This window comes from Phyllobates terribilis, unplaced genomic scaffold (assembly GCF_046119375.1).
Source record: "Phyllobates terribilis strain yellow unplaced genomic scaffold, ASM4611937v1 Scaffold_4__5_contigs__length_816908805, whole genome shotgun sequence".
In the NCBI taxonomy this organism is placed as follows: domain Eukaryota; kingdom Metazoa; phylum Chordata; class Amphibia; order Anura; family Dendrobatidae; genus Phyllobates; species Phyllobates terribilis.
In genome coordinates, this window is record NW_027362764.1 from 47,231,388 (window position 1) to 47,519,745 (window position 288,358).

General features: G+C 43.4%; 2 protein-coding genes and 2 long non-coding RNA genes across 9 annotated transcripts; 1 reads left to right on the forward strand and 3 right to left on the reverse strand.

The window, feature by feature from the left end:
• Positions 1-17,955: 17,955 nt before the first annotated feature.
• LOC141264900 (uncharacterized) lies at positions 17,956-88,720 on the reverse strand. The gene is made up of 2 exons (XR_012320021.1): positions 88,601-88,720; positions 17,956-18,716 (listed from the first exon to the last, which is right to left on the reverse strand). It is a non-coding gene; the product is annotated as an uncharacterized lncRNA (long non-coding RNA).
• Positions 71,345-139,000, forward strand: ICA1 (islet cell autoantigen 1). Of its 4 annotated transcripts, none has more exons than XM_073677302.1 (15): positions 71,345-71,428; positions 99,198-99,254; positions 102,169-102,340; positions 104,465-104,537; positions 104,813-104,936; positions 109,931-110,129; positions 119,602-119,727; positions 121,257-121,355; positions 130,851-130,942; positions 131,040-131,086; positions 131,685-131,714; positions 131,801-131,860; positions 134,478-134,750; positions 135,056-135,148; positions 138,049-139,000. In XM_073677302.1, exons 2-15 carry the CDS (start codon positions 99,238-99,240, stop codon positions 138,168-138,170), a joined length of 1,527 nt encoding a protein of 508 aa, XP_073533403.1. In that variant the 5' UTR covers positions 71,345-71,428; positions 99,198-99,237; the 3' UTR covers positions 138,171-139,000. The 4 variants fall into 4 exon arrangements, with proteins under 4 accessions (XP_073533403.1, XP_073533402.1, XP_073533401.1 ...); XM_073677301.1 differs by lacking the exon at positions 71,345-71,428 and adding an exon at positions 71,579-71,726; XM_073677300.1 differs by lacking the exon at positions 71,345-71,428 and having other exon boundaries at positions 98,943-99,254.
• LOC141264899 (uncharacterized) lies at positions 107,720-122,165 on the reverse strand. Its single transcript, XR_012320020.1, has 2 exons — positions 121,758-122,165; positions 107,720-110,101 (listed from the first exon to the last, which is right to left on the reverse strand). It is a non-coding gene; the product is annotated as an uncharacterized lncRNA (long non-coding RNA).
• GLCCI1 (glucocorticoid induced 1) lies at positions 135,104-208,295 on the reverse strand. 3 transcript variants are annotated; one of them, XM_073677298.1, is made up of 9 exons: positions 207,870-208,295; positions 194,601-194,752; positions 191,146-191,235; positions 186,756-186,869; positions 180,712-180,861; positions 177,439-177,640; positions 172,560-172,680; positions 157,191-157,268; positions 135,104-135,264 (listed from the first exon to the last, which is right to left on the reverse strand). In XM_073677298.1, the coding sequence occupies exons 1-9, from the start codon at positions 208,291-208,293 to the stop codon at positions 135,183-135,185; spliced, it is 1,413 nt and encodes a 470-aa protein (XP_073533399.1). In that variant the 5' UTR covers positions 208,294-208,295; the 3' UTR covers positions 135,104-135,182. The 3 variants fall into 3 exon arrangements, with proteins under 3 accessions (XP_073533399.1, XP_073533400.1, XP_073533398.1); XM_073677299.1 differs by having other exon boundaries at positions 135,164-135,327; XM_073677297.1 differs by lacking the exons at positions 135,104-135,264; positions 157,191-157,268 and adding an exon at positions 168,921-170,096.
• Positions 208,296-288,358: the final 80,063 nt, after the last annotated feature.

Sequence of the window (288,358 nt, forward strand, 5' to 3'; positions counted from 1 at the left end):
TTCTGCTGCGGTCCAGCCTGTCATCTCAATGTAGCAGAGCTGAAGCTGTCATGGGAACCATGGAAAGGTAAGGATGATGTTGCTTTATTATTTTTCTTTTATTTCAGGAGATCGTTGGCTTCAGCTGGAATGGGCGTGACGGTAAGTATGGTTTAATTTAGAACAATAAAGAATTGTGTGTTTATTTCAATTAAAGGACTTTTTTCTGGGTGTTGTGTTTTTTTTAAATACTTTACTAGAAATTCATGGTGGTCATGTCTAATATTGGCGTGACCCCATGAATTTTGGGCTTAGGGCCAGCTGATAATGCCAAGCTCGCCCTAACCCCTTTATTACCCAGTGAGCCACCGCATCAGGGCCCTGGATGAGTTGGGTACAGCGCCAGAAGATGGCGCTTCTATGAACGCGCCATTTTCCGGGGTGGCTGCGGACTGCAATTTGCAGAGGGGGTTGCCCAGAAAGCTTGGGCCTCCCTGCGCTGCGGATTCCAGCCCCCAGCTGCATAGTTGTACCTGGCTGGACACAAAAACAGGGCGAAGCCCCACGTCAATTTTCTTTAAATTATTTCATGAAATAATTAAGAAAAAAAGGCCTTCCCTATATTGTTGTGTCCGGCCAGGTACAAATAGGCAGCTGGTGGTTGGGGGCAGCCCGTTCCTGCCTGCTGCACCTGGCTGGACACAAATATAGTGCGAAGCCCCACGTCAATTTTTTTTAAATTATTTCATGAATTTCATGAAATAATTAAAAAAAAATACGTGGGGCTTCGCCCAATTTTTGTGTCCAGCCAGTTACAACTAGGCAGCTGGGGGCTGGAATCTGCAGCGCAGGGAGGCCCAAGCTTTCTGGGCCCCCCCCCGCTGCAAATTGCAGTCCGCAGCCACCCCGGAAAATGGCGCGTTCATAGAAGCGCCATCTTCTGGTGCTGTACCCAACTCATCCAGGGCCCTGGTGCGGTGGCTCACTGGGTAATAAAGGGGTTAGGGCCAGCTTGGTATTATCAGCTGGCCCCAAGCCCAAAATTCATGGGGTCACGCCAGTATTAGACATGACCGCCATGAATTTCTAGTAAAGTATTTAAAAAAAACACAACACCCAGAATAAAGTCCTTTAATTGAAATAAACACACAATTCTTTATTGTTCTAAATTAAACTATACTTACCATCACGCCCATTCCAGCTGAAGCCAACGATCTCCTGCAATAAAAGAAAAATAATAAACCAACATCATCCTTACCTTTCCATGGTTCCCACGACAGCTTCAGCTCTGCTACATCGAGATGACAGGCTGGACCGCAGCAGAACGCTGCCATCCAGCCTGTCATGCCGCAGACACTGAGAAGAGCAGGCATGCTTGCGCTCCTCAGTGTCTCGCTGTGACGGCATCCAGATGAGCCGAGGTCATGTCCAATGAACTCGGCTCACCTCATGCACGTCACTGACAGCGTGGGAAAATTCTCACGCTGAAGTGCTGAGTGCAGGAGAATTCTCCCACGCTGTCAGTGACGTGCATGAGGTGAGCTCATGTCCAATGAACTCAGCTCACCTCATGCACCTCACTGACAGCGTGGGAAAATTCTCCTGCACTCAGCGCTTCAGCGTGAGAATTCTCCCACGCTGTAAGTAACGTGCATGAGGTGAGCCGAGTTCATTGGACATGACCTCGACTCATCTTTATGCCGTCACAGAGAGACAATGTGGAGCGCAAGCATGCCTGCGCTTCTCAGTGTCTGCGGGATGACAGGCTGGATGGCGGCGTTCTGCTGCGGTCCAGCCTGTCATCTCGATGTAGCAGAGCTGAAGCTGTCGTGGGAACCATGGAAAGGTAAGGATGAGGTTGCTTTATTATTTTATTTTTATTACAGGAGATCGTTGGCTTCAGCTGGAATGGGCGTGACGGTAAGTATGGTTTAATTTAGAACAATAAAGAATTGTGTCTTTATTTCAATTAAAGGACTTTATTCTGGGTGTTTGTGTTTTTTTTAACTTTGACTATGGGGTTAGTAATGGGGGTGTCTTATAGACGCCTCTCCATTACTAACCTGGGCTTGATGTCAGCTGGCATTATAAGCTGACATCAACCCCAGCCCTATTACCCCCTGCCACCGCACCAGGGCAGCGTGGAAAAGCGAGGCTAAGTGCCAGAATTGGCGCATCCTATGAATGCGCCATTTCTGGGGCGGCTGACGGCTGGTGTTTCTAGCCTGGGAGGGGGCCAATATTCATGGCTCCCTTCCTGGGCTATTAATATCAGCTCCCAGCTGTCTGCCTAGCCTTTGCTAGCTATTAAATTAGGGGGGACCCCACGTCATTTTTTTGGGGGGGTCCCCCATTTTAATAGCTAGTAAAGGCTATGTATTCAGCTGGGGGCTGATATTAGTAGCCTGGGAAGCTCCGTGGGTATTACCCCCTTCCCAGGCTTCAAACATCTGCCCCAGCTGTCTGCTTAACCTCCGCTAGAGACTAAAATTACGGGGAACCCCACGCCAATTTTTTTTTTAATAAATCCTTTATTCTAACACTAAATGACAAGAACAGTAAACAACACTATCACTGTACTTTTTATATATGTGACTGACATGTTTCTATCTACCTAATCTATGTGTGAAGCTCTATTCTGTCTGTTATAAATTGTCGGGTACAGATGCTGAATTGCCGGCCGGCTTTCTTAAAGAGACGTTGCATGAAAACACTATTATTTTTTTTAATAAATCCTTTACACTAAATGACAAGTACAGTAATCAACACTGTCACTGTACTTCATATATATGTGACTGACATGTTTCTATCTATCTAATCTATGTGTGATTCTCTATTCCTTCTATTCTAAATTGTCGGGTACCGCTGCTGAATTGCCGGCCGGCTTTTTTAAAGAGACGGTGCATGAAAACACTATTATTTTTTTTGATAAATCCTTTACGCTAAATGACAAGTACAATAAGCAGCACTTTCACTGTACTTCGTATATATGTGGCTGACATGTTTATATCTATCTAATCTATGTGTGATGCTCTATTCTTTCGGTTCTAAATTGTCGGGTACCGGTGTATGCCGCTGCTGAATTGCCGGCTTTTCGTGTTTCACTGTGAGCACAGTTCCCATCGATTTGAGCAATCACTGTAATGCCACAACCACCATGGCTGTGGCATTACAGTGAGTGGCAGACAATCCCTGCATGATTGGTGCTCTAAATAGCACCAGACATGCAGGACACGCTTTTGGTGCACGAACAGTTATCGAACATAACCTCGAACAGCCGAATTTTTTGCAAATCGTTCGGGTTCGTCGAACAGCTCGAACACCGCCCAAAACAGCTCGAATTTGAGATTGGCGAACAGTTCTAGTCGAACACCGCTCATCTCTAGTAGTAATATGGATTATATGAGATACACAGCCCTGAGACTGCACCTCAGCCGGCTATACAGCAGGATGAATGGTGGTGAGGAGGTGGACGGACGGAGCGTCAGCCATATAAAGCAGCGGATGAGGGAGCTGCAGTACGATCGCCTCAAGTCTCTCAAGGCGGAGGGACAGTTTGATAGTTGGGGCGTCCATAACCCAGATCCCTTTATTGCTTGTAAGAACAGGGTTAGTAAGAAGCTGATCACTGGCTTGTTAGATGAGAATGGGGTGGAGCAGTCAGAGCCGGAGAAAGTCCACAGGATCATTGGGGATTATTATAGAGATCTGTATAAAGGGGCTCATATTAATAAGGATGACATTAAAGCTTATCTGAAGGGGGTGTCCCTACCAACGTTAGACCTGGTGCAGGCAGATAGTATGGCCGATCCCATAACTGAGGATGAGGTGAAGAGGAGCATTGACTCCTTAAAGGCCAACAAGAGCCCAGGACTGGACGGCCTGACCAGCGAGTTTTACAAAGAGTTCAGGGACTTGTTGGCTCCGGACCTGGTGCAGGTCTATAATGATTGCCTCTCTGCAGGGAAGCTCCTACAGTCCCAGTATAGATCTGTTCTGGTTCTCTTAGCAAAGAAGGGAAATCTAAAAGATATAAAGAACTGGCGTCCACTGTCTTTGCTAAACACTGACTATAAAATCCTGGCCAAGATCTTGTATTATCGGCTGAGTGAGGTGGCGGGTGAGCTGATCATCACCAACCAGACGTGTGGTGTGAAGGGTCGGACGATAGAGGACTCATTGCTGCTGGTGAGAGAAGCTGTGACTTACATTAAGCAGCACAATGTGGGGGCGTATATTGTGGGCTTAGACCAGAGTAAAGCCTTTGATAGAGTCCATCATGACTACCTGTACCAGGTGTTGTTACACTATGGCCTCCCGGTGCGTTTTGTGCAGTGGCTGCAGGCTCTGTATAAGGAGGCTGTAAGCCTGCCGCTGATTAATGGTCACTTGGCCGAGCCCTTCAGGATCATGTCAGGGGTGAGGCAGGGCTGTCCTCTCAGCCCATTGTTGTATGTCTTTAGTCTGGATCCTTTCCTTAGAAAAGTGCAGGATCATAGAGGTTTCACAGGGATGAGATGTTGCCTGCAGAGTACAGTGGAGGATGTAAAGTTCTGCGCCTATGCGGATGACGTGTCGGTGGTGGTGTCTTCTAGAGAAGACTGTACGGCTCTACAGCAGGAGATGACAGCCTTCTCCAATGTGTCTAACTCCTCTGTGAACATGGAGAAGAGCGAGGCGTTGTAGTTGGGGGGTGACAGTGATGTCTTCTCTGTGCCCTTCAGAACAGTTCAGGGTCAGATAAAGATTTTGGGAGTAGTGTTTGGAGCTGTAGATGATGGGAAGGTGAACTGGGAGGAGAAGCTGGTGGTGTGTGAGCAGAAGGTGCAGAGCTGGAGACACTGGAAGCTGACGTATCTGGAGAAGGTCCGCCTGCTGAAGACCTTCCTGCTCCCGCTCTTCCTCTATATCAGTGTGGTGTTCCCTGTGCCCGATGCGTTACTCCCCAGACTTACCAATGTCTTCTTTCACTTCTTGTGGGGTAACAGAGTGAATGTGGTCAGGAGAAACATTGTCTATCTCCCCCATAAGGAGGGTGGTCTCTCCATGCCCTGTCCTGAGCTCTTTTTTAATCTCATGTTTCTTATGAAGAATTTCTCTTTTTGTAAGAATTCAGAGAAGACGCCATGGTCTTGTTTGTTTAAGAGCCAGATCCAGCAGTTTGTGTCCGTGTGGTCGGTAGGGGACCCCATCAAGAGAATCTCAGGCCGACTAAAGAATAATGTTTCTTGGTATGGTGTCCATGTAATAAATAAAGTCGTTAGATGGAGGATCCTGTATGAGGACGTCAGGCAGCTCAGTAGGAAGGAGTTGTATAAGAACGTGCTGTCATCTCACTTTAGTGTCCATGTTCAATTGAGGGGCGCCCCAAGTCTAGATTTAAAACAGGCTGCAAAAAACGTACTAGATCCCAGAATTCCCCCTCATATGAGAGACGTGGCGTGGCTGGGGCTCCATGGTAAGATGTACGTCAGAGATAACCTAAAGTGCAGGAATGTATCAGACAGATCCTGTCCTAGAGAAGAGTGCCCCCATATACAGGAGACTATGGAGCATCTGCTGCTAGAGTGTCCTTTTAGTATGCAGGTATGGGAGTGTGTGTCCTTGTCCCTAAAGTTACCGCACCTGGTGGGACAGTCGTATGGTCAACTGCTGTACGGAGACTTCCAGCCTGAGCTCAGGGCGTATAACCGAAGCTCACTATATGTAATAAATGTGGTGACCATCTATCATCTGTGGTGCGCACGGTGCTGCCTGCTCATCAATAAGGAGGTCCTGTCCTGTGATAGTGTCAGGTATAAGATCCTGGAAAGTCTCAAGTCAGTGTATAAGAAAGATATAAAGATTAACTCAGGTAATGTGAACTGGAGGAACATTCATGTGGCGGGATTTATCAATGTTATCTAATATTATTGTGTAAGTGATGTAACAACACAGTATTTATTTTCTTTAATATTTATTATTTTGTGATTTTAATGTAATTATTCTGTAATATTTGGTTGTCAGTTTTAAATAAAAAGATCATTATAGTAGTTATATTCTTGTACATATGAGCAGTATTATAGTAGTTATATTCTTGTACATAGAGGGCAGTATTATAGTAGTTATATTCTTGTACATAGGGAGCAGTATTATAGTAGTTATATTTTTGTACATAGGGGCAGTATTATAGTAGTTATATTCTTGTACATAGAGGCAGTATTATAGTAGTTATATTCTTGTATATGGGGGCAGTATTATTGTAGTTATATTCTTGTACATAGAAGGCAGTACTATAGTAGTTATATTCTTGTACATATGAGCAGTTTCATAGTAGTTATATTCTTCTACATAGGGGGCAGTATTATAGTAGTTATATTCTTGTACATAGGAGCAGTATTATAGTAGTTATATACTTGTACATAGGAGAAGTATTGTAGTAGTTATACTCTTGAACATAGGGGGCAGTATTATAGTAGTTATATTCTTGTTCATAGGGAGCAGTATTATAGTAGATATATTTTTGTACATAGAGAGCAGTATTATAGTAGTTACATTCTTGTACATAGGGGCAGTATTATGATAGTTATATTCTTGTACATAGGGCAGTATTATAGTAGTTATATTCTTGTACATCGGGGCAGTATTATAGTAGTTATATTCTTGTATGTTGGAGCAGTATTATAGTAGTTACATTCGTGTACATAGGAGTAGTATTATAGTAGTCATATTCTTGTACATAGGGGGAAGTATTATAGTAGTTACATTCTTGTACATAGGGGGAAGTATTATAGTAGTTATATTCTTGTACACAGGGGCTGTATTATAGTAGCTATATTCTTGTACATAGGGGAAGTATTATAGTAGTTATATTCTTGTACATAGGGGCAGTATTATAGTAGTTATATTCTTGTTCATAGGGGCAGTATTATAGTAGTTATATTCTTGTACATAGGAGCAGTATTATAGTAGTTATATTCTTGTACATAGGGGCAGTATTATAATAGTAATATTCTTGTATATAGGGGGCAGTATTATAGTAGTTATATTCTTGTACATAGGGGGCAGTATTATATTAGTTATATTCTCATACATAGGAGCAGTATTATAGTAGTTATATCCTTGTACATAGGAGAAGTATTGAAGCAGTTATATTCTTGAACATAGGGGGCAATATTATAGTACTTATATTCTTGTTCATAGGGCGCAGTATTATAGTAGATATATTTTTGTACATAGAGAGCAGTATTATAGTAGTTATATTCTTGTACATAGGGGCAGTATTATGATAGTTATATTCTTGTACATAGGGGCAGTATTATAGTAGTCATATTCTTGTACATAGGGGGAAGTATTATAGTAGTTATATTCTTGTACATAGGGGGAAGTATTATAGTAGTTATATTCTTGTACACAGGGGCAGTATTATAGTAGTCATATTCTTGTACATAGGGGGCAGTATTATAGTAGTCATATTCTTGTACATAGGGGGCAGTATTATAGTAGTTATATTCTTGTACATAGGGGGCAGTATTATAGTAATTATATTCTTGTACATAGGGGGCTGTATTATAATAGTTATAAACTTGTACGTAGGGGCAGTATTATAGTAGTTATATTCTAGTACATAAGAGCAGTATTATAATAGTTATATTCTTGTACATAGGAGCAGTATTATAGTAGTTATATTCTTGTACATAAGAGCAGTATTATAATAGTTATATTCTTGTACATAGGAGCAGTATTATAGTAGTTATATTCTTGCACATAGGGAGCAGTATTATAGTAGTTATATTCTTGTACATATGGAGCAGTAGTATAGTAGTTATATTCTTGTACATAGAGGCAGTATTATAGTAGTTATATTCTTGTACATAGAGGCAGTACTATAGTAGTTATATTCTTGTACATATGAGCAGTTTTATAGTAGTTATATTCTTCTACATAGGGGGCAGTATTATAGTAGTTATATTCTTGTACATAGGAGCAGTATTATAGTAGTTATATCCTTGTACATAGGAGAAGTATTGTAGCAGTTATACTCTTGAACATAGGGGGCAGTATTATAGTAGTTATATTCTTGTTCATAGGGAGCAGTATTATAGTAGATATATTTTTGTACATAGAGATCAGTATTATAGTAGTTTAATTCTTGTACATAGGGGCAGTATTATGATAGTTATATTCTTGTACGTAGGGGCAATATTATAGTAGTTATATTCTTGTACATAGGGGCAGTATTATAGTAGTTATATTCTTGTATGTAGGGGCAGTATTATAGTAGTTACATTCGTGTAAATAGGGGCAGTATTATAGTAGTCATATTCTTGTACATAGGGGGAAGTATTATAGTAGTTACATTCTTGTACATAGGGGGAAGCATTATAGTAGTTATATTCTTGTACACAGGGGGTGTATTATAGTAGTTATATTCTTGTACATAGGGGCAGTATTATAGTAGTTATATTCTTGTACATAGGGGCAGTATTATAGTAGTTATATTCTTGTACATAGGGGCAGTATTATAGTAGTTATATTCTTGTACATAGGGGGCTGTATTATAGTAGATATATACTTGTACGTAGGGGGCAGTATTATAGTAGTTATATTCTTGTACATAGGGGCAGTATTATAATAGTAATATTCTTGTATATAGGGGGCAGTATTATAGTAGTTATATTCTTGTACATGGGGGCAGTATTATAGTAGTTATATTCTCGTACATAGGAGCAGTATTATAGTAGTTATATCCTTGTACATAAGAGAAATATTGTAGCAGTTATATTCTTGAACATAGGGGGCAGTATTATAGTACTTATATTCTTGTTCATAGGGAGCAGTATTATAGTAGATATATTTTTGCACATAGAGAGCAGTATTATAGTAGTTATATTCTTGTACATAGGGGCAGTATTATGATAGTTATATTCTTGTACATAGGGGCAGTATTATAGTAGTTATATTTTTGTACATAGGGGCAGTATTATCGTAGTTATATTCTTGTATGTAGCGGCAGTATTATAGTAGTTACATTCGTGTACATAGGGGCAGTATTATAGTAGTCATATTCTTGTACATAGGGGGAAGTATTATAGTAGTTATATTCTTGTACATAGGGGCAGTATTATAGTAGTTATATTCTTGTACATAGAAGTATTATAGCAGTTATATTCTTGTACATAGGGGGCAGTATTATAGTAGTTATATTCTTGTACATAGGGGGCAGTATTATAGTAGTTATATTCTTGTACACAGGAGCTGTATTATAGTAGTTATATTCTTGTACATAGGGGCAGTATTATAGTAGTTATATTCTTGTACATTGCAGCAGTATTATAGTAGTTATATTCTTGTACATAGGAAGCAGTATTATAGTAGTTATATTCTTGTACATAGGGGCAGTATTATAGTAGTTATATACTTGTACGTAGGGGGCAGTATTATAGTAGTTATATTCTTGTACATAGGGGCAGTATTATAATAGTAATATTCTTGTATATAGGGGGCAGTATTATAGTAGTTATATTCTTGTACATGGGGGCAGTATTATAGTAGTTATATTCTCGTACATAGGAGCAGTATTATAGTAGTTATATCCTTGTACATAAGAGAAGTATTGTAGCAGTTATATTCTTGAACATAGGGGGCAGTATTATAGTACTTATATTCTTGTTCATAGGGAGCAGTATTATAGTAGATATATTTTTGCACATAGAGAGCAGTATTATAGTAGTTATATTCTTGTACATAGGGGCAGTATTATGATAGTTATATTCTTGTACATAGGGGCAGTATTATAGTAGTTATATTCTTGTACATAGGGGCAGTATTATAGTAGTTATATTCTTGTATGTAGGGGCAGTATTATAGTAGTTACATTCGTGTACATAGGGGCAGTATTATAGTAGTCATATTCTTGTACATAGGGGGAAGTATTATAGTAGTTATATTCTTTTACATAGGGGCAGTATTATAGTAGTTATATTCTTGCACATAGAAGTATTATAGCAGTTATATTCTTGTACATAGGGGGCAGTATTATAGTAGTTATATTCTTGTACATAGGGGGCAGTAATATAGTAGTTATATTCTTGTACACAGGAGCTGTATTATAGTAGTTATATTCTTGTAAATAGGGGGCAGTATTATAGTAGTTATATTCTTGTACATTGCAGCAGTATTATAGTAGTTATATTCTTGTACATAGGAGCTGTATTATAGTAGTTATATTCTTGTACATAGGGGACAGTATTATAGTAGTTATATTCTTGTACATAGGGGCAATATTATAGTAGTTATATTCTTGTACATAGGGCAGTATTATAGTAGTTATATTCTTGTACATAGGAGCAGTATTATAGTAGTTATATTCTTGTACATAGGGGCAGTATTATAGTAGTTATATTCTTGTACATAGTAGCAGTATTATAGTAGTTCTATTCTTGTCCATAGGAGAGGATAGACGTGTGCTTGAGAGCTCTCAGCAGGGCGGAGGCATGGCTTCTGACCCAGGTGGAGGGGAGGGGAGCTGGGCTGATGATCCAGGGAAAGCCCCTGGTCTGGAGTCCGGCCTGCAGCCTGCACCTGATGGTAATGGAAAGCTGGAGATGGTGGCTGGTGAGTCTTCTAAACATGCTTGTTATGTTGGAGGATTAAATGCTAAAGTTACAAGGCAATGTATATTTAAGCTGGAATTGCATATCAGCAAACTAAAAGAAGAAATTAAGAAAGAGACTGATCCTAAGGTAAAACTGATGAAGTGCGAGTGTCTGGATGATTGCAGCCGAGAGCTGGTGATCAGGAAAGAAAAACTGGAGAAAGGTTTAATCTCTGTGCCCAGAAAGGAGACTTGGGCTAAAGAGAAAAAAAAAGAATCCAGAGCCCAGACTGTGAGCAGAAAACGCTTTATTGGGAATAAGGACATTAAATATAAAACTGTGTACAGCATTGTGGAGCAAGGAAGCCCAGTGAGAAGTGCAGCGCTGATATCAGGGGCACAATGTGAGGGGTCCGAGACACCAGAAAGTGCTGCAGAGGAAAGTGTGCCAGCAAACGAGGGGTTAACTGCAGTGACCTCTCTATGCAGCAATGAAGTGAGCTCAGCTGCTGAGAGTGAGAAAGAAAGTGCACCCTGTACTGATACTGTGAGTGAGACCCCCCTCAGCGCTGTGAGTGAGACCCCGCTCACTGGTGCTAGTGAATGTTTGTCTACAGCAGATATTACAAATATTATAATGGAATCTGAACCCTCCATGTCAGTGAATGGAGACAATACTGTGCAGCAATCAGTAGTAGATCTGGGCGTTGTTGCAGCACAGTCAGGTGTCAGTAATCATGGAGCTAGGGAGAGCTCCAGCACTAATCCTCCAGCAGCGGTGGAGATTTCCAGCACTGATCCACCTGCGGCTGGTGAAAGCTCCGGCACTGACCCATCTGCGGCTGGTGAAAGCTTCGGCACTGACCCATCTGCTGACCATCAGTTCAGGAGACTGTTCTCTAATGTCACCAGACCAGTGAACCCCCCACCTCAGAGGAGAAACGCAGTCAGGATAAAATACACAGGACCAGAGGAGAACATCCCATCCAGAATTTACATTGGGAAAGTTCTCCTAAAAGACTTCATGAAGTTCAATGCGTCTGAGGTCTACGCTCTGATCCATATCCCATCCAGCAGGATCTATGACATCAGCTTTAAGCTCCAGTGCGACCTGGATTTGTTCTGGAACATCTATAATGACACCAGAGAAGATAAGATCTGGCATCAGCTCCATTGTATCCAGCTGTCTAAGCCGCAGGAGATAACAGCCACTGTCCTGTTCCAGTCTGAGGTGGTGGCGGTGGCGGAGCTGCAGCACTGGCTGAACCGGCAGTGCATAGTGAGAAGTCATCCTGACAAGATCTATGATGAGGAGCAGATATGGAATGGAGGATATACACTGAAAATCCAGGTGATACAAGAGAGCGGTGTGACCAGACATCTGCCGCACTCCTTCTACCTGGGCTCAGAGAGGGGGATATGCTACTACCCTGGTCAGCCACGTCTGTGCCATAGATGTGGGGGCCGGCACCTCGCCATAAACTGCTCTCGTATCACGTGCTCATTATGTGGACAGTCAGGTTATACAAAGGGCAAATGCACAGGAGCCGTCATCTGTAATCTGTGCTCAGAACCAGGGCATACGTTCCGGGATTGCCGGCATGCAGAACACAATAAATATAATGGCCAGACCTCCTCAGAAGTTATTCAGGAAGATGTCACCAGAGGTTCTGATGTTGTCCAAGAAGGCGGTATGGATGAGGACAGAAGTCACAGTATCAGTGAACCTGCTCCAGAGTCTCATGTATTAACAGATTCTGCACTACTAGGACCACCAGCCACTGAAGAACCACCTAAAGGCCCACCAGCCACTAAAGAAAGACCTAAACCGCCATCAGCCAATATAATAAGACCTAAGCTTCGATCAGCCACTAAAGTAGGGACTAAAATGCCAGTTGTTAAAGAGAGGCCTAAGGTGAAAAGCCTGCCACCAATCCATCCAAACATCAGCCCAGTACATCTGTGGAAGCAGTTAGTCCGCCTGCACTGTCCAGTGTGGATGAGGAAGGCTTTGTGACCGTAAAAAGAAAAAATGCATCTGTGGATCCACCAGAAAAGTCACAACAGTACAGAAAACCTCTGAGCCTCCAGTGATGGCGATAAGTCCTGGACGTTACAATGTGCTGGGAGAAGACCAAGATGAAGAGTCACAAATGGAGCAAAGTCCTTCATGCGTCCTCGAAAACGTCTCTGATGAGGGGGATCCTGACCCTCCCGTGTCCACAAAGAGATGGGGCACTACAGGTGACAGCAGTGGAAGGAGGAAGAAGACCAAAAAGTCTAAGTGATCAGGATGCGGCTGAGAATAAACTCCATTAATGTGAACAGTGTGAGGACTGTGAGCCGGCGGCAGGCGATTTACCAGCGTCTGTCTGACGAGAGATCTGACGTCTTCTTCTTGCAGGAGACGTATTTGAAGAGCAATGCTCATGTGTATGCAGCCAAGAGAGACTGGAGACTTGGGCCGTCATACTGGTCCTTCGGTCTGGAGAGAAATGACGGTGTGGGGGTCCTCTTTAATACCATGAATGTCCAGGTGGACAGAGTCCTGGAGATCTGTCCGGGTCGCTGTCTGATGCTGGACTTTACATTGGACTCCATCCATTATAGAGCGATAAACATTTATGCTCCGCAGACCAGGAAAGAGCGGAGGGAACTATTTGACCACATGAAACCATATTGCTTTACATCTAAAGTATTTATATTGTGTGGGGACTTTAATAATGTGTCCTGTAATGTGGACAGATCCAGCAGTCATAAGCAACTAAGATATGATGAGACGTTCCTTAATAATATAGTCCAGCAGGCCCACCTAGTAGACCCCTATGGGTCTCATCATACCAGTAAGACGTACACTTACCATAAGAGTGGTAATGCCAGCAGGATAGACTGGGTGTATATAAAGAGGGAGGTGAGATGTTCTCAGTACAGAATCAGCCCCCTGGAATATTCGGACCATTGTATGGTGAGTGTGACGCTGGATCTGGCCCAAGCTGTGGTCTGTGGAAAGGGGTACTGGAAGGTGAACAGCTCTGTAGTCCAAGATCCTCGGTTCAGAGAGGCCTTCACCACATTCTATAATGAAAGTAGGACCACCCAGTGTATGTGTGATGACACAGCTGAGTGGTGGGAGATCATGAAGAGTGACATCAAGCAGTTTATTATACGAGCAGCCAGGAGACGTAGTAATATGGATTATATGAGATACACAGCCCTGAGACTGCACCTCAGCCGGCTATACAGCAGGATGAATGGTGGTGAGGAGGTGGACGGACAGAGCGTCAGCCATATAAAGCAGCGGATAAGGGAGCTGCAGTACGATCGCCTCTAGTCTCTCAAGGCGGAGGGACAGTTTGATAGTTGGGGTGTCCATAACCCAGATCCCTTTATTGCTTGTAAGAACAGGGTCAGTAAGAAGCTGATCACTGGCTTGTTAGATGAGAATGGGGTGGAGCAGTCAGAGCCGGAGAAAGTCCACAGGATCATTGGTGATTATTATAGAGATCTGTATAAAGGGGCTCCTATTGATAAGGATGACATTAAAGCCTATCTGAAGGGGGTGTCCCTACCAACGTTAGACCTGGTGCAGGCAGATAGTATGGGCGATCCCATAACTGAGGATGAGGTGAAGAGGAGCATTGACTCCTTAAAGGCCAACAAGAGCCCAGGACTGGACGGCCTGACCAGCGAGTTTTACAAAGAGTTCAGGGACTTGTTGGCTCCGGACCTGGTGCAGGTCTATAATGATTGCCTCTCTGCAGGGAAGCTCCTACAGTCCCAGTATAGCTCTGTTCTGGTTCTCTTAGCAAAGAAGGGAAATCTAAAAGATGTAAAGAACTGGCGTCCACTGTCTTTGCTAAACACTGACTATAAAATCCTGGCCAAGATCTTGTATTATCGGCTGAGTGAGGTGGCGGGTGAGCTGATCATCGCCAACCAGATGTGTGGTGTGAAGGGTCGGACGATAGAGGACTCATTGCTGCTGGTGAGAGAAGCTATGATGTACATTAAGCAGCACAATGTGGGGGCGTATATTGTGGGCTTAGACCAGTGTAAAGCCTTTGATAGAGTCCATCATGACTACCTGTACCAGGTGTTGTTACACTATGGCCTCCCGGTGCGGTTTGTGCAGTGGCTGCAGGTTGTGTATAAGGAGGCTGTAAGCCTGCCGCTGATTAATGGTCACTTGGCCGAGCCCTTCAGGATCATGTCAGGGGTGAGGCAGGGCTGTCCTCTCAGCCCATTGTTGTATGTCTTTAGTCTGGATCCTTTCCTCAGAAAAGTGCAGGATCATAGAGGTTTCACAGGGCTGAGGTGTTGCCTGCAGAGTAGAGTGGAGGATGTAAAGTTCTGCGCCTATGCTGATGACGTGTCGGTGGTGGTGTCGTCTAGAGATGACTGTGCGGCGCTACAGCAGGAGATGACAGCCTTCTCCAATGTGTCTAACTCCTCTGTGAACATGGAGAAGAGCGAGGCGTTGTGGTTGGGGGGTGACAGTGATGTCTTCTCTGTGCCCTTCAGAACAGTTCAGGGTCAGATAAAGATTTTGGGAGTAGTGTTTGGAGCTGTAGATGATGGGAAGGTGAACTGGGAGGAGAAGCTGGTGGTGTGTGAGCAGAAGGTGCAGAGCTGGAGACACTGGAAGCTGACGTATCTGGAGAAGGTCCGCCTGCTGAAGACCTTCCTGCTCCCGCTCTTCCTCTATATCAGTGTGGTGTTCCCTGTGCCCGATGCGTTACTCCCCAGACTTACCAATGTCTTCTTTCACTTCTTGTGGGGTAACAGAGTGAATGTGGTCAGGAGAAACATTGTCTGTCTCCCCCATAAGGAGGGTGGTCTCTCCATGCTCTGTCCTGAGCTCTTCTTTAATCTCATGTTTCTTATGAAGAATTTCTCTTTTTGTAAGAATTCAGAGAAGACGCCATGGTCTTGTTTGTTTAAGAGCCAGATCCAGCAGTTTGTGTCCGTGTGGTCGGTAGGGGACCCCATCAAGAGAATCTCAGGTCGACTAAAGAATAATGTTTCTTGGTATGGTGTCCATGTAATAAGTAAGGTTATTAGATGGAGGATCCTGTATGAGGACGTCAGGCAGCTCAGTAGGAAGGAGTTGTATAAGAACGTGCTGTCATCTCACTTTAGTGTCCATGTTCAATTGAGGGGCGCCCCAAGTCTAGATGTAAAACAGGCTGCAAAAAATGTACTAGATCCCAGAGTTCCCCCTCATATGAGAGGTGTGGCGTGGCTGGGGCTCCATGGTAAGATGTACGTCAGAGATAACCTAAAGTGCAGGAATGTATCAGACAGATCCTGTCCTAGAGAAGAGTGCCCCCATATACAGGAGACCATTGAGCATCTGCTTCTAGAGTGTCCTTTTAGTATGCAGGTATGGGAGTGTGTGTCCTTGTCCCTAAAGTTACCGCACCTGGTGGGACAGTCGTATGGTCAACTGCTGTACGGAGACATCCAGCCTGAGCTCAGGGCGTATATCCGAAGCTCACTATATGTAATAAATGTGGTGACCATCTATCATCTGTGGTGCGCACGGTGCTGCCTGCTCATCAATAAGGAGGTCCTGTCCTGTGATAGTGTCAGGTATAAGATCCTGGAAAGTCTCAAGTCAGTGTATAAGAAGGACATAAAGATTAACTCAGGTAATGTGAACTGGAGGAACATTCATGTGGCGGGATTTATCAATGTTATCTAATATTATTGTGTAAGTGATGTAACAACACAGCATTTATTTTCTTTAATATTTATTATTTTGTGATTTTAATGTAATTATTCTGTAATATTTGGTTGTCAGTTTTAAATAAAAAGATCATTATAGTAGTTATATTCTTGTACACAGGAGCTGTATTATAGTAGTTATATTCTTGTACATAGGAGCAGTATTATAGTAGTTATATTCTTGTACATAGGAGCAGTATTATAGTAGCTATATTCTTGTACATAGGAGCAGTATTATAGTAGTTATATTCTTGTACATAGGAGCAGTATTATAGTAGTTATATTCTTGTACATAGGAGCAGTATTATAGTAGCTATATTCTTGTACATAGGGGCAGTATTATAGTAGTTATATTCTTGTACATAGGAGCAGTATTATAGTAGCTATATTCTTGTACATAGGAGCAGTATTATAGTAGTTATATTCTTGTACATAGGAGCAGTATTATAGTAGTTATATTCTTGTACATAGGAGCAGTATTATAGTAGTTATATTCTTGTACATAGGAGCAGTATTATAGTAGTTATATTCTTGTACATAGGAGCAGTATTATAGTAGTTATATTCTTGTACATAGAGGCAGTATTATAGTAGTTATATTCTTGTACATAGAGGCAGTATTATAGTAGTTATATTCTTGTACATAGGAGCAGTATTATAGTAGTTATATTCTTGTACATAGAGGCAGTATTATAGTAGTTATATTCTTGTACATAGAGGCAGTATTATAGTAGTTATATTCTTGTACATAGAGGCAGTATTATAGTAGTTATATTCTTGTACATAGGGGGCAGTATTATAGTAGTTATATTCTTGTACATAGAGGCAGTATTATAGTAGTTATATTCTTGTACATAGAGGCAGTATTATAGTAGTTATATTCTTGTACATAGGGGGCAGTATTATAGTAGTTATATTCTTGTACATAGAGGCAGTATTATAGTAGTTATATTCTTGTACATAGAGGCAGTATTATAGTAGTTATATTCTTGTACATAGAGGCAGTATTATAGTAGTTATATTCTTGTACATAGGGGGCAGTATTATAGTAGTTATATTCTTGTACATAGGAGCAGTATTATAGTAGTTATATTCTTGTACATAGGAGCAGTATTATAGTAGTTATATTCTTGTACATAGGAGCAGTATTATAGTAGTTATATTCTTGTACATAGGAGCAGTATTATAGTAGTTATATTCTTGTACATAGGAGCAGTATTATAGTAGTTATATTCTTGTACATAGGAGGCAGTATTATAGTAGTTATATTCTTGTACATAGGAGCAGTATTATAGTAGTTATATTCTTGTACATAGGGGCAGTATTATAGTAGTTATATTCTTGTACATAGGGGACAGTATTATAGTAGTTATATTCTTGCACATAGAGGCAGTATTATAGTAGTTATATTCTTGTACATAGGGGGCAGTAATATAGTAGTTATATTCTTGTACATAGGAGCATTATTATAGTAGTTATATTCTTGTACATAGAGAGCAGTATTATAGTAGTTATATTCTTGTACATAGGGGGTAGTATTATAGTAGTTATATTCTTGTACATAGGAGCAGTATTATAGTAGTTATATTCTTGTATATAGGGGGCAGTATTATAGTAGTTATATTATTGTACACAGGGGCAGTATTATAGTAGTTATATTCTTGTACATAGGAACAGTATTATAGTAGTTATATTCTTGTACATAGGGGCAGTATTATAGTAGTTATATTCTTGTATATAGGGGGCAGTATTATAGTAGTTATATTCTAGCCTAATGGGATTAACTGGAGTTGCATTTATGACATGGATTTTTACACTGTCTGTTGTCCTCTTCTCTCCTAGAAACACTCACCTGTAAAATTAAAAAAAATACCAGATCAATGGTCAAGGAGAAATATTTTCTAGCCCAATCTACACCCTCACCATCTAGAAAATACTTAAATGTTTTTTATGATGTTTTTAAATGTGTTTGCTGTTTTCTACCCTTAGCCAGCTTATATTAAGTATTATATCCTTCCTGTATGTGTTAAATATCTGTGACATCAAAGTCTCAGTGTGTACCTTCAGCCCGTTCCTCACTTCTCTGCATTCTGCGCTACATTGTAACAAAATATATATTGTTCCAATTGCATTCAATGGCCGACCGCCCAATAATAATATACAGGTTGGTGGATTCTTGAGTGGAATTCATTTTCTAAAGTGCTGGAGATATACTTTAAAGTAGCTCCTTAGTAATCTGGAGCAGCTTTGAAAACCACTTCTGATTTATCAGCCTTGGAAATGAAAAGGATGTTCTTTTTAACTCCCATAAGTGTTTAGTTCTAGATGAAAAAGATGGGAAAAAATGTTCTTTCTTGGATTTTTTTTTCATATTTTTCTCGCACTCAACAATTTTCTGTGTGCTGGGCTTTTACGAATAGTTATCAGATGTAATTCTGTTAGAAAATAGAAAGGAGTAAAATATTGATTATTTCAAGGTTAGATGTGTTTTTACGTACTGTTTTGATTAATTTCTTAATACATTATATCAGCAGTCACAGTTGCATCTTGCTGGGCTCCAAACCTCCTGGAGAGATGAAGTGCTTAATGATAAAGTCCTGTCCACCTGCAGTCACCACTAGAGGGAGCTAATAATAATAATAATTATTAAACAACTGTATACAGTAAACTCCTAAGCTCCCCCTAGTGGGCTTTGCAGGTAGAAAGAGTTTTAATTTTTAACCCCTCAAATTTACATTTTATGGCTTTGTTTTTTTCCTCCTCTTATTCAAAAAGGCATAACATTTTTATTCTTCCATTGACATAGCCATAAGACAGCTGTGTTTTTTTACGGGATGAGTTGTAGTTTTGAAAAAAAAAGTATTGATTTTACCATAAAATGTACTGAAAATGGTAAAAGAAAATAAAAATGTGATGAATTGATGAAAAAAATTAAATTCTGACATTGTTTTGGAATTTTGTTTTTTTTATGGTGTTTATTGTACAGTAAAACTGACCTGGTAACATGATTCTTCATGTCATTACAAATACAATAATATCAAACTTTTTTTTTTAAGTGGTGAAAAAAAATTCACAGGTTTGAAGAAAAGAAAAAAAACACCAAATTTTGGTTTGTGAAGCCATTTTCCAAGAACTGTAGCGTTTTTATTTTTCCATGGATGGGAAGTTTTTTCTGCTTGCTTTCTGCAAGGAGAATGTTTTTATTGTTTCAATGTTTTCAGTGATATGATTCTCAGGTAAGTACAACGTGTCAATAGTTTTTTATTATATTTTTTTTAAAACAGTTGTGGTAGCAACTGAAAAATGCAATTCTGCCACTTTATTTCTTTTTTATTAGTATGAGTTAATTACATTTATATTTTGATAGAGCTGACTTTTAAGCACTTGACGATACCAGATATGTTTTTTTATATATATTATTAATGAGGAAAAAGGGGAGGGGGTGATTCTATTTTTTTTTCATTATTATTATTTATTTATTTAATTATTATCTAGTTATTATTTTTTCTTTATATATATATATATATATATATATATATATATACAGTACAGACCAAAAGTTTGGACACACCTTCTCATTTAAAGATTTTTCTGTATTTTCATGACTATGAAAATTGTACATTCACACTGAAGGCATCAAAACTATGAATTAACACATGTGGAATTATATACTTAACAAAAAAGTGTGAAACAACTGAAAATATGTCTTATATTCTAGGTTCTTCAAAGTAGCCACCTTTTGCTTTGATGACTGCTTTGCACACTCTTGGCATTCTCTTGATGAGCTTCAAGAGGTAGTCACCGGAAATGGTTTTCACTTCACAGGTGTGCCCTGTCAGGTTTAATAAGTGGGATTTCTTGCCTTATAAATGGGGTTGGGACCATCAGTTGTGTTGTGCAGAAGTCTGGTGGATACACAGCTGATAGTCCTACTGAATAGACTGTTAGCTGCCTTTTTCTTGCCATAATACAAATTCGAAGTAAAGAAAACCTGAATAGGAAATCTAGCGCCTTCCAAAAAATGACGCCAATGTTCAGACGTGAGTTTAATAGCCAGTAACTCCCGATTTCCAACATCATAATTCAGTTCGGTTTCCGAAAATTTTTTCGAAAAGAAGGCACAAGGATGTACTCCATCCCTGTTCTCCTGAGACAAAACTGCTCCGACCCCCACCGATGAAGCATCGACCTCGACCAAAAAAGGCTTGGTCTCATCAGGCTGCATTAGAACTGTCGTGTGTGTGCCCATTCTTCCTCCGACCCGGCTGGGTCCCCTCTGTCCTGCATCCCTTCTCCTACGCTGCCCTGAGGCCCCGCTCCACCTGTGGGGAGCCGCACCATCTAAGCTGCCTGATCACCGGCCTCAGAGGACTCACCAGACACCACGGGTGGCGTCACAATCTTTCCCCTTTCCCATACACCTTTCCCACCATTCCTTCTTTCTTTTAAAGAGTGACCCCAGGGTACGGGCCCGGGAGCCGGCCACCCCGGAGTCCCCCAAAACCAAACAGCAAGGCCCGGGCGCCGAGTCCCCATCCCTTGGGCGCGTCATTAGCAGAAATAAACACTTGAAGTAGATCACTCTCTCTGTAATGACTCTATATAATATAGGAGTTTCACTTTTTGTATTGAAGTAAATTAACTTTTTGATGATATTCTAATTTTGTGAGAAGCACCTGTACATAGGACTTCTAGGGATTTGCAGATAAGAGTCAAGAACATGTGAGGGACATTGGTGCAGATTAAAGACAGTGCCGCGTCATTTTAAAATGTTTCATGACAGTAACCCTAAAACTTTCATGGTTCGCTGCATCGATGTCATCCATGGTGGTATACAAGGTGGTAATATTAAAAAAAAATTGGCACAAAGAGAGATGAAGTGGGTTGTAGAGCTGGGAACCATGGACCCCACTGGTTTGTACGAATCCTTGAGTTTCACCTCTTTTCTTTAAATATATAGCATTTATGGTATTTTTAATTGGTTTCATCATTAGTAATATTTGTTTTTGTTTTCCCCTTTCTTGTCATTTGGTCTTTCCTTCTACAACTAACATATTATCTTATTCTGTGTCATACCAACCTAAGTCTTCAACCGATTGTGGACACTGAACAAAATTGAAACGTATGGATGGGAACGCAATTCATTATGCAATCATTAATCTTGGAATACTATATTGTATTATCATAATATGTTAACTGTCATAATTGCCGCATGGTTATGTGTTAGGTATTATTCTTGGCTTACAGTGCTTTTCTAGCTATGTTTCTAGCAGTAACATATTGAATGCAAAACGCGCGTTGGGGTTGCTTTATCCTTCTATGACCAATATCTCACCAACCTGGGTAAGGGTGCAATATTTGTATGAACTATCTAGTAATGCACAGGCACTTTAGGTAAAACTACTATATAACTGCACTGTACGTCTACTATGACAACATATCTGTGCTAGCTCTATTAGCTACAAGGTACCCTTGTCTTTTTGTGGTAGGATGTATATCCCATATCTGCACTATTGCCTGTGATGTATTACTGGTCACTAGGGATTGTGGGATATAATTGAATATTTGTGGATATTGATAACTATGTACCTGATGAATCTATTGCTACTTAATAATAAATTGTGCATAAAACTTATTTGAACTCTGTCTTAATATTAACTGAGTAGTAACTGTACACATATAAAACTTAGTATCTGTGTATTTGAGGGAAGGTAGCATCATAATTTCCCATCTAGAAGGGGGTTAATGAACAAATATTGCCGATAAGTAATAATAATATAATAGTTAATCACACAGAAATAATGATGGTAATTAGTGATAGGCGAGCACTAAAATGCTCGGGTACTCGTTGCTCAGGTCCAGCACATTGGAATACTCAGGTGCTCGACCCAAGCAACGAGCCCAATGTAACTCTATGGGAAACTCAAGCATTTTTCAGGCGGTTCCCCCCGGCGGTCTGCAGAGGGCCTAAAAATTGCCCAAATCGACGGGAACAGTGCTCAAATGACATGGGAACAGCATGGGGAAGACCCCTGGAAGCATTTCTGACTCTCAGTTCTCTGCTGTGAACAGCGTTGTTCATTGTCAGAGTATTACGCCACTTTTACGGTCTCACAACAAAACATATAAAAATTGAAACCAAAATGGATTTTCCTGGGAAATATGTTAAGGAACATCCTTTCCAGGGTAATGACTTGTATATAAGGCAAAATAAATAACCAAAAACAAAAATACTCCTCCACACCTTGGGCTATGTTCACACGTAGCATTTCTGATGCTTTTTGCACTTTTGCATTGCTTTCAACCAAGACAAATGCATTCACTGGGAAATGTCATTTTAACATTTTACAACCTTATCTGGCCATGTGGTGTGTGACACATCATCAGACACATCCTGTTTCATTTATGAAGGAGGGACTCTGAAAGTCACAAAGCCTATTTTTATAGGGCCATCAGGCGGCCCTTACTATTCTTAAACGGCCAGCATTCGGCCCTTGCCATTGTTAGAGAGCCATCAGCCGGCTATGCTTTGTTTTTCCCATTATTAACAAGTGGGTCTCCTATACTGTTATTGCATATGCAGTGACTGCAAGGGCTGCCATAAATTTGGAGGAACTCCAATGCCCCTTGCAAGAGACGTAGAGGTCAGAGAGCCTCCATAAAACAATGTTCCCATTATTAGGAAGTGGGTCTACCATAGTGTTTGCCTATGCAGTGAAGCAATGGCTGCCAAAAATTTGGAGGAACTCCAATGCCCCTTGCAAGAGACGTAGAGGTCAGAGAGCCTCCTTAATACAATGATCCCATTTTTAGGAAGTGGGTCTACCATAGTGTTTGCCTATGCAGTGAAGCAACGGCTGCCAAAAATTTGGAGCCACTCCAATGCCCCTTGCAAGAGACGTAGCCTCCTCAAAACAATGCTCCCATATTAGGAAGTGGGTCTACCTTAGTGTTTGCCTATGCAGTGAAGCAACGGCTGCAAAAAAATTTGGAGGATCCCCAATGCCCCTTTCAAGACACGTAGAGGAGGCGATATGGTGGTGAATGATATGGTGATGGAGGATGGGGAGAAGGAGGAGGACAAGAGCAAATAGAAAAAATCAGGAAGCATATACCCATGTGTAGGTGTGAAGAGTGGCATGGGAATAGATCTCCGAAAATCTAATAAAGTTTATGTTACGCTGCTATCATTTGGTGGTGTTGAGAAGTCTGGCCCAATCCAGCCCTTGTTCATTTTTATAAGAATCAGCCTGTCAGCATTTTCAGTTGACAGGCGGATGCGCTTATCAGTTATAATTCCACCAGCGGCACTAAAAACCCACTCTGACAAAACGCTAGTGGCAGGGCAGGCCAGGACCTCCAAGGCGTAGAGAGCCAGTTCATGCCACGTGTCCAGCTTGGATACCCAATAATTATAAGGCACAGAGGAATCACGGAGGACGTTGGTGCGGTCGGCAAGGTACTCCCTCACCATCTTCCTAAACTTTGCACTCCTTGTGAGAGTACCCTGCACCTCAGGGCCTGTAAGATGGGAGGGTCTGAGAAAACTGTCCCAGAACTTTGAGAGTGTTCCCCTGCCTCTGCTGGATTAGAGTTGTGTCTCTCTCGCCTGTACTCATTGGTTGTCCAACGAACTGTGACCTCCACCGCTAGTGTTTTCAGATGGGAATTTTTTTTAATAATTTCGCAACAAGGGCCTTCTGGTACTGCCCCATTTTAGTAGACCTGTCCGCCTCGGGAATAAGAGATAGAAAGTTCTCCTTGTAGCGTGGTTCTAGAAGTGTCACCAACTTGTAATGACTGTCACTCTAAATATGGAGAACACGAGGGTCACGGGAAAGGCAGCGTAACATAAGCTCAGCCATGCATGCCAGACTGCTAACAGGCTAGACTTCCGTGTCCTCACCAAGAGTACAACTGACCATGCTCTCCTCCTCCTCCTCCTTGTCCTCAGGCCATCCATGCTGAACAGACGGTATGACAGTTGTGCAGGTAGTACCGTCTATAGTTCACTACATCCACATTGGGATGAGATGAGGCTGGGCTGTGTGTAATCACCCTGTATGGTTCCTTCTCCATCGCATCGTGCTCCGCCTGCAATGCATCCTCTTTGAACAGAGAACGTTTCAGAAGACAGAGAAGCAGGATGGTGACGCTATTAATGGCATCATTGCCGCTCAACCTTCTTGGTGGAGTCATCAAAGTTTTGGAGGATGGTACATATGTCTGACATCCATGTCCACTCCTGAGGTCTTATGTGTGGAGTCTGAACTGAATACCGACTGCCTTGTTGATGCTGGTAGTCAACAGCCCTCTTCTGCTCACAAATCCTTCCCAATATCTGCAATGCAGAGTTCCAACACGTGGGGACATCACACACCAGTCGGTGAGCCGGAAGCTGCAAACCCTGCTGAAACATGGCAAGGGGGGCAGAAGCTGTAGGTGACTCTCTAAAATGGGCACACAGGCGGCGTACTTTGTCAAGCAGATCCGGCAGCTCCAGGTAGGTTTTGATAAACTACTGAACCACGAGGTTAAGCACATGGGCCAAGCATGGTACGTGTGTGAGCTCACCTCGCCTAAGAGCCGCCACCAGGTTCCAGCCATTGTCACACATGACCATGCCTGGCTGTAGGTTCATCGGTGTCAGCCATAGATCTGCCTGCTATCTCAGAGCTGTCCACAACTCTTCAGCGTTGTGTGGTTTGTCACCTAAGCATATTAGCTTCAGCACAGCCTGTTGCCGCTTGGCAGAGGCAGTGATGCACTGATTCCAGCTTGGAACTGATGTGGTCATTTTGGAGATGGAGGCTGAAGAGGAGGAGGAGGTGCAGAAGCTGTAGAATGTGGGGGCAACTCTGATTGACCCAGAGCTCGAAATCCTCGGCGTCGGGAGGACGTGTTCCATCCCAAGGTCCAACTGGGTCCCGGCTTCCACTATGTTAACCCAGTGTGCCGTCAGCGAAATGTACCGTCCCTGCCCACAAGCACTTGTCCACGTGTCCGTGGTTAGGTGGACTTTCCCAGTAACTGCGTTGTTGAGGGCACGACTAATGTTGTGGGACACGTGCTTGTGTAATATGGGGACGGCACACTGGGAGAAATAGTGGCGGCTGGGGACCGAGTACCGAGGGAGGGCCGCCGTCATCAGGTTGCGGAAAGCTTCTGTCTCTACGAGCCTAAAAGGCAACATTTCGAGCGCAAACAGTCGCGAAATGTGTGAATTTAGTAGTATGGCCTGTGGGGGCGTTGGCTGCGTATTTGCGCTTGCGTTCCAAGGACTGGGGTAGGGCCAACTGAATGCTGCGCTGGGACAAGGACGTAGATGTGCTTCTGATGGTGCTAGTTGAGAGTGTGCAATGACAGGTGCAGGGCAGGAGGCATCTTCGCATGCGCCATGGACAGAGGATTGGCTTGGACGCACAACAGCGGAAGAAGCAGTGGTGCCACCCACAGACAATGTTCCTGGACCCTGGGGTTCGGCCCACTTAGTCGGGTGCTTTGCTGCCATGTACCTGATCATGCTGGTGGTGGTCAGGCTAGTAGTTTTGCTACCCCTGCTGATGCTGGCCTGGCAGGTGGTGCAAATGGACTTTTTGGGGTTATCGGCACAGTCTTTAAAAAACAACCAGACTCGGGAAGACCTAACAGTTGTACTGGCAACTTCCGTCGCGTTGATGTTACGGGGAACGGTTGCCTGCCTTCTGTCTGTGGCCACCACATTGCTTCTTCCTGCCTATTGTGGTGCTATGCCTCCCTCCCCCTGTGTGCTGCTGTATGTCCTCCTGCCAGGTTGGGTCAGTTACTATATCATCCACCACCTCGTCTTCTACTTCCGCACCCTGGTCCTCCTCCTGACTTTCTGGCAATTGTGTCTCATTATCGTCCACCTCTTGTGACAGTTTCCCACCTTCGTGTGACCGTGGCTGCTCAAATATTTGGGCATCGCTAAATGGAAAAGTGAACAGCTCTTCGGGTTGTCCAAGTGTGGGATCAGTTGTCTCCGGGCACTCGGCATGGTGGGAGGAAGGAGGTTCAGAGTGAGGAATATGCAGTCCAGACTCATGGCTACTGAGACTTGACCGTGTGGAAGACAGGGTGGTGGTGGTGGCTAAGTGACTGGAAGCATTATCTGCTGTCCAACCAATAACCTTTTCACACTGCTCTGTGTTCAATAGTGGTGTTCTGCGGTCCCCTATTAATTGGGACAGGAAAGTCGAGCGAGAAGATATGGGTGTTTGTTGTAGCACAATTTCAGCTTACCCACGACCTCGGCCTCTGAATGCACCATCATCACCATCACTTCCCCGTCCCTTGTCACGTGCCTTGCCCATTTTACATGGAGGATAATATTTTCCACGTTCACTACAAATGGCTGTATTTGAACAGCAGTGATATGTGATACGTGTGACAGAAAACACAGTTTTAAATAGCTGGCCTGTAGGTAACTATTTTTAACAGCGACCTCGTGTCAATAACTTCACTGACACACTGCAACAAAATTTCATTGGAGGCCAGAAATGGCAATATTTTCAGCACAATTATATGTGATCCGTGTGACGGACAAACCACAGTTTTAAATACCTGGATTTTTAGCGCTGTAATATGGAAAGGACCTGGCTGTATTCTGCAGTGCCAACCAGCAAATGGAGCAGAAAAACTGTGTTCTCTGGATTGCTTTTTAAGCAAATAATCAGGATTAAGATCCAAAAAAAAAATTATTCCTGGCCCTTGTTATCTGGGGCTATTTCTAGAAATATCTAACAGCAGCAGACAGAACTGGAATGGACCCTCTTGCTATGTGCACTGCAGTCTGCTATATACCCTGCCTGCCTGACTAGCACTGATATTTCTGCAGATGGATTAGTCCTCAGAAGGACTGTTTGTTGAGATGGATATGTGTCTCTAATATAGTCTGGTATACCTACACTAACTAAGAAACAAGCAAATCTCTCCCTAGCTCAGCAGCAGCTCTCCCTACACTGTCTGATTCCGGAGTGACTGTGACGAGCATGGCGGCGCCAGGTCTGATATAGACCTGATGACGCTGTGCGGGCAGCCAATCACTGTAATGCCACAACCAACATGGCTGCGGCATTACAGTGAGTGGCAGACAATCCCTGCATATTCATTGGCTCTGTAAAGAGCGCCAAACATGCAGGGAGGGGACCCGAGCTCCCGCCGAGCAACCCCGGAAATACTCGGCAAGCGCCGAGCATCTCGAGCAGTGAGATGCTCGGGCGAGTACCGAGCAGTAGCTCGCTCATCACTAATGGTAATGATAACGATGATGATAAATATTCTATAAAAGAATAAAAGAACTCAAATATCTAAATAGCTACATGGGGCCAGTCCCTAATAATCCAGAACCCCCAACGCTCCATAGCAAGTTCTGTCATTTGCTCCGCTTTTTTTCATGCCTTGTGCCTCGAGCCTTTATACAATCGACTTGAAACTGGCGGCTAAAAATTACAACTTTGCAATTATAAAACCTGCCAAAGCGAAACGGACATAAAAAGGAAAAAGAAAATGGGAAGGGGGGTAAAATAAAGGGAAAAAAAAACCAGTCGCACTGATTCCTGGCTGTGTACCTCCATTAATGTGATCAGAATTAAACTGCGGGATAATGTGGGAGAGATCTCATTAAGATAATGAAATGAAGATTATGAAAGTTGTAACTCAGTGTCTATAGAATTTTAATATACGGAATTAATAAAATGGTTGAAATTAATAAAAGAAGAAGAAGAAAAAACACAGAAAGAAATCCTTTTTTAATTACTCGCATTGTGTGCAATAGTCCATCTAGTCCTGCTGAGTGTCCTCCGAAAACACTGGCGATGGCTTTCTAGAGTAATGAGATTAACTGTGCGTGTGACAGCGGACATGGCGGTAAGTCCAAGAAGAGCCAAGCCTTATATCTGTGTGTCCTCTATAGAGCGGCAGGTATGTGATGACCTCAGCTCTGCTGCATCTGAAAAACTCAACCCTGCTACATTTATCCGTATAATTCTAGAATACGTGGAAACTAAACTTCTGTACTGCTGATGCTGCACCTATACTTCTATAGATAGATAGATCGATAATAGATAGATGATAAATAGATAATAGATAGGTAGATGATAAATAGATAATAGCTATATGATACAGTTATATGAAAAAGTTTGGGCACCCCTATTAATCTTAAGCTTAATGTTTTATAAAAATTGGTGTTTTTGCAACAGCTATTTCTGTTTGATATATGTAATAACTGTTGGACACAGTAATGTTTCTGCCTTGAAATGAGGTTTATTGTACTAACAGAAAATGTGCAATCTGCATTCAAACAAAATTTGACAGGTGCATAAGTATGGGCACCTAACCAGAAAAGTGACAATAATATTTAGTAGATCCTCCTTTTGCAAAAATAACAGCCTCTAGTCGCTTCCTGTAGCTTTTAATGATTTCCTGGATCCTGGATGAAGGTATTTTTGACCATTCCTCTTTACAAAACAATTACAGTTCAGTTAAGTTTGATGGTCGCCGAGCATGGACAGCCCTCTTCAAATGATCCCACAGATGTTCAATGATATTCAGGTCTGGGGACTGGGATGGCCATTCCAGAACATTGTAATTGTTCCTCTGCATGAATGCCTGAGTAGATTTGGAGCGGTGTTTTGGATCATTGTCTTGCTGAAAGATCCATCCCCTGCGTAACTTCAAATTTATCACTGATTCTTGAACATTATTGTCAAGAATCTGCTGATACTGAGTGGAATCCATGCGTCCCTCAACTTTAACAAGATTCCCGGTGCCGGCCAGGGGCGGAACTACCGACCGTGCAGCCGGTTCATTGAACGGGGGCCCCGAGGGAGAGGGGGCCCCTCCAGCCTCCAGCAGGGCCGCCATCAGGGCATGACTGCCCTGACTCCAGTATGGGGCCCGGCCGGTAGGGGCCCCCTCGGAGCCCCCCCTCTTGTGCGTCTCTCTCCTCATGGGGCCCCCGGCCCCATGCTAAGCGCCGGGTCCGGGACATCAGCGCTGCGCTGCTCTGCTGCGGCAGCGCCTTTATGATTCCCCTGACTTCCGGTCATGTGACCGCGCCGTCACATGACCGGAAGTCAGGAGAACCTGGTGTCAGCGATTTGGACGAGCGCCAGGATTCTGCAGGGATCGCATGGGGGTAAGTATAACAAGTTTTATTTTTTTTTTTTAAATACAATTAACTAGGAGTGGGGGGAAATGGGAGATGCACATGGGGGGGAAGGGGAATGGGAGATGCACATGGGGGGGAAGGGGAATGGGAGATGCACATATGGGGGGGGGGAAATGGGAGATGCACATATGGGGGGGGAAATGGGAGATGCACATATGGGGGGGGGGAATGGGAGATGCACATATGGGGGGGGGAAATGGGAGATGCACATATGGGGGGGTGAAATGGGAGATGCACATATGGAGGGGGGGGGAAATGGGAGATGAACATGGGGGGGGAATGGGAGATGCACATGGGGGTAGGGGGATGAGAGAGGTGCACATGGGGGGGGAATGGGAGATGCACATGGGGGGAGGGGGATGAGAGGTGCACATGTGGGGGAGGGGGATGAGAGAGGTGCACATGTGGGGGAGGGGGATGAGAGAGGTGCACATGGGGGGGGTGGTGAGAGCTGCACATGTGGGGGGATGAGAGATGCACATGGGGAGGGGGATGAGAGATGTGCACATGGGGGGGATGAGAGCTGCACATGGGGGAATTGGGAGAAAATGAGCTGCACATGGGGGAATTGGGAGTAGGGGGATAATGAGCTGCACATAATGAATGTGGGGTGGGGGAGAGTAAATGATGATGGGGTGGGGAGAGCACGGACATGATATAATGAATTGGGGCAGGGGGTGCATGTAAATAATGAATGCGGGGAGCAGGAAGTATAGAGTAGGGGGCGTTGCGGATGCAGGAGTGTAACTGGTAACAAATTGGTGGAAAGAGTAGAGGTTCTAATTAAATTATATATTAAGTGCCTATTTACAGTTAATGGAGGCACCGTGGTGGATTACAATTTATATTTGGAATGGTGGGTGGCATAATAACTATATATTAATGGTGGGTGCACGTCTGTATTCAGCTGCGTAATGTAGAAGTTGGGGAATGTGCTCTAGATAACTGTGTTATTTTATGCAGAGACGAGTCCTGGCTGGAAGACGTGATGGCGGTCTGTGCTGGATGAAGGAGAAAAGCGTAGCTGAAGGACTTCACCTAGAGACGTCACCAGTGAGTCAGTGTATTACATGTACACTTACACTATATACTATGTACCGGGCTCCTGTGTATAATGTCACTGGTGATCACTGTATTACCTGTACACTGACACTATATACAGAGCTCCTGTGTATAATGTCACTGGTGATCACTGTATTACCTGTACACTGACACTATATACAGAGCTCCTGTGTATAATGTCACTGGTGATCACTAGATTACCTGGACACTTAAATTATACATACCATGTATAGAGCTCCCGTGTATAATGACACTTATGGTAATATTAGTAATGTGGTGGTAATATGTGGTCTGGTCATGGTGTGGCAGTTTTTCTTCCTTCTGTGTGGTATTATTCGGTCACTATGTTGTGGTAATATGTGGTCTGGTCATGGTGTGGCGGTATTCCCTGTATGTGGTATTATTGGTCATTTAAAAAAAAATGTATATGACACATTCCCTTAAAGAAAACGAAATAAAAATATATCTAAAAAGAGTATTGGATGTTTTAAGAAAATTTTAATAGGTTAGAGTAGGGCCCGGCCAGAAGAGTCTACCTTATCGTGGTGGCGGCTTTAAAAATCTTTTGGCCAAAACAAAGCTGCTGGCTATGTATGTGCCGCCGTCACATGGCCGAACGTCAGGAGAACCTGGTGGCAGCGACGTGGACGAGTGCCAGGATTCTGCAGGGATCGCATGGGGGTAAGTATAACAAGTTTTATTTTTTTTAAATACAATTAATTAACTAGGAACGGGGGGGATGAGATGCACGGGGGGGATGAGAGATGCACATGGGGGGGGGTGAGAGATGCACATGGGGGGGGTGAGAGATGCACATGGGGGGGGATGAGAGATGCACATGGGGGGGATGAGAGATGCACATGGGGGGCGATGAAAGATGCACATGGGGGGCGATGAAAGATGCACATGGGGGGGGATGAGAGATGCACATGGGGGGGTTATGTTTACATAACTTTGTTGCCTTATGAAGGGCAGGGGGGGCCCCAAAAATTTCTTGCACAGGGGCCCACTACAGTCTGTGTCCGCCCCTGGTGCCGGCATTGGCCACACAGCCCCAAAGCATGATGGAACCTCCACCAAATTTTACTGTGGGTAGCAAGTGTTTTTCTTGGAATGCTGTGTTTTTTTGCCGCCATGCATAACGCCTTTTTGTATGACCAAACAACTCAATCTTGGTTTCATCAGTCCACAGGACCTTCTTCCAAAAAGAAATTGGCTTCTCCAAATGTGCTTTTGCATACCTCAGCCGACTCTCTTTGTGGCGTGCTTGCAGAAACGGCTTCTTTCGCATCACTCTCCCATACAGCTTCTCCTTGTGCAAAGTGCGTTGTATAGTTGACCGATGCACAGTGACACCATCTGCAGCAAGTTGATGCTGCAGCTCTCTGGAGGTGGTCTGCGGATTGTCCTTGACTGATCTCACCATTCTTCTTCTCTGCCTTTCTGATGTTTTTTTTGGCCTGCCACTTCTGGCCTTAACAAGAGCTGTCCCTGTGTTCTTCCATTTCCTTACTATGTTCCTCACAGTGGAAACTGACAGGTTAAATCTCTGAGACAGCTTTTTGTATCCTTCCCCTGAACAACTATGTTGAATTATCTTTGTTTTCAGATCATTTGACAGTTGTTTTGAGGAGCCCATGATGCCACTCTTCAGAGGAGATTCAAACAGGAGAACAACTTGCAAGTGGACACTTTAAGTAGCTTTTCTCATGATTGCATACACCTGGCTATGAAGTTCAAAGCTCAATGAGGTTACAAAACCAAAAAAGAGCTTTAGTAAGTCAGTAAAAAGTAGGTAGGAGTATTTAAAACAAGAAAATGATAAGGGTGCCCATACTTATGCACCTGTCAAATTTTGTTTGAATGCAGATTGCACATTTTCTGTTAGTACAATAAACCTCATTTCAAGGCAGAAACATTACTCTGTCCAACAGCTATTACATATATCAAACTGAAATAGCTGTTGCAAAAACACCAATTTTAAGAAAACATTAAGCTTAAGATTAATAGGGGTGCCCAAACTTTTTCATATAACTGTAGATAGATGATAGATAATAGATGATAAATGATAGATAGATAATAGATAAATAGATAATAGATAGATAGATATATAGATAATAGATAATAGATAGATAATAGCTGAATAGATAGATATAGATGGATAATAGATAGATAATAGATAGATAATATATAGCTAATAGATAGATAATATATACAGTAGATGATAGATAGATAATAGATGATAGATAATAGATAGATAATAGATAGATGATAGATAGATAGATAGATAGATAGATAGATAGATAATAGATAGATAATAGATAGTGTAGTGCGGCGGTGTTCACACTGTGCGGTAATGAGGCAGTGACCCAAGGAAAAGTTCAACTTAAGTGTCTTCATTTGCTAAAACTCGCAACTTAAATACAAATGATGTCCTCCGGATCGCAGCTTGGTGGTCCAAACAGTCCGTGCACCTGTTGCTGTGGGCGACGGCACCGCCGTTTTGCTCTGAGGTGCAACAGTTACGTTGCCTTCACGGGCCTGTGTTGTGCCTTCACACACGCTTGCAGTGCACAGAGCCTCCTGCTCTGCAGCTAGTAAACCAACCACTGACACGTCCCAAACTTTGCTGCTGGATTTTAAATGAAAACTGAGGCCGTTAACCACTTATAAGACGCGGCTGGAGGGAGAGATCCGCCCCACTGCCATCCTGTAGATCACTCCAAAAATAAAAGCCATGCTGGGTTTTCTTAAATTCAACTTAGTCCAATAGCTTGACCAAGTCCAAACTTTACTTTTATTTTGTTGTGTCTGTGATAGCAATGCACTCCAGTGGCTTCAATAAACCTCTATGCGCATCCTGGGGGATACATACAGTCCCTCGCATATGATCCCCCTCACTGCCTCACAATAGATAATAGATATATAGTAAATAGATAGATAATATACTGTATATATAGATAATAGATACATAGATAGATACATAGATGATAGATAATAGATAGAAGTTATATAGACAGTCGTTGATCTTTTTTTGTGCCATGGTCAGGGCCGTATTTGCCCTTAGGCACTTGTAGGCACGTGCCTAGGGCGCCAGAATTCGGGGAGGGCGGCGCCTGAGCGTGTTTTTTTTTTTTGTGTGGTTTTTTTTTGGGGGGTTCGTGCCCCGAGCCGGCCGGGTGGCTCCGCCCCCCCAGACAGTGGCGGGGGGGCCCCCGGACCACTCCCCCAGCAGCAGCGCACGGCCGCTGCTTCTTCTCCGGCCGCATCACTGCTAGGAGACACGGCCCTGTGCGCGGCCGTGTCTCCTAGCTGTGACGTCACACAGTGCGTGCCCGGCCTGCAGTGCTGCACGGAGAGGACTGGAGCCGAGCCGGGGGATGGTGAGTCTGTGTGTGTCTGTGTGTGTGAGAGTGTGTGTGTGTATGAGAGAGTGTGTGTGTGAGAGAGTGTGTATGTGTGAGAGTGAGTGTGTGTATGTGTGATTGAGTGTGTTTGTGCAGAAAGATATCATTGTGTGATGTCTGTTTATATGTATTTTTGTGTTTCAAATGTGTTTATGCGTGTATGTATATGTCTGTATATATTTGTGTGTGCGTGACTGCGTGCGGCCTCCCGCTGTCTCTGGGGGGGCGCCGTGCGGCCTCCCGCTGTGTATAGATGGCGCCGTGCGGCCTCCCGCTGTGTATAGATGGCGCTGTGCGGCCTCCTGCTGTGTATAGATGGCTAAGTGCAGCCTCCTGCTGTGTATAGATGGCTACGTGCGGCCTCCTGCTGTGTATAGATGGCTACGTGCGGCCTCCTGCTGTGTATGGATGGCTAAGTGCGGCCTCCTGCTGTGTATAGATGGCTACGTGCGGCCTCCTGCTGTGTATAGATGGCTACGTGCGGCCTCCCGCTGTGTATAGATGGCTACGTGCGGCCTCCTGCTGTGTATAGATGGCTACGTGCGGCCTCCCGCTGTGTATAGATGGCACCGTGCGACCTCCCGCTGTGTATAGATGGCACCGTGCGACCTCCCGCTGTGTATAGATGGCAACGTGCGGCCTCCTGCTGTGTATAGATGGCTACGTGCGGCCTCCCGCTGTGTTTAGATGGCACCGTGCGACCTCCCGCTGTGTATAGATGGCACCGTGCGACCTCCCGCTGTGTATAGATGGCAACGTGCGGCCTCCCGCTGTGTATAGATGGCTACGTGCGGCCTCCTGCTGTGTATAGATGGCTACGTGCGGCCTCCCGCTGTGTATAGATGGCACCGTGCGACCTCCCGCTGTGTATAGATGGCACCGTGCGACCTCCCGCTGTGTATAGATGGCTACGTGCGGCCTCCCGCTGTGTATAGATGGCTACATGCGGCCTCCCGCTGTGTACAGATGGCTACGTGCGGCCTCCCGCTGTGTATAGATGGCTACGTGCGGCCTCCCGCTGTGTATAGATGGCTACGTGCGGCCTCCCGCTGTGTATAGATGGCTACGTGCGGCCTCCTGCTGTGTACAGATGGCTACGTGCGGCCTCCTGCTGTGTATAGATGGCTACGTGCGGCCTCCCGCTGTGTATAGATGGCTACATGCGGCTACGTGCAGAAGTGTTATGTGCAGCATGAGACGGGGCATTATCATGCATGAAAATGATCTTGCTGCGGAATGCACGGTTCTTCTTCTTGAACCATGGAAGGAAGTGCTGTTTGAGAAACTCAACATGCATTATGGAGTTCATCTTTACCCCTTCAGGGATCCTAAAAGGGCCGACAATCTCTCTCCCCATGATTCCAGCCCAAAACATTACTCCACCTCCTCCTTGATAGCCGTGTTTGCATGGGGTGTCCATCAACCAGCCATCCTCCACTCCATCCATCTGGACCATCGAGATCATTTCATGCATGATAACGCCCCGTCTCATGCTGCACATAACACATCTGCATCTCTGGCTGCTATGGGCATAAAAGGGGACAAACTTATGGTGTGGCACCCATGCTCCCCTGACCTCTACCCCATTGAGAACCTCTGGAGCATCATCAAAAGGAGTGTCTATGATGGCGGGAGGCAGTTCACATCTAAGCAACAGCTCTGGGAGGGTATTCTGTCCTCATGAAAAACAATTGAAGCAGAAACCATCCAAAACCTGACAAATTCAATGGACAAGAGAGTTCAGAAGCTCCTTTCGAACAAGCGGTCCTATGTGCAAATGTAACATCACCTAGAATAAAGTTTTGAGTTGAAAACTGTTTGATTTCAGTTTGTAATAACCTGCTAATGCTTATAATTTCAAAAATGACCATTTTTTTGTTCTTTATTAAAGTGAAAAGGTTGAAAACTCTGCTGTGCATAATAATTTGGAACATGCATTTTGAGTGCAGTTTGAGTTTTTTATTTTTTAAAAAATATACTGTTATCATAGGCAGTTTGTACAAAAACCTTTCAATTGTACTCTAATAGTTATTTGACTGGAGAATTATAATGACTGCAATTCATATAGGTAATTTGGGAAAATCTGAGAAAATATTATTTGCATAATAATTTGGAACACAGTGTATATAAATCCATGCAAACGACATGGATTTATATAGTGTGACCGTAAAAGAATGGTAAAAAATAAAAAATAAATATATAATTACCTTCTGATGGCCTGCCAACGTCAGCGGTCGCGTGACCCGTCACATGACTAAATGACGTCACGGCAGGTCCTTTTCAGACCATCGCGAGCTGCTGGCAAGCCAGGACGCATCGGATAAAGACACCGGGGGCCATCAGAAGGTAAGTATAATATTTATTTTTTATTTTATTCTTTTTTTCACAGTTTCTATGGTACCCGGGTCCGGAGGGGAGTCTCCTGTCCTCCACACCCGGGTACCATCCGCACATTGAAACGCATGGATTCTGCATGTACAGATGCAGTGATGTGTAATCCATGCGTTCCAATGCAAGTCAATAGCGTCGAAAACGCCGAGCTTCCGCAAAATAATTGGTAGTGCTGCGGATTTTTCCACAATGATAATCCACAGCGGAAATTTCTGCAGCATGTGCACAACACATGCGGATTATCATTGGGGAACATGGCAGACCTTCTACCAAGCGTTTTTTAAGCGTTTCTGCAGAGGAATTGCTTAAAAAACGCATAGTGGGCACACAGCCTAAAAAAAATTATTGTAATTAATGACGCGCCCCCTGGGCCATGTTGTTAGGGATACCCGGAGCCGGATCAGATGGGGGTTGTAGTCTCCGAGTGGCTGTGACCCGGTCCGTGCCCAGGGTGTCAAACTCCTTGTGTGCAGCAGTCCTTGTAGATGTTTCAGTGTCGACTACGCCACCCGTTGATTTGCGGTCAAAAGGCCGCCGCTGCAGGATGGTCCGCTGAGGCTGGTGGTGTGTGTGCAGCTGTGGTAGTATAACCCCCAACGGGAGGGGTATAGCCTCAGGGGGGTCAGACGTGGAGGATGGTGGTTGTGAAGGTGCAGCAAGGAGACTCAGAGGCATAAAATGCAGTTCCAGGGTTTTACTTACTGGTGTTGCTCGGGTCACTGTGTACAGCAGTGACCACCCAAGCCGTGCTGCGTCCACCAGGTCCTGTACTCGGTCAACTCCCGGGCAATTCTTGAGTATGGTCCTGAGCTCCTTTCTGACTCTCCCTTCTTCTAGCCGTTCCCACCAGGGATCCACTTTTGGCCGGCTCCCTCGGGTCTCTTGGTGGTCAAGCCTCCTCTGGGCTCCCTGACCCTATGCTTGGTATGCCTTTCTAGTGGATTTGGTGAGGGTCGTGGCAGATCCTGCCCACGACCTCCGGTTCCTGGCTAAGGTGTGCTGTAGCCTCCGCCAGCTTGGGATCCGGTACCCCTCTGCCGACCCTTCACCCTTTTGTCCTTATTCTGGGATCTTGGGGTCCCCTCTCGTCCTGCGCCTCTGGGTCTCTCTCTCTTCTCCTCTGCTCTGCTTCTCAGGCTCTCAGACAGACTGTCTGACTGACTCACAGGCTGACTGACTGACTGACCCTGATCTAAGATGATGCCCACCTTATATACTCCCTCTATGTGTGAGCTCAGGTGACCAACACCCAATGAGCTCCTAGCTTTACCCAGGCTGCTCCCCCTATCTGCCCCTACACTACTGGGATGTTCCACCCCCCTCCCACTCCAGCCAGGGACAGACGCTGTCGTACCTGCACATTTACTTGGTGGGAGTACCGTTGATCTGTCCCCCGGAAATGGGATGTATGTAGTGCATGCAGCCTACTAGCTCAGTTCCATACTCCATCCTTACCCGGGAGTGGAATACCACACCTCTGGGTTGAGGTGCAATACCCCTGTAGCAGCCGAATCCTCAGGGTGCTACATTAACATTATGCCAAATTAATTTCACGTGAACTATCACATGATCTATCACAGGGGATCATGTGACATGTGATACATCAGGTGTGTGTGTGGGGGGGGGGGGCCGCGCCTTCTAAACTGCCCGGGGCCCTTGCTACTCTTAATCCAGACCTGATCGCGCCCTCTCGCCCTCCGGTCACGCCCGCCCACCTCACCTCTCTAGTGTGCTCTGCTGCTGCGATCTGGAAAGAAGAGGAGGAGCCCGGGCACTTGAAGTTCCCGCGGAGGCCCGGGCAGCACATCGCTGGCGGCGGCTCATGTCAGCTGGCAGCGCCTCATCTCAGCTGGCAGCGCCGGTAATTATGTCCTGTTGTGATGTGCCATTGCGCCGACACTGCCACCCGGGCCGTGGTGCCGGTGCATGATGCTGGCTGAGGAGCTGCCGTTTCTGCAGACAGTCTGCTCTGCAGCATAATTGATGATGGCGGGCGGCAGGCAGCGAGGCGGGCGGCGGGTTCATAGTTTAGGCGCAGACGCGCAGTCAGCAGCTGCTGCCGGTACTGTGTTCTGTGCTGTGCACAGACAGTACAGCCAGCGGGCAGCAGTGCCAGCCTGACAGAGCCCAGACTGCCTGAGTCTCTGACTAGTCTCAGACTCTGAGGAGTCTGACTAGTCTGTAACTGTTGTCACTGGTCAGACATGATGGCAGGCAGCAGCAGGGAGGGACACAGTGGGGTCTGAATCCCAGACATGGGCTGCATCAGGCACTGCAGCATTGCATATGGGCCATATGCAATGCTGCAGTGCCTGCTGCAGCCCAGTTCTGTGTGGGCCACTCCCACCCCCCCACCCCGATATGCAATGCTGCAGCCCTGTGGTCTGTGTGGGCCGCTCCCACCCCCCCCCCACCCCCATATACAATGCTGCAGCCCTGTGGTCTGTGTGGGCCGCTCCCATCCCCCCCACCCCCATATGCAATGCTGCAGCCCTGTGGTCTGTGTGGGCCGCTCCCATCCCCCCCACCCCCATATGCAATGCTGCAGCCCTTTGGTCTGTGTGGGCCGCTCCCATCCCCCCCACACCCCCATATGCAATGCTGCAGCCCTTTGGTCTGTGTGGGCCGCTCCCATCCCCCCCACCCCCATATGCAATACTGCAGCCCTGTGGTCTGTGTGGGCCGCTCCATTCCCCCCCACCCCCATATGCAATGCTGCAGCCCTGTGGTCTGTGTGGGCCACTCCCATCCCCCCCACCCCCATATGCGATGCTGCAGCCCTGTGGTCTGCGTGGGCCGCTCCCATCCCCCCCACCCCCATATGCAATGCTGCAGCCCTGTGGTCTGTGTGGGCCGCTCCCATCCCCCCCCACCCTCATATACAATGCTGCAGCCCTGTGGTCTGTGTGGGCCGCTCCCATCCCCCCCACCCCCATATGCAATGCTGCAGCCCTGTGGTCTGTGTGGGCCGCTCCCATCCCCCCCACCCCCATATGCAATGCTGCAGCCCTGTGGTCTGTGTGGGCCGCTCCCATCCCCCCCACACCCCCATATGCAATGCTGCAGCCCTTTGGTCTGTGTGGGCCGCTCCCATCCCCCCCACCCCCATATGCAATGCTGCAGCCCTGTGGTCTGTGTGGGCCACTCCCATCCCCCCCACACCCATATGCAATTCTGCAGCCCTGTGGTCTGTGTGGGCCGCTCCCATCCCCCCCACCCCCATATGCAATGCTGCAGCCCTGTGGTCTGTGTGGGCCGCTCCCATCCCCCCCACCCCCATATGCAATGCTGCAGCCCTTTGGTCTGTGTGGGCCGCTCCCACCCCCCCCACCCCCATATACAATGCTGCAGCCCTGTGGTCTGTGTGGGCCGCTCCCATCCCCCCCACCCCCATATGCAATGCTGCAGCCCTTTGGTCTGTGTGGGCCGCTCCCATCCCCCCCACCCCCATATACAAAGCTGCAGCCCTTTGGTCTGTGTGGGCCGCTCCCATCCCCCCCACCCCCATATGCAATGCTGCAGCCCTGTGGTCTGTGTGGGCCGCTCCCATCCCCCCCACCCCCATATGCAATGCTGCAGCCCTGTGGTCTGTGTGGGCCGCTCCCATCCCCCCCACCCCCATATGCAATGCTGCAGCCCTTTGGTCTGTGTGGGCCGCTCCCATCCCCCCCACACCCCAACCTTTTATATGTGCTACATTGAATGTGGGGGGAAGCTACATGAAACTTGGGGAAATGGCTGCGACAGGGGGGAAGATATTGGATGTGAGGGGGGCACGACGTGGGGGGGACGTGACGGGGGGTGAGGGTGGGCGTGACCGGGGGGGGGCGACAAATGACAGTGCCTAGGGCAGCAGAAACTCCAAATACGGCCCTGGCCATGGTTACTGTCCGTCTCTTCCATATGTAGCACCCTGAGGATTCGGCTGCTACAGGGGTATTGCACCTCAACCCAGAGGTGTGATATTCCACTCCCGGGTAAGGATGGAGTGTGGAGCTGGGCTCGGAAAGCTGCATGCACTACACACATCCCATTTCCGAGGAACAGACCAACGGTACTCCCACTTAGAAATGTGCAGGTACGACAGAGTCTGTTCCTGGCTGGAGTGGGAGGGGGGTGGTACATCCCAGTAGTGTAGGGGCAGATAGGGGGAGCAGCCTGGGTAAAGTTAGGAGCTCATTGGGTGCTGGTCACCTGAGCTCACACATAGAGGGAGTATTTAAGGTGGGCACCATCTAAGATCAGGGTCAGTCGGTCAGTCAGCCACAGTCAGTCAGTCTGTGAGCCTTTTGCAGAATCAGAGGAAGAGAGCAGAAGAGCAGAGCAGCCCCAGGCCCAGAGTGAGAGAGGAGAGAACGAAAGACCCAGAGGGGGAGAAAGAAGGAACTCTGAGAGCCCAAATATAATCACAGGGTGAAGAGTTGGCAACAGGGTACCGGATCCCAAACTGGTGGGGGCTACAGCATACCTCAGCCAGAGACCGGAGGCCGTGGGCAGCATCTGCCACGGCCACCCACCATATCCACTCAGAAGGCAGACCACGCATAGGGTCAGGGGACCCAGAGGCAAGGGTTCGCCAACAGAAGGCCCGAGGGAGCCGGACATAGGTGGATCCCTGGTGGGGAAGGCCAGAGACGAGGACAAGACAGAACGGGAGCTCAGAACCACGCTCCAGAACTACTTGGGGGTTGGCCGAGTCCAGGACCTGGTGGACGCAGCACGGCTCGGGTGGTCACTCAAGGCCGGAGTGACCGGAACATCTGCAGTAAGTAAAGAACCCTGAACTGCACAACCCGACTCTGACTCTCATTACCATCATCCCTGCACTTCCACAACCACCATCCTCTGCACCTGACCCCCTGAGGCTATACCCCTCCCGTTGGGGGTTATACTACCTAAGCTGCACAAACACCATCAGCCTCAGCGGACCCTGCTGCAGCGGCGGCTGTAGTGACCGCAATTCAACGGGTGGCGTAGTCGACATAAAGAACTTTAGTAACATCAGTAAGGACTGCCACACACTGAGCTTGACACCCTGGGCACGGACCGGGTCACAGCCACTCGGAAACTACAACCCCCATCTGATCCGGCTCCGGGTATTCCCCTAAAGAATATGGCCCAGGGGGCGCGTCAACTTTGGCGTAGTCGGCAGGATCTCGTGCCCGCAACACCCGGGTACTGCGTGCCTGAAGAAAAGAACAAGTTTACCTCAAAAAGAAGTCTCCCGCCGGTCCCGGAGGGTCCCCGCCATCGGACTCCATCACAGATCGATTCCCGCCGGTTGTCCGCCATTAACAGCTTTTTCCCGCCATCTGCAGAGTTTCCCGCCACTGGGAGACGATTCCCGCCATTTCCGAAGATTTCCCGCCTCGGAAGAGCGGACGCCATTATGGGCGTACCAGAGGATGGCAAGAGGCCGCCTCCCATCGTGGGCCAGGACCGAAAATGGCGCCAAAAGTGGAAACCGCCCCCACCAACAGAGACTGTGATGCTAGAGGTGTCTGTCAGCGTGAAAGAACTGCCCCTGGAGCTGACAATCACCAAGTGGCCCCGGGACCGCCCTCGAAGTGGGAGGACTGAGAACAAGAGAACAAAGATGGGTGTCGCCTGGAGCAGTCTGGAGAGAGCGCACCCGGAGACAAGAAGCCTGGAGCAGAGTCCAGAAAGAGCCTACCCGGAGATGGAGGGAGAGCCAGGCAGCACCGACCCAGTGGTCAGGAGCCTGATGCGGGCCGCCACTCCAGGCAGCACCGACCCAGTGGTCAGGAGCCTGTTGTCGGTCGCCACTCCAGAAGACCTGCTGGAGACAACGGAAGGAGAGCAGAGCAGCACCGACCCGTTGGTCAGGAGCCTGCTAGAAGCAACGACCCCACTAGGCTTAGTGGAGGTCCTGGCACAGCTCCCCCGAGATCGGGAGTGTGCACAGACTGCGCTGGAGGGCCTCGCACGGAGGATGGCCCGGGTACAGCGAGAGACGTTGGCGGAGTGGAGCCGTGAGATGGCCCAGCAGACAAGAACCCGTCCGCGGAGCACGCCACCCGAGACGAGGAGACAGACCGCCTCTGAGGATGGCGCAGGAGGACTCAAGGCCGGAGACGGCGCCGAGAAGGGAGCCGAACGAAAGGAGGCAGGTAAAGGGGACGTCTCTACCCCAAACCGGGAAACCGCGTACCCGCCCCAGCTCCCCGTCGCAGAGCCCGAAGTACCCCCTGCCGTGCCCGCAACCGCAACGTCACCGCCGCCGACCAGGCCTCAACCGGAAGCCGCGACCCCTGTGACGTCACACGCCTCGACCCCGAGCGTGACCAAGCAGGAAGTACCACCAGCCTGGTCGCAGGGCCTAGTACCCCCGGGCGCCGCAATACCAACAGTGCCCCCTACCTCCGCGGAGCCACCGGCCTGGTCGCAGGGCCAAGTAGCCCAGGGCGCCGCCGTCCTTACGGTGCCCTTCACTTTCCAGGTGCCCCAGGCTTGGCCGCAAGGCCTGGGCAACCCGGGCGCCGCCACCACCGCGCCCATAAAACCAAGAGTGCCGCATCTGGGAGAAGATCTGTTCGCCCAACATACGTGCCCGGATGGGCAGCCCTTTATATGGCCACCGGAGTTTCACCATCCCCGACTCCGGAAAGCGAGACCCCTAGACGAACCCCTGATTCCGGTTCCAAAGCCCGTAAAAAGGACCTCGCCCCTGCTAGAGGAGGCACAGTTTGAGTGGGACCCCACCGGAGAAGATCTCATGGGGTTCACTCAGGAGACTCGGGCAGCCGCAGCGGAGCGTGCAGAGTGCTGCCGCCAGCAGCTCGAGGTCTTTGAGAGGGAGCGGAGAGAGAGGCGGGTCCGGGAACAACAAGCCCAAATAAAGAGCGCGGAGCAGAAGAGCCGGGCCAGGAGGAGTCCCCGTGCAGCCCATGGTCCCCCTTCCACCGGGACTGTGATCAAGTTTAATATGCAGCACGGGTGGGGCTTCATCCGAGATCACCGCACCCCAGGCGACGTCTTCGTGACAAGAAGAGACGTTGAGTCCCACCTACCGGAGGGACACAGAGGACGTGACCTGTATATAGGGGACGAGGTCACCTTCACCCGGCACAAGTGTGCCAAAGGACCCTACGCTCTCCATGTGCATCGCCTGACGGAGGAGGAGCTGCGGTGTGAGGAGGAGCAAGAGGACCCGGACGGGTCTGAAGCTAAAGTTAATCACAAAGAAAGAGCAGGAGGACGTCGTCGTTGAGTACAGCAGAGTAGAAGCTGTATATAGTTGCCCGTCGGGGCACAGTGAACTGTTGCTATTATAGTCCCCGTTGGGACCAGCAAATTGAACTGTTAACCCGTGTGTCCCTTAACCCCACTGACCGAGGACTGAGAGCGGTCATCCCTTTCCTAATACCTGGCCGAGGACTGAGAGCGGCCATATCCCTTGTATATAGTTGCGCTTCCTAAAGCGCCCCCTACCGGTTTTATAGGAAACCGTGTTTCTTCAAGAGACTGTCGCACTTTACCCGGTCACAAGTTGCACAGTGACCGGAGGAGCTAGAAGCAAGAAACGACTACGAGAAAGTTTTATATGAAAAGTTTTATGATGCTGCTAATATATGTTGTTTTATATGTTTTATTATGTTGTTTATGCAAAAATTGTATGTTTTGGTGTTGTTTATATCTTACAGCCCGAGGACGTGCTGTGATTTACCAGGGGGGAATGTAGCACCCTGAGGATTCGGCTGCTACAGGGGTATTGCACCTCAACCCAGAGGTGTGATATTCCACTCCCGGGTAAGGATGGAGTGTGGAGCTGGGCTCGGAAAGCTGCATGCACTACACACATCCCATTTCCGAGGAACAGACCAACGGTACTCCCACTTAGAAATGTGCAGGTACGACAGAGTCTGTTCCTGGCTGGAGTGGGAGGGGGGTGGTACATCCCAGTAGTGTAGGGGCAGATAGGGGGAGCAGCCTGGGTAAAGTTAGGAGCTCATTGGGTGCTGGTCACCTGAGCTCACACATAGAGGGAGTATTTAAGGTGGGCACCATCTAAGATCAGGGTCAGTCGGTCAGTCAGCCACAGTCAGTCAGTCTGTGAGCCTTTTGCAGAATCAGAGGAAGAGAGCAGAAGAGCAGAGCAGCCCCAGGCCCAGAGTGAGAGAGGAGAGAACGAAAGACCCAGAGGGGGAGAAAGAAGGAACTCTGAGAGCCCAAATATAATCACAGGGTGAAGAGTTGGCAACAGGGTACCGGATCCCAAACTGGTGGGGGCTACAGCATACCTCAGCCAGAGACCGGAGGCCGTGGGCAGCATCTGCCACGGCCACCCACCATATCCACTCAGAAGGCAGACCACGCATAGGGTCAGGGGACCCAGAGGCAAGGGTTCGCCAACAGAAGGCCCGAGGGAGCCGGACATAGGTGGATCCCTGGTGGGGAAGGCCAGAGACGAGGACAAGACAGAACGGGAGCTCAGAACCACGCTCCAGAACTACTTGGGGGTTGGCCGAGTCCAGGACCTGGTGGACGCAGCACGGCTCGGGTGGTCACTCAAGGCCGGAGTGACCGGAACATCTGCAGTAAGTAAAGAACCCTGAACTGCACAACCCGACTCTGACTCTCATTACCATCATCCCTGCACTTCCACAACCACCATCCTCTGCACCTGACCCCCTGAGGCTATACCCCTCCCGTTGGGGGTTATACTACCTAAGCTGCACAAACACCATCAGCCTCAGCGGACCCTGCTGCAGCGGCGGCCGTAGTGACCGCAATTCAACGGGTGGCGTAGTCGACATAAAGAACTTTAGTAACATCAGTAAGGACTGCCACACACTGAGCTTGACACCCTGGGCACGGACCGGGTCACAGCCACTCGGAGACTACAACCCCCATCTGATCCGGCTCCGGGTATTCCCCTAAAGAATATGGCCCAGGGGGCGCGTCACATACACCCCTGACCACACCAGGTCTTAATAACCAGCTTTTCACCTTCAAGAACCTGCATATTAGTGGGATGTTGGGTGATTGCCATAGATATATCTTCCCTCTCAGGCCCAGCTCTCGGATAACCACTCAATTAGAAGGGATTTTCCCCCTTGCTTGGTCTCGGCTCACACAGCGGCCTCGTATTCCTCGTATTCTTCGCACCATACAACATATGTCCATGGAAAGATCTTATCTGGAGAAGTGCGCCATATGTAGCAGCGAGCGGCCATATGGCCGTATAGTGAGGCGTGTGGTCTGGACGCCTCTTTTCTCCATTTACATGTATCTGTGTTAATAGGGGCTTGTTGTGGGTTTTTATATCACGTTAATACAATGTAACATTTCTTGCAATGTTAATTACTAAATAAGAGCCTCTGAGCTGCTGCCCGGCCGAGCGTTACGAGGAAACCTGTCATATTGGGATGTAATTATCTAATTACTCAGGGCAATGTGTAAATGAAGAACTATAAATAAACTTCTCCCATAATCTGCTGTCTGATAATCCGCAGGCAGAACGGCTGATAATCTGGAATCTCCCATTTACCAATCATATTTACTAATATTTCAGGTGGTAAAATTGGAGAGTTTAAGACAAGAACAATGTAAATTCCGCCTTTTGTCGGAACCTGGAATTGTCAATATGGTTACTTTATCAATTGTTATTATTGATAAATAATGTATTGGATATCCTGCATACGATGACAATGTTTATCAGTTGGGTACATTAAATGCACTGCAATGGTAACGTCCCTGGTGGTGTAGGGTTTTGAAGCGGTTAATGGCAATATTCATAGTGGTTTAGGAAGGTGAAGTAGATAAGGGTAAAATCTTTTCTGATAGGAGGGGAGTAGCTAAAGGCAATATCCCTGGTGGCCTAGGGGGATGAAGCAGTCATTACCAATATTCCAAGTGACCTAGGGGGGCAAAGTAATTAATGGTGGTGAAGCAGGGTGGTGAAGCCGTTACTAGCAATATCCTTAGTGATCTAGGAGGTAAAGTAGTTAATAGTAATAATTCTAGAGGACTTAGATATTAGAGTAATTAATAGTAATATCCTTGGTGGCCTACGGTGGTGAATATACCTAGTGGTCAATGGAGATGATGTAGTTAATAGTATTATCTCAGGTGGCCTAGGGTGGTGAAGCAGTCATTAACAATATCCCTAGTGGTCAATGAAGGTGAAGTAGTTTATGGTAATATCCCTGGTGGTCAAGGGTGGTGAAGCAGTCATTAGCAATATCTCGAGTGATCTAGGGGGGTAATATCTCTGGTGGCCTAGGGTGGTGAAGTAGTCATTAGTAATATCTGTAGTGATCTGGGGGGGTATAGTAGTTAATGGTAATATCCCTGGTGTTCTAGGGTGGAGAATCAGTCACTAGCAATATCCCTAGTGATCTAGGCAGTTAATAGTATTATCCCTGGTGTCCTAGGGTGGTGAAGCAGTCATTAACAATATCCCTAGTCCGTCAATGGAGGTGAAGTAGTTTATGGTAATATCCCTGGTGGTAAAGGGTGGTGAAGCAGTCATTAGCAATATCCCTAGTGATCTAGGAGAGTAGAGCAGCTATGGGTAATATCTCTGGTGATCTAGTGATAGAGTAATTAATAGTAATATCTTTGGTGGTCTACGGTGGTGAGTCAGTCATTAACAATATGTTAATGGTCATTTTTGTGGCTTTCTAGTGGAGTTGAACTTGATAATGGTAATATCCCTCATGGGCATAGGAAGGTAAAATAGTTAGTGGTAAAATTTGAAGGGGTCTAGGGTGCTGGAGTATTTAGTTGTAATACTCTTGGTGGTCTAGAGGGTGAAGTAGTTAATGATATTTTTCTTGGTGGTCTAGGGGGTGGAAGTTAACAATCAAAATCCCTCTGATGGCCTAGGGAAGTGAAGTAGTTAATGGTAAAATCTGTGGTGGTTTAGGGTGGTAGAGTAATTAACAGAAATATCTCTAGTGGTCTACTGTGGTGAAGCAATCATTAACAATATCCCTGGTGATCTAGGGGATGAAGTAGTTAATGATCATTTTTAGAGGTTAGTAGTTAATGATAACATCTCGGTGGTGAAATCGTATTAGTAATATTCAGGGTGGCCTAGAGCGGTGGAATAATTCATGGCAATTTCCACTGTGATTTAATATGGGAGAAGTAGCTAATATTAATAGTCCTGCTGATCTGGGGGTTGTGAAGTAGGTGGTGTCGATATCTGTAATCATCTGGTGGTAGGGGGTGAAGTAATTAATAGAAATAGCCATGATGGTCTAGAATGGTGAAGTAGTTAAGGGGATGATTGGTGTTATGATAATTTAGGGTGGTTATTAGTTAACATCAAATATCTCTAGAGGTGTAAAGATTTAGGGATTGTTTCTGGGACTGTAAACCATTATTAAGGTAGACCTCAATATGTGATCAGTTGGGGCGTACCTCCTGAACGCTGGCATTCAGCTGAGCCTGGAAGAGTGTTGTGGTCATGCCCTGTAATCTGTGCAAGGATCACTGTACAGGAGGAGGTGGAGGTGAGCTGTGACATCACCTAGTGTGAATGGTGGATCTGTGTTATGTACTGAATACAGAGGTGTGATGAACCAACATGTAATGATCATATAATGCGGTCTCCTCACTTGAACCATCATGACGTTCCACACCCCCTGGGGACACGTAAGGTCAGCTTGGCACAGTTTTACACAGACACCCCCCCCCCCCCCCCAGGGAGGCACGGGGAGTGAGAGGATGTGGCCCACGCAGTCGCTGACATGGCACTACACTCACTCACAACCCTGACAGGCTGAGAAGCCCCTTTCACTTGCACCAATGAAACAGTCTTGTCAGCCCATTAGGACTGCCACCAGTTCCTCAGAAACGTTAAGCCCAGTCCATTAATGGGATTATATCGGCCTAGAAACCAGCACCGGTAGCATGGAAAGTTAAAACAGAGAACACGTACATGTGGATTAATGTTATGCGCTTCAAAGTTGGACCCAAAAAGACTGGCACCAAACCAGCAAAGGTGCAGCCACAGATGCACTTGGCACAAGCTGCCCAGCTAGGCGAGCCCTTGAGGGCCAGGAATACTCTTCACCCAGCTCCCATTAAATGGAAGGAGGACTTTGGCAGAGCCCTTCCCAGACCCACTGTCACCGGACAGCTGGCGTCTGGTGACGCGGCTGGTGCTCAGTCTAAGACCAAGTGATTACCTCTGCAGGAACCCCAGAAAGCGTAACCAAAAGACAAAATAAGAAAACCCTGCAGTAATAGCAAAACCTAATACTAATACCACAAACCACCTAGCACATGGAATACTGCAATAAACAGCAAAGGACTGAGCAGGGAGCAGGATTATATACTCCGCCTAATGATCAAGTGTTGACTACTTCCCAATCATTCCCAGACAGCCACCCCCTGCTAGCTTCAACAGTAGGCTGGACAAAATCCCACCACTGCTTATTGCCAAATAAAACAGTGTCCTGCGTTGCTTTGCAACTGGAGAAAACAGCGTCCCATCTTCTCTGGACAGAGAAATCAGTGAAGGACATGGCGTCTGTCAGCTGATTCCAGTTCCTTCCAGCAGGTTACTCGATGTGGCCTCTCCTTTAAAAGTGAACAGCAAGCATGAGAGATAGAGAGGACATGGCCTTACACAAGCCTTTATCCCCTTGGTCAGTCATTCCTTTTTCCATCCCCAGGATGATCCTTATCCCCATTCCCTGGGTGTTTGTAGCTAAAACTCCCAAAACCTATGAAGGATCATAACTTCCCAATGGTAGGTCACAGGGCAGCGGTTCTGGTGCCATCTGATCCGGCTGGGAACCTGTTACACTTGGAGATCAAACACGGCTTTGCTACCTGGCTTCTACTATCCTATCCTTTTTGTGGCTAGGACATACGGTCACTCCATATTCTCCTTAAATCTTCTTAGGAAATCCTATCAGACTGGACCAAGCAGACACACAGCGGGGGCTGCACATAAGGTCATCTAGTATGAGCTTGGATACTAGCTGGTGTGGCTGGACCTGAGCTAGGTGTCCTGTTCCAGCCACACATGCTGAAGGAGGATAGTAATCTGTCAATAAATCCCCCCATTTCCTTCACAAGAGGTGTTATCGCTTATTGTACAGGAGGGGGAGGTGAGCTGTGACATCAACTATTGTGGATGGTGGATTCTGTGTTATGTACTGTATATAGAGGTGTTATGAGTCATTGTAAGGAGGAGGAGGAAGTTAGCTGTGACATCATATATTGTGAATGGTGGATCCTGTGTTATCTACTGTATATAGAGGTGTTATATCAATCATTTTACAGGAGGAGGAGGAGAGCTGTGACATCACCTATTGTGAATGGGGGATCCTGTGTTATCTACTGTATATAGAGGTGTTATCAGTCATTGTACAGGAGGAGGAGGTGGGCTGTGACATCACCTATTGTGAATGGTGGATCCTGTGTTATCTACTGTATATAGAGGTGTTATCAGTCATTGTACAGGAGGGGGAAGTGAGCTGTGACATCACCTTCTGTGAATGGTGGATCCTGTGTTATCTACTGTATATAGAGGTGTTATCAGCCATTGTACAGGAGGAGGAGGAGGTGCGCTGTGACATCACCTATTGTGAATGGTGGATCCTGTGTTATCTACTGTATATAGAGGTGTTATCAGCCATTGTACAGGAGGAGGAGGAGGTGCGCTGTGACATCACCTATTGTGAATGGTGGATCCTGTGTTATCTACTGTATATAGAGGTGTTATCAGCCATTGTACAGGAGGAGGAGGAGGTGCGCTGTGACATCACCTATTGTGAATGGTGGATCCTGTGTTATCTACTGTATATAGAGGTGCTATCAGACATTGTACAGGAGGAGGAGGTGAGCTGTGACATCACCTATTGTGAATGGTGGATCTTGTGTTACTCATTGTATTAAAAGTTTTTATCAGTATATTGTAAACCTGTCTGTGAAGATAATGAGAAGACTGCTGAGAAGTGATCTCTACATAACAGTGAGCATCAGCTTGTTATGAGGGAGGAGTGAAAACTAAGATTTCTGGAATTACTTTTAAGCTGGATAATAACAAAGATCACCAACAATTTTAAAAAATATATATTTATTTTACTCTCTTATATAGCGCCATTAATTCCACAGCGCTTTACAGACAATATCATCGCTGTCCCCCATTGGGACCTCCCAATCTACATTCCCTATCAGGATGTCTTTTGGGAGTGTGGGAGGAAACCGGAAAACCCAGAAGAAACCCACGCAAACATGGGGAGAACATACAAGGCTGCAGTAATATATATATATATATATATATATATATATATATATATATATATATATATACAGTACAGACCAAAAGTTTGGACACACCTTCTCATTTTAAGATTTTTCTGTATTTTCATGACTATGGAAATTGTACATTCACACTGAAGGCATCAAAACTATGAATTAACACATGTGGAATTATATACTTAACAAAAAAGTGTGAAACAACTGAAAATATGTCTTATATTCTAGGTTCTTCAAAGTAGCAACCTTTTGCTTTGGTGACTGCTTTGCACACTCTTGGCATTCTCTTGATGAGCTTCAAGAGGTAGTCACCGGAAATGGTTTTCACTTCACAGGTGTGCCCTGTCAGGTTTAATAAGTGGGATTTCTTGCCTTATAAATGGGGTTGGGACGATCAGTTGTGTTGTGCAGAAGTCTGGTGGATACACAGCTGATAGTCCTACTGAATAGACTCTTAGAATTTGTATTATGGCAAGAAAAAAGCAGCTAAGTAAAGAAAAATGAGTGGCCATCATTACTTTAAGAAATGAAGGTCAGTCAGTCTGAAAAATTGGGAAAACGTTGAAAGTGTCCCCAAGTGCAGTTGCAAAAACCATCAAGCGCTACAAAGAAACTGGCTCACATGAGGACCGCCCCAGGAAAGGAAGACCAAGAGTTACCTCTGCTTCTGAGGATAAGTTTATCCGAGTCACCAGCCTCAGAAATCGCAGGTTAACAGCATCTCAGATTAGAGTCCAGGTCAATGCCACACAGAGTTCTAGCAGCAGACACGTCTCTTCAACAACTGTTAAGAGGAGACTTTGTGCAGCAGGTCTTCATGGTAAAATAGCTGCTAGGAAACCACTGCTAAGGACAGGCAACAAGCAGAAGAGACTTGTTTGGGCTAAAGAACACAAGGAATGGACATTAGACCAGTGGAAATCTGTGCTTTGGTCTGATGAGTCCAAATTTGAGATCTTTGGTTCCAACCACCGTGTCTTTGTGCGACGCAGAAAAGGTGAACGGATGGACTCTACATGCCTGGTTCCCACCGTGAAGCATGGAGGAGGAGGTGTGATGGTGTGGGGGTGCTTTGCTGGTGACACTGTTGGGGATTTATTCAAAATTGAAGGCATACTGAACCAGCATGGCTACCACAGCATCTTGTAGCGGCATGCTATTCCATCCGGTTTGCGTTTAGTTGGACCATCATTTATTTTTCAACAGGACAATGACCCCAAACACACCTCCAGGCTGTGTAAGGGCTATTTGACCAAGAAGGAGAGTGATGGGGTGCTGCGCCAGATGACCTGACCTCCACAGTCACCAGACCTGAACCCAATCGAGATGGTTTGGGGTGAGCTGGACCGCAGAGTGAAGGCAAAAGGGCCAACAAGGGCTAAGCATCTCTGGGAACTCCTTCAAGATTGTTGGAAGACCATTTCCGGTGACTACCTCTTGAAGCTCATCAAGAGAATGCCAAGAGTGTGCAAAGCAGTCATCAAAGCAAAAGGTGGCTACTTTGAAGAACCTAGAATATAAGACATATTTTCAGTTGTTTCACACTTTTTTGTTAAGTATATAATTCCACAGGTGTTAATTCATAGTTTTGATGCCTTCAGTGTGAATGTACAATTTCCATAGTCAAGAAAATACAGAAAAATCTTTAAATGAAAAGGTGTGTCCAAACTTTTGGTCTGTACTGTATATAATTTGATTGCAACAGTAGGTCATTTTAAACATGTCCCTTGATGTGTTAAATTCCTCCTTACTGTAGCTGCCACTAGAGGGAGCTCACTTCATATGAATTTATTATTGAGTTCAGTATGAATGTAGAGCTCCCCCTAGTGACAAAAAAATGAAATCACTTGACTATGGTGTGGGAGTATTTGGCTGTTTGGGGGTCACTACACTGTAGCTGGATAGAGATGTAAGCAGAGCAGCTTGTGTATAATACTGTACAATGCGCTTACGGTAATGGCGGGATGGAGTTGGCCGCTTTCCTGTAGAAAACCTTTGTTTGTCCTAACGCCTTCATTGGAATTGCCTTAGCCTTTAAGTCTCTCTCGGCGCGCACACGTTCCCTCTATTGCTTCTCCCGGATTGCTCTTATCTGGCGCCCCCCCGCCTGCAGATAGCAGCCTCTCCATTCTATAAATATCTCCGCTCCTTCCCAACAAAAGCCGCCGTGGCCCTCGCCAATCGCGCACAAAGCGGCCATTGACAATCAGGTCCGGCATTCATCTTGTAAGATAAAAGTCTCATTGTGCCCAGTCTCTGTTTGGCTGCATCTCATCTGCAACAGGCGTTATTTAGATAAGCTCATTTATGGGGCGTCACAATAAACACGAAAAATATGAAACATGAGCCGAGAGCACAGTATCAGGAGGGAACACAAAAGCCTTCATTTCAAGCACACTTCATGAAAACACAGGCACGGAGCTTCTGATAGACTGCCACATGCCACGCACGGGATCATTGACTGGAGATGGGATTTATACAAATTACAGAAAGTTTATGACTTAAAGGGTTATTTTCCATCTTCATAAAAGGATATTTTTCAGATAGCGCTTGCAAAAACAAGCAATTTTGCAATTTACTGTTTCTTAAAATTTGCAGCCATTTTTGAGATATTAACACTTTTCTTTTTGTTTACAGCTTGTTGCCTAGGAGACCGACCACCGCTGCTTGTAAGCATTATGTTGAAGTTAGCCAGTATTAGAAGGTGATAAAACACTGCAGCAATCCTGGCCAGCTTCAAAAGAGTCAATAGAAAAGAGTATGTAAAAACCCTGCATGTTCTGCTGTCTAGCAGTAGTGGTCGGTCGCCAAGTCAATGAGCTGTAAACAAAAGAAAAGTGGTAATATCTCAAGAACGGTTGAAAATTTTAATAAGCAGCAAATTGGAAACTTGCTTGTATTTACAAGCTCTGTCCAAAAATATCCATCTGTGAAGATGTGAATAAACCCTCTAAGTACCTTTAACTCTGTCTGGGAGGCAGCTTGTTGTAATGCTGGAATAGAAAGCCTCCCCTAAGCTCAGATTGCTGCAATTTTGCTCATAAAAGTAATTCTAATAGTGACTCTTATATTTGTGCCTTATTATTAAATTTGAGCCTAATTCATCATCTGCAACTTTTTGAAACCTCACAAAATTTTGTTGCAATTGTATTCTAGAGGACAACATTTTTGTGCTATTGAAGACTACATTTTAAAGGGCTGTGCAACTTCTTGCTCTAAAAAGGTGCAAAAAGAGGTAAAAGACAAAAAAAAGAAAGCATCTTTGCATTTGCGCCAAATTCATTAACCCACGTGAAACATTTTGAAGAATTTTAGCGCAAACAAAAAAAAAAACAGCTGCGTACACCACAACACAAAAACAGAAAGGCATTTAAAGAAAAAACACAAATGATAAATTGAGGGTCTTGAATTATGCAATATGCAAGTGTCAAGGCTCATAGTGAATACTTGCAAATCAGAACCATTAAAGGGGATTTCAAGGACTTTGAAGGGGTTGTCCACTGCTCGGACAGCCCTTTCTTAAATACTCGCTGCAACGTCACCAGTGTAAGAGGTGGGTAACTGTTATTTTTATTTTACTCAAGGGAATATGGTATATAAGGAGGGATTGTCTGAGTAGTGGACAACCCCTTTAATTTTAGTAGGAAAGGTCATTAGTATTAGATGGGTCGGAATTTAGCTCTTGGCCTCCATGCAAATCTCAGCCATGTTTCAGTGTGTCATGATGCTTTGGCCTCCTCATTGTTTAAAACCCCCACCATGTTTCAGTGCGTCATGGTGCTTTGGCCTCCTCATTGTTTAAAGCCCCCACCATGTTTCAGTGTGTCATGATGCTTTGGCCTCCTCATTGTTTAAAACCCCCACCATGTTTCAGTGCGTCATGGTGCTTTGGCCTCCTCATTGTTTAAAACCCCCACCATGTTTCAGTGTGTCATGATGCTTTGGCCTCCTCATTGTTTAAAACCCCCACCATGTTTCAGTGTGTCATGGTGCTTTGGCCTCCTCATTGTTTAAAACCCCCACCATGTTTCAGTGTGTCATGGTGCTTTGGCCTCTTCATTGTTTTAAGTGCTATATACACTCCCCCCCCCCTACAGTTAGTATCGGCCCCTTCAAATCACTGATTGGTGGGAATGCCGAAAGTGAGACCTTCACCGACCTAATTTTGATGATGGTCTATTGTAAGGACAGATCATAGCTTGAATTTCAGCAAAAACATTAGCAGGACTATGCGTCAGAGGCCACATTGGGCTGTCCGTGTCTGCTGGACCAGAGCCCTGCAAGCCTACTTCTTCTTGCCAGAACTTCTGGCTCCTTTCCTTATCGGAAGATCCAGTGGGACATTATTCTTACTGCCCCACGGACCTAAATTCTAAATCCTATTCTAAGGTAAGATCATCAGTTAAAATTCAGCAGAAACATTCACAGCACTATGATCCAGTGGCTATGTAGGACTGTCCGTGTCTGCTGGACCAGAGCCCTGCAAGCCTCCTTCTTCTTGCCAGCACTTCTGGCTCCTTTCCTGATCGGAAGACCCAGCGGTACATTATTCTTACTACCCCACGGACCAAATTTCTAAATCCTATTCTAAGGAAAGATCATCAGTTAAAATTCAGCAGAAACATTTAAAGCACTATGATCCAGTGGCTATTATTATTATTATTTATTATTATTTATTATTATAGCGCCATTTATTCCATAGCGCCTTACATGTGAAATGTAGAACTGTCCGTGTCTGCTGGGCCAGAGCCCTGCAAACCTCCTTCTACCTGCCAGAATTCCCGGCTCCTTTCCAGATCGAAAGACCCAGCACGACGTCATCATTATGGCACGACATGCGCATGACATTGTGCAGGTCCTACTAATTAGGAGAGGAACAAGGGATGCCGGCAAGTAGGAGAAGGGTTGCAGGGCTCTGGTGCAGTGGCCAAGTACTACCTAGGTAGCCACTAGATGAGGGTGCTGCAAATCATTTTGCTTATCTCTACCCTAAGTATCTTAGTACAGGACAATCCCTTTAAGTCATAACAGATTATAATAACAACCTGGCATTAAATACTAATTCCTAGTGCAGTAGATTTTTGGAACAGGTGACAATCTATCAGTATCTCTGAGTGTTTGATCGTTGCAGAAGCCTTATAAATCTGTCTCCCTCCAGATGCTGGAAAGATGCAGCTCTATTGGCCTCTAGCACAGCAGGAAGTCACAGCATTAATTCCAACACCCTACAGCTGCTGCATTACAGATAGCCAGCAATCTGAATGCAATAAGTGCTGACAGTGTCCGACTATCAAGAAAACAAAAACAGGGTCTGCATGATCACAACATCATAAATGGACAGCGCTGGGAGATACTTTCTGTCCTTCGGTGAAGAAGATTCATGGCACAGGGAAGAAAAGCAACAATCTGTTAGAATCTTTTAGTGTTTGATCTTTGCAGAATCATTCATGAAAGCAGCTCGTTCTACCTCTAGCACAGCAGGAAGTCACAGCATTAAAGGGTTGTTTTTCAACCAACATCTTCAGGAGCGCGCTGCTCCTCAGCCTCCTGGCTTCCTGGGGAGGAGGTACGCTCCTGAAGATTGACAGTTCGGACCAGTGACATGATTGCACCACTAGTCTGAAGTGCACACTTTCTAATTCTGCTAGAAGAAATAGCTTTGCCTCTGCAGCATCGGAGGAAACAAACACTCGAGCTGAGAGGGGAATCGGCTGCACAAGAGGCAGAAACCTATAAAGAGAACACACGCACTGCAAATAAAGCAAATGTTTGCACTGTGACGGCCGACCGGCAGCCCACACTACTGTAAAGCTGGATATATTCTGGCTACAGTTTATTCCTGTTTTGGTTTCACCGGCCAAAATCTCCAGCGGATACATGATACTGTGAATGATGTGTGACTGGGCTATAACATAAAACGCTGATGTCATAAAACACAATGTTTTGTGACATTACAAGCCCGCTGCAGTCAGGATGACATTTATTCTTTCCAGAGCGAGAACATAATCACTCCCCGGACAGATATTTCCTGTGTTTGGCCTGAGCTGCCCGCTCCATCAAATCTGCACATTAAAAAAGCACCGTCCATTTCCTGGATAACTACTGAGCATATGTCTGCAAGAGATACCAACCCTGACCCGTGCCACCTGCAACACTAACACTAATAAAAGAAGAGATTAGCAAAACTCATCAAATTTAACATTTCTAGAGCTTTTTTTTACTTTTCAAAATGTGCTCCGCACTCATGCCAGATTCACACGGTCAATGTCTTCAGAGGAACCTTTAACTTATTTCTCTTATGTACAAGAATATAACTACTATAATACTGCCCCTATGTACAAGAACATAACTACTATAATACTGCCCCTATGTATAAGAATATAACTGCTATAATACTGCCTCCTATGTACAAGAATATAACTACTATAATACTGCCCCTATGTACAAGAATATAACTACTATAATACTGCTCCTATGTACAAGAATATACCTACTATAATCCTGCTCATATGTACAAGAATATAACTACTATAATACTGCCCCTATGTATAAGAATATAACTGCTATAATACTGCCTCCTATGTACAAGAATATAACTACTATAATACTGCCCCTATGTACAAGAATATAACTACTATAATACTGCTCCTATGTACAAGAATATAACTACTATAATCCTGCTCATATGTACAAGAATATAACTACTATAATACTGCTCCTATGTACAAGAATATAACTACTATAATACTGCCCCCTATGTACAAGAATATAACTACTATAATACTGCTCCTATGTACAAGAATATAACTACTATAATACTGCTCTCTATGTACAAGAATATAACTACTATAATACTGCCCCCTATGTACAAGAATATAACTACTATAATACTGCTCCTATGTACAAGAATATAACTACTATAATACTGCTCCTATGTACAAGAATATAACTACTATAATACTGCTCTCTATGTACAAGAATATAACTACTATAATACTGCTCCTATGTACAAGAACATAACTACTATAATACTGTTCCTATGTACAAGAATATAACTACTATAATACTGCCCCTATGTACAAGAATATAACTACTATAATACTGCCCCTATGTACAAGAATATAACTACTATAATACTGCCCCTATGTACAAGAATATACCTACTATAATCCTGCTCATATGTACAAGAATATAACTACTATAATACTGCCCCTATGTATAAGAATATAACTGCTATAATACTGCCTCCTATGTACAAGAATATAACTACTATAATACTGCCCCTATGTACAAGAATATAACTACTATAATACTGCTCCTATGTGCAAGAATATAACTACTATAATCCTGCTCATATGTACAAGAATATAACTACTATAATACTGCTCCTATGTACAAGAATATAACTACTATAATACTGCCCCCTATGTACAAGAATATAACTACTATAATACTGCTCCTATGTACAAGAATATAACTACTATAATACTGCTCTCTATGTACAAGAATATAACTACTATAATACTGCCCCCTATGTACAAGAATATAACTACTATAATACTGCTCCTATGTACAAGAATATAACTACTATAATACTGCTCCTATGTACAAGAATATAACTACTATAATACTGCTCTCTATGTACAAGAATATAACTACTATAATACTGCTCCTATGTACAAGAATATAACTACTATAATACTGCTCCTATGTACAAGAATATAACTACTATAATACTGCTCCTATGTACAAGAATATAACTACTATAATACTGCTCCTATGTACAAGAATATAACTACTATAATACTGCTCTCTATATACAAGAATATAACTACTATAATACTGCCCCTATGTACAAGAATATAACTACTATAATACTGCTCCTATGTACAAGAATATAACTACTATAATACTGCCCCCTATGTACAAGAATATAACTACTATAATACTGCCCCCTATATACAAGAAAATAACTACTATAATACTGTCCCTATGTACAAGAATATAACTACTATAATACTGCCCCCTATGTACAAGAATATAACTACTATAATACTGCCCCCTATGTACAAGAATATAACTACTATAATACTGCCCCCTATATACAAGAATATAACTACTATAAGACTGTCCCTATGTACAAGAATATAACTACTATAATACTGCCCCCTATGCACAAGAATATAACTACTATAATACTGCCCCCTATACACAAGAATATAACTACTATAATACTGTCCCTATGTACAAGAATATAACTACTATCATACTGCCCCCTATGCACAAGAATATAAATTCTATAATACTGCCCCCTGTATAAAAGAATATAACTACTATAATACTGGTCCCTATGTACAAGAATATAACTACTATAATACTGTTCCCTATGTACAAGAATATAACTACTATAATACTGCCCCTATGTATAAGAATATAACTACTATAATACTGCCCCCTATGTACAAGAATATAACTACTATAATACTGCTCCTATGTACAAGAATATAACTACTATAATACTGCCTCCTATGTACAAGAATATAACTATACACATACAGCTGAAGAATATTGTAGCCCACGAGCCCACTGGGTTCATGTGCCGCCAATCAGAGGCCAGCACCTGACATCGGGGTGCCATGACTGGGGACGCGCTCCGGTCGCTTAGTTGGGGGGGGGGGGGGGGGGGGGGCTCAGAGAAGGTGAGTAGAAGCATTTATTTGTTTTTTGAAATACCAGGATGGGGCTATATACCAGGATGGAGGACATTTACCAGGATGGAGGGACATATAACAGAATAGAAGGCCATATACCAGGATGGGGGCCATATGCCAGGATGAGAGGACATATACCAAGATGGGGCCATATACCAGGATGGAGCTATATACCAGGATGGGGATATATACGAAGATGGAGGACATTTACTAGAATGGGGGACATTTACCATAATGGAGGGACATATACCAGGATAGGGGCCATACATCTAGATGGGGCTATATACCGGGATGGGGGGACATATATACCAGGATGGAGGACATATACCAGGATGGGGGACATATACCAGGATGGAGGATATATACCAGGATGGAGGACATATACCATGATGGAGGACATATACCATGATGGAGGATAAATACCATGATGGAGGACATATACCAGGATGGGGGACATATACCAGGATTGAGGACATATACCATGATGGAGGATATATACCAGGATGGAGGACATATACTAGGATGGGGGACATATACCAGGATGGTGGACATATACCAGGATGGTGGACATATACCAGGATGGTGGACATTTACCAGGATGGAGGATATATACCAGGATGGAGGATATATACCAGGATGGAGGACATATACCAGGATGGGGGACATATACCAGGATGGAGTGCCATATACCAGGATGGGTGCTGTATACCAGGATGGGGACATATACCAGGATGGGGTACATATGTCAGGCTGGGGGACATATACTAGGATGGGGGACATATACCACGATGGAGGGACATATACCAGGATGGGGAATATATACCAGGATAGGAGACACATACCAGGATGGGGCCATATACCAAGTTGGGGGAAATATACCAGTGTTACGGATCCGGGTGGTGGAACCTCTGTGCTGCGGTGCAAGGAGGGACCAGAGGGGCATGACCCATGGGAGTCGCCTGCTCTCATACAAGGTCGGTCCCAGAGTGGCACCTGGTCCCTCTGCTCGGTCCCTCCCTGGTTCCCCCCACCACAACCTTTTATATGTGCTACATGGAATGGGGGGGAGCTACATGAAACTTGGGGAAACGGCCGCGACGGGGGGGAAAATATTGGATGCGAGGGGGGCACGACGTGGGGGGGACGTGATGGGGGGTGAGGGTGGGCGTGACCGGGGGGGGGCGACCACTGACAGTGCCTAGGGCAGCAGAAACTCCAAATACGGCCCTGCCTCCGGCCATTGGCCGGGGACTTTTTAGGACGGCGCGTGCGGCCCCTTTAAGAGGGAGGGAGCGCGCGCCCTAAGCACAGAGCCAGGGAAGCTGCGTGCACCAGCAGCAGCTGCAGGGAGGCCGGAAGACGCCGGAGCGGCACCGCGGCGGTAAGTGGGTCGGCGTGTTTGCCTGGCAGGGGGCAGAGCTGATGATGCTACAGTACCCCCCCCCTTTACGGCCCCCCTTTTTCAGGCCAGCAAGAAATTCATTAAGGAGAAGAGGGGCATGGATGTTCTCCCTGGGTTCCCAAGACCTCTCCTCCAGGCCAAACCCCTTCCAATCCACCAGAAAAATAGGTTTTTCCTCTTACCATTTTGGTGGCCAAAATGTTCTCTACCTCATAGACGTCCTCAGCGGAGACTGGAGCTGGAGTGGTACCTGGATCATCAGAAAAAGAATTAAGAACAACTGGTTTGAGGAGAGATTCGTGGAAGGAGTTGGGAATCCGTAAGGTGACCGGGAGTTTTAGCTTGTAAGCCACGGGATTGATTTGCTTGAGAACCTCAAACGGACCGATGAACCGCGAACTTATACGAAGGTATTTTGAGCCGAACATGTTTGGAGGAGAGCCAGACCCTGTCTCCCAGACGGAATAGAGGGGGATCCAGACGTCTCTTATCGGCATGTTTCTTAATCCGTTCAGAGGACTGAAGAAGTGCGGATCTAGTGTCTTCCCAAATAGTAGAAAATTCGCTGAACAGAGACTCCGCGGCAGGATTGTCCACAGAAGCGGAGACGGGAAATGGGATTCGGGGGTGTTGACCGTAGACCACAAAAAACGGGGATTTGGAAGAAGACTCCCTCTCAGGCTTACTGTAGGAGAACTTGGCCCATGGTAGGAGCTCAACCCAATCATTATGGTGAGCATTGACGAAATGCCGGAGAAAGCTGGTAAGGACCTGGTTGATACGTTCCACTTGACCATTGGACTGAGGATGATAAGCAGAGGAGAAATCCAGGGTGACATCCAGCACCTTACACGTAGCTCTCCAGAAGCGTGAAGTGAACTGGACCCCGCGATCAGGCCCAATGTGGAGGGGTAGGCCGTGGAGACGAAAGATGTGAAGGATGAAGTCCTTAGCCAGCACAGATGCGGATGGGAGACCAGGCAGAGGGATGAAGTGGGCCATTTTAGAAAAGCGGTCAGCGACCACCCAAATGACAGTACAACCGGCAGAAACAGGGAGATCAGTAATAAAGTCCATAGCAATGTGTTGCCACGGAGCGGAAGGTATGGGTAGAGGCAGGAGACGGCCAGCGGGAAGATGCCTGGGAACTTTGTTACGTGCACAGGAGGAACAAGCCGTGACGAAATCCGCAACATCCTTGCATAGCGAAGGCCACCAGTAATGCCGGGCGATGAGCAGGAAGGTCTTCCCCTGGCCAGCATGGCCTGCTAGTTTGGACGAATGGCCCCAGAGAAGAACTTTCTTACGATCCGGAACAGCTACAAAAGTCTTACCGGGTGGAAGACGAGACAGGTCAAACGGGGCCACAGTCATTACTCTGGAGGGGTCGATGATATGCAGATGCTCCTCCTTTTGGTCGGAGGACATTAATGAGCAGGATAGAGCGCCGGCTTTAACGTTCTTGTCCGCAGGGCGGTAATGTAGAGAAAAAGCAGAATCGGGCAAAGAACAGAGACCACCGGGCCTGACGCGGGTTGAGTCTCTGGGCGTTTTGGAGATAGGCCAGATTTTTGTGATCTGTGTAGATGATGACTGGGTGCAGAGCCCCTTCCAGCTGGTAGCGCCACTCCTCCAGCGCCAATTTGATGGCAAGCAGCTCACGATCTCCTATGGAGTAGTTGCACTCGGACGGGGAGAAGAGCTTGGAGAAGAAGCCGCAGGTTACCATTCTCCCGGACGGGGATTTCTGGGCGAGCACCGCTCCGGCTCCGGAGGAGGAGGCATCAACCTCCAGGAAGAACTGCTTGTTGCAATCCGGATGGTGCAGCACAGGGGCGGAAGAGAAAGCTTGTTTTAGGGAGACGAAGGCCTCCTCCACTTCGGGAGTCAATTCCCTGGGATTTGCTCCCTTACGGGTGAGCGCAGAGATGGGAGCGGTCCGGGAGGAAGAATGAGGAATGAAGAGGCGGTAATAATTTGCAAAGCCCAGGAATCGATGAATCGCCTTCAACCCCTCCGGTCGAGCCATTTTAAGACGGCAGAAACCTTCTCGGGATCCATATGAAGACCAGTCTCGGAGATAATATATCCCAGGAACGGAAGGGAAGTCTGCTCAAAGAGACATTTTTCAAATTTTGCGTAGAGACGATTCTGCCGGAGCCTTAGCAGAACCTGACGAACATTCCTCCGGTGTGAGGGCAGATCCGGAGAGAAGACCAAGATATTGTCCAGGTACACCACTATGCAAGACTACAAGAAGTCACGGAAAATGTCATTAACTAGCTCCTGGAAGACGGCTGGGGCATTACAGAGACCAAAGGGCATCACGCGGTATTCATAGTGACCGTCCCGGGTGTTGAATGCCGTCTTCCACTCGTCTCCCTGGCGGATCTGGACCAAATTGTACGCCCCACGTAGATCGAGCTTGGTGAAGACCCTCGCGCCTTTAAGGCGGTCGAACAGCTCCGAGATGAGAGGCAGGGGTACTTATTCTTGATGGTAACTTGGTTAAGCCGGCTGTAATCGATACACGACCATAGCGAGCCGTCTTTCTTTTTAACGAAGAAGAATCGCCAATTCAGGACGGGTTCATTTTTCTGTAGCCAGGGTAGACCTAGCAAAAGGGAGTGAGAGAGTCCAGATAGCACATGGAAGGAGATCCTCTCTGAGTGCAGCATTCCCACCTGAAGGGTTACAGGCTTTGTGACGAGCAAGATGGTCACTGGAAGGAGTCTCCCATCCACGGAAGCGACTGCCAAAGGTTCGGCCAGACGTTTGGTGGGAATCTGATACTGCTCCACAAGGGACTGAGAAATGAGATTCCCAGCGGCTCTGGAATCCAGGTGGGCGGTCTCAAAGAAGCGGGTCACACCACTGGAGATAGAAACGGATAGAGTCAAGGACGGAGAGGATTTACTCTTGCCTAGGACGACCTCTCCGAGTGGTCCTAGACACTGGAGTTTCCCGGCTTCACCGCACAGGAACGGATCAGATGCTCCTTACTGCCACAGTAGAAATAGCTCCCCTCGGCTCGGCGAGTTTCTTAGCGAGACTTGACCATCTTGCTCTGGTCAATCTGCATGGGTTTGGGCGAGCGTGCCCGGGGAATTGCTGGTTGGGAGGCAGGTTTCTGGAAAAAAGGAGCAAGACGAGGAAATCTTCTCTCCCGGGTAGTCTCCTTAACTCGCTCCAAGAAACAGATGTCAATCCAGGAAGCTAGTGACACCAGGTCGTCCAGGGTGGAAGGGATGTCACGACCGGCTAGCTCATCCTTGATTGGTCCGGAAAGACCCTCCCAGAAGGTGGACACCAGGGCCTCGTTGTTCCAGGCAAGCTCAGATGCGAGGGTACGGAACTGTATGGCATACTGGCCCACGGTGAGACTCTCTTGGCAGAGACTGAGCAGTGAGGAGGCAGTTGTAGTCTTCCGTCCGGGCTCATCGAAGACCTTCTGGAAGGCAGTGAGGAAAGCCGGAAGATCGGACACCAGGGGATCCCCTCTCTCCCATAGGGGGTTTAGCCATGCCAATGCTTCCCCGGTGAGGCGAGACATGTTGAACGCTACCTTGACCCAGTCTGAGGGAAACTGATGTGCCAGGAGTTCAAAGTGCAGCGTGCAATGGTTTAGAAAACCCCAACATAAGACGGGGTCACCACCAAAACGTGGAGGTGCAGAAAGCCGAGGTCCAGAGCTGGATGTCATGACACTAGTAGGCTGAGGCGCCGCCGGAGCGGGTGCCACTCGGCTCGAGACGGACACAGGTGGGATGGACAGCATGTCCAGGCGGGAGTTGACAGACCGCAGATAGGTCAGGATAGTTTCCTGTTGGGATCTCTGACGAGAAACCTCCTGGTACAGGTCAGGAAGCGAATGAGCCTGGGAGGCACCGGGTTCCATGGCCCGTGCGGATCCGGGTGATGGAATCTCTGTGCTGCGGTGCAAGGAGGGACCAGAGGGGCGTGACTAAGTATCTACTCGGCCTGACCAGGGTCGCACGGCGGCTCAGTCGACTCCGTGAACCAGGGAGGGACCAGGTGCCACTCTGGGACCGACCTTGTATGAGAGCAGGCGACTCCCACGGGTCAGAAGGCAGGAACTGACCGGTACAGCGGAAGAGCACGGCAGGCAGGCTGACGAGTGGTCCAGGTAGTCAGGCAGGCTAATTTGGCTGATAGCCAGACAGGTGCTCTGGGTAGGTAAGCTGGTGGGCACAACAGATAACAGGCAGGTGCTTTCAGGTAAGCAGGCAGGTGGACACGGCAGGTAACAAGCTGGTGCTTCCAGGTAAGCAGGCTGGCGGGCACGGCAGGTAACAGGCAGGTGCTTCCAGGTAAGCAGGCGGGCAGAGCCCATAGACAGACTGTCGGGCTGGAAAGAAGTCAGACTGGCGGACTGGAAAGTAGTCAGACTGGCGGACTGGACTGAAGATCAGACTGGCGGACAAGACTGACTTGCAGAGGACCTGAGGGCTGAAGCAAAGTAAGAATCACAGAGCAACAACCTTGCACAGGCACCTCCATATTGGAGGAGGTGCCTTATATATGGAAAGTTCTCCGGCCATTGGCCGGGGACTTTTTAGGACGGCGCTCGCGGCCCCTTTAAGAGGGAGGGAGCGCGCGCTCGCCCTAAGCACCTAAGCACAGAGCCAGGGAAGCTGCGTGCACCAGCAGCAGCTGTAGGGAGGCCGGAAGACGCCGGAGCAGGACCACGGCGGTAAGGAGGACGGCGTCTCTGCCTGGCAGGGGGCAGAGGCGCCGGTGCTACAACCAGAATGGGGCCATATACCAGGATGGGGGGGGGCATACCAGGATAGGGAATATATACCAGGATGGGAGACATATACCAGGATGGGGGCCATATACCAGGATGGGGGCCATATACCAGAATGGGGCCATATACCAGGATGGGGCCACATACCAGGATGCGGGACATATGCCAGGCTGGGGGACATATACTAGGATGGGGGCCATGTACCAGGATGGGGGACATATACCAGAATGGGGCCATATACCAGGATGGAGGCCATATACCAGGATGGGGGCCATATACCAGGAAGAGGACATATATCAAGATGGGGCCATATGCCAGGCTGGGGGACATATACTAGGATGGGGGCCATATACCAGGATGGGGAACATATACCAGAATCGGGCCATATACCAGGATGGGGCCACATACCAGGATGGAGGGACATATACCAGGATGGGGCTATATACCAGGATAGGGAATATATACCAGGATGGGAGACATATACCAACATGGGGCCATATACCAGGATGGGGGACATATACCAGGATGGGGCTATATACCAGGATAAGGAATATATACCAGGATGGGAGACATATACCAACATGGGGCCATATACCAGGATGGGGGACATATACCAGGATGGGGCTATATACCAGGATAGGGAATATATACTAGGATGGGAGACATATACCAGGATGGAAGGCTATATAAAAGGATAGGGGACATATACCAGGATGGAGAGACATATACTAGGATGGGGGCATATACCAGGATGGGGGTCATATATATCTGGAAGGAGCCCAGGATGACAATACTACATAATGGGTGAGGGGGGCAACTCATATGTTGTTATAAGAATTAGAACACTACAGGGGCCAAAATGCGGGGTGGGGGGGTGGGCAGTCGAGTGGTTGAAATATTGAGACTTTACAGAACCTTCATGTATTTGTCAATAAAAGTGTAAAAACTTTTGAAATGTTTATAATTGTACTTCAGTAACCATAGAAACATGCAACTAAAATATAGAGAGAAAAAAACACTGAAGCAGCAAAACATGAATTATTTCCACTTTATAGTAATGCTGCATGTTGTACCACAACTGACCACCAGGTGTCAGCAAAGGACCATAAAGCGATATAATTTATAACTGAAGCCATATGTAGAAAGAAATCGGTAATATATACAGTAATCGGTGAACTGTGATTTATCTATAACTATCTATCTATTAGCTATCCAATGGCTGGATGTCCTTAAGGACAAAAATGTCCAGGAAGGATGGGAAATTTTTAAAAATGAGATTCTCAAAGCACAATCGTTAACAATCCCGAAAAGTAGGAAGAATGGGAAGCATTTAAGGAAACCAGGATGGATGAACACAGAACTTAAACACATGCTAAAAAGAAAGAAAGAAATGTTTATCAAATGGAAAGAGGGAGGCATATCTAAAGAAGATTATAATGCAGTCTGCAGATCCTGTAGGGCACGTATCAGGTTAGCTAAAGCTGACAATGAATTAAGGCTTGCAAGAGATGTCAAAAGCAATAAAAAAGGATTTTGGGGGTATGTCAAAAGTAAAAGAAAAGTCAAAGATGCTATAGGATTTTTTACAGGATGAAAATGGTGAAATGGTAAGAAAGGATGTTGAGAAGGCCGAACTTTTTAATTCCTATTTTTGCCTCTGTTTTCTCTCAGAAAGAAAATGTAACATCAACTGATCTTCACTGTCCTTTTAAAGAAATAGAAGAATCCAAGTTATTTGTAAACAGAGGGATTGTGAGGGAATATTTAGCTAACATAAATGAGTTCAAGTCTCCAGGTTCAGATGAATTACACCCCAGAGTACTGAAGGAGATCGTAGAAGAAATTTTAGAACCACTCTCCATAATCTTTGAAAATCCTTGGAGAACAGGAGAAGTCCCAGAAGACTGGAGAAGAGCAAATGTTGTTCCTATCTTCAAAACGCGGAAGAAGGTGGACCCAGGGAACTATAGGCCGGTGAGTCTGACTTCTATACCAGGAAAGATCTTTGAACAAATTATTAAACAACATGTATGTAAGTACATGGATAAGAATGAAGTGATTAACCAGAGTCAGCATGGGTTTGTAACTAACAAGTCATGTCAGCCTAACTTAATTTCCTTCTATGACAGAATCACTGACTGGGTGGATCAGGGAAATGCTGTAGATATAGTATATCTTGACTTCAGCAAAGCATTTGACAAAGTATCTCACACCATCCTTATTGAAAAAATGACCAAGTATGGAATGGACAAGGCAACTGTTAGGTGGATTCATAACTGGCTTAGTGATCGGACTCAAAGAGTGGTCGTAAATGGCTTCACATCCAGTTGGCTGAATGTCTCAAGTGGGGTACCACAGGGCTCTGTACAGGGACCTGTATTGTTCCAAATCTTTATCAATGATTTAGATGAAGGAATTGAGGGTAAACTGATTAAATTTGCTGATGACACAAAGCTAGGAGGGATAGCTAATACTAGAGAAGAGAGAGAGAGGATTCAAAAAGACCTAAATAAACTGGAGCAGTAGGCAGCAACTAACAGAATGGTTTTTAACAGGGAAAAATGCAAAGTACTGCATCTGGGCAATAAAAATGAAAAAAGCATATACAGAATGGGAGGAATAGAGCTAAGCAACAGTACATGTGAAAAAGACTTAGGTATACTAATAGATCATAGACTGAACATGAGTCAACAGTGTGATGCAGCAGCAAAAAAGGCAAATACAATTCTGGGATGTATTAACAGAAGCATACAGTCTAGATCACGTGAAGTCATTATCGGTCTTTACTCCTCTTTGGTCAGACCTCATCTGGATACTGCGTGCAGTTTTGGGCACCACATTTTAAAAAAGACATCGACAAACTGGAGCAAGTTCAGAGAAGAGCGACCAGAATGGTGACCGGTCTGCAAACCATGTCCTATGAGGAACGGTTACAGGATCTGGGAATGTTTAGCTTGCAAAAAAGAAGACTGAGAGGAGACTTAATAGCTGTCTACAAATATGTCAAGGGCTGTCACATTGAAGAAGGATCATCCTTATTCTCATTTGCACAAGGAAAGACTAGAAGCAATGGGATGAAACTGAATGGGAGAAGATACAGATTAGATATTAGAAGACACTTTTTGACAGTGAGGGTGATCAATGAGTGGAACAGGCGGCCACGCGAGGTGGTGAGTTCCCCTTCAATGGACGTCTTCAACCAGAGGCTGGACAGACATCTGTCTGAGATGATCTAGTGAATCCTGCTTTGAGCAGGGGGTTGGACAAGATGACCCTGGAGGTCCCCTCCAACTCTACCATTCTATGATTCTATGATTCATCCATTATCTATATATCTATTATCTATCTATTATCTATCTATTAGCCATCCATCCATTATCTATCTATCTATTATCTATCTATTATTTATCTAGATATTTATCTATTATCCATATATCTATGGCTCCATGTCTCAGCTCTGCTACATCTGTGTGTGCAGCAGTCGCAACGCTGCAGGTCCAGGCGCCGTCTCCCATCTGGATGAACCTGCCGGTGACGGGGGAGGGGTGCAGTTTCCATGTAATAGAAATAGAGGCCTAAGCTCCAAGCTCAATGACTTGGCGAAAATAAAGCAGATAAGAGATATTTTTTTCACTCGTCCTACATAAATCCCATCAATCCCTTGATTTTTCACCCCTTCCCCATTTTCATTTTTGTACTTTTTTTCCTCCCCTTCTTCCAAGAGCCATATTTTTTATGTTTCTATCTATATAGCCATACGAGGACTTATCTTTTGTTTTGGATGACGCCATTCACTTTTCCATATTAATAAGCATTTTATTTTAGGGGGAGCCGTGAAAAATAATGATATCGTTTATCAAGTCAGAAAAACCGAGCTCCCCCCATACAGATATATTATTAAAAAAAGTCATCATAGAATTTGCCCTGGTGGGCAAAATATAAATGTGCAATTTAAAAGACCTTATATCACCCTGATTAGTAAAATCGAGGGGTTAAATGAACCCATGAACACCTAAACCATGGCCAAAACAAAGCAACCCAATGACATCATCAGATAACCCCACCCCTTTACCCTGTGACATCACAAGCCTTCCCCAAATAAGCCTCCTGCTAAGTCTATGACATCAGCCGCCTTCCCCGCCCTTCATTATTGTCTTATTCCGTTTTCTACTATCAGTGTGAAAACTGCTTATCTTGGCTCCTGCAGTAGAGTAGACCTGTGTGCTCTCACTCTCTCAGATGTTAGGTGTACTGTGCCTTTAAATGAGCACTGCAATAAATGGCAGCCGCTTATCGCTCCTGGTAGCCGATAAAGTATTTTAGAACTCGAGGATGAAGCCCATAAACCTTAGATAAAGGCTGTAAAGGCCGTTTGTCTGCACCAATTTTAATGCAAAAGTTTTTACAAAATTGACTTTTTCGGCAGTTTGTCGGAGAATAAGGGGGTCTCTATGATTTTTTTTGTACTGTTCTATAATAATAATAATAATAATAATCTTTATTTTTTATATAGCGCTAACATATTCCGCAGCGCTTTACATACATTATCATCGTTGTCCTCATCGGGGCTCACAATCTAGATTCCCTATCAGTATGTCTTTGGACTATCAGTGGTTAATAGTAGTTGTATATAATTTTATGCAATGAGCTCCCCCTTATAATGCAGGCAACCAGAAATATGTCAAGAATATCCAAGTTTTTCAAACCTTGGATTAGCAATATTTTTTGTTTGCATTGTTTTTTAATTATTATTATTATTATTATTATTATTATTATTATTATTATTATCTATTTGTTATTTTCTATTATTTATTATTATTTTGATTTATTTGTTTTATTTTTTTATTCTTTTTTGTTATTATTATTTATCTATTGTTTTTTTTGTATTTATTTTTATGTATTTAGTGTTTTTATTCATTATTTTTAATTTGCAATTTATTTATTTTTATTTATTTATTTACTACTTATTTATTGTTTTTATACATTATTATTATTTTTATTTATTATTACTATTATTATTTTTATTTATTATTACTATTATTTGCTTTTATTTATTATCCTTATTGTTTTATTTATTATTTATCTATTGTTCTTATTAATTATTTTTATTTATTATTAGTGTATTGTTTTTATTCACTATTATTTTAATCGATTATTTGTTTTTATTTAATATTTACTTATTATTATTGCTTTTATACATTAATATTTTTAATTTATTATTACTATTATTATTTGCTTTTTATTTATTATTATTATTTATTTAATACTTTATTTTTTAATTATTCGTTATTATTATTTATTATTTGTTTTGTATTTGCTATTATTTATCTATTGTTTTTATTTATTATTATTTATTTTTATATATTACTATTATTTTTTTTATTATTATTATTATTTGTTTTATTCATTATTATTTTTATTTATTATATTAGTGTTTTTATTTATTATTATTTGTTTTCATTTATTCGTTAATTTATTGTTTTCATTTCTTACTTTCATTATTATTTGTTTTCATTTATTATTATTTTTTAAGTATTATTCATTTCATTTATTTGTTTTTATTCTTTATTATTTATTGCTTGTATGTATTATTATTTTTTAAGTACTATTAATTTAATTTATTTGTCTTTATTCTTTATTATTTATTGTCTCTATGTATTATTATTTTTTATTATTATTTATTTATTGTGCTTGCTTTTATAGCACTACTCAGCAATTTACATGCTGTTTTGAAGAACATTGAATATATCGCTGCTTAATTAGGACGTTTTGCCTCCGGGAAGGGGGGAAGGTCTTGGAAAGTTAAGTATACAGCAATATGGGAAAAGGCAAAATATCAAAGCCCAAACAAGATAGATTTGCTTTTCAGGTTACCGAAAAAGCTGGTTGCCTACATAAATGAGATCTGATGAGATCTGTCACAGGAACTGTCACCCAGCTTTCCTACAGTCCTGCATGGCAACACAGGTATGCAAAATCAAGATGTGTGCGCCAAAGTTTAATTTTTTATGATGCAATATTTGCCATTTTTGCAAACTTGTTGGTTGCACCCCTGCAAGGTGAGATCCAGACTCCTGTGCCATTCCCCCCGTGTCCCCGCTGTGTGTACCTGGGGCTGGGTGTGTAAGAGGAGGAGTGTGAGCTCCGCTGACGTTGCACGAGATGCGTTCTGCAGCTTCCTCCCAGGATCAGCTCAGGGGATCCAAGCCACTTCATGTAATTCCCACTCATCACCCGTGTGTGCCCCCTGGCGGCTTATAATAAGGTAATGGGGGTATTGTCCTATATACGCCACTGTGCACTATGCGGCCATTATATCATGTTAGGTGTATACCTCCAGTATAACATATGTTCAGCCTTATTATACCTGTCCCTTTAAGAGTAGTATTACAGTATGGGGAAGGTTCAGCCAGGTGCAATCTCTTCTGCAATGTGGTCAGGCCAGTTCGGTGAATCCCAGGACAGGTGTACAGATCGGGGGAAGGAAAAAGTGATGCTGCCCTTGTACCTGCACTAATTGTTAGTGGGATGATTCACTTCAGAGGTACGCTGCAGAAAGCGTAGGGAGAACAGTGTCCGGCACTGTTATAGGGAGAACAGTGTCCGGCGCTGTTATAAGGAGAACAGTGTCCGGCACTGTTATAGGGAGAACTGTGTCCGGCACTGTTATACGGAGAACTGTGTCCGGCACTGTTATAGGGAGAACTGTGTCCGGCTCTGTTATAGGGAGAACAGTGCCCGGCACTGTTATAGGGAGAACTGTGTCCGGCACTGTTATAGGGAGAACAGTGTCCGGCGCTGTTATAGGGAGAACAGTGTCCGGCGCTGTTATAGGGAGAACTGTGTCCGGCGCTGTTATAGGGAGAATTGTGTCTGGCGCTGTTATAGGGAGAACTGTGTCCGGCAATGTTATAGAGAGAACTATGTCCGGCACTGTTATAGGGAGAACTGTGTCCGTCGCTGTTATAGAGAACTGTGTCCGGCGCTGTTATAGGAAGAATTGTGTCCAGCGTTGTTATAGAGAGAACTTTGTCCGGCACTGTTATAGAGAACTGTGTCCGGCACTGTTATAGGGAGAACTGTGTCCGGCGCTGTTATAGGGAGAACTGTGGATGGCACTGTGATAGGGAGAACTGTGTCCGGCTCTGTTCTAGGGAGAACTGTGTCCGGCACTATTATAGAGAACTGTGTTTCGCGCTGTTATAGGGAGAACTGTGTCCGGCACTGTTATAGGGAGAACTGTGTCCAGCACTGTTATAGGGAGAACTGTGTCCGGCACTGTTATAGGGAGAACTGTGTCCGGCACTGTTATAGGGAGAACTGTGTCCGGCACTGTTATAGGGAGAACTGTGTCCGGCACTGTTATAGGGAGAACTGTGTCCCCGGCACTGTTATAGGGAGAACTGTGGATGGCACTGTTATAGGGAGAACTGTGTCCGGCACTGTTATAGAGAATTGTGTCCGGCGCTGTTATAGAGAGAACTGTGTCCGGCTCTGTTATAGGGAGAACTGTGTCCGGCACTGTTATAGAGAGAACTGTGTCTGGCACTGTTATAGGGAGAACTGTGTCTGGCACTGTTATAGAGAACTGTGTCCGGCGCTGTTATAGGGAGAACTGTGTCCGGCACTATTATAGGGAGAACAGTGTCCGGCTCTGTTATAGGGAGAACTGTGTCCGGCTCTGTTATAGGGAGAACTGTGTCCGGCGCTGTTATAGGGAGAACTGTGTCCGGCACTGTTATAGAGAACTGTGTCCGGCGCTGTTATAGGGAGAACTGTGTCCGGCACTATTATAGGGAGAACAGTGTCCGGCGCTGTTATAGGGAGAACTGTGTCCGGCTCTGTTATAGGGAGAACTGTGTCCGGCACTGTTATAGGGAGAACTGTGTCCGGCACTGTTATAGAGAATTGTGTCCGGCGCTGTTATAGAGAGAACTGTGTCCGGCTCTGTTATAGGGAGAACTGTGTCCGGCACTGTTATAGAGAGAACTGTGTCTGGCACTGTTATAGGGAGAACTGTGTCTGGCACTGTTATAGAGAACTGTGTCCGGCTCTGTTATAGGGAGAACAGTGTCCGGCTCTGTTATAGGGAGAACAGTGTCCGGCGCTGTTATAGGGATAACTGTGTCCGGCTCTGTTATAGGGAGAACTGTGTCCGGCACTGTTATAGGGAGAACTGTGTCCGGCACTGTTATAGAGAATTGTGTCCGGCGCTGTTATAGAGAGAACTGTGTCCGGCTCTGTTATAGGGAGAACTGTGTCCGGCACTGTTATAGAGAGAACTGTGTCTGGCACTGTTATAGGGAGAACTGTGTCTGGCACTGTTATAGAGAACTGTGTCCGGCTCTGTTATAGGGAGAACAGTGTCCGGCGCTGTTATAGGGATAACTGTGTCCGGCACTGTTATAGGGAGAACTGTGTCCGGCACTGTTATAGGGAGAACTGTGTCTGGCACTGTTATAGAGAACTGTGTCCGGCTCTGTTATAGGGAGAACTGTGTCCGGCTCTGTTATAGGGAGAACTGTGTCCGGCGCTGTTATAGGGAGAACTGTGTCCGGCACTGTTATAGGGAGAACAGTGTCCGGCGCTGTTATAGGGAGAACTGTGTCCCCGGCACTGTTATAGGGAGAACTGTGTCCGGCACTGTTATAGAGAACTGTGTCCGGCGCTGTTATAGGGAGAACTGTGTCCGGCACTGTTATAGGGAGAACAGTGTCCGGCGCTGTTATAGGGAGAACTGTGTCCGGCTCTGTTATAGGGAGAACTGTGTCCGGCACTGTTATAGAGAACTGTGTCCGGCACTGTTGTAGGGAGAACTGTGTCCGGCGCTGTTATAGGGAGAACTATGTCCGGCACTGTTATAGGGAGAACTGTGTCCGGCACTGTTATAGGGAGAACTGTGTCCAGCACTGTTATAGAGAACTGTGTCCGGCACTGTTATAGAGAACTGTGTTTGACACTGTTATAGAGAGAACTGTGTCCGGCGCTGTTATAGGGAGAACTGTGTCCGGCACTGTTATAGGGAGAACTGTGTCCGGCGCTGTTATAGAGAACTGTGTCCGGCACTGTTATAGAGAACTGTGTTTGGCACTGTTATAGAGAGAACTGTTTTTGGCACTGTTATAGAGAGAACTGTTTCCGGCGCTGTTATAGGGAGAACGGTGTCCGGCACTGTTATAGAGAACTGTGTCCGGCACTGTTATAGAGAACTGTGTTTGGCACTGTTATAGAAAACTGTGTCCGGCGCTGTTATAGAGAACTGTGTTTGGCACTGTTATAGAGAACTGTGTCCGGCGCTGTTATAGAGAGAACTGTGTCCGGCGCTGTTATAGGGAGAACTGTGTCCGGCACTGTTATAGGGAGAGCTGTGTCCGGCGCTGTTATAGAGAACTGTGTCCGGCACTGTTATAGAGAACTGTGTTTGGCACTGTTATAGAGAGAACTGTTTTTGGCATTGTTATAGAGAGAACTGTTTCTGGCGCTGTTATAGGGAGAACTGTGTCCGGCACTGTTATAGAGAACTGTGTTCGGCTCTGTTATAGAGAGAACTGTGTCCGGCTCTGTTCTAGGGAGAACTGTGTCCGGCACTGTTATAGAGAACTGTGTTTGGCACTGTTATAGAGAGAACTGTTTTTGGCATTGTTATAGAGAGAACTGTTTCCGGCGCTGTTATAGGGAGAACTGTGTCCGGCACTGTTATAGAGAACTGTGTTCGGCTCTGTTATAGAGAGAACTGCGTTCGGCGCTGTTATAGGGAGAACTGTGTCCGGCACTGTTATAGGGAGAACTGTGTCCAGGGCGGTGATATAGGGAGAACTGTGTCCGGCGCTGTTATAGGGAGGACTGTGTCCGGCGCTGTTATAGGGAGGACTGTGTCCGGTGCTGTTATAGGGAGAACTGTGTCCGGCACTGTTGTAGGGAGAACGGTGTCCGGCACTGTTATAGGGAGAACTGTGTCCCGCACTGTTATAGGGAGGACTGTGTCCGGTGCTGTTATAGGGAGGAATGTGTCCGGTGCTGTTATAGGGAGAACGGTGTCCGGCACTGTTATAGAGAGAACTGTGTTCCGCACTGTTATAGGGAGAACTGTGTCCGGCACTGTTGTAGGGAGAACTGTGTCCAGAACTGTTATAGAGAAATGTGTCCGTGTTGTTATAGGGAGAACTGTGGATGGCACTGCTATTGAGAACGCTGATATTGGTATTGTTATGACGAGGCTATACTTGGGACTGTTATGATGAGGCTGTGGTTGGCACTATGAGGGCCCAGTGACTGGCACTGTTATGATGGCACTTTAGCTGGCAATAGCATGAGAACACTGACAATCACTGTTATGAAAAGATTGTGGGAATAGTGTGCTTGACACAGTTACTGTATATATTGTTGTATTGTTATGAGGGCAAAATGGCTGGCGCTCTTGTGGGGGACACTGTGATTGCTAATGTTATGAGGGCGCTGTAGTTGGAAACAGTGTGGCTGGCATTTTTTTGAGGGTACTGTTTTAGGCACAGTTGTGGGGGCACTGTGGCTGGCACTATTAGGAGGGCACTGTGTCTGGCCCTGTTATGGGATTGCTATTTTAGTATATGCAGGTGCTTCTCACTAAATTAGAATATCATCAAAAAGTTAATTTATTTCAGTTCTTCAATACAAAAAGTGAAGCTCATATATTATATAGAGTCATTACACACAGAGTGATCTATTATATAGAGTCATTACACACAGAGGGATCTATTATATAGAGTCATTACACACAGAGGGATCCATTATATAGAGTCATTACACACAGAGGGATCTATTATATAGAGTCATTACACACAGAGGGATCTATTATATAGAGTCATTACACACAGAGGGATCTATTATATAGAGTCATTACACACAGAGGGATCTATTATATAGAGTCATTACACACAGAGGGATCTATTATATAGAGTCATTACACACAGAGGGATCTATTATATAGAGTCATTACACACAGAGGGATCTATTATATAGAGTCATTACACACAGAGGGATCTATTATATAGAGTCATTACACACAGAGGGATCTATTATATAGAGTCATTACACACAGAGGGATCTATTATATAGTCATTACACACAGAGGGATCTATTATATAGAGTCATTACACGCAGAGGGATCTATTATATAGAGTCATTACACACAGAGGGATCCATTATATAGAGTCATTACACACAGAGGGATCTATTATATAGAGTCATTACACACAGAGGGATCTATTATATAGAGTCATTACACACAGAGGGATCTATTATATAGAGTCATTACACACAGAGGGATCTATTATATAGAGTCATTACAGACAGAGCGATCTATTATATAGAGTCATTACACACAGAGGGATCTATTATATAGAGTCATTACACACAGAGTGATCTATTATATAGAGTCATTACACACAGAGGGATCTATTATATAGAGTCATTACACACAGAGGGATCTATTATATAGAGTCATTACACACAGAGGGATCTATTATATAGAGTCATTACACACAGAGGGATCTATTATATAGAGTCATTACACACAGAGGGATCTATTATATAGAGTCATTACACACAGAGGGATCTATTATATAGAGTCATTACACACAGAGGGATCTATTATATAGAGTCATTACACACAGAGGGATCGATTTCAAGTGTTTATTTCTGTTAATGTTGATGATTATGGCTTACAGCCAATGAAAACACAAAAGTCATTATCTCAGTAAATTAGAATAATTAGCAAAAAACACCTGCAAAGGCTTCCGAAGCGTTTATAAAGGTCCCTTAGTCTCTTTCAGTAGACTCCACAATCATGGGGAAGACTGCTGACTTGACAGATGTCCAGAAGGCAGTCATTGACACACTCCACAGGGAGGGTAAGCCACAAAAGGTCATTGCTAAAGAAGCTGGCTGTTCACAGAGTGCTGTATTCGAGCATATTAATGGAAAGTTAAGTGGAAGGAAAAAGTGTGGTAGAAAAAGGTGCACAAACAACCAGGATAACCGCAGCCTTGAGAGAATTGTTAGGAAAAGACCATTCAAATATTTGTGGGAGATTCACAAGGAGTGGACTGCTGCTGGAGTCATTGCTTCAAGAGCCACCACACACAGACGTATTCAGGACATGAGCTACAAGTGTCGCATTCCTTGTGTCAAGCCACTCATGACCAATAGACAACGCCAGAAGCGTCTTACCTGGGCCAAGGAGAAAAAGAACTGGACTGTTCTCAGTGGTCCAAGGTGTTGTTTTCAGAGGAAAGTAAATTTTGCATTTCATTTGGAAATCAAGGTCCCAGAGTCTGGAGGAAGAGTGGAGAGGCCACAATCCAAGCTGCAGGAGGTCTAGTGTGAAGTCTCCACAATCAGTGATGGTTTGGGGAGCCATGTCATCTGCTGGTGGAGGTCCACTGTGTTTTATCAAGACCAAAGTCAGAGCAACCGTCTTCCAGGACATTGTAGAGCCCTTCATGCTTCCCTCTGCCGACAAGCTTTTTGGAGATGGAAATGTCCTTCTCCAGCAGGACTTGGCCCCTGTCCACACGGCCAGAAGTACCAATACCTGGTTTACACACAACAGTATCACTGTGCTTGATTGGCAGCAAACTCGCCTGACCTTAACCCCATAGAGAATCTATTATAGAGAATCTATGGGGTATTGTCAAGAGGAAGATGAGAGACCCCAGACCCCACAATGCAGACGAGCTGAAGGTGGCTATCAAAGCCACCTGGGCTTCCATAACACCTCAGCAGGGCCACAGGCTGATCCCTCCATGCCACATTGCCGCATTGATGCAGTAATTGATGCACAAGGAGCCGACCGAGTATTGAGGGCATTTACTGAACATACACTGCTCAAAAAAATGAAGGGAACACTGCAATAACCCATCCTAGATCTGAATGAATGAAATATTCTCATTGAATACTTTGTTCTGTACAAAGTTGAATGTGCTGACAACAAAATCACACAAAAATCATCAATGGAAATCACATTTATTAACCAATGGAGGCCTGGATTTGGAGTCACCCCCAAAATTAAAGTGGAAAAACACACTACAGGCTGATCCAACTTTGATGTAATGTCCTTAAAACAAGTCACAATGATGCTCAGTATTGTGTGTGGCCTCTACGTGCCTGTATGACCTCCCTACAATGCCTGGGCATGCTCCTGATGAGGCTGAGTATTGTGTGTGGCCTCCACGTGCCTGTATGACCTCCCTACAACGCCTGGGCATGCTCCTGATGAGGCTGAGTATTGTGTGTGGCCTCCACGTGCCTGTATGACCTCCCTACAACGCCTGGGCATGCTCCTGATGAGGCTGAGTATTGTGTGTGGCCTCCACGTGCCTGTATGACCTCCCTACAACGCCTGGACATGCTCCTGATGAGGCTCAGTATTGTGTGTGGCCTCCACGTGCCTGTATGACCTCCCTACAATGCCTGGGCATGCTCCTGATGAGGTTGCGGATGGTCTCCTGTGGGATCTCCTCCCAGACCTGGACTAAAGCATCCGCCAACTCCTGGACAGTCTGTGGTGCAACGTGACGTTGGTGGATGGAGCGAGACATGATGTCCCAGATGTGCTCAATCGGATTCAGGTCTGGGGAACGGGCGGGCCAGTCCATAGCTTCAATGCCTTCATCTTGCAGGAACTGCTGACACACTCCAGCCACATGAGGTCTGGCATTGTCCTGCATTAGGAGGAACCCAGGGCCATCCGCACCAGCATATGGTCTCACAAGGGGTCTGAGGATCTCATGTTGGTACCTAATGGCAGTCAGGCTACCTCTGGCGAGCACATGGAGGGCTGCGCGGCCCTGCAAAGAAATGCCACCCCACACCATTACTGACCCACTGCCAAACCGGTCATGCTGAAGAATGTTGCAGGCAGCAGATCGCTCTCCACGGCGTCTCCAGACTCTGTCACGTCTGTCACATGTGCTCAGTGTGAACCTGCTTTCATCTGTGAAGAGCACAGGGCGCCAGTGGTGACTTTGCCAATCCTGGTGTTCTGTGGCAAATGCCAAGCATCCTGCACGGTGTTGGGCTGTGAGCACAACCCCCATTTGTGGACGTCGGGCCCTCATACCACCCTCATGGAGTCGGTTTATAACCGTTTGTGCAGACACATGCACATTTGTGGCCTGCTGGAGGTCATTTTGCAGGGCTCGGGCAGTGCTCCTCCTATTCCTCCTTGCACAAAGGTGGAGGTAGCGGTCCTGCTGCTGGGTTGTTGCCCTCCTACGGCCCCCTCCACGTCTCCTTGTGTACTGGCCTGTCTCCTGGTAGCGCCTCCAGCCTCTGGACACTACGCTGACAGACACTGCAAACCTTCTTGCCACAGCTCGCACTTATGTGCCATCCTGGATGAGCTGCACTACCTGAGCAACTTCTGTGGGTTGTAGAGTCCGTCTCATGCTACCACAAGTGTGAAAGCACAACCAACATTCAAAAGTGACCAAAACATCAGCCAGAAAGCATTGGTACTGAGATGTGGTCTGTGGTCCCCACCTGCAGAACCACTCCTTTATTGAGGGTGTCTTGATAATTGGCAATAATTTCCATCTATTGTCTATTCCATTTGCACAACAGCATGTGAAATTGATTGTCAATCAGTGTTTCTTCCTAAGTGGACAGTTTGATTTCACAGAAGTTTGATTCACTTGGAGTTAAACAACAGAATATAAGTGTTCCCTTTATTTTTTTGAGCAGTGTATATGTCAGTAGGACATTTCAGATTTTAAAAACAATATTCAAGCTGTTGTTATAAAGTATTCTAATATACTGAGATAATGACTTTTGTGTTTTCATTGGCTGTAAGCCATAATCATCAACATTAACAGAAATAAACACGTGAAATAGATCCCTCTGTGTGTAATGACTCTATATAATATATGAGTTTCACTTTTTGTATTGAAGTAAATTAACTTTTTGATTATATTCTAATTTAGTGAGAAGCACCTGTATATTTTCTGCAGTATCTCCAGAGTGCAGGATGTGGCGCCCCCATATACTGTAGACTCGCAGCAGCGGAGCATTTCTCACCTGCACATTTCTCTGCCATGTCATTATCCAGACTTTCCCTGCGGTGTGTAAATACTGCGCACCTCTCTGTGTACTGTGCGGAGTTAACCCCTTGTATGCCTGCAGACAGAGTATGAGTCAGCTGACCTCACACCTGTGGATGATTTGCAGGATTGCCCCTCTGCATCGAGGCCGCGAACAGGGACATTACAAATGACCATAGCACAATATAAAAGTAATATAATATTCTGTCCGGGCTTTCTACACCAAATCCATACAGTGGCACAAACTCCCATTGCGTTTTCTGCTATGATGTGTGCTCTGTATAGCAGTATTATACACACAGTATATGGCAGTGGGTACTGTATCGGTGCATTAAGTGGTCACTTTACGGTAGTATTATGAGGGCACTGAGTGGTCGTATTCTGCAGTGAATTACTGTATGACAGTATTATGTGGGTACAGTGTGATAGAATTATCTGGACACTACTTGGTAGTATTATGCAAGTCCAGTTTGGCGGTATTATTTGTACACCCAGTTGAACTAATATAAGGGTGCTGTATAGCAGTATTATGGGGGCACAATATAAAATGAGAGCTATGGCAATATTATGCAAACACTGTATGGCAGTATTATATAGGAACTGTATCGTAGTATTAGGTGGGAACTGCTTTCGATTATGTGGACACTTTCTAGCAGTATTATGTGAGCACTGTATGAAATCATAATATTGCCATTATGTCCATGTTTGGTAGTCGTATGGTTGTCCTGTGCAAGCACTGTATTTAGTTATTATGTGGACAATCTATGGCAGTATTATGTTTGCCCTGTATTGTAGTATTAGGTGTGCGATGTACGGCAATGCAATGCCAGCGAGCACTGTATTAAATTATTATGTGCACATTTAATAGCAGTATGATGAAGGCAGTGTATTATATGTGAGCACTGCATGGTAGCAGTATAATAGCAGTATGATGTGGGCAGTGTTTTATATGTGGGCACTGCATGGTAGCAGTATAATAGCAGTATGATGTGGGCAGTGTTTTATATGTGGGCACTACATGGTAGCTGTATAATAGCAGTATGATGTGGGCAGTGTATTATATGTGGGCACTACATGGTAGCTGTATAATAACAGTATGATGTGGGCAGTGTTTTATATGTGGGCACTACATGGTAGCTGTATAATAGCAGTATGATGTGGGCAGTGTTTTATATGTGGGCACTACATGGTAGCTGTATAATAACAGTGTGATGTGGGCAGTGTTTTATATGTGGGCACTACATGGTAGCTGTATAATAGCAGTATGATGTGGGCAGTGTATTATATGTGGGCACTACATGGTTGTATAATAGCAGTATGATGTGGGCAGTGTATTATATGTGAGCACTACATGGTTGTATAATAGCAGTATGATGTGGGCAGTGTATTATATGTGAGCATTACATGGTTGTTGAATAGCAGTATGATGTGGGCAGTGTATTATATGTGGGCACTATATGGTAGCTGTATAATAGCAGTATGATGTGGGCAGTGTATTATATGTGGGCACTATATGGTAGCTGTATAATAACAGTATGATGTGGGCAGTGTATTATATGTGAGCATTACATGGTTGCTGTATAGCAGTATGATGTGGGCAGTGTATTATATGTGGGCACTATATGGTAGCAGTATAATAACAGTATGATGTGGGCAGTGTATTATATGTGGGCACTATATGGTAGCTGTATAATAACAGTATGATGTGGGCAGTGTATTATATGTGAGCATTACATGGTTGCTGTATAGCAGTATGATGTGGGCAGTGTATTATATGTGGGCACTATATGGTAGCAGTATAATAACAGTATGATGTGGGCAGTGTATTATACGTGGGCACTGCATGGTTGTTGTATAGCAGTATGATGTGGGCAGTGTATTATATGTGAGCACTACATGGTAGCTGTATAATAACAGTATGATGTGGGCAGTGTATTATATGTGGGCACTGCATGGTTGTATAATAGCAGTATGATGTGGGCAGTGTATTATATGTGGGCGCTACATGGTTGTTGTATAGCAGTATGATGTGGGCAGTGTATTATATGTGAGCAATACATGGTTGTTGTATAGCAGTATGATGTGGGCAGTGTATTATACGTGGGCGCTGCATGGTTGTTGTATAGCAGAATGATGTGGGCAGTGTATTATATGTGAGCGCTGCATGGTAGCTGTATAATAACAGTATGATGTGGGCAGTGTATTATACGTGGGCACTGCATGGTTGTTGTATAGCAGTATGATGTGGGCAGTGTATTATATGTGAGCACTACATGGTAGTTGTATAATAACAGTATGATGTGGGCAGTGTATTATATGTGGGCACTGCATGGTTGTATAATAGCAGTATGATGTGGGCAGTGTATTATATGTGGGCGCTACATGGTTGTTGTATAGCAGTATGATGTGGGCAGTGTATTATATGTGAGCAATACATGGTTGTTGTATAGCAGTATGATGTGGGCAGTGTATTATACGTGGGCGCTGCATGGTTGTTGTATAGCAGAATGATGTGGGCAGTGTATTATATGTGAGCGCTGCATGGTAGCTGTATAATAACAGTATGATGTGGGCAGTGTATTATATGTGGGCACTACATGGTAGCTGTATAATAACAGTATGATGTGGGCAGTGTATTATACGTGGGCACTGCATGGTTGTTGTATAGCAGTATGATGTTGGCAGTGTATTATATGTGGGCGCTGCATGGTTGTTGTATAGCAGTATGATGTGGGCAGTGTATTATACGTGGGCGCTGCATGGTTGTTGTATAGCAGTATGATGTGGGCAGTGTATTATACGTGGGCGCTGCATGGTTGTTGTATAGCAGTATGATGTGGGCAGTGTATTATACGTGGGCGCTGCATGGTTGTTGTATAGCAGAATGATGTGGGCAGTGTATTATACGTGGGCGCTGCATGGTTGTTGTATAGCAGAATGATGTGGGCAGTGTATTATATGTGGGCACTGCATGGTTGTTGTATAGCAGTATGATGTGGGCAGTGTTTTATATGTGGGCACTACATGGTAGCTGTATAATAACAGTATGATGTGGGCAGTGTATTATACGTGGGCACTGCATGGTTGTTGTATAGCAGTATGATGTGGGCAGTGTTTTATATGTGGGCACTACATGGTAGCTGTATAATAACAGTATGATGTGGGCAGTGTTTTATATGTGGGCACTTCATGGTAGCTGTATAATAACAGTATGATGTGGGCAGTGTATTATACGTGGGCACTGCATGGTTGTTGTATAGCAGTATGATGTGGGCAGTGTTTTATATGTGAGCACTACATGGTAGCTGTATAATAACAGTATGATGTGGGCAGTGTTTTATATGTGAGCACTACATGGTAGCTGTATAATAGCAGTATGATGTGGGCAGTGTATTATATGTGGGCACTACATGGTTGTATAATAGCAGTATGATGTGGGCAGTGTATTATATGTGAGCACTACATGGTTGTATAATAGTAGTATGATGTGGGCAGTGTATTATATGTGAGCATTACATGGTTGTTGAATAGCAGTATGATGTGGGCAGTGTATTATATGTGGGCACTATATGGTAGCTGTATAATAGCAGTATGATGTGGGCAGTGTATTATATGTGGGCACTGCATGGTAGCAGTATAATAACAGTATGATGTGGGCAGTGTTTTATATGTGGGCACTACATGGTAGCAGTATAATAGCAGTATGATGTGGGCAGTGTATTATATGTAGGCACTACATGGTAGCAGTATAATAGCAGTATGATGTGGGCAGTGTATTATATGTGGGCACTGCATGGTAGCAGTATAATAGCAGTATGATGTGGGCAGTGTATTATATGTGGGCACTGCATGGTAGCAGTATAATAGCAGTATGATGTGGGCAGTGTATTATATGTGGGCACTGCATGGTAGCAGTATAATAGCAGTATGATGTGGGCAGTGTTTTATATGTGGGCACTACATGGTAGCTGTATAATAGCAGTATGATGTGGGCAGTGTATTATATGTGGGCACTACATGGTAGCTGTATAATAACAGTATGATGTGGGCAGTGTTTTATATGTGGGCACTACATGGTAGCTGTATAATAGCAGTATGATGTGGGCAGTGTATTATATGTGGGCACTACATGGTAGCAGTATAATAGCAGTATGATGTGGGCAGTGTATTATATGTGGGCACTGCATGGTAGCAGTATAATAGCAGTATGATGTGGGCAGTGTTTTATATGTGGGCACTACATGGTAGCTGTATAATAGCAGTATGATGTGGGCAGTGTATTATATGTGGGCACTACATGGTAGCTGTATAATAACAGTATGAAGTGGGCAGTGCATTATATGTGGGCACTACATGGTAGCTGTATAATAGCAGTATGATGTGGGCAGTGTTTTATATGTGGGCACTACATGGTAGCTGTATAATAACAGTATGATGTGGGCAGTGTTTTATATGTGGGCACTACATGGTAGCTGTATAATAGCAGTATGATGTGGGCAGTGTATTATATGTGGGCACTACATGGTTGTATAATAGCAGTATGATGTGGGCAGTGTATTATATGTGAGCACTACATGGTTGTATAATAGCAGTATGATGTGGGCAGTGTATTATATGTGGGCACTATATGGTAGCTGTATAATAGCAGTATGATGTGGGCAGTGTATTATATGTGGGCACTATATGGTAGCTGTATAATAACAGTATGATGTGGGCAGTGTATTATATGTGAGCATTACATGGTTGCTGTATAGCTGTATGATGTGGGCAGTGTATTATATGTGGGCACTATATGGTAGCTGTATAATAACAGTATGATGTGGGCAGTGTATTATACGTGGGCACTGCATGGTTGTTGTATAGCAGTATGATGTGGGCAGTGTATTATATGTGAGCACTACATGGTAGCTGTATAATAACAGTATGATGTGGGCAGTGTATTATATGTGGGCACTGCATGGTTGTTGTATAGCTGTATGATGTGGGCAGTGTATTATATGTGGGCGCTACATGGTTGTTGTATAGCAGTATGATGTGGGCAGTGTATTATATGTGAGCAATACATGGTTGTTGTATAGCAGTATGATGTGGGCAGTGTATTATACGTGGGCGCTGCATGGTTGTTGTATAGCAGTATGATGTGGGAAGTGTATTATACGTGGGCGCTGCATGGTTGTTGTATAGCAGAATGATGTGGGCAGTGTATTATATGTGAGCACTACATGGTAGCTGTATAATAACAGTATGATGTGGGCAGTGTATTATACGTGGGCACTGCATGGTTGTTGTATAGCAGTATGATGTGGGCAGTGTATTATATGTGAGCACTACATGGTAGCTGTATAATAACAGTATGATGTGGGCAGTGTATTATATGTGGGCACTGCATGGTTGTTGTATAGCTGTATGATGTGGGCAGTGTATTATATGTGAGCACTACATGGTTGTTGTATAGCAGAATGATGTGGGCAGTGTATTATATGTGAGCAATACATGGTTGTTGTATAGCAGTATGATGTGGGCAGTGTATTATATGTGAGCAATACATGGTTGTTGTATAGCAGTATGATGTGGGCAGTGTATTATACGTGGGCGCTGCATGGTTGTTGTATAGCAGAATGATGTGGGCAGTGTATTATACGTGGGCGCTGCATGGTTGTTGTATAGCAGAATGATGTGGGCAGTGTATTATACGTGGGCGCTGCATGGTTGTTGTATAGCAGAATGATGTGGGCAGTGTATTATACGTGGGCGCTGCATGGTTGTTGTATAGCAGAATGATGTGGGCAGTGTATTATACGTGGGCGCTGCATGGTTGTTGTATAGCAGAATGATGTGGGCAGTGTATTATACGTGGGCGCTGCATGGTTGTTGTATAGCAGAATGATGTGGGCAGTGTATTATATGTGGGCGCTACATGGTTGTTGTATAGCAGAATGATGTGGGCAGTGTATTATATGTGGGCGCTGCATGGTTGTTGTATAGCAGAATGATGTGGGCAGTGTATTATACGTGGGCGCTACATGGTTGTTGTATAGCAGAATGATGTGGGCAGTGTATTATACGTGGGCGCTGCATGGTTGTTGTATAGCAGAATGATGTGGGCAGTGTATTATACGTGGGCGCTACATGGTTGTTGTATAGCAGAATGATGTGGGCAGTGTATTATACGTGGGCGCTGCATGGTTGTTGTATAGCAGAATGATGTGGGCAGTGTATTATATGTGGGCGCTACATGGTTGTTGTATAGCAGAATGATGTGGGCAGTGTATTATATGTGGGCGCTGCATGGTTGTTGTATAGCAGAATGATGTGGGCAGTGTATTATATGTGGGCGCTACATGGTTGTTGTATAGCAGAATGATGTGGGCAGTGTATTATACGTGGGCGCTGCATGGTTGTTGTATAGCAGAATGATGTGGGCAGTGTATTATATGTGGGCGCTACATGGTTGTTGTATAGCAGTATGATGTGGGCAGTGTATTATACGTGGGCGCTGCATGGTTGTTGTATAGCAGAATGATGTGGGCAGTGTATTATACGTGGGCGCTGCATGGTTGTTGTATAGCAGAATGATGTGGGCAGTGTATTATATGTGGGCGCTACATGGTTGTTGTATAGCAGAATGATGTGGGCAGTGTATTATACGTGGGCGCTGCATGGTTGTTGTATAGCAGAATGATGTGGGCAGTGTATTATACGTGGGCGCTACATGGTTGTTGTATAGCAGAATGATGTGGGCAGTGTATTATACGTGGGCGCTGCATGGTTGTTGTATAGCAGAATGATGTGGGCAGTGTATTATACGTGGGCGCTGCATGGTTGTTGTAGAGCAGAATGATGTGGGCAGTGTATTATATGTGGGCGCTACATGGTTGTTGTATAGCAGAATGATGTGGGCAGTGTATTATATGTGGGCGCTGCATGGTTGTTGTATAGCAGAATGATGTGGGCAGTGTATTATATGTGGGCGCTACATGGTTGTTGTATAGCAGAATGATGTGGGCAGTGTATTATACGTGGGCGCTGCATGGTTGTTGTATAGCAGAATGATGTGGGCAGTGTATTATATGTGGGCGCTACATGGTTGTTGTATAGCAGTATGATGTGGGCAGTGTATTATACGTGGGCCCTGCATGGTTGTTGTATAGCAGAATGATGTGGGCAGTGTATTATATGTGGGCACTACATGGTTGTTGTATAGCAGTATGATGTGGGCAGTGTATTATACGTGGGCGCTGCATGGTTGTTGTATAGCAGAATGATGTGGGCAGTGTATTATACGTGGGCGCTGCATGGTTGTTGTATAGCAGAATGATGTGGGCAGTGTATTATATGTGGGCACTACATGGTTGTTGTATAGCAGAATGATGTGGGCAGTGTATTATATGTGGGCGCTACATGGTTGTTGTATAGCAGAATGATGTGGGCAGTGTATTATACGTGGGCGCTGCATGGTTGTTGTATAGCAGAATGATGTGGGCAGTGTATTATATGTGGGCGCTACATGGTTGTTGTATAGCAGTATGATGTGGGCAGTGTATTATACGTGGGCCCTGCATGGTTGTTGTATAGCAGAATGATGTGGGCAGTGTATTATATGTGGGCACTACATGGTTGTTGTATAGCAGTATGATGTGGGCAGTGTATTATACGTGGGCGCTGCATGGTTGTTGTATAGCAGAATGATGTGGGCAGTGTATTATACGTGGGCGCTGCATGGTTGTTGTATAGCAGAATGATGTGGGCAGTGTATTATACGTGGGCGCTACATGGTTGTTGTATAGCAGAATGATGTGGGCAGTGTATTATATGTGGGCACTACATGGTTGTTGTATAGCAGAATGATGTGGGCAGTGTATTATATGTGGGCACTACATGGTTGTTGTATAGCAGAATGATGTGGGCAGTGTATTATATGTGGGCACTACATGGTTGTTGTATAGCAGAATGATGTCTGCTGTATGACAGGTTTTCTGCAGACACTATTTGCCATTGTAGTAATGTTTTGGCCAATGCCGTCAGCAGGTCTGCAGGATATGACCGCTATATTATTGCTTACCTCCATAAATGAAGTGTGTACTGCGCCATGGGAATTGTGTAAGTGGTAACTGCAGCCGATGACAAGCTGTTCCCGGCTTTACAAGAAGCAGATAATCCGTGTATTCATGTATTTCTTACTTCCAGCAGTTTCTCGCCAAGCAGCGTGACTTCGCCCCGGAGGCCATTGCCACGTACACGGAGGCCGAGTTGATTGTGTCTCATTTTTAGGGTCGTCGTGTTGTAAATGAAACTACTTTGCTTTGGAAACTTCTTGTTACTTTGCTTTGATAAAGCTTTGTTGATAAAGTCACCTGCGGATTATCTGCTTTTTTGATGCATTTTTTATCTGTGGATTAATATCCCGCATCTCATTTGAGTCTGTGGGGAAAATCCACAAATAGCAAAAGAAAAAATACAGTAACCAAAAAAGTACGGATGAAATGAATCATTGGGTGATGAAAAGTTCCTCTTCTCACTTTCAGGGCCCCGGCTTCCTGTCAGTGAGTAGAAACATTCTTATTCCTTTCCAGAAGTAAAAAATCTGCTCAAACCTAATATTGAACGCTGGGGGTCAATCTACTGGGACCCCCAGTGGACCAAAGAATGGGGTCTGCAGCCTCGTCATGAAAGGAGCGAACATGTGCATGATCGACCTCCGCTCCATTCATTGTCTATGGGACCTCCGCTCCATTCATTGTCTATGGGACCTCCGCTCCATTCATTGTCTATGGGACCTCCGCTCCATTCATTGTCCATGGGATCTCCGCTCCATTCATTCTCTATGGGACCTCAGCTCCATTCATTCTCTATGGGAACTCCGCTCCATTCACTGTCTATGGCATCTCTGCTCCATTCATTTTCTATGGGACCTCAGCTCCATTCATTGTCTATGGGACCTCCGCTTCATTCATTCTCTATGGGAACTCCGCTCCATTCACTGTCTATGGCATCTCCGCTCCATTCATTGTCTATGGGATCTCCGCTCCATTCATTGTCTATGGGATCTCCGCTCCATTCATGGTCTATGGGATCTCCGCTCCATTCATTGTCTATGGGATATTCGCTCCATTCATGGTCTATGGGATCTCCGCTCCATTCATGGTCTATGGGATCTCCGCTCCATTCATGGTCTATGGGATCTCCACTCCATTCATTGTCTATGGGACCTCCGCTCCATTCATTGTCTATGGGATCTACGCTCAATTTATTATCTATGGGATTGCTGGAGATAGTGGAGCACAGAACTCAGCAGTCCCACAGACAATGAGAGGACGGGGCTGCAGACCCCTTTCATGGGTTTGTTGAGGGTCTTGGCAGTTGGACCCCCAGCAATCAGCAAGTTATCCCTTATCCTGGGGATAGGGGTTAACTTGTTTTTTTGGTGGAATAACCCTTTAAGATACCAGCTGTGAGAAGTATTGGGTTTTCAAAGGTTTTCAGTTATCAGGATCCAATGTTTCCATTCACTAACAGCAAGCAGAGATCTTTAAAATGAAGAGAAATTGAAACACAAAGCGTGCGAGAAAGTTACAGAACTTGTTATGAGACTTTGTGTTGCTTGTCCACGTCAGTCACTTGCTGTTCCGTGTTCTCGCAGTCAGGCCGCTGTCACGCTCGGCCTCCTGTGTGCATAAGACAATGCTGCTTTCCCTCACTTTACCTGCCGGCAGTGACTAATGGATGACGCTGCTGCTGCTGCTCTGCTGCTGCTGCTCTGCTGCTAGTGCTGCTCTGCTGCTGCTGCTCTGCTGCTGCTGCTCTGCTGCTAGTGCTGCTCTGCTGCTAGTGCTGCTCTGCTGCTGCTGCTGCTGCTGCTCTGCTGCTAGTGCTGCTCTGCTGCTGCTGCTCTGCTGCTGCTGCTCTGCTGCTAGTGCTGCTCTGCTGCTGCTCTGCTGCTGCTGCTGCTGCTGCTGCTGCTGTGAATTGTTAGAGTTCCCAGGCCCCCTCGCTGATCTGCAGCGGACCTCTGGTTTTCATTTAAATCTTCAGTTAGGGAATTGCCTAACAAGCAATTTCCTTTTACAAGTTCAGGGGTGTAAGGGGTCTGCAACTTGTGGCACTGCAGCTGGGAATTGTAGTTTCACAACATATGGAGTGTTGCAAATTGCTGACCCCTGGGTTAGACAATCACTGCTCGGCAAATGACCAAATATAGGCCCAGAAGGGTCCTCTGAAAATAATACCGCTCTACTGCACACGTGCATAGTACTTCTATAATACATACATAGAGTCACTATAATACAGAAATATATAGTACTGCAACACTGAACACATACATAACACCGCTGTTACATACACGTATATAGTACTGTAATACTGCACATATACAGATAACCTCTATACTATACAGATATAGTACTATTATACTGCACACATACATAGTACTTCTATAATACACATATAGTGCCACTATAATACAGAAATATATAGTACTGCAACACTGAACACATACATAATACCGCTATAATTCACACACATATATAGTAGTGCAATACTACACATATACATACAGTATAACATGTATACTATACAGATATAGCACTATTATATTGTACACATACATAACGCTCCTATACTGCACACATACATAATACTACTATGAAGCACACATATACAGTATAGTACTGCAACACTGAACGCATACATAGTACTGTACTACTGCACATATACATAGAACCTCTATACTATACAGATACCTAGTACTGTTATACTACATGTATACATAGTACTGCTATAATTATTACATATATGGTACTGAAATTTTACATACATACATAGTACCGATAATATACACATACATACATATACGTGATACTGCGTACCTACAAAATACTGCTATACTACACACATACATAATATTCCACAGTATATGTGTGCATTACATAATACTACTGTAATTCACACACAAATATTATCGATATACTATAGACATGTTACTGCTATATCACACACATAGATAATATCACTAAACTACACACATAAATAGTACTGCTAAATCACACATACATAAAACCGCTATACTTAACTCACATTACCATAATACTGCACACATACATAATACCGCTACATCACATACATACATAGTATTGCTATAATACACACATACTGGACATAGTACTGCAATACTGCACACATACATAGCACTGCTAGACTGTACATATACATAATACTTCTTCATCACACACATACATAGTCCTGCTATAAGATACACACTTTATAAATGGTACTACTATAATACCCACATACATACTACTGCTATACTGCACACATACATAGTACTGCTATACTGCACACATACATAGTACTGCTATACTGAACACATACAGTACAGTACATAGTACTGCAATACTGAACACATACATAGTACTGCTATACTGCACACATACATAGTACTGCTATACTGCACACATACATAGTACTGCTATACTGAACACATACATAGTACTGCTATACTGAACACATACATAGTACTGCTATACTGAACACATACATAGTACTGCTATACTGAACACATACAGTACAGTACATAGTACTGCAATACTGAACACATACATAGTACTGCTATACTGTACACATACATAGTACTGCTATACTGCACACATACATAGTACTGCTATACTGAACACATACATAGTACTGCTATACTGCACACATACATAGTACTGCTATACTGCACACATACATAGTACTGCTATACTGAACACATACATAGTACTGCTATACTGAACACATACATAGTACTGCTATACTGAACACATACAGTACAGTACATAGTACTGCAATACTGAACACATACATAGTACTGCTATACTGTACACATACATAGTACTGCTATACTGCACACATACATAGTACTGCTATACTGAACACATACATAGTACTGCTATACTGCACACATACATAGTACTGCTATACTGCACACATACATAGTACTGCTATACTGAACACATACATAGTACTGCTATAGTGCACACATACATCGTACTGCTATACTGAACACATACATAGTACTGGTATACTGCACACATACATATTACTGCTATACTGCACACATACATAGTACTGCTATACTGAACACATACATAGTACTGCTATAGTGCACACAAACATCGTACTGCTATACTGAACACATACATAGTACTGGTATACTGCACACATACATATTACTGCTATACTGCACACATACATAGTACTGCTATACTGCACACATACATAGTACTGCTATACTGAACACATACATAGTACTGCTATACTGCACACATACATAGTACTGCTATACTGCACACATACATAGTACACACACCTTCAATTGGCTCCTTAAAGGGGTTGTCCAGGATATTGATGACCTATTCTTAGGTTTGGGTCACACAACACTTTAAAAAAAATCAGTCTGATTTTCAACCAGAAAAGTGGGAGGATTTTTTTCTCACTTGTCATCCGTGTACAATCCGTTAATTAACTCAGCAGCTATTAATCGTTTACAGTTTCCTTTGGTGATGCTGTACTGTGGCTCCGATTTTTTTTCCTCGCACCCAACGGCTGGCACTCGGACAGAAAATACAGTTGTGTGCACTTGGACCAAAGGTTTTTTTTTTTTTACACACACATTAAAAAATGCTCAGAAAATAAATGCACATGATGTGCACTATAGGAGCATTTATTTTCTCATTTAAATTAATGGAAAGCTTGTAGCAAGTAGATTTGAAGTGGGGTTTTATATAGATTGATGCACGAAATTTGTGCCAAAAACTCAGTGTGATAGTAATAGAAAATTCAAAGCATTTGATGCAGTTTTGTCATGCAGATTTTGGTGCCGAATCTGCTCCAACATGTAAATCTGTGTGAACTTACCTCAAAGGAGTGTTTTCCCATTGTAATTAAAGGGGTTGTCCGGTCTAAAACGACAAGGCTGCAGTCACTCTGTGAATGCAGACTTGTCAATCCTCACATCTCGTGCACTGTGAGTTTTTTAGGATTCTTTGGTCTCAACTGCGGGAACGGCGGACATGTGATCCCAAGAATGCAATATGCATACTCCCAGCCACAATCCGACTAGACTTTTTCTGGCCTCACCCATCTAGTCGGAATGTAGCCAGGAGAATACATATCACATACTTGCAATCACATGAACGCCATTCCTATGTGATATGCATACTCCCTGCCACAATCCGACTAGATTTGTTTCCGGCATCACTCATCTAGTCGGAATGTGGCCGGGAGAATACATATCACATACTTGCAGTCACATGAACGCCATTCCTATGTGATATGCATACTCCCTGCCACAGTCCAACTAGACTTTTTCTGGCCTCACCCATCTAGTCGGAATGTGGCCAGGAGTATATATATCACATGCTTGCAATCACATGAACGCCATTCCTATCTGATATGCATACTCCCTGCCACAATCCAACTAGACTGTTTCTGGCATCACTCATCTAGTTGGAATGTGGCCAGGAGTATGTATATCACATGCTTGCAATCACATGAGCGCCATTCCTATGTGATATGCATGCTCCCTGCCACAATCCGACTAGACTGTTTCCGGCATCACTCATCTAGTTGGAATGTGGCCAGGAGTATATATATCACATGCTTGCAATCACATGAACGCCATTCCTATGTGATATGCATACTCCCTGCCACAATCCGACTAGACTGTTTCCGGCCTCACTCATCTAGTCGGAATGTGGCCAGTAGTATGCATATCACATACTTGCGGTCACATGACCGCCGTTCCCAGCAATTACACCGGTGAATCCTCACAGTGCGCAGTGTATTTAAAGCGGTGGATTTTGAGGAGCAGAAGCCACTGTAAAATGCATGTCAAAAACTCCATGTGAACAGACCCCAATAGTGGTTTCACCTACCGATGTGTTTTTTTGTTTGTTTGTTTTTTAAAACCACCCCTGCAGTTTGTTCTTCTTCCATTAAAGAAAATTCTATCCTAAGGCTAGGCCATCAATGTTAAAGTCATGGACAACCATCTAAAGCCAGCAAATGATGTGGACTTCGGTCAGTTTTTTTTCTTACATATTACAGTAGTCTAAAATCAGAATCAATTTTCTTCCTAAATCCCCGTCTATTTGATTCCTTAATCTAAAAAATTGTCTTATATACTTGAATTAAAAATGAAAGCACCACTCCAGCGCATTTTTGTTTTCACCTCTAGAGTGATGCTTTACACCCAAGTCCCCCGTCCCTTGTCTTATACTCACCTTCCAGCATCTTTCCCGTTTTTCCGGTCCCGCATTGCCATCTTATGAGCGCTGCTTTTGATTGGTTGGAAGTCAGAAGCTATGACACAGCCTTTCAATCTACAGTAAGGTCTCTATCACACGTCAGTATCTCCGATACGAGTGGTGACAGTTTCCACACGTACCGGAGACACTGACACACGCAGACCCAATGAATGGGTCTGTACACATGTCAGTGTGTTTTCATGGACCGTGTGTTCCACATGCAGACATGTCCATTTTTGGACGACAGCACGGATCACACGGACCTATTCAAGTCAATGGGTCCGTGTAAACATGTACCACACACAGATGCCATCTGTGTGACACGTACTGGTGCCTGGGAATCAGCGCTACAGTTAGCACTGTCCCCAAGCGCCAGGTGCTGAACACCGCCCTCATCATAGTCCCCTGCCGGCGCTGCGATTAGCACCAGCAGGGACAGTTATGAGGGTAGTAGTCTGCTTTCGCAGTGTCCACCTGTGTTAAAAATAAGAATAAAATAAAAAATCCTTATACTCACCTGTCCAGAAATGTCCCCCGCTGTAATTCTTGCAACCGATCAGCAGAGGAGCCGGGGAGAATGAAGCGCTGCAGCGAGTGGCCCTGGAGCTGCGCTCAGTGAGTGACAGGACACCGCTCCTGAGCTCAGCAGAGGTTCGGGGCCGCTCGCTGCAGCGCTTCATTCTCCCCGGCTGCTCTGCTGATCAGTCGCATGTATTACAGCGGGGGACACTTAGGACAGGTGAGTATAAGGATTTTTTATTACAGTCATATGAAAAAGTTTGGGCACCCCTATTAATCTTAAGCTTAATGTTTAATAAAAATTGGTGTTTTTGCAACAGCTATTTCAGTTTGATATATGTAATAACTGTTGGACACAGTAATGTTTCTGCCTTGAAATGAGGTTTATTGTACTAACAGAAAATGTGCAATCTGCAATCAAACAAAATTTGACAGGTGCATAAGTATGGGCACCCTTATCATTTTCTTGTTTTAAATACTCCTACCTACTTTTTACTGACTTACTAAAGCACTTTTTTTGGTTTTGTAACCTCATTGAGATTTGAACTTCATAGCCAGTTGTATGCAATCATGAGAAAAGCTACTTAAAGTGGCCACTTGCAAGTTGTTCTCATGTTTGAATCTCCTCTGAAGAGTGGCATCATGGGCTCCTCAAAACAACTGTCAAATGATCTTAAAACAAAGATTATTCAACATAGTTGTTCCGGGGAAGGATACAAAAAGCTGTCTCAGAGATTTAACCTGTCAGTTTCCACTGTGAGGAACATAGTAAGGAAATGGAAGAACACAGGGACAGTTCTTGTTAAGGCCAGAAGTGGCAGGCCAAGAAAAACATCATAAAGGCAGAGAAGAAGAATGGTGAGATCAGTCAAGGACAATCCTCAGACCACCTCCAGAGAGCTGCAGCATCAACTTGCTGCAGATGGTGCCACTGCGCATCGGTCAACTATACAACGCACTTTGCACAAGGAGAAGCTGTATGGGAGAGTGATGCGAAAGAAGCCGTTTCTGCAAGCACGCCACAAACAGAGTCGGCTGAGGTATGCAAAAGCACATTTGGAGAAGCCAATTTCTTTTTGGAAGAAGGTCCTGTGGACTGATGAAACCAAGATTGAGTTGTTTGGTCATACAAAAGGCGTTATGCATGGTGGCAAAAAAACACAGCATTCCAAGAAAAACACTTGCTACCCACAGTAAAATTTGGTGGAGGTTCCATCATGCTTTGGGGCTGTGTGGCCAATGCCGGAACTGGGAATCTTGTTAAAGTTGAGGGACGCAAGGATTCCACTCAGTATCAGCAGATTCTTGATAATAATGTTCAAGAATCAGTGATAAAGTTGAAGTTACGCAGGGGATGGATCTTTCAGCAAGACAATGATCCAAAACACCGCTCCAAATCTACTCAGGCATTCATGCAGAGGAACAATTACAATGTTCTGGAATGGCCATCCCAGTCCCCAGACCTGAATATCATTGAACATCTGTGGGATCATTTGAAGAGGGCTGTCCATGCTCGGCGACCATCAAACTTAACTGAACTGGAATTGTTTTGTAAAGAGGAATGGTCAAAAATACCTTCATCCAGGATCCAGGAACTCATTAAAAGCTACAAGAAGCGACTAGAGGCTGTTATTTTTGCAAAAGGAGGATCTACTAAATATTAATGTCACTTTTCTGGTGAGGTGCCCATACTTATGCACCTGTCAAATTTTGTTTGAATGCAGATTGCACATTTTCTGTTAGTACAATAAACCTCATTTCAAGGCAGAAACATTACTGTGTCCAACAGTTATTACATATATCAAACTGAAATAGCTGTTGCAAAAACACCAATTTTTATTAAACATTAAGCTTACGATTAATAGGGGTGCCCAAACTTTTTCATATGACTGTATATTCTTATTTTTACACAGGGACACTGCGGCGGCAGACTACTACTGCCTTTCTCATTGTCCCTGCTGATGCTGATCGCAGCGCCGGCAGGAACCATGATGAGGGCAGTGTTCAGCACCCGGCGCTTGGAAACAGCGCTAACTGTACTGTTGATTCCCAGGCGCCGGTCCGTGTGATCCTAATGCGGCACACAGTTGCCAAACGTGTGATACACTCGGACACGGATATCTCCGGTACGGGAGATATACGAACGTGTGAAACCGGCCTAAAACTATGACAGCTAGAGCAAGGCTGCCATAGACTTACATTGAGTAGTGACCTCCAGCAAACACTGGAGCAGTCAGCAGGCCACAAACTGCTGGAGATGGACTGGAGCAGCTGTGAAAACAGATGAAGATGCCGGAGGGTGAGTATATGAGGGGAGTGTGGTATAAAGCATTACTTCAGTGGTGAAATAAAAAATCTGCAGGAGTGGCTTTTCTCTTTTTCTGCTTCCTTTTGATGACGCTTCATTTGACAATCCCATTGCCTACAGGAAAGCTCAAACGAAGCATCATCAGATAAAAATTGGAATCCCTCCCATCTTTACCCTAATGAACAATAAAGAAGTGTTAAAAAAACATACAATCACATTTGGTATCAAAGTGTCCACAAAAGTACGATCCATAAAAACTACAATCGGACAAGTGCAATCTGATAAAAAAAAAATAGGATTGTACTCGAGCAGTGTAACACTATGGGGCAGCGCACATCTGCGATTATTTTCTCACACCGATTCGGCATGTGAAAACAATGGCGGCGAGAATCGGATCACACGCACCCAATCAAGTCTATGGGTGCGTGTGAAACATCGCACTGCACTCAGATGTCACCTGAGTGCAGTGCGATTCCTGCGGACGCCGGCAATCTCCTCTGCAGCTGTGCTGCGATTCTGTCATGTGAGAGGATCAGAGCACAGACTCGTAGCAGAGCGGGAGCCGAGTGTCATTAACACATCGCGTCCGATGCTCTACGCTTCTGTGTTTCCGGCCTAATGGAGAAAAAAAAAATTATTGAATGTCAGAATTGTGGATATTTGGTCACAATTCCACAAAAAAAAAATACATTAAGAAGCAATCAAAGCAAAATACCCAAAATAGTATAAAAATCCCTCTCACAGCTCCATCGACACCTAAACTGAAAGATGGAAAATTGCAACTCCAGTAATTTTTTTTATTTTTTTTATGAATTTCTTACATTTTTTTCACCACAAATAAAAATAAATAAAAGGAAATTTAGTATCATGGTGAGTGGATGACCCTGAGCGATCAGATCTCCAGGCCATTGCTGCAGAATGAAAGGAGGAAAAACAAAACCCCAAAAAAACAAGTGTGGAAGGGAAGTCTTTATTTTTTTTTATTAGGCCACGGCCCCACTATCAGTATTCGGTCAGTATTGTTTCTCAGGAGTGGGAGCCCAAACCAGCTGAGCAACAATCAGAGAAAAGGTAGAATAGAAACAAGTCACCAATTCTGCATTCATCACCCACTCCTGGTTTTATCACCCACTCCTGGTTTTAGCTCCCACTCCTGGTTTTAGCTCCCACTCCTGAGACACATCCCCGCGTCCTGTCACGGTCACACTGTCAGTGACTCCGGTCTCCTGTCCTTTATATATTATACCAGCAAACTTACAGGACCTTAGTGATGTCACTGATCACGTGTGCAGTAAGCAGCCAATCACAGTCAGTGTAAGCGATGATGTGGGAGGAGCCCAGTCACCGGCATGGCCCGTCATCCCTCATGTGCAGGCGCTGCTCTCCTGTCTCCTCGGCTCCTCCCAGACCCCAGTGAGGCCTGAAGAAGCTTCAGACTAGTCCCCGGATGTTCCTGCTTCTCGCGCTCGTCTGTGGCGTTTCTATAACAACTGCGTCAGCGCCGCCATGACGAGGCCTCCCCTGACTGCCGTCTGCTTCCTCCTCAGGTCTCTGAAAAGAAGGTGAAAGAAAGAAAGGAAAAAAAAAATGGACGGTCACAACTAGTAAGTGATGAGGAGCCTCGTCGTGTCACTGTACACACCTGTCAGGGGCGACTTTTGTGCGTTTTTTTTTTTTTTTTACTGAATATTTTCTTACAATGTTTATTTCTGACTTTATCTCATATGTATTTATCTTTCTGATCCTAGTGACACAATGTCATCCATTAGCCGGTGCAGGGTCGCACTCGCCGGTGGCCATTATGTAGCCTGCCTGCCATTGCCCATTACTAAGGGGGCGGTGCAGACTGGCCTTTAGATTCGCCCTTTAACCCCTTCTCCAGTCGCCCATTTTTCTTTTTTCGCGCTTTTATTTCCTTCCTCCCAAGAGCCTGATTTTTTTTTGTTTGTTTGTTTTCTTTTTTTTCTTTTTTTTTTATTTCTTTGTTTTTTCTTTTTTTTTTTATTATTATTTATCTTTTTTTTTAATTCCTCTTGTTTTTTTATTTAATTTTTCTTGTTTTTTTTTATTTTTTTCCCTTTTCTGGACTAGTTCTGAATGACATTTGTTTTACTAAAAAACAGGGAAAAATCCAAATGTGGGGAATTAACAAAAAAAAAAAAAAAAAATCCGCAATTCTTTCATTGTGGTTGTTTATTTTTTTACTGAATATTTTTTTATTTTTATTTTTTTGGGTGCGTTTTTTTTCACTGTCCTTTTGTCTCTGTTATGCATGTACATAAAGTTCAGTGAGAAAAAAAAATAAAAAAAATCTCGTCCTGGTTTATGCACAAAAAACATTGAAAACTTGACACCTGCGTTTTTGGTGCGTTTTTTTTTTTTCACCACCCATTACTTCCAGTGGGTGAAAAAACAATGAAAGAAGTGACATGCTCTAAGTTTCAAAAACCCATGGAAAGCACAAAATCCTGAACAAAAAAAAAAATTCAAGCTGTGTGCATGAGATTTCTGGAATCTCATAGACTTTGCAGGTATTGCAAAACTCAGCTGAAAATTTGCATAAAAAAAACCATGATGTGTGAACATAGCCTTAGGGTGACAAGTTTTTTAGGCAGAAGAACTGGAGTTTTTCTTTCCTGAAGTCTTTTGTGTAATTTTTTTCAGTCATTTTCTGAGCATTTTTCAGACGTTTTCCTGTGGTTTTTGTGACCTCTTTTTTTTTTTTTTTTTTTTTTTTTTTTTTTTTTTTTTTTTTCTTTTACTGTCGTTTGTTTTCACTCCAAGTGACAGTAAAACGTTTTTTTTTAAAAGCAGAAACGCTCCAAAAACCATCCTGGTGTTTTCCAAGGTTCTCCATTGAGTTGTATTGTAATGTACGGAGCGTCTTCTGAGCAAAAAACACCAGAGGCTCCAAGGCTATGTTCACATGATGTGTTACGTTTATCTTCTGCATTTTTTTGTGCACATTATATGCTGCTTTTTCCAGTCCCAGCAGAAGCTATCGGGTTTCAGAAATCTTATGGACACGACTGCTTTTTTTTTTTTTTGACTGAATTGGAAAACTGCAGCATGTCAATTTTTGCAGTGTTTTTTTTTTCACTATAGAAAGCAATGAGCGTGCAAACAATGTATTTTTGCTCTGTTTTTGCTGCTTTTTTGGTGAATGAAACTACCTTTATTAGGCATGTACTGTAGACAAATGACACATAATCTGCGCCAAAAAAGCTTTTTGTAAGCAGCTTTTTTTTACTGCCAAGTGAGTAGGATTTGGCTGCAGAAAAAAAGCAATGTGTGAACATAGAATTACAGTCATTGCCATCTTCGGAAATACATCCAATGTTGCAATTTTTATTTATTTTTAAGCATCTTTGTTTTTTCGGTCATTTCCTGAGTATTTTTTGGAGGATGTTCCAATGTTTTTTGTGACGTCGTTTTCCGGTCATGCAACCGGCATGGATTTCTGTTGTGTGACCAAGTTACGATGCTGCAAATGCAGCATCAATAGTAAAAAAAAAAAAAGAATAAAAATGTTGAAAAATAAATAAAAAAAAACCATTATACTCTCCTTCCGCTGGCCCCCGGTCTCCTCTACGGTGCGTCCGGTGTCTTCGGCGACTCGCGGTGGTGTAAAAGGACCTTCCATGACGTCATTTAGTCATGTCGGTGGTCGCGTGACCTGTCACATGACTAAATGACGTCATGGAAGGTCCTTTTACCACCGCAAGCAGCCGAAGAGCCAGGAGCAGACCGGTGGCCATCAGAAGGTGAGTATAATGTTTTTTTTTTATTTTAATTCTTTTTTAACTACAGGTACTATGGTACCTGGGTCTGGATGAGTCTCCTCTTCTCCAGACCCGGGTACCATCCGCGCATTGAATCGCTTAATACCCGCATGTGCACATGTAGTCATGCGGATGTTATGCGGTCCAATGCAAGTCAATGGCGGCGATTCCGCAAAATTAATGGTTGTGCTGGGGATTTTTCCGCAATGATAATCCGCAGCTGAAATTTCCGCAGCATGTGCACAGCACATCCGGATTATCATTGGGGACCATGGCAGACAACTTAACAAGCGTTTTTTTAATGCGTTTTCGCGGCGGAAATGGCGCCGCAGAAACGCATCAACTCCGCATCGTGGGCACGCAGCCTAAGGGTTATTCCCATCTTCAGAAATATAAGCAATGTTGCAATTTACTGTTTATTAGAATTTTCAGCCGTTCTCAGGATATTTTGAGATATTAACACTTTTTTATTTCCATCTCGTTGCCTTAGAGACCGACCACGGCTGCTCGACAGCAGAACATGCGCAGCGTTTACAAGATCTTTTCTATGGACTGTTTTGAAGCTGGGCCAGGATCGCTGGAGCGCAGCGCTTACAACCTAGACAGCGGTGGTGGTCGGTCGCTAAGGCAACGAGCTGCAAACTAGAGAAAATTGTTAATATCTCAAGAACAGCAGCAAATTTTAACACGCAGTAAATTGCAAAACTGATATGTTTCTCCCCCCGGTTCCTTCCAGTCATTACTCCCGAGAGTTCTACGACCGCTACGCTCAAGGCCAGGAGAAGTCGGTGGTGAATAAGATGCAGCAGAAATACTGGAAGACCAAGCAGACGCTGATTAAAGTCACCGGGAAGAAGGAGGACGAGCACGTGGTGGCCTCGGACTCGGACCTCGATGCCAAGCTTGAGGTTGGTATTCGGGGTTAATCCATTGACCCTTTTACTGCCAGTATTTTTTTTTTTTGTTATATATATATATATATATACACAACACTTCCTCCATTATAATAAGGGAAATCCTAATATACCGCCACATTACGAGCAGGGAGTGATTAAATGTGGAACTCCTCATGTATTCATACCCCTTAAAGGGATCGTGCTGTACTCCTCTTTTCCAGGTCCGCCAGTGAGTCTCCGCCGCTGCTCCCAGTGTCTGCACTGTCCACCGCATCCAATCAGTGAGCTCAAAGTCTCTGCCAGTGTAGACGCAATGCCCTCTTCAGAGCCGCTGAGCTCACTGATTGGCTGTCAACGCAACGTCAGCGCTGACACCAGGAGCAGCGGCGAAGACTCGCTGGTGGACCAGGTGAAGGGGAGAAAAGTACGTTTGTTTTTTTTCTTCTTTGTTTTTTTAACAAACTGTGACCGGAGCAGAACATGGTCTGAAAGAGGACAAACCCTTTAACTTAAAAAAAAGAGACACTTCTGTTCATCCATCAGAGAGCACATATTCTCCAGGATTTTAAAGATGTAGGTGGGGGAGGGGGTTGATTAGTATAAAAAGTTTTCATTTCCCCCCACTAGATGCCATATAGAGTGAGACATGATGGTAACAGCCTGCGACTGGTGATAGAGGTGATACCATGAAGAAAGGTTCCAGTATCCCCCCTCCCTTGAGATCACTGGGGGCCGTACGGGGGGACAGAAAACAGTAACGGACTGTGATTAGTGGGAGGGGATACCATGTAATAATATATTTTTATATTGTCAACGTATTCCGCAGCACTTTACATTGTAGAGGGGACTTGTATAGACATTACAGAACAAACATAACTCAGATATCAGGAGGAGGGAGGGCCCCGACCACAAGAGCTTACAATCTATGAAGAAATAGAGGGGACAAGAAAGGTAAGTGGTAAAAAGTGATTGTGTTGTACAGTCCAGCCATCAATATAATACATAGTGTATTCACATAACTTTGCATGAACCGGTCACCAGCCAGTGTATGTACAAGTACCGACTCAGAGGGCTACTGAGTGCATGTGGGGGTGAGTGAGCAGATGCTACGAGGGTCCTTGATAATTGTGGTGAGGCCAGTGCATTTTTATGGCACGGTTAAAACTGTGGATATTAGGGGATTAATAGAATCGTCCTGGGTAGTGCGTTCTAGAAAAGTGGCACAGCGTTCAAGAAGTTTTGGAGACGGGAGTGGGAGATTTGTATGATTGAGGATGTTAAACTTAAGTCATTAGCAGAACGGAGGGTGCGGGTAGGGTTTTAGACTGAGACAAGGGAGGAGATGTAGGGCAGTGCTGAAGCGTTGAAAGCTTTGTGGGTGAGAAGGATAAGTTTATATTGGACTCTGTAGCGGATGGGTAACCAGTGCAATTACTGGCTCAGGGAGGAAGCATCGGTGTAGCAGCTGGTGAGGAATATGCTCCCGGCTGCTGCATTCAGGACGGATTACCCTCTGTAATGTAAAGTGCTGCTGGATATGTTGGTGCTATAGAAATAAAAATTATTATTATTATTGGAGAGGGGAGAGTTTAGTAATAGGGAGACTGATCAGTAGATTTGCAATAATCCAGATGAGAATGAATAAGAGGTTTTGCATGAAGAAAAGCTTTTGTATTCACTCCTGGGGTCTTTGGAGCCGGTACTTGGGGATATATATCCTATTGTTCTACTTTCTGATTTCTCTCTCCATCCTACAGAACCAGGTAATAAAACTTTTTATGCTGCTCAGTTATGTGCCCCCATGGGTGCAGTTGGTTTAAGGCCCTTACTCCTGTTATCAGTCAATAGCAGGTTGGGTTATTACCATTTATATTTTCATTGCTGGCGCTCTCCATTGCGGTTTTACTTCGCATTTTTCTGTTTGAGTTTACCATGTTAAGTATAAGAAAACGATATAGAGAATACAATATAAACTCCGCACAGTGCATCACCACCCTAAATCCCCTCCTCATCTCTGTCTACCACCCGCCGTCAACATCCTATATACTCCAGAGCTGCACTCATTATTTTGCTGGTGCAAACACTGTGTCGATACTCTACATTACTTAATATCACCCTTTTTTTTTTTTTTTGCAGCTTTTCCACTCTATCCAGCGGACGTGTATGGAGCTGCTGAAGGTGATAGAGCAGTATCAGAAGAGGATTTGCTGTAAGTCTTTACACGGTCACTGTTATAGATTGTGTGTAGCGCCCTCTTGTGGACACAGTAGCCAATGCTGTTCCCAATTCCTGACGTCTCTCTGTTATGGGTGTACATACAGGATGGTACAGTATTGCCCCATTGTGATACAGTTATAGCCGAATTGAGTGCAAGCCGTCAGAGCATGCTGAGAGTTGTAGATCCACAGCAGCTGAAGGACTGTAGGTTGCAGTCCGTCTGTGTAGTATAATTTTTTTTTTCTAACCTTTTCTTTTCCTTTTTAGTTTTATCTCAAGAAGAGAACGAATTGGGGAAATTTCTCCGCTCCCAGGGATCTCAAGATAAAACAAGGGCTGGAAAAATTATGCAAGCCACGGGAAAAGCGCTCTGCTTCTCTTCACAACAGCGGTAAGCGGCGTTTTAACAAAGCGTTCATGGGGTTAAGACAAGACATACTGAAATGTTTTACTGGCCTGGTAACACAATACTGAGGAATAGATCCAACTACTTGTAGAGTCCTTTTTTTTCGTTTCTAGTGCATGAAAAACTGCAGCAAAAACTGCATGATTTATGCCAGTCTTAGGCTGCATTCACACATCTGTGATGTATGGACCGGCCGAGGGTCTCCTGACCCGAACTTCACTGACTCATAGGTATATATGAGGCTGCCAAGTTCGGGTCTGAAGACCAGCGGTCTGCCTCTTAACAGCAGCCATCGGTGTCCGACAGCTGTTTTTAAATGATGCAGTGTCGGTGGGAAATCCGTACCAACTGCACCCGCCGCCCCCGCAATGTGAAGGCTCCTATTGCTGCCATCTTTGCACTCCCATGAAGCGTATCGGTGGACTTCACAGGAAAATGGGATTTTTTTTTTTTTTTTTTACTATATACTTGGTACACAGTTGTGCTCAAAAGTTTACATGCCCCGGTAGAATTTTTGCTTTCTTGGCCTTGTTTCAGAGAATATGAATTATAAAAAAAAAAAACATTTTCTCCACTCGTGGTTATTGGTTGGGTGAAGCCATTTATTATCAAACTACTGTGTTTTCTCTTTTTAAATCTTAATGACACCCAAAAACATTCAAATGACATTCATAAGTTCACATACCCTGGTGTGGTGATTTTGGCCTGATAACATGCACAGAATTTGACACAAATGGGTTTGAATGGCTACTAAAGGTAACATCCTCACCTGTGACCCGTTTGCTTGTAATCAGCATGTGTGCATAAAAGCTGAGAGAGTTTCTGGGATCCAGACAGACTCTTGCATCTTTCATCCAGCCACTGACGTTTCTGGATTGTGACTCATGGGGAAAGCAAAAGAATTGTCAACGGATCTACGGGAAAAGGTAGTTGAACTGTATAACACAGGAAAGGGATACAAAAAAATATCCAAGGAATTGATAATGCCAGTCAGCGTTCAAACTGTGATTAGCAAATGGAAAATCAGAGGCTCTGTAAAAACCAAACCACGGTCAGGTAGACAAACAAAAATTTCAGACACAACTGCCAGGAAAATTGTTCAGGATGCAAAGAAAAACCCACAAATAACATCAGCTGAAATTCAGGACTCTCTGAAAACTAGCGGTGTGGCTGTTTCAAGATGCACAATAAGGAGGCACTTGAGGAAAAATGGGCTGTATGGTCGAGTCACCAGAAGAAAGCCATTACTGGGCAAATGCCACAAAGTATCTTGACTACGATACGCCATACAGCACATAGACAAGCCTCAAAACTTCTGGAACAAGGTAATTTGGGGTGATGAGACCAAAATTTAACTTTTTGGCCACAACCATAAACGTTACATTTGGAGAGATGTAAACAAAGCCTATGATGAAAGGAACACCATTCCTACAGTAAAGCACGGAGGTGAATCGCTGATGTTTTGGGGGATGTGTGAGCTACAAAGGCACAGGAAACTTGGTAAAAGTTGAAGTAAAGATGAATGCAGCACGTCATCAGCAAATACTGGAGGCAAATTTGCACTCATCAGCCCGGAAGCTGCGCATGGGACGTGCTCGGCTGTTCCAACATGACTGACCAAAACACAAGGCCAAGTCGACCTGTCATTGGCTACAGCAGAACAAAGTGAAGGTTCTGGAGTGACCATCTCAGTCTCCGGACCTCAATATCATTGAGCCACTCTGGGGAGATCTCAAGCCCGCAGTTCATGCTAGACAGCCCAGGAATTTACAGGAACTGGAGGTTTTTTGCCTAGAAGAATGGTCAGCTTTAACACAATAAAGAACCTCCTCCACAACTACCACAAAAGACTTCAAGCTGTCATTGATGTTAGAGGGGGCAATACACGGTATGAAGAACTGGGGTATGTGAACTTTTGATCAGGGTCATTTGGATGTTTTTGGTTGTCATTAAGATTTAAAAAGAGAAAACACAGTAGTTTGACAATAAACGGCTTCACCCAACCAATAACCATGAGTGGAGAAAAAGTTTTTTTGTTATCATTCATATTCTCTGAAACAAGGCCAAGAAAGGGAAAATTCTGCCGGGGTATGTAAACTTTTGAGCACAACTGTATAGTGCAAACAATAAGACGATCGCAGGTTCATCTTCTCTTAGGGGACTTAACTTTCACTGTTTTTTTTTTTTTTTTTTTTAAGTAAACCAAAACACCCCCTGTCCCCAAAAGCTCCTTTGAGGATTTTTTTTTAACCAAATATATATTCTCGCTCTCTCTTTTTTTTTCTCTCCTGAGGATTGGAGGCAGTGGAGTTGTTGTGTTTTTTTGTCCAGCCCATTTTTGGGTTTTTTGTGTGATATTATGTCCAATTTACCTTTTTTTTCTCTGTTTTTTTTGTGTTGTTCCAATACACACCAAGGAAATAAACGTGTGTATAGCAAATAGTTTTCTGGGAGAAATACTTCATTTTCTGGAACAATGTCAAGGGTGCCAACACTTTCGGCCATGATTATAATATATGTTCAAGGCGAACACTGTAGTGGTCACGCAATTCCCACCACTGCCACCAATCGTCAGGACAATTACGCAATTGACTGGCGAGTGATGGACGAGGCCACTGCTGTTACCACTACTAGGCCAGTTATTGGGGAACTCACAGTGAGCTTATGGTATATACACCTCCAATGTGTGTGTGATATACACACATATATATCCCCCCCCCCCCCGGTATGGCTACTGCCAGCTCCGCAATAACAAAAGAACTACTAGCTGCCACCACCAATCATTTATTCAGGCCGATTGGACACCGGTTAGAGGTAGCGTATGGCTTTAGGGGTTCAGTTTACAGAGCAAGAGGAACAGAGCTTATTACATTTAATTATTTTATCCTGAAAGGTAGGAAGAGTTAATAAAAAAAATAAAAATAAAAATGCAAAGATGATACAAAATGGGAACAAAACAATACAGTATATACAATTACATACAATTAAAAAAAGGTATAATGAAAGAAAATTACTAAACCTGGTGTTGCAGGAATGGCTCTTATCTTTATGAAGGGAAGGGCTCCAATTAGGAAAATGGAACACTCTCAGCGCGAACTGTCTTCCTTAAAATGAACAATGACAGAACCCCAAACTCTGATTTTTATTAAGTCCAGGTTACGCTTACATATACCCTTCCCCAGTGAGCTCATATGGGGACTGGTTGTAGGATGTGCTAGATAATTTAGCAGATTATGAGATCCCCCAACTTTAAGGATATATTCGCCCCTGGAAGTCCCAGGTGTAGATATTGTTTTCATGTTTCCTATCGTGATTTTACCTTTCTATAGAGATAAAACATGTCATAGATAGCATCATCCATCGGTCCGATATGAAGTTGCAGGTGTTAGAATGGCCTTACAGTGATGTGAGTGAATGCGTTCTGTTCGTCTCTTTGCTACAATGCCCCAAATATATCTCCCATAAATATCGGATCGATGCAAACCCCATTCATCACTGGCTCCAGAAAGTTTGAGACCAGTCCTCCAAATAGAGGAATCTCTGGCCTCGGAATTGTACTTCTCCGCCACTAAATATACTAATCCTAGCCTTAATATCTGGTTCTCAGAGCAGATCTCCTGTTGTCGTTACATGGTCACTGCAGGAGGTTCCTACTGCAATGGAGATTGAAGTGTCATTTTCTCACTTCCCCAGTTATAATTAATCCCATATGTTCAATGTGAGGGTGATATGTTCCCTCTCTGGAGATGTCCTTATGGATTTTAATTATTCTCCACGACAGTGTTAATTTTCTTTTCACCATTTCACCGTACAACTTTTTTTTTCCCCATTTTTCAGCAGATTATATGGTAAATAGATCTATTCATCCTGCAAAAAAAAACCTCACATGGCAACTTGGATGGAAAAATAAAAAAGTTATGGCTCTTGGAAGAATGGATGGGGGAAAAAAAACAAAAACAAAAGCACAAAAATTAAAGTTTGCCTGGTCAGGAAGGGGTTTCAAAGATGTCTACCCAAGCCACTATTATAGCTAAAATAAATATTGTAGCGCTGATGTCCCATATACCTCGCATGACCTCTGCAACCAATCACTGATTTCCGTGATGTACGGCACACGGTCTCAGAGTCAAGAGATTTGCAGCAGCGGTCTCGTGAGGGATATAAGGACATCACTGCTGCAGCTAAACAGAAGACCAGCATGGAGGACCGGGGATGGAGTAAGGGCGGTTTCACACGTCCGGATATTTCCGGTAACGGAGATGTCCATGTGCACCTGTGTGGCAGCCGTGTGCCCCATCAGGATCACACGTACCGGAGCCTGGGAATCAGTGTGCAGTTAGTGCTGTTCCCAAGCGCCGGGTGCTGAATGCTGCCCTCATCATTGTCCCTTGCTCACTCTGCAATCATCAGTGATTCATCTCTGTAAATTATCTTAAAGGGCTTCTCCACCTTTTGGGGAACAGTTTTATTTATTTTTAATGTAATTTCATTTTTTTTCAATAAAAACTTTCAACTTTGATGTGGTCTGTGGTCATAAATCAGCTTAGAAAAAGACATAAGAGTTAGAAACCCCTCATCGGACCAGCAGAAAGAGCTCCCTGATCAATTCTCAGTTAACTCATCGTGCAGCACAAAGGCTACGGAAGAGAAATGGTGGAAAAGTTTTACTGAAACCCAATTGCAAACATGATTTTTTTTTCCCCAAAATACATTCATTTAAGTAAAAAAAAACTTTAACGTTGCAACTTATGAGACTCCTTGGATCCGTGTAACCGTCTTTGCCTCCTCTTCTTGCTGAGCTAAAGAGCAAAGAGGGGTAAAGCGGGCAATAAACGAGAGACTTTTGGATGTTTAATCGCACGTCCCTTTCCCTCAGCGGCCACCGGACAGGGGAGGTAGTATCGCCTCATACCTGCCGGCTCTTCTGATTAGCCGACCTGGCATAACGTCTCTTGACCTCTCTCTGGACTCTTTTTCAGGTTGGCCCTGAGAAGCCCTTTATCTCGTCTTTATCAAGAGGTGGAGACCTTCCGCTACCGAGCAATATCCGACTGCTGGCTGACCGTCAATCGCATGGAGCAGGCCAGGACCGAATATCGGGGGGTGCTGCTGTGGATGAAAGACGTGTCGCAAGAGCTAGACCCCGATACCTACAAGCAGATGGAAAAATTCAGAAAGGTAATTTAGACCATTAATAATCCTTATATCTAAACAGATCCCAAATTTCATGTATTTTTATGGAAGTGGAGGCTGCGTTATTCCAGCTCCTTTATATAAGCATCAAGTTAAAGGAGACGTACACTTAGAAAGTCATGGCCGCTTCCTCCCAGAAACAGTGAGTTGTGTGTAGTGCCGCGGCTCTGCTCTGTTTAACCCCTTACTTACATCACACATCTGGTACAGGTGTACGGAGCGGGCGCAGCAGCCGACCTACCCACCTCTGAACGGCTACGATTGGAGTCAGCAGTCTGACCATTTAAATGGTGTGCCCAAGGGTTACCAGTGCCGCTCAGGCCTAATAAAGACCCTCGGTGCCACCATATTGGTCCTCCGGTGAAGTATTGTACTACTGAAGTATTGCCGTACAATCGATCAAAGCTTCAAGTCCCCTAGGGGGACCTTAAAAAAAAAAAAAAAAAAAAAAAAAAAAAAAAAGCTTTCATGCAGCCGTGTTGACGGAAGAAGGAGAGGAAAGGACGGAAGACAGAAAAGAAAAATTGGCATGGAGGGGTTAAAAGACGAGGCCTCAGTTGGGTGTGGACAGATGGAGCAGATTGTTTTTTTTTTGGGGGGGGGGGGGGGGTATAAGCAGCCGTGTGTTTCTGGATCTCTCCTTCGGGTGCGTCCATTCAGGACAGTATCAGCACGTGGCAAGAACTTCCCCAAATAGTGCACATTTTTTTACACATTTCGTTGCAGAAAATATTGAGGATCCACACTGCAAAACCTCAGTGAAATCCGCAGTATATCAGTCCAAGTATACATGCGGCAAAATCTGCGAAATCCATAGTATGAAGCGCTTCTGAAAGATTTCCTGCAGATTTCATCCTGCAAGTGGCAAAATCCACAATAGAAATTAATAGCCTTTAGATGCCAAATCCACAAACCCTCCATTTTTCTCCTTCCATGCAGCATTAGGGCGAGATGTCATTATCTCGTGCACAATGCTGCTATTGTGATACACAGCAAATTTCCCATTCTTTTACACTATCATTGCCATTTATGACTCACTGCTAATAGTGATTGTTCTAGTATTTGTATCTAGAGCCCGACGCTTCTGACTTCAATTGTGGCGTCGGGTCAATAAATTATTCAGCTTTCAAAACTGTCTTTCTAAGTAGTTTCAGTCTGAGGTGTGGACAGCAGGTGGCGATGTTACTCCATAGTGTCACTCTGTGTTCCCCATCCATTAGCTGAGGGTCTGGGCTCCTGGTCTTCAACATGATTGTTGCACAACTACAACTCCCATCATAGCTGGCCTTTGGAGAAACACTACCACAGGCTAAAGGTCTGAGAGTAGATAACTATATAAAATCACTGAAGTTTGTGGATTACTGACATAACAAATCTGTCTTATCTGATTCCTTCTATAGTATTCATCTTCTCGTATAAGCTTCAGGTTTTTTAACATAAATAATAATATAACAGTGTGATGTGTTTAAACGGCACCAAAAAATTGCAGCCGTCACCTTTACTGCAATATAACACAGCGGCTGGTGGCAGGGCCGGCTCCAAGTTTTTGTGGGCCCCCATGATTTATGATACCGCATTGATTATATATATATATATATATAAATAAATTATACACTGTGTTCCAAATTATTATGCAAATAATATTTTCTCAGATTTTCCCAAATTACCTATATGAATTGCAGTCATTGTAATTTTCCAGTCAATAACTATTAGAGTACAATTGAAAGGTTTTTGTACAAACTGCCTATGATAACAGTATATTTTTAAAAAACTCAAACTGCCCTCAAAATGCATGTTCCAAATTATTATGCACAGCAGAGTTTTCAACCTTTTCATTTTAATAAAGAACAAAAAATGGTCATTTTTGAAATGATAAGCATTAGCAGGTTATTACACACTGAAATCAAACAGTTTTCAACTCAAAACTTTATTCTAGGTGATGTTACATTTGCACATAGGACTGCTTGTTCGAAAGGAGCTTCTGAACTCTCTTGTCCATTGAATTTGTCAGGTTTTGGATGGTTTCTGCTTCAATTGTTTTGCATGAGGACAGAATACCCTCCCAGAGCTGTTGCTTAGATGTGAACTGCCTCCCGCCATCATAGACACTCCTTTTGATGATACTCCAGAGGTTCTCAATGGGGTTGAGGTCAGGGGAGCATGGGGGTCACACCATAAGTTTGTCCCCTTTTATGCCCATATCAGCCAGAGATGCAGATGTGTTATGTGCAGCATGAGATGGTGCATTATCATGCAGAAAAATGATCTTGCTGTGGAATGCACGGTTCTTCTTCTTGAACCATGGCAGGAAGTGCTGTTTGAGAAACTGAACATACATTATGGAGTTCATCTTTACCCCTTCAGGGATCCTAAAAGGGCTGACAATCTCTCTCCCCATGATTCCAGCCCAAAACATTACTCCACCTCCTCCTTGTTGGCGCCGTAGCCGTGTTTGCGTGGGGTGTCCATCAACCAGCCATCCTCCACTCCATCCATCTGGACCATCAAGATCATTTCACGCATACCGCGATCTCCGGCGCCATACTTACCTGACCGGGAGGAGCGTTGCCGCGGCTCCTCTCTTCTGGTCGGAGACCGGGGCGGAGTGAAGGCGTCAGAATCGGCGCATAGCGCTATCCGGCGCCATTTGCAGTGTGTCTTAAACAAAATGGCGCAGGACAGCGCGGTGCTCCGGCGTCACACTCCTCCTCCGGCAGAACAGGACGCAGCAGCTCTGGAGCACAGGGAAGAAAGGTGAGTATAAGTGTTTATCTTTTTTGTATGTGTGCAGCATGAAAGGGATGAGGGGGGCCACGCATACCAGGATTGGGGGGTGAGGGGGCCACACATACCAGAATAGGGATGAGGGGTGCCATGCATACCAGAATAGGAATATGTGGTGCCATGCATACCAGGATTGGGGGATGAGGGGGGCCATGCATACCAGTAATGGAGTATGGCTTACCTATCTGCATGTTTCCACTTTTGTAATACTATTTATAGTTGATGTATCAATTTTAAAGGAATTATATATTAACTAGATGGTGGCCCGATTTTAACGCATCGGGTATTCTAGAATATCTATGCGGCCGACCGGGCGCGATCAGCAAAACAGTGTTTAAATTTGGCGGCAATATCTGTGATTGGTCGCGGGTGGCGGCCGCGACCAATCAGCGAACTGTGTTAGTGAGGACCGGAGAGCTTGTTTAAATTTGGCGATAAAATCGCTGATTAGTCGCGACCGCCGGCCGCGACCAATCAGCAAATCGTATTAGTGAGGACCGGGGAGCGGCGCTGCCTGTGCGGCTACTTCCGCTGCAAGAAGCCGGGAGAGGAGCGGCTGTTCGCAGCAGAAGTATCCCGACCGGCAGCGCCGCTCCCCACTCCTCCGTTCACACTTGCCATCGGGAGATCAGCGGGCCAAGCCGCTGATCTCCCGACGGTAGCCGCATGGAGGTCAGCGGCGCCACCAGTCGGGGTCCTTTTGGTGCAAGCAGCCGGGAGATGAGCGCCTCGCGCCGCCTCATCTCCCGGCTGCATCGCTTCTGACCTCCGTCCTGCAGATGAGCCGCTAACGGCCGCCATCTTTTTCTCAAATCCTGCATCGCTGATTGGCCGCGGCCGGACCAATCAGCGACGCGGGATTTCCTGGACAGACAGACAGATGGGATAAGACGATTATATATATATATAGATAGATAGATAGATAAAGTTTTTTCATGCCATTATACTCATGGGTTCTCCTGTGTGTGTGTGTGTGTGTATATATGTTTTGAGTAGGCATAATTACGTGGGGATGGGTGATGAGTTGTTTTTCCAGACCCCCTACCTGCAAGACTTATGATGTGGGCCGAAGTTTGTTTATATATAGCTCAGAAACCGGCGAATCATTCCATACAGAATACTGGCCCCCATAAAATGCTCCTTACAGAATACTGGCCCCCATATAATGCTCCATGCACGCTGTGCCCCAACATACTGCCCCATGCCTCCATACATTAAAAAAAAATACTCGCCTCACTTCTAACCTGCTGCCGCTCCTCCGGGCTCCTCAGCGTCGCTGGCATCTTCCTGCTCTGTGCTGTGACGGCTCAGGAGAGAGCGCGGTGGAAAGACGTCATCACGCCCTCTGACCTGAGATGTCACAGTGCAGCAGCCGCGGAAGAGACCGGAGCTGCTGCGGAGGCACGGGGAGAGGTGAGTATTGTGCCGGCTGCCGAGGCCCTGAGCAAGTGCGGGGGAGCGGGTGCTGACACCGCCCTGCTCATGGGTCCCATAGCTCGCCGGGGTGCCTGATGGCGAGTGGCCCCAGCACTTGCCCGGGTGCTGGCGCCGGGCCTGGCCGGTGGTGCAGAGCTCACTGGTACCAGCGCGGTCCTGTAATAGGAGCCAATGGAGTAACAAGTCCGTCCATGACATTTCTCCTTCTGAATCTCCCCCCATTACCTGTTAGTGATATTATTGAGAAGTTGGAGGAACCACAGCAACTCAGCCACGAAGTGGAGCCCCCGTAATATTACAGAGCGGGGGGCCGTGTGCAGAAGGCAGAAAAGTCACCACCTCTCTGCTGACTCCATAACTGCAGAGTCCAGACCTCCTCTGGTATCAGCACAAACACTGCGCCCCCGCCGGGAGCTTCATAACCAAGCAGCTGAGTGTCGAATGGAGTGGTGTAAAGCCGTCACCACTGGACTCTGGAGGAGACGTGCCCTGTGCAGTGACGGATCACAATTCTCTGGATTTGGTGATTCATGGAGGACATTACCCCCTGACTGCATTGTGCCGCTGTTCAGATGGTGGAGGAGGATAATACTATGGGCTGTTATCAGGGGTCGGCATTGGGCCCTTGGTTCCAGTGATGGGAAATCTTAATCTTCAGCACAAGACATTGTGGACAATTGTAGCTCCAGCTTTGTGAGAACAGTTTGGGGAAGACCCTTATCTGTCCCCCCATAACTGAGCCCAGTGCACAAGGTCCATACAGACATGGAGGGGAACATGAGCCCGGACCTCAGCCCCATCCTATAATGGAGATTGTGAGCCCGGCCTCCCCCCAACATCAGGGTCTGACCCCACAAATGCTCTCCTGGAAGAAGGGGCAAAAATTCCAACTGGCGCCTCCAAAATCTTGTAGAAAATCTTCCCACAAGAGCGGGAGCCATTACACCTGCAGTGGGGCTGCTTTTCATTTGTTCAGATTTATGCTGTTTTCATAATTCTGGTTCTGACTAGTGTCAGACGTGCGGCCGAATGCAGCTCTGGAAGTGATTAGAGAATAAAATGACATATGTAAATTATAAATCACTAAAGAAAAGGATTCGCAGAAGGCGGCAGCTGCCCCCCAAGATCAGAACAGGAGGGGTGAATGGAGACTAGAAATGAGCAATTACTACACGGTGACTTCATGCTACAGCCACCGCCCGGAGGGTCGGTAAGATCAGACATGGAGGTGCCGGCCTCCCCTGCAGGATCTGCCTCCTCTGCGCTCGCAGCCGCATTGATTGAACTTGCAGGTTAAATATAGGAATTTCTCCGGTGGAAGGGATTACATCAGCGCTCGCAGATTGCTGCCTACCTCCGAGATTTCTCTTCATCTGTTCAATTATGCAGGAGAGGGAATTAGAGGTCACCCAGGAGGAGTCTGCATTACTCACCGCCAAAACCTGAGAAACGACAGCTCATGTGATCGATGGCAGATGGTTTAAAAACCTGCAGGACAGCCTGGCCCCAATCTTTGCCCCCCCCCCCCCCATAGTCGTTCATTGGTATGGATAGTTAACCCTTTCATAAATATCATTACCTCCGAGGAGGGCCGCTGTTATTGACAGCCCACAACGAGACCAAAAAAAAAATCAACATAGACATCTAGTGTTTTAAAAATGCCTGATAAAAGAAAGGGGTAATGTAAAAAAAAAAAAGAAAATGCACATGGTCCGGTCATCTGGAATGTGAGAGCCACAAGTAGCAGAACTGGCACAAGTAGTAGTAGTAGTAGTACCAGAAGCAGGCCACAATTATCCTCCTTTTTTGCCCTCCAGCAAGCGTATTATTGGGAATGAAGTGAACAGACCACGTAGAATACGTGGCACACTCATCTCGGTCTCAGCAGGATGATGTTACCTCTGGCAGCGACACCGTCAGTTTGAATTCACGTTCTGCACATTTTCTTTTTCTCCATCGCCGCTAAGTCTTTTTGATTGGGGGCTTTCAGTTCACTCAGTGACATCTGTCTTTGTGACTGTCCAATGATTACAAGTTGTTATTGTTGTATCCACACTTGGTAAGTGAATGATCACTGGTGATCCCACGGCAAGGATCCCCCACAGTCACAAGAAAGGGGGTCTGGTGTTTGAGCCGTGTGATGTCCGTGTGTATCGGAGAGCCGGGACAGACAAATGTTGGCTGACAGCTATCTACTGTATATGGTCCGCTTTAGCAATAATGGTTAAAAAAAAATAAGGAAAATAGGATTCTGAAGAAAATCTAGTAGACTTCCAAACAAATCACCATCAGAAAAGATTTCAGATCAGTTGTCCTCCCTTCTTCTCTATGAAGACAACTTCGTGCTATGAGTCAAGGTCAAGGAGTATGTGAATAAAAAGAGCAAAAAAAAAGTACAGTCAAAACAAAACATCTTGGCTGGGGGAGAAGGTACAGAAACATGGGTCTAATTGTGAGATTTTTGGAAGTATCCAAAGACGGCATGAACCTCAGACCAGCTCTTCAACTATCGGTCAAGCCTGGCGAGGTTGAGGGCAATGCAGGACCACATCTGGAGTTAGCAAATATTTTTTTTAAAGAAATACCTCCATGAATTTTATTACTTTTTTTTATCCTACTCAATAGAAACAGTTTGGAAAGTGAAACAAGATCAAGACGAAGAAGCTGCAAGTGTCTACGAGCCATTGACCGGCCGACCCAGAACTTGGACTTTTATGATTATTGGATGATGAGAAGAAAGTTCCAGTGGTTCCTGTAAGATCTAACCGTAGGCAAAAGCCTATAAGGCCTACAGGTTATACCAGAGCTGGTCTTCATTACGGGATTTGGACCATGACCAGGAAGATGTAACACACCATGGAGAGGGTCCTCTCGCCCTCAACAAAAAGTCCACTCTTCCATGATGACCCAAATCTTCAGATCACAAAATCAGCCGCTTTATTGCAGTGACGTCTTTTTCTCGTGAAGTTAACCCCTTCTGGACTATATTCTGTGAGATAGATCGATAGCAGCACTTATCCTGCAAGACTCCTGTCTTGTATGTATTAAATGGTTGACTCGCCGCTCTGGATTTCTCCTCCATGGATCTCGATGTGATCATATGATAGGCTAGGCTGATATTCATCTAATGACAGCAGACGTCCAACGATTTCCGCCGGACTAGCCGACCATATTTTGCTTATATGAGGTGTCAGACAACCCCCTCCATCCCCCCAACAGCAGGAATCTGTGAGAAAAAATTTCAACATGCCCGATCCTTTTTTAGTTCTCAAGGAAGATAAGCTACCTCCAAAGATGTCTGATCAGTATCTTTAAAATTCCTTTAATTCGGCATCAGTCTGATCTGATCGGTGACCGGATTACAAGATGTTGTGACCGATTTGAACGGAAAGGAAGTAAAATCTAAACCAAAAAAAAAAAGTGAAGCTTCAACATCCAAATGCAATTTATGATAAAAGGGGTCTATGCTGGATTATCAGTCCTTGTGCATATGTGTATATATAATCAATTTCATCCGGCATCAAATGTTCTGAAAAGCGATATAATGGGGGGCACTTCATATGAGCAGAGAGGCAATTACCTTTAATCCAGAGCCTCTCTAACCATTCAGTAACCCAGAATCTGGTATATATGTCTGTGTGCTGCCCCTGTAACAGTCCTTTCTTCATGCCTTCCCCTCTCCTCCTGCACATTGAGGCGTTTTTCTTCCAAGGTCACGTCCTGCCTCATTCTCTGCACGGTGAGCGAGTGCCAGGAATCCTCACTCCTGTTTTCTGCATTGATTCCCCAGTGTTCCCGCCGCCTGTCCTCGTCACGGGAACATTTGGTCACACAGCAATTGGCGCGGCAAAGTCCATGATCCGATTTGACTCTGAAGGCTGGCACGGCGTTCGCAGGCTGCGCCAGGCCATAGACTGATGACTTTTTGTTTCTGGATTGCTGCTGCTCCCTGTTGAGCAGAACGGCTTCATGGCTGAGAGACTTTGTGCCGTCCTTGTGATTTTATATCCTCTGGTGGATGAGCCATTTTTGCTGCCCTTTTTCTTATATTGGTGTGCAAATTAGCTATAGTTGTCATACAGGATAGCTACCTATAAGTGGCAGTAGAGAGACAGTTTCTTTCCTTCTAACGGAGAGCTCATTTGCATTTTTTCCCCCCCAGAAAGCTTTGTCTGTAATCAAGGAGAACAAACCTGCAACTTTCCAAAAAAAAAGACAGCGTTCTTTTCTTATCACATCGACTTTTTGCATAAAAGCTAATTCCACAATGGTAGACCCAGAACTATTTTTTATTTTTTTATTTTTTTTTAAGGAACCCGCCATCGCCAAAAAACAAACTGCCCAATTTATTATCACATATTCTCTTTTTTTTTTTTTTTACTAGTTTTTGGTGTTTTTTCATTTGTGCTGAATTCTTCTTCTAATTGCACCTTTTTTAAGTCTATTCTCAATATGTTTTCGTGTGTTTTTGTTTTTGGGGGATTTTTTTATGCTGCTTTTTGTTTTCTGGATGTTGTTGTTTTGTTTTGTTTTTTTTTCAGCTGATTTCTTCAATTTGCGACTTTTATTACAGTCGCACAAATTTTTACCGCAAATGTACATCCTCCCAGAGTGATTGTATGTGTGAAATTTTTGCACAAATTTTGTTACATTTTAGCAGAAAATGCAACTTTTTGCTATAAAAAGGAGCAAAACAGGTTAAAGATAATAAAAAAAAAATAAAGTGTATCTTTTGGTTTTGCACAAAAATTCATAAACCACGTGCACCACTTTGAAGAATTTGGCACAAGAAATGTCCACGAATCCCCCCCAAAAAAATAGCAAGTGATGAATCGGGTCCAAAATTTCTACTTTCTGGCCAGATGTGACTTTGAGCAATGACGAGAGGTGTCTGGCGGCTTCTTACTTCTCCCCATGGTGCCCGCCTCTCCATCCCTGCTGCCACCGATTGCAAGTTCTGGGTTCGTTTTTTCGGTGTCCAAAATAGCTACTGCAGTGGCAAGGAGGGCTCTGTGGAAAGTGTGAGCTAAGGCAGGAACCTTCCTCTAAGGGATTCACTGCTATAACCAGCGTTCACACTCGGGCCCCAGTGCACGCTGTCCAAACTTAGATTGTGAGTGGACACTGACATGTACGTTAGGACGTCCTGGTGCAAATGACCCCACAGAGGTGAAAGGACAAATGTGCCCATGGCTGCAGAATGATGTAACGAGCAGTCTCTATTATTCCCTTTTAGGTTCAGGCACAAGTGCGTCACACCAAAGCTGCTTTTGATAGGCTGAAAACAGACGTATGTGAGAAAGTCGATCTCCTCAGAGCCAGTAGATGCAATCTGTTATCTCATGTCCTGACTACGTATCAGGTAATTACACATTGCCAATTATGGTTTATTATTATTCATACCAGTCACATGTTGTCACAAGCACATAGGAGCCTTTTTATAGCATTTATACCCTTGTACATAGGGGGTAGTATTATAGTAGTTATATTCTTGTACATAGGGGCAGTATTATAGTAGTTATATTCTTGTACATAGGGGGCAGTATTATAGTAGTTATATTCTTGTACATAGGGGCAGTATTATAGTAGTTATATTCTTGTACATAGGGGGCAGTATTATAGTAGCTATATTCTTGTACATAGGGGCAGTATTATAGTAGTTATATTCTTGTACATAGGAGCAGTATTATAGTAGTTATATTCTTGTACATAGGGGTAGTATTATAGTAGTTATATTCTTGTACATAGGGGGCAGTATTATAGTAGTTATATTCTTGTACATAGGGGGTAGTATTATAGTAGTTATATTCTTGTACATAGGGGGCAGTATTATAGTAGTTATATTCTTGTACATAGGGGGCAGTATTATAGTAGTTATATTCTTGCACATAGCAGTATTATAGCACTTATATTCTTGTACATAGGAGCAGTATTATAGTAGTTATATTCTTGTACATAGGGGTAGTATTATAGTAGTTATATTCTTGTACATAGGGGGCAGTATTATAGTAGTTATATTCTTGTACATAGGAGCAGTATTATAGCACTTATATTCTTGTACATAGGGGGCAGTATTATAGTAGTTATATTCTTGCACATAGGAGCAGTATTATAGTAGTTATATTCTTGTACATAGGGGGCAGTATTATAGTAGTTATATTCTTGTACATAGGGGCAGTATTATAGTAGTTATATTCTTGTACATAGGGGGCAGTATTATAGTAGTTATATTCTTGTACATAGGAGCAGTATTATAGTAGTTATATTCATGTACATAGGAGCAGTATTATAGTAGTTATATTCTTGTACATAGGAGCAGTATTATAGTAGTTATATTCTTGGACATAGGGGCAGTATTATAGTAGTTATATTCTTGGACATAGGGGCAGTATTATAGTAGTTATATTCTTGGACATAGGGGCAGTATTATAGTAGTTATATTCTTGGACATAGGGGCAGTATTATAGTAGTTATATTCTTGGACATAGGAGCAGTATTATAGTAGTTATATTCTTGGACATAGGAGCAGTATTATAGTAGTTATATTCTTGGACATAGGAGCAGTATTATAGTAGTTATATTCTTGGACATAGGGGCAGTATTATAGTAGTTATATTCTTGGACATAGGGGCAGTATTATAGTAGTTATATTCTGGTACATAGGAGCAGTATTATAGTAGTTATATTCTTGTACATAGGAGCAGTATTATAGTAGTTATATTCTTGGACATTGGGGCAGTATTATAGTAGTTATATTCTTGGACATAGGAGCAGTATTATAGTAATTATATTCTTGTACATAGGAGCAGTATTATAGCAGTTATATTCTTGTAGGGGCGGTATTATTTTAGTTACTCTTATCTTTCTCTGGTTTCTTGATTTCTTTGGCAGACAACACTACTTCACTTCTGGGAGAAAACATCCCACACGATGGCTGCCATTCATGAAAGCTTCAAGGGTTACCAGCCGTATGAATTTACTACACTGAAGGTGAGTTCTCCTCTGCTCTTCATGTATTACCTCACTTAGCGTGTGACTCCTGACTATTCCTTATGAGCAAAACTGGAGCAGGAATAGCTTCTTATTTTTTTTGTTTTATTGAAGATTATACAACATAACAAGGTTAAATTATAGAACAAAAGAACAAGCCGCATTTCTCGTTGCTCATTATTTGTGTCTGGCAAAATTAACCCTTGACATACTATGGGTCTAATATATTAAAAGCATAAGACCCCCCCATGTCAGGCACCAAATATCACATACTTTAATCATGAGAGAATACTCCTCATCACATGGGGACTATTGTGAGGCAAAGGAGAATCAAACCAAGGCTTCCTTACTTTGACCTTTTTCAGGACAATGTGTATTTTTATATACCACCCTGTAACATACCTGGCGGCGTCCTTGCATGGTGGTCCATCTCCCACTGTGCAAGAGCGCGCACTTGATCTCCAGTCCAGAATGTCTCTCTGGCTTCCCTCCTTGCTGTCTGTTTGTCTGCTTTGGCTGCATAGGGCGACGCCTGCTGAACTTCCTGTTTCTTGTACCTGCTGCGGACACGCCCCTGTTGCACCTTCAGCCTATTGCTGTCCATCTTTGGGTATTTATACCACCTTCTTCCTCAAGATGGCGCCTGAGCATTGTGTCCTGTCAGTCGGCTTTTTGTCTCTGACATGCCAGGTCCTATCCTGTTTTCCTGCCTGTTTTCCAGTTCTGTGTCTGAACTGTGGTCTGTTCTTGTGAACACGCTTCTTGCCTGTTCTTTCGCCTTCTAGGGGCTGTATTCCTAGATCTGCCTGTCTGTGCCTTGCGGTATCTGTTCCCGTCTGAACAGAGTCCTGTTTGTGTCCTGCCCTGCTTCTGCCCGCTGCTCCGGCAGTCCTGTCCTGCCCTGCTTCTGCCCGCTGCTCCGGCAGTCCTGTCCTGCCCTGCTTCTGCCCGCTGCTCCGGCAGTCCTGTCCTGCCCTGCTTCTGCCCGCTGCTCCGGCAGTCCTGTCCTGCCCTGCTTCTGCCCGCTGCTCCGGCAGTCCTGTCCTGCCCTGCTTGTGCCCGCTGCTCCTGCAGCCCTGTCCTGCTCTGTTCTTGCCCACCGCTTCGGGCGTTCCCTCTCTGCTGTGGTTGTCTACCGCATCTGCGGTTCTGTGACCCAGTCTGTACTGGGTCTTAACCTTTCTGTGCTCCAGCCCGTCCTTTCGGCCAGTACCTCCCTGCCTGCATACTCACCTGTATCCACCCATCTGCATACCTGCCTTGTTTGCTTACATCCACCAGTCTGTGCCAGCCTAACCTGCCTGTTCCAGTAATCCCAGTGTGGGTCAACCCCCGTGTCCGGAGTTTGACCTGGAGTAGCACCTGGTCCCTCTGCCCGGTTTCTCCCTGGTGCACTGGCGTCGTATGCCGTCGTGCCACCTTGGTCGGATCGGCCAGATACTTAGTCACGCCCCTCCAGGCACTCTCCGGTCCATGGTCCAGTGGAACCACAACACCCACACACGCCAGTCAGTCCGGGCGTGTGCATAACAGCATGCTCAGGCCATGGTTCCCGTTGAGCCCCACGGCCTTCGCTCTCGGAGAAGTTTTCCAGCGAATACATGCATTAAAAATAAATAAATAAATTTTTTTTTTCTCAGCTGAGTTCCAGGCTAATTACGCACCCGTCCAGATGGATCTATCTGCTCTCGTTCCTGCGGATCCGCCACGTTACTATGGGGATCCAAGACAAAGTCGTGCATTTGTGGAGCAATGCATGCTACACTTCAAGTTCTACCCTCTATGTTTTCCCACTGATCGGGTTAAGGTGGCATTCATTATGTCTTACCTGGCGGGTGATGCCTTGGAATGGATCAACCCCCTATATGAAACACAGGATCCGATCCTCCTGGACCTAATGGCCTTTCTGGTGGCCTTTCTAATGGTCTTCGATGATCCTAACCCGGAGGCTCCTGCTGAAGCTTCACCTCCCAATGTCCCGGAGCAGCCCCGATGGGTAATGTGTGTGGGTAGCGCAATAGTCCTCCAGCCCAATGAGACTACTGCCCACCCAGAATCCTCACAGGGTGACTACGCTTTCCGGAATACTTCTCCCAACCTCAAGAGGCAGTCCAGACGTGCTAGACGTAGAGGCAAGCTGTCACGCCAGGGTCTGTCCTCCCTGAGACCTCCTGACCCCAACCTTGAAGTCCCTACTGAAGCTTCATCTCCCTGTATCCCAGAGAAGCCCCAACGGGTAATGTGCGTGGGTAGTGCTCCGGTTCTCCTGCCCGAAGAGACTTCTGCCCATCCAGACTCCACACAGGAGAACTTCCTGCACCCGGCATCAGATGCTTCACCCACTTTAACCGGTGTGCATGTCCAAGGATGCTCCAAAGCTGTGGTTACCTCTGAGTCTGTGCACCTCTACTACCTGGCGGAGAACCCCCTGTTGTCTCCTGAATCCTCCGGGATACCACTCGATGACAAATGGAGAGAGACTTCTCTACACTTGGTACTCGATACTTTGTCCGCTTCGTCCTGTGAGCCTGACAATGGGTACCCCAAAGTGGTAGTTACCCCCGAGTCTCTACACCCCTCCAACCAGGCGGAGGACCTCCAGTTGTCTCCAGAACCCTTCGGGGTGCTACCTGGTAGCGAAAGGACAGAGACTCTCCTATACTCTGTACCTGATACCTCGCTCGCTTCGTCCAGTGAGTCCAACCTAGTGTACTCCGAAGCAGAGGTTACTCCCGAGTCTCTACACCCCTCCGACCAGGCGGAGGACCTCCAGTTGTCTCCAGAACCCTTCGGGGTGCTACCTGGTAGCGAAAGGACAGAGACTCTCCTATACTCTGTACCTGATACCTCGCTCGCTTCGTCCAGTGAGTCCAACCTAGTGTACTCCGAAGCAGAGGTTACTCCCGAGTCTCTACACCCCTCCGACCAGGCGGAGGACCTCCAGTTGTCTCCAGAACCCTTCGGGGTGCCACCTGGTGGTGAATGGACAGAGACTTTCCTATATCCTGGATCTGATACCTCGCTTGCTTCGTCCAGTGAGTCCGACCTTGTGTACTCTGAAGCAGAGGTTACCCTTGAGTCTCTACACCCCTCTGACCAGGCGGAGGACCTCCAGTTGTCTCCAGAACCCTTCGGGGTGCCACCTGGTGGTGAATGGACAGAGACTTTCCTATACTCGGTACCCGATACCTCGCCTGCGTCCTCCAGTGAGTCCGACCTAGTGTACTCTGAAGCAGATGTTTTCTCTGAGCCTCTGCACTCTTCTGACCCGGCGGAGGACCTCCAGTTGTTTCCTGAATTCTCCGGGGTACCACCAGATAACAAAGAGACAGTGACTTTTCCTCATTATGTACCTGATAACCCGTCTATTTCTTCCTGTGAGCTTGACAAGATGTACCTCGAAGCAGAGATTACCCCCAAGTCTCTGTCCCCCTCCAACCCGGTGAAGGACTTCCAGTTGTCTCCTGTAGCCTCTGGGGTGCCACCTGAAAATATGTGGAGAGAGACTTCCTTGTGTGCTGTTCCTGGTACTCCACCCGTTTCGTCTGTTGCTAAGGATGGCTGGATAGGAGGTAGCATCCTAGCTAACCAGATGAGATCAATTTTTCCTGTGGACAGTGGAAGTGATCTCCTTGAAGTGAACGACTGGTCCTCGAATTCCCTGCGGAAGATTCTGGCAGGCCTGAAGAAGAGGGGGCGTAAGGGGGGGGGTACTGTAACATACCTGGCGGCGTCCTTGCATGGTGGTCCATCTCCCACTGTGCAAGAGCGCGCACTTGATCTCCAGTCCAGAATGTCTCTCTGGCTTCCCTCCTTGCTGTCTGTTTGTCTGCTTTGGCTGCATAGGGCGACGCCTGCTGAACTTCCTGTTTCTTGTACCTGCTGCGGACACGCCCCTGTTGCACCTTCAGCCTATTGCTGTCCATCTTTGGGTATTTATACCACCTTCTTCCTCAAGATGGCGCCTGAGCATTGTGTCCTGTCAGTCGGCTTTTTGTCTCTGACATGCCAGGTCCTATCCTGTTTTCCTGCCTGTTTTCCAGTTCTGTGTCTGAACTGTGGTCTGTTCTTGTGAACACGCTTCTTGCCTGTTCTTTCGCCTTCTAGGGGCTGTATTCCTAGATCTGCCTGTCTGTGCCTTGCGGTATCTGTTCCCGTCTGAACAGAGTCCTGTTTGTGTCCTGCCCTGCTTCTGCCCGCTGCTCCGGCAGTCCTGTCCTGCCCTGCTTCTGCCCGCTGCTCCGGCAGTCCTGTCCTGCCCTGCTTCTGCCCGCTGCTCCGGCAGTCCTGTCCTGCCCTGCTTCTGCCCGCTGCTCCGGCAGTCCTGTCCTGCCCTGCTTCTGCCCGCTGCTCCGGCAGTCCTGTCCTGCCCTGCTTGTGCCCGCTGCTCCTGCAGCCCTGTCCTGCTCTGTTCTTGCCCACCGCTTCGGGCGTTCCCTCTCTGCTGTGGTTGTCTACCGCATCTGCGGTTCTGTGACCCAGTCTGTACTGGGTCTTAACCTTTCTGTGCTCCAGCCCGTCCTTTCGGCCAGTACCTCCCTGCCTGCATACTCACCTGTATCCACCCATCTGCATACCTGCCTTGTTTGCTTACATCCACCAGTCTGTGCCAGCCTAACCTGCCTGTTCCAGTAATCCCAGTGTGGGTCAACCCCCGTGTCCGGAGTTTGACCTGGAGTAGCACCTGGTCCCTCTGCCCGGTTTCTCCCTGGTGCACTGGCGTCGTATGCCGTCGTGCCACCTTGGTCGGATCGGCCAGATACTTAGTCACGCCCCTCCAGGCACTCTCCGGTCCATGGTCCAGTGGAACCACAACACCCACACACGCCAGTCAGTCCGGGCGTGTGCATAACACACCCTCTCATAGGAAGCTGTAGTATTTACCATGTTGACCCAGTGTGACATCCGTGGGGGTCTTCTATCCATCTTATGGCTAGGGTCTCCTCCTCAAGGTTTCCACAGCTCGCCGGCGCGGTTCAGCTTTGTCGCCTTCCTTCGTTTCTGTAGTTGCGTCATTTTGGGAGTTTTCGTCCTCACGTTGGCGCCTCGAACCGATGACTCCTATTTTATGAAGACATTTTGTTCGGTTGCTAAAATATGTTCATTAATAAAACGTGTGACTGCAGCCCACACGGGGGGATATGGCCAGCTCCATTAATTACCAGCCGCGTAGGCGTCCTACTACAGGCACACCGGGGAGAAATACTATTGTGACCGCTCCCGGCCGCTCGCTGGTTTGGTTGTCAGCTATTTCTGTAGTCACGACTGAGAACAGAGCTGACAAACCAATTCGCTTCCCAGCCGCTGCGTCTCTCCAGCTTTCTCCGGGAACAGGTGGCACAGTCCTTTTAGTTTTGGCACCGCTTACATGGCTCAGCATAAGTGAGTACACCCTCTTTGAACAATTTCCAAAATTTTGACCAGACTGAGTTTCATAGAACTTTTTTTTTTTAACCCGTCACATGAAAGTAAGTTTAATATCTAACTTTCATTACAAAATCTTCAGTTTTACTCCAAATTAGTTGATTCAGAAATGAGTACACCCCACACCAAAGACTACTATATCTTGTAATTTGTTTGGCCTCCATGATTTTTAAGGACAGAAGTAAGTCTTCTAGGCCTGGAATGGTCAAGTCTGCGACATTGTTGCAACCTCTACATTTTCCCAGTCTCCAAGAATAATCTCTTTTTTAGAGATGCTGGATGGAGAGTGATGACAACTTGGCTCTTCAGAATTCCCCATAGGTGTCCGGTTGGGGTGAGATTAGGAGACACTTGACCACTGAGTCACTGTCAACCTGTTCTTCTTCAGAAATGCAACAGATGTGGATTTTTTTTATTGTTATGTTGGAAAAGTACTCATCGGTTCAGGGCACGGAGTGATGGCGGCATCTTCTCTGTCACTATAGATCAGCACATCTGTGAGTTCATGATCCCATCAGTGACATGTAGCTCCCCGACACCAGCAGCTCATGCAGCCCCACATAAGGACACGGCTTCCACCATGTTTCTCTGTAGGTATCTGATTTTTTTTTTTTTTTTTTTGGACTCCTCGCCTTTTGGGACTCCATACAGTTTTGAAGCCTTCTTGGTCTCATCACTCCAGAGTATAGAGTCCCAGAAGACTTCATATTTCTCATCCTGGGGCCTGGCAAATTGTCAGTGACTTTTAGTGCATGGGCTTTAGGAGAAGCTTCCTTCGTGGACGACCCCTATTCATGCCGGTCCTCTGCAGTGTACACCGGATTGTTTCACTAGGAAACATTCACCCTGGTTTGGCATTTTCTTCCACCTTTCTCATCAGAAGACACTCCTGTTTAGGTGTTCTCTTCTGTGGTCAGTCTGGATGTCTCTGTGAGATGGTTGTAGTTCTGTCTTTTTTTTACATTTTTAGTACCACTTTTGCTCCAGTTTTCTGATTGATAAGTAAAGCTTTGTAGCCTTCACCTTTCTTGTGTAAAGACATTATTTTCTTTCTTAGGTCTTGTGACATTTCTCTTCTTTGTGGTGCCATTGCTGACCACATGAAGTGTGAAGGGGTTTTCTTTGAAGTGGTATTCTCTTCTCTAAGATCTTATGTATGTGTGTAGTAGGTGTAATAATAATAGCAAATACATCCGATTAGAAATGTAGTATAGTTCTTCTTATTCGCTATTTCACTTACCCCATGTGCAGGGCATTGCAGTAGGTTAGGTCTCCATGGTTACCACCACTCCTATAGTGACAGTTGGTTACAGTAGTTAGTTAGTGGTCGCAACCATGGAGACCTAAGCTCCTGTTATGCCATGCACATGAGGTAAGCGACATGGCATATCAGAAGAACTATACTACAACAACAAATCTGTTAGGGGGGGTACTCGCTTATCCTGAGATATGTAGATAGAGAGACAGAATTTCACACTTAACCCCTTGATGACTACTGATGCGCTGTAGGTGATAATGGGGTGTTGCTTTTTTATGGTTATGCTAGCACAGATGTGGGTCCTGTGCCATTTAAATAAATAAATACAAGATAAAACGTGGTTTATAGACTATAGGGAAAATGGTGGGAAGAGAAGACACCGTCCGCTCAGGTACCACAGGAGGTCTATGGAGGGTTGGGTCAGTTCTGGATTTGGCGGGTCACATTCTCATTTTCTGCCCGGCAGTCTCATTTATCATGATAAAAAAAAAAAAAAAAATTCTCAATTTTCCACCATCTTCTGTTGACTTAGTGTTTATTACGTTGGCGCGTTCAGCAGCAGGATTTCCCCATCAGACCCGTTTCCCGCTCTCTCGTGAGCAATCCGGGTGCACTTTTGCAGATTGTACTGTATAATATAAGACTGCCTTGCCGCATGTAACTGCCAAATGCAAGTGCCATCAGGAGACCTTTCTAGTGACTACCTGGCCATTCTTATCGGTGTCAGAGGCCCGATTACTACGCATAGATGTGATTGGTGGTGGTGCAGATAAATTGCAGTCACAATTGTAGAAAATACCTCAGGTGTGTGATACCACAGCCCAGGAAGGTCACGCGGAACCACCCGCTGTGATCTTGGTGTCGAACAGCTCCCTGCTGCCCCATGTCATCCGGACAATTACACGATTGGTCGACCATCAACGGAGGAGGCCGAAGGCTGTTTACACGAATAGGCCGGTTATCGGAAAACTAACAGTGAGCGTATGGTATATACACCTCCGATTACAACGCATGGAATATATGTATATACATCCGATACGGTCACTTCAAATTCCACTATAACCCAGAAAGATTATTAGCTGCCACCACCAGTCGTGTTTTAATAAGGCTGACTGGAGGCCTGATGGGCATGCCTTCGAGGTGCTGGAACAGAAGTATTACCTTTTTTTTTTTAATTCCAAAACGAGGCAATGTTTATAAAAAAATATGCAAAAGATTTTATAAAGGGACAAAACAATACAGCATATACAGTTACAGAAAATTAAAAGGGAATAATGAAAGAACTTGCTACGCCTCTTGTAGAGACTATTTAGCTTAGCTGAAGGAGAGTGCTTCGCTGGGGGCCGTTCAGTAAACTGAATTGTTGCATACACGATGTGCATCTCTCTACAGGAACACAGATCATAATTTTGCTTGACCTTTTTAGAAGCACCTGAGTTATATCCACAAAAGACCCCATGATGACCTCACGTGGGCCGCGTTGTGGGCTGTCCTCAGCCCTTCAGGGTTTTATGAAAATCCCATTTTATGCGATAACTTCTTTCCGGATGGTCGCAGAAGTTCGAGATCACCGCCATATTTTTATTGGGATTTTACGGTTACCCAGAGACCAAACATGACATGGCTGTTGTCAGTTATCTGGCCCACTATTGATTTGTGGCTTATAGGCCAGGGTTACAGTCATGAGAAAATATGCATCTTCTTCCCTGGTTCGCCCTGGCGCTGAAAATGTATATCTCATCAATTTCGGACTTATACAAACTTCGATATTCAATATTAGGAGACCACGTTTGGCTGAAGCTGTTCTGATGAAAGAAATGTGTATACTGGGTGACGATAGCTATCTCTAAAGGGTGTGAGATATTCACTTTAACCTTCTCAAAACTTTAAAAAGCCTTTTCCTGTCTTAACTATTTGTTCACTCTGCAACTATTTGGCTATGCACAATATACATCTTCTTTCAGTCACCTGGGCACTGCCGGGGTCTTTCACTTCACAAAGGGGCTGCATGCATGTTAATTAGGATGGTTCACTTCTCTTTGTCTCAATCTATACATTGTGAAATCCTACATCTAAGAGACTTAGACCCTGAGCTCTTGCATGTTAATTAAGCTGGTTCACTATTGTCTGAGTCTAGGAGATTGCTAACTCTTGTTTCCTTACAGGAAATTGGTGTGAAAGGAAAAAGTGTGTGTGTGGGGGGGGGGGGGGGGGGGGCGACTTGTGTAGGGGAAAACCAGCATTAGAGGGGTATTCCCATCCTTTAAGGGCATGATTTACTTGCAATCACTTTATAAGAGCCCTGCATTCCCCCCCTAAGGATTTCCATCCAGGGGGCTTATGCATTTACTTATAAGAGCTGCACTGCGTAGCCAGGTGGCCAGAAACGCTGCGGTGCAGGGGAAATAGTGTAGTGCAACCTCTTCACCTATCTTCAAGATCATTGGTGGTCCCAGAGGTCAGGCCGATCACATGGCAATACCTATCTCAGTAAGTGGTGGCATGATGATAGGATATGCCATCGTACTATGGTCGTTGATGGATCAGTTTCTGAGACCCCCACAGACCCTGAGAGTGATCACTTCTTCAGCTCTGCATCCCCCTTTGCAGTTTGCACCTGGCTGTGCAGGGATTACCCTTCAATGGAACAGCTCTGCATCAGGGGATATTAATGCCCTTGTGCAGAAGACCAGCTGGGACCCCTTAATTCTCAAGATCAGTGGGGGTCTTGGAGGTCGGACACCCACTGATCATGTAGTGATGGCATATTTTAGCAGCTGTGACGTCATTTTATTTTTCCTATTCTACCGCAGAGTCTACAGGACCCGGTGGATAAACTCTGTCATCAGTCTAAAAAGAAGCCAAAGGCCAAGGATGCCGCTCCGGAGACGCAGGGTAACGAGCAGTAAGTCACCAGAGAGTCCATCAGTGTCCACACATCTCGGGGTCTGTGTGTGGAGATGCGGTTACTGAACCCCAATCCTTTCCCTTCTTTCCTGCAGACTGATCTCTCTAGATGAACAGCAGGAGACCGAATCCGTGTCCTCCGGTGAGCCCCGAATAACCCAGCGGCAACGAGAGCCACGATCTCCACCTGCAGCTGGTGTACAAACCCACATGCCCCGATACATCCAGACCAGCGTTATTCATAGCAGACGCTCCTGATCATGGACATACGTGCGGCTCTTCATGTATCATGAGCGCCGGACGATAAACCTCTGCTTGTGCCTTTCCACAAGTCCTACTCCAGCCCCCGCTGCTGTAAGATTTGTGCCATCGCTAATACTACCGATCGTCATGAATTTGCCAAGCAGCGGTCGCCACAGCCCCGTCCCAGCTCTACCCACTCTGTCAGACCTGGTCGAAAATGGCTAACGCCAAAAGTCGCATCGTTTCAGAGTAGCCACCGTTTGCGCCCAAATTCTGCAACTTTTCAAATCTTTTGACGCCAGGAAAAACTGGAAATGAAAACCTAGAGCAGAAACTGAATACCCCAACTATCAGACTTGCACTTTTTTGGTAGCCACGTTTGGTGCTGCAGGGGTTAAAGGCTGTCAAAGGGGAATTTGCGTACAGGGGAGGGGGTAATATCTGTGATTCTGTCTGAACTGATTGATTTTTCCATTTGTTTCATGTCGCCTCTGAAGTTGAACTGGACAAAGGAAACACGTTTGATGGTAAAAAGGAGGGGGAGACAGCTGGATGTATGTACATAGGGTCGCTGCATTGTTTACATCCTCATGTGGCGGTTTTCATTTTCCAGGTACATTGGATGATTTGTTAGATCTGAAAGCAGAAGAGAAGTTCATCTTTGAGGAAAGTGGTGAGTGTCCCCTGATCACAGGTCATCCATCCGTAATCGCTTACCCTACAGCTGCACAAAGACGGCGTCCTGCACTGCTCCCTACTATGTAGTGGATCTGGCTAATAAAGGGGGGGGGTCTCATTAAAAGACCCTTCTGTAACGTCAACAAGTTCAAATAGGTCACTGAGAAAAAGCTGACAAGTAATTTAGATCCTATAGGTAAAGATCTATTTCCATGTATAGACATGGAAAACAGTATAACACTAATGAATATGTACTTCGAGCGAGTTATATTCTTGTACATAGGAGCAGTATTATAGTAGTTATATTCTTGTACATAGGGGGCAGTATTATAGTAGTTATATTCTTGTACATAGGGAGCAGTATTATAGTAGTTATATTCTTGTACATAGGAGCAGTATTATAGTAGTTATATTCTTGTACATAGGGGGCAGTATTATAGTAGTTATATTCTTGTACATAGGAGGTAGTATTATAGTAGTTATATTCTTGTATATAGGAGCAGTATTATAGTAGCTATATTCTTGTACATAGGGGACAGTATTATAGTAGTTATATTCTTGTACATAGGGGCAGTATTATAGTAGTTATATTCTTGTACATAGGAGCAGTATTATAGTAGTTATATTCTTGTATATAGCAGCAGTATTATAGTAGCTATATTCTTGTATATAGCAGCAGTATTATAGTAGCTATATTCTTGTACATAGGGGACAGTATTATAGTAGTTATATTCTTGTACATAGGGGCAGTATTATAGTAGTTATATTCTTGTATATAGGGAGCAGTGTTATAGTAGTTATATTCTTGTACATAGGGGGCAGTATTATAGTAGTTATATTCTTGTACATAGGAGGTAGTATTATAGTAGTTATATTCTTGTATATAGGAGCAGTATTATAGTAGCTATATTCTTGTACATAGGAACAGTATTATAGTAGTTATATTCTTGTACATAGGGGCAGTATTATAGTAGTTATATTCTTGTACATAGGAGCAGTATTATAGTAGTTATATTCTTGTATATAGGAGCAGTATTATAGTAGCTATATTCTTGTACATAGGGGACAGTATTATAGTAGTTATATTCTTGTACATAGGGGCAGTATTATAGTAGTTATATTCTTGTATATAGGGAGCAGTGTTATAGTAGTTATATTCTTGTATATAGGAGCAGTATTATAGTAGTTATATTCTTGTACATAGGAGGTAGTATTATAGTAGTTATATTCTTGTACATAGGGAGCAGTATTATAGTAGTTATATTCTTGTACATAGGAGCAGTATTATAGTAGTTATATTCTTGTACATAGGAGCAGTATTATAGTAGTTATATTCTTGTACATAGGAGCAGTATTATAGTAGTTATATTCTTGTATATAGGTGCAGTATTATAGTAGTTATATTCTTGTACATAGGGAGCAGTATTATAGTAGTTATATTCTTGTACATAGGAGCAGTATTATAGTAGTTATATTCTTGTATATAGGTGCAGTATTATAGTAGTTATATTCTTTGTACATAGGGGGCAGTATTATAGTAGTTATATTCTTGTACATAGGGGGCAGTATAATAGTAGTTATATTCTTGTACATAGGGGGCAGTATTATAGTAGTTATATTCTTGTACATTGCAGCAGTATTATAGTAGTTATATTCTTGTACATAGGAGCAGTATTATAGTAGTTATATTCTTGTACATAGGAGGTAGTATTATAGTAGTTATATTCTTGTACATAGGGGGCAGTATTATAGTAGTTATATTCTTGTACATAGGGAGCAGTATTATAGTAGTTATATTCTTGTACATAGGGGCAGTATTATAGTAGTTATATTCTTGTACATAGGGAGCAGTATTATAGTAGTTATATTCTTGTACATAGGGGGCAGTATTATAGTAGTTATATTCTTGTACATAGGGGGCAGTATTATAGTAGTTATATTCTTGTACATAGGGGCAGTATTATAGTAGTTATAGTCTTGTACATAGTGGCAGTATTATAGTAGTTATATTCTTGTACATAGGGGCAGTATTATAGTAGTTATATTCTTGTACATAGGGGGCAGTATTATAGTAGTTATATTCTTGTACATAGGGGCAGTATTATAGTAGTTATATTCTTGTACATAGGGGGCAGTATTATAGTAGTTATATTCTTGTACATAGGTGCATTATTATTTTGTCAAATTATTAAATAACTGGTTGTCATGTTGCTGTTAAATAGCTATAGGGTTAGCTGAATCTCCATAATGCACATTCTAAGGTTTTGTAATAAAACACGACTGTCAGCACAAAATGTGACTGTTTAAACCATGACAGGCGCTCTGTGCACCCTTGGCGTGACCGAGCAGTTCAGTGCCCCTTCCCTATTCCTTTTTTTGCCTCTATCTCTTTTTTCCTTGATTGACCGCTGTGGCTTTACAAGAGCCAGATAATATCAGCGATACAAGGGAATTAAGTAGTTGGGAAGGTGCAGTGAACTGCTCGGCCAGACCAAGGGTGCACCGCGCGCCTGTGGTGGAAATGAACAGTCCTTCTGTTCTGCCTCCCCTGGGTCTCGCTGTAGATTTACAGGAGGCAGCATCTTTTGACTCACTTTTCTTTCTGCTTTTAGCCACATCCAAGGATCCACTTGCAGATCCCCTGGAGGCCGACGCTTTGGAGAAGGACGAGATGCAGCTGCTGAATGAGATCTTAAGTGCATCTTCTTTGGAAAGCGGAGACCTGGGGACGGAGTGGACGGCCGTGTTCGGGGAACCCCTCTTCAATGCTCAGCCCTTAAGCCCCGCATCTCCTGCAGAGGAACAGAAAGCCGAATCCTCCTCTGGTTTCCTTCCGTCACAGTTGTTGGAACAAGACTTCGGCGGCTTCCAGGCCTCATTACATGGTTTGTACTCTCCTCTTTTTCACGTCCAGTGGCCAAAAACTAAAACCCGCAAAGACTTAATACTGCGCTCACTTGTATCCAGTGCAGACAACCATCTGTGAGCTAAACGCAGGAAAGCCAACGCACATCTCTTTCCATGCCCTGTCCAGTTTGTTACAATGTATCAGTGCAGGTTAAATATTTGTGCAATGGATTTTCCAGACTGGATACAATTGCAGCAAATTTACAGATGTGCGAAGGCCGTACGACAACATTGGCGAATCTATCACACCCACAATTATCATTAATATGTCGCTTTATTCCAGACTGGTCAGCTAATAACGGGGCCTCATCCTCATCCTGTCTCCCAACCCCACCCGCTAACCTCCATCAAAATGTTAGCCGGACCCCAATGAAAGGTAGGATCATCGTCTGCAGCCCGTCTGTGGTCCTTCATACATCTGTGCTGTGTGTCGTCATGTACAGTCGGGAAAATAAGTATTTGATATGCTGCTGATTTTGCAGGTTTTCCCACCTACAAAGAATGGAGAGGGCTGTAATTTTTATCGTAGGTCACTTCAACTGGAAGAGGCAGAATCTAAAAATAATAACAAGAAAATCCCATTGTATGATTTTTACATGATTAATTTGCATTTTATTGCATGAAATAAGTATTTGATACAATAGAAAAACAGAACTTAATATTTGGTGCAGAAACCTTTTTTTGCAGTTACAGGGGTCAGACGTTTCCTGTAGTTCTTGACCACTCTGCAACAGGGATTTTGGCCCCCTCCTCCATACAGATCTTCTCCAGATCTTTCAGGTTTCGGGGCTGTAATTGGGCAATATTGAGTTTCAGCTCCCTCCAAAGGCTTTCTGTTGCATTTTAAGGTCCTGGAGTGGCCTAGCCAGTCTCCAGACCTGAACCCTTCTTACGGAGCCACTCCTTAGTTGTCCTGGCTGTGTGTTTCGGGTCATTGTCATGCTGGAAGACCCAGCCAATACCCATCTTCAATGCTCTTACTGAGGGAAGGAGGTTGTTGGCCAAAATCTCACGATACATGACCCCATCCATCCTCCCTTCAATATGGTGCAGTCGTCCTGTCCCCTTGGAGAAAAGCACCCCCAAAGTATGATGTTTCCTCCACTATGCTTCACAATTAGGACTGTGTTCTTGGGGTTGAACTCATCTTTATTCTTCCTCCAAACACGGCAAGGGGAGTTTATACTAAAAAGTTCTATTTTGGTCTCATCTGACCACATGACCTTCTCCCATGCCACCTCTGGATCATCCAGATGTTCATTGGCAAACTTCAAATGTGCTGGCGTGAGCAGAGGGACCTTATGTGCCCTGCAGGATTTTAATCCATGATGGCGTGGTGTGCTACTAACATTTATGTTTCAGACTATAGTCCCAGCTCTCTTCAGGTCATTGACCAGGTCCTCCCGTATAGTTCTGGGCTGATTCCTGACCTGTCTCATAATCGTCGTAAAGCCCCAGACCGGGGAAGATTGACAGTAATCTTGTGTTTCTCCCATTTTCTAATAATTGTGCCAACAGTTGTTGTCTTCTCACCAAGCTGCTTGCCTATTGTCCTGTAGCCCATCCCAGCCTTGTACAGATCTACAATTGTGTCCCTGGTGTCCTTACACAGCTCTTTGGTCTTGGCCATGGTGGAAAGGTTAGAGAGTGATTGAGAGTGTGGACAGGTGTCTTTTACACAAGTAACGAGTTCAAACAGGTGCAATTAATACAGATAATGAGTGCAGAGTAGGAGGGCTTCTTAAAGAAAAACTAACAGACCTGTAAGAGACAGAATTCTTGCTGGTTGATAGGTGATCAAATACTTATTTCATGCAATAAAATGCAATTTAATTATGTAAAAATCATACAATGTGATTTTTTGGTTTTTATTTTTAGGTTCTGTCTCTCACAGGTGAAGTGTACCTACGATAAAAATTATAGCCCTCTCCATTCTTTGTAGGTGTGGAAACTTGCAAAATCTGCGGTGTATCAAATACTTATTTTCCTCACTGTATTTTGGCGCTAGTGTATGTGTGTATGTATATTAGTACATTTTTCTTAACTCCGACTCGCACCAACTTTTTTGTTAAGTTCTACACCAAAATTTCTATTTTGCTTCAAATTTAAAGATTGAAATGTGCCAAAACTTATTGGCAAAAAAAATGAACAAGGTCTCAGAAAGTAAACTTATGACAACTAATGTTAGTATTCTTTATATATATATTACTGAAATTCTTATCTTTCTGCAAAAATATGCCTTCAATGCACCAGGTTTTTTTTTAAATACATTTTGCACCCCTGAAAAAAAAACAGGTGCATTTTCATTTATAAATATGCCCCGAAGTGTTAATGTTGACAGCGATATTTTAAGTTTGTTTGGCAGAAACAAAAAAAACTATATCCATCGAGCTCAGTGAAGGATGAAAATGATGTAGACGTTTGTATGTAAACTTAAAGGAGTATTCTCATGTCATTAAACTTCTTTGGTTGATTAGAAAAAGCAAGTGAATTGCAAACTTTTTTATTTTCATTCTATATATCTGCTGTCATTCTCCTGCTTTTATCTCACATTGTGTACAGCTGGTTTCCATGGAGCATGGCCACCAGAGACTGCGCAGGCCCTGGCTGCGAGTGCCCAGAAGTTACATTGCAGGAAAAGGATTAACTCCTAATATCCCAGCCATCTCTCTCCAGCCCATATACCGCAGTCATCTGCTCACCTTCCTTCCCCTCCCTCAGCTCCTGACGAGCTGCTGTTATAAATCTTTCAAAATCACTAGCATCGGCAGATTACTGAGCAGTTCTCCTAATTTACGGCTCTTGCTCACCAGAACCGTGTGCTTCTGCAAATGCCCTTTTATCACTTTGTGTAATTACATGATAGCAGTCTACATTCAAAACAAACCTCTGATGGGTGAGTGACAGCTCAGCACAAGTTCTGCTATCACACACTCAAAGAGGAGTGCCCGCCCTGCCAGAAACTAGGAAGTAAGGAGACTGCCCAGCATTGGAGTTGCTCAAGAGACAACTTGAGACTACCCTTATGAAAACACCTATTTGACAGCTAATTGGTCACGAAATTACTATTCACTACCGTACTGGAGGTGAATGGTGCCGATGACATTACGGCCTCCACACACTTGAGGAGACAGGTGCTCAATTGGTAGGAAGTGTGTGTCTCCAATATGGCTGCCCGCAGGTGGACACCTTGGGGGACGGCATTAATTGATAGTAATGAGGGTTCTGGTGAGAATTCTTATATTTCTATGATGTTTTTTTTTTTAATTTTCTTAGATGCCTCAAAAAGCACAAAGGATCTTTCTACCTGGTACAACCTCTTTGCCGACCTTGATCCTTTATCTAACCCGGACGCCGTGGGGAAAACCGATAAGGAACACGAACTCCTTAACGCCTAAGAACACTCCGCCTCACGGTCCACATGACACCGACTGGTGCCCAGGAGGGGGCGCCACACACGTGCCACTATTGATTTCCTAGAAATGTTATTTTCTGTTCTCTCGATGTAATGAAGGAGCTAGACGACGCCTCTGAAAATTACCGCCTTTCCCAAAACATTTTCCCGGATTCGCTGACGGACGTTTAAAAGGGAAATACTCGGAAACTATTTTTCTACTGCCCGTTATAAACCCAGGTGCCATCGCTCTTCTGTCTATCCATTATATGTCCTGGGCTCGGTTTACAATAATTTATTCAGATGGGAGTAGAATTCATTGGAGGATGACAGGAAGGACCGCCTACCCAGCATGCACTGCTTTTAGATTTTTTTTAGGGGGCGGGGTTATTATTATTATTTTTTTTTTAAAAAAAGGGATTATACAGGATTTGAAAAAGATGGCTGCTTTCTTCCAAAAACAGCCCCACACCTGTCTTGAGGTTGTGTTTGGTATTGCAGTACCTTACGCAGCCTGTCCAATTTTTTTAAAGAAAGCGGCCATGTTTTCTTTTTTTTTTTTTTTTTTTTTTTCTTTTGATCTTTAAGGATCACTTGTGGTCGACAAAATCGGGAAGTTGGAGAAAGATATAGAGGGTTGGAACAAGAGGGGCGGTATACAAGGTAAATTCCGGATCACATTTCTTCTAAGCATTCGCTATTTTTTTATGTTGTTCCATTTTCTCGCCGTCTGTCACTTTTTGCAGGATGAAGTATTAATCGTCGACGCTCTGAGCATGTTTGCAACGTCCGCTAATAAATTCTCTGTTTTTTGGTTTTGTTTTTTTTCTGCCAGATGAGGTGTGGTGTCGTTATTTCACGTTTATATCCTGTCGTCCTATTAAATATTGAATTTATAGTATTAATATGGGGGGGAAAAAAAAACAAAACAATATCTGCCATCCACATTCTGTAATAAAAACAATCCAGAGAAAAATTATGACTTTCGTAGTTTTGGCGCCATCTGGTGTTCACCTTGTATAGTAATGTGCACGTCCATCTATTGTGCTGGTGGTCACACATGCTCGGTCACTCTCCCCAGAGCCAGGGCTGTGTATGGCTACCACCTATTCATTGTGGGACAGCCAATAGCATTAGCTTTCTGCCTGCTCGCCAGGATAGGAGCAAAACCCCTGCAGAAGCACGAGTACAGCCGACATGACGCCTGCTCACTATTTCTTTTATCTGCTCCAAACTCCATAGTGTAATTATTATCTAACTCGCTAATTGGGGACTACGGGTCCGATTCATCACTTTTCTTTTATGTCTTGCTGTAATTTTTGCTGTTATTTTTGCCAAATTGTTCAAAACATAAGTTCCTGAATTTAATAAAAAAAAAAAAAATGCCCCTTGTTTTTGACTTATTGGAGCAAAAAGTTGCACGAGTCGTTAAAACTTTTCGAGCAGCTCATCTTTGCACAAAATTTTTCTGTTGTCATTTCCTTCTTTACCTAAAAGTACCAACAATTCTGGCCACGCGTGTATCGCCACATGGGGGCCATACTCCGTACCGAGTCTCATTTCAAGCTACTGTGATAATTCACACAAATCGAATTCTGCGAGTTTTATATTTTTACTCCCGATTTTTCAATGATTTAGTTTCCCTGTCCATTCATTTTTCTTTCCATTGTTCTCAACGAATTATATACTTTTATCTGAGTACAGATTTTTAACTTCTTTCCTTCAGCGAGATCCTACGTCTGATTTTTGCATTTTCCTGCATTTTTTTTAAGCAGTGTAATATAAAAGCATACTTTTTTTTTTTTTTTTCTTTAATGTTAATATATAATTTTCTTTCTAGCCCTGTCATCCACGGCACTAAGGCAGTCAAGTTGTCTTGCGTCAAAATTTAGCAACTTTTGCAAAAAGTCTAATAATACTTTTTGTAAAAAGTTTGTTTAAAAGAACTGAGAAAAAGCTGAATCCTCATAATGACATTTATTTCCATATACTGAGAGGCGGCAGGAGCTGAACATTCAATGCCAAATGAAAACATTAACAAAATATCAATTTTTAAACTAAAAAATGAAGAAAAGGGAATAATAATCAAAACAATTGCAGGGTCTGCATTTTCATTTATTAAACTCAAAAATTAACAGTATAAACTGAAATTTGATTCCAGACTTCACTTTTCTGTTAATCACTGAATTAATATTTAGTTGTTTGGCCTTTATTTCTGATAACAGCTTTACATCTGTGCGGAATAGAGTCATCTGACACCTGAGAACAGATATTCCAGCCCGAGCTGACTGCACTACGTTCCACAGTTATTTTGCATTCTTTGGTTTTTTATAAAATAAAAAAAACAGCACTTGGATGTCACTCTACAAATTCTCCATTGGATTGAGGTCTGGTGATTGGGCCGGCCGCTTCATAACATCAATCTTTTTAGTCTAGAGCCAAGAGGTTTACCGCTTGCTGGTGTGTTTGGGGGGTTGTTGTCCTGCTGAAATACCCATGTCAAGGACATTTTTTCTTCACCATAAGGCAACATAATGTCTTCCAGTATTTTGATATACTTAATATGTACAAGAATATAACTACTATAATGCTGTCCCCTATGTACAAGAATATAACTACTATAATACTGCTCCTATATACAAGAATATAACTACTATAATACTGCCCCTATGTACAAGAATATAACTACTATAATAGTGCTCCTATGTACAAGAATATAACTACTATCATACTGTCCCTATGTACAAGAATATAACTACTATAATACTGCCCCTATGTACAAGAATATAACTACTATAATAGTGCTCCTATGTACAAGAATATAACTACTATAATACTGCCCCTATGTACAAGAATATAACTACTATCATACTGTCCCTATGTACAAGATTATAACTACTATAATACTGCCCCTATGTACAAGAATATAACTACTATAATACTGCCCCTATGTACAAGAATATAACTACTATAATACTGCTCCTATGTACAAGAATATAACTACTATAATACTGCTCCCTATGTACAAGAATATAACTACTATAATACTGCTCCCTATGTACAAGAATATAACTACTATAATACTGCCCCCTATGTACAAGAATATAACTACTATAATACTGCCCCCTATGTACAAGAATATAACTACTATAATACTGCCCCCTATGTACAAGAATATAACTACTATAATACTGCTCCTATGTACAAGAATATAACTACTATAATACTGCCCCCTATGTACAAGAATATAACTACTATAATACTGCCCCCTATGTACAAGAATATAACTACTATAATACTGCCCCCTATGTACAAGAATATAACTACTATAATACTGCCCCCTATGTACAAGAATATAACTACTATAATACTGCCCCCTATGTACAGGAATATAACTACTATAATACTGCCCCCTATGTACAAGAATATACAGTGCCTACCAGTAGTATTCAACCCCCTGCAGATTTAGCTGGTTGACACATGCGGAATTAACTTGGCATTGTGACATTTGTACTGTAGATCAGCCTGGAAGTGGGAAATGCACTGCAGCAAATTTTGTTTTTGTTTTGTTTTTTTTGTTTTTTTAAAAAACGTTAAGAGTTAATTCAGAGTGTCATTTATTATTCAACCCCTCAAACCACAAGAATTCTGTTTGGTCCCCCTAAAGTATTAAGAAGTAGTTCAGGCACCAAGAATAATGAGCTTCACATGTGTGGATTAAAGATCTCTTTTGCCAGCCTTTTCTGACTATTTAAGACCCTCACCAAACTTGTGAACAGCACTCAGACATGGTCAACATGGGAAAGACAAAGGAGCATTCCAAGGCCATCAGAGACAAGATCGTGGAGGGTCACAAGGCTGGCAAGGGGTACAAAACCCTTTCCAAGGAGTTGGGCCTACCTGTCTCCACTGTTGGGAGCATCATCCGTAAGTGGAAGGCTTATGGAACTACTGTTAGCCTTCCACGACAAGGACAGCCTTTGAAAGTGTCCTCCCGTGCCGAGGCCAGGCTTGTCCGAAGAGTCAAGGCTAACCCAAGGACAACAAGGAAGGAGCTCCGGGAAGATCTCATGGCAGTGGGGACATTGGTTTCAGTCAATACCATAAGTAACATAATCCACCGCAATGGTCTCCGTTCCAGACGAGCCTGTATGGTACCTTTACTTTCAAAGCGTCATGTCAAGGCTCGTCTACAGTTTGCTCATGATCACTTGGAGGACTCTGAGACAGACTGGTTCAAGGTTCTATGGTCTGATGAGACTAAGATCGAGATCTTTGGTGCCAACCACACACGTGACGTTTGGAGACTGGATGGCACTGCATACGACCCCGAGAATACCATCCCTACAGTCAAGCATGGTGGTGGCAGCATCATGCTGTGGGGCTGTTTCTCTGCCAAGGGGCCTGGCCATCTGGTCCGCATCCCTGGGAAGATGGATAGCACGGCCTACCTGGAGATTTTGTCCAAGAACCTCCGCTCCTCCATCAAGGATCTTAAGATGGGTCGTAATTTCATCTTCCAACAAGACAACGACCCAAAGCACACAGCCAAGAAAACCAAGGCCTGGTTCAAGAGGGAAAAAGTCAAGGTGTTGGAGTGGCCTAGTCAGTCTCCTGACCTTAACCCAATTGAAAACTTGTGGAAGGAGCTCAAGAATAAAGTCCACATGAGACACCCAAAGAACCTAGATAACTTGGAGAAGATCTGCATGGAGGAGTGGGCCAAGATAACTCCACAGACCTGTGCCGGCCTGATCAGGTCTTATAAAAGACGATTATTAGCTGTAATTGCAAACAAGGGTTATTCCACAAAATATTAAACATAGGGGTTGTATAATAATTGACCCACACTTTTATGTTTAAAATTTATTAAAATTCAACTGAGCAACATAACCTTTTGGTTTGTAAGATTTATGCTTCTGTTCATAAAACCTACTCTCGTTTGCAGTTTGAAGGCTCTAACTTATTTGCATCTTATCAAACCAGCTAAATCTGCAGGGGGTTGAATACTACTTGTAGGCAGTGTAACTACTATAATACTGCCCCCTATGTACAAGAATATAACTACTATAATACTGCCCCTATGTACAATATTATAACTACTATTATACTGCCCCCTATGTACAATATTATAACTACTATAATACTGTCCCCTATGTACAATATTATAACTACTATAATACTGCTCCTATGTACAAGAATATAACTACTATAATACTGCTCCTATGTACAAGAATATAACTACTATAATACTGCTCCTATATACAAGAATATAACTACTATAATACTGCCCCCTATGTACAAGAATATAACTACTATAATACTGCCCCCTATGTACAAGAATATAACTACTATAATACTGCTCCTATATACAAGAATATAACTACTATAATACTGCTCCTATGTACAAGAATATAACTACTATAATACTGCTCACTATGTACAAGAATATAACTCCTATAATACTGCTCCTATATACAAGAATATAACTACCATAATACTGCTCCTATGTACAAGAATATAACTCCTATAATACTGCCCCCTATATACAAGAATATAACTACTATAATACTGCCGCTATGTACAAGAATATAACTACTATAATACTGCCCCTATGTACAAGAATATAACTACTATAATACTGCTCCTATGTACAAGAATATAACTACTATAATTCTATGATACTATAATACTGCCCCCTATGTACAAGAATATAACTAATATAATACTGCCCCTATGTACAAGAATATAACTACTATAATACTGCTCCTATGTACAAGAATATAACTACTATAATACTGCCCCTATGTACAAGAATATAACTACTATAATACTGCCCCTATGTACAAGAATATAACTACTATAATACTGCCCCTATGTACAAGAATATAACTACTATAATACTACTCCCTATGTACAAGAATATAACTACTATAATACTGCCCCCTATGTACAAGAATATAACTACTATAATACTGCTCCTATGTACAAGAATATAACTACTATAATACTGCCCCCTATGTACAAGAATATAACTACTATAATACTGCCCCCTATGTACAAGAATATAACTACTATAATACTGCTCCTATGTACAAGAATATAACTACTATAATACTGCTCCTATGTACAAGAATATAACTACTATAATACTGCTCCTATGTACAAGAATATAACTACTATAATACTGCCCCCTATGTACAAGAATATAACTACTATAATACTGCCTCCTATGTACAAGAATATAACTACTATAATACTGCTCCTATGTACAAGAATATAACTACTATAATACTGCCCCTATGTACAAGAATATAACTACTATAATACTGCCCCTATGTACAAGAATATAACTACTATAATACTGCCCCCTATGTACAAGAATATAACTACTATAATACTGCCCCCTATGTACAAGAATATAACTACTATATTACTGCCCCCTATGTACAAGAATATAACTACTATAATATTGCTCCCTATGTACAAGAATATAACTACTATAATACTGCTCCCTATGTACAAGAATATAACTACTATAATACTGCTCCCTATGTACAAGAATATAGCTACAATAATGCTGCTCCTATGTACAAGAATATAACTACTATAATACTGCTCCTATGTACAAGGATATAACTACTATAATACTGCTCCTATGTACAAGAATATAACTACTATAATACTGCCTCCTATGTACAAGAATATAACTACTATAATACTGCCCCCTATGTACAAGGATATAACTACTATAATACTGCTCCCTATATACAAGAATATAACTACTATAATACTGCCCCCTATGTACAAGAATATAGCTACTATAATACTGCCCCCTATGTACAAGAATATAACTACTATAATACTGCTCTTATGTACAAGAATATAACTACTATAATACTGCCCCCTATGTACAAGAATATAACTACTATAATACTGTCCCCTATGTACAAGAATATAACTACTATTATACTGCCCCTATGTACAATATTATAACTACTATAATACTGCTCCTATGTACAAGAATATAACTACTATAATACTGCCCTCTATGTACAAGAATATAACTACTATAATACTGCTCCTATGTACAAGAATATAACTACTATAATACTGCTCCTATGTACAAGAATATAACTACTATAATACTGCCTCCTATGTACAAGAATATAACTACTATAATACTGCTCCTATGTACAAGAATATAACTACTATAATACTGCCCTCTATGTACAAGAATATAACTACTATAATACTGCTCCTATGTACAAGAATATAACTACTATAATACTGCTCCTATGTACAAGAATATAACTACTATAATACTGCCCCCTATGTACAGGAATATAACTACTATAATACTGCTCCTATGTACAAGAATATAACTACTATAATACTGCTCCTATGTACAAGAATATAACTACTATAATACTGCCCTCTATGTACAAGAATATAACTACTATAATACTGCCTCCTATGTACAAGAATATAACTACTATAAAACTGCTCCTATGTACAAGAATATAACTACTATAATAGTGCTCCTATGTACAAGAATATAACTACTATAATACTGCCCCTATGTACAAGAATATAACTACTATAATACTGCCCCCTATGTACAAGAATATAACTACTATAATACTGCTCCCTATGTACAAGAATATAACTACTATATTACTGCCCCCTATGTACAAGAATATAACTACTATAAAACTGCTCCTATGTACAAGAATATAACTACTATAATAGTGCTCCTATGTACAAGAATATAACTACTATAATACTGCCCCTATGTACAAGAATATAACTACTATTATACTGCCCCTATGTACAAGAATATAACTACTATAATACTGCCCCTATGTACAATATTATAACTACTATAATACTGCCCCCTATGTACAAGAATATAACTACTATAATACTGCCCCCTATGTACAAGAATATAACTACTATAATACTGCTCCTATATACAAGAATATAACTACTATAATACTGCTCCTATGTACAAGAATATAACTACTATAATACTGCTCACTATGTACAAGAATATAACTCCTATAATACTGCTCCTATATACAAGAATATAACTACTATAATAGTGCTCCTATGTACAAGAATATAACTACTATAATACTGCTCACTATGTACAAGAATATAACTACTATAATACTGCTCCTATATACAAGAATATAACTACTATAATAGTGCTCCTATGTACAAGAATATAACTACTATAATACTGCCCCTATGTACAAGAATATAACTACTATAATACTGCCCCTATGTACAATATTATAACTACTATAATACTGCCCCCTATGTACAATATTATAACTACTATAATACTGCTCCTATGTACAAGAATATAACTACTATAATACTGCCCCTATGTACAAGAATATAACTACTATAATACTGTCCCTATGTACTAGAATATAACTACTATAATACTGCTCCTATGTACAATATTATAACTACTACATTTTCATTGTGAACTTCCTTTATAGTAAATTTAAAATGATTCTTCATATTTTTCTCTTTTTAGCACATTTTCCATTTCACTTTCAGCTGCAATTACAATTATTCTCCAATTCTGCACCTTATTTCTACCTGTGGTTGAGGTCACATGTAATGGGAATAATGTGATGATAACATTATAAAACTATCCATATTCCTCTCGCTCTTTGCACTGAAGATGTCAGAATTCATTAAAATTAGACGGGGAGAATATTTCGGATGAACCTACGTTATCTGGATGTTATATTAAAGCTGTGAATGCTCCTTAATGGTGGAATACAATCAAGTGTGAGCTAATGGGGAAGACGCAGTGGTGGCATCCGGTACCAAATGACTAAATAATTAAAAGTCAGGGCACTCGCTGCATCTAGAGATGTATGGATGGGAAAGATTGTGAGCAGAAATGTACCGTTAAACCTAACGTATAGTAATAAAAGTACTTTTTAATCCCTTAATAGATCCCAAAAAATGTGGCATTTGTCCATAGTCTGATTTATTGTTTTATGCCGTTTGCTTTGCTGTATAGGCTGGCAGTGATTGAGCAGAGTCCTTTCATTATTATTAATAACTCTGTTGTACTGCTGGAGGGGAAGAAAAGACATGAAAGCAACATGTACAAATTTACCTTTTTGCAACTTTTATATAAAAATGCATTCATAAATAGATCATACTGGATGCCAAAGGGTTAAGCTATACCCATTATTATATTTTGGCATAATTATTAGAAAATGGTGTTTTAAATGGCATAAAACATTGATAAAATTTAGCAAAATTCAAAGTGGGCACAAAATTTGAGTTCAAAGATAATGATAAATATTGCCTATTGATTCGTCACCCTAGTAGCAGGACTAGTATTACTGGGAGAGAGACAGACCTTACATCCAACCTATATTACTGGAAGAGACACGCAGACCTCACATCCCGTCTATATTACTGAGAGAGACACTCAGACCTCACATCCAGCCTATATTACTGGGAGAGACACATACAGACCTCACATACAGCCTATATTACTGGAAGAGACGCGCAGACCTCACATCCCGTCTATATTACTGAGAGAGACACTCAGACCTCACATACAGCCTATATTACTGGAAGAGACGCGCAGACCTCACATACAGCCTATATTACTGGAAGAGACGCGCAGACCTCACATACAGCCTATATTACTGGAAGAGACGCGCAGACCTCACATCCAGCTTATATTACTGGAGGACACACAGACCTCACATCCAGCTTATATTACTGGGAGAGACACTCAGACCTCAAATCCAGCCTATATTACTGGAGGACACACAGACCTCACATCCAGCTTATATTACTGGTAGAGACACACATAGCTCACAGCCAGCCTATATTACTGGGAGAGAGACACAGCCCTCACATCCAGCCTATATTACTGGAGGACACGTAGACCTCACATCCAGCTTATGTTACTGGGAGAGACACACAGACCTCACATCCGGCCTATATTACTGGAGGACACACAGACCTCACATCCAGCTTATATTACTGGGAGAGACACACAGACCTCACATCCAGCTTATATTACTGGAGGACACAGAGACCTCACATCCATCTTATATTACTGGGAGAGACACACATAGCTCACAGCCAGCCTATATTACTGGGAGAGACACACAGACCTCACATCCAGCCTATATTACTGGAGGACACACAGACCTCACATCCAGCCTATATTACTGGAGGACACACAGACCTCACATCCAGCCTATATTACTGGTGGACACACAGACCTCAAATCCAGCCTATATTACTGGAGGACACACAGACCTCACATCCAGCCTATATTACAAGAGGACACACAGACCTCACATCCGGCCTATATTACTGGGAGAGACACACAGACCTCACATCCGGCCTATATTACTGGAGGACACACAGACCTCACATCCAGCCTATATTACTGGAGGACACACAGACCTCACATCCAGCCTATATTACTGGTGGACACACAGACCTCAAATCCAGCCTATATTACTGGAGGACACACAGACCTCAAATCCAGCCTATATTACTGGAGGACACACAGACCTCACATCCATCTTATATTACTGGGAGAGACACACATAGCTCACAGCCAGCCTATATTATTGGGAGAGACACACAGACCTCACATCCAGCCTATATTACTGGAGGACACACAGACCTCACATCCAGCCTATATTACTGGAGGACACACAGACCTCACATCCAGCCTATATTACTGGTGGACACACAGACCTCAAATCCAGCCTATATTACTGGAGGACACACAGACCTCACATCCAGCCTATATTACAAGAGGACACACAGACCTCACATCCGGCCTATATTACTGGGAGAGACACGCAGACCTCACATCCAGTCTATATTACTGGAGGACACACAGACCTCACATCCAGCCTATATTACTGGAGGACACACAGACCTCACATACAGCCTATATTATTGAGATACACACAGAGTTCACATTCAACCTACACTGCTCAAAAAATAAAGGGAACACTTAAACAACAAAATATAACTCCAAGAAAATCACACTTCTGTGAAATCAAACTGTCCACTTAGGAAGCAACACTGATTGGCAATCAATTTCACATGCTGCTGTGCAAATGGAATAGACAATAAATGGAAATTATTGGCAATTATCAAGACACCCTCAATAAAGGAGGGGTTCTGCAGGTGGGGACCACATACCACATCTCAGTACCAATGCTTTCTGGCTGATATTTTGGTCACTTTTGAATGTTGGTTGTGCTTTCACACTCGTGGTAGCATGAGACGGACTCTACAACCCACAGAAGTTGCTCAGGTAGTGCAGCTCATCCAGGATGGCACATCAATGCGAGCTGTGGCAAAAAGGTTTGCTGTATCTGTCAGCGTAGTGTCCAGAGGCTGGAGGCGCGACCAGGAGACAGGCCAGTACACCAGGAGACATGGAGGGGGCCGTAGGAGGGCAACAACCCAGCAGCAAGACCGCTACCTCCGTCTTTGTGCAAGGAGGAACAGGAGGAGCACTGCCAGAGCCCTACAAAATGACCTCCAGCAAGCCACAAATGTGCATATGTCTGCACAAACGGTTAGAAAACGACTCCATGAGGGCCCGACGTCCACAGATGGGGGTTGTGCTCGCCGCCCAACACCGTGCAGGACGCTTGGCATTTGCCACAGAACACCAGGATTGGTAAAGTCGCCACTGGCGCCCTGTGCTCTTCACAGATGAAAGCAGGTTCACACTGAGCACATGTGACAGACGTGACAGAGTCTGGAGACGCCGTGGAGAGCGATCTGCTGCCTGCAACATCCTTCAGCATGACCGGTTTGGCAGTGGGTCAGTAATGGTGTGGGGTGGCATTTCTTTGGAGGGCTGCACAGCCCTCCATGTGCTGGCCAGAGGTAGCCTGACTGCCATTAGGTACCGAGATGAGATCCCCAGACCCCTTGTGAGACCATATGCTGGTGCGGTTGGCCCTGGGTTCCTCCTAATGCAGGACAATGCCAGACCTCATGTGGCTGGAGTGTGTCAGCAGTTCCTGCAAGATGACGGCATTGAAGCTATGGACTGGCCCGCCCGTTCCCCAGACCTGAATCCGATTGAGCACATCTGGGACATCATGTCTCGCTCCATCCACCAACATCACGTTGCACCACAGACTGTCCAGGAGTTGGCGGATGCTTTAGTCCAGGTCTGGGAGGATATCCCACAGGAGACCATCCGCAACCTCATCAGGAGCATGCCCAGGCGTTGTAGGGAGGTCATACAGGCACGTGGAGGCCACACACAATACTCAGCCTCATCAGGAGCATGCCCAGGCGTTGTAGGGAGGTCATACAGGCACGTGGAGGCCACACACAATACTCAGCCTCATCAGGAGCATGCCCAGGCGTTGTAGGGAGGTCATACAGGCACATGGAGGCCACACACAATACTCAGCCTCATCAGGAGCATGTCCAGGCGTTGTAGGGAGGTCATACAGGCACGTGGAGGCCACACACAATACTCAGCCTCATCAGGAGCATGCCCAGGCGTTGTAGGGAGGTCATACAGGCACGTGGAGGCCACACACAATACTCAGCCTCATCAGGAGCATGCCCAGGCGTTGTAGGGAGGTCATACAGGCACGTGGAGGCCACACACAATACTCAGCCTCATTTTGACTTGTTTTAAGGACATTACATCAAAGTTAGATCAGCCTGTAGTGTGTTTTTCCACTTTAATTTAGGGGGTGACTCCAAATCCAGGCCTCCATTGGTTAATAAATGTGATTTCCATTGATGATTTTTGTGTGATTTTGTTGTCAGCACATTCAGCTTTGTACAGAACAAAGTATTCAATGAGAATATTTCATTCATTCAGATCTAGGATGTGTTATTTCAGTGTTCCCTTTATTTTTTTGAACAGTGTATATTACAGAGAGACACAGACCTTACATCCAACCTATATACCTAGGAGAGACACACAGTACTCACATCCAGCCTATGTTACAAAAGACACAAAGGTCACATCCAGCCTATATTGCTGGGAGAGACACACAGATCTCATATCCAGCCTATATTACTGGCAGAGATATTTTCACAGGGGGTTAAATCCTACATGTAGATCATGCTGCAAGCTGCATAGGCAGGGCGTGTGAAAATGAGTAGATTGCTGACTGAAACGGACACCCTTCCTTAATAGATCTGATGGTATAATCAGAGTTTGATCAGCAGAAATTACTGACAGCCGCTGTCCCTTCCTATCAGCAAGAGGCAGATGTGGACGGGCAGGGATTCTCTACGGATACAGTCACATAGAACTGTCGCGGCTTCAGCTCGTTCTCTATTGTCTTCAGGGGACGAGAGGCATCTGTTGTTAACTCGTTTGGTGCAATTATGGAGAAATAACATATTCACGACAAAATGGGTCACAAGCCTGAAACGATGACCTGAGATGGCAGGAACAAGGGCGGCTGGAAGCTCGCTGAAAATGTGTGCAGACTGATAACGAAGAGTAGAAACTAGAAGCAAGAGTATTTTAATGAAAATATGTTTGTAAAGTTTCTAGCCATTTTCACATAGAATTTTTTCTTTTGCGTTTAATTTCCTTCCTGAATGCAAAGTTAAGAAACATTCTAAATAGTAAATGTTCAACTGAAGCGTCTGAAATTCTTTTATCTAGTTGATTGATCTGCAAAACTGCTTGAAATCGGTCTGTTCTAAAAAAAAATAGCAGTGTCTGCATTTATCTTTACAAACTCACAATACAGTGCATTGTGAAAGTATTTGGCCCCCTTGAACTTTTCTACCTTTTGCCACATTTCTGGCTTCAAACATAAAGATATAAAATTCTAATTTTTTTGGGAAGAATCAACAACAAGTGGGGCACAATCGTGAAGTGGAACGAAATTTATTGGATATTTTAAACTTTTTTAACAAATTAAAAACGTAAAATTGGGGCGTGCAATATTATTCAACCCCCTTGAGTTAATACTTTGTAGCGCCACCTTTTGCTGCGATTACAGCTGCAAATCGCTTGGGGTATGTATCAGTTTTGCACATCGAGAGGCTGAAATTCTTGCCCATTCTTCCTTGCAAAACAGCTCGAGCTCATTGAGGTTGGATGGAGGGCGTTTGTGAACAGCAGTTTTCAGCTCTTTCCACAGATTCTCGATTGGATTCAGGTCTGGACTTTGACTTGGCCATTCTAACACCTGGATACGTTTATTTTTCAACCATTCCATTATAGATTTTGCTTTATGTTTGGGATCATTGTCTTGTTGGAAGATAAATCTCCGTCCCAGTCTCAGGTCTTTTGCAGACTCCAACAGGTTTTCTTCCAGAATGGTCCGGTATTTCGCTCCATCCATCTTCCCATCAATTTTAACCATCTTCCCTGTCCCTGCTGAAGAAAAGCAGGCCCAAACCATGATGCTGCTACCACCATGTTTGACAGTGGGGATGGTGTTTGGAGGGTGATGAGCTGTGTTGCTTTTACGCCAAACATATCATTTTGCATTGTGGCCAAAAAGTTCGATTTTGGTTTCATCTGACCAGAGCACCTTATTCCACATGTTTGTTGTGTCTCCCAGGTGGCTTGTGGCAAACTTCAAAACGAGACTTTTTATGGATATCTTTGAGAAATGGCTTTCTTCTTGCCACTCTTCCATAAAGGCCAGATTTGTGCAGTGTACGACTGATTGTTGTCCTATGGACAGTCTCTCCCACCTCAGCTGTAGATCTCTGCAGCTCATCCAGAGTGATCATGGGCCTTTTGACTGCATCTCTGATCAGTCTTCTCCTTGTTCGAGATGAAAGTTTAGAGGGACGGCCGGGTCTTGGTAGATTTGCAATGGTCTGCTACTCCTTTCATTTCAATATGATCGCTTGCACAGTGCTCCTTGAGATGTTTAAAAGTTAGGAAATCTTTTTGTATCCAAATCTGGCTTTAAACTTCGCCACATCAGTATCTCGGACCGGCCTGGTGTGTTCCTTGGTCTTCATGATGCTCTCTGCACTTGAAACAGAACCCTGAGACTATCACAGAGCAGAGACCCCTGAGACTATCACAGAGCAGGTGCATTTATACGGAGACTTTATTACACACAGGTGGATTCTATTGATCATTACCAGTCATTTAGGACAACATTGGATTATTCAGAGATCCTCACTGTACTTCTGGAGTGAAAGTAAAGGGGCCGAATAATATTGCACGCCCCACTTTTCAGTTTTTAATTTTTAAAAAGTTTAAAATATCCAATAAATTTTGTTCCACTTCACGATTGTGTCCCACTTGTTGTTGATTCTTCCCAAAAAAATTTGAATTTTATATCTTTAATGTTTGAAGCCAGAAATGTGGCAAAAGGGAGAAAAGTTCAAGGGGGCCAAATACTTTCACAATGCACTGCATGTACTTTCTTTTTTTTTGACGATTTGGCATTCCTGTGAATCACTAACAATATTTAGTTGAGTACCCAATTTTTTAGAACTGCTTTACATCTATGTTGCATAGAGTCAACCAACTTCTGGCACCTGTCACCTGTTATTCCAGCCCAGGATGCTTTGACTACATCCCACAATTTTTTGGTATTTGTTGGCTTTGCCTCAGAAGCAGCATTTTTGTTGTCACTCCACAAGTGTTCTAAGAACAATTTTACTTTCATCAGTCCAGAAAATGTTTCTTCATTTCTCTTTAGGTCAGTTGTTGTGTTCTTTGGCAAATTGTATCCGATTCAGTACATGTCTTTTTTTTTTTTTTAACAGTGGGACTTTGCGGGGACTTCTTGCTACGAGATTAGCTTCACACAGGCGTCTTCTAATTGTCACAGTCCTCACAGGTAACTTGAGACTGTCTTTGATCATCCTGGAGCTGATCACCGGCTGAGCCTTTGCCATTCTGGCTATTCTTCCATCCATTCGAATAGTAATCTTCTCTTTTCTTCTACGTCTCTCTGGATTTTCTTTCCATTTTAAAGCACTGGATATCATTTTAGCTGAACAGCCGATCATTGTCTGCACTTCTTTATAAGTTTTACCCTCTCCAATCAACTTTTTAATCAAAGTACACTGATCTTCTGAACAATGTCTAGAAAGACCCATATTTCTCAGGCTTTCAAGGAGAAATGCATGTACAACATGTGCTGCTTCACCCTTAAATAAGGGCCACCTGATTCACACCTGTTTCTTCACAGAATGATTGACCTCACTGTCTGAACTCCACACTGCTATTATTGTGAATTCACCCCTGTATCAATTAATTATCCAAATACACAGACTCATAAACCTGCAGATCATGAATGCGGAGTCTGGTGGTTTTCTTAGAATCTACTGCACCAACTGGTAAATTGTTTGACATGTGGTGATCTAATTTATACCAGAAACAGTGATTAATCTGGTTAGTCATATTGGACTTCTAGTATTTTGAACACTACTGTATATTACTGGAAGAGGCACAGAGCTTATATTCAGCCTATATTACTGCGAGAGGCACAGAGCTTATATTCAGCCTATATTACTGCGAGAGGCACAGAACTTATATTCAGCCTATATTACTGAGAGAGACACTGAGCTTATATCCAGCCTATATTACTGCGAGAGACACTGAGCTTATATCCAGCCTATATTACTGGAAGAGAGACAGTTTATTTTCAGTCTATACTACTGGGAGACACCAAGCTTATATCCAGCCTTTATTAGGGGGAGAAACACCAAGCTTGCAGTATATCCAGTCTATATTACTGGTATAGTTACCAAGCTTATATCCAGCCTATAGTACTGGAAAAGAATCTCTCAGTGGGGGTGGGGACGGGGGACTTAGATCATGCTGCATATCAGGAGTTTAAAAATGAATGAAGTGTTGACTGAAACTTAGTTTTACTTGTTGATGTAATGTTATTTTTCCACCTAAGATGTCCATAGTCTTTCAATTTGTTTTACAAACTTTCTTAAAACTGTATATGAGAAGTTTGCAAAATGCTTACTCCCTTGGCCCCCGGGGTTCAGCACAATAGCCGTTGGAAGGACCATCATACTTCTAATTGTCCCCCCTCCTCCACTCCCATATCTCCGTGTTCTGTTTTTGATTTATCTGTCCTTCATACAAGAACATAAAAAAAAAAAAAATCCATAAATTGCACCCTTTCCTTTTCCCAATAACTCATGGGGCAACTGTTAATTATACCATAACTGATGAGGAGATTTCTAATTTAATTTGCATACCCTTTTACCCAAGAAGCATTTCCTGGCTTAGAACTCTCCGTATACCTGCTTTACAACCACCACAAGGGAAAGAAAGCCGTACTCCCTAGACTTCCACGGTACGTCACATGCAGTATCACCGGAATGGAGATCAGATATGAATGAAATGTCAGCTATTACTAATGACCATAATGGTTACGGTGCTTTCAGGAGGAATCGATCGGAAAAATTGCCCTCCCAGAGGGGCTTTAGAGGACAGAAGCGCAGAGCGCCAGCACGATATTGCACAAGGTTTAGGTTCTTCTCGGTGGATAACGAGAGTTGGCAAGTTCTAGAAGTCCGGCAAGTAGCAAGTCCATCCGCTCCCAGACACTCTCTTCTGTAGATCCCTCCAGATCCCCAAGGTCTTACAGTAAGGCTGGGATCAGATGGCATTATAGACTCCACTTGGGTCTACATTATCATCTGGTGATCTTAGTTTAGTATAATTGCAGGGGCTGCACAGCTGTTAGATGGTGGCCATAGCCATATTAAGGTCATCTGAAACTGGCCTTTAAATCAGCATTATTCATCATTGGCCATTTATTCCCCCCCGAGTATTCCTGCATTACGCTGGATCACATCATTAACGTGTGAGCACAACTTTGTTTTCATTTTTTTAAATCTACTACCCAAGAACTGGCACGAGTTTTCTTCTATTTCATGATTGGCTGTATAGGGATCCATAAAGGAGGTAGGAGCATCGGTATCGGCAGGAGATTATCACTAGAGGACTAGGTGTCTCGTGGCATGTAGTCCTCCTGCTCTGTGTAACTACGCCTCCACCACTGCCACACTGTGCATAGGCAGAAGGCTGTCAATCAGTGCTGTGGGCGGGATTATACAGCTCAGCATTCAGAGAACTGCTAGATTTGTAGCAGAGAACACAGTTGGAATCTTCCCCTACATCGTGCAGCTCTCACGATCCCGCCGTCCTAGGGGACGCAGTGAGTAAGAGCCCTATGGATTGCAGAGGAGTGGCGGGCGGTCAGCATAGTGAGTGACAGCTCGGCCGTCTAAGAGTAGGCTGTCAGTTGTTTGTATAGGATTCCCTTGCAGCCCAATTAGGCCGATCCTACTGGAAATCCTCCAGGTGTCGCCCCCTTTCAGGGTGACTGGTTGGTGGCCATTTAGCTGACTGGCTTTGCCGGAACGAATGCCAATCGTAGCTTTCAGCTCAGGGGTGTTTGATCTGATCTTTGGTGAAGGTAAAAATAAAGGAAAGAGTTGGACCAAGACTTAAAAAGGCACCCCCGGACTGTGACCTGACTACGCCTTTGTCACTTTCCCTCTGTTTAGGACGTACCCTCCTGGCTCTGGACCTCTGACTCCCCAACTTCCCCAACGCATGCCTTGTCCGTGAAAAGTGACGCGAGAAGTGACTGTGGCAAGTAGGGTAGCAAAAGCCTAGTGCCAGATTCAATTTAAATTATAGAACAACTTCAATGCAGAAAACACCTGGAGAATGGTCAGGCCACTTCTTTTTACCGCTCGGCGCCTTTAGAAACCTGTAGTTTTTAAGAAGACACTCAAAAGACTGAAAATATGAGCAAGTCATTTTTACATTGCAGCGCCTATGTTCATTCTTTCTAGCTTTGCAGTAGCGCTTCTTCGGGTGGTTTTCAGCACAGACTCCACACGAGACATCATGTGCACGTACCTTTAGTGATCCCAAGAACTGGGGGGTCTGAAACCCTGTTGGAGTTGAGCAGTATAGCGTATGCACACCGAGGCTCCATTAATTCTGCACAGCAATGCTGGAAAGAGAGGGATTTTTGGTACTCACCGTAAAATCTCTTTCTTGGAGCCTTCACTGGGGGACACAGGACCATGGGTGCATGCTGCTGGCGCTAGGAGGTTGACACTAGGCAAAAGAAAGAAAAATAGTTTCCCCTCTGTAGTATACAACCACCTACAGGCATTAAGCTCATCAGTTAGTGAGTAAAGCAGTAGGAGAAACCATAACGTAAACAAATATACTATGCCCAATGGGGCACCTCAGAGAAAAACAAACTGTATGCCCAAACTCAGGGAGGGTGCTGTGTCCCCCAATGAAGGCTCCAAGAAAGATTTGACGTTGAGTACCAAAAATCCCTCTTTCTTTATCGCTTCATTGGGGGACACAGGACCATGGGACGTCCTATAGCAGTCCCTAGAGTGGGAGAACCAAGATAGCCACAAACTAAGTCAGACTGCGGGCAACTGCAGCCTGCAGAACCTTCCGTCCAAGACTGGCATCAGCCGAGGAGTAAGTGTGGACCTTGTAAAACCTTGAAAAGGTATGTAGAGAAGACCAGGTTGCGGCCTTACAGATTTGTGAAGCCGAAGCCTGATGGCGAACCGCCCAAGAGGCTCCACCGCCCAGGTGAAGTGAGCTCTTACCCCCGGAGGGGGAGGTTTGCCCGAGATGCGATGTGCCTCCAAAATGGTTGAACGTATCCAACTGGTGATGGTGGACTTGGAAGCAGGAAGATCCTTGCGACACCCCTCAGGAATGACAAAGAAGGCGTCCAAACGCCGAAAGGAGGCCGTTCTAGAAAGGTACACGCGTAAAGCTCTGACCAGATCCAGTTTATGCAGAGATTTTTCCAATGGATGCCGCAGAGCAGGGCAGAAAGAAGGGAAAACAATGTCCTCATTGATGTGGAAGGAGGAAACTACCTTCGGCAAAAAGGAAGTGCCCGACCTGAGCACTACTTTGTCTTGATGAAAGACCAGAAAGGGTGACCGACATGAGAGGGCTGCGAGCTCCACAACCCTCCTAATTGAGGTAACAGCCACCAGAAAAGCCATCTGAATGGGTTCAAACGGAGGCTGTTGGAGGACGGTTAGGACCATATTAAGGTCCCATTGATCCACTGGGGGGCGATAAGGCGGTGCCAGGTGTGCCAACCCCCTGTAGAAAAGTCTTGACCTGAGGCCGGGCAGCCAAGTTACGTTGGAAGAGGATGGACAAGGCCGACACTTGACCTTTGAGGGTGCTCAGAGAGAGTCCCACCTCTAAGCCAGACTGAAGAAAGGCCAGGATGACAGGTAACGAAAAAGACATGGGAGCTAGTTGATCTCCCTCACAGAGACAAAAGAAGGCTCTCCAGGTTCTGTGATATATGCGCGAGGTTGCGGATTTTCTGGCGCTAATTAAGGTCTGAATGACATTGTCAGCAAAACCCGCCTTCCTCAACACTGCGGCCTCAACGGCCATGCCATTACATTCAGAGAATGAGAACTCTGATGAAGGATAGGACCCTGAGAGAGGAGAGCTGGACAGTCTGGTAGTCTCCAGGGTGAGTCGACGAGCAGGTTTACTAGCTCCGCGTACCAGACCTGTCTGGGCCAGTCTGGTGCTATTAGGATTACCGGTACTCCCTCTGTCTTGATCTTCTTGACGATTCGAGGGATCAATGGTAGAGGGGGAAAGAGATAGGGCAGCTGAAACGGAGACCATGGTATTACTAACGCGTCTTGAGCGATCGCAGAACCGGGCTACAAAGGATGGCACTTTGTGGTTTAACCGAGACGCCATGAGGTTGACGTCCGGCGTGCCCCACCGTAAGCAAATCTGCTGAAACACCTCGAGATGGAGAGACCATTCTCCTGAGGCAAGGCCCTGCCGACTGAGGAAGTCGGCTGCCCAATTGTCGACCCCCGGAATGTGGACTGCTGAAATTGCCGGAACTGTCTTTTCGGCCCAAACAAAAACTCTTGCCACTTTTTTCAAGACGGACTTGCTGCGCATTCCTCCTTCATGGTTTAAGTACGCCACGGCCGTGGCGTTGTCCGATTGTACACGGACTGGGAACCCTGCTAGAAGATCCTGTCAGTGACGTAACGCCAGGTAAATTGCCCTCATCTCCAAGATATTGATCAGTAGGCAGACCTCGTGGGGAGTCCACCGGCCCTGTACCGTGTGGTGAAGAAAGACTGCCCCCCCCAACCGATGAGGCTGGCATCGGTCGTGACCACCTGCCAGCGAAGCGGTAGGAACAATCTCCCGGGTCTGAAGGAAGAGAGGCGAGTCCACCATGTCAATGACGACCTCACTTGAAGAGGTAACGTGATACGTAGATCCAGAGACTATGCGTTCATTTCCCATGCTGACAGAAGGGCTAGTTGAAGAGGCCGGGTATGGAATTGGACAAACGGTACTGCTTCCATAGCAGCCACAATCTTCCCCAGGACACTCATGCATAGCCAAAGAGAGTGTGGACATGGGTTGGAGAGAAGGTGGATCCCCAGGCGGAGAGAGTATATATTTTCTCTTGGAAGAAGGACCCGGGCAAGGGTTGTGTCGAACTGCATTCCCAGAAAGGTCACACGTTGAGATGGGACCAAGGAGGATTTGTCTGTGTTGATCAACCAGCCTAACCGAGAGAGCGTGTTTAAGGTGATCTGGAGGCTGTGGAGACAGTCCTTGAACGTGGTACCTTTGATCAACAGGTCGTCAAGGTAAGGGATAATTACAATCCCTCTGGCTCTTAGAATGGCCATGACCGTCGCCATTACCTTCGTGAAAACCCTTGGGGCGAAGGCAAGCCCGAAGGGGAGAGAAGTGAACTGGTAATGTGAGTTCTGGGTGGCAAAACAAAGGAACTTCTGATGTGATGCACAGATAGGGATGTGGAGATACGCGTCCTAAATGTCAGCTGAACATCGATATTCCTCAGGTTCCATCGAGGCGATTACAGACCCGTGGGACTCCATTCTGAAGCGACGGATGCGTACTCGTCAGTTTAGCTGTTTGAGGTCCAGGATCGGACGCAGTGAGCCGTCCTTTTTTGGAATAACGAAAAGATTGGAGTAAAAACCAGAAAACCTTTCCTGAAAGGGGACGGGTACTATGACTCCAGAGTGCCAAAGGGAGGCAATGGCCTGAAGGAAGCCTGGAAGCAGAGATGGTGGTTGCGGGGGGCGGGATCTGAGAAATCGTGTTCCTGGCATGGTGTTGAATTTGATTTTGTAGCCAGAGGTTACAATCTCCTTGACCCAGGCATCTTCTATCGCCGAGACCCAAGCGTCTTGGAACAGAAGTAGACGGCCACCCACCCTGGGAGAGGTCCCAGGTGGGGGTGACCTGTCATGCTGTAGAAAATCTATTGAATTGTGATCTGGATCCTGAAGGCTTGGTGGAGCGACCCTTTGTGTGCCAGTTGGGGGTGGGCCTAAAGGATAGTTTACGTCTGGCCCTCTGTGTTGTGGTATGGTCCTGTTGAGAGGAGTAGCCCGGTTGGTGAACTGACGAAAGGAATGGAACTGAAGGGAACGTCTCCTAGGAAAGGGACATTTGGGCCTGGGCTGGGGAAGAGAGGTGCTCTTGCCCCCTCTGGCATCCGAAATGATTTGGTCCAACTTAGACCCAAACAGTCTGGAGCCTTGAAAAGTGAGATTAGTTAGAGATTTTTTGGATGCCGGGTCAGCGTTCTAAGCCTTCAGCCAAAGAATTCTACGTATCGCAATAATATTGCTAGAGACGCGGGCTGAGCAGGCAGCGAGGTCGAGGGATGCCTTGAGCAGATATTTCCCTGCATGGGTGATCTGATTCGCTAGATCAGCCAGATCGTCTGGGGAAGCCGCCGTTAAGATGCCCTGCCTAAGCTGCTTGGCCCATGCGGACTCTGATTTTGATACCCAAGTTGATGCAAAGGAAGGACAAAGGGAGGCGCCAGATGCCTCAAAGGCTAACTGAGCCAAAGCCTCCACCTGTCTATCCGTAGTGTCCTTAAGGGAGGAGCAGTCTGGGAGAGACAGAACAGTCTTGACCGAGAGATAGGAGGATCCACAGCTGGGGACTCCGACCATTTGGCGACAAGGTCATGGTTAAACGGATATAGCATGTCCAGCTGTTTCTTTCCTGAGAAACACTTTTCTGGATGCTCCCACTGTTTTTGAAAGACACTGTCAAATTCTGCATGGTTAGAAAAGGTGCGTGCTAGGCGTTTAATTTTCTTGAAAGAGATGGCGTGGTCCTGAGAAGGGTCCTCGTCCTCCTTAACATGCAGAGTCTGGTTGACGGCTGAAATAAGGCTGTCAACCAAGTCCTGGATTTTGGAATATTGGTCGGTGTCGGATCCAGAATCAGAATCTGACGCAGTCAAATCCCAGGACGACCTCTGGGGAGGAGGTGTGGGATGCAGGGGGCATCGATGATACAGGAGAGCTGGATGAGGAGCTTGCACGAGTCCATTTCTGAGAACGTACTCTCAGTCTGCCCTTGTGACGAGGGGGCAGGGGTGCCTGCGAATCGTCCGTGGGAACGTTCGGAGCACTGGTGGCCGTGGATAACATAGGCAAGCGTTCTAGGACCTGAACCAGAGATTGGGATACTTTGGTGAGGTAGAGACAGATTGGGACATAGCAACAGCCCACTCCGGAGGAGAGGGAGCTACTTCCTCCTGGGCGGCAGGGGGTTCTTGGGGTGCCAGCATGGTGGGAGGTTTGCAGGACGAGCAGAAAGCAGTTGTCAGACCTGCGGGCCACTTATCTCTGCAAAGTGCACAGGCGTAGTATGTGACTGTGTGGGAGGGACGGGCAGAGAGCTCCCTGGGTCTGGGCATGTGTGCCTGACCGGGATACTGTAGAGGTGGGAGTCTGAAGGTAGGAAAGTTGTATGTGGGTGTGGAGCAGAGCCTACCCGATCCTGGATGTAGCCGCAGTCCTGAGACCCCTGTCCTGTGTCAGCCGTCCAAGATGTGGAGCCGACGCCGTGGTGAGCTGTTATTAGAAACAGTGATGCTAGGGAGAGTGATGCCGCCGTTGCAGGGGAATGACAGCGTACAAGGGCTGAGCCGAAGCAGAGCGCACTGCCCTGAGTGACAAGGGGCGCCGAGGCTCTGATATGCAGAAGAAAGGAGGGGGCGGCTAAAGGACCCGCCGCTGACAGGTCCACGGAAGGGCTGGTGGGCGTGATGAACGCATCACCATGATCCTCGTCCTTGATAGGCCGATTGTTGGGGGGGGTAAAAGGAATGCCGCCCCCCCCCACCCGAGACGCCCCCATGAGGGGGGAAAAAAAAAAAAAAACTATGGCAGTTTTGCCGCGCATAGTGGGCAAGAAGAAGGAGGGGGGCTGCCGGGGACGCGAAGAAAGAGGAGAGGGGCGTGGCTCAGGTAGCGCTGTAAGTAAGCGCCGTGTGTTAAGTGCTCGCCGCTGATGTGAAGTGGAGGCTGCAGCAGGCACGTGGAGGGAGCGCTGAGAAATTTACAGCCCCCTTGGAGGGGGGGGGGGGGGCATATATGCTTGTAAGCGAAGCCATGTCAGGGCTCTGAGGGGCTGGCTGATGCAGCAGGAGGGGGAGGGATTGGACCTTTTCTAAGGTCCCGACACCTCTTCTTCTCCCTTTTGAGGATGGTCCCAGGAGGTCCTCAGTGGATAAGGGGGACCCTGGCTCTTCCTCCTTCCCGCACTGTCCGGTCCTGGACAGTGCAGGAGATGGTGTCGACCCCAAAATCTGGGGGAAGGTCACCCGCAGGGACCACAGTCTCCCTCCCAGGCCACTCCGAGGAGGGGGCTAGGGTGGAGAATAGGCAAGGACTGGCCACCGGGAATCACCGAGACACCGGGAGGTGACAGGGGATAAGTCCTGCCCAACGGGTCCGAGGGTGGGCAATGTGGAGAATGCACACTGCTCTCGGTCGCTTGTGTAAAGGGGGTAACAGGGGACGCAGTGTTCCCTGTTAACCCCGAAGAGGTGAATCTGAAAAAGAAAGTTGAAAGATTAATAAAACACCACAAGGCTGGATCTGATGGGATCCAGGTCTACCTCCTACAGACACTAAGCTTAAACTGGTGAGCATGGTGCCTGTAGGCGGGTGTAAACTGCAGAGGAGGAGCTATTTTCTTTTTTGCCTAGTGTCAACCTCCTAGTGACAACAGCATACACCCATGCTCCTGTGTCCCCCCAATGAAGCGATAAAGAAAGACTACCATCAGCAGTCTCCGTGAATGAATGCATCCCAGCGGTCAGACCGCCACCGTCAGAAAGTCGCCATAATACCTACTTTTAACCTCTTCTTGACTTGTTTTCACCTTCCTGACCAGGCAGAATTTTTCAAAATCTGACCTGTGTCCCTTTATATAGTAATCACACTAATGCTTCTACAGATCACAGCGATTCTAAATTGTTTTTTTATTATTTCATGACATACTGTACTAGGTTATTAGTAGACTTAGATAAAAAAACATTTTATTTTTGAAAATATCTGAAATTTTCCAAAAGTTTCGAAAAATTTGCAATTTTTGAAAGTTTAATACCACTAAACCAGATCGTTATACAGCACAAAATACTAATATAAATTATATACACTGCTCAAAAAAATACAGGGAACACTGAAATAACACATCCTAGATCTGAATGAATGAAATATTCTCATTGAATACTTTGTTCTGTACAAAGCTGAATGTGCTGACAACAAAATCACATAAAAATCATCAATGGAAATCACATTTATTAACCAATGGAGGCCTGGATTTGGAGTCACCCCCAAAATTAAAGTGGAAAAACACACTACAGGCTGATCCAACTTTGATGTAATTTCCTTAAAACAAGTCAAAATGAGTCTCAGTATTGTGTGTGGCCTCCACGTGCCTGTATGACCTCCCTACAACGCCTGGGCATGCTCCTGATGAGGCTGAGTATTGTGTGTGGCCTCCACGTGCCTGTATGACCTCCCTACAACGCCTGGGCATGCTCCTGATGAGGCTCAGTATTGTGTGTGGCCTCCACGTGCCTGTATGACCTCCCTACAACGCCTGGGCATGCTCCTGATGAGGCTGAGTATTGTGTGTGGCCTCCACGTGCCTGTATGACCTCCCTACAACGCCTGGGCATGCTCCTGATAAGGCTCAGTATTGTGTGTGGCCTCCACGTGCTTGTATGACCTCCCTACAACGCCTGGGCATGCTCCTGATGAGGTTGCGGATGGTCTCCTGTGGGATCTCCTCCCAGACCTGGACTAAAGCATCCGCCAACTCCTGGAGAGTCTGTGGTGCAACGTGACGTTGGTGGATGGAGCGAGACATGATGTCCCAGATGTGCTCAATCGGATTCAGGTCTGGGGAACGGGCGGGCCAGTCCATAGCTTCAATGCCTTCATCTTGCAGGAACTGCTGACACACTCCAGCCACATGAGGTCTGGCATTGTCCTGCATTAGGAGGAACCCAGGGCCGACCGCACCAGCATATGGTCTCACAAGGGGTCTGAGGATCTAATCTCGGTACCTAATGGCAGTCAGGTTACCTCTGGCGAGCACATGGAGGGCTGTGCGGCCCTCCAAAGAAATGCCACCCCACACCATTACTGACCCACTGCCAAACCGGTCATGCTGAAGGATGTTGCAGGCAGCAGATCGCTCTCCACGGCGTCTCCAGACTCTGTCAAGTCTGTCACATGTGCTCAGTGTGAACCTGCTTTCATCTGTGAAGAGCACAGGACGCCAGTGGCGACTTTGCCAATCCTGGTGTTCTGGGGCAAATGCCAAGCGTCCAGCACAGTGTTAGGCTGTGAGCACAACCCCCATCTGTGAACGTTGGACCCTCATACCACCCTCATGGAGTCGGTTTCTAACCGTTTGTGCAGACACATACACATTTATGGCCTGCTGGAAGTCATTTTGCAGGGCTCTGGCAGTGCTCCTCCTGTTCCTCCTTGCACAAAGGCAGACGTAGCGGTCCTGCTGCTGAGTTGTTGCCCTCCTAAGGCCCCCTCCACGTCTCCTGGTGTACTGGCCTGTCTCCTGGTAGCGCCTCCAGCCTCTGGACACTACACAGACAGACACAGCAAACCTTCTTACCACAGCTCGCATTGATGTGCCATCCTGGATGAGCTGCACTACCTGAGCAACTTCTGTGGGTTGTAGAGTCCGTCTCATGCTACCATGAGTGTGAAAGCACAATCAACATTCAAAAGTGACCAAAACATCAGCCAGAAAGCATTGGTACTGAGATGTGGTCTGTGGTCCCCACCTGCAGAACCACTCCTTTATTGAGGGTGTCTTGATAATTGCCAATAATTTCCATCTATTGTCTATTCCATTTGCACAACAGCATGTGAAATTGATTGTCAATCAGTGTTGCTTCCTAAGTGGACAGTTTGATTTTTTTGAGCAGTGTATATATACACAGTACATACACAGTTTTCCACATGTCTGCTTTAACATCGTTAGGAAGCCATTTTTTCAATGAAATTAGCAAAAACGTTTTAACGCTATTAATAAAAAAAAAAAGTTTTACTAAAGTGTTGCTTTAAACCCAAAATTAGTGACTGACCCTTTAAAACGGGTGTTCCAGGGATTAAAGTTAATAACCTAAAATTCTCACAACAAAAAAATTCTCTTTCTACTCAACCACAGGTTTTCCCTTTGAGACAACCTATTCTGACAGATTTGGTTCTTCACCAAAACGGATGCTCACCCAATAAAACTGTAGGAGAGGGGGAGCGAATGTGGACGGTTATTAGTCATGAGGCCATTTTGCAAGTAAAGACCAACGTGGCATAGATAAGTCCCAGACTTTAGGAGAGTCAGGATGGGCATTTCTTATGTGTCCTTTGGACTATAATGTGCTGTACCCAACAGTGCGCTCTTAGCAAAAAGAGTGCAATAACAAGGCTCAAGTCTTCTCTATAAAGAATTGTCATTCTAAACCGGAACCGTAGAATTCTATGGGTGTTACATTTAGGGGCTGCATGAACCGGATGCTAAATATGGCCATGTGCCAGATCCTGGCCATGAAAGATCCCTTTAAGAGATTATTAGGGCGATATTAAAGACACAGAACACAAAAGTTTGCTTTTTTACTAATAACTTTATTTAAATAAAGACAAGAACTTCTATACTGAAAATAATACAAAACGAAAGCCACACGTCTTTTAGATTTCTGAAGCAATATTGTGTGGTAACTGGAATACTGTAAAGCACGGCGGCTAAAAATAACAGAACAACTATGTACAAATCTCATGAATAATTACAAAAAAAAAAAAAAGTAGTCTGCAGTTTAGGAAAGACTGGAGCGAGAATAGCTGGGACATGTATGGAAAGTTGGGATAGATATTTTTTTATTCTTTTACAACCTTGGTTTAAACACACTGCATGAGGTCCAAAAAAAAAAAAAAAAAAAAAAAAAAAAAAAAAAAGGGGAAAAAAATAAAGGAAAAAAAAAAAAAAAAAAAAAAGAAGAGGTGAAAGAAGAAATAATCGGGAAGAAAAAGTAAAATCTCGCATCTCAGAGGTGCATATAACACAAATCAATGTTATTCTGCGGGAGTGACATTCAGAATGTACGATACTTGTAATGGTTTTTGTTAGGAATCGCAGAAAACTGTACAAAAAAAAAAAAGTTGCAATTCCAGATTATAAATTATTTATCCACAGTCATGTTCACGCATTCAATTTAATTATTATTTTTTTTTTAAAGACCTGAGATTAATTGCAATAAGTGCCATTTCTTTCTGCAGTGTATGCTTTGTTTTCTCCTCTAAATACTGTAGGAACTGGCTTTAGCAAAAATCGACAAACCCCAAAAAGAGGAAAAAAAAAAAAAACCTACTACTTTAGGCTTAAACAAGTATAAAAATATAAATAGAAAAAAAAAATTAAATATTTCAATTCTCCATCTATGGTCAATATAGTGACATTTTTTGTAAATTTTTTTTTTTTTACGACAATCATTCAAAAACAGCAACTGGGAATCATCGAGAACAGACAAAGGCAACATAGTACAGGAAGATCAAATCAGGAAAAAAATAATAAAGTTATAATTTAAGTGTGCAAAACAAAAAAGTACTTACTACTTCTAGAAATTTTGGTACGGGACGCGGCTCGCTGGGCCACGTGTTACAAACATTGGCAATGCACAGGGTGTGTGGAAAGTACAGACCAAAAATAAAATATATACTATATCGGATCTGATTGTAGGAAAAGGTAATAAGTGAGCGATCAAAACTAGAAAAATAGATCTCACCTCTGGGGCGGGCTTTAGACATTTTTTTTTTTGATTAGCGAGTTAGGTCTATTGCTTGTGCTAGTTTTAAAAAATGTGGGGTTTTTTTTCTTCGTACGGTTAGAAAATAATTAAAATTATATATTTTTTTTATTTTTGTTGCTAAAGTGGCGCCGAGAAGCAAAAAAATATGGCTCTTACTAAATATTGTAAGGGTGGGAGGGAGCTGATTTGAGAAGGGATATTTTACTTTTGTGGGTCTGCAACAGATTAACTGATCTGTTCCATCAGATTTTGGACAATTATTTGGTTCAATGTTTTTTTTTTTTAAAGTGGAACCATACTTTTGAACACTGATCGTGGGGTCTCTCAGGAAGCAAAAACCCACTGTTCAACAGAGCTTTAAACAAAAACCCAAAAAGACACTATAAACATGAGACGATCACTGATCGATCAAATCACTGGGTACTGAGCATGCGCACACCATGGCGTATTGACTCATAACATTGCTATTCGCTCAAAGCATAACCATCAGGTGGGGACCTCCAGAAACCGGACCCCTCTATACCTCCCCTTCCTGATCAACAGGGCTTTTGGAGGGGCTCGATAAGATATTAAAAAAAAAAAAAAAAAAGTTGAATTTAAATTTAGTTACCCTCTAAACAAAGAAAAAAAAAAATAAATAAAGAAGAAACAATGGACACAGCCGTGCCCTTGTTTCCTCTACCACCAAAGTCTGGAAAAGTTCCCAGTAGAGTACATCAAGGAAGAGTTTACAAGCAGTTACAGCCTTTAGACCCCGGGGGCTCAAATCATATCCCAATGGTACTACTCTATAGAAAAGACGCAATATTACATTTCCAAATAACCCCTTTAAGGCAACAGGAATTACTTTACTAGGAGATGGTTTGAAGCATGATGTACCGCAATTTTCTCACCCATTCCTGGACAACAGACCGTACGCTGGAATGAATAGATTAAAAGTGGGGAAGAAAAATGGCTGCTTTTTTTGGTCAAGTTTTCGAAATGACTGCCAACCATCGACAGAAAAAAAAGGTCATTAGTTACTGGAAGCAGTCTTTGAAGTACCTGCTGTAAAATTGTGTAGGATGGGGGACATTGGTCCAATAAGACCCCCCCCCCCCCCCTGCGAATACAGTATAGTGGTATTGGGGGTGGTTAGTAGAGGTCTTGAGAAAGGGTTGACTAGACCATTGCATTCTACAAGGCTCGCTGGTTCGTCCAGGTGATCCATCAAAGGGGGACATTCAGTTTTGCAACCCATTCCAAGTGGGAACGTCACAAAAACGTAAATGAAAAAAATTTAGACATTTTTGTAAGATCTAAGAATTGAGATGGAGATCGCCGATGTGGTTTACATTCAGAGTTACCTGAGATTTTTGACTTCAGCTGAAGTACCTGATATACAAGACTTAGGACGGGCACTGTGCAACTGACGTGGCAATACTTCTGCCATCTTATATTCTACCCACCTATTTATGATGAATTGGGGGAGGGGTGGGGGGGACAGAGAATTACACCCTCTGTCCCCTTTAAAGGGGTTGTCCACTACTAGGACAACCCCTTCTTAAACTAAGTATTTGGCCCCGATAGAATAGAAACACCTGTACTCACCCCTCCCGTGCCGGCACTCACGGTCCCGGGACTGTGATGCGGTGGAATGACATGTGATGCCCGGCGCCCAATCCTTTTCATGTTCAGTTTGTTTGAAGGCGGGGCCAGTGACGCCACTGCTGATTGGGCACCGGACATTACGTGTCATTCCGCTGCATCACAGCAAGTGCCGACACTGCTGGAACAGAGCCGGCGCGGAAGAGGAGTATAGGTGTTTTTACTTTATTGGGGCCAAATATTTAGTTTAAGAAGGGGTTATCCTAGTAGTGGACAACCCCTTTAATTAATGTACATCTGCCCAAAAAAAAAACAAACAAACAAAAAAAAAAAAACACTGGAGGATTTGGAAAATTAAAGTATTCCTTACAGGACAACAAAAAAATAAATAAATTAAACGGTATTTTTTTTTTTTTTTTTTTTTTTTTTAGGGATATACCAAAAGCTTATTTAAAAAGGTTTCGAACACAAAAGCTGACATTTTACCTGTCGCGACAAAATGTATGCATAGTCCACGGTGAACTCAATCGTAAAGATGGTTAAATTTGTGCCAATTAACAGTGAGAAAAAAAAGTGGGGTCGGAAAAAATAAAAAATAAAGATCCGGGATGAACGTTGGCAGATAGAAGTGAAGCGAAGCAGAACTTTTTCTTCTTTAAACTCTGAATTCTAAATATTGATCAGACAGCGTTAACCAAAACCACATGCAGAAGGTGTAACTCTGGCTTCAAGTCAGCGCGAGGGTCACAGAGGCCGGTTCTGCGCAGGGGGGGGCTTAGGTTACAACATGGTTGTGGGGAGAAGAGGGAGGTGACAACTGCTCGTCGGACGGCCGCTCCACCCCGTTCTGCTGCTCTTGGGGGGACGCGTGGCCGTTGGTTTCAGTGTTGTCTACTTTGCTGGTGGCATTGTCGGTCAGGGAAGAAGAAGAGACCTGAGATGAGAGGTGATCGACAGTCACAGCCGAGCTCTGAGCGGGGTTCGGGAGGGTCTTCAGGGTGAGCTCTGACGCTATCAGCAAAGAGCCCAATAGTTTTACAGGACAGAAGGCCGATCCCGTGGGAATGAAGTTAACTTTGTTTTTGTCAGGGCATGAAAGGAGAGCTGCATGGACCGGCTGACGAGACCTGCGGAGGAAAGAACATTAATGCACATCGTGTAACGGCTGAGATGAAACATAAAAACTTCACAACTTTCTATAAAAATCTGAGGAAAGTGAGGTCTGGGGGGACGCCAAACCTTCAGGTCCCTTATCCGAGGCAAATTCAGGAGGGAACATCATAAAAAAAATAGAAAAGAAAATAAAACCAGCTTGGTACTAGGTCGGCCATGCTATTCTCCAACCTGCCACTATTAATCAGAGTTTTATTTTCCCTAAAAAAAAAAAAAATTAAAAAAATGGGTGAAACTCATTAACAAAGGAGAACTTTCATGTCGATGAGATGTGATGACAAATCTAATGGGAAACATCTGCCAAATAGATGACAGCTGTCACTAATAGAGGGAGAAATCACAAGAAATAGGTCAATAAATCAGTAATTTACCAACTAAGTAACGAGCAGTCTGAACCCAAAAATGAGCCCTTTACTGAATGAATGGATTTATTTAACCTGTAGAACCATCAAAAAGTAGCTTAAAATGGAATTGTTTAAATCAGAATGGGGATATGAGAAAAAAAAAATACCATAAAGGCATTAAGCAAAATGGGGGAGAAAAAAAACAAAAAAAAAAAACAACTAAGGTCAAAAAATGATGTAGGATATCTGCTGCCATTGTCCTAATAAAGGACAAAAAAAAAAAAAAACACTTTGCCAATAGCGGCAGGTGAAATAAATAAATGTATTCTTAATATCTGCTACTCTGAAGATCAATGAAGGTACAGCGATTATATATATTTAAATATAAAAATATATATTTTTTTTTATTTGTTTTATTTTTTTCTGTTTAACAAACTTTTCCTTATATCCAGTCACCACATCAGCTAATATGCCATCAATAACTAGCTATAGTTATAATACATTAAACGTTCTGTAAAATACCAAAAACTAAAATGAAAGCTTTAAATACAAAAATGTAGAATAAAAAAATGTTTACCTGTTTTTTTTTTTTGTTTTTTTTTTTTAAGAAAAAAAGGCCAAACAAACAAAAAAAAAACTTTACTTAATTAACAATTTTTTCTTTTTTACTCTCAGAAATTCCAGTGTCTACAAAAACCTTGTTCAAATTAAAATAAATTTCTATCTATCTATCTATCTACTATATCTAATCAATAGATTTGCAAATCTGGGACAAGCCTGCAGGGAATATACATAAAGGGGCCGTGAAATGGAGAAAAAACGAAATATTTTGGTAAGGGCTTAGCGGTACGTTCCCGCTCCCCCACTGCTCGGTGACTGAGCCCCTCCAACCAGTGACTGGCGGATGGAGGGGACAAGACAAGGAGGGACCAGATAAGCGTCAGACTGAGGCTGCAAAAGATTGTCAAAGGCGAATATTACATATTAAAAAGACAAAATAAAGTTTATCCTCTGGACAAACCATCTATAACAACAATAGGATTAGTGTAAAGTAGGACTGAAAAAAAAAAAAAAAAAAAAAAATTTGTAAAATCAAACGCACAGGGGCCATAGGTACAGCGTTAAAGACAATTAACAGGGCGGCTGCGCGGACACCGTTCCATTCTAGCGGACGATTTCAGAGCCCTGTTCTTGTCTGTCGGTGATAACCCTTTAATGGCTTTATATGGGGGTGTTCAGTGTGTGTATGTCAGGAGCTTTCCTGGAGCGTACGCCAACGATGCCTGTAAAACACTGACCAGAGACCAATATAAAGACCCAATATCTCTAGGTATCTAATATCTACAGATGAGAGAACCAGAACTTCTCCTGGAAGTCCATTGAGGGGAGGGGAAGGGGGGGGGGGGGGGGGGAGGAGGGGAAGGGGGGAAAAGGGAGGGGAAGGGGGGGAAAAAGGAGGGGAAGGGGGGGGGAAGGAGGGGAAGGGGGGGAAAAGGAGGGGAAGGGGGGGAAAAGGAGGGGAAGGGGGGGAAAAGGAGGGGAAGGGGGGGAAAAGGAGGGGAAGGGGGGGAAAAGGAGGGGAAGGGGGGGAAAAGGAGGGGAAGGGGGGGAAAAGGAGGGGAAGGGGGGGAAAAGGAGGGGAAGGGGGGGAAAGGAAGGTTGGAGAAGGAGGGGGGGGCGGACCCTCACTGCGACAATTTTACAGCACCAGTTACTTTGGACTAAAGTTCGGACTAACTGGACCAACCCGAACATCCACAGTTCCGCTCAACCCTAATCATAACACTATCACAGAAAAAAAATGGCGCATATACTGAGCCGCGCGACTACTGAGCCTGCAGGTCTGTATCTATGCAGTTGAGAATAAAACATCAACTTCCAGCTACAAAAATCAGCAGCCCGCTACCAGGTATGAACGGCAGCAAGCACAATATACGACAGTACCAGAGAAGCAGCGGCGGCCCTGTCCTACAGAGTCGTCACTTGGGCCGCCATGTTTTATATGCTATAGACATTGGACATTAGGTCCCTCCTACAGGACGGCCACCCGCCGACAAAAAGGCAGTTACTTACGACACTTCCTCAAAGACCTTGACCCGCTCGCATCCCTCGGGGGGCTCCCGTTTGAACATGTAGCTGTTGTTGGGTTTAGGAGAGGAGGCGTACTTGGGCAGCGGTGAGCTACTCCCACTGTCTGAAAATTTAAAAAGGGACATTACCAGTGATTGGACGGCACCAGGAAGAACAAAAATATGTAAATTTGCAAATTCAGACTAATTTTTTTTTATTCTTTTGCTTTTACGAATACAATTTAAAGTTCAAAAGATGAGGGTCTCTTTACCCCCCTGGACGCAAAGCAGAGCGAAAAACAAACAAGCAGACGAGTCAGTAGGTAAAGAGCGATGATTAGTACAGCACATGAAGACGACGGACATTTTATTAGTAGAGTGGAGATTTCTAGTAAACCTGCTTGGCACGGTCAAGAGTATATAAAAAAAAAAAAGTTGCAACAAGACCACCTTGGTCCGGCAGCTCATAGTCCTGAACCAGAGCCCTGTGAAGCCCCTCCTGCCCGCCAGCATCCTCGGGGCCTCTTCTGATTATCACACCAGCGTCATGTCATTGTTGTACAGTGAGAGATGCACAATTAAACATCAGGATTTTTTTTCCCCTCTTCAAAAATAAAGAATAATTAAAAAACAAAAATTTTATTTTTTTTATGCAGAAAAAAATAAAAAAAAATAAGAAAAAATCTGGTGACTGGGACTAGAAAAACACGGCTGCTTTATTCCAAAAAGTGACCATGTCTGTCAGCAAGTTGGAAGACATTGCCCAAAGTCCAATACAACCAATGTCCCTGATCACTGGGGAAAATGACAGAACTCCACATCTGCCACATGCACTCCCCAACCAGGAATGATCTGGCACCGGAATGGAACTGGCACCAGAATACAGCTGGAAACCAATTACGAACAGTGCGGGAATAAACAATAATGAAATCAAAGGAGTACCTGAAAAAGTGCGGCTCCTGTATAATGCTCCAGAGCTGCACTCACTATCCTGCTGGTGGAGTCACTGTGTACACACATTACATTACTGATCCGGAGTTACATCCTGTATTATACTCCAGAGCTGCACTCACTATTCTGCTGGTGGAGTCACTGTGTACATACATTACATTACTGATCCTGTACTGATCCTGAGTTATATCCTGTATTATACTCCAGAGCTGCACTCACTATTCTGCTGGTGCAGTCACTGTGTACATACATTACTAATCCTGAGTTACATCCTGTATCATACCCCAGAGCTGAACTCACTGTTCTGCTGGTGCAAAGTTGCTCAAAATAGAAAAACATAGCTGCTTTCTTTGAGAAGCCTGACCACGGATATTTGAGGAACGGCAGCTCATCACTATTCACTTAAATGGAGACAAACTAATACCAGAAACCGGCCATGGTCAAGAATGGAATAGTTTACTAATCTTGCAAAAAAAAACAGACACCTCCCTAAAAATAACAGTCTTCTGCTAAGTCAGGACTTTGGGCTGTCAGTTTTCAGCCCTTATTTTGCATGATTCCAAACCTTACAAAGTTGAAACTAAACTTTCAGAAGTTTTGCTACCTTTATTATAGATCATGGTAGGCCTGCCCCTGAGAACACCAATGATCAAAGCTGCATTACAGAATGTCAAAAAAAAATAAAAAATAAAAATAAAATAAAATAAAAAAAAAAAAAACACAAAACACTTCTTAAAGACAAGCACTTCTATCACTTCTGATCTGAAACCCTTTTTCTTTTCGGACTATATTTGATAGATCCACGTCATCCCATCTCCTCTTCTGAAACACGGCCACATCATCAAAATAAACAACTACTAGGACATACATTATATTAAAATACACATCACCCGCCCCCTACTTGCATATTACACCTACATAATGTGTGCCCTTGTAGGAAGTCAATTTTATAACCGACATTAGATCCACATCCCCCCCCACCTCTCCCGCAAATACTAAATTAGATCCACCTCCCCCGCAAATACTAAATTAGATCCACATCCCCCGCAAATACTAAATTAGATCCACATCCCCCGCACCTCTCCCACAGATTATAACTTAGATCCACATCCCCCGCACCTCTCCCACAGATTATAACTTAGATCCACATCCCCCCGGCCTCTTCAGCAAATTACTAAATTAGATCCACATCCCCCGCAAGTTACTAAATTAGATCCACATCCCCCGCAAGTTACTAAATTAGATCCACATCCCCCGCAAATACTAAATTAGATCCACATCCCCCCCCACCTCTCCCGCAAATACTAAATTAGATCCACCTCCCCCGCAAATACTAAATTAGATCCACATCCCCCGCAAATACTAAATTAGATCCACATCCCCCGCACCTCTCCCACAGATTATAACTTAGATCCACATCCCCCGCACCTCTCCCACAGATTATAACTTAGATCCACATCCCCCCGGCCTCTTCAGCAAATTACTAAATTAGATCCACATCCCCCGCAAGTTACTAAATTAGATCCACATCCCCCGCAAGTTACTAAATTAGATCCACATCCCCCGCAAATACTAAATTAGATCCACATCCCCCCCCACCTCTCCCGCAAATACTAAATTAGATCCACCTCCCCCGCAAATACTAAATTAGATCCACATCCCCCGCAAATACTAAATTAGATCCACATCCCCCGCACCTCTCCCACAGATTATAACTTAGATCCACATCCCCCGCACCTCTCCCACAGATTATAACTTAGATCCACATCCCCCCGGCCTCTTCAGCAAATTACTAAATTAGATCCACATCCCCCGCAAGTTACTAAATTAGATCCACATCCCCCGCAAGTTACTAAATTAGATCCACATCCCCCGCAAATACTAAATTAGATCCACATCCCCCCCCACCTCTCCCGCAAATACTAAATTAGATCCACATCCCCCGCAAATACTAAATTAGATCCACATCCCCCGCACCTCTCCCACAGATTATAATTTAGATCCACATCCCCCGCACCTCTCCCGCAAATACTAAATTAGATTCACATCCCCCGCACCTCTCCCGCAAATACTAAATTAGATTCACATCCCCCGCACCTCTCCCGCAAATACTAAATTAGATTCACATCCCCCGCACCTCTCCCACAGATTATAACTTAGATCCACATCCCCCGCACCTCTTCAGCAAATTACTAAATTAGATCCACACCCCCCGCAAGTTACTAAATTAGATCCACACCCCCCGCAAGTTACTAAATTAGATCCACATCCCCCGCAAGTTACTAAATTAGATCCACATCCCCCGCAAGTTACTAAATTAGATCCACATCCCCCGCAAATACTAAATTAGATCCACATCCCCCGCACCTCTCCCACAGATTATAATTTAGATCCACATCCCCCGCACCTCTCCCACAGATTATAACTTAGATCCACATCCCCCCAGCCTCTTCAGCAAATTACTAAATTAGATCCATATACCCCGCACCTCTCCCGCAAATACTAAATTAGATCCACATCCCCCGCACCTCTCCCACAGATTATAATTTAGATACACATCCCCCGCACCTCTCCCACAGATTATAACTTAGATCCACATCCCCCCGGCCTCTTCAGCAAATTACTAAATTAGATCCACATCCCCCGCAAATTACTAAATTAGATCCACTCCCCCCACCTCTTCAGCAAATTACTAAATTAGATCCACCCCCCCCCGCAAGCTACTAAATTAGATCCACACCCCCCGCAAGTTACTAAGTTAGATCCACACCCCCCCGCAAGTTACTAAATTAGATCCACACCCCCCGCAAGTTACTAAATTAGATCCACACCCCCCGCAAGTTACTAAATTAGATCCACACCCCCCGCAAGTTACTAAATTAGATCCACACCCCCCGCAAGTTACTAAATTAGATCCACACCCCCCGCAAGTTACTAAATTAGATCCACATCCCCCGCACCTCTCCCGCAAATACTAAATTAGATCCACATCCCCCGCACCTCTCCCGCAAATACTAAATTAGATCCACTCCCCCCACCTCTTCAGCAAATTACTAAATTAGATCCACCCCCCCCGCAAGTTACTAAATTAGATCCACACCCCCCGCAAGTTACTAAATTAGATCCACACCCCCCGCAAGTTACTAAATTAGATCCACACCCCCCGCAAGTTACTAAATTAGATCCACACCCCCCCCGCAAATTACTAAATTAGATCCACAGCCACCATCTCCCGGAAAATTAATTAGATCCACATCCCCACTTCTCCCACAGATTATAAATTAGATCCACATCCCACCCGCCTGCCCAGCAGATTACATCTACCTTGTCATATATTTCATTACTGGCACACATCCCTTTATATTGTATTGATCCCAGTTTCTCATGTTATTGAATCGCAGTGAACACCAAAAATCAAAGTCTATGAAACTAAACATGAGCAAGAAAAGATGGCTGCCACCACAACAGCAGGAAGCTGCCCGAGCAGAGAGGAGGATTTACAGAGGCAGAATAGATGGATGACATCTACTTAGTTCAGATGGTGCTGGGAGTTCCCACCGGTAAAGGGATGAGAACTGCTTCACTTACAGTCAGGACACAGAACATTTTTTTTTTTTTTTTTTTTTTTAAATATAAGGTTTTACACCTATTTTGCGTGTTTATAGCCTAAAAGTGTGTGATCTATGCCTGCACCTGGCTCATTCAGAACGGATAGGCTTAGTGCAGAGGGGACAAACATCTGTGCTACAGCCCGACAAGTACCGTCAACCCGGAAATTTACAGATGTTTTACAGGAAGCGATGGTGGTGAAATGCAGAGATGTAGTGAACATAAAAGTGACAAAAATGACAAAGACAAGATCTACTAAGAAAGTGGCGCTCTACTGCACACCAGTAACCCCTCCACACGCGCTCGGTCATCAGCGCTCTCACCTTTATCCCGATCGAAGAGCAGGTCGTCTGTGGAACATGGGCTGCCTTCCTGCGACTCGGGGGGACATGAAGGGGATGCACAGGGGGAATAGCTGCTGCTGCGCTCCTGGACTGATGGGGTCTGGGTGTCGATGCTGCGCGTGCTGCTGCTACGGTAGGTGGAAGGTAACGGTGCTCTGCGCCCATCTGGGATTTCCAAAGGCTAGAAAAATGGAAAGAACATGGATTGTAAAAATTTTTTTTTGGGGGGGGGGGGGGGGGGGTTGTACTCCAGTGCACAAATAACCCACAGCAATGCAAAGCTTGGCACAACTCTTACAGAAGCATGTCGGCCATATTAGTTGTCATCCTGGAAATGGACATAACATAAATGGGCAATAAATGTGCAGAATAATCACTATTTCAAGTGCCTAAGTCAGCCATCTGCAAGGGCTGGAACACAACCAGTGGGCAAAAAAATGGGGAAAGGCCACCACGGCTGCTGCTGCAGGGCAAAAAGGAAGGGGAAAGGCCGCCACGGCTGCTGCTGCAGGGCAAAAAGAAAAAGGGGAAAGGCCGCCACGGCTGCTGCTGCAGGGCAAAAAGAAAAAGGGGAAAGGCCGCCACGGCTGCTGCTGCAGGGCAAAAAGAAAAGGGGAAAGGCCGCCACGGCTGCTGCTGCAGGGCAAAAGGAAAGGCCGCCACAGCTGCTGCAGGGCAAAAAGAAAGGGGAAAGGCCGCCACGGCTGCTGCAGGGCAAAAGGAAAGGGGAAAGGCTGCCACGGCTGCTACAGGGCAAAAAGAAAGGGGAAAGGTCACCACGGCTGCTGCAGGGCAAAAAAAGGGGAAAGGCCGCCACGGCTGCTGCACGGCAAAAAAAGGGGAAAGGCCGCCACGGCTGCTGCACGGCAAAAAAAGGGGAAAGGCCGCCACGGCTGCTGCAGCTAGGCAAAAAAAAAAGGGGGGAAAGGCCGACGTGGCTGCTGAAGCTGGGCAAAAAGAAAGGGGGAAAGGCCGTCGTGGCTGCTGGGCCCAGTGTGCTGTGCCTGGATTGTACAGGGTCACTGCTGGCTACTAAAGCTTAGGAGCTGGCACTTTAGCTCAGGATATTTATAGTCTTGTATGACCAAGCAGCCGGTATAACGAGCAGCTACAGCGAGAGCAAAAATAAAGTGATTCAGCTGCATTTATATATAGACTTGTTTGCTTAATGTGGAATATTCTGCTTTAACAACAGTTTAGGAAAAAAACAGCAGCGCAGCCGCTGAGTATTTATAGCCAGAACAGAGATAACGAGCAGGAAAACTCCTACACCAGATCCAAAAGAAAAAATCCCTGCAGTTAAAAATGGTTGTCTATAAGAAGTTCATACTGTAGAGTAATCTGCAGTCTGCATCCAGCTGGAAAGGACACTCGGATGAAGCATTATATTATGAGAGGCGGTTAGTTAGCTGCTCTTAGCCAGATTGGGTGCAGCATAGTGGGTAGACTTACAGTCAATGCGCTCCAAATCCTTATAGGGAATGTGTCATCAGAAAATTACCTATTATTTAAATCTGTTTTTTATGTTGTATTTTATTTAAAAAAAAAAACAAAATGTAACAACAATTTAGGAAATATAATTTCTTTCTCTTTTACATCAGTGTGCAGATTCTACACTTTTATATTGTGATAGATTGGACTTTGACAAGTTCAGCGATATCAAACATGCTTTTTTTTTAAATTTAATTCTTCACTGGAAAAAAAGAAGAGTGGGGGGAATTTCAATTTTAATGTCTATTTTTTGGTTTTGTTTTTTTTGTATTCACGATGGATATATAGGTCATCAGTCACTAAATTCATATTTTATTGAAATGTATCTCTATAGCAATAAAAGCTATAAACGTTCCTGATACAAAGCATCAATCCTCTGCAAAAGATAAGGGTTCAGAAAAGATTTTAAAAAATCCATTTAGATTATTTAAACAATGTACATTGTCGGCTGTTCAGTGTCCTCAGCAAGTTACAGCTTTTATCCGAAGAGGAAGACATTGCCCAGAGTCCAATACAACCAATGTCCCTGATCACTGGGGAAAATGGCAGAACTCCACATCTGCCACATGCACTCCCCAACCAGGAATGATCTGGCACCGGAATGGAACTGGCACCAGAATACAGCTGGAAACCAATTACGAACAGTGCGGGAAAAGACACTGATGGACACTGTATAATGCTCCAGAGCTGCACTCACTATCCTGCTGGTGGCGTCACTGTGTACATACATTACATTACTGATCCTGTGTTACATCATGTATTATACTCCAGAGCTGCACTCACTATTCTGCTGGTGGAGTCACTGTGTATATACATTACATTACTGATCCTGCGTTACATCCTGTATTATACTCCAGAGCTGCACTCACTATCCTGCTGGTGCAGTCACTGTGTACATACATTACATTACTTATCCTGTGTTACATCCTGTATAATACTCCAGAGCTGCACTCACTATTCTGCTGGTGCAGTCACTGTGTACATACATTACATTACTGATCCTGAGTTACCTCCAGTATTATACTCCAGAGCTGCACTCACTATTCTGCTGGTGCAGTCACTGTGTACATACATTACATTACTGATCCTGTACTGATCCTGAGTTACATCCTGTATTATACTCCAGAGCTGCACTCACTATTCTGCTGGTGCAGTCACTGTGTACATACATTACATTACTGATCCTGTACTGATCCTGAGTTACATCCTGTATTATACTCCAGAGCTGCACTCACTATCCTGCTGGTGGAGTCACTGTGTATATACATTACATTACTTATCCTGTGTTACATCCTGTATTATACTCCAGAGCTGCACTCACTATTCTGCTGGTGCAGTCACTGTGTACATACATTACATTACTGATCCTGAGTTACCTCCTGTATTATACTCCAGAGCTGCACTCACTATTCTGCTGGTGCAGTCACTGTGTACATAAATTACATTACTGATCCTGAGTTACATCCTGTATTATACTCCAGAGCTGCACTCACTATTCTGCTGGTGCAGTCACTGTGTACATAAATTACATTACTGATCCTGAGTTACATCCTGTATTATACTCCAGAGCTGCACTCACTATTCTGCTGGTGCAGTCACTGTGCACATACATTACATTACTTATCCTGTGTTAAATCCTGTATAATATTCCAGAGCTGCACTCACTATTCTGCCAAATATTTACATGATGAATTTGCTTTCAAAAGGTGAGCCTAACGCTGTAGGAGTGGACTATAAGCCGACAGCATCTATAGACAATACCTTGCCTCCATCTTTCTCACTCGATTCTTTAATGAAGACTTTCTCCAGTTCTGGACTTATCCCTTCAACATTACAGGGGACTCTGGAGCCTATGGATTTTGGTACCAGGATACTTGCTGTGGGCACGGGGATGGATCTGGATGTAGAGGCCTACAAACAAAAAGAATTATTAGTTCAGTAAAAGATTTCAGGTCGGGCACTTGAAGGCCCAAAGCCTGAGGCTGCACCACTAAGATTCTGATGAGAATATGTACCCTGCAGCTTTCTGACATGCGCAGCGTCGTCATTGAAACCTTGGCTGAAAGCTAATCCCTATTATGTTGCAGGCCCAAAGCCTGAGACTGCATTACTGAGACTCCAAAAAGGAATCTGTTGTCATAGAAACCTTTGAGTGGCTTCAATTTACCCACCTACATCCTGCCCAACTTAAATATTGGGTAGTATGTATAAGAATATTGATGTGGATCGCGATTTAGACTGAAGCGAAGTCTATGAGCGAATATTGTATTTAATAGAATTTCGAATACAGGGAGAAATTTAAGAAAAATCCAAGAAACGGTTGAATAAAGGCTGATGCCTCTAGCAACCAATCACAGCACAGCTTTCATGTCTTTTACAGCTTAGATGAAATGAGAGCTGCGCTGTGATTGGTTGCAATGGGCAACGCTGACCGTTTTCATAAATCTGCCTCTGTAGTGCAGTCCCAGGGCCTTTAAAGAATTGCCTGGCCTCCTAGTGTCCGTACACCATTCGGTGGTGCCCACAATGAGATATGTATTTATATTATATTATTTATTACACTGCTCAAAAAAATAAAGGGAACACTTAAAAAACAGAATATAACTCCAAGTAAATCAAACTTCTGTGAAATCAAACTGTCCACTTAGGAAGCAACACTGATTGACAATCAATTTCACATGCTGTTGTGCAAATGGAATAGACAATAGATGGAAATTATTGGCAATTATCAAGACACCCTCAATAAAGGAGTGGTTCTGCAGGTGGGGACCACAGACCACATCTCAGTACCAATGCTTTCTGGCTGATGTTTTGGTCACTTTTGAATGTTGGTTGTGCTTTCACACTCGTGGTATCATGAGATGGACTCTACAACCCACAGAAGTTGCTCAGGTAGTGCAGCTCATCCAGGATGGCACATCAATGCGAGCTGTGGCAAGAAGGTTAGCTGTGTGTCTCAGCATAGTGTCCAGAGGATGGAAGCGCTACCAGGAGACAGGCCAGTACACCAGGAGACATGGAGGGGGCCGTAAGAGGGCAACAACCCAGCAGCAGGACCGCTACCTCCGCCTTTGTGTAAGGAGGAACAGGATGAGCACTGACAGTCCTGCAAAATGACCTCCAGCAGGCCACAAATGTGCATGTGTCTGCACAAATGGTTAGAAACCGACTCCATGAGGGCCCGACGTCCACAGATGGGGGTTGTGATCACAGCCCAACACCGTGCAGGACGCTTGGCATTTGCCACAGAACACCAGGATTGGCAAAGTTGCCACTGGCGTCCTGTGCTCTTCACAGATGAAAGCAGGTTCACACTGAGCACATGTGACAGACGTGACAGAGTCTGGAGACGCCGTGAAGTGCGATCTGCTGCCTGCAACATCCTTCAGCATGACCGGTTTGGCAGTGGGTCAGTAATGGTGTGGGGTGGCATTTCTTTGGAGGGCCTCACAGCCCTCCATGTGTTCGCCAGAGGTAGCCTGACTGCCATTAGGTACCAAGATGAGATCCTCAGACCCCTTGTGAGGCCATATGCTGGTGCGGTTGGCCCTGGGTTCCTCCTAATGCAGGACAATGCCAGACCTCATGTGGCTGGAGTGTGTCAGCAGTTCCTGCAAGATGAAGGCATTGAAGCTATGGACTGGCCTGCCCGTTCCCCAGACCTGAATCCGATTGAGCACATCTGGGACATCATGTCTCGCTCCATCCACCAACGTCACGTTGCACCACAGACTGTCCAGGAATTGGTGGATGCTTTAATCCAGGTCTGGGAGGAGATCCCACAGGAGACCATCCGCAACCTCATCAGGAGCATGCCCAGGCGTTGTAGGGAGGTCATACAGGCACGTGGAGGCCACACACAATACTCAGCCTCATCAGGAGCATGCCCAGGCGTTGTAGGGAGGTCATACAGGCACGTGGAGGCCACACACAATACTCAGCCTCATCAGGAGCATACCCAGGCGTTGTAGGGGGGGGGGGGGGGGGGGGTCACACAGGCATGTGGAGGCCATACACAATACTCAGCCTCATCAGGAGCATGCCCAGGTGTTGTAGGGAGGTCATACAGGCACGTGGAGGCCATACACAATACTCAGCCTCATCAGGAGCATGCCCAGGCGTTGTAGGGAGGTCACACAGGCACGTGGAGGCCATACACAATACTCAGCCTCATCAGGAGCATGCCCAGGCGTTGTAGGGAGGTCATACAGGCACGTGGAGGCCACACACAATACTCAGCCTCATTTTGGCTTGATGATTTTTGTGTGATTATATTGTCAGCACATTATTGTCCACCTAAGTGGACAGTTTGATTTACTTGGGAGTTATATTCTGTTGAAGTGTTCCCCTCATTGTATGTATGTATGTATGCATGTATATTTTACACATACACATTTTTAAGTATTTTAAAGGGACACTTTAAGTCCGTAAAGTTTATATATATATATATATATATATATATATATATATATATATATATATATATATATATATATATATATATATATATATATATATATATATATATATATATATATATATATATATATATATATATATATATTCAATTCACCTCTTTAGTCTCATTCAAAATAAAACATAAAAAAAACACAAAACCATCCTCATGTTTGGTATCGGTGTGTTCAGAAATAGCTGATCAAAATATAAAGTAAATGAATCTGATCGGTATACGGCGTAACGAGGAAAAAAAAAAATTAAATGCCAGAACTTATTTTTTTCTCTTTGGTTGCTGCAACATTGCAATGAACTGCAAGAGGCAATCAAAATATCGTATCTACCCCAAATTGGTATAAATAAAAACTAAAGCACGGGGTGCAAAAGATAAGCCCTCACCCAGATCCCAAAAAATGGAGACGCTACAGGTCTTGGAAAAATGGCGACATAAGCGAGGTTTTTTTTTCTTACAAATTTTGGATTTTTTTTCCTCCACCATTTAAAAAGAGAACCTATATATGTTTGGTATCTGCAAATTCGTACTCACCTGGGGAATCATAATGGCAGGTCAGTTTTAGCATTTAGGAAACATGGTAAATAAAAAAACAAACAAGAAACAATTGTGGAATTGCACTGTTTTTGCAATGTCACCGCACTTGGAATTTTTTTTTTTTTTCCTGTTTTCCAGTACGCTATGAGGTAAAATCAATGGTGTCCTTCAAAAGTACAACTCGTCCTGCAAAAAATAAACCCTCATATGGCCAAATTGACAAAAAAAATAAATTAAGACGGGGAGGAAAAACAAAAACTGTAAATCACCTGGAGGTGAAGGGGTTAATAAAAACATGAAGGGGTTAGTCTGGCACTGCTGGGGCCCGAATCCTAACAGATTACAGAACATTCTGCCTTATTATAGTCAGAATTTGCACATTTGTCCCATAATTGGTCCCTCTGCTCATTTTTCTGGGGGATATTCCTGATTGTGTGCAGACCGGCGGAGGAGAATGGGCTTGAGGAACCAGACGCTCGATAGGTTAAAAGAGAATTTATATAATTTTTTATTAAATGTAGAAATCATTGATACCACCCTCCTACCCCAAATAATATTTTTATATACGCTAAGTGACTTCCGGAGCGAAAAAAACCCCATAACAGAGTAATGACCCCCAGATACATAGCAGGGAAATGTTGATGGCCCCTGGGAAAACCTCGGAGAGGCTGAACTATTATTATGCCAGCGTAAGATCAGTCGCTGCGGGGGAAGGAAGGGCGGGGTGCGGACGGGCCAAGGATGCCAGGCATGGCTTATTTAGGAGATTTACCAAGTGTGTTCAGAGCGAGGTTTCCATACACATTACTACTCCCCCCACCATGCTAGTGGAAATTATTCCTTCATTATTCATGGCTCCCGGGCCGAGGAGCCCGGCGTCTGTGTTCATACAGGAAGAAAATGCATAATTCATTCCCCGATGTGGAATATATAAATGCATACGTGAACGTATCTGCCCGCGCCCGGTCTCATTTTATGTTCTGCCTCCATGAAATTACATTACTGCCAAATTACGGGACAGTTTTAGGCTGTCATTTTCTCCCCTTCTTCCAGGAGCCAACTTTATAAATTTTTCAACTCCGCCATACGAGGTCTTATTTATGGCAGGATGCGCTGTAGTTTTTGTAGGACACCATATATTGTGGGGTGAGGGGGGAGGAATGTACATGGTTTTTACGCTGTTCGACTTGCAGTAAAATTAACTATTACGGCCAAACTTGTGAAGTGTTTTTTTGCGAGGTGGTTTTACTTTAAGTGGCAAAATATATAATATAATAGAAAATAATTGCCCGAATAATACATATTTTGAGATCAGTAGCTATTTTTTTTTTTTTATTATTATTTTCTAGTCAATGGAGATGTGTGAGGACTTTATTTTCCTAGTTTCCAAATGGTATCATTTTGGGGTACATGTGACATTTTGATTTTTCTGTTGCATTTGTTTGGGAGGATAGGTGACCACGCAATAGTACATCTTGTGTTTTTTGATTGCTTTTCCCCTTTGGATTAAATAATCTTACATTTTGATCTATCAGAATTGTGCTTGTTTTCTATTTTTTTTTTTGTTAGCAAACTGGGTCAGGCAAATTTTTTTTCTTTTCAATTCATTTTTTAATTCCTTAAAAGGAGACTTAAAACCAGTCGTCGTTGGATCCCTTGTGTTGTAGGCTGCAATACTTCTATAAAGATGTATAGATGGTGGTGGCAGCGGCATTTCAGTAGACCCTTGCCTGATGCAGCAAACCTTGGGCACACCACAATCGCACTTTGGGGGCTTTACAAATCAGGGCCCAACTTAAATGCTGATATCTGATTGGTAGCCTCCGGTGAAAAACAGTGATCGAAGAGCTATTTTTTTATTTTATTTTTTTTTTAAGTGTAAGATTAAAAAAAATACTCCAGCATGAGTATTAATTTTATGTTTTGATAGACCAAACTTTTACAGACACGGCCATACTAATTGTTTTCATTATAATAGGGGAAGGGGGTGACTAGAAGTTTTTAGAAACAAATTCTCTACATTTTTTTTACTTTATTTTTTTTTTTTAAATTCCTTTAGGGAATTTTAATTTGCCTGCTCACTTATACTATCCAAGACACTTGCGCAGTATTGCAGAGTATAGTGAAAAGTCAGGGTCTTCTATGAAGATCAGCGTCACAGGAAGACCAAGATGGCAGCAAGAACAGGGGTCTTCAGCTCTGCAATAACCCGCAACGTTGCAAGCCGGCGACCACACCATTTAAATGCTGCTGTCGGAGATGGACAGTGGCATCAGAATGATTGACAGAAGAAACTAAGCTTTTGAACCCTCTCCACATGCTGTCCCCCCAATACATGCAAGTGAATTTGCACTAAGGGGTTAAAAGTCACAATTATTATTTATTTCATGTAAAAGTTCAATGAAAAGGAAATATAAGCTGTAAAAAAAAAAAAAAAAAAAAAAAACCCACACATCAAAATCCCCCCCAAAATTGTTCTGAATCCGCTCTGAATAGATCTGGATCTGCTCTGAATAGATCAGACACATACAAGGACGCCGGCTCTAAATCTGTCAAGTGCAATCGATTATACGGAGGATTGGTGGAGGATGGGGGCTTGACTGCTACCAACCCCAACAATGAGAACGGGGCTGTTAAACGGAGCAGAACCATCGCATTATATTGTCCATGGGACAAGCTGAAAAGGCCCAGCGCTGCACTCCGCCATCTCCTGCAGTCCCATAGAGAATAACTGGAGCGATGTGTGCAAGGCATAAGCCGTACAAACTGTATCTGTGCACTGCGGGAAGAACGGGCTCACCTGAGAGTGACTGAGTGCGGGGTGGGATCCCTGAAGAAGCGATGAACTCTCCTTCTCCTTGATGTGTCGGCTGCTGTTCTTAGTTCTCTGGAGTTGTTGCCGCAGCTTGGCGATCTATGGGGACAGCGCACAAGTATGTTCTTACACAGCTGAGAAAATGTAGTATAAATCAGCAAAGTCTTACAGGTCATGTCCACCAACATAAAAAAAAAATATATATGTAATGTACATGTAATATACATTACTAATCCTGAGTTACACCCTGTACTATACTCCAGAGCTGCACTCACTATTCTGCTGGTATAGTCACTGTGTACATACATTACATTACTTATCCTGTACTGATCCTGAGTTACATCCTATATTATACTCCAGAGCTGCACTCACTATTCTGCTGGTGCAGTCACTGTGTACATACATTACATTACTGATCATGTACTGATCCTGAGTTACATCCTGCATTATACTCCAGAGCTGCACTCACTATTCTGCTGGTGCAGTCACTGTGTACATACATTACATTACTGATCCTGAGTTACATCCTGTATTATACTCCAGAGCTGCACTCACTATTCTGCTGGTGCAGTCACTGTGTACATATATTACATTACTGATCCTGTACTGATCCTGAGTTACATCCTGTATTATACTCCAGAGCTGCACTCTCTATTCTGTTGGTGCAGTCACTGTGTACATACATTACATTACTGATCCTGAGTTACATCCTGTACTATATATACTCCAGAGCTGCGCTCACTATTCTGCTGGTGCAGTCACTGTGTACATACATTACTGATCCTGAGTTACATCCTGTATTATATATACTCCAGAGCTGCGCTCACTATTCTGCTGGTGCAGTCACTGGGTACATACATTACTTATCTTGTATTGATCCTGAGTTGCCATATTTTACGTCAGAGCTGCACTCACTATCCAGTCCAATACGATGAATGTCCCTGATCACTGGGGAAAATGGCAGAACTCCACATCTGCCACATGCACTCCCCAACCAGGAATGATCTGGCACCGGAATGGAACTGGCACCAGAATACAGCTGGAAACCAATTACGAACAGTGCGGGAAAACACAATGATGCTCCAAGAAGTACCAGAAAACAAAGTGCAGCTCCTGTATTATACTCCAGAGCTGCACTCACTGTGTGCATACATTACATTACTGATCCTGAGTTACATCCTGTAGTATACTCCAGAGCTGCATTCACTATTCTGCTGGTGGAGTTGCATTACTTAGCTTGTACAGATGCAGAGTTACATCCTGTATTTACTGCAGAGCTGCACTCATTTTGCATGTTTCCTCTTCCGATCACATAAGTATAAGCCCCCCTGTACACTTCGCTTCCATTCTCTAGGCCCCGGGTTAGATTAGGGCATCTTACTCTTCCATATTCTTCAAGTGTGAAACCCTGTTGGCCGCAGATCGGTAATTAGCAGCTGGCCATGCTGCAATCCCTCCGTGTGGGTGTATTATAAGCAGCATGTAGACGTGCCAGCACTACACAATATTGCTCTGGGGATGTATTTGGCGATTTCCTGTGCAAGAAATAAAAACACATATTCGGACCACTTCCACTCGACGCCCTCGGGATTCCCACAATTAGATGCTGGATGATCCAGGACGGGCACGCGGCCACCTCCAATTGCATTTACATATAAAGTGCATTGATCGCGCGCCTTTTCATTCATTTGGCGCATTTTGGTCTGTTCTAGTGTTAGAAAATAGACGGCTGCTATGTGTAGCGTTACTTTGCACAAAGATCGGCGCCATTATTGAGGTTTTGGAATTATTCACTTTTTGAAACTCCCTGCCAGTAATCGCCATGTGTTTGCAAAATGTGCTGAAAGTAACAAAGTGAAACAATTACGCCAACTGCGACTTTAAAGGGAAGTTTTTATCAGAAAATGACCTAGAGTTTAAAAAGGTTCTTGTGTTATATGTATTTTTAAAAAGTGTTTGGGAAAGTATTTAATACACAGCTGATAACAGGATCCACAGTCACAAGCTGACCCTGCTTACTCTCCTTTCACAATGTCATTAGCACACGCTCATTAGATGCTTCAACACAAAGAATAAGGTCGAGGTCTGACCATTGCTCCTAATGTACATTTAGAGCTCCTGAAACAGGAAGGTAAGAGTCTAAAATGATCCTGTGGCCGGTGTGAAAACTACCTGCTGCCGTGACTCCCAGGAGGTAAAAGAAAGAGTAACCTGCCGCTGTGATTCCCAGGGAAGATAGAAAGCGAGTGACCTGCTGCCGTGACTCCCAGGAGGTAAAAGAAAGAGTAACCTGCCGCTGTGATTCCCAGGGAAGATAGAAAGCGAGTGACCTGCTGGTGTGATTCCCAGGGAGGATAGAAAGCGAGTGACCTGCTGCTGTGATTCCCAGGGAGGATAGAAAGCGAGTGACCTGCCGCTGTGATTCCCAGGGAAGATAGAAAGCGAGTGACCTGCCGGTGTGATTCCCAGAGAGGATAGAAAGCGAGTGACCTGCTGCTGTGATTCCCAGGGAGGATAGAAAGCGAGTGACCTGCTGCTGTGATTCCCAAAGGGGATAGAAAGCGAGTGACCTGCCGCTGTGATTCCCAAAGGGGATAGAAAGCGAGTGACCTGCCGCTGTGATTCCCAAAGGGGATAGAAAGCGAGTGACCTGCTACTGTGATTCCCAGGGAGGATAGAAAGAGTGACCTGCTACTGTGATTCCCAGGGAGGATAGAAAGCGAGTGACCTGCTGCTGCGATTCCCAGGGAGGATAGAAAGCGAGTGACCTGCTGCTGTGATTCCCAGGGAGGATAGAAAGCGAGTGACCTGCTGCTGTGATTCCCAGGGAGGATAGAAAGCGAGTGACCTGCTGCTGTGATTCCCAGGGAGGATAGAAAGCGAGTGACCTGCTGCTGTGATTCCCAGGGAGGATAGAAAGCGAGTGACCTGCTGCTGTGATTCCCAGGGAGGATAGGAAGCGAGTGACCTGCTGCTGTGATTCCCAGGGAGGATAGAAAGCGAGTGACCTGCTGCTGTGATTCCCAGGGAGGATAGAAAGCGAGTGACCTGCTGCTGTGATTCCCAGGGAGGATAGAAAGCGAGTGACCTGCTGCTGTGATTCCCAGGGAGGATAGAAAGCGAGTGACCTGCTGCTGTGATTCCCAGGGAGGATAGAAAGCGAGTGACCTGCTGCTGTGATTCCCAGGGAGGATAGAAAGCGAATGACCTGCTGCTGTGATTCCCAGGGAGGATAGGAAGCGAGTGACCTGCCGCTGTGATTCCCAGGGAGGATCATAAGAGAGTGACCTGCTGGTGTGAATCTCAGGGAAGATAGGAAGCGAGTGAGCTGCTGGTGTGAATCTCAGGTGGGGATAGAAAGCGAGTGACCTGCTGAGGCTCTAGAGAGTAATTGAGTGCTTCCTAGAGAAGCTGTATTTGCCTATGGAAAAAGTAAGTTAAGCATTGCCCATACCTGATGAGCAGCCTATAACTTTGTCTCCTAGTTAGCAGACATCCCTAACATTTGCAGCTCCAGACCAGAATAAAAAATTCAGAGACTACAAGACAGCAGATTAGAGAAAGTTTACTATACACCTTTCTGTACTCTGAGTGAAGATCGGTACTTCACGTGCGATGAACGCGTCCACAACCAGTATAAATAGACCGAGACCCCCATAAAGACCTTCCGGTGAAGACACACACACACGCCCCTTGTAATTAAACACACTAGAACAATAGCAATGTCTAGGTTACGGAGAGTGGGCGACAAGTAAGTAGCGAGAAGTGTAAATCTACGGGCGTGGGCGCATTATGACACATAGTAATTTGCAACCTGTGCTTCTATTCAGACTGCGCAGTTCTCTTATTGGCGATGACAGATTGGGGTTATTCTAGATTTTTATAGCTGCTGACCTGAAATAACATTCCCTGCAAAAAAAAAGTTTCAGAGATAACGGCAACTTTTCTCAAAAGATGTCGCAACTGGCTGGTACATAAAAAAAATAATAATAATTAAGCAAGGGAGGGACGGCATGTTTTCAGATATTCCCCCGATCGGCATCATATACCGAACGGAAATAGCAAGGCTCATTCAAGATCTATCCTCCTGTCACAGCCAAAGCTGCATTTAAAAAATATATCAGTCTACCATCATTCCGTTATGTAGATGTCCTTTACTTTCATTTTTCCCCTTTTTCTACTTTCTAAAAAGTGACAGGAAGAGCTGGGAAAAAAAAAAAGTAACATGACTTAGGATCTGACTACACAAGGTTTGTTTGTAGTCTGTAACCATGGAGACACAAAGTAACAGATTTGTAAACAAGTCTTAGAATGCATTTAAATTGCTATGCAAATTCCCAGTCTCTCTATTAACCAAAAAAAAACCTGTGCGTACCTCTTTAAGCTGGTCGGCGCTACCCCAAGATGCAGAGCGCTGATGGCCAATTTTCTTTTCGGTGCTTTCTTCTCCCCAACAGCTCGGTGTCTGCAGAAAAAAGGCAAGAAAAAGGAAAAAAAAAAAAAATAAATAATGCAAAGATACCATCCAACATGGCCAAGTTTTCCCTGTGAGGTGGTAGAAGGTCAACGGTATAAGCAGCCATTGCTCAAATCATTGGGCTCCAGAAAGAATTCAGCTCTTAAAGGGGTGGTCCATTATAGAAAACCCTGCACCCAACTGGTCAGGATAGAGGAGGGATTCTCACACTAGGAGCGTCTTTCCAGCTGGCGGACCTATCCAGTCTTGTATTACACAAACACCCCTGTGATATCAATGGATACTGTAATGCTTAATTTCACCTGTAGTGGCGCTGCCAGGAAACTGATCAATTACTGCCCAGATTCCCCATAGATCACAGCTGGACTCAACTAAATCTCAGGAAAAGGCTCCAAGATGTCAGCGCTTGTGAAAGGAGACGAGCAGATTTTTAAAGCTCTGCCGAACACCGCTATGATTAGTGACTCTGAAAGCCCTGTCCGCTGGAGTCTGTGGTGGTCTAAAGCCCACTTCTTGTCTGTTCAGAGATCAAAGTTTCTTTCTGCTCCAATCTTCCACCATGTAAAAATATCATTTGGACCAGGGTTTACCCCCAAAAAATACAACAATAACAAAAGGAGATAAAAATAAAACAATTCTGCTGGTGGAGTCACTGTGTACATACATTACATTACTGATCCTGTACTGATCCTGAGTTACATCCTGTATTATACTCCAGAGCTGCACTCACTATTCTGCTGGTGCAGTCACTGTGTACATACATTACATTACTGATCCTGAGTTACATCCTGCATTATACTCCAGAGCTGCACTCACTATTCTGCTGGTGCAGTCACTGTGTACATACATTACATTACTGATCCTGAGTTACATCCTGTATTATAATCCAGAGCTGCACTCACTATTCTGCTGGTGGAGTCACTGTGTACATACATTACATTACTGATCCTGTACTGATCCCCAGTTGCCAAATTTTACATCAGAGCTGCACTCACTATCCAGTCCAATACGATGAATGTCCCTGATCACTGGGGAAAATGACAGAACTCCACATCTGCCACATGCACTCCCCAACCAGGAATGATCTGGCACCGGAATGGAACTGGCACCAGAATACAGCTGGAAACCAATTACGAACAGTGCGGGAAGACACTAATGGAAGCAAAGAAGTACCTGAAAAAGTTAGGCTTCTGTTAATGCTCCAGAGCTGCACTCACTGTGTACATACATTACTGATCCTGTATTGATCCTGAGTTACATCCTGTATTATACTCCAGAGCTGCACTCACTATTCTGCAGGTGCAGTCACTGAGTACATACATTACTGATCCTGTACTGATCCTGAGTTACATCCTGTATTATACTCCAGAGCTGCAGTCACTATTCTGCTGGTGCAGTCACTGTGCACATACATTACATTACTGATCCTGTACTGATCCTGAGTTACATCCTGTATTATACTCCAGAGCTGCACTCACTATTCTGCTGGTGCAGTCACTGTGTACATACATTACATTACTGATCCTGAGTTACATCCTGTATTATACTCCAGAGCTGCACTCACTATTCTGCAGGTGCAGTTACTGTGTACACTCCTCCTTTTCTGTACTTATCCTCAGTGAGTCTACATTGATTTTTATATATTTTGGAGGTGGACAGTGACCAACGTTGAGTCTCTGACATCGCCACGTTATGGCAGGTGAGGATGTAGAAGATCAAGAGTGAGATCATTCTGTGTGGCGTTGTAAAGCATGGCTGAGGGAAGGAGCAGCAACCTGGGCCTGGGCAGACAGAAGGCGGATTTCAGACTACCACAGACTCCAACAAACCGTCCAGTGTAGCTGGAGCCACTGATCCTGGAAACACTTTAGCAAAATCTGCAGAAATAGTCAGATATCCCCCCCAACAGGTAGTGAGAATCTCTGTAGACAATCAGTGATCGTTCGTTAGCGGCAGGCGCAGGAGCTGAGGGTGCGGAGCGTGACAGTGATGCCTTCTGCACCCCCTCTCCTTCTGTCCCACGTCTTTACCTTACGCTGTAGAAGTCGTCCGGGGAGATTGTATTTGCGGCCGGTGAAGGTTCAGGAGACATTCTAGCTGCAGCCGCGGCATTAAACATGTAACGGAGAAGACCGGGCGCATCGCAAAGGAGCTGCAGAAAGGCTCGCCGCCGCTATTCTGTTACTAATTGTGAGCCGCTGTGAAATATTAAAGAAGCCTCTCAAGTCACTAAGACATGATCGCAAAGCTTGTGTGTACGCAGCGACGCAGAGCGGGACGCCGCCACATCCTGAGCGGGGAGACGGGAGCAGGAGGTACGGAGGGCACGCTGTATGGGGACGGGATCACACAACGACAGGACACTGATAATCCAACACTGGCCCGCTGACCGCCACGGATCAGCCATAAGAGGGTCCATCATTACAGTCCCATAGCGACAGCCGCTCCATTTACAGAAGCAGAGCCCGCTGCATATCATTATAACGGCACTTTAGGAATGGGAGGGGGTCACCTGCAATTTCTATTTTTTGTCATCTAACCCCTTTAAATTAAAATGCATATGGACCCCAAAAATGTTATCTATAAAACCTGCAGTTCACCTTGCAAAAAAAAAAAAAAAAACAGTTGTGGCTCAGGATATGGAGACTAAGGCCAAATTATTTTTTTCCAGATCCCCCACGGTTCCCAAAACATCTACTTGTCAATGGGGCTGACAGATCACCTATAGTACTCAGAAAAGATGCATATGTGACTGCTGCTCCATAGTATTGGGGGAGATAGAGCCCCCCAATGACCAGTAGCTTTCCCCCCTTCCCTGATGACCCCTATAATAGAAGAAAGTGCCTCTTATTCCAGATGTCCAGCCATGTAAATGCATTGTATACAGTCCGTGGATTTCAATATGGCTGTGTAATGCTTCATTTCACCTTAGGGGGGCGCTGAAGGGAAATTGCATTATGAAACGTAGCAGCTTTTATAGCGCCCACTTTAGCTCAGAGACAAATGAGCAGTAAATGGGGACCATCTACGATGTGGTCTCCCATATACAGACACGAGACATTCCTGCTCACCTGTGTATGTAGCAAATGCTTAGAAGCAGCACTGAGCAGTGTAGCTGTGGGTACAGTGCTGGGGTGAAATAAACACTTACTAGAAAGCAGTCAGTCATTCTCACTCCACATAGATGTGAAAAGGCTGCTCCTTGAGGGAGCAGATGTTCCCTTCATCTTCAGAGGAGCTGCGGTGAGTTTACACGAGATAACCTTCTAGTGTGGATCCACCACCAAGGCCGCCCGCTCTGACCAAACCTACAACCGTATGAAGAGAAGGTGCGGGAAGTCTGGAGACGTTACCTGAGTGGCTTTATCATTCATACATGAGGGGTAGTGAACATGAGGGTCCCGAGGCCAGTGGCCGCTCAGATATGGTCCAGTTATGGTGTCCAGAGAAGAAGTTCGCCTGATGGTATTGGATGTTCTGAAGTGATGGGAATTTGACCGGTCAGCTGCGGACGAAAGGGAAAAAAAAAAAAAAAAAAAAAAAATTAAATTCGGGCTATAGTTTTTTCCCCCCCCCCCCTCTACATTTCCAATCCGAAATACCATGCATTTCATGCAATAAAGCCCCCAGAGGACCCCTTTAAGTCTGGGAGTTTTTTTTTTTTAATTATTATTTTTATATTTTAAAAAGCATGTAACAGACAATGCAGATTTATTAAGCAACACACCCTAAAATTCTACTTAAAATTGCAATAAAACCCTCTAGCATGCTGCCCAATTCATAGCCAGAAATTAGAGATGCAAATCCCGTCCTGGCCTGAACTAACCAGGGGCACCGCTGCTGCTTTCACTGTCTATGAGACTGCTGGCCAGCGCTGCAGTCTCGGGTTTTCAATTCTGCAATGGTGCACTGGAAAAGTATTTTTTCGCTTTGCTTTTTTTTACATAAAATTTGTAAAAAAAAAAAAGATGAAATATGCTTAGTAAAATGTTGTAAGCCATTCGGAGCGGCGACTGTGCGGATACTGCCGGACGTATCTGCAGCAGGCAGAGCTGGTTCACAGGGGAGATAAGAGAGTACACCCCCCCCCCCCCCACAGAAACCGTAGAGCAGAGTCGAATGTGACTTTATTTTGGCGAGATAGTCTGACCGTCTACTGTATATGGGGAACCTCCAACTGATGCCGGGGATGGGACGAATCGGACATGTTGAATATCAAACACCAGTCTGCCAGAGATATCCAGCAGCAGCCTACGCCTCTGTACCCATGGAAAACACATGCATGCATGCATATGGCCAAGTCGGGAGAATTATTGTTTTTGTTTTCAGTACAGCCTTAACCTCTCGTAAAGGGGTCAATCGCCAGCACGCACTTACGCATCGGGATGCAAGAGTTGCCGCAGCATGCCAGGTCTTCATTTGCTTTCCTCTGCCCTCCCTGAGATTGTACATGCTTTCCCCCCTTTCCACATTGTGGGAATCTGTGTACAAAACGCTCCCCCTTGCCACTATTTTTCCCCTATTTTCCTCATTTAATTGAAAACAAGACTGATGGCGACTTGCAGGCAAGTTATACATTCATGTAAGAAACCGAATTGCAAATTCATACAGCGAAGATGCAGAACAGGAAGGAAAGCGGGATTAGTCACAAGTCGAAAAGGTATTTCTTAAATGCACCCACGGCGTGCAAAAAGAGACCGTGTATGCAAAATGTAAAGTCAAAACATTCGCGGAGAGCGGCCCTGACTCATCTGAATCATTAAAGGGCCGGTAACCCTTCATAACGGCGCAGCGGTGTTATAAGAAGAGCGGCTGCTGAGATCGGTAACACGGCTGGAGATAAGTGACAGTAGTTGATCGTGTGTCTGACCCTAAATGGAGCTGGCTGACAACAGGGAATAATAAGACTGCTCAGAACATGATATGCAACGATGCACTGACTATACACAAGCGCCATGCTGGAGCGCAGGAAAGCTGGATGTCCACCTACAAGGACGCCGACACATCCATCTGGACCTCACTGGGTCACTGCAGACGGCCTGCGGGGTTATCAGTCCGTATCTGCTTGACTGTAAGCCTTGTGGCCGGTCTCAGCCATCTGCTCAGCAGACAGAAGCTGATCCTGTGTGTAGCTACAGACGTAGCAGAGGCGAGTTTGCCATGAAGCCATGAATACGGCCAGTTCGGCTCAGCTCCACCCGTCCATATCGGCCGGCTTCTGCCCGCTCCTCAATGGCGCTCTTAACCATTCTTTCTCAAGGGCGGTATCACCATTTCATCTTTGGCGTGTGACCTCTCCGGGTATTTCTTTTCACACAGACCTTGGTAGAACTTCCCACCCAGGAGGCGCCCCCTATTATTTTAAGCAGAAGTGCACGGGGCCGATTGAGGCATGTCCTTGTAAAAACTTCAAGCTGAAGCACAAGAAGCGGGGGGCCGACATCCGACATAATACAGAGTGTGCAGGAGCCCGAGCTGTTGAGATGGGGGCCAGTTATTGGGGGGAGACAATACAATACCTGCATGGGAGTGGGGAGAGCACAGGAGAGACGGGAGCCACGCACGGCAGGCCTGTGCGGTGCCATATGGAGGACCCGCTGCCTCCTAGTGCCTTGTTAAGGGTCAGAGGTCTCCGGGCTCTCCTGCATGGGATCTGCCAGGTGTATGAGGCCCGCTCCGTAGTTTTGACCCCCTCAAGCACACTCAGTTTGGCCCCCTCTCCCCCATACACACTCATTGTGAAAACAGCTATTCATCCTTATGCATGCAGTTTGGCCAAAAGTTGTGTCTCTTAACGCATCTAACTAACAAGACATGTGTACGACACCTGCTGGTGGTCAGGGGGGTCCACGATACCTGCTGGTGGTCAGGGGGGTCCACGATACCTGCTGGTGGTCAGGGGGGTCCACGATACCTGCTGGTGGTCAGGGGGGTCCACGATACCTGCTGGTGGTCAGGGGGGTCCACGATACCTGCTGGTGGTCAGGGGGGTCCACGATACCTGCTGGTGGTCAGGGGGGTCCACGATACCTGCTGGTGGTCAGGGGGGTCCACGATACCTGCTGGTGGTCAGGGGGGTCCACGATACCTGCCAGTACCTGGGAAGGGCCAGATAATCCTTCTGAAGAGTAGAACTCCTACCTGCCCGGGAGCGAGAGGGGCGTCCGCAATACCTGCCCAGGGGCGAGAGGGAGGGGGTGTTGGGGTCCACGATGCCTGCCCGGGGGTGGTCTCCGATTCTTTACTGGGTGGTGGAGGGCTGTCCGCGATATCCACCCAGGGAGAAAGGGGGGCGTCCGCAATACCTGCCAGTACCTGAGGAGCGCCAGATAACTCTTCAGAAGAGTTGAACTCCTCAGTTACATGGCATGCGATGCAGTAATCCCCATACACTTCTATGAGCACCTTATTACATTTCTTGACAAATTAGTCAAGAGTCTGGGGAAGCAGAATGCTGATAATGTAGGAGCTGTAACGGATGTAAAGAAATAAATATAATACTTTAAACATTTTTGCTAAATAAAAACCATTAAAGGGTTTGTTCACACGTTGCCTTTTTTTCCTGTCCATTCTTTTCATGTGGAAAAAAAACACAAGGTTTTACAATAACATCAAAATCTAAGATTTCCAAAAACGCATTCACACGCTGCATTTTTTTTTTCCCCGGCACAAAGTATTATAAAAAAAAAAAAACACAAGGAGTGAAGAGGATGCCAGGAACAGAACTGTGTTATGCAATAAAAGTGCCTGTTGGTTCCTAACCCCAGGACGAGCCCGGCCATTAAGTTCTCATTATAATCACTACACTGACAGCGGTTACAACCTCTAACAATAAACACCAACACTGTCATAGTAACTGCACGCCGGACGGCGAGGGACGGAGGAAGTGTGCAACCGCCACATAAATGCAAGAAGCCTGCAGAGCATTGCACAAGCTCATCCTGCAACCTTCAGAGATAAATACAAGTCATTCTAACTAGAAAGGCCACGTATCAGCTGAGCACAGAATTTTTTTTATTTTTTTGGTTCATCTGCCTTGTTAAATGAGTTGCTTCCTTTCAATCACGCTTCCACCCGATACCAGGCACTGGGAGCAGTGACCGAGACTCAACGATGGGGAAGGCGAGCACCGAGCAGCTGGGTTGTTTTTTTTTTTTTAACAAACTGCAGACAGGGTGGAAACTTAATTGAAAAGGAGCAACCCCTTTAAGCAGAGCACCCCCCAGCCTCCTAAAATGTCTTTATTAAAAGTTGTTCTAACACTTTGCTGCTACAGAGCATAAAAAATATGTATAAACCCCTTCAGAGCTGCAGCTTCTGGTTCTGACAGATGTCTGCTCACCCACTCGCTTCACTCTAAGTTAGACTTGGTGGCAAAAGGAGAGTTTTGTACACAGATCCCCGCAATGTGGAAAAGTGGGAAAGCATGTACAATCTCAGAGGACAGAAAAAAGGCAAATGAAGATCAAACAAGTGCAGGATAGAAGCAGTACTTGTACGAGATCACATCCAGCCTATATTACTGTGAGAGAGAGAGCCATCCACAGAGCTCACATCCAGCCTATATTACTGGGAGAGAGAGAGCCATCCACAGAGCTCACATCCAGCCTATATTACTGGGAGAGAGAGAGCCATCCACAGAGCTCACATCCAGCCTATATTACTGGGAGAGAGAGAGCCATCCAGAGATCACATCCAGCCTATATTACTGGGAGAGAGAGCGCCATCCAGAGATCACATCCAGCTTATATTACTGGGAGAGAGAGCCCCATCCACAGAGATCACATCCAGCCTATATTACTGGGAGAGAGAGCCCCATCCACAGAGATCACATCCAGCCTATATTACTGGGAGAGAGACCCAGCATGTATCACTGGTGAGACACGAATCTGAAAATACTTTGATCAGATAGCAAACTGTATTTCGGGGGTCTGAAAATGAATGAATGAGTGAAGATTGCAGTGAAAATTAGTGCAATATTATTGACCAAAAGTAACCAACATCATGTAAAATTCATTTTTACGTACAAAAGTGTCTATAGCTTTCAAGAAATCGTCCAAAGAACTTTGGTAAGTGAGGAAGGGAGTGGTGTGACTGCTGCAGATACAGAGCGCACCGAATATCCTTCCTCCTACACAGGCACATGGCATGGAAAATATAACCTTTACCTGAGGTCCCTGGTGCCCAGGACAGGAAGGAATTACACCACTTACTGGCACAAGATGGGCCCCAATTTCAAGTCACTTGTGATATGTATCAAAATCGTGGCGTCCGCTCAACAAGAGAACGGCTGCACAGACATTTTATTAATATACCAAGATGGAGAAAACCTATGCAAAACACTAGAGCGCCCCCCGCAGCCGCCTAGACAAAGGACACCTATGCCACCCAGCAGAGCGCCCCCGCAGCCGACTAGATGAAGGACACCTATGCCACCCAGCAGAGCGCCCCCGCAGCCGACTAGATGAAGGACACCTATGCCACCCAGCAGAGCGCCCCCGCAGCCGACTAGATGAAGGACACCTATGCCACCCAGCAGAGCGCCCCCGCAGCCGCCTAGACGAAGGACACCTATGCCACCCAGCAGAGCGCCCCCGCAGCCGACTAGACAAAGGACACCTATGCCACCCAGCAGAGCGCCCCCGCAGCCGACTAGATGAAGGACACCTATGCCACCCAGCAGAGCGCCCCCGCAGTCGACTAGATGAAGGACACCTATGCCACCCAGCAGAGCGCCCCCGCAGTCGACTAGATGAAGGACACCTATGCCACCCAGCAGAGCGCCACCGCAGCCGACTAGAGGAAGGACACCTATGCCACCCAGCAGAGCGCCCCCGCAGCCAACTAGATGAAGGACACCTATGCCACCCAGCAGAGCGCCCCCGCAGCCAACTAGATGAAGGACACCTATGCCACCCAGCAGAGAGCCCCTGCAGCCAACTAGATGAAGGACACCTATGCCACCCAGCAGAGCGCCCCCGCAGCCAACTAGATGAAGGACACCTATGCCACCCAGCAGAGCGCCCCCGCAGCCAACTAGATGAAGGACACCTATGCCACCCAGCAGAGCGCCCCCGCAGCCGACTAGATGAAGGACACCTATGCCACCCAGCAGAGAGCCCCTACAGCCAACTAGATGAAGGACACCTATGCCACCCAGCAGAGAGCCCCCGCAGCTGACTAGATGAAGGACACCTATGCCACCCAGCAGAGAGCCCCTACAGCCAACTAGATTAAGGACACCTATGCCACCCAGCATAGAGCCCCGCAGCCAACTAGATGAAGGACACCTATGCCATCCAGCAGAGAGCCCCCGCAGCCGACTAGACAAAGGACACCTATGCCATCCAGCAGAGAGCCCCGCAGCCAACTAGATGAAGGACACCTATGCCACCCAGCAGAGCGCCCCCGCAGCCGACTAGATGAAGGACACCTATGCCATCCAGCAGAGAGCCCCTACAGCCAACTAGATGAAGGACACCTATGCCACCCAGCAGAGCGCCCCCGCAGCCGACTAGATGAAGGACACCTATGCCACCCAGCAGAGCGCCCCCCACCCCAGCCGCCTAGATAAAGGTAACCTATGCCATCCAGCAGAGCGCCCCCTGCAGCTGCTAAGATGCAGAAAGTCAATGGAAACCTGCAGAGCGCCCCCGCAGCCAACTAGATGAAGGACACCTATGCCACCCAGCAGAGAGCCCCCGCAGCCAACTAGATGAAGGACACCTATGCCACCCAGCAGAGCGCCCCCGCAGCCAACTAGATGAAGGACACCTATGCCACCCAGCAGAGAGCCCCCGCAGCCAACTAGATGAAGGACACCTATGCCACCCAGCAGAGAGCCCCCACAGCCAACTAGATGAAGGACACCTATGCCACCCAGCAGAGCGCCCCCGCAGCCGACTAGATGAAGGACACCTATGCCACCCAGCAGAGTCCCGCAGCCAACTAGATGAAGGACACCTATGCCACCCAGCAGAGAGCCCCGCAGCCAACTAGATGAAGGACACCTATGCCACCCAACAGAGCGCCCCCGCAGCCGACTAGATGAAGGACACCTATGCCACCCAGCAGAGAGCCCCTACAGCCAACTAGATGAAGGACACCTATGCCACCCAGCAGAGAGCCCCCGCAGCCGACTAGATGAAGGACACCTATGCCACCCAGCAGAGCGCCCCCGCAGCCAACTAGATGAAGGACACCTATGCCACCCAGCAGACAGCTCCGCAGCCAACTAGATGAAGGACACCTATGCCACCCAGCAGAGCGCCCCCCACCGCAGCCGCCTAGATAAAGGTAACCTATGCCATCCAGCAGAGCGCCCCCTGCAGCTGCTAAGATGCAGAAAGTCAATGGAAACCAGCAGAGCGCCCCCTGCAGCTGCCACCATGGAGGAAAGGTGTGCAAACCAGCAGAACATCAGCAGCAGCAGCCAAGATGGATGAGCCAGGGCAAAATCTATTTCCATGTCAGCGAGGTCCGTATATGGACAGGGACATGCGCTCATGTAAAACTGGCTCAAGGTGGGGGGGGGGGGGGCACAATCCAGACCCTCAGCTAGGAGCCACTAAACATTAAAGGCCAGACTAATACACACTCCTATGGCTGGCATGTAATACCACATGTCCCCTGTAGTGGCCGCTGCATGGAAAAGTCGATTGCCGGATGAGTCAGACCATCAATGATCCCCTAATCGTCAGGCCGGCTCCAACACAAGAGGAGGGCGCCTTCATAACTAAACCCCCTTGAAAAAGTAAGTTACCAATGGGAGGGTGTGAAATGGTGCAAAAAAAAGAAAAGGAAACAACCTCCCGCTACCATCATACATATCCCGCAGCAGCGCAGGCGACCTTACAGACCAATTAGTATCGGGGTGCTCTAATTACGATGCTCTCTGGTTTCACCTTGGTGAGGTGGTCCCTGGGGTGAATGATGACGTCACTACTACTATTAGAGCCGGAGCCACCGGGGACTGATGTCAGAGCCTCAGCCACGGGTTAAAGAGACAAGCGCAAAGAGGCACGAGGACGGGAAGATGCAGCAGAGCCGAGTCGGACAACTTTCTGTGCAGTGTGGATGGGAGTAGGTCAATCTGCAGTCCCATGTAAATCTACAGATCCTGAAGCTCCATGACACTATAATGCATCATCTGGGGCATTACATAGGACTGCGTGTAAGCCTCCTGCTGACAGACTGGGCTCCGCTACATTGCGATATCGCCGTGACGTTTGCTTACTCCGATAGATCTAGTGAGATCTGATATGGGGGGGGGGGGGGATGTGGCCGTATATAAAAGCGTAGATAACGCTGTGATCTCACAGCGCAGGGTTCGCCTACCATATGTGCCACGATAGCTGCAGTCCTATGTTAAACCACAGATAATGCTGCACAGATGTAGCAGAGTCGAGTTTGATTGTTTGCCATATTTCTGTTACCAGCCTGGGACTGTAGACTCGGCTCTGCAACATCGGTGCACTCTTACGTTTTACACAAAGCTGCAGCACAAACTCAACTTTGCTACATTCAAGCTCACTTTGTGCTGCAGTCCTAGGTGAAAAACACTAATTCTGCAAAATTAAAGCATGCATAGATGTAGCAGAGCGGGGTTTGTTCTGCAGTGCCACGTAAAGCTACAAGTACTGCAAAATCACAAGAGTGCGCAGAAGTAGTGGGACCACGGCCCACATTCAACTCTGCTACATCATAGTTTTACAATATTTCTGGCTTCACCTCGGCAACTGGCATGCAAGCTCAGCTCTGCTACATCTATGATCCGTGTGCTCCAGTCCTATGTGAAACCATACATTTTGTAAAATCATATGTAGCAGAGGTGAATGTGCGCTGCGTTCCAACTACGTCTACGCACTCAATGATTTTACATAGGAATGCAGCACAAACTCAGCTCTGCTACATCAGTGTGAAACCAGAGATCCAAAAACCATGGTGTGCACAGATGTAGCAGAGTTGAGTTTGCGATACAGTCCACATATATCTATAGTATTTGTGGCTTTAAATAGGGATCTACCACAAACTCCGCTCTGCTACATCTATAGTACGACATTTCTGGTTTCTCCTAGGACTGGTGTGCAAACTCAACTATGTAAAAACCACAAGTACTGCCTTAAAACCAGGGTGCACAGATATAGCAGATGTGAGAGTGTTAACTAGCGGCAATTCCCAGCAGTCCTACATAAAGCCGGATTAACATTGTGTTTTACATAGGACTGCAGGTGATTTTATCGCAGGGGTAATGCTGGGCATAGCATAGGATGAGCGCCCAGAGGCATCTCCATCAGTCAGAAAACTACTACTACTCCCAGCATGCTGTGTGGAAGACTGCAGTAGTTTTGCAACTATTAGCAAGCACTATTCCTCCTAGCCCTGTTCTAGAAATCTGGAGATCTAGATCTCCAGATTATTAAATGACAGTATTATTCCACAACTACCAGTCCCAGACGTGCCGCAGATCTAGAAACATCCACTCCAGACCTTCACACCTCGGCGCCTACAAACGTCAGGACGGTCATATTGCCAGAACGATTCTAGATCTGCAAGTGCAAGATGCTTTAAAGGGAAACCACTAATTCCAGATCACCAGCCGTTGCCCTGAGAGCATCAAATGTTCTAGACCAGTCAGCACCTCCACCATGCGGCTCCATAGCTTTTTTTTTTTTTTTTTTTTTTTGCAAAGCTGCTACTCCCAGGGCATGTTGGGTGTAGCAGTCTTGTAATAGTTTAAGGGGCACAAGTCGGAGAGCGCTGCTCTAGAGCTGTAGATCCCCAGCACAACTACCTGGTACTAATGCTCGTACTTTTCTGGGTCAGAAATTTGCAGATCTGAGTGTCTAGACTCGCCACTTCTAATGTATTACACCACATATCTACAGGCAGTTCTAGAACTTAAGGTACAAAAGAATCTGCTCTAGAACCAGATAATAGCAACTTCTCAGCACCTGGAGTCCAACGCTGGCATTTCCTGAACTCCGTTATAGAACTAAAAGTGCATGCAAGGAACTCCAGACCATCAGCTCAGATCTAGAACTCCAAGTGCATGCATTGCACTCCAGCCCTGGAAATGCAAGTATCACCACATGTATACACTGCACCCTGGACTACCAGCTCAGCTCAGTCCAAGAACTGGCAATGATCTAAATTCATGTGTATGCATTGCACGCCCTTCCTGGAGATGCAAGCACCACTACTGATCTAGAATCACAAGGGCACATGCTGTACTCCACATTAGCTCATTCACTGAAATGCAAGTACCAAAAGTGCATACAATGCACTCCAGACTTAGAAATGCAAGTACCATCTCTGGTCAAGAAACAAGTACATGCACTTGAACTAAGTTTCAGCCCTGACCTAGAACCCCAAAGGCATGCACTGCATTCCAGACCCCCAGCTCAGATCAAGAACGGTATGTTGACACTGACCTAGAACCCTGAGATAGTACCTTCCACTTCTGACCTAGAATTGCAAAAACCACCACTGCACTGCACTTCAGAGCCCCCCCCCCCTCTGGAACCACAAGTGTGTTCACTGCACTCCAGACCCGCAAGAGCGTGCACTGCACTCCAGACCCCCAAGCTCTGCTCTAGACCCACAAGAGCATGCACTGCACTCCAGCACACCCCCAGTTCCGTGTTAAATCCACAAGAGCAAGCACTGCACTCCAGAGCCCCCCAGCTCTGCTGTAGACCCACAAGAGCGCGCACTGCACTCGTCCCCCCCAGCTCTGCTCTAGACCCAAGAGCATGCACTGCACTCCAGACCCCCCAGCTCTGCTCTAGACCCAAGAGCATGCACTGCACTCCAGACCCCCCCCCCAGCTCTGCTCTAGACCCAAGAGCATGCACTGCACTCCAGACCCCCCCCCAGCTCTAGACCCAAGAGCATGCACTGCACTCCAGACCCCCCCCCCCAGCTCTAGACCCAAGAGCATGCACTGCACTCCAGACCCCCCCCAGATCTGCTCTAGGCCCAAGAGCATGCACTGCACTCCAGACCCCCCCCCCCCAGCTCTGCTCTAGGCCCAAGAGCATGCACTGCACTCCAGACCCCCCCCCCAGCTCTGCTCTAGACCCAAGGGCATGCACTGCACTCCAGACCCACCCACCCAGCTCTGCTCTATACCCACAAGAGCGTGGGCTGCACTCCTGACCACCCCCCAGCTCTGCCGTAGACCCACAAGAGTGTGCGCTGCACTCTAGACCCACAAGAGCGTGCACTCCACTCCAGACGCCACCCAGCTCTGCTGTAGACCCACAAGAGCGTGCAGTGCACTCCAGAGCCCCCAGCTCTGCTCCAGACCCCCAAGAGCGTGCAGTGCACTCCAGACCCCCCAGCTCTGCTCCAGACCCACAAGAGCGTGCAGTGCACTCCAGACCCCCCAGCTCTGCTCCAGACCCACAAGAGCGTGCAGTGCACTCCAGACCCCCCAGCTCTGCTCCAGACCCACAAGAGCGTGCAGTGCACTCCAGACCCCCCAGCTCTGCTCTAGACCCAAGAGCGTGCACTGCACTCCAGACCCCCCCCAGCTCTGCTCTAGACCCAAGAGCATGCACTGCACTCCAGACCCCCCCCCCAGCTCTGCTCTAGACCCAAGAGCATGCACTGCACTCCAGACCCCCCCCCAGCTCTGCTCTAGGCCCAAGAGCATGCACTGCACTCCAGACCCCCCCACCCAGCTCTGCTCTATACCCACAAGAGCGTGCAGTGCACTCCAGACCCACCCACCCAGCTCTGCTCTATACCCACAAGAGCGTGGGCTGCACCCCTGACCACCCCCCAGCTCTGCTGTAGACCCACAAGAGTGTGCGCTGCACTCTAGACCCACAAGAGCGTGCACTGCACTCCAGACGCCACCCAGCTCTGCTGTAGACCCACAAGAGCGTGCACTGCATTCCAGACACCCCCAGCTCTGCTCCAGACCCACAAGATCATGCAGTGCACTCCAGACCCACCAGAGCGTGCAGTGCACTTCAGAGCCCCCAGCTCTGCTCCAGACCCACCAGAGCGTGCAGTGCACTTCAGAGCCCCCAGCTCTGCTCCAGACCCACCAGAGCGTGCAGTGCACTTCAGAGCCCCCAGCTCTGCTCCAGACCCACCAGAGCGTGCAGTGCACTCCAGAGCCCCCAGCTCTGCTCCAGACCCACCAGAGCGTGCAGTGCACTCCAGAGCCCCCAGCTCTGCTCCAGACCCACCAGAGCGTGCAGTGCACTTCAGAGCCCCCAGCTCTGCTCCAGACCCACCAGAGCGTGCAGTGCACTCCAGAGCCCCCAGCTCTGCTCCAGACCCACCAGAGCGTGCAGTGCACTCCAGAGCCCCCAGCTCTGCTCCAGACCCACAAGAGCGTGCAGTGCACTCCAGAGCCCCCAGCTCTGCTCCAGACCCACAAGAGCGTGCAGTGCACTCCAGAGCCCCCAGCTCTGCTCCAGACCCACAAGAGCGTGCAGTGCACTCCAGAGCCCCCAGCTCTGCTCCAGACCCACAAGAGCGTGCAGTGCACTCCAGAGCCCCCAGCTCTGCTCCAGACCCACAAGAGCGTGCAGTGCACTCGAGCCCCCAGCTCTGCTCCAGACCCACAAGAGCGTGCAGTGCACTCGAGCCCCCAGCTCTGCTCCAGACCCACAAGAGCGTGCAGTGCACTCCAGAGCCCCCAGCTCTGCTCCAGACCCACAAGAGCGTGCAGTGCACTCCAGAGCCCCCAGCTCTGCTCCAGACCCACAAGAGCGTGCAGTGCACTCCAGAGCCCCCAGCTCTGCTCCAGACCCACAAGAGCGTGCAGTGCACTCCAGAGCCCCCAGCTCTGCTCCAGACCCACAAGAGCGTGCAGTGCACTCCAGAGCCCCCAGCTCTGCTCCAGACCCACAAGAGCGTGCAGTGCACTCCAGAGCCCCCAGCTCTGCTCCAGACCCACAAGAGCGTGCAGTGCACTCCAGAGCCCCCAGCTCTGCTCCAGACCCACAAGAGCGTGCAGTGCACTCCAGAGCCCCCAGCTCTGCTCCAGACCCACAAGAGCGTGCAGTGCACTCCAGAGCCCCCAGCTCTGCTCCAGACCCACAAGAGCGTGCAGTGCACTCCAGAGCCCCCAGCTCTGCTCCAGACCCACAAGAGCGTGCAGTGCACTCCAGAGCCCCCAGCTCTGCTCCAGACCCACAAGAGCGTGCAGTGCACTCGAGCCCCCAGCTCTGCTCCAGACCCACAAGAGCGTGCAGTGCACTCCAGAGCCCCCAGCTCTGCTCCAGACCCACCAGAGCGTGCAGTGCACTTCAGAGCCCCCAGCTCTGCTCCAGACCCACAAGAGCGTGCAGTGCACTCCAGAGCCCCCAGCTCTGCTCCAGACCCACAAGAGCGTGCAGTGCACTCCAGAGCCCCCAGCTCTGCTCCAGACCCACAAGAGCGTGCAGTGCACTCGGAGCCAGAACTTGCAGCTGTTCCCGAGCACACATGGCCTGTTCTCAGGAGGATAGTTCTCTCGGCCCGCCCCGAGCTGTGCCTCTGCCTGGTGTGGCCCCCACGCCGGGTGCACACAGGGCGCAGCAGAGCCGCATGCAGGCGGTGGACGTGTGCTCGGCGCCATGCTGACCTCGCAGGAGGTAACACGAGAGGCGGCCGCTCACCTCTGCTCCCGGGGGACGCCGCGTTCCTCCTGTCCGGGGAGCTGCTCCTCCTCCTCCGGGTTCTGGCCGCCTCAGGGCTGCTGTGAGGTTGTGCGAGCAGCGGGGAAGGTGGAGAAGGACTCGGGGGTCCCGGCTCGGTGTTACTGCCCACCGATGCGGACGGGGAGCGGCTGGGGCTGCTGTGTAGGAGCTGGTAGGGCACGGTGGCCCGGATGGGCTGCAGTAGGCGGGCCGAGCCGTTCGGAGGGGAGCCGGAGCCGCGCTTCACTCGGGGGTGAGTGGAAGACATGACGGCGGCGAGATGCTCGGTCTCCCCCGCCACCGCCGGTGACGCAGCTCCTCCGCGGCCCCCGAATGGCCGGCGACTGTCACACAGCGGCGAGGAGGGAAAGGGCGGCGCTAACGGCGGTAAGCGGTGCGTCATAACCAATCACAGGACGGATTCAAATCATGACGTAAGCGCGGCAGCCAATAAAATGGAAGCGGAGAGTCTGGGGCGGGGTCATGTGGAGGTTGTAGCGTAAAATAGTTCAATGACGTAACCAAAGGATGCAGGCTAAATACTCCTATAACGCGCAGAGGTGTAATACACGTGTCCTGTACTGTAATAATACACATATAATGTACAGAGGTGTAATACACGTGTCCTGTGCTGTAATAATACACATATAACGTACACAGGTGTAATACCCGTGTCCTGTACTGTAATAATACACATATAATGTACAGAGGTGTAATACACGTGTCCTGTGCTGTAATAATACACATATAACGTACACAGGTGTAATACACGTGTCCTGTGCTGTAATAATACACATATAACGTACACAGGTGTAATACACGTGTCCTGTGCTGTAATAATACACATATAATGTGCAGAGGTGTAATACACGTGTCCTGTGCTGTAATAATACACATATAATGTACAGAGGTGTAATACACGTGTCCTGTACTGTAATAATACACATATAACGTACAGAGGTGTAATACACGTGTCCTGTGCTGTAATAATACACATATAATGTACAGAGGTGTAATACACGTGTCCTGTGCTGTAATAATACACATATAATGTGCAGAGGTGTAATACACGTGTCCTGTGCTGTAATAATACACATATAATGTACATAGGTGTAATACACGTGTCCTGTACTGTAATAATACACATATAACGTACAGAGGTGTAATACACGTGTCCTGTGCTGTAATAATACACATATAATGTACAGAGGTGTAATACACGTGTCCTGTGCTGTAATAATACACATATAATGTACAGAGGTGTAATACACGTGTCCTGTGCTGTAATAATACACATATAATGTACAGAGGTGTAATACACGTGTCCTGTGCTGTAATAATACACATATAATGTACAGAGGTGTAATACACGTGTCCTGTTCTGTAATAATACACATATAATGTACAGAGGTGTAATACACGTGTCCTGTGCTGTAATAATACACATATAATGTACAGAGGTGTAATACACGTGTCCTGTGCTGTAATAATACACATATAATGTACAGAGGTGTAATACCCGTGTCCTGTACTGTAATAATACACATATAATGTACAGAGGTGTAATACACGTGTCCTGTGCTGTAATAATACACATATAATGTACAGAGGTGTAATACACGTGTCCTGTGCTGTAATAACACACATATAATGTACAGAGGTGTAATACACGTGTCCTGTGCTGTAATAATACACATATAATGTACAGAGGTGTAATACACGTGTCCTGTTCTGTAATAATACACATATAATGTACAGAGGTGTAATACACGTGTCCTGTGCTGTAATAATACACATATAATGTACAGAGGTGTAATACCCGTGTCCTGTACTGTAATAATACACATATAATGTACAGAGGTGTAATACACGTGTCCTGTGCTGTAATAATACACATATAATGTACAGAGGTGTAATACACGTGTCCTGTACTGTAATAATACACATATAATGTGCAGAGGTGTAATACACGTGTCCTGTGCTGTAATAATACACATATAATGTACAGAGGTGTAATACACGTGTCCTGTGCTGTAATAATACACATATAATGTACAGAGGTGTAATACACGTGTCCTGTGCTGTAATAATACACATATAATGTGCAGAGGTGTAATACACTTGTCCTGTGCTGTAATAATACACATATAATGTACAGAGGTGTAATACACGTGTCCTGTGCTGTAATAATACACATATAATGTACAGAGGTGTAATACACGTGTCCTGTACTGTAATAATATACATATAATGTACAGAGGTGTAATACACGTGTCCTGTGCTGTAATAATACACATATAATGTACAGAGGTGTAATACACGTGTCCTGTGCTGTAATAATACACATATAATGTACAGAGGTGTAATACACGTGTCCTGTACTGTAATAATACACATATAATGTACAGAGGTGTAATACACGTGTCCTGTACTGTAATAATACACATATAATGTACAGAGGTGTAATACACGTGTCCTGTACTGTAATAATACACATATAACGTACAGAGGTGTAATACACGTGTCCTGTGCTGTAATAATACACATATAATGTACAGAGGTGTAATACACGTGTCCTGTACTGTAATAATACACATATAACGTACAGAGGTGTAATACACGTGTCCTGTACTGTAATAATACACATATAACGTACAGAGGCGTAATACACGTGTCCTGTACTGTAATAATACACATATAATGTACAGAGGTGTAATACACGTGTCCTGTGCTGTAATAATACACATATAATGTACAGAGGCGTAATACACGTGTCCTGTACTGTAATAATACACATATAATGTACAGAGGTGTAATACACGTGTCCTGTGCTGTAATAATACACATATAACGTACAGAGGTGTAATACACGTGTCCTGTACTGTAATAATACACATATAATGTACAGAGGTGTAATACACGTGTCCTGTGCTGTAATAATACACATATAATGTACAGAGGTGTAATACACGTGTCCTGTGCTGTAATAATACACATATAATGTACAGAGGTGTAATACACGTGTCCTGTACTGTAATAATACACATATAATGTGCAGAGGTGTAATACACGTGTCCTGTGCTGTAATAATACACATATAATGTACAGAGGTGTAATACACGTGTCCTGTGCTGTAATAATACACATATAATGTACAAAGGTGTAATACACGTGTCCTGTACTGTAATAATACACATATAATGTACAGAGGTGTAATACCCGTGTCCTGTACTGTAATAATACACATATAATGTACAGAGGTGTAATACACGTGTCCTGTGCTGTAATAATACACATATAATGTACAGAGGTGTAATACACGTGTCCTGTACTGTAATAATACACATATAATGTGCAGAGGTGTAATACACGTGTCCTGTGCTGTAATAATACACATATAATGTACAGAGGTGTAATACACGTGTCCTGTGCTGTAATAATACACATATAATGTACAGAGGTGTAATACACGTGTCCTGTGCTGTAATAATACACATATAATGTGCAGAGGTGTAATACACTTGTCCTGTGCTGTAATAATACACATATAATGTACAGAGGTGTAATACACGTGTCCTGTGCTGTAATAATACACATATAATGTACAGAGGTGTAATACACGTGTCCTGTACTGTAATAATATACATATAATGTACAGAGGTGTAATACACGTGTCCTGTGCTGTAATAATACACATATAATGTACAGAGGTGTAATACACGTGTCCTGTGCTGTAATAATACACATATAATGTACAGAGGTGTAATACACGTGTCCTGTACTGTAATAATACACATATAATGTACAGAGGTGTAATACACGTGTCCTGTACTGTAATAATACACATATAATGTACAGAGGTGTAATACACGTGTCCTGTACTGTAATAATACACATATAACGTACAGAGGTGTAATACACGTGTCCTGTGCTGTAATAATACACATATAATGTACAGAGGTGTAATACACGTGTCCTGTACTGTAATAATACACATATAACGTACAGAGGTGTAATACACGTGTCCTGTACTGTAATAATACACATATAACGTACAGAGGCGTAATACACGTGTCCTGTACTGTAATAATACACATATAATGTACAGAGGTGTAATACACGTGTCCTGTGCTGTAATAATACACATATAATGTACAGAGGCGTAATACACGTGTCCTGTACTGTAATAATACACATATAATGTACAGAGGTGTAATACACGTGTCCTGTGCTGTAATAATACACATATAACGTACAGAGGTGTAATACACGTGTCCTGTACTGTAATAATACACATATAATGTACAGAGGTGTAATACACGTGTCCTGTGCTGTAATAATACACATATAATGTACAGAGGCGTAATACACGTGTCCTGTGCTGTAATAATACACATATAATGTACAGATTCGTAATACACGTGTCCTGTGCTGTAATAATACACATATAATGCACAGAGGTGTAATACCCGTGTCCTGTACTGTAATAATACACATATAATGCACAGAGGTGTAATACACGTGTCCTGTACTGTAATAATACACATATAATGCACAGAGGTGTAATACCCGTGTCCTGTACTGTAATAATACACATATAATGCACAGAGGTGTAATACACGTGTCCTGTACTGTAATAATACACATATAATGTACAGAGGTGTAATACACGTGTCCTGTGCTGTAATAATACACATATAATGTACAGAGGTGTAATACACGTGTCCTGTGCTGTAATAATACACATATAATATACAGAGGCGTAATACACGTGTCCTGTGCTGTAATAATACACATATAATGTACAGAGGTGTAATACACGTGTCCTGTGCTGTAATAATACACATATAATGTACAGAGGCGTAATACAAGTGTCCTGTGCTGTAATAATACACATATAATGTACAGAGGTGTAATACACGTGTCCTGTGCTGTAATAATACACATATAACGTACAGAGGTGTAATACACGTGTCCTGTACTGTAATAATACACATATAACGTACAGAGGTGTAATACACGTGTCCTGTACTGTAATAATACACATATAATGTACAGAGGCGTAATACACGTGTCCTGTGCTGTAATAATACACATATAACGTACAGAGGTGTAATACACGTGTCCTGTACTGTAATAATACACATATAACGTACAGAGGTGTAATACACGTGTTCTGTACTGTAATAATACACATATAACGTACAGAGGTGTAATACACGTGTCTTGTACTGTAATAATACACATATAATGTACAGAGGTGTAATACACGTGTCCTGTGCTGTAATAATACACATATAATGTACAGAGGCGTAATACACGTGTCCTGTACTGTAATAATACACATATAATGTACAGAGGTGTAATACACGTGTCCTGTACTGTAATAATACACATATAACGTACAGAGGTGTAATACACGTGTCCTGTACTGTAATAATACATATATAATGTACAGAGGCGTAATACACGTGTCCTGTACTGTAATAATACACATATAACGTACAGAGGTGTAATACACGTGTCCTGTACTGTAATAATACACATATAATGTACAGAGGCGTAATACACGTGTCCTGTGCTGTAATAATACACATATAACGTACAGAGGTGTAATACACGTGTCCTGTACTGTAATAATACACATATAACGTACAGAGGTGTAATACACGTGTCCTGTACTGTAATAATACACATATAACGTACAGAGGTGTAATACACGTGTCCTGTACTGTAATAATACACATATAATGTACAGAGGTGTAATACACGTGTCCTGTGCTGTAATAATACACATATAATGTACAGAGGTGTAATACCCGTGTCCTGTACTTTAATAATACACATATAACGTACAGAGGTGTAATACACGTGTCCTGTACTGTAATAATACACATATAACGTACAGAGGCGTAATACACGTGTCCTGTGCTGTAATAATACACATATAACGTACAGAGGTGTAATACACGTGTCCTGTGCTGTAATAATACACATATAATGCACAGAGGCGTAATACACGTGTCCTGTGCTGTAATAATACACATATAATGTACAGAGGTGTAATACACGTGTCCTGTACTGTAATAATACACATATAACGTACAGAGGTGTAATACCCATGTCCTGTACTGTAATAATACACATATAATGTACAGAGGTGTAATACACGTGTCCTGTACTGTATTAATACACATATAATGTACAGAGGTGTAATACCCATGTCCTGTACTGTAATAATACACATATAACGTACAGAGGTGTAATACACGTGTCCTGTACTGTAATAATACACATATAACGTACAGAGGCGTAATACACGTGTCCTGTGCTGTAATAATACACATATAACGTACAGAGGTGTAATACACGTGTCCTGTACTGTAATAATACACATATAATGCACAGAGGTGTAATACACGTGTCCTGTACTGTAATAATACACATATAATGTACAGAGGTGTAATACACGTATCCTGTAATGTAATAATACACATATAACGTACAGAGGCGTAATACACGTGTCCTGTACTGTAATAATACACATATAATGTACAGAGGTGTAATACACGTGTCCTGTGCTGTAATAATACACATATAATGTACAGAGGTGTAATACACGTGTCCTGTGCTGTAATAATACACATATAATGTACAGAGGTGTAATACCCGTGTCCTGTACTGTAATAATACACATATAACGTACAGAGGTGTAATACACGTGTCCTGTGCTGTAATAATGCACATATAATGTACAGAGGCGTAATACACGTGTCCTGTGCTGTAATAATGCACATATAATGTACAGAGGTGTAATACACGTGTCCTGTGCTGTAATAATACACATATAATGTACAGAGGTGTAATACACGTGTCCTGTGCTGTAATAATACACATATAATGTACAGAGGTGTAATACCCGTGTCCTGTACTGTAATAATACACATATAACGTACAGAGGTGTAATACACGTGTCCTGTGCTGTAATAATACACATATAATGTACAGAGGTGTAATACACTTGTCCTGTGCTGTAATAATACACATATAACGCGCAGAGGCGTAATACACGTGTCCTGTGCTGTAATAATACACATATAATGCACAGAGGTGTAATACACGTGTCCTGTACTGTAATAATACACATATAATGTACAGAGGTGTAATACACTTGTCCTGTGCTGTAATAATACACATATAATGTACAGAGGTGTAATACCCGTGTCCTGTACTGTAATAATACACATATAACGTACAGAGGTGTAATACACGTGTCCTGTGCTGTAATAATACACATATAATGTACAGAGGTGTAATACACGTGTCCTGTACTGTAATAATACACATATAACGTACAGAGGTGTAATACACGTGTCCTGTACTGTAATAATACACATATAATGCACAGAGGTGTAATACATGTGTCCTGTACTGTAATACTACACATATAATGCACAGAGGTGTAATACACGTGTCCTGTACTGTAATAATACACATATAATGTACAGAGGTGTAATACACGTGTCCTGTACTGTAATAATACACATATAATGTACAGAGGTGTAATACACGTGTCCTGTACTGTAATAATACACATATAATGCACAGAGGCGTAATACACGTGTCCTGTGCTGTAATAATACACATATAACGTACAGAGGTGTAATACACGTGTCCTGTGCTGTAATAATACACATATAACGCACAGAGGTGTAATACACGTGTCCTGTGCTGTAATAATACACATATAATGTACAGAGGTGTAATACACGTGTCCTGTGCTGTAATAATACACATATAATGTACAGAGGTGTAATACACGTGTCCTGTGCTGTAATAATACACATATAATGTACAGAGGTGTAATACACGTGTCCTGTACTGTAATAATACACATATAATGTACAGAGGTGTAATACACGTGTCCTGTACTGTAATAATACACATATAACGCGCAGAGGCGGAATACACGTGTCCTGTCCTGTAATAATAAACATATAATGCACAGAGGCGGAATACACGTGTCCTGTACTGTAATAATACACATATAATGTACAGAGGTGTAATACACGTGTCCTGTACTGTAATAATACACATATAACGTGCAGAGGCGGAATACACGTGTCCTGTCCTGTAATAATACACATATAATGCACAGAGGCGGAATACACGTGTCCTGTACTGTAATAATACACATATAATGTACAGAGGTGTAATACACGTGTCCTGTACTGTAATAATACACATATAATGTACAGAGGTGTAATACACGTGTCCTGTGCTGTAATAATACACATATAATGTACAGAGGTGTAATACACGTGTCCTGTGCTGTAATAATACACATATAATGTACAGACCTGTAATACACGTGTCCTGTGCTGTAATAATACACATATAATGTACAGAGGTGTAATACACGTGTCCTGTACTGTAATAATACACATATAACGTACAGAGGTGTAATACACGTGTCCTGTACTGTAATAATACACATATAATGTACAGAGGTGTAATACACGTGTCCTGTACTGTAATAATACACATATAATGTACAGAGGTGTAATACACGTGTCCTGTACTGTAATAATACACATATAATGTACAGAGGTGTAATACACGTGTCCTGTACTGTAATAATACACATATAACGTACAGAGGTGTAATACATGTGTCCTGTACTGTAATAATACACATATAACGTACAGAGGTGTAATACACGTGTCCTGTACTGTAATAATACACATATAACGTACAGAGGTGTAATACATGTGTCCTGTACTGTAATAATACACATATATCGTACAGAGGTGTAATACACGTGTCCTGTACTGTAATAATACACATATAACGTACAGAGGTGTAATACACGTGTCCTGTGCTGTAATAATACACATATAACGTACAGAGGTGTAATACACGTGTCCTGTGCTGTAATAATACACATATAACGTACAGAGGTGTAATACACGTGTACTGTACTGTAATAATACACATATAACGCACAGAGGTGTAATACACGTGTCCTGTGCTGTAATAATACACATATAATGTACAGAGGCGTAATACACGTGTCCTGTGCTGTAATAATACACATATAACGTACAGAGGTGTAATACCCGTGTCCTGTACTGTAATAATACACATATAATGTACAGAGGTGTAATACACGTGTCCTGTGCTGTAATAATACACATATAATGTACAGAGGTGTAATACACGTGTCCTGGGCTGTAATAATACACATATAACGTACAGAGGTGTAATACACGTGTCCTGTGCTGTAATAATACACATATAACGTACAGAGGTGTAATACACGTGTCCTGTGCTGTAATAATACACATATAACGTACAGAGGTGTAATACACGTGTCCTGTGTTGTAATAATACACATATAACATACAGAGGTGTAATACACGTGTCCTGTACTGTAATAATACACATATAATGTACAGAGGTGTAATACACGTGTCCTGTACTGTAATAATACACATATAATGTACAGAGGTGTAATACACGTGTCCTGTCCTGTAATAATACACATATAATGCACAGAGGTGTAATACACGTGTCCTGTACTGTAATACTACACATATAATGCACAGAGGTGTAATACACGTGTCCTGTGCTGTAATAATACACATATAATGCACAGAGGCGTAATACACGTGTCCTGTGCTGTAATGATACACATATAACGTACAGAGGTGTAATACACGTGTCCTGTGCTGTAATAATACACATATAATGCACAGAGGTGTAATACACGTGTCCTGTGCTGTAATAATACACATATAACACGCAGAGGTGTAATACACGTGTCCTGTGCTGTAATAATACACATATAACGCGCAGAGGTGTAATACACGTGTCCTGTGCTGTAATAATACACATATAACGTACAGAGGTGTAATACACGTGTCCTGTGCTGTAATAATACACATATAACGTACAGAGGTGTAATACACGTGTCCTGTGCTGTAATAATACTCATATAACGTACAGAGGTGTAATACACGTGTCCTGTGCTGTAATAATACACATATAATGCACAGAGGTGTAATACACGTGTCCTGTGCTGTAATAATACACATATAACGTACAGAGGTGTAATACACGTGTCCTGTGCTGTAATAATACACATATAATGCACAGAGGTGTAATACACGTGTCCTGTGCTGTAATAATACTCATATAACGTACAGAGGTGTAATACACGTGTCCTGTGCTGTAATAATACACATATAACGTACAGAGGTGTAATACACGTGTCCTGTGCTGTAATAATACACATATAACGTACAGAGGTGTAATACACGTGTCCTGTGCTGTAATAATACACATATAACGTACAGAGGTGTAATACACGTGTCCTGTGCTGTAATAATACACATATAATGTACAGAGGTGTAATACACGTGTCCTGTCCTGTAATAATACACATATAATGTACAGAGGTGTAATACACGTGTCCTGTGCTGTAATAATACACATATAATGTACAGAGGCGTAATACACGTGTCCTGTGCTGTAATAATACACATATAATGTACAGATTCGTAATACACGTGTCCTGTGCTGTAATAATACACATATAATGCACAGAGGTGTAATACCCGTGTCCTGTACTGTAATAATACACATATAATGCACAGAGGTGTAATACACGTGTCCTGTACTGTAATAATACACATATAATGCACAGAGGTGTAATACCCGTGTCCTGTACTGTAATAATACACATATAATGCACAGAGGTGTAATACACGTGTCCTGTACTGTAATAATACACATATAATGTACAGAGGTGTAATACACGTGTCCTGTGCTGTAATAATACACATATAATGTACAGAGGTGTAATACACGTGTCCTGTGCTGTAATAATACACATATAATGTACAGAGGCGTAATACACGTGTCCTGTGCTGTAATAATACACATATAATGTACAGAGGTGTAATACACGTGTCCTGTGCTGTAATAATACACATATAATGTACAGAGGCGTAATACAAGTGTCCTGTGCTGTAATAATACACATATAATGTACAGAGGTGTAATACACGTGTCCTGTGCTGTAATAATACACATATAACGTACAGAGGTGTAATACACGTGTCCTGTACTGTAATAATACACATATAACGTACAGAGGTGTAATACACGTGTCCTGTACTGTAATAATACACATATAATGTACAGAGGTGTAATACACGTGTCCTGTGCTGTAATAATACACATATAACGTACACAGGTGTAATACACGTGTCCTGTGCTGTAATAATACACATATAACGTACACAGGTGTAATACACGTGTCCTGTGCTGTAATAATACACATATAATGTGCAGAGGTGTAATACACGTGTCCTGTGCTGTAATAATACACATATAATGTACAGAGGTGTAATACACGTGTCCTGTACTGTAATAATACACATATAACGTACAGAGGTGTAATACACGTGTCCTGTGCTGTAATAATACACATATAATGTACAGAGGTGTAATACACGTGTCCTGTGCTGTAATAATACTCATATAACGTACAGAGGTGTAATACACGTGTCCTGTGCTGTAATAATACACATATAATGTGCAGAGGTGTAATACACGTGTCCTGTGCTGTAATAATACACATATAATGTACATAGGTGTAATACACGTGTCCTGTACTGTAATAATACACATATAACGTACAGAGGTGTAATACACGTGTCCTGTGCTGTAATAATACACATATAATGTACAGAGGTGTAATACACGTGTCCTGTGCTGTAATAATACACATATAACGTACAGAGGTGTAATACACGTGTCCTGTGCTGTAATAATACACATATAATGTACATAGGTGTAATACACGTGTCCTGTACTGTAATAATACACATATAACGTACAGAGGTGTAATACACGTGTCCTGTGCTGTAATAATACACATATAATGTACAGAGGTGTAATACACGTGTCCTGTGCTGTAATAATACACATATAATGTACAGAGGTGTAATACACGTGTCCTGTGCTGTAATAATACACATATAATGTACAGAGGTGTAATACACGTGTCCTGTTCTGTAATAATACACATATAATGTACAGAGGTGTAATACACGTGTCCTGTGCTGTAATAATACACATATAATGTACAGAGGTGTAATACCCGTGTCCTGTACTGTAATAATACACATATAATGTACAGAGGTGTAATACACGTGTCCTGTGCTGTAATAATACACATATAATGTACAGAGGTGTAATACCCGTGTCCTGTACTGTAATAATACACATATAATGTACAGAGGTGTAATACACGTGTCCTGTGCTGTAATAACACACATATAATGTACAGAGGTGTAATACACGTGTCCTGTGCTGTAATAATACACATATAATGTACAGAGGTGTAATACACGTGTCCTGTTCTGTAATAATACACATATAATGTACAGAGGTGTAATACACGTGTCCTGTGCTGTAATAATACACATATAATGTACAGAGGTGTAATACCCGTGTCCTGTACTGTAATAATACACATATAATGTACAGAGGTGTAATACACGTGTCCTGTGCTGTAATAATACACATATAATGTACAGAGGTGTAATACACGTGTCCTGTACTGTAATAATACACATATAATGTGCAGAGGTGTAATACACGTGTCCTGTGCTGTAATAATACACATATAATGTACAGAGGTGTAATACACGTGTCCTGTGCTGTAATAATACACATATAATGTACAGAGGTGTAATACACGTGTCCTGTGCTGTAATAATACACATATAATGTGCAGAGGTGTAATACACTTGTCCTGTGCTGTAATAATACACATATAATGTACAGAGGTGTAATACACGTGTCCTGTGCTGTAATAATACACATATAATGTACAGAGGTGTAATACACGTGTCCTGTACTGTAATAATATACATATAATGTACAGAGGTGTAATACACGTGTCCTGTGCTGTAATAATACACATATAATGTACAGAGGTGTAATACACGTGTCCTGTGCTGTAATAATACACATATAATGTACAGAGGTGTAATACACGTGTCCTGTACTGTAATAATACACATATAATGTACAGAGGTGTAATACACGTGTCCTGTACTGTAATAATACACATATAATGTACAGAGGTGTAATACACGTGTCCTGTGCTGTAATAATACACATATAACGTACAGAGGTGTAATACACGTGTCCTGTGCTGTAATAATACACATATAATGTACAGAGGTGTAATACACGTGTCCTGTACTGTAATAATACACATATAACGTACAGAGGTGTAATACACGTGTCCTGTACTGTAATAATACACATATAACGTACAGAGGCGTAATACACGTGTCCTGTACTGTAATAATACACATATAATGTACAGAGGTGTAATACACGTGTCCTGTGCTGTAATAATACACATATAATGTACAGAGGCGTAATACACGTGTCCTGTACTGTAATAATACACATATAATGTACAGAGGTGTAATACACGTGTCCTGTGCTGTAATAATACACATATAACGTACAGAGGTGTAATACACGTGTCCTGTGCTGTAATAATACACATATAATGTACAGAGGTGTAATACACGTGTCCTGTGCTGTAATAATACACATATAATGTACAGAGGTGTAATACACGTGTCCTGTGCTGTAATAATACACATATAATGTACAGAGGTGTAATACACGTGTCCTGTACTGTAATAATACACATATAATGTGCAGAGGTGTAATACACGTGTCCTGTGCTGTAATAATACACATATAATGTACAGAGGTGTAATACACGTGTCCTGTGCTGTAATAATACACATATAATGTACAAAGGTGTAATACACGTGTCCTGTACTGTAATAATACACATATAATGTACAGAGGTGTAATACACGTGTCCTGTGCTGTAATAATACACATATAATGTACAGAGGTGTAATACCCGTGTCCTGTACTGTAATAATACACATATAATGTACAGAGGTGTAATACACGTGTCCTGTGCTGTAATAATACACATATAATGTACAGAGGTGTAATACACGTGTCCTGTACTGTAATAATACACATATAATGTGCAGAGGTGTAATACACGTGTCCTGTGCTGTAATAATACACATATAATGTACAGAGGTGTAATACACGTGTCCTGTGCTGTAATAATACACATATAATGTACAGAGGTGTAATACACGTGTCCTGTGCTGTAATAATACACATATAATGTGCAGAGGTGTAATACACTTGTCCTGTGCTGTAATAATACACATATAATGTACAGAGGTGTAATACACGTGTCCTGTGCTGTAATAATACACATATAATGTACAGAGGTGTAATACACGTGTCCTGTACTGTAATAATATACATATAATGTACAGAGGTGTAATACACGTGTCCTGTGCTGTAATAATACACATATAATGTACAGAGGTGTAATACACGTGTCCTGTGCTGTAATAATACACATATAATGTACAGAGGTGTAATACACGTGTCCTGTACTGTAATAATACACATATAATGTACAGAGGTGTAATACACGTGTCCTGTACTGTAATAATACACATATAATGTACAGAGGTGTAATACACGTGTCCTGTACTGTAATAATACACATATAACGTACAGAGGTGTAATACACGTGTCCTGTGCTGTAATAATACACATATAATGTACAGAGGTGTAATACACGTGTCCTGTACTGTAATAATACACATATAACGTACAGAGGTGTAATACACGTGTCCTGTACTGTAATAATACACATATAACGTACAGAGGCGTAATACACGTGTCCTGTACTGTAATAATACACATATAACGTACAGAGGTGTAATACACGTGTCCTGTGCTGTAATAATACACATATAATGTAGAGAGGCGTAATACACGTGTCCTGTACTGTAATAATACACATATAATGTACAGAGGTGTAATACACGTGTCCTGTGCTGTAATAATACACATATAACGTACAGAGGCGTAATACACGTGTCCTGTACTGTAATAATACACATATAATGTACAGAGGTGTAATACACGTGTCCTGTGCTGTAATAATACACATATAATGTACAGAGGCGTAATACACGTGTCCTGTGCTGTAATAATACACATATAATGTACAGATTCGTAATACACGTGTCCTGTGCTGTAATAATACACATATAATGCACAGAGGCGTAATACCCGTGTCCTGTACTGTAATAATACACATATAATGCACAGAGGTGTAATACACGTGTCCTGTACTGTAATAATACACATATAATGCACAGAGGTGTAATACCCGTGTCCTGTACTGTAATAATACACATATAATGCACAGAGGTGTAATACACGTGTCCTGTACTGTAATAATACACATATAATGCACAGAGGTGTAATACCCGTGTCCTGTACTGTAATAATACACATATAATGCACAGAGGTGTAATACACGTGTCCTGTACTGTAATAATACACATATAATGTACAGAGGTGTAATACACGTGTCCTGTGCTGTAATAATACACATATAATGTACAGAGGTGTAATACACGTGTCCTGTGCTGTAATAATACACATATAATGTACAGAGGCGTAATACACGTGTCCTGTGCTGTAATAATACACATATAATGTACAGAGGTGTAATACACGTGTCCTGTGCTGTAATAATACACATATAATGTACAGAGGCGTAATACAAGTGTCCTGTGCTGTAATAATACACATATAATGTACAGAGGTGTAATACACGTGTCCTGTACTGTAATAATACACATATAATGTACAGAGGCGTAATACACGTGTCCTGTGCTGTAATAATACACATATAATGTACAGAGGCGTAATACACGTGTCCTGTACTGTAATAATACACATATAACGTACAGAGGTGTAATACACGTGTCCTGTACTGTAATAATACACATATAACGTACAGAGGTGTAATACACGTGTCTTGTACTGTAATAATACACATATAACGTACAGAGGTGTAATACACGTGTCCTGTGCTGTAATAATACACATATAACGTACAGAGGTGTAATACACGTGTCTTGTACTGTAATAATACACATATAATGTACAGAGGTGTAATACACGTGTCCTGTGCTGTAATAATACACATATAATGCACAGAGGCGTAATACACGTGTCCTGTACTGTAATAATACACATATAATGTACAGAGGCATAATACACGTGTCCTGTACTGTAATAATACACATATAATGTACAGAGGTGTAATACACGTGTCCTGTACTGTAATAATACACATATAACGTACAGAGGTGTAATACACGTGTCCTGTACTGTAATAATACATATATAATGTACAGAGGCGTAATACACGTGTCCTGTGCTGTAATAATACACATATAACGTACAGAGGTGTAATACACGTGTCCTGTACTGTAATAATACACATATAATGTACAGAGGCGTAATACACGTGTCCTGTGCTGTAATAATACACATATAACGTACAGAGGTGTAATACACGTGTCCTGTACTGTAATAATACACATATAACGTACAGAGGTGTAATACACGTGTCCTGTACTGTAATAATACACATATAACGTACAGAGGTGTAATACACGTGTCCTGTACTGTAATAATACACATATAATGTACAGAGGTGTAATACACGTGTCCTGTGCTGTAATAATACACATATAATGTACAGAGGTGTAAAACCCGTGTCCTGTACTGTAATAATACACATATAACGTACAGAGGTGTAATACACGTGTCCTGTACTGTAATAATACACATATAACGTACAGAGGCGTAATACACGTGTCCTGTGCTGTAATAATACACATATAACGTACAGAGGTGTAATACACGTGTCCTGTGCTGTAATAATACACATATAATGCACAGAGGCGTAATACACGTGTCCTGTGCTGTAATAATACACATGTAATGTACAGAGGTGTAATACACGTGTCCTGTACTGTAATAATACACATATAACGTACAGAGGTGTAATACCCATGTCCTGTACTGTAATAATACACATATAATGTACAGAGGTGTAATACACGTGTCCTGTACTGTAATAATACACATATAATGTACAGAGGTGTAATACCCATGTCCTGTACTGTAATAATACACATATAACGTACAGAGGTGTAATACACGTGTCCTGTACTGTAATAATACACATATAACGTACAGAGGCGTAATACACGTGTCCTGTGCTGTAATAATACACATATAACGTACAGAGGTGTAATACACGTGTCCTGTACTGTAATAATACACATATAATGCACAGAGGTGTAATACACGTGTCCTGTACTGTAATAATACACATATAACGTACAGAGGTGTAATACACGTATCCTGTAATGTAATAATACACATATAACGTACAGAGGCGTAATACACGTGTCCTGTACTGTAATAATACACATATAATGTACAGAGGTGTAATACACGTGTCCTGTGCTGTAATAATACACATATAATGTACAGAGGTGTAATACACGTGTCCTGTGCTGTAATAATACACATATAATGTACAGAGGTGTAATACCCGTGTCCTGTACTGTAATAATACACATATAACGTACAGAGGTGTAATACACGTGTCCTGTGCTGTAATAATGCACATATAATGTACAGAGGCGTAATACACGTGTCCTGTGCTGTAATAATGCACATATAATGTACAGAGGTGTAATACACGTGTCCTGTGCTGTAATAATACACATATAATGTACAGAGGTGTAATACACGTGTCCTGTGCTGTAATAATACACATATAATGTACAGAGGTGTAATACCCGTGTCCTGTACTGTAATAATACACATATAACGTACAGAGGTGTAATACACGTGTCCTGTGCTGTAATAATACACATATAATGTACAGAGGTGTAATACACTTGTCCTGTGCTGTAATAATACACATATAACGCGCAGAGGCGTAATACACGTGTCCTGTGCTGTAATAATACACATATAATGCACAGAGGTGTAATACACGTGTCCTGTACTGTAATAATACACATATAATGTACAGAGGTGTAATACACGTGTCCTGTGCTGTAATAATACACATATAATGTACAGAGGTGTAATACACGTGTCCTGTGCTGTAATAATACACATATAATGTACAGAGGTGTAATACACGTGTCCTGTTCTGTAATAATACACATATAATGTACAGAGGTGTAATACACGTGTCCTGTGCTGTAATAATACACATATAATGTACAGAGGTGTAATACCCGTGTCCTGTACTGTAATAATACACATATAATGTACAGAGGTGTAATACACGTGTCCTGTGCTGTAATAATACACATATAATGTACAGAGGTGTAATACCCGTGTCCTGTACTGTAATAATACACATATAATGTACAGAGGTGTAATACACGTGTCCTGTGCTGTAATAACACACATATAATGTACAGAGGTGTAATACACGTGTCCTGTGCTGTAATAATACACATATAATGTACAGAGGTGTAATACACGTGTCCTGTTCTGTAATAATACACATATAATGTACAGAGGTGTAATACACGTGTCCTGTGCTGTAATAATACACATATAATGTACAGAGGTGTAATACCCGTGTCCTGTACTGTAATAATACACATATAATGTACAGAGGTGTAATACACGTGTCCTGTGCTGTAATAATACACATATAATGTACAGAGGTGTAATACACGTGTCCTGTACTGTAATAATACACATATAATGTGCAGAGGTGTAATACACGTGTCCTGTGCTGTAATAATACACATATAATGTACAGAGGTGTAATACACGTGTCCTGTGCTGTAATAATACACATATAATGTACAGAGGTGTAATACACGTGTCCTGTGCTGTAATAATACACATATAATGTGCAGAGGTGTAATACACTTGTCCTGTGCTGTAATAATACACATATAATGTACAGAGGTGTAATACACGTGTCCTGTGCTGTAATAATACACATATAATGTACAGAGGTGTAATACACGTGTCCTGTACTGTAATAATATACATATAATGTACAGAGGTGTAATACACGTGTCCTGTGCTGTAATAATACACATATAATGTACAGAGGTGTAATACACGTGTCCTGTGCTGTAATAATACACATATAATGTACAGAGGTGTAATACACGTGTCCTGTACTGTAATAATACACATATAATGTACAGAGGTGTAATACACGTGTCCTGTACTGTAATAATACACATATAATGTACAGAGGTGTAATACACGTGTCCTGTGCTGTAATAATACACATATAACGTACAGAGGTGTAATACACGTGTCCTGTGCTGTAATAATACACATATAATGTACAGAGGTGTAATACACGTGTCCTGTACTGTAATAATACACATATAACGTACAGAGGTGTAATACACGTGTCCTGTACTGTAATAATACACATATAACGTACAGAGGCGTAATACACGTGTCCTGTACTGTAATAATACACATATAATGTACAGAGGTGTAATACACGTGTCCTGTGCTGTAATAATACACATATAATGTACAGAGGCGTAATACACGTGTCCTGTACTGTAATAATACACATATAATGTACAGAGGTGTAATACACGTGTCCTGTGCTGTAATAATACACATATAACGTACAGAGGTGTAATACACGTGTCCTGTGCTGTAATAATACACATATAATGTACAGAGGTGTAATACACGTGTCCTGTGCTGTAATAATACACATATAATGTACAGAGGTGTAATACACGTGTCCTGTGCTGTAATAATACACATATAATGTACAGAGGTGTAATACACGTGTCCTGTACTGTAATAATACACATATAATGTGCAGAGGTGTAATACACGTGTCCTGTGCTGTAATAATACACATATAATGTACAGAGGTGTAATACACGTGTCCTGTGCTGTAATAATACACATATAATGTACAAAGGTGTAATACACGTGTCCTGTACTGTAATAATACACATATAATGTACAGAGGTGTAATACACGTGTCCTGTGCTGTAATAATACACATATAATGTACAGAGGTGTAATACCCGTGTCCTGTACTGTAATAATACACATATAATGTACAGAGGTGTAATACACGTGTCCTGTGCTGTAATAATACACATATAATGTACAGACGTGTAATACACGTGTCCTGTACTGTAATAATACACATATAATGTGCAGAGGTGTAATACACGTGTCCTGTGCTGTAATAATACACATATAATGTACAGAGGTGTAATACACGTGTCCTGTGCTGTAATAATACACATATAATGTACAGAGGTGTAATACACGTGTCCTGTGCTGTAATAATACACATATAATGTGCAGAGGTGTAATACACTTGTCCTGTGCTGTAATAATACACATATAATGTACAGAGGTGTAATACACGTGTCCTGTGCTGTAATAATACACATATAATGTACAGAGGTGTAATACACGTGTCCTGTACTGTAATAATATACATATAATGTACAGAGGTGTAATACACGTGTCCTGTGCTGTAATAATACACATATAATGTACAGAGGTGTAATACACGTGTCCTGTGCTGTAATAATACACATATAATGTACAGAGGTGTAATACACGTGTCCTGTACTGTAATAATACACATATAATGTACAGAGGTGTAATACACGTGTCCTGTACTGTAATAATACACATATAATGTACAGAGGTGTAATACACGTGTCCTGTACTGTAATAATACACATATAACGTACAGAGGTGTAATACACGTGTCCTGTGCTGTAATAATACACATATAATGTACAGAGGTGTAATACACGTGTCCTGTACTGTAATAATACACATATAACGTACAGAGGTGTAATACACGTGTCCTGTACTGTAATAATACACATATAACGTACAGAGGCGTAATACACGTGTCCTGTACTGTAATAATACACATATAATGTACAGAGGTGTAATACACGTGTCCTGTGCTGTAATAATACACATATAATGTACAGAGGCGTAATACACGTGTCCTGTACTGTAATAATACACATATAATGTACAGAGGTGTAATACACGTGTCCTGTGCTGTAATAATACACATATAACGTACAGAGGTGTAATACACGTGTCCTGTACTGTAATAATACACATATAATGTACAGAGGTGTAATACACGTGTCCTGTGCTGTAATAATACACATATAATGTACAGAGGCGTAATACACGTGTCCTGTGCTGTAATAATACACATATAATGTACAGATTCGTAATACACGTGTCCTGTGCTGTAATAATACACATATAATGCACAGAGGTGTAATACCCGTGTCCTGTACTGTAATAATACACATATAATGCACAGAGGTGTAATACACGTGTCCTGTACTGTAATAATACACATATAATGCACAGAGGTGTAATACCCGTGTCCTGTACTGTAATAATACACATATAATGCACAGAGGTGTAATACACGTGTCCTGTACTGTAATAATACACATATAATGTACAGAGGTGTAATACACGTGTCCTGTGCTGTAATAATACACATATAATGTACAGAGGTGTAATACACGTGTCCTGTGCTGTAATAATACACATATAATGTACAGAGGCGTAATACACGTGTCCTGTGCTGTAATAATACACATATAATGTACAGAGGTGTAATACACGTGTCCTGTGCTGTAATAATACACATATAATGTACAGAGGCGTAATACAAGTGTCCTGTGCTGTAATAATACACATATAATGTACAGAGGTGTAATACACGTGTCCTGTGCTGTAATAATACACATATAACGTACAGAGGTGTAATACACGTGTCCTGTACTGTAATAATACACATATAACGTACAGAGGTGTAATACACGTGTCCTGTACTGTAATAATACACATATAATGTACAGAGGCGTAATACACGTGTCCTGTGCTGTAATAATACACATATAATGTACAGAGGCGTAATACACGTGTCCTGTACTGTAATAATACACATATAACGTACAGAGGTGTAATACACGTGTCCTGTACTGTAATAATACACATATAACGTACAGAGGTGTAATACACGTGTCTTGTACTGTAATAATACACATATAATGTACAGAGGTGTAATACACGTGTCCTGTGCTGTAATAATACACATATAATGCACAGAGGCGTAATACACGTGTCCTGTACTGTAATAATACACATATAATGTACAGAGGCGTAATACACGTGTCCTGTACTGTAATAATACACATATAATGTACAGAGGTGTAATACACGTGTCCTGTACTGTAATAATACACATATAACGTACAGAGGTGTAATACACGTGTCCTGTACTGTAATAATACATATATAATGTACAGAGGCGTAATACACGTGTCCTGTACTGTAATAATACACATATAACGTACAGAGGTGTAATACACGTGTCCTGTACTGTAATAATACACATATAATGTACAGAGGCGTAATACACGTGTCCTGTGCTGTAATAATACACATATAACGTACAGAGGTGTAATACACGTGTCCTGTACTGTAATAATACACATATAACGTACAGAGGTGTAATACACGTGTCCTGTACTGTAATAATACACATATAACGTACAGAGGTGTAATACACGTGTCCTGTACTGTAATAATACACATATAATGTACAGAGGTGTAATACACGTGTCCTGTGCTGTAATAATACACATATAATGTACAGAGGTGTAAAACCCGTGTCCTGTACTGTAATAATACACATATAACGTACAGAGGTGTAATACACGTGTCCTGTACTGTAATAATACACATATAACGTACAGAGGCGTAATACACGTGTCCTGTGCTGTAATAATACACATATAACGTACAGAGGTGTAATACACGTGTCCTGTGCTGTAATAATACACATATAATGCACAGAGGCGTAATACACGTGTCCTGTGCTGTAATAATACACATATAATGTACAGAGGTGTAATACACGTGTCCTGTACTGTAATAATACACATATAACGTACAGAGGTGTAATACCCATGTCCTGTACTGTAATAATACACATATAATGTACAGAGGTGTAATACACGTGTCCTGTACTGTAATAATACACATATAATGTACAGAGGTGTAATACCCATGTCCTGTACTGTAATAATACACATATAACGTACAGAGGTGTAATACACGTGTCCTGTACTGTAATAATACACATATAACGTACAGAGGCGTAATACACGTGTCCTGTGCTGTAATAATACACATATAACGTACAGAGGTGTAATACACGTGTCCTGTACTGTAATAATACACATATAATGCACAGAGGTGTAATACACGTGTCCTGTACTGTAATAATACACATATAATGTACAGAGGTGTAATACACGTATCCTGTAATGTAATAATACACATATAACGTACAGAGGCGTAATACACGTGTCCTGTACTGTAATAATACACATATAATGTACAGAGGTGTAATACACGTGTCCTGTGCTGTAATAATACACATATAATGTACAGAGGTGTAATACACGTGTCCTGTGCTGTAATAATACACATATAATGTACAGAGGTGTAATACCCGTGTCCTGTACTGTAATAATACACATATAACGTACAGAGGTGTAATACACGTGTCCTGTGCTGTAATAATGCACATATAATGTACAGAGGCGTAATACACGTGTCCTGTGCTGTAATAATGCACATATAATGTACAGAGGTGTAATACACGTGTCCTGTGCTGTAATAATACACATATAATGTACAGAGGTGTAATACACGTGTCCTGTGCTGTAATAATACACATATAATGTACAGAGGTGTAATACCCGTGTCCTGTACTGTAATAATACACATATAACGTACAGAGGTGTAATACACGTGTCCTGTGCTGTAATAATACACATATAATGTACAGAGGTGTAATACACTTGTCCTGTGCTGTAATAATACACATATAACGCGCAGAGGCGTAATACACGTGTCCTGTGCTGTAATAATACACATATAATGCACAGAGGTGTAATACACGTGTCCTGTACTGTAATAATACACATATAATGTACAGAGGTGTAATACACTTGTCCTGTGCTGTAATAATACACATATAATGTACAGAGGTGTAATACCCGTGTCCTGTACTGTAATAATACACATATAACGTACAGAGGTGTAATACACGTGTCCTGTGCTGTAATAATACACATATAATGTACAGAGGTGTAATACACGTGTCCTGTACTGTAATAATACACATATAACGTACAGAGGTGTAATACACGTGTCCTGTACTGTAATAATACACATATAATGCACAGAGGTGTAATACATGTGTCCTGTACTGTAATACTACACATATAATGCACAGAGGTGTAATACACGTGTCCTGTACTGTAATAATACACATATAATGTACAGAGGTGTAATACACGTGTCCTGTACTGTAATAATACACATATAATGTACAGAGGTGTAATGCACGTGTCCTGTGCTGTAATAATACACATATAATGCACAGAGGCGTAATACACGTGTCCTGTGCTGTAATAATACACATATAACGTACAGAGGTGTAATACACGTGTCCTGTGCTGTAATAATACACATATAACGCACAGAGGTGTAATACACGTGTCCTGTGCTGTAATAATACACATATAATGTACAGAGGTGTAATACACGTGTCCTGTGCTGTAATAATACACATATAATGTACAGAGGTTTAATACACGTGTCCTGTGCTGTAATAATACACATATAATGTACAGAGGTGTAATACACGTGTCCTGTACTGTAATAATACACATATAATGTACAGAGGTGTAATACACGTGTCCTGTACTGTAATAATACACATATAACGCGCAGAGGCGGAATACACGTGTCCTGTCCTGTAATAATACACATATAATGCACAGAGGCGGAATACACGTGTCCTGTACTGTAATAATACACATATAATGTACAGAGGTGTAATACACGTGTCCTGTACTGTAATAATACACATATAACGTGCAGAGGCGGAATACACGTGTCCTGTCCTGTAATAATACACATATAATGCACAGAGGCGGAATACACGTGTCCTGTACTGTAATAATACACATATAATGTACAGAGGTGTAATACACGTGTCCTGTACTGTAATAATACACATATAATGTACAGAGGTGTAATACACGTGTCCTGTGCTGTAATAATACACATATAATGTACAGAGGTGTAATACACGTGTCCTGTGCTGTAATAATACACATATAATGTACAGAGGTGTAATACACGTGTCCTGTGCTGTAATAATACACATATAATGTACAGAGGTGTAATACACGTGTCCTGTACTGTAATAATACACATATAATGTACAGAGGTGTAATACACGTGTCCTGTACTGTAATAATACACATATAACGTACAGAGGTGTAATACACGTGTCCTGTACTGTAATAATACACATATAATGTACAGAGGTGTAATACACGTGTCCTGTACTGTAATAATACACATATAATGTACAGAGGTGTAATACACGTGTCCTGTACTGTAATAATACACATATAACGTACAGAGGTGTAATACACGTGTCCTGTACTGTAATAATACACATATAACGTACAGAGGTGTAATACACGTGTCCTGTACTGTAATAATACACATATAACGTACAGACGTGTAATACATGTGTCCTGTACTGTAATAATACACATATATCGTACAGAGGTGTAATACACGTGTCCTGTACTGTAATAATACACATATAACGTACAGAGGTGTAATACACGTGTCCTGTGCTGTAATAATACACATATAACGTACAGAGGTGTAATACACGTGTCCTGTGCTGTAATAATACACATATAACGTACAGAGGTGTAATACACGTGTACTGTACTGTAATAATACACATATAACGCACAGAGGTGTAATACACGTGTCCTGTGCTGTAATAATACACATATAATGTACAGAGGCGTAATACACGTGTCCTGTGCTGTAATAATACACATATAACGTACAGAGGTGTAATACCCGTGTCCTGTACTGTAATAATACACATATAATGTACAGAGGTGTAATACACGTGTCCTATGCTGTAATAATACACATATAATGTACAGAGGTGTAATACACGTGTCCTGGGCTGTAATAATACACATATAACGTACAGAGGTGTAATACACGTGTCCTGTGCTGTAATAATACACATATAACGTACAGAGGTGTAATACACGTGTCCTGTGCTGTAATAATACACATATAACGTACAGAGGTGTAATACACGTGTCCTGTGTTGTAATAATACACATATAACATACAGAGGTGTAATACACGTGTCCTGTACTGTAATAATACACATATAATGTACAGAGGTGTAATACACGTGTCCTGTACTGTAATAATACACATATAATGTACAGAGGTGTAATACACGTGTCCTGTCCTGTAATAATACACATATAATGCACAGAGGTGTAATACACGTGTCCTGTACTGTAATACTACACATATAATGCACAGAGGTGTAATACACGTGTCCTGTACTGTAATAATACACATATAATGTACAGAGGTGTAATACACGTGTCCTGTGCTGTAATGATACACATATAACGTACAGAGGTGTAATACACGTGTCCTGTGCTGTAATAATACACATATAATGCACAGAGGTGTAATACACGTGTCCTGTGCTGTAATAATACACATATAACACGCAGAGGTGTAATACACGTGTCCTGTGCTGTAATAATACACATATAACGCGCAGAGGTGTAATACACGTGTCCTGTGCTGTAATAATACACATATAACGTACAGAGGTGTAATACACGTGTCCTGTGCTGTAATAATACACATATAACGTACAGAGGTGTAATACACGTGTCCTGTGCTGTAATAATACTCATATAACGTACAGAGGTGTAATACACGTGTCCTGTGCTGTAATAATACACATATAACGTACAGAGGTGTAATACACGTGTCCTGTGCTGTAATAATACACATATAATGCACAGAGGTGTAATACACGTGTCCTGTGCTGTAATAATACTCATATAACGTACAGAGGTGTAATACACGTGTCCTGTGCTGTAATAATACACATATAACGTACAGAGGTGTAATACACGTGTCCTGTGCTGTAATAATACACATATAACGTACAGAGGTGTAATACACGTGTCCTGTGCTGTAATAATACACATATAACGTACAGAGGTGTAATACACGTGTCCTGTGCTGTAATAATACACATATAATGTACAGAGGTGTAATACACGTGTCCTGTCCTGTAATAATACACATATAATGTACAGAGGTGTAATACACGTGTCCTGTGCTGTAATAATACACATATAATGTACAGAGGCGTAATACACGTGTCCTGTGCTGTAATAATACACATATAATGTACAGATTCGTAATACACGTGTCCTGTGCTGTAATAATACACATATAATGCACAGAGGTGTAATACCCGTGTCCTGTACTGTAATAATACACATATAATGCACAGAGGTGTAATACCCGTGTCCTGTACTGTAATAATACACATATAATGCACAGAGGTGTAATACACGTGTCCTGTACTGTAATAATACACATATAATGTACAGAGGTGTAATACACGTGTCCTGTGCTGTAATAATACACATATAATGTACAGAGGTGTAATACACGTGTCCTGTGCTGTAATAATACACATATAATGTACAGAGGTGTAATACACGTGTCCTGTGCTGTAATAATACACATATAACGTACAGAGGTGTAATACACGTGTCCTGTGCTGTAATAATACACATATAACGTACAGAGGTGTAATACACGTGTCCTGTACTGTAATAATACACATATAATGTACAGAGGCGTAATACACGTGTCATGTGCTGTAATAATACACATATAACGTACAGAGGTGTAATACACGTGTCCTGTACTGTAATAATACACATATAACGTACAGAGGTGTAATACACGTGTCCTGTACTGTAATAATACACATATAACGTACAGAGGTGTAATACACGTGTCTTGTACTGTAATAATACACATATAATGTACAGAGGTGTAATACACGTGTCCTGTGCTGTAATAATACACATATAATGTACAGAGGCGTAATACACGTGTCCTGTACTGTAATAATACACATATAATGTACAGAGGTGTAATACACGTGTCCTGTACTGTAATAATACACATATAACGTACAGAGGTGTAATACACGTGTCCTGTACTGTAATAATACATATATAATGTACAGAGGCGTAATACACATGTCCTGTACTGTAATAATACACATATAACGTACAGAGGTGTAATACACGTGTCCTGTACTGTAATAATACACATATAATGTACAGAGGCGTAATACACGTGTCCTGTGCTGTAATAATACACATATAACGTACAGAGGTGTAATACACGTGTCCTGTACTGTAATAATACACATATAACGTACAGAGGTGTAATACACGTGTCCTGTACTGTAATAATACATATATAACTTACAGAGGTGTAATACACGTGTCCTGTACTGTAATAATACACATATAATGTACAGAGGTGTAATACACGTGTCCTGTGCTGTAATAATACACATATAATGTACAGAGGTGTAATACCCGTGTCCTGTACTGTAATAATACACATATAACGTACAGAGGTGTAATACACGTGTCCTGTACTGTAATAATACACATATAACGTACAGAGGCGTAATACACGTGTCCTGTGCTGTAATAATACACATATAACGTACAGAGGTGTAATACACGTGTCCTGTGCTGTAATAATACACATATAATGCACAGAGGCGTAATACACGTGTCCTGTGCTGTAATAATACACATATAATGTACAGAGGTGTAATACACGTGTCCTGTACTGTAATAATACACATATAACGTACAGAGGTGTAATACCCATGTCCTGTACTGTAATAATACACATATAATGTACAGAGGTGTAATACACGTGTCCTGTACTGTAATAATACACATATAATGTACAGAGGTGTAATACCCATGTCCTGTACTGTAATAATACACATATAACGTACAGAGGTGTAATACACGTGTCCTGTACTGTAATAATACACATATAACGTACAGAGGCGTAATACACGTGTCCTGTGCTGTAATAATACACATATAACGTACAGAGGTGTAATACACGTGTCCTGTACTGTAATAATACACATATAATGCACAGAGGTGTAATACACGTGTCCTGTACTGTAATAATACACATATAATGTACAGAGGTGTAATACACGTATCCTGTAATGTAATAATACACATATAACGTACAGAGGCGTAATACACGTGTCCTGTACTGTAATAATACACATATAATGTACAGAGGTGTAATACACGTGTCCTGTGCTGTAATAATACACATATAATGTACAGAGGTGTAATACACGTGTCCTGTGCTGTAATAATACACATATAATGTACAGAGGTGTAATACCCGTGTCCTGTACTGTAATAATACACATATAACGTACAGAGGTGTAATACACGTGTCCTGTGCTGTAATAATGCACATATAATGTACAGAGGCGTAATACACGTGTCCTGTGCTGTAATAATGCACATATAATGTACAGAGGTGTAATACACGTGTCCTGTGCTGTAATAATACACATATAATGTACAGAGGTGTAATACACGTGTCCTGTGCTGTAATAATACACATATAATGTACAGAGGTGTAATACCCGTGTCCTGTACTGTAATAATACACATATAACGTACAGAGGTGTAATACACGTGTCCTGTGCTGTAATAATACACATATAATGTACAGAGGTGTAATACACTTGTCCTGTGCTGTAATAATACACATATAACGCGCAGAGGCGTAATACACGTGTCCTGTGCTGTAATAATACACATATAATGCACAGAGGTGTAATACACGTGTCCTGTACTGTAATAATACACATATAATGTACAGAGGTGTAATACACTTGTCCTGTGCTGTAATAATACACATATAATGTACAGAGGTGTAATACCCGTGTCCTGTACTGTAATAATACACATATAACGTACAGAGGTGTAATACACGTGTCCTGTGCTGTAATAATACACATATAATGTACAGAGGTGTAATACACGTGTCCTGTACTGTAATAATACACATATAACGTACAGAGGTGTAATACACGTGTCCTGTACTGTAATAATACACATATAATGCACAGAGGTGTAATACATGTGTCCTGTACTGTAATACTACACATATAATGCACAGAGGTGTAATACACGTGTCCTGTACTGTAATACTACACATATAATGCACAGAGGTGTAATACACGTGTCCTGTACTGTAATAATACACATATAATGTACAGAGGTGTAATACACGTGTCCTGTACTGTAATAATACACATATAATGTACAGAGGTGTAATACACGTGTCCTGTACTGTAATAATACACATATAATGCACAGAGGCGTAATACACGTGTCCTGTGCTGTAATAATACACATATAACGTACAGAGGTGTAATACACGTGTCCTGTGCTGTAATAATACACATATAACGCACAGAGGTGTAATACACGTGTCCTGTGCTGTAATAATACACATATAATGTACAGAGGTGTAATACACGTGTCCTGTGCTGTAATAATACACATATAATGTACAGAGGTGTAATACACGTGTCCTGTGCTGTAATAATACACATATAATGTACAGAGGTGTAATACACGTGTCCTGTACTGTAATAATACACATATAATGTACAGAGGTGTAATACACGTGTCCTGTACTGTAATAATACACATATAACGCGCAGAGGCGGAATACACGTGTCCTGTCCTGTAATAATACACATATAATGCACAGAGGCGGAATACACGTGTCCTGTACTGTAATAATACACATATAATGTACAGAGGTGTAATACACGTGTCCTGTACTGTAATAATACACATATAACGTGCAGAGGCGGAATACACGTGTCCTGTCCTGTAATAATACACATATAATGCACAGAGGCGGAATACACGTGTCCTGTACTGTAATAATACACATATAATGTACAGAGGTGTAATACACGTGTCCTGTACTGTAATAATACACATATAATGTACAGAGGTGTAATACACGTGTCCTGTGCTTTAATAATACACATATAATGTACAGAGGTGTAATACACGTGTCCTGTGCTGTAATAATACACATATAATGTACAGAGGTGTAATACACGTGTCCTGTGCTGTAATAATACACATATAATGTACAGAGGTGTAATACACGTGTCCTGTACTGTAATAATACACATATAATGTACAGAGGTGTAATACACGTGTCCTGTACTGTAATAATACACATATAACGTACAGAGGTGTAATACACGTGTCCTGTACTGTAATAATACACATATAATGTACAGAGGTGTAATACACGTGTCCTGTACTGTAATAATACACATATAATGTACAGAGGTGTAATACACGTGTCCTGTACTGTAATAATACACATATAACGTACAGAGGTGTAATACACGTGTCCTGTACTGTAATAATACACATATAACGTACAGAGGTGTAATACACGTGTCCTGTACTGTAATAATACACATATAACGTACAGAGGTGTAATACATGTGTCCTGTACTGTAATAATACACATATATCGTACAGAGGTGTAATACACGTGTCCTGTACTGTAATAATACACATATAACGTACAGAGGTGTAATACACGTGTCCTGTGCTGTAATAATACACATATAACGTACAGAGGTGTAATACACGTGTCCTGTGCTGTAATAATACACATATAACGTACAGAGGTGTAATACACGTGTACTGTACTGTAATAATACACATATAACGCACAGAGGTGTAATACACGTGTCCTGTGCTGTAATAATACACATATAATGTACAGAGGCGTAATACACGTGTCCTGTGCTGTAATAATACACATATAACGTACAGAGGTGTAATACCCGTGTCCTGTACTGTAATAATACACATATAATGTACAGAGGTGTAATACACGTGTCCTGTGCTGTAATAATACACATATAATGTACAGAGGTGTAATACACGTGTCCTGGGCTGTAATAATACACATATAACGTACAGAGGTGTAATACACGTGTCCTGTGCTGTAATAATACACATATAACGTACAGAGGTGTAATACACGTGTCCTGTGCTGTAATAATACACATATAACGTACAGAGGTGTAATACACGTGTCCTGTGTTGTAATAATACACATATAACATACAGAGGTGTAATACACGTGTCCTGTACTGTAATAATACACATATAATGTACAGAGGTGTAATACACGTGTCCTGTACTGTAATAATACACATATAATGTACAGAGGTGTAATACACGTGTCCTGTCCTGTAATAATACACATATAATGCACAGAGGTGTAATACACGTGTCCTGTACTGTAATAATACACATATAATGCACAGAGGTGTAATACACGTGTCCTGTACTGTAATACTACACATATAATGCACAGAGGTGTAATACACGTGTCCTGTGCTGTAATAATACACATATAATGCACAGAGGCGTAATACACGTGTCCTGTGCTGTAATGATACACATATAACGTACAGAGGTGTAATACACGTGTCCTGTGCTGTAATAATACACATATAATGCACAGAGGTGTAATACACGTGTCCTGTTCTGTAATAATACACATATAACACGCAGAGGTGTAATACACGTGTCCTGTGCTGTAATAATACACATATAACGCGCAGAGGTGTAATACACGTGTCCTGTGCTGTAATAATACACATATAACGTACAGAGGTGTAATACACGTGTCCTGTGCTGTAATAATACACATATAACGTACAGAGGTGTAATACACGTGTCCTGTGCTGTAATAATACTCATATAACGTACAGAGGTGTAATACACGTGTCCTGTGCTGTAATAATACTCATATAACGTACAGAGGTGTAATACACGTGTCCTGTGCTGTAATAATACACATATAACGTACAGAGGTGTAATACACGTGTCCTGTGCTGTAATAATACACATATAACGTACAGAGGTGTAATACACGTGTCCTGTGCTGTAATAATACACATATAACGTACAGAGGTGTAATACACGTGTCCTGTGCTGTAATAATACACATATAACGTACAGAGGTGTAATACACGTGTCCTGTGCTGTAATAATACACATATAACGTACAGAGGTGTAATACACGTGTCCTGTGCTGTAATAATACACATATAACGTACAGAGGTGTAATACACGTGTCCTGTGCTGTAATAATACACATATAATGTACAGAGGTGTAATACACGTGTCCTGTCCTGTAATAATACACATATAATGTACAGAGGTGTAATACACGTGTCATGTGCTGTAATAATACACATATAACGTACACAGGTGTAATACACGTGTCCTGTGCTGTAATAATACACATATAATGTACAGAGGTGTAATACACGTGTCCTGTGCTGTAATAATACAAATATAATGCACAGAGGTGTAATACACGTGTCATGTGCTGTAATAATACACATATAACGTACACAGGTGTAATACACGTGTCCTGTGCTGTAATAATACACATATAACGTACACAGGTGTAATACACGTGTCCTGTGCTGTAATAATACACATATAACGTACACAGGTGTAATACACGTGTCCTGTGCTGTAATAATACACATATAACGTACAGAGGTGTAATACACGTGTCCTGTGCTGTAATAATACACATATAACGTACAGAGGTGTAATACATATGTCCTGTGCTGTAATAATGCACATATAATGTACAGAGGTGTAATACACGTGTCCTGTGCTGTAATAAGGCACATATAATGTACAGAGGTGTAATACACGTGTCCTGTGCTGTAATAATACACATATAATGCACAGAGGTGTAATACACGTGTCCTGTGCTGTAATAATACACATATAACGTACAGAGGTGTAATACACATGTCCTGTGCTGTAATAATGCACATATAATGTACAGAGGCGTAATACACGTGTCCTGTGCTGTAATAAGGCACATATAATGTACAGAGGTGTAATACACGTGTCCTGTGCTGTAATAATACACATATAACGTACAGAGGTGTAATACACGTGTCCTGTGCTGTAATAATACACATATAACGTACAGAGGTGTAATACACGTGTCCTGTGCTGTAATAATACACATATAACGTACAGAGGCGTAATACACGTGTCCTGTGCTGTAATAATACACATATAACGTACAGAGGTGTAATACACGTGTCCTGTGCTGTAATAATACACATATAACGTACAGAGGTGTAATACACGTGTCCTGTGCTGTAATAATACACATATAATGCACAGAGGTGTAATACAGGTGTCCTGTGCTGTAATAATACACATATAATGTACAGAGGCGTAATACACGTGTCCTGTGCTTTAATAATACACATATAACGTACAGAGGCGTAATACACGTGTCCTGTGCTGTAATAATACACATATAATGTACAGAGGTGTAATACACGTGTCCTGTGTTGTAATAATACACATATAATGTACAGAGGTGTAATACACGTGTCCTGTGCTGTAATAATACACATATAATGTACAGAGGTGTAATACACGTGTCCTGTGCTGTAATAATACACATATAACATACAGAGGCATAATACACGTGTCCTGTGCTGTAATAATACACATATAACGTACAGAGGCGTAATACACGTCTCCTGTGCTGTAATAATGCACATATAACGTACAGAGGCGTAATACACGTGTCCTGTGCTGTAATAATGCACATATAATGTACAGAGGCGTAATACACGTGTCCTGTGCTGTAATAATACACATATAACGTACAGAGGTGTAATACACGTGTCCTGTGCTGTAATAATACACATATAATGTACAGAGCTGTAATACACGTGTCCTGTGCTGTAATAATACACATATAATGTACAGAGGTGTAATACACGTGTCCTGTGCTGTAATAATACACATATAATGTACAGAGGTGTAATACCCGTGTCCTGTACTGTAATAATACACATATAATGTACAGAGGTGTAATACACGTGTCCTGTGCTGTAATAATACACATATAATGTACAGAGGCGTAATACACGTGTCCTGTCCTGTAATAATACACATATAATGTACAGAGGTGTAATACACGTGTCCTGTGCTGTAATAATACACATATAATGCATAGAGGTGTAATACACGTGTCCTGTGCTGTAATAATACACATATAATGCATAGAGGTGTAATACACGTGTCCTGTACTGTAATAATACACATATAATGTACAGAGGTATAATAAACGTGTGCTGTGCTGTAATAATACACATATAACGTACAGAGGTGTAATACCCATGTCCTGTACTGTAATAATACACATATAATGTACAGAGGCGTAATACACGTGTCCTGTCCTGTAATAATACACATATAAGGTACAGAGGTGTAATACACGTGTCCTGTGCTGTAATAATACACATATAACGTACAGAGGCGTAATACACGTGTCCTGTGCTGTAATAATACACATATAACGTACAGAGGCGTAATACACGTGTCCTGTGCTGTAATAATACACATATAATGTACAGAGGCGTAATACACGTGTCCTGTCCTGTAATAATACACATATAATGTACAGAGGCGTAATACACGTGTCCTGTCCTGTAATAATACACATATAATGTACAGAGGTGTAATACACGTGTCCTGTGCTGTAATAATACACATATAATGCATAGAGGTGTAATACACGTGTCCTGTGCTGTAATAATACACATATAATGCATAGAGGTGTAATACACGTGTCCTGTACTGTAATAATACACATATAATGTACAGAGGTATAATAAACGTGTGCTGTGCTGTAATAATACACATATAACGTACAGAGGTGTAATACCCATGTCCTGTACTGTAATAATACACATATAATGTACAGAGGCGTAATACACGTGTCCTGTCCTGTAATAATACACATATAAGGTACAGAGGTGTAATACACGTGTCCTGTGCTGTAATAATACACATATAACGTACAGAGGCGTAATACACGTGTCCTGTGCTGTAATAATACACATATAACGTACAGAGGTGTAATACACGTGTCCTGTGCTGGAATAATACACATATAACGTACAGAGGTGTAATACACGTGTCCTGTGCTGTAATAATACACATATAACGTACAGAGGCGTAATACACGTGTCCTGTGCTGTAATAATACACATAGAATGTACAGAGGTGTAATACACGTGTCCTGTGCTGTAATAATACTCATATAACTTACAGAGGTGTAATACACGTGTCCTGTGCTGTAATAATACACATATAATGTACAGAGGTGTAATACACGTGTCCTGTGCTGTAATAATACACATATAATGTACAGAGGTGTAATACACGTGTCCTGTGCTGTAATAATACACATATAACGTACAGAGGTGTAATACACGTGTCCTGTGCTGTAATAATACACATATAATGTACAGAGGTGTAATACACGTGTCCTGTGCTGTAATAATACACATATAATGTACAGAGGTGTAATACACGTGTCCTGTGCTGTAATAATACACATATAAAGTACAGAGGTGTAATACACGTGTCCTGTGCTGTAATAATCCACATATAATGTACAGATGTGTAATACATGTGTCCTGTGCTGTAATAATACACATATAATGCACAGAGGTGTAATACACGTGTCCTGTGCTGTAATAATACACATATAACGTACAGAGGCGTAATACACGTGTCCTGTGCTGTAATAATACACATATAATGTACAGAGGCATAATACACGTGTCCTGTGCTGTAATAATACGCATATAATGTACAGAGGTGTAATACACGTGTCCTGTGCTGTAATAATACACATATAACGCGCAGAGGTGTAATACACGTGTCCTGTACTGTAATAATACACATATAACGCGCAGAGGTGTAATACACGTGTCCTGTACTGTAATAATACACATATAACGCGCAGAGGTGTAATACACGTGTCCTGTGCTGTAATAATACACATATAATGTACAGAGGTGTAATACACGTGTCCTGTGCTGTAATAATACACATATAATGCACTGAGGCGTAATACACGTGTCCTGTGCTGTAATAATACACATATAATGCACTGAGGCGTAATACACGTGTCCTGTGCTGTAATAATACACATATAATGCACAGAGGTGTAATACACGTGTCCTGTACTGTAATAATACACATATAATGTACAGAGGTGTAATACACGTGTCCTGTGCTGTAATAATACACATATTACGTACAGAGGTGTAATACACCTGTCCTGTGCTGTAATAATACACATATAATGCACAGAGGTGTAATACACGTGTCCTGTGCTGTAATAATACCCATATAACGTACAGAGGTGTAATACACGTGTCCTGTGCTGTAATAATACACATATAACGTACAGAGGTGTAATACACCTGTCCTGTGCTGTAATAATACACATATAATGTACAGAGGCGTAATACACGTGTCCTGTGCTGTAATAATGCACATATAATGTACAGAGGTGTAATACACGTGTCCTGTGCTGTAATAATACACATATAATGTACAGAGGTGTAATACACGTGTCCTGTGCTGTAATAATACACATATAACGTACAGAGGTGTAATACACCTGTCCTGTGCTGTAATAATACACATATAATGTACAGAGGCGTAATACACGTGTCCTGTGCTGTAATAATGCACATATAATGTACAGAGGCGTAATACACGTGTCCTGTGCTGTAATAATACACATATAATGCACAGAGGTGTAATACACGTGTCCTGTGCTGTAATAATACCCATATAACGTACAGAGGTGTAATACACGTGTCCTGTGCTGTAATAATACACATATAACGTACAGAGGTGTAATACACCTGTCCTGTGCTGTAATAATACACATATAATGCACAGAGGTGTAATACACGTGTCCTGTGCTGTAATAATACCCATATAACGTACAGAGGTGTAATACACGTGTCCTGTGCTGTAATAATACACATATAACGTACAGAGGTGTAATACACCTGTCCTGTGCTGTAATAATACACATATAATGTACAGAGGCGTAATACACGTGTCCTGTGCTGTAATAATGCACATATAATGTACAGAGGTGTAATACACGTGTCCTGTGCTGTAATAATACACATATAATGTACAGAGGTGTAATACACGTGTCCTGTGCTGTAATAATACACATATAATGCACAGAGGCGTAATACACGTGTCCTGTGCTGTAATAATACACATATAACGTACAGAGGTGTAATACACGTGTCCTGTGCTGTAATAATACACATATAATGTACAGAGGTGTAATACACGTGTCCTGTGCTGTAGTAATACACATATAATGCACAGAGGTGTAATACACGTGTCCTGTGCTGTAATAATGCACATATAATGCACAGAGGCGGAATACACGTGTCCTGTGCTGTAATAATACACATATAATGCACAGAGGTGTAATACACGTGTCCTGTACTGTAATAATACACATATAATGCACTGAGGCGTAATACACGTGTCCTGTGCTGTAATAATACACATATAATGTACAGAGGTGTAATACACATGTCCTGTGCTGTAATAATACACATATAACGTACAGAGGTGTAACACACGTGTCCTGTGCTGTAATAATACACATATAAGGTACAGAGGTGTAATACACGTGTCCTGTGCTGTAATAATACACATATAACGTACAGAGGCGTAATACACGTGTCCTGTGCTGTAATAATGCACATATAACGTACAGAGGCGTAATACACGTATCCTGTGCTGTAATAATGCACATATAATGTACAGAGGCGTAATACACGTGTCCTGTGCTGTAATAATACACATATAATGCACAGAGGCGTAATACACGTGTCCTGTGCTGTAATAATACACATATAACGTACAGAGGTGTAATACACATGTCCTGTGCTGTAATAATACAGATATAATGTACAGAGGTGTAATACACGTGTCCTGTGCTGTAATAATACACATATAATGTACAGAGGTGTAATACACGTGTCCTGGGCTGTAATAATACACATATAACGTACAGAGGTGTAATACACGTGTCCTGTGCTGTAATAATACACATATAACGTACAGAGGTGTAATACACGTGTCCTGTGCTGTAATAATACACATATAACGTACAGAGGTGTAATACACGTGTCCTGTGTTGTAGTAATACACATATAACATACAGAGGTGTAATACACGTGTCCTGTACTGTAATAATACACATATAATGTACAGAGGTGTAATACACGTGTCCTGTACTGTAATAATACACATATAATGTACAGAGGTGTAATACACGTGTCCTGTCCTGTAATAATACACATATAATGCACAGAGGTGTAATACACGTGTCCTGTACTGTAATAATACACATATAATGCACAGAGGTGTAATACACGTGTCCTGTACTGTAATACTACACATATAATGCACAGAGGTGTAATACACGTGTCCTGTGCTGTAATAATACACATATAATGCACAGAGGCGTAATACACGTGTCCTGTGCTGTAATGATACACATATAACGTACAGAGGTGTAATACACGTGTCCTGTGCTGTAATAATACACATATAATGCACAGAGGTGTAATACATGTGTCCTGTGCTGTAATAATACACATATAACACGCAGAGGTGTAATACACGTGTCCTGTGCTGTAATAATACACATATAACGCGCAGAGGTGTAATACACGTGTCCTGTGCTGTAATAATACACATATAACGTACAGAGGTGTAATACACGTGTCCTGTGCTGTAATAATACACATATAACGTACAGAGGTGTAATACACGTGTCCTGTGCTGTAATAATACTCATATAACGTACAGAGGTGTAATACACGTGTCCTGTGCTGTAATAATACACATATAACGTACAGAGGTGTAATACACGTGTCCTGTGCTGTAATAATACTCATATAACGTACAGAGGTGTAATACACGTGTCCTGTGCTGTAATAATACACATATAACGTACAGAGGTGTAATACACGTGTCCTGTGCTGTAATAATACACATATAACGTACAGAGGTGTAATACACGTGTCCTGTGCTGTAATAATACACATATAACGTACAGAGGTGTAATACACGTGTCCTGTGCTGTAATAATACACATATAATGTACAGAGGTGTAATACACGTGTCCTGTCCTGTAATAATACACATATAATGTACAGAGGTGTAATACACGTGTCATGTGCTGTAATAATACACATATAACGTACACAGGTGTAATACACGTGTCCTGTGCTGTAATAATACACATATAATGTACAGAGGTGTAATACACGTGTCCTGTGCTGTAATAATACAAATATAATGCACAGAGGTGTAATACACGTGTCATGTGCTGTAATAATACACATATAACGTACACAGGTGTAATACACGTGTCCTGTGCTGTAATAATACACATATAACGTACACAGGTGTAATACACGTGTCCTGTGCTGTAATAATACACATATAACGTACACAGGTGTAATACACGTGTCCTGTGCTGTAATAATACACATATAACGTACAGAGGTGTAATACACGTGTCCTGTGCTGTAATAATACACATATAACGTACAGAGGTGTAATACATATGTCCTGTGCTGTAATAATGCACATATAATGTACAGAGGTGTAATACACGTGTCCTGTGCTGTAATAAGGCACATATAATGTACAGAGGTGTAATACACGTGTCCTGTGCTGTAATAATACACATATAATGCACAGAGGTGTAATACACGTGTCCTGTGCTGTAATAATACACATATAACGTACAGAGGTGTAATACACATGTCCTGTGCTGTAATAATGCACATATAATGTACAGAGGCGTAATACACGTGTCCTGTGCTGTAATAAGGCACATATAATGTACAGAGGTGTAATACACGTGTTCTGTGCTGTAATAATACACATATAACGTACAGAGGTGTAATACACGTGTCCTGTGCTGTAATAATACACATATAACGTACAGAGGTGTAATACACGTGTCCTGTGCTGTAATAATACACATATAACGTACAGAGGCGTAATACACGTGTCCTGTGCTGTAATAATACACATATAACGTACAGAGGTGTAATACACGTGTCCTGTGCTGTAATAATACACATATAATGTACAGAGGTGTAATACACGTGTCCTGTGCTGTAATAATACACATATAATGCACAGAGGTGTAATACAGGTGTCCTGTGCTGTAATAATACACATATAATGTACAGAGGCGTAATACACGTGTCCTGTGCTGTAATAATACACATATAACGTACAGAGGCGTAATACACGTGTCCTGTGCTGTAATAATACACATATAATGTACAGAGGTGTAATACACGTGTCCTGTGTTGTAATAATACACATATAATGTACAGAGGTGTAATACACGTGTCCTGTGCTGTAATAATACACATATAATGTACAGAGGTGTAATACACGTGTCCTGTGCTGTAATAATACACATATAACATACAGAGGCATAATACACGTGTCCTGTGCTGTAATAATACACATATAACGTACAGAGGCGTAATACACGTCTCCTGTGCTGTAATAATGCACATATAACGTACAGAGGCGTAATACACGTGTCCTGTGCTGTAATAATGCACATATAATGTACAGAGGCGTAATACACGTGTCCTGTGCTGTAATAATACACATATAACGTACAGAGGTGTAATACACGTGTCCTGTGCTGTAATAATACACATATAATGTACAGAGGTGTAATACACGTGTCCTGTGCTGTAATAATACACATATAATGTACAGAGGTGTAATACACGTGTCCTGTGCTGTAATAATACACATATAATGTACAGAGGTGTAATACCCGTGTCCTGTACTGTAATAATACACATATAATGTACAGAGGTGTAATACACGTGTCCTGTGCTGTAATAATACACATATAATGTACAGAGGCGTAATACACGTGTCCTGTCCTGTAATAATACACATATAATGTACAGAGGTGTAATACACGTGTCCTGTGCTGTAATAATACACATATAATGCATAGAGGTGTAATACACGTGTCCTGTGCTGTAATAATACACATATAATGCATAGAGGTGTAATACACGTGTCCTGTACTGTAATAATACACATATAATGTACAGAGGTATAATAAACGTGTGCTGTGCTGTAATAATACACATATAACGTACAGAGGTGTAATACCCATGTCCTGTACTGTAATAATACACATATAATGTACAGAGGCGTAATACACGTGTCCTGTCCTGTAATAATACACATATAAGGTACAGAGGTGTAATACACGTGTCCTGTGCTGTAATAATACACATATAACGTACAGAGGCGTAATACACGTGTCCTGTGCTGTAATAATACACATATAACGTACAGAGGCGTAATACACGTGTCCTGTGCTGTAATAATACACATATAATGTACAGAGGCGTAATACACGTGTCCTGTCCTGTAATAATACACATATAATGTACAGAGGCGTAATACACGTGTCCTGTCCTGTAATAATACACATATAATGTACAGAGGTGTAATACACGTGTCCTGTGCTGTAATAATACACATATAATGCATAGAGGTGTAATACACGTGTCCTGTGCTGTAATAATACACATATAATGCATAGAGGTGTAATACACGTGTCCTGTACTGTAATAATACACATATAATGTACAGAGGTATAATAAACGTGTGCTGTGCTGTAATAATACACATATAACGTACAGAGGTGTAATACCCATGTCCTGTACTGTAATAATACACATATAATGTACAGAGGCGTAATACACGTGTCCTGTCCTGTAATAATACACATATAAGGTACAGAGGTGTAATACACGTGTCCTGTGCTGTAATAATACACATATAACGTACAGAGGTGTAATACCCATGTCCTGTACTGTAATAATACACATATAATGTACAGAGGCGTAATACACGTGTCCTGTCCTGTAATAATACACATATAATGTACAGAGGCGTAATACACGTGTCCTGTACTGTAATAATACACATATAACGTACAGAGGCGTAATACACGTGTCCTGTGCTGTAATAATACACATATAACGTACAGAGGTGTAATACACGTGTCCTGTGCTGTAATAATACACATATAACGTACAGAGGTGTAATACACGTGTCCTGTGCTGTAATAATACACATATAACGTACAGAGGCGTAATACACGTGTCCTGTGCTGTAATAATACACATAGAATGTACAGAGGTGTAATACACGTGTCCTGTGCTGTAATAATACTCATATAACTTACAGAGGTGTAATACACGTGTCCTGTGCTGTAATAATACACATATAATGTACAGAGGTGTAATACACGTGTCCTGTGCTGTAATAATACACATATAATGTACAGAGGTGTAATACACGTGTCCTGTGCTGTAATAATACACATATAACGTACAGAGGTGTAATACACGTGTCCTGTGCTGTAATAATACACATATAATGTACAGAGGTGTAATACACGTGTCCTGTGCTGTAATAATACACATATAATGTACAGAGGTGTAATACACGTGTCCTGTGCTGTAATAATACACATATAATGTACAGAGGTGTAATACACGTGTCCTGTGCTGTAATAATACGCATATAATGTACAGAGGTGTAATACACGTGTCCTGTACTGTAATAATACACATATAACGCGCAGAGGTGTAATACACGTGTCCTGTACTGTAATAATACACATATAACGAGCAGAGGTGTAATACACGTGTCCTGTGCTGTAATAATACACATATAATGTACAGAGGTGTAATACACGTGTCCTGTGCTGTAATAATACACATATAATGCACTGAGGCGTAATACACGTGTCCTGTGCTGTAATAATACACATATAATGCACTGAGGCGTAATACACGTGTCCTGTGCTGTAATAATACACATATAATGCACAGAGGTGTAATACACGTGTCCTGTACTGTAATAATACACATATAATGTACAGAGGTGTAATACACGTGTCCTGTGCTGTAATAATACACATATTACGTACAGAGGTGTAATACACGTGTCCTGTGCTGTAATAATACACATATAATGTACAGAGGCGTAATACACGTGTCCTGTGCTGTAATAATGCACATATAATGTACAAAGGCGTAATACACGTGTCCTGTGCTGTAATAATACACATATAATGCACAGAGGTGTAATACACGTGTCCTGTGCTGTAATAATACCCATATAACGTACAGAGGTGTAATACACGTGTCCTGTGCTGTAATAATACACATATAACGTACAGAGGTGTAATACACCTGTCCTGTGCTGTAATAATACACATATAATGTACAGAGGTGTAATACACGTGTCCTGTGCTGTAATAATACACATATAATGTACAGAGGTGTAATACACGTGTCCTGTGCTGTAATAATACACATATAATGCACAGAGGCGTAATACACGTGTCCTGTGCTGTAATAATACACATATAACGTACAGAGGTGTAATACACGTGTCCTGTGCTGTAATAATACACATATAATGTACAGAGGTGTAATACACGTGTCCTGTGCTGTAATAATACACATATAATGCACAGAGGTGTAATACACGTGTCCTGTGCTGTAATAATGCACATATAATGCACAGAGGCGGAATACACGTGTCCTGTGCTGTAATAATACACATATAATGCACAGAGGTGTAATACACGTGTCCTGTACTGTAATAATACACATATAATGCACTGAGGCGTAATACACGTGTCCAGTGCTGTAATAATACACATATAATGTACAGAGGTGTAATACACATGTCCTGTGCTGTAATAATACACATATAACGTACAGAGGTGTAACACACGTGTCCTGTGCTGTAATAATACACATATAAGGTACAGAGGTGTAATACACGTGTCCTGTGCTGTAATAATACACATATAACGTACAGAGGCGTAATACACGTGTCCTGTGCTGTAATAATGCACATATAACGTACAGAGGCGTAATACACGTATCCTGTGCTGTAATAATGCACATATAATGTACAGAGGCGTAATACACGTGTCCTGTGCTGTAATAATACACATATAATGCACAGAGGCGTAATACACGTGTCCTGTGCTGTAATAATACACATATAACGTACAGAGGTGTAATACACATGTCCTGTGCTGTAATAATACAGATATAATGTACAGAGGTGTAATACACGTGTCCTGTGGTGTAATAATGCACATATAACGTACAGAGGCGTAATACACGTGTCCTGTGCTGTAATAATGCACATATAATGTACAGAGGCGTAATACACATGTCCTGTGCTGTAATAATACACATATAATGCACAGAGGCGTAATACACGTGTCCTGTGCTGTAATAATACACATATAACGTACAGAGGTGTAATACACATGTCCTGTGCTGTAATAATACAGATATAATGCACAGAGGCGTAATACACGTGTCCTGTGCTGTAATAATACACATATAACGTACAGAGGTGTAATACACGTGTCCTGTGCTGTAATAATACACATATAATGTACAGAGGCGTAATACACGTGTCCTGTACTGTAATAATACACATATAACGTACAGAGGTGTAATACACGTGTCCTGTGCTGTAATAATACACATATAACGTACAGAGGTGTAATACACCTGTCCTGTGCTGTAATAATACACATATAAGGTACAGAGGTGTAATACACGTGTCCTGTGCTGTAATAATACTCATATAACGTACAGAGGTGTAATACACGTGTCCTGTGCTGTAATAATACACATATAACGTACAGAGGTGTAATACACGTGTCCTGTGCTGTAATAATACACATATAACGTACAGAGGTGTAATACACGTGTCCTGTGCTGTAATAATACACATATAATGTACAGAGGTGTAATACACGTGTCCTGTGCTGTAATAATACACATATAATGTACAGAGGTGTAATACACGTGTCCTGTACTGTAATAATACACATATAACGCGCAGAGGTGTAATACACGTGTCCTGTGCTGTAATAATACACATATAATGCACTGAGGCGTAATACACGTGTCCTGTGCTGTAATAATACACATATAATGTACAGAGGTGTAATACACGTGTCCTGTGCTGTAATAATACACATATAACGTATAGAGGTGTAATACACGTGTCCTGTACTGTAATAATACACATATAACGCGCAGAGGTGTAATACACGTGTCCTGTGCTGTAATAATACACATATAATGCACTGAGGCGTAATACACGTGTCCTGTGCTGTAATAATACACATATAATGTACAGAGGTGTAATACACGTGTTCTGTGCTGTAATAATACACATATAATGCACAGAGGTGTAATACACGTGTCCTGTGCTGTTATAATACACATATAACGTACAGAAGTGTAATACACGTGTCCTGTGCTGTAATAATACACATATAATGCACAGAGGTGTAACACACGTGTCCTGTACTGTAATAATACACATATAATGCACTGAGGCGTAATACACGTGTCCTGTGCTGTAATAATACACATATAATGCACAGAGGTGTAATACACGTGTCCTGTACTGTAATAATACACATATAATGTACAGAGGTGTAATACACGTGTCATGTGCTGTAATAATACACATATAACGTACAGAGGTGTAATACACGTGTCCTGTGCTGTAATAATACACATATAATGTACAGAGGCGTAATACACGTGTCCTGTGCTGTAATAATGCACATATAATGTACAGAGGCGTAATACACGTGTCCTGTGCTGTAATAATACACATATAACGCGCAGAGGTGTAATACACGTGTCCTGTACTGTAATAATACACATATAACGCGCAGAGGTGTAATACACGTGTCCTGTACTGTAATAATACACATATAACGCGCAGAGGTGTAATACACGTGTCCTGTGCTGTAATAATACACATATAATGCACTGAGGCGTAATACACGTGTCCTGTGCTGTAATAATACACATGTAATGCACTGAGGCGTAATACACGTGTCCTGTGCTGTAATAATACACGTATAATGCACAAAGGTGTAATACACGTGTCCTGTACTGTAATAATACACATATAATGTACAGAGGTGTAATACACGTGTCCTGTGCTGTAATAATACACATATAATGTACAGAGGCGTAATACACGTGTCCTGTGCTGTAATAATGCACATATAATGTACAGAGGCGTAATACACGTGTCCTGTGCTGTAATAATGCACATATAACGTACAGAGGCGTAATACACGTGTCCTGTGCTGTAATAATACACATATAACGTACAGAGGTGTAATACACGTGTCCTGTGCTGTAATAATACACATATAATGTACAGAGGTGTAATACACGTGTCCTGTGCTGTAATAATACACATATAATGTACAGAGGTGTAATACACGTGTCCTGTGCTGTAATAATACACATATAATGTACAGAGGTGTAATACCCGTGTCCTGTACTGTAATAATACACATATAATGTACAGAGGTGTAATACACGTGTCCTGTGCTGTAATAATACACATATAATGTACAGAGGCGTAATACACGTGTCCTGTCCTGTAATAATACACATATAATGTACAGAGGTGTAATACACGTGTCCTGTGCTGTAATAATACACATATAATGCATAGAGGTGTAATACACGTGTCCTGTGCTGTAATAATACACATATAATGCATAGAGGTGTAATACACGTGTCCTGTACTGTAATAATACACATATAATGTACAGAGGTATAATAAACGTGTGCTGTGCTGTAATAATACACATATAACGTACAGAGGTGTAATACCCATGTCCTGTACTGTAATAATACACATATAATGTACAGAGGCGTAATACACGTGTCCTGTCCTGTAATAATACACATATAAGGTACAGAGGTGTAATACACGTGTCCTGTGCTGTAATAATACACATATAACGTACAGAGGCGTAATACACGTGTCCTGTGCTGTAATAATACGCATATAACGTACAGAGGCGTAATACACGTGTCCTGTGCTGTAATAATACACATATAATGTACAGAGGCGTAATACACGTGTCCTGTCCTGTAATAATACACATATAATGTACAGAGGCGTAATACACGTGTCCTGTCCTGTAATAATACACATATAATGTACAGAGGTGTAATACACGTGTCCTGTGCTGTAATAATACACATATAATGCATAGAGGTGTAATACACGTGTCCTGTACTGTAATAATACACATATAATGTACAGAGGTATAATAAACGTGTGCTGTGCTGTAATAATACACATATAACGTACAGAGGTGTAATACCCATGTCCTGTACTGTAATAATACACATATATTGTACAGAGGCGTAATACACGTGTCCTGTCCTGTAATAATACACATATAAGGTACAGAGGTGTAATACACGTGTCCTGTGCTGTAATAATACACATATAACGTACAGAGGCGTAATACACGTGTCCTGTGCTGTAATAATACACATATAACGTACAGAGGTGTAATACACGTGTCCTGTGCTGTAATAATACACATATAACGTACAGAGGTGTAATACACGTGTCCTGTGCTGTAATAATACACATATAACGTACAGAGGCGTAATACACGTGTCCTGTGCTGTAATAATACACATAGAATGTACAGAGGTGTAATACACGTGTCCTGTACTGTAATAATACACATATAATGTACAGAGGTGTAATACACGTGTCCTGTGCTGTAATAATACACATATAATGTACAGAGGTGTAATACACGTGTCCTGTGCTGTAATAATACACATATAACGTACAGAGGTGTAATACACGTGTCCTGTGCTGTAATAATACACATATAATGTACAGAGGTGTAATACACGTGTCCTGTGCTGTAATAATACACATATAATGTACAGAGGTGTAATACACGTGTCCTGTGCTGTAATAATACACATATAATGTACAGAGGTGTAATACACGTGTCCTGTGCTGTAATAATACGCATATAATGTACAGAGGTGTAATACACGTGTCCTGTACTGTAATAATACACATATAACGCGCAGAGGTGTAATACACGTGTCCTGTACTGTAATAATACACATATAACGAGCAGAGGTGTAATACACGTGTCCTGTGCTGTAATAATACACATATAATGTACAGAGGTGTAATACACGTGTCCTGTGCTGTAATAATACACATATAATGCACTGAGGCGTAATACACGTGTCCTGTGCTGTAATAATACACATATAATGCACTGAGGCGTAATACACGTGTCCTGTGCTGTAATAATACACATATAATGCACAGAGGTGTAATACACGTGTCCTGTACTGTAATAATACACATATAATGTACAGAGGTGTAATACACGTGTCCTGTGCTGTAATAATACACATATTACGTACAGAGGTGTAATACACGTGTCCTGTGCTGTAATAATACACATATAATGTACAGAGGCGTAATACACGTGTCCTGTGCTGTAATAATGCACATATAATGTACAGAGGCGTAATACACGTGTCCTGTGCTGTAATAATACACATATAATGCACAGAGGTGTAATACACGTGTCCTGTGCTGTAATAATACCCATATAACGTACAGAGGTGTAATACACGTGTCCTGTGCTGTAATAATACACATATAACGTACAGAGGTGTAATACACCTGTCCTGTGCTGTAATAATACACATATAATGTACAGAGGTGTAATACACGTGTCCTGTGCTGTAATAATACACATATAATGTACAGAGGTGTAATACACGTGTCCTGTGCTGTAATAATACACATATAATGCACAGAGGCGTAATACACGTGTCCTGTGCTGTAATAATACACATATAACGTACAGAGGTGTAATACACGTGTCCTGTGCTGTAATAATACACATATAATGTACAGAGGTGTAATACACGTGTCCTGTGCTGTAATAATACACATATAATGCACAGAGGTGTAATACACGTGTCCTGTGCTGTAATAATGCACATATAATGCACAGAGGCGGAATACACGTGTCCTGTGCTGTAATAATACACATATAATGCACAGAGGTGTAATACACGTGTCCTGTACTGTAATAATACACATATAATGCACTGAGGCGTAGTACACGTGTCCAGTGCTGTAATAATACACATATAATGTACAGAGGTGTAATACACATGTCCTGTGCTGTAATAATACACATATAACGTACAGAGGTGTAACACACGTGTCCTGTGCTGTAATAATACACATATAAGGTACAGAGGTGTAATACACGTGTCCTGTGCTGTAATAATACACATATAACGTACAGAGGCGTAATACACGTGTCCTGTGCTGTAATAATGCACATATAACGTACAGAGGCGTAATACACGTATCCTGTGCTGTAATAATGCACATATAATGTACAGAGGCGTAATACACGTGTCCTGTGCTGTAATAATACACATATAATGCACAGAGGCGTAATACACGTGTCCTGTGCTGTAATAATACACATATAACGTACAGAGGTGTAATACACATGTCCTGTGCTGTAATAATACAGATATAATGTACAGAGGTGTAATACACGTGTCCTGTGGTGTAATAATGCACATATAACGTACAGAGGCGTAATACACGTGTCCTGTGCTGTAATAATGCACATATAATGTACAGAGGCGTAATACACATGTCCTGTGCTGTAATAATACACATATAATGCACAGAGGCGTAATACACGTGTCCTGTGCTGTAATAATACACATATAACGTACAGAGGTGTAATACACATGTCCTGTGCTGTAATAATACAGATATAATGCACAGAGGCGTAATACACGTGTCCTGTGCTGTAATAATACACATATAACGTACAGAGGTGTAATACACGTGTCCTGTGCTGTAATAATACACATATAATGTACAGAGGCGTAATACACGTGTCCTGTACTGTAATAATACACATATAACGTACAGAGGTGTAATACACGTGTCCTGTGCTGTAATAATACACATATAACGTACAGAGGTGTAATACACCTGTCCTGTGCTGTAATAATACACATATAAGGTACAGAGGTGTAATACACGTGTCCTGTGCTGTAATAATACTCATATAACGTACAGAGGTGTAATACACGTGTCCTGTGCTGTAATAATACACATATAACGTACAGAGGTGTAATACACGTGTCCTGTGCTGTAATAATACACATATAACGTACAGAGGTGTAATACACGTGTCCTGTGCTGTAATAATACACATATAATGTACAGAGGTGTAATACACGTGTCCTGTGCTGTAATAATACACATATAATGTACAGAGGTGTAATACACGTGTCCTGTACTGTAATAATACACATATAACGCGCAGAGGTGTAATACACGTGTCCTGTGCTGTAATAATACACATATAATGCACTGAGGCGTAATACACGTGTCCTGTGCTGTAATAATACACATATAATGTACAGAGGTGTAATACACGTGTCCTGTGCTGTAATAATACACATATAACGTATAGAGGTGTAATACACGTGTCCTGTACTGTAATAATACACATATAACGCGCAGAGGTGTAATACACGTGTCCTGTGCTGTAATAATACACATATAATGCACTGAGGCGTAATACACGTGTCCTGTGCTGTAATAATACACATATAATGTACAGAGGTGTAATACACGTGTTCTGTGCTGTAATAATACACATATAATGCACAGAGGTGTAATACACGTGTCCTGTGCTGTTATAATACACATATAACGTACAGAAGTGTAATACACGTGTCCTGTGCTGTAATAATACACATATAATGCACAGAGGTGTAACACACGTGTCCTGTGCTGTAATAATACACATATAATGCACTGAGGCGTAATACACGTGTCCTGTGCTGTAATAATACACATATAATGCACAGAGGTGTAATACACGTGTCCTGTACTGTAATAATACACATATAATGTACAGAGGTGTAATACACGTGTCATGTGCTGTAATAATACACATATAACGTACAGAGGTGTAATACACGTGTCCTGTGCTGTAATAATACACATATAATGTACAGAGGCGTAATACACGTGTCCTGTGCTGTAATAATGCACATATAATGTACAGAGGCGTAATACACGTGTCCTGTGCTGTAATAATACACATATAACGCGCAGAGGTGTAATACACGTGTCCTGTACTGTAATAATACACATATAACGCGCAGAGGTGTAATACACGTGTCCTGTACTGTAATAATACACATATAACGCGCAGAGGTGTAATACACGTGTCCTGTGCTGTAATAATACACATATAATGCACTGAGGCGTAATACACGTGTCCTGTGCTGTAATAATACACATGTAATGCACTGAGGCGTAATACACGTGTCCTGTGCTGTAATAATACACGTATAATGCACAAAGGTGTAATACACGTGTCCTGTACTGTAATAATACACATATAATGTACAGAGGTGTAATACACGTGTCCTGTGCTGTAATAATACACATATAATGTACAGAGGCGTAATACACGTGTCCTGTGCTGTAATAATGCACATATAATGTACAGAGGCGTAATACACGTGTCCTGTGCTGTAATAATGCACATATAATGTACAGAGGCGTAATACACGTGTCCTGTGCTGTAATAATACACATATAATGCACAGAGGTGTAATACACGTGTCCTCTGCTGTAATAATACACATATAACGTACAGAGGTGTAATACACGTGTCCTGTGCTGTAATAATACACATATAACGTACAGAGGTGTAATACACCTGTCCTGTGCTGTAATAATACACATATAATGTACAGAGGTGTAATACACGTGTCCTGTGCTGTAATAATACTCATATAACGTACAGAGGTGTAATACACGTGTCCTGTGCTGTAATAATACACATATAATGTACAGAGGTGTAATACACGTGTCCTGTGCTGTAATAATACACATATAATGTACAGAGGTGTAATACACGTGTCCTGTGCTGTAATAATACACATATAATGCACAGAGGCGTAATACACGTGTCCTGTGCTGTAATAATACACATATAACGTACAGAGGTGTAATACACGTGTCCTTTGCTGTAATAATACACATATAATGTACAGAGGTGTAATACACGTGTCCTGTGCTGTAATAATACACATATAATGCACAGAGGTGTAATACACGTGTCCTGTGCTGTAATAATGCACATATAATGCACAGAGGCGGAATACACGTGTCCTGTGCTGTAATAATACACATATAATGCACAGAGGTGTAATACACGTGTCCTGTACTGTAATAATACACATATAATGCACTGAGGCGTAATACACGTGTCCTGTGCTGTAATAATACACATATAATGTACAGAGGTGTAATACACATGTCCTGTGCTGTAATAATACACATATAACGTACAGAGGTGTAACACACGTGTCCTGTGCTGTAATAATACACATATAATGTACAGAGGTGTAATACACGTGTCCTGTGCTGTAATAATACACATATAACGTACAGAGGCGTAATACACGTGTCCTGTGCTGTAATAATGCACATATAACGTACAGAGGCGTAATACACGTGTCCTGTGCTGTAATAATGCACATATAATGTACAGAGGCGTAATACACGTGTCCTGTGCTGTAATAATACACATATAATGCACAGAGGCGTAATACACGTGTCCTGTGCTGTAATAATACACATATAACGTACAGAGGTGTAATACACATGTCCTGTGCTGTAATAATACAGATATAATGTACAGAGGTGTAATACACGTGTCCTGTGCTGTAATAATACACATATACCGTACAGAGGTGTAATACACGTGTCCTGTGCTGTAATAATACACATATAACGTACAGAGGTGTAATACACGTGTCCTGTGCTGTAATAATACACATATAATGTACAGAGGCGTAATACACGTGTCCTGTACTGTAATAATACACATATAACGTACAGAGGTGTAATACACGTGTCCTGTGCTGTAATAATACACATATTACGTACAGAGGTGTAATACACCTGTCCTGTGCTGTAATAATACACATATAACGTACAGAGGCGTAATACACGTGTCCTGTGCTGTAATAATACACATATAATGCACAGAGGTGTAATACACGTGTCCTGTGCTGTAATAATACTCATATAACGTACAGAGGTGTAATACACGTGTCCTGTGCTGTAATAATACACATATAACGTACAGAGGTGTAATACACGTGTCCTGTGCTGTAATAATACACATATAACGTACAGAGGTGTAATACACGTGTCCTGTGCTGTAATAATACACATATAATGTACAGAGGCGTAATACACGTGTCCTGTGCTGTAATAATACACATATAACGTACAGAGGTGTAATACACGTGTCCTGTGCTGTAATAATACACATATAACGTACAGAGGTGTAATACACGTGTCCTGTGCTGTAATAATACACATATAATGTACAGAGGTGTAATACACGTGTCCTGTGCTGTAATAATACACATATAATGCACAGAGGCGTAATACACGTGTCCTGTGCTGTAATAATACACATATAATGTACAGAGGCGTAACACACGTGTCCTGTGCTGTAATAATACACATATAATGCACAGAGGTGTAATACACGTGTCCTGTGCTGTAATAATACACATATAATGTACAGAGGTGTAATACACGTGTCCTGTGCTGTAATAATACACATATAATGTACAGAGGTGTAAAACACGTGTCCTGTGCTGTAATAATACACATATAACGTATAGAGGTGTAATACACGTGTCCTGTGCTGTAATAATACACATATAATGTACAGAGGTGTAATACACGTGTCCTGTGCTGTAATAATACACATATAATGTACAGAGGTGTAATACACGTGTCCTGTGCTGTAATAATACACATATAACGTATAGAGGTGTAATACACGTGTCCTGTGCTGTAATAATACACATATAACGCGCAGAGGTGTAATACACGTGTCCTGTGCTGTAATAATACACATATAATGTACAGAGGTGTAATACACGTGTTCTGTGCTGTAATAATACACATATAATGCACAGAGGTGTAATACACGTGTCCTGTGCTGTAATAATACATATATAACGTACAGAAGTGTAATACACGTGTCCTGTGCTGTAATAATACACATATAATGCACAGAGGTGTAACACACGTGTCCTGTGCTGTAATAATACACATATAATGCACTGAGGCGTAATACACGTGTCCTGTGCTGTAATAATACACATATAATGCACAGAGGTGTAATACACGTGTCCTGTACTGTAATAATACACATATAATGTACAGAGGTGTAATACACGTGTCCTGTGCTGTAATAATACACATATAATGTACAGAGGTGTAATACACGTGTCCTGTGCTGTAATAATACACATATAATGTACAGAGGCGTAATACACGTGTCCTGTGCTGTAATAATGCACATATAATGTACAGAGGCGTAATACACGTGTCCTGTGCTGTAATAATGCACATATAATGTACAGAGGCGTAATACACGTGTCCTGTGCTGTAATAATGCACATATAATGTACAGAGGCGTAATACACGTGTCCTGTGCTGTAATAATACACATATAATGCACAGAGGTGTAATACACCTGTCCTGTGCTGTAATAATACACATATAACGTACAGAGGTGTAATACACGTGTCCTGTGCTGTAATAATACACATATAACGTACAGAGGTGTAATACACCTGTCCTGTGCTGTAATAATACACATATAATGTACAGAGGTGTAATACACGTGTCCTGTGCTGTAATAATACTCAGATAACGTACAGAGGTGTAATACACGTGTCCTGTGCTGTAATAATACACATATAATGTACAGAGGTGTAATACACGTGTCCTGTGCTGTAATAATACACATATAATGCACAGAGGTGTAATACACGTGTCCTGTACTGTAATAATACACATATAATGCACTGAGGCGTAATACACGTGTCCTGTGCTGTAATAATACACATATAATGTACAGAGGTGTAATACACGTGTCCTGTACTGTAATACTACACATATAATGCACAGAGGTGTAATACACGTGTCCTGTGCTGTAATAATACACATATAATGTACAGAGGTGTAATACACGTGTCCTGTGCTGTAATAATACACATATAACGTACAGAGGTGTAATACACGTGTCCTGTGCTGTAATAATACACATATAATGTACAGAGGTGTAATACACGTGTCCTGTGCTGTAATAATACACATATAACGTACAGAGGTGTAATACACGTGTCCTGTGCTGTAATAATGCACATATAACGTACAGAGGCGTAATACACGTGTTCTGTGCTGTAATAATGCACATATAATGTACAGAGGCGTAATACACGTGTCCTGTGCTGTAATAATACACATATAATGCACAGAGGCGTAATACACGTGTCCTGTGCTGTAATAATACACATATAACGTACAGAGGTGTAATACACGTGTCCTGTGCTGTAATAATACAGATATAATGTACAGAGGTGTAATACACGTGTCCTGTGCTGTAATAATACACATATAATGCACAGAGGTGTAATACACGTGTCCTGTGCTGTAATAATACACATATAGCGTACAGAGGTGTAATACACGTGTCCTGTGCTGTAATAATACACATATAACGTACAGAGGTGTAATACACCTGTCCTGTGCTGTAATAATACACATATAACGTACAGAGGTGTAATACACCTGTCCTGTGCTGTAATAATACACATATAATGCACAGAGGTGTAATACACGTGTCCTGTGCTGTAATAATGCACATATAATGCACAGAGGCGGAATACACGTGTCCTGTGCTGTAATAATACACATATAATGCACAAAGGTGTAATACACGTGTCCTGTGCTGTAATAATACACATATAATGCACAGAGGTGTAATACACGTGTCCTGTACTGTAATAATGCACATATAATGTACAGAGGCGTAATACACGTGTCTTGTGCTGTAATAATACACATATAATGCACAAAGGTGTAATACACGTGTCCTGTGCTGTAATAATACACATATAATGTACAGAGGCGTAATACACGTGTCCTGTGCTGTAATAATACACATATAATGCACAGAGGTGTAATACACGTGTCCTGTACTGTAATAATGCACATATAATGTACAGAGGCGTAATACACGTGTCCTGTGCTGTAATAATACACATATAATGCACAAAGGTGTAATACACGTGTCCTGTGCTGTAATAATACACATATAATGCACAGAGGTGTAATACACGTGTCCTGTGCTGTAATAATACACATATAACGTACAGAGGTGTAATACACGTGTCCTGTGCTGTAATAATACACATATAACGTACAGAGGTGTAATACACCTGTCCTGTGCTGTAATAATACACATATAATGTACAGAGGTGTAATACACGTGTCCTGTGCTGTAATAATACTCATATAACGTACAGAGGTGTAATACACGTGTCCTGTGCTGTAATAATACACATATAACGTACAGAGGTGTAATACACCTGTCCTGTGCTGTAATAATACACATATAACGTACAGAGGTGTAATACACCTGTCCTGTGCTGTAATAATACACATATAATGCACAGAGGTGTAATACACGTGTCCTGTGCTGTAATAATACACATATAACGTACAGAGGTGTAATACACGTGTCCTGTGCTGTAATAATACACATATAACGTACAGAGGTGTAATACACCTGTCCTGTGCTGTAATAATACACATATAACGTACAGAGGTGTAATACACGTGTCCTGTGCTGTAATAATACACATATAACGTACAGAGGTGTAATACACGTGTCCTGTGCTGTAATAATACACATATAATGTAAAGAGGCGTAATACACGTGTCCTGTGCTGTAATAATACACATATAACGTACAGAGGTGTAATACACGTGTCCTGTGCTGTAATAATACACATATAACGTACAGAGGTGTAATACACGTGTCCTGTACTGTAATAATGCACATATAATGTACAGAGGCGTAATACACGTGTCCTGTGCTGTAATAATACACATATAATGCACAGAGGTGTAATACACGTGTCCTGTACTGTAATAATGCACATATAATGTACAGAGGCGTAATACACGTGTCCTGTGCTGTAATAATACACATATAATGCACAAAGGTGTAATACACGTGTCCTGTGCTGTAATAATACACATATAATGCACAGAGGTGTAATACTCGTGTCCTGTGCTGTAATAATACACATATAACGTACAGAGGTGTAATACACGTGTCCTGTGCTGTAATAATACACATATAACGTACAGAGGTGTAATACACCTGTCCTGTGCTGTAATAATACACATATAATGTACAGAGGTGTAATACACGTGTCCTGTGCTGTAATAATACTCATATAACGTACAGAGGTGTAATACACGTGTCCTGTGCTGTAATAATACACATATAATGTAAAGAGGCGTAATACACGTGTCCTGTGCTGTAATAATACACATATAACGTACAGAGGTGTAATACACGTGTCCTGTGCTGTAATAATACACATATAACGTACAGAGGTGTAATATACGTGTCCTGTGCTGTAATAATACACATATAATGTACAGAGGTGTAATACACGTGTCCTGTGCTGTAATAATACACATATAATGCACAGAGGCGTAATACACGTGTCCTGTGCTGTAATAATACACATATAACGTATAGAGGTGTAATACACGTGTCCTGTGCTGTAATAATACACATATAATGTACAGAGGTGTAATACACGTGTCCTGTGCTGTAATAATACACATATAATGTACAGAGGTGTAATACACTTGTCCTGTGCTGTAATAATACACATATAATGTACAGAGGCGTAATACACGTGTCCTGTGCTGTAATAATACACATATAATGTACAGAGGTGTAATACCCGTGTCCTGTACTGTAATAATACACATATAATGTACAGAGGTGTAATACACGTGTCCTGTGCTGTAATAATACACATATAATGTACAGAGGCGTAATACACGTGTCCTGTCCTGTAATAATACACATATAATGTACAGAGGTGTAATACACGTGTCCTGTGCTGTAATAATACACATATAATGCATAGAGGTGTAATACACGTGTCCTGTGCTGTAATAATACACATATAATGCATAGAGGTGTAATACACGTGTCCTGTACTGTAATAATACACATATAATGTACAGAGGTGTAATAAACGTGTGCTGTGCTGTAATAATACACATATAACGTACAGAGGTGTAATACACGTGTCCTGTGCTGTAATAATGCACATATAATGCACAGAGGCGTAATACACGTGTCCTGTCCTGTAATAATACACATATAATGCACAGAGGTGTAATACACGTGTCCTGTGCTGTAATAATACACATATAACGTATAGAGGTGTAATACACGTGTCCTGTGCTGTAATAATACACATATAATGTACAGAGGTGTAATACACGTGTCCTGTGCTGTAATAATACACATATAATGTACAGAGGTGTAATACACTTGTCCTGTGCTGTAATAATACACATATAATGTACAGAGGCGTAATACACGTGTCCTGTGCTGTAATAATACACATATAATGTACAGAGGTGTAATACCCGTGTCCTGTACTGTAATAATACACATATAATGTACAGAGGTGTAATACACGTGTCCTGTGCTGTAATAATACACATATAATGTACAGAGGCGTAATACACGTGTCCTGTCCTGTAATAATACACATATAATGTACAGAGGTGTAATACACGTGTCCTGTGCTGTAATAATACACATATAATGCATAGAGGTGTAATACACGTGTCCTGTGCTGTAATAATACACATATAATGCATAGAGGTGTAATACACGTGTCCTGTACTGTAATAATACACATATAATGTACAGAGGTGTAATAAACGTGTGCTGTGCTGTAATAATACACATATAACGTACAGAGGTGTAATACACGTGTCCTGTGCTGTAATAATGCACATATAATGCACAGAGGCGTAATACACGTGTCCTGTCCTGTAATAATACACATATAAGGTACAGAGGTGTAATACACGTGTCCTGTGCTGTAATAATACACATATAACGTACAGAGGCGTAATACACGTGTCCTGTGCTGTAATAATACACATATAACGTACAGAGGCGTAATACACGTGTCCTGTGCTGTAATAATACACATATAATGTACAGAGGCGTAATACACGTGTCCTGTGCTGTAATAATACTCATATAACTTACAGAGGTGTAATACACGTGTCCTGTGCTGTAATAATACACATATAATGTACAGAGGTGTAATACACGTGTCCTGTGCTGTAATAATACACATATAATGTACAGAGGTGTAATACACGTGTCCTGTGCTGTAATAATACACATATAATGCACAGAGGTGTAATACACGTGTCCTGTGCTGTAATAATACACATATAACGTACAGAGGCGTAATACACGTGTCCTGTGCTGTAATAATACACATATAATGTACAGAGGCATAATACACGTGTCCTGTGCTGTAATAATACGCATATAATGTACAGAGGTGTAATACACGTGTCCTGTGCTGTAATAATACACATATAACGCGCAGAGGTGTAATACACGTGTCCTGTGCTGTAATAATACACATATAACGCGCAGAGGTGTAATACACGTGTCCTGTGCTGTAATAATACACATATAACGCGCAGAGGTGTAATACACGTGTCCTGTGCTGTAATAATACACATATAACGCGCAGAGGTGTAATACACGTGTCCTGTACTGTAATAATACACATATAACGCGCAGAGGTGTAATACACGTGTCCTGTGCTGTAATAATACACATATAATGCACTGAGGCGTAATACACGTGTCCTGTGCTGTAATAATACACATATAATGCACTGAGGCGTAATACACGTGTCCTGTGCTGTAATAATACACATATAACGCGCAGAGGTGTAATACACGTGTCCTGTACTGTAATAATACACATATAACGCGCAGAGGTGTAATACACGTGTCCTGTGCTGTAATAATACACATATAATGCACTGAGGCGTAATACACGTGTCCTGTGCTGTAATAATACACATATAATGTACAGAGGTGTAATACACGTGTCCTGTGCTGTAATAATACACATATAACGCGCAGAGGTGTAATACACGTGTCCTGTACTGTAATAATACACATATAACGCGCAGAGGTGTAATACACGTGTCCTGTGCTGTAATAATACACATATAATGCACTGAGGCGTAATACACGTGTCCTGTACTGTAATAATACACATATAATGTACAGAGGTGTAATACACGTGTCCTGTACTGTAATAATACACATATAACGCGCAGAGGTGTAATACACGTGTCCTGTACTGTAATAATACACATATAACGCGCAGAGGTGTAATACACGTGTCCTGTGCTGTAATAATACACATATAATGCACTGAGGCGTAATACACGTGTCCTGTGCTGTAATAATACACATATAATGCACTGAGGCGTAATACACGTGTCCTGTGCTGTAATAATACACATATAATGCACAGAGGTGTAATACACGTGTCCTGTACTGTAATAATACACATATAATGTACAGAGGTGTAATACACGTGTCCTGTGCTGTAATAATACACATATAACGTACAGAGGTGTAATACACGTGTCCTGTGCTGTAATAATACACATATAATGTACAGAGGCGTAATACACGTGTCCTGTGCTGTAATAATGCACATATAATGTACAGAGGCGTAATACACGTGTCCTGTGCTGTAATAATGCACATATAATGTACAGAGGCGTAATACACGTGTCCTGTGCTGTAATAATACACATATAATGCACAGAGGTGTAATACACGTGTCCTGTGCTGTAATAATACACATATAACGTACAGAGGTGTAATACACGTGTCCTGTGCTGTAATAATACACATATAACGTACAGAGGTGTAATACACCTGTCCTGTGCTGTAATAATACACATATAATGTACAGAGGTGTAATACACGTGTCCTGTGCTGTAATAATACTCATATAACGTACAGAGGTGTAATACACGTGTCCTGTGCTGTAATAATACACATATAATGTACAGAGGTGTAATACACGTGTCCTGTGCTGTAATAATACACATATAATGTACAGAGGTGTAATACACGTGTCCTGTGCTGTAATAATACACATATAATGCACAGAGGCGTAATACACGTGTCCTGTGCTGTAATAATACACATATAACGTACAGAGGTGTAATACACGTGTCCTGTGCTGTAATAATACACATATAATGCACAGAGGCGTAATACACGTGTCCTGTGCTGTAATAATACACATATAATGCACAGAGGTGTAATACACGTGTCCTGTGCTGTAATAATGCACATATAATGCACAGAGGCGGAATACACGTGTCCTGTGCTGTAATAATACACATATAATGCACAGAGGTGTAATACACGTGTCCTGTACTGTAATAATACACATATAATGCACTGAGGCGTAATACACGTGTCCTGTGCTGTAATAATACACATATAATGTACAGAGGTGTAATACACATGTCCTGTGCTGTAATAATACACATATAACGTACAGAGGTGTAACACACGTGTCCTGTGCTGTAATAATACACATATAATGTACAGAGGTGTAATACACGTGTCCTGTGCTGTAATAATACACATATAACGTACAGAGGCGTAATACACGTGTCCTGTGCTGTAATAATGCACATATAACGTACAGAGGCGTAATACACGTGTCCTGTGCTGTAATAATGCACATATAATGTACAGAGGTGTAATACACGTGTCCTGTGCTGTAATAATACACATATAACGTACAGAGGTGTAATACACGTGTCCTGTGCTGTAATAATACACATATAGCGCACAGAGGTGTAATACACGTGTCCTGTGCTGTAATAATACACATATAATGCACAGAGGTGTAATACACGTGTCCTGTGCTGTAATAATACACATATAATGTACAGAGGCGTAATACACGTGTCCTGTGCTGTAATAATACACATATAACGTACAGAGGTGTAATACACGTGTCCTGTGCTGTAATAATACACATATAACGTACAGAGGTGTAATACACGTGTCCTGTGCTGTAATAATACAAATATAATGTACAGAGGTGTAATACACGTGTCCTGTGCTGTAATAATACACATATAATGCACAGAGGCGTAATACACGTGTCCTGTGCTGTAATAATACACATATAACGTATAGAGGTGTAATACACGTGTCCTGTGCTGTAATAATACACATATAATGTACAGAGGTGTAATACACGTGTCCTGTGCTGTAATAATACACATATAATGTACAGAGGTGTAATACACGTGTCCTGTGCTGTAATAATACACATATAACGTATAGAGGTGTAATACATGTGTCCTGTACTGTAATAATACACATATAACGCGCAGAGGTGTAATACACGTGTCCTGTGCTGTAATAATACACATATAATGCACTGAGGCGTAATACACGTGTCCTGTGCTGTAATAATACACATATAATGTACAGAGGTGTAATACACGTGTTCTGTGCTGTAATAATACACATATAATGCACAGAGGTGTAATACACGTGTCCTGTGCTGTAATAATACACATATAACGTACAGAAGTGTAATACACGTGTCCTGTGCTGTAATAATACACATATAATGCACAGAGGTGTAACACACGTGTCCTGTGCTGTAATAATACACATATAATGCACTGAGGCGTAATACACGTGTCCTGTGCTGTAATAATACACATATAATGCACAGAGGTGTAACACACGTGTCCTGTGCTGTAATAATACACATATAATGCACAGAGGTGTAACACACGTGTCCTGTGCTGTAATAATACACATATAATGCACAGAGGTGTAATACACGTGTCCTGTACTGTAATAATACACATATAATGTACAGAGGTGTAATACACGTGTCCTGTGCTGTAATAATACACATATAACGTACAGCGGTGTAATACACGTGTCCTGTGCTGTAATAATACACATATAATGTACAGAGGCGTAATACACGTGTCCTGTGCTGTAATAATGCACATATAATGTACAGAGGCGTAATACACGTGTCCTGTGCTGTAATAATACACATATAATGCACAGAGGTGTAATACACGTGTCCTGTGCTGTAATAATACACATATAACGTACAGAGGTGTAATACACGTGTCCTGTGCTGTAATAATGCACATATAATGTACAGAGGCGTAATACACGTGTCCTGTGCTGTAATAATGCACATATAATGTACAGAGGCGTAATACACGTGTCCTGTGCTGTAATAATACACATATAACGTACAGAGGTGTAATACACGTGTCCTGTGCTGTAATAATACACATATAACGTACAGAGGTGTAATACACGTGTCCTGTGCTGTAATAATGCACATATAATGCACAGAGGTGTAATACACGTGTCCTGTGCTGTAATAATACACATATAACGTACAGAGGTGTAATACACGTGTCCTGTGCTGTAATAATACACATATAACGTACAGAGGTGTAATACACCCGTCCTGTGCTGTAATAATACACATATAATGTACAGAGGTGTAATACACGTGTCCTGTGCTGTAATAATACACATATAACGTACAGAGGCGTAATACACGTGTCCTGTGCTGTAATAATGCACATATAACGTACAGAGGCGTAATACACGTGTCCTGTGCTGTAATAATGCACATATAATGTACAGAGGCGTAATACACGTGTCCTGTGCTGTAATAATACACATATAATGCACAGAGGCGTAATACACGTGTCCTGTGCTGTAATAATACACATATAACGTACAGAGGTGTAATACACGTGTCCTGTGCTGTAATAATACAGATATAATGTACAGAGGTGTAATACACGTGTCCTGTGCTGTAATAATACACATATAATGCACAGAGGTGTAATACACGTGTCCTGTGCTGTAATAATGCACATATAATGCACAGAGGCGGAATACACGTGTCCTGTGCTGTAATAATACACATATAATGCACAGAGGTGTAATACACGTGTCCTGTACTGTAATAATGCACATATAATGTACAGAGGCGTAATACACGTGTCCTGTGCTGTAATAATACACATATAATGCACAAAGGTGTGATACACGTCTCCTGTGCTGTAATAATACACATATAATGTACAGAGGCGTAATACACGTGTCCTGTGCTGTAATAATACACATATAATGCACAGAGGTGTAATACACGTGTCCTGTGCTGTAATAATACACATATAACGTACAGAGGTGTAATACACGTGTCCTGTGCTGTAATAATACACATATAACGTACAGAGGTGTAATACACCTGTCCTGTGCTGTAATAATACACATATAATGTACAGAGGTGTAATACACGTGTCCTGTGCTGTAATAATACTCATATAACGTACAGAGGTGTAATACACGTGTCCTGTGCTGTAATAATACACATATAATGTAAAGAGGCGTAATACACGTGTCCTGTGCTGTAATAATACACATATAACGTACAGAGGTGTAATACACGTGTCCTGTGCTGTAATAATACACATATAACGTACAGAGGTGTAATACACGTGTCCTGTGCTGTAATAATACACATATAATGTACAGAGGTGTAATACACGTGTCCTGTGCTGTAATAATACACATATAATGCACAGAGGCGTAATACACGTGTCCTGTGCTGTAATAATACACATAAACGTATAGAGGTGTAATACACGTGTCCTGTGCTGTAATAATACACATATAATGTACAGAGGTGTAATACACGTGTCCTGTGCTGTAATAATACACATATAATGTACAGAGGTGTAATACACGTGTCCTGTGCTGTAATAATACACATATAATGCACAGAGGCGTAATACACGTGTCCTGTGCTGTAATAATACACATAAACGTATAGAGGTGTAATACACGTGTCCTGTGCTGTAATAATACACATATAATGTACAGAGGTGTAATACACGTGTCCTGTGCTGTAATAATACACATATAATGTACAGAGGTGTAATACACGTGTCCTGTGCTGTAATAATACACATATAACGTATAGAGGTGTAATACACGTGTCCTGAGCTGTAAATGTAGCACCCCGAGGACTCGGCTGCTACAGGGGTATTGCACCTCAGACCAGAGGTGTGGTATTCCACTCCCGGGTAAGGATGGAGTGTGGAACTGGGCTCAGTTAGCTGCATGCACTACACTCACCCCATTTCCGGGGGACAGATCAACGGTACTCCCACCAGATAGATGTGCAGGTACGACAGCTTCTGTCCCTGGCTGGAGTGGGGAGGGGGGAGGAACATCCCAGTGGTGTAGGAGCAGAGAGGGGAGGGACTCTGGGCAGAGGTAGGAGCCCATTGGTTGCTTGTCACCTGGGCTCGGGTGTCAGAGGGAGTATATAAGGTGGGCACCATCTTAGGACAAGGGTCTTTTTGGTCTGCTCTGTGCAGAGAGGAGCTCAGCCAGAGAGGGCTGACAGGGAGCTGTGGCTCAGTCTGGGCCCAGCTCCAGAGCCAGGCCTGGAGTGGAGGCCTGAAGCAGAGAGAGAGAGAAAGGAGAAGAAGGAGGAACAAAAACACCAGGAGGGGCCCAGAGACGCAAGAGAAGAGGGAACCCTGAGATCCCACGAGTTAACGGGTGAAGGGTTGGCAGAACAGGGTACCGGATCCCAAACTGGTGGAGGCCAATTATCCTCAGCCAGGAACCGGAGGTCGTGGACAAGTTTTGGCGCGACCCCTCGCCATATCCACCAGGAAGGCATACCACGTATAGGGTCAGGGAAGCCGGGAGAGCTTTCACCACCAGAAGGCCCGAGGGAGCTGGACAAAGGTGGATCCCTGGTGGGGACGGCCAGTAGGAAGGAAGAGAGGGGAGCTCAGGACCACGCTCTGGAACTGCCTGGGAGTTGGCCGAGTCCCGCACCTGGTGGACGCAGCTCGGGTGGTCACTCTTGGCCGAAGTGATCTGAACACCAACTGTGAGTAAAGCTGTGAAAACTGCAATGCACGTCTCTGAGCTTCCTTGTCACACCACTACCACTATCATCTTTTCCTGCTTCATCAGCTGCCCTGAGGCTATACCCCTCCCGTTGGGGGTTATACCATCCACGCTGCACATCCGTACCACCGGCCTCAGCGGACTGCCCTGCAGCGGCGGCTTCATAGCCGCATTCAACGGGTGGCGTAGTCGGACACTAATACCATCATATCAATAACGCCACTTAGTTTGACACCCTGGGCACGGACCGGGTCACCGCCACAAGGACTACTACCCCTATCGGATCCGGCTCCGGGTATTCCCCGCGTGCGCAACGCTACACAACATGGCCCAGGGGGCGCGTCAACTTTGGCGTAGTCGGCAGGATTACGTGCCCGCAACCACCGGGTACTGCGTGCCTGAAGAAAAGTGCATATATACCGCAAAAAGGAGTCTCCCGCCAATTCCAGAGGGTTCCCGCCATCGGACGCCGTCCGGAGTCGTTTCCCGCCGTTTGCCCACCATCTGCAGCCTTTGCCCGCCATCCACGAAGTTTCCCGCCATCAGTGGACGATTCCCGCCATCTTGGACAGTTTCCCGCCCTGGCAGAGCGGACGCCATTGTGGGCGTGCCAGAGAGTGGCAAGAGACCACCTCCCATCGTGGGCGCGGTCCCAGAAGGGCGCCAAAAGTGGAGACCGCCCCCACCAGCCGAGACTACCACCATGGAAATGTCCATCAAAGTGGGGGGGTCTGCCCCTGAGACTGACTGTCACTAAGTTGCCCCGGGACCACTCCCAAGGGGGGCGGATAGAGAACAAAACGGAGAAGATGGGTGCAGCCTGGAGAAGTCTGGACAGATCGCACCCGGGGATGGAGGAAGAGACAAGCGGTACCGACCCCGTGGTCCGGGGCCTGCTGCAGGCCGCCACCCCAGAAGGCCTGGTGGAGATCCTGGCACAGCTCCCCAGAGATCGGGAGCGTGCACAGACCGCGCTGGAGGCCTTGGCCCGGAAGATGGCCCGAGTACAGCAGGAAGCACTGGCCGAATGGGGAAGGGAGATGGCCCAGCAGGCTGGAACCCGCCAGCAGAGGACGCCACCCGCAACGTGGAGCATGTCTGCCCCTGAGGATGGTGCAGGAGGGACGAAGGCCGGAGACGACGCCGCGGAGGGAGCCGCAGGGATGGAAGCAGGTAATGGGGATGTCACCACCCCGAGCCCAGTAGCCGAAAGCCTGCCCCAGCTCCCCGTCGCAGAGCCCGAAGTCCCACTCACCGCGCCCGTTGCCGCACCGCCACTGCTCCCAACTAGGCCTCAAGCGGCCGGAGCCGCGGTCACGCCCCCTTCCGCGCCACGCCCCTTGACCCTGAGCGCGGCAAAAGAGGAAGTGCCCCCGGCCTGGTCGCAAGGCCGAGTACCCCCGGGCGCCGCGGTCTCAACAGCGCCCTCCTCCCGGAAGGCGCCATACTTGAATCCAGACAGGATGCCTACGGCCTGGACACAAGGCCGAGCACCCCCGGGCGCCGCTGCCCCTACAGCGCCCTCTACCTCCACCATGCCACCCCTGGGTGAAGATCTGTTTGCACAGCATACTAGCCCGGATGGGCTGCCCTTCTTTTGGCCACCGGAGTACATCAATCCCCGACTCCGGAGGGAACGGCCCCTGTGTGAGCCTCTAATCCCGGCTCCGGCGCCCGCCAAAATTGTCCCGCTCCCGTTGGAGGAAGCCCAGTTTGCATGGGACCCCACCGGTGAGAACCTAATGGGGTTTACCCAGGAGACCCGGGCGGATGCAGCCCGGCGTCAGGAGTGCTGCCGTCAGCAGCTAGAGGTCTTCGGGAGAGAACGACGAGAGAGGCGGATCCGCGAAGAACAGCTGCAGGTCCGGAGCGCGGAGCAGAAACGCCGAGCCCGACGAAACCCCCGTGCGGCCCACGGTCCCCGCGCCACCGGGACCGTAATAAAGTTCCAGCTGGAGCATGGCTGGGGCTTTATCCGGGATCACCGAACCCCCGGCGACGTCTTTGTCACCCGCAGGGATGTCGAGAGCCACCTGCCGGAGGGACATCGCGGACGTGACCTCTACCCGGGTGATGAGGTCACCTTCACCCGGCATCAGTGTGCTAAAGGACCGTACGCCCTTCACGTACACCGGCTGACTGAGGAGGAGATACAATATGAGGAAAGCCAAGGGGACCCGGACGGGTCTGAAGACTACCCTCAGGAGGAGGCAAGGAGAGGATACCGCTACTGAAGGAAGTAGCATAAACAAAGTACTGTATATAGTTACCCGTCAGGGAATGAGAACTGTTGCTGAAGTTGTTGCTGAGTGAAGTGTGGTCCCCGTTGGGACTAGTGTGGGACTGTTAAAGAACTGTTTCCTGTGTGCCCCTATCCATTACCAGGCTGAGGACTGTGAGCAGCCATTCCCCTATTCCCACTGGCCGAGGACTGAGAGCGGCCATACCCTGTAAATAGTTGCGCTGCCTAAGGCGCCCCCTATTGGTTTTATAAGAACTGCCTTTCTACCTTGGAATTATTGACTGTTGTACTTTTACCTGGTCACAAGTAGCACCGTGGCCAGAAGATCAAGAATATGTTTTGAAAATGTTTGTGTGAAAATGTCTTAATATGGAAAGTTTAAAATGCTGCTAAGATAAGAATGCCAAAAGTTTTATATAATGTTTTATAGAAATGTTTTATACCTGTAACGTTAAGAGAAAGAAGAAAAGAGTACCTCCCATAAGGGGATGAGTTCATAAGTTAATGTTTTATATATGAGTGCACTTTCAAAATTTGTATGTTTTAATTTGTTTTGCTCTATTCCAGCCCGAGGACGTGCTGTGGTTTACCAGGGGGGAATGTAGCACCCCGAGGACTCGGCTGCTACAGGGGTATTGCACCTCAGACCAGAGGTGTGATATTCCACTCCCGGGTAAGGATGGAGTGTGGAACTGGGCTCAGTTAGCTGCATGCACTACACTCACCCCATTTCCGGGGGACAGATCAACAGTACTCCCACCAGATAGATGTGCAGGTACGACAGCTTCTGTCCCTGGCTGGAGTGGGGAGGGGGGAGGAACATCCTAGTGGTGTAGGAGTAGAGAGGGGAGGGACTCTGGGCAGAGGTAGGAGCCCATTGGTTGCTTGTCACCTGGGCTCGGGTGTCAGAGGGAGTATATAAGGTGGGCACCATCTTAGGACAAGGGTCTTTTTGGTCTGCTCTGTGCAGAGAGGAGCTCAGCCAGAGAGGGCTGACAGGGAGCTGTGGCTCAGTCTGGGCCCAGCTCCAGAGCCAGGCCTGGAGAGGAGGCCTGAAGCAGAGAGAGAGAGAAAGGAGAAGAAGGAGGAACAGAAACACCAGGAAAGGCCCAGAGACGCAAGAGAAGAGGGAACCCTGAGATCCCACGAGTTAACGGGTGAAGGGTTGGCAGAACAGGGTACCGGATCCCAAACTGGTGGAGGCCAATTATCCTCAGCCAGGAACCGGAGGTCGTGGACAAGTTTTGGCGCGACCCCTCGCCATATCCACCAGGAAGGCATACCACGTATAGGGTCAGGGAAGCCGGGAGAGCTTTCACCACCAGAAGGCCCGAGGGAGCTGGACAAAGGTGGATCCCTGGTGGGGACGGCCAGTAGGAAGGAAGAGAGGGGAGCTCAGGACCACGCTCTGGAACTGCCTGGGAGTTGGCCGAGTCCCGCACCTGGTGGACGCAGCACGGCTCGGGTGGTCACTCTTGGCCGAAGTGATCTGAACACCAACTGTGAGTAAAGCTGTGAAAACTGCAATGCACGTCTCTGAGCTTCCTTGTCACACCACAACCACTATCATCTTTTCCTGCTTCATCAGCTGCCCTGAGGCTATACCACTCCCTTTGGGGGTTATACCATCCACGCTGCACATCCGTACCACCGGCCTCAGCGGACTGCCCTGCAGCGGCGGCTTCATAGCCGCATTCAACGGGTGGCGTAGTCGGACACTAATACCATCATACCAATAACGCCACTTAGTTTGACACCCTGGGCACGGACCGGGTCACCGCCACAAGGACTACTACCCCTATCGGATCCGGCTCCGGGTATTCCCCGCGTGCGCAACGCTACACAACATGGCCCAGGGGGCGCGTCATAATAATACACATATAATGCACAGAGGTGTAATACACGTGTCCTGTGCTGTAATAATGCACATATCATGTACAGAGGCGTAATACACGTGTCCTGTGCTGTAATAATACACATATAATGTACAGATGTGTAATACACGTGTCCTGTGCTGTAATAATACACATATAATGCACAGAGGTGTAATACACGTGTCCTGTGCTGTAATAATACACATATAATGTACAGAGGTGTAATACACGTGTCCTGTGCTGTAATAATACTCATATAACGTACAGAGGTGTAATACACGTGTCCTGTGCTGTAATAATACACATATAATGTACAGATGTGTAATACACGTGTCCTGTGCTGTAATAATACACATATAATGCACAGAGGTGTAATACACGTGTCCTGTGCTGTAATAATGCACATATCATGTACAGAGGCGTAATACACGTGTCCTGTGCTGTAATAATACACATATAATGTACAGATGTGTAATACACGTGTCCTGTGCTGTAATAATACACATATAATGCACAGAGGTGTAATACACGTGTCCTGTGCTGTAATAATACACATATAATGCACAGAGGTGTAATACACGTGTCCTGTGCTGTAATAATACTCATATAACGTACAGAGGTGTAATACACGTGTCCTGTGCTGTAATAATACACATATAATGTACAGAGGTGTAATACACGTGTCCTGTGCTGTAATAATACACATATAATGTACAGAGGTGTAATACACGTGTCCTGTGCTGTAATAATACACATATATTGTACAGAGGCGTAATACACGTGTCCTGTGCTGTAATAATGCACATATAATGTACAGAGGCGTAATACACATGTCCTGTGCTGTAATAATACACATATAATGTACAGAGGTGTAATACACGTGTCCTGTGCTGTAATAATACACATATAATGCACTGAGGCGTAATACACGTGTCCTGTGCTGTAATAATACACATATAATGCACAGAGGTGTAATACACGTGTCCTGCGCTGTAATAATACACATATAATGTACAGAGGTGTAATACACGTGTCCTGTGCTGTAATAATACACATATAATGCACAGAGGTGTAATACACGTGTCCTGTGCTGTAATAATACACATATAACGTACAGAGGTGTAATACACGTGTCCTGTGCTGTAATAATACACATATAATGTACAGAGGCGTAATACACGTGTCCTGTGCTGTAATAATGCACATATAATGTACAGAGGTGTAATACACGTGTCCTGTGCTGTAATAATGCACATATAATGTACAGAGGCGTAATACACGTGTCCTGTGCTGTAATAATACACATATAATGCACAGAGGTGTAATACACGTGTCCTGTGCTGTAATAATACACATATAACGTACAGAGGTGTAATACACGTGTCCTGTGCTGTAATAATACACATATAACGTACAGAGGTGTAATACACTTGTCCTGTGCTGTAACAATACACATATAACGTACAGAGGCGTAATACACCTGTCCTGTGCTGTAATAATACACATATAATGTACAGAGGCGTAATACACGTGTCCTGTACTGTAATAATACACATATAATGCACAGAGGTGTAATACACGTGTCCTGTACTGTAATAATACACATATAACGTACAGAGGTGTAATACACGTGTCCTGTGCTGTAATAATACACATATAATGTACAGAGGTGTAATACACGTGTCCTGTGCTGTAATAATACACATATAATGCACAGAGGTGTAATACACGTGTCCTGTGCTGTAATAATACACATATAACGTACAGAGGTGTAATACATGTGTCCTGTGCTGTAATAATACACATATAATGTACAGAGGCGTAATACACGTGTCCTGTGCTGTAATAATGCACATATAATGTACAGAGGCGTAATACACGTGTCCTGTGCTGTAATAATACACATATAATGCACAGAGGTGTAATACACGTGTCCTGTGCTGTAATAATACACATATAACGTACAGAGGTGTAATACACGTGTCCTGTGCTGTAATAATACACATATAATGCACAGAGGCGTTATACACGTGTCCTGTGCTGTAATAATACACATATAATGTACAGAGGTGTAATACACGTGTCCTGTGCTGTAATAATACACATATAATGTACAGAGGTGTAATACACGTGTCCTGTGCTGTAATAATACACATATAACGTACAGAGGTGTAATACACGTGTCCTGTGCTGTAATAATACACATATAACGTACAGAGGTGTAATACACGTGTCCTGTACTGTAATTAAACACATATAATGTACAGAGGTGTAATACACGTGTCCTGTGCTGTAATAATACACATATAATGCACAGAGGTGTAATACACGTGTCCTGTACTGTAATAATACACATATAATGTACAGAGGTGTAATACACGTGTCCTGTGCTGTAATAATACACATATAACGTACAGAGGTGTAATACACGTGTCCTGTGCTGTAATAATACACATATAACGTACAGAGGTGTAATACACGTGTCCTGTACTGTAATTAAACACATATAATGTACAGAGGTGTAATACACGTGTCCTGTGCTGTAATAATACACATATAATGCACAGAGGTGTAATACACGTGTCCTGTGCTGTAATAATACACATATAACGTACAGAGGTGTAATACACGTGTCCTGTGCTGTAATAATACACATATAACGTACAGAGGTGTAATACACATGTCCTGTGCTGTAATAATGCACATATAATGCACAGAGGCGTAATACACGTGTCCTGTGCTGTAATAATACACATATAACGTACAGAGGTGTAATACACGTGTCCTGTGCTGTAATAATACACATATAACGTACAGAGGTGTAATACACGTGTCCTGTGCTGTAATAATACACATATAACGTACAGAGGTGTAATACACGTGTCCTGTGCTGTAATAATACACATATAATGTACAGAGGTGTAATACCCGTGTCCTGTACTGTAATAATACACATATAATGTACAGAGGCGTAATACACGTGTCCTGTGCTGTAATAATACACATATAATGTACAGAGGTGTAATACACGTGTCCTGTGCTGTAATAATACACATATAATGCACAGAGGCGGACTACACGTTTCCTGTGCTGTAATAATACACATATAATGCGCAGAGGTGTAATACACGTGTCCTGTGCTGTAATAATACACATATAATGTACAGAGGTGTAATACACGTGTCCTGTGCTGTAATAATACACATATAATGCACAGAGGCGTAATACACGTGTCCTGTGCTGTAATAATACACATATAACGTACAGAGGTGTAATACACGTGTCCTGTGCTGTAATAATACACATATAATGCACAGAGGTGTAATACACGTGTCCTGTGCTGTAATAATGCACATATAATGTACAGAGGCGTAATACACGTGTCCTGTGCTGTAATAATACACATATAATGTACAGAGGTGTAATACACGTGTCCTGTGCTGTAATAATACTCATATAACGTACAGAGGTGTAATACAAGTGTCCTGTGCTGTAATAATACACATATAATGTACAGAGGTGTAATACACGTGTCCTGTGCTGTAATAATACACATATAATGTACAGAGGCGTAATACACGTGTCCTGTGCTGTAATAATACACATATAATGTACAGAGGCGTAATACACGTGTCCTGTGCTGTAATAATGCACATATAATGTACAGATTCGTAATACACGTGTCCTGTGCTGTAATAATACACATATAACGTACAGAGGTGTAATACACGTGTCCTGTGCTGTAATAATGCACATATAATGCACAGAGGTGTAATACACGTGTCCTGTACTGTAATAATACACATATAATGCACTGAGGCGTAATACACGTGTCCTGTGCTGTAATAATACACATATAATGCACAGAGGTGTAATACACGTGTCCTGTGCTGTAATAATACACATATAATGTACAGAGGTGTAATACACGTGTCCTGTGCTGTAATAATACACATATAATGTACAGAGGCGTAATACACGTGTCCTGTGCTGTAATAATACACATATAATGCACAGAGGTGTAATACACGTGTCCTGTGCTGTAATAATACACATATAATGTACAGAGGCGTAATACACGTGTCCTGTGCTGTAATAATACACATATAATGTACAGAGGTGTAATACACGTGTCCTGTGCTGTAATAATACACATATAATGTACAGAGGTGTAATACACGTGTCCTGTACTGTAATAATACACATATAATGCACAGAGGTGTAATACACGTGTCCTGTGCTGTAATAATACACATATAACGTACAGAGGTGTAATACACGTGTCCTGTGCTGTAATAATACACATATAACGTACAGAGGTGTAATACACGTGTCCTGTGCTGTAATTGACGCACCCCTGGGCCTACTTGGTGTAGCGTTGCGCACGCGGGGACTACCCGGAGCCGGGCCTGTTGGGGGTAGTAGTCTCGTGGCGGCGACTAAGCGGCGGTATATTAGCAGTAGATGTAGGACGACTACGCCACCCGTTGAATGCAGCTATGGAGCTGCCGCTGCAGGGCAGACCGCTGAGGCCGGTGGTAGGATAGTGCAGCGTAGATGGTATAACCCCCAACGGGAGGGGTATGGCCTCAGGGCAGCCGACGTGGATGATGGGGGTAGCAGGAACCACTCAGAGACGATGCGGTGTAGTTCAGGGTCTTTACTGGTGACAAAGATAGACCCTCCCGGAGTACTGGCTAGCGGTCGGGGCCTGGTCAGTCCTTGAGCAGATGGGATTCCCCTTGGCCAGGCGGAGTTGTAGGCCTCCCCAACTAATTGTACTCTTCTGGCTTCCTTGCTAGAGGCGGGTAAAGGTAGCCCACGTCCCTGAGTGTACCGTGTGGTGCTCACCCGTATGGCCGGTGACTCGGGGCCTTCTAGTGGCTTCCGCTCCACGACGGCGGTGCTGGTCCCACGCGTGTGACCGTGCCTTCGGGTTTCTTGGCCAGAGGACCTGAAATCCCCTGCCGGGCGGTTTCTGCTGCTGGGTCTGGGTTAATCCCCACAGCCTCGGACTCCGGGTCCGGTGGTAACTCTTCAATCAGGGCGAGCTCTTCAGCTGCCAGCCCCTGATTCCTTTTAGCACTGCTCCCACAGAGCTCCTGATCTCTCTTTCCTATAGCTGCTTCTCTTCTTCTCAACTCTTCTTCTCACTAACCCTGCCTCAGCCCCAGCTTTATATAGGGGAAGTTCTTCCCCTCCCAGGACTGGGCAGGAGGTGTGGCATGCATAGGATTCCTGACCAAGAGACCTCCCACCTGCTCTCAGACATAACATTGCTATTACTGTGGAGACCAGACCCCTGGGGTGCCACATTCCCCCCTAGTGAAAATTAGTACTTCGGGACTAAACATATTTTTGTAACATAACAAATTACAAACAGAAACAACGCAATAAAGAAAAACATTAGGATGGTCACGGCGTGTCCGCAACCGGGTGTAACTTTTGAGGAAAACAAGGGTGTCCATTTCACCAACACAGGGAGACGTAACCAGGTAGGGGTCTGTCCTGCCCCGAGTCCTTAACAGTCTTTCAGTCCGTCCTGAGTTACGCTCCAACTATATACACAAAGGATTCCCGGTAAATCCACCAAAGACTCCTATAAATAACTAGAAACACATAATTATACACAAGCAACAATAAACAGGTAAACATTAATAAAATAACTTGAACATTTAGATCCTCCACCGTATGGGCAGCTGGCCTCTAGTGACCCTAGTGGACCTACGGAGCTGGCTGCCTGGTCCTGAGCTACAGGGTATAGGAGCTGTCAAGGGTAAACTGGGCAGCCGTCTACGGACCCTTTGGCTCACTAGGGGTATGGCAGGCTCACTATAAGCAGAGGGTTGATTCTCCTGGTCTGCTTGTGTGGGGTCTTCTGCCTCCTGGACCGGCTGCTCTTCCAGCTCCACCTGTTTCTCCGTAGGCACTTGGGATGCTGGTTGGAGGAAGGTGAGGACGGGTACCACAACAGCACCATTGACTTGAGTCCAAGACCGAGGGAAGTCTCCGAGCACAGTACTAACCATATCTTCCCTTTCCTCTACGGGTCGAGGGTCTTCTTGTTCCTCTTCAGGGCTCCGTAGCTGTTCGGGACACTTCTTCAGGTGATCCCGGGATACAATGGCTGTGGTTTCCCCTCCGTCTTTACTGATTGTACAGATCTTTGGGTTGTCGTGGCTTGAGGGCAGTACGGTGTACGGGTCCTTCTCCCACTGGTCGTCCAACTTGTGGAGCCGTCTTTTCCTCTTCAAGACCTGCTCTCCGGGCACCAGGGGAACAGCGGGAGCATACTGGTTGTAAGTTTTCTCTTGTCTTTCCCTAGCTTGACAGAGACTTCGCTCCACGCTCTCCTGTACTTTCCGGTACTGCTGCTGCCTCTCTGTGTCCCAGTCTGCTTCTGGTGAAGTGTCCTCGGGTGTCAGGACTCCCATCTCCAGATCAACAGGAAGCTTACCAGGTCTTGCCCTCATTAGGTAAGCCGGGGTACAGTTGGTGGAACCTACAGGGATGTGGTTGTATAGGTCCACCAGGTCGGGCAGCTTCTCAGGCCACAGACTGCGTTCCTCCAGGGGCAATGTTTTCAGGAGATCTATCACCACCTGGTTCATTTTCTCACAAAGTCCATTAGTTTGCGGGTGATAGGGTGTTGTTCTAATCTTCCGGCATCCATACAGGGTGCAGAACTCCTGGAAGACCTCCGCTTCAAAGGCAGGCCCCTGGTCCGTCAGCACCTGCTCCGGGTATCCGTGCGGACGGCAGAAGTGCTGCTGGAAGGCTCTAGCTGCTGTTTGAGCCGTTAAGTCCTTGACGGGGACGACAACCAAGAACCTGGAGTAGTGATCCACGATGGTTAACGCGTAGACGTAGCCACTTCTGCTTGGGGTCAGTTTTACATGATCCAAGGCTACCAGTTCCAACGGCTGTCTGGTGATGATGGACCGCAGGGGAGTCTTCTGGCTGGCACGGTCCCTCCTTCTTAAGTTGCATGGGCCACAGTCTCTGCACCACCTCTCGATGGTTCCTCTCATGCCTACCCAATGGAACCGCCCGCGCAGCAGAAACTCCAGCTTCTTCCATCCGAAATGCCCAGCTCCGTCGTGGTATGCCTCCATCACCATAGCTGCGTCTCTTCTTGGCACCACTACTTGCCAGATTAGTTCATGCGTCCGGGAGTTAACCATTCTGCGGCACAACTTTCCCTTATAAAGGAACAGTCGACTCTTCTCAGCCCACAGTTGCTTGGCTTCCTCCGGAGCGTCTGGGTCAAGGCGTGCATCTGGCCGAGTCAGCATCTCCTTTACCAGACGGACGGCAGGGTCACTGTCTTGCGTCTCCACCCAGTTGTAATGAGGTAAGGGATTGAACGTAGCGGTTTGCTTACTTCTTACACGGTGGGAATACTGGATAGTCCCATGACGGTGGAACGCGGGGAGTTCAACTTCTTCCATTTCCTCTGAATCTTCCCCTACGTCCGGTAGGTTCGGCATCCTGGACAGGGCGTCTGCGTTGGTATTGGAGCGTCCTGCCCGGTATTTGATTGTAAACTCATAGTTGGACAAGCGGGCCATCCATCTCTGCTCTAGGGCACCGAGTCTTGCAGTGTCCAGGTGTGTCAACGGGTTGTTATCCGTGTACACGGTGAACCGGGAAGCAGCGAGGTAGTGCTTAAAGCGTTCGGTGACTGCCCACACCACTGCCAGGAACTCTAGCTTAAATGAGCTGTAATTCTCAGGGTTTCTTTCGGTGGGTCGCAGTTTTCGGCTGGCGTAAGCAATTACCCGTTCCTTCCCCTGCTGGATCTGGGACAGTACGGCTCCTAGCCCGATGTTACTGGCGTCTGTGTAGAGGATAAAGGGCTGGCTATAATCAGGGTACGCCAGGATTTCATCCCCCGTGAGGGCCATCTTCAGCTGGCGGAAGGACTCTTCTTCCAGCTTCTTCCATCTGAAGGGTGGCTTCTGGTTCTTGGCCTTCCTGGACTGGCCTATCAGGAGGTCCTGCATAGGAGCTGCCTTTTTGGTGAAACCGGGAATGAACCTTCGGTAGTAGCCTACCAACCCGAGGAACTGCCTCACTTCCTTTACGCTGGAGGGGCTTGGCCATTCCTTAATTGCGGTGATCTTATCAGGGTCGGGAGCCACTCCGTCAGCACTCACCACGTGTCCCAGGTACTGCACCTTTGGCTTCAGGAGGTGACACTTGGAAGGTTTCACCTTTAGGCCGTAACTTGCCAGAGCTTCAAACACTTCCGCCAGGTGCTTCAGGTGGTCCTCGTAGGTCTTGGAGTAGACGATGACATCGTCCAGGTATAACAGGACCGTCTCAAAATTCCGGTGTCCCAGACAGCACTCCATCAATCGCTGGAAGGTTCCTGGTGCGTTGCAGAGTCCAAACGGCATGCAGGTAAACTCGCTAAGTCCCATCGGGGTGGTGAATGCGGTCTTCTCCCGATCCGCCTCTGCTACAGGAACCTGCCAGTACCCGCTAGTGAGATCCAAGGTGGAGAAGAAGTTAGCAGATTTTAAAGCAGCCAAAGACTCCTCTATTCTTGGTAAGGGGTACGCATCTTTGTGTGTGATACGGTTAATTTTCCGGTAATCTACACACATTCTCATGGTGTTGTCTTTCTTTTTGACCAAGACTAGTGGAGCTGCCCAGGGGCTACAGCTATCCCTGATTACCCCAGCCTCCTTCATGTCTCTAAGCATCCCCTTGGCGTGTTGGTAGTGTGCAGGGGGTACGGGCCGATACCTCTCTTTTATGGGAGGATGGTCTCCCGTGGGGATGTGGTGTTCTACCCCCTTGACTCGCCCGGTCTAACGGGTGTTTACTAAACACTCTCTCGTACTCTTGAACCACCCGGTAGACTCCCTGTTTCTGGTGGGAGGGAGTGGAGTCAGTACCCAAATGTAGTTGCTGACACCAATCCTCCATTATTTTCTCAGAGCCGTTACCTTCCTCCGGATGAGATGGAGGCAAGGGTTCCACAGACTGTATAGAATTTTGGTTGATAGTATATAATTTGGCTAGCGTAGCATACCGGGGCAGGTATACTTCCCTTTTCCCAATATTTATTATGCGAACGGGTACCCTCCCATGGCGTACATCAACTACCCCCCGGGCTGTCAAAATGGTGGGCCTACTGTCTGAGTAGACTGGCTCTACCATGGCCTGGTAATCTCTACCTCTCAGACCAATAGCTGCCCGGCACCAAATCATCATTTCACTTTTCGGGGGTATGGCAAT

What these genes read in the sequence shown, in the direction of transcription:
- ICA1 (XM_073677302.1), top strand. An exon ending in TGCTTCTCTTCACAACAGCG is followed by an intron (nt 104,937 to 109,930) that starts GTAAGCGGCGTT and finishes ACTCTTTTTCAG; the next exon opens with GTTGGCCCTGAGAAGCCCTT. An exon ending in CAAAGGAAACACGTTTGATG is followed by an intron (nt 131,715 to 131,800) that starts GTAAAAAGGAGG and finishes TTCATTTTCCAG; the next exon opens with GTACATTGGATGATTTGTTA.
- GLCCI1 (XM_073677297.1), bottom strand. Translation starts at nt 208,293, where the DNA reads ATGACGCACCGCTTACCGCCGTTAGCGCCGCCCTTTCCCTCCTCGCCG. An exon ending in CCGCACTCAGTCACTCTCAG is followed by an intron (nt 180,862 to 186,755) that starts GTGAGCCCGTTC and finishes TTTTGTTTGTAG; the next exon opens with GCCTCTACATCCAGATCCAT. An exon ending in GTGAGAAAGATGGAGGCAAG is followed by an intron (nt 177,641 to 180,711) that starts GTATTGTCTATA and finishes CCATTTTTCTAG; the next exon opens with CCTTTGGAAATCCCAGATGG.